Source organism: Natrix helvetica (assembly GCF_964273705.1).
Source record: "Natrix helvetica genome assembly, chromosome: 1".
NCBI classification, from domain to species: domain Eukaryota; kingdom Metazoa; phylum Chordata; class Lepidosauria; order Squamata; family Natricidae; genus Natrix; species Natrix helvetica.
The window spans coordinates 299504861-299793218 of NC_138548.1; the positions used below are offsets into that span (position 1 = coordinate 299504861).

Sequence of the window (288358 nt, forward strand, 5' to 3'; positions counted from 1 at the left end):
AAAGACTTCCGTTAGGACTGGGCATTCTGCACATTGTCAGAGGCTAGATGAGGTTTCCTCTGTCCAAGCACCAACATGTACTAGCAAGTACCAGTTACCCATAAAAACCTTGTGAACGCGTCTGGACTCTTTAATTCATTCAAGGAGACTCCTTGAGGCTGAGTAGGCTGTTTTATGGTGGCCTCCTCCATGCTGGTCTGTCCCACACTTCCCTGTATACGTTTCTTGTTAAGGGTTGATTGCATCTGGCTTTTCAGGCAATTCAAATTGCCTCCCCCGGGGACTTCCTCAAGCAGCTGCTTCATTGAAAAGATTGGTTCAGCATAACTCTGGCAGCTGTTAGCCCCAAGTGAGGCTTCTGCTCGCTCAGAAAGAGAGATCACTGCAGGCTGCCAGTGCCAAGAAGCGGTGGTTAGGGCTGGTTTTCCTCCCACAGGCTAAGCAACTGCTTATTTATTTCACAATAATGTGTGCAATTCTTGATACGCTGTCCAAATGGTAACGATTACACAAGTAATTACTTTATATGTGTGGAAAGATTCACTTAATGGCATTAGGAAGATGTAATGGATATCTGTAATAAAGATTGAGAGGAAATTGCTTATGACGCAATTACAATAGATCAATTGTGCAATCGGTTCAGATTTACTGTCAGGCTAGCTGATTCAATGGGAGATATGCAGACAGATCGCCCCTGCTTAAGCATTACCAAATGTTCAATTTCCTCCTTAGTTTAATGAGATACCATTATTTAGCCCTTTGTGTCAGAACAAGAATGCTGCTTATAGCTTAGAAGTAACAATCACACAGTGTAACAACAAAATAGAGAAGAAGAAACAGTTCTAGGTACACTACTCTAAGCTCCCTGGATAAATCATTGCATGAATACACACACACACACACACACACACACACACACAGAGTGCATGGTATATATTTATATTTGGTGAAGTTAGGAACATTGGAAAAAAACAACAGCAACACAGTATTCCCACAATTGCTAGCAACTCAAATATTAGCACACTTCCCTTTTCCTGCTCATGTTTCACAGTAATTGGCATTCAAAGGCAGACTCTTTCCTATTTATTATATAATGTTGGAATAGGTGTAAGGAGGTTTGAGTTCAGGTTGGCCCTTGATGACTAGCCTTTAGCCCCACTTATCTCCCTGGCTTATTTTTTTATGTGGTGAAAACCCGGATGAAGAAATGCTATGTATATCCCCCTGAGCTTCTTAACGCCAGTGGAATATAAATCTGATTGCTACTACTGTTATTTTTCCTAACAGATATGAAATAATGTACTTTTACAGTACTAACTAGCAGGATTTTTCTAACTACAGTAATAGTGCTGAAGAAACTATTGGGAGGGTAACTTCAACAGGGCAATACTTTGGATCTGCTGCCCAGTTGACTGAGGGGGCTGCGTCTTGCAATGTTTTTGATACAGCTGCTTTGAGACTTTTCTGGGTTTTTTTTGAACATATGCATGCACGCATGCGTGGAAGACATTTCTGCTAGGATGTTGAAGCTCTGAGTTCATGAAGCATCCCTCTCAATGTTTTGCCTAAGACGCTGAGCTTGTCGATCAGGAAGATCAGTAGTTCGGCGGTTCGAATCCCTAGAGCCGCGTAATGGAGTGAGCTCCCATTAGTTGTCCCAGTTCCTGCCAACCTAGCAGTTCGAAAGCATGTAAAAATGCAAGTAGAAAAATAGGAACCACCTTTGGTTTAGTCACGCCGGCCCCATGACCACAGAGACGCCATCAGGCAGCGCTGGCTCTTCGGCTTTGAAACGGAGATGGACACTTCTCCCTAGAGTCGGGAACAACTAGCACATATGCACAATGGAAACCTTTACCTTTAATAACTGGATGCACTTCATAGCCTGTATCTTTCTTATTTCTCTAATCTAATGTTAAAGCTATCCAAGTTGGTGGGCATCATTATCCTAGGGTACTGAATTCCAAAGTTTATTTACATGTGATTTGAAGCACATTCCTTTTACTGTATTGAATCATCATTCCATTGAGCTCCACTAGTTGATGCCAGAAGGAGAGAGAAAAACAGCTCCTTATTTTAATTTTCCACAACATGGCGGGAATTGGGGCATAACACTTGCTTTTATTTAAGGAGTACCGTTTTTAACTTGGCATGCTGTGGTGTAGGCTGGCCCTCACTTGCACACTTCTAATCTGATTGATTGATGAGGTGCCATCAAGTTGGGGTTGACTTTACATAGATTTCCCCATGACAATCTGTTTCTAACCAGGTCATTCAAGTCTTTCAACAGGGCATCCATCACCACTGTTAACTGACTGCATCTACCTTGCTGCTGGGCATCCCTTCTTCTCTTTTCTTTCCCTTTTGCCAGGATTATAACCTTCTCTAGGGAGCTAGGTCTAAGCATAGTGTATCCAAAGTAAGATAATTTGAGCTTGGTCATTTATGCTTCGAGCTCTAGATTGATTTGTTCGATATTCCATTTGTTTGTTTTAATTGGCTGTCCTCCATATTCTCAGGAATTTTCTCCAATACCAAAGTTCAATTCTTTTAATTTGCTGCAAAGTAAAAGAAAACAACAGCTTTTTCTACAGTAGCTGAGACAGTCCTATGAATTAAGATTTGATTTCAAGGTTTTTATAGATAACGACTCATTCTTTAAAACATCCCCATTTCAAATCCACCTGATGTCAGGAGAGAGAAACACAAAAGCCAATAAACTCATATAAAACAGCTTAAGATATTGCATCTGGGTGAACTGGATTTGCCTTGGACCCATTGAACACAATGCTTCTCAAACTGGAAAAAAATGTCATTTTCTATTGTACAGTTGAAATTCCACACTGCATTTGTTGCCAGAAAAATCAATCAAATGATCTAGGGCCCTACATCAACTCACAAGCAGAATAAAATTTTTTGGATAGATATCAGTGGTTGGGGAGGTATTTTCTGGAGCCTGAAGCTGGCTTCATTTGGGAATCATCCAAAATTCCTTGATAAATGATAAAGAGTAACTGCTTCTTCACTGTTGAATTTTATGAAGCTTATTGGCAAGTAGCAGCACCCGGAATTGGCTCATCTTGAAAAGCCGTTTGGCCTAATAATTGGATAGGAAAACATCAGGAAATTTCATGCCTGTAGGTTAGACTTTAAAAAAAAATCCCTGAAAAAGGAATGGCAAACCAATTCAGTTTGGTTGCTAAGTAACCTACATTAATGTGTTTAATCTTTGGGAATTTAGTTCTGCAAAAATACCAAAGTGAACACTTTTCTGTTTTAAATGCATGACTCTTATATGCATTTGGAATTTGTCTTATGAACCAAAGCATCTTTTTGACAAGTAATCTTGGCACACAAACGTGTTGAACAGCAAAGGCATTAGAACACTTAAGGGCTTGGATGCTTGACATAAATGTTGATGAGAGTGCCATCATGCGGTCTTTGGTGATACTGCTATTGTGATTAACTGATGCCCAGCCTACTGCAATAGCTAGAACAAACTAGCTGTAGTAAATGCTGAAGTCTCTTATAATTTAGAACCTTAAAGGTAACATTTACCAGACTTTAATTGTACAAGTAGTCCTTGACTTATAATCATTTGTTTAGCAACTGCTCAAAAAGTTATGTACAACCAGTCCTCACACATATGACCATAACAAAATCCCTGTTGAACGATCAAAATTCAGGTGCTTGCCAATAGATATGTATTTCCCATGGTTGCAGCATTCCAGGGCTATGTGATCACTTTTTCTGACCTTCCCAAAAGCTTTCCAACAAGCAGTCAGTGACGGAAATTGAATTTGCTTAACAACTAAATGATCTAATTAAGAACCACAATGACTCGTTTAACCATCATGGCAAAAAAAGTTATAAAACTGGATGAAATTCACTATTTCACTTAGTAATGAAAGTTCTGGTCCTAATTGTAGTTGTAAGTCAAAGACTACTTGTACACGAAAGTTCATTGGCAACCAATGCAACTCTTAAAGGAGTGATGTTACATGGAGTGAAAGAGAAAGCACCTATAATTCCTTAAGCCATTGCATTCTCAATCAGTTGTAGACCTGGGCGTCTTCAAAACCTTCCCTATGCAAAACACATTGCAATGCATAATCTACTTAAGAGGTGATCAAGGCATGAGTGATTGTGAATAGGCCTTTCTGATCTAGGAATAGTTATTACTGGTATGCAATATGAAGTTGTGGAAAGGTCCTCTTAGCTACCATTGCTACCTGAACTTATTTTATTTATTTGTTGGTTTGTTTGTTTTGTCAAGTATGTATAAGATAATAGACACAAGTACATACAAGATTATGAATACATGAAATGAATACGAATAAATTGGGTTGTTAGGACAGGGATGGTAGGCACGTTGGTGCGCTTATGCACGCCCCTTACAGACCTCTTAGGAATGGGTTGAGGTCAACAGTAGATAGTCTAAGGCAGCGATGGCGAACCTTTTTTGGCTCTCGTGCCATGGGGAGGGTGAGCTCAGGGGGGTTGTGCACGGGCATGCCACACCCATAATGCAACACACGACCCCCCCAGTGCGCATGCGCACATGAGAGGCGCTCCCACCCATTTTCCCATGCTTTTTTCGCCCTTCCTAGGCTCCAGAAGCTTTATAGGAGCCTGGGGAGGGCGAAAACAGCATCCCCCACCCCACCAGAGGCCCTCTGGAGGCTTCAGGGACCTTCAGGAGGCTTCCCTGAAGGACTAAAAAGGATCCTTCCAGTTTGGTCGTAGGGTGGTTTTTAGTCCTCCGGAGGCTTTAGGGAAGCCTCCTGAAGTTTCATGAAGCCTCCGGAGGGCTTAAACCGACCCTATCAGCAAACCAGAAGTGGCTTCTGGTTTGCTTGTAGGATCCTTTTTAGTCCTCCGGAGGCTTCAGGGAATGTTATTACAGTGGGCTCTGGCACTTAGATCATTAGAGATGAGTACTCCAAGGTCCTTGATAGAGTGGGGGTCATCTACGAGGTCGTATCCAGCCATCTTATATTTTGTGCTCTGATTTTTTTTGCCGATGTGTAAAACAGAGCATTTGTTGGTTGAGATTTAAAGTTTCCAATTGTTTGGCCATTCTGACACATAGCCAAGGTCTTTCTGAGGGATTATTTTAGCCCATGCACTCAAAAGCTCAATTGGGTTTATTATCTGGAGAGGTCTTATTTTCAGGGAAACAGGGTAGTTTGTCGTGTGCCACTGAATCAAAGGCTTTACAGAAGTCTATGTAAATTGCATCTATTGCTTTGCCTTAGTCAAGTTGTGTAGTCCATATGTTTTTGCGGTGTAGGAGTTGCAGATTACAGGACAATTTGTTTCTGAAATCAAATTGTTTCTTAGAGAGAAGGTTGTTTGTTTCTAAGTGGAGGGTAATGGATTAGTTTATGATTGATTCCATGACTTTGCAGGTAACACGACATAACGAGATTGGTTTGTGATTTTCAACTAGGCTGGGGTCTCCCCTTTTGAAGATAGGGATGACCATGGCTAGTGACCATAGGTTGGGCAAGGAGCTGGTCCTGAAAGGTTTTTGAAAGATTATGCTTAGAGGTTCTGCTATGGCAGTGGAAAGCTTCTTTAAGAGGTAGGCACATAGCCCGTCAGGTCCAAGAGATAGAGATGGTTTTAGGCTGCATAGTGCCTTTTCAAAGTTTCCTTCTGTAAAATCGATATGTATTAGATTGTTGTGATTAGCTGTCATACGACTGGGAAATGTGGGGCATGAGCCAATGCTGTTTACAAAGACGGAGCCGAAAAAATGTGTTAAACAGGTTGGCTTGAACAGTTTCATCATTACAGTCTTTACTGTTGGGTTCTTTTAGGAGTGGGCAAAGTTTAAGGGTAAGCTGAGTTGTGAATTCAAGGGAACCATTAGACTGTGAACTGTTCCAAACCAGTGGATTTGATCCTATACAGAACCAACAGTGAAATATACCTGGCAAAAACCAAAAGTTACTCAGTCGTGTTGGAATTGAGCCTGAGTCTGTTCTTCCCCATCCAAACACTAAAAGCCTCTTGGCAATCAGACAGCACTTTGACCATGTATCCTCTTCTGCCCATGGTAAGGTTGTACAGCTGAGTTTCATTAGCTTACTGATTGGTACTTGACATTGTGCCCCTGAATAATTTTGTTCAGGGACTTCATGCAGAAGCTAAACGCTAGGTTGAAAAAAACTCAGCCTTCTCCCACTTTTAGCAACTAGAACCAGTTTGGAAGGAAGAGGAGAATCACTGAAAAATGCTCTTCCTCATTCTCAATCCCTCAGAGAAAATCCAGAAGTTTAGTATGATTCGTAGTATCAAAGACAACCGAGTGATAAAAGAAGACCCAGAGTTAAATTTCACATGAGCATGCACGCACACTACTCGCACAAATGGAGCTCTGCACACGCACTCGGCTGCTGTATGTGCAAATGGAGCTGCTTGCATGCATGCTCACCATTTGGGGACCTGTGAACTAGAAAGAGTGATTAATTTGAACTCAGTGCCATACCCAAGATACTAACTCACCTAAAAAGGCTCCAGATAATCAATTTCCTGGAGTGGGGCTTTGCAAACACAATCTCATTTCTTTACAACTGTGTCCATAAAGGATCCTGACAGAGAAAGCTTTATACACAAAAATGGAAAGATATATTAATTTGCACAATGGAAGAATGTTTGGAGAAACTGATGGAACTAGCAGAGAGGGCCAAATTAAATGCTTTAATCAAAAAAAAAAAGAATATATCTAACTTTATCTCTATCTGGAAATAACTTCTGGATTTTTGCTTGAGGTAGAAAAAAATAAATGGTTGACTTTGGGATTTACTGATTAGACAATGGTTTTGGGATTGTCTGTTTTTTGTTATAGAAATGGCAATTATATACAAGTATAAAAAGTAAAAAAGTTGAGGCTGTAACTTTATTATGTTCATTCTACTGCGTTGAAAAAAGTCGAATGCTTTTTTCTCCCCCACCCTTCATCCTACACTTCTCTCTTTCCCTTTCCCCCCTTTCCAATTTTCCCACTACTTTCCTTTTCATTTGTATTTTATACTTTAAAAAGTTTAATAAAATTGTATTTTATATATAAAAAAGCAATTGTGCCCATAAAAGTTGGAGTCTGCTCAATAGCTCTCCAAATTAACTGAATGGAGCAATGGTTCTTGAGTAGTAAGTGCATTGTTAGTTGAGAAGTCGTGTCTGACCCATCACAACCTCATGGACAAGGTTCCTCCAGGCCTTCCTGTCCTCTACTATCCTCTGGAGTCCATTTAAGTTCACGCTGACTGCTTCAGTGACTCCATCCAGCCACCTTATTCTCTGTTGTCCCATTCTTATTTTGCCCTCAATCTTTCCCAGCATTAGGCTCTTCTCCAGTGAGTCAAGTGTACTGCAGAACTTCGTTTTTCAGTATTGGTAGAACCAACTCCTTCTTAAAAGCACTTTAACTCAAAGCTATTAAGGTTCTTCTCACTGATTTATATTTTGTGTATGTTTTGTACTGTTTTCAACTTCTCAGTTGCCTGAAGAATTTTGCTTAAATTCACATCCACATTCACACCTATATTAACAAAAAGTGGAGCATTTTATAAAATGCTAGCCCTACCTGGATCAATTCTCAAAACTAGATTTAAACATTATAATTATTCTTTTCATTGACCCCTGATGGAAAAAAAAATCAAGGCTGATTACTTCAAATCACACACCTATGTTTTTGTATAAGTAGGGTGCAGAATAGGTGGAAATAATTTATTTACTGTCTCCAGTAAGAAAGGACAAGATACTTGTGGAAGTGATTCTTCCCAGCTTTATCACTCCTTTCCCCAGTACTTAAGACAGCTGTGAATTGTAACTCAGAATTACAAATGATTGGTGGATTATGCATTAAAATTCCAGACTTGAGAAAATAAAAAAATGGGAATAAAACCAGGGGGACCCTGGGGCAGGATATTAGGAGAGACTCATCCTTGAAGTAACATAATGTTGCCTTAAAACTAATGCACATTACTAGGCTGTTGATTGTTAGTATTCTGTTCATTTCTTAAAACCCATGTGATGTAGATGCTATGGTTTCTAAGGTTCCTAAAGAGAAAACTAGTAGGTCCTACATACACAAATATTATATCCAGTTGGCTCATGTAAATATGTATTTATGGATGTTGGACACCAAAAAAGGCAGCCATGAGTGAAAAGACCAACTTGATCCTCCCCACAGCATTTCTGACCTTTATTTTATTGCTTCTCTTGTTTTCAGGCCAGTTTTATGCACCCCCCTCACAACTTTTCCACAATATTGGCATGACGATGAGCAGTGATCATTCCCAAATAGTTTGGTCTACTACTGGATGGCAGCATCAAAGACAAGTTTCTTTCTCTCCGACTTGATGGTTAGAATGGAAAATAATAGCAGCCTCATTGATAGCTATGCTTCCTGCTGGCAAAGATAGAGTTAATGCTTGCGGACATAGTTCTTAGTGTATTTTACAACTAAATGTCTCCACTTTTGATACTATTTAAAAAAAACATGCTTCGATGATGATCATAAAGTAAATGTCTTACTTATTCTGTGGCCAGAAAGCCACCATGTTTGACTCGGCTCCATCATCTAGGTGTTAAAGGAACACTGCTGGGTCGCCCATAATATTTAAACAAGTGAGGCTTCCATAGATGCTCTTCAGAACTGGAAGCATAAGGGTGTAGGGTCTGTAAAGAACAGAGCATGGCATTATGTAACTGCATAACTGAGAGGGGCTGAGATATGGCTACAGATATTCTCTATTTTTGTCCTGAATATTGATGTTAGAGTGCCATGCCAGCCGTCTTAATTATGCTTGGGTTCATATTCAGTTTTTCCTCAACCTTCATGGCTTTGGATCCTTATCAAACCTGTTTATATCTTCCTCTTGTGCATTGTGAATGGGTTCAAAGATAGGTTTCTCTTACTGCATCAGAGCCATGTCTGGATACCACTTTGCTGTGCAGCCACTATCCAGCTAAAACTCCTATTACTAACTACATTAGAAAAATGTTATCCTGCCCTGCTCAAAAGCACAAGAAATAGTGCACCAAAATCCCCAGATCCAGACAGCTGGTGTGAGAATCATTATGTTTTTGTTTTCCATTCTTCCTTCATCTGTTGAAAAAGTTCTTCCAAAGAACATCTGCCAGCCCCATATGCTCCCACAGGCAGAGTGTGATTGCTACCTTCTTCTACTTCCTCTTTAAAAATAGTTCAGCAGCAAGATGGGAATGTTGGTCATAAATTAGAGCACAAATATTGTATGGGTTTTGTCCAGAAGTTGATAAAGAGCAGGGAAAGTGTGTGTTTGTGCACAAATCCTATGAAATGGCTATAGTTCTAACGCTGTTTCATATACTAGCTGGAGAGCCATTCCACCCAGCCCTTTGTCTTAATATCACCCACTGTAGATGACCAATCAATACTCAACTCTCCAGCCAGTCAAGTCACTCAAGACTCAGTGGTGTCATCAGGCCTGGAGATCTCAGAAAACTGCGGGAATATTGATATTGTTCTTATGTAGTTGAACACCTGCTCCTCACATAATCTTTTTAATTCTTAGTTTTGAGCTTTTTGCATTTTTGATGATTCAATTTAGAACAGTTTGTTTTAGTGACTGTTCAAAGTTATAGCGGCACTGAAAAAGTTACTTGTGACTAGTTTTCCCACGACCATGGGGTAAAACTCATTTCACAACTGTCTTGCTTAGCAGTGTAAATTTTGGGCTCAAAATGGGACATAAATTGAGGACTACCTGTAGCTGGGCACCATTAAATCCCACCCTTTGGGAAAACATATTTGCTCTCAAAATGAATATTAATTTGTATTCTGAAATATATCAAATATCTGGAAAACGTTTTCAGAAATATTTTTTAATTTTTTTAATGGGCTTTTTAATGGGCTTCTTCAATTCCGAGATATCTTTACAGAAAATGCAATTACCAATTAATGAGGAAGGATTTGATTTTCAGAATCTGAAGCTCTTGTCCCATATCAGCCATTAAAGCTGGGCCACCTTACAGGATTGCTGTTATGGGGAAAATATAAGGAGGAAGAGGTGTTGGATGTTTGTCACCTTGAGTTATTTGTAAAAATAAAAAAAATGCAGGTAATAAATGAATAAATAAATAAAATGAAGCATTATCTATAATCAAGTATTAACTTCTGGATTGAAGACTTGAGTACATTTGCTACCGATAGTGGTTTGCCTATTGTAGAACTTGTATACGTGTATGTATATGTATCTATATATATGGAAATATGGGACCAATTTACACAAGTACAGAAAGTGTAAAAAAGCATGATAGACAAATAAATGTATTATACACACACAGGCGTACACATGCACACACACAAGGATGTAGAAAGAGAGATGCACAAATATTTGTATTTAGATAACTATATATAAACTTGGGTTTTGTTCTAACCAGTCTGTGTCACTTGAAACAGCATTTGTTTACCTGAATCCAAAGTCTGTGCTAGCCCAACTTGGCTTGTGGCATGAAATCAAAAGTCTCTGCCAGTTGCATTACCATGAAAGAAACAAAAACGTCAAACTCTCATCTAAAAAGTTGTTGGCAACACGGAGTCCCCAGTGTCAGTTAATTAATTAATTAATTACAGTTTGCGCTACGAAATTAAATATCACTGGAGTAAGTCAGTATTTGCAGTATGAAACCATAGGTCTCTCTGCGAACCAAACCAGGTACGTGATTACGAGCGAGTCTCCTTTTAACGACAGAAACCCGCTTCGACGCTTTCATACCGCGAAATCTGCGTGGTGTTTGAAAACTATTTTAAGAACCGTTTGCCGTGTAAAAATACAATTCAGGCTGTAACGAACAAAACGTCACCCCAACAGAAACCTATTAAATACAAGCGGTTGCCCCAGACAGTCGCGCGCCCACTCCAGCATTTACAATGTGCTGATCCCGCCCCTCTTTCCTTTTCCGCACCAATCCGGAGGCAGCGCTTAGCGAAAGTTTTCTCCGAGAGACGACTGCGGGGAGGAAGCACCGCCCTTTGGGCCTCGCGTTGCTGCGCGCGCAGCTCAATGCCTCCGCCCTCCTGCCATTGCTCCTCCTCCTCCTCCTCCTCCTCTCCCCCCCCCGGTCTCCCTGAGCCCCCACCCCCCGTCCCGCCGTCCTGGCTATTTCGGGTCACTCCGCCTTCCCGGCTGACCAGGAAGGCCGGACTGTAAGCGCGGACCGGATGTTCCCGGGGAAACCCGGAGGTATGGTTCCCCTTCGGGCGCCCGGGACTCGTCATGGCGTTGAGGCCTGACTAGGGGGAAGATGAATAAGGGCTGGCTGGAGCTGGAGAGCGACCCCGGTGAGTGAAGGCTCCCCTGCGAGCTCGGGAGGAGGAGGGCGGGTTGGTCTCCGGAGTGGGGCGGGGGAGGGGCTTCCCGGTGGAGGGGCGGGGGGGGCACCGACCGACAGGGTGTGGCTGTGCGTGCAAACAGCACCGTTACCGCCTTCCGGGCCCCAGCGATCCCACTTGGGGAAGGAGCCGCTGGACCAACGGGGGGGAGGGGGACCTCCGACCTGTTCCCCAGTGGGTGGCGGGCTCCCTGCGAAGTTACGGGGAGGTTTGCCTACGATTTGGGGAGAGAGGGAGGTCCTGTTGTTAATGATTGGAAATTGTGGTTCCTCCTCTTGGTGTTGTGCAATGGACTAAGGTGGGCAGGCTTGCTTCTCCCCAGACGATGACAACATGTATAGGATATACACATATAGGATATTACATATATACATACACATAGTATATAACAATATACTCTCCACTGCACGAGTCAAAAAGAGGGCCGTGACGCTGTAGAGCACTGCACACCAAGACAACTAGACACAAGAACAGTTTTTCCCCCAAACACCATCACTCTGCTAAACAAATAATTCCCTCTTCACTGTCAAACCATTCACTAAGGCTGCATTACTATTACTATTAGTCTTCTCATCCTTCCTATCACCCATCGACTCCCACTTATGACTGCAGGACTGTAACTTTGTTGCTTGTATCCTTACAATTTATATTGATTGTTTCCTAGTATGATTGGATTGCTTATTTGTACCCTATGACTATCATTAAGTGTTGTACTTTATGATTCATGATAAATATTTGTTTTCTTTTATGTACACTGAAAGTATAGGCACCAAAGACCTTGGGTGTCCAATCACATTTGGCCAATAAAAAATTCTATTCTATTCTATTCTATTCTATTCTATTCTATTCTATTCTATTCTATATGCCTGTAATTCAGACAGACGATTGAATCCAGCCATTCGTTTGATGTTTGTCTCCCTTCCAAAGGAATTGTGGATCACAATTAAGTGGGCTGCATGGTGTGTTTGAAAGGTGTACCTATTTGGCCCAAGTATATTATCTCCTGTGAGCACCTTGGTTTAGGCCCACCTGTCTATTTTATCCTAATAGAGATGAGATAAGATAACCAGAGGCATACTATTCAATAGTGAAAATAATTTCTTAAATGCATTTAAAGGTAAATAATATTTCAAATTAATTTTTAGAAAGTGCACATATGTTTTTATTTGAAAATGGTGATCGGGATCGTTAGTCAAGACTCTGTTGGAAATAAATATTTTACATAGAAACAGCTCTATGTTATTGTTAAAGACAATAATAATACCATAACATGAGTATACATTGCATTGGTAACATTTAAATGTTTATTATATTTCTCCATTGTCTTACACAAGCATCTTACTTTCTTTTCAACGTAAGAGTTGTATAAGGCCCATCATCTGAGCTAGGCAGATTTGGATACTAATTTAGATATGGTACAGTTGAGTGACTTTATTCTTGACCTATGCTGGATTGGCTCAGAAAGTAAGCTGAGGATCCATCCCCCCTCCCCCCCCCCCCCCGCTGATCCAATATTTTCAATATAGGAATAGACAGCTCCAATGCCTCTGGTCATTCTCCTTTTCTACATCAGATTTGACCATGATGTTGTGTATCTGAATCATTCTTCAAGTTGCGAATCATTACTTCACAAAATACATGACATTAAATATTTTTAAAAATTAAAATGAAATTATCTGGCTTTGGTAATACTTTAGTGCCAGTTAGGCCCTCCTAAAACAATAACTCCTAGGTCACAACTATATTTCACTTTCTAGAATTAAGGGATTTGGTAGTACTTATTGAAAAAGTGACTTGTGACTAGTTTTCCCACAACCATTGCAGCATCTCTATGGTCATGTGATCAGAATTTGAACACTTGGCAACTGGCATGTATTTATGATGGTTGTAGTGTCCGTGGTCATGTGATCACATTTTGAAACCTTTGGATAAGCAAAGTCAATGCAGAACTCAGATTCATTTAACAACCATATTACTAAATTAGCATCTGTATTGATTCACTTAACAACTGGGGCAAGAAAGGTCATACAATGGGCTAAAACCCACTTAATTGTCTCAGCAACATACATTTTGGGCATAATTGTCATAAGTCAAGGACTACTTGTATACATGAGAATTAAGTTATAAAGAAGCCAGGAACTAGTGAAATTGCCAAAGCAGTGGTTCAGATAATCATAATGGCACACTATAAAATTTAAAAAGCACTAATCAATATAATTTTCTTAGAAATAACTGATTTCCACTCACTTTAAAAATGTCCCTGTACACTTCTCTGCAAAGTACTATAAATAGTATAATAATAATAAAGCTTCGGGTTTGGAAAACATGTATATATATTTGATCTGATAAGATTCCTTATACATATTCTAATCAAGCTCCCATGCCATCAAACATGCTGGCAGTGGGGGAGAGCATCAGTTATAGGGAAACTGCTACTATTTTCTTGACTCTAGAGTATACATCATACTTTGTCCTTTCCCCTGCATGTTTAGGCTGTTTTTGAGATCAGGACTCACCACATCACCTGACATAACCAGAAGGCAGCCCAGGTTGTGTTAACTTTATTAATGTAGTCTGACTTAGGTGATACAGGAGTTGCATCTGTCATGATACAAGATAGGTGCTGCTCCACTACATAGCAGCTCACAAAAGAAATTCAGTATTTGTTTAACAGTAATTATAGCCCCGCCCAATCCTTATGGACTTTGAGGGAATAACAAAAAGATAAAAGAAAGGAGCAATAACAGAATAAATACAAATAATTAATATACCAGTAAAATATTGTGTCAGAACACCTCATACATTGCCTTATGATAAGATGGGTGGCCAATAAATTTTATAAATAAATTAAGCTCTTTTACAGGCCAAATGCCCACTGAAATAACACTTCTTTGGCTAGTTTTGGAAATTCTAGTAGGATAGATACTTTGGAGAATATGCTATGTGTTGAAGTCTCTCATTTAAAAGGCTGGTTTTTAACCCTCATCCCAGGTACCTCACAAGAAAGGGGGGCTTGCATTATCTGCTTTTTAGGACCAGGTGATAAAATTGGGGTGGGTGGATGGGGTGGGTGGGGGAAGCTAGCATTTTGTCAGTAATTGAAATATTTCTTGAGTTGTTTTTATCCCAGATAGTTATTTATCGAGCTGGTTTTGATTATGCAGTGGGAAATGAGTCAGGGCTTACTTAAATGTTTTTATGAAGATGTTCTGTAGAATTTATAATCTTGATTTGCATTGGTGCTTTCAGTAGATTGATTAGAGTGAATTATATGCCCAAAACTATTTTATAACTGGTATTTTCCAAATAATAACCTAATAATCTCCTCTCCTCTGGTCTCCCCCCCCCCCTTTACAGGGCTCTTCACACTCTTAGTAGAAGATTTTGGTGAGTATAATCATATGGTAGTATATTAATCAGTTCTTGCTTTTTTTTTGGTATACTGACTCAAGGTTTATGTTTTATAGGTGTTAAGGGAGTGCAAGTTGAAGAAATTTATGATCTACAGAGCAAATGCCAAGGGTAAGATTTTGGCTGTTATACTGGCTAGAAAAAAGCAAAGTATCCTTCTGAAGTAATGACACAGTCCAAAATGTATGAATAATAATGAAGATGTTGTTGGAATGTTTTGGAAATTGTTCCATTTCTATCAGATAAATGTCATTTTTGCATTTTGCATTGATTGCATTTTCATCAGAATTCTTCCAAGATGCTAGTTATGAAACAAAACCATAAAGCCCTACATATCATAGGGCCTATTCCCTGTGATGTCATTCCAGATGTAGGAACCAACAGGGTTTGTGTGTTTGGAATCCCTTTGATTAAACAATGTCATTGATCAGACCTAGGAAACTTGCCTTCTCTTTCTCAGCACCTGCCCTTTGGAATGTGGTTGCCCCTGAGATCTATGGGCTCCTCCACAAGGGCATTTTGGAAAGCCTTAAAGACCTAGCTGTTCTCCTAGGTGTTGGGCTAAGGTAGTTGGAGGCCCTGTTGGATATGTCAGTTTGTGTGAGTGTTGGCCAAATTCATCAACAATCTTTTTCTCTTTTTTCCTGTTTCATTTCATATTTTGTCTTTGTTTTATATTCAGTCACCTAGAGTCAGTCTGGAATTAGGTAGTGCCTAAATTGAATAAAAGAAAAACAAACTAAGACCTTTTATATTATAATTCTAAAAATCCTCACCTAGCTCTTTGTGCTCAGAAAAGTTGCAGTTCAGTTATCTAAATGTATTAGTTTGCCCAGAAATTTCTCAGGCTAATGTCTGACTAGAGAATTATTGAATGTTGAATATGTTTGTGAATAGAGAATTATCCTTCAAAAGTGATGGATTACATATTGCAAAATTGTTCTTTTCAGACCTGTATATGGATTTATCTTCCTTTTCAAATGGATTGAAGAACGTCGGTCCCGACGGAAAGTTTCTACTTTGGTAGATGAGACATCAGTGATTGATGATGACATTGTCAACAACATGTTCTTTGCTCACCAGGTAAACTGATCTGAAGAAAGAAAGAATGGCTTGTTTTATGCTCTTAAATCTCCTAATCTCTGAAATGGGAAGACTTTATAATTGGGGGATTGAATTTAAAGATGTTATACATATAATGCGTAATATGCATTCTGTTTTATATATAATATTTTTAACGCTTTGTTGGTTTTACTTTTATTGCCACATCCACTCAGAGAAAATTTGATAGAATACTACTCGGTTCCCCTGAAAATAAGACCTCCTTGGATAATAAGTCCAATTAGGCTTTTGAGTGCATGAGCTAACATAAGCCTTCCCCCGAAAATAAACCCACCCTGAAAATATTGCAGCACAGCGGCAGCTATGAGGTGACCACGCTCGCCGCCTCCTGCACTTCAAAAATAATAAGACCTTCCCAAAAATAAGGCCAAGTGCTTATTTCAAGGGTCAAGAAAAAATAAGACCCTGTCTTATTTTTGGGGAAACATGGTATATAAATGAATAAATAGTTCATTTTGGAGACTTTGAGGTATTGCTTTGTGGCTTAACAGAATACAGCATTAACTCTTGTTTTTATTTTTGATACTCATTCTGCTGCTTCTTGGTGGGAGATCCTTGTGAGGTCCAGCAATCAGAATATGTAGACTAAGCCATGACAAAATCACATTGCCCGGAATGCACCATCAGAAAACCAGTCTATACACAAGAGGGCAAGAATGTATATATAGTTTTTGTATAGATAGGCTATTTTGCCGGATTACAATAATTCCATATTTCATCTAAATGTTCTTTTGCTTTGTAGCTGATTCCCAATTCTTGTGCCACACATGCACTGTTAAGTGTACTCCTGAATTGTAACAGTGTGGATTTGGGGCCAACGCTGAGCCGAATGAAAGAATTTACCAAAGGTTTTAGTCCAGAGGTATGAAGGGAGAACAAGTTTTGTGTGTGTGTGTCTGTGTGTTGCTTATTGTAATTCTGGATCTTATAGCACATTGAAAGGGCACCAAATTAGGGAAAGCTGGCTTTAAGTAATCCTTTTTGTAGACCTTACATTGTCAGTATTACTCTTGAAAAAGAAGAGTTTGGTGCATTAAAGTTCAAAATTCTGAAATGAGGCTGCTAACTTGCTTGGAGAAATAAAAATAATATTGGAATAAGTGATATTGCAGAGAATTGGTTCAATTTCTCAAAATAGAAGTGCACACAAAATTGTTTTAAAATTACCCTTACTTAACCTTGAGACAGCAGTCCTCATGGCCACATGATATGACTCAAATGAATTTGAAGGCTTTTGTTCCTTGTCTGTAAAATAGAGTAAGACAATTGGGATAGAGCATCTATTTAAGTCTACTAAAAGGAAGGCTATATGTGATCTTACAGAGTTTCCCATCATTTTTTTTTATTTTTCTTCCAACCTCCCAGAGCAAAGGCTATGCCATTGGGAATGCCCCAGAACTGGCCAAGGCCCATAACAGCCATGCTAGGTAAGTTGGATGAGGGCAGAATGTGTGTTTGCTGCAATATAGACCTAGACTACATCTACATGGATTTCTTGTCTTTTTGAATTAGACCAGAACCGCGACATTTACCAGAAAAACAGAATGGAATTAGTGCTGTACGGACCATGGAGGCTTTTCATTTTGTCAGCTATGTTCCCATTAAAGGGCGGCTCTTTGAACTGGATGGCCTAAAGGTTTACCCTATTGATCATGGTAAGGAAACTTGTTGCCTTGGTTTAGCTTACAAGGAACAGTACGTCTCAGTAGTTTGCTACAAGGAGTATAATAAAGTTGTGCCAAGATTTTAACCATTTGAATTTCAAAATTAGAGTGCGAGGCAATTGGTTTGATCTGAAATAGGCTATTTTGATCCTTAGCTAGAAGTAGTTTGTAGTTAATACTAGGGCTGCTTCGAGCTTGCAATACTTTTGAAGTTGCTAAAATTGTCCAAGGTGGTTTGTTTTGAAACATTTTGCCCACCAGTGAAATATAGGAATATCCCAGTTGTTGAATATACTGATTTGGGGAAATAAATAGTTTAGATGTAAAATAAATAGGAATAGTTTAGATAGTGGGGAAGAGTGAATTGTAATTATTCTATTCTTAGGCAATGTTCTGTAACATATATTAGGTTTATTTGCATTAGAGTGGAAAGTCGACAATTCTTTTGACCTTGTCTGTAGCATTAGAGAACATAGGACTGGAATGCAGATTAATATTTTATTTTATAATTTGAATGTATTTATTTCAGTTTTCTGCTCTGAGAAGCATAAGGTGGATAGTAATGTTTAAAAGAAAAGCAATATCTGAACAGTTTAATTACATTAACATCAATAGAATTATGACTAAAATAATGTCATAACAGAGATATTTGTATTTTTATATATTTTAGACAAATATATTTTGTATAAATATAGTTTCCCTTTTGGTAAAAGGGAATAATTTTAAATAATTTTAAAATAATAAGGTTGAAATAATTTCAAGGTTTGATTTTCTTTTATTAATTGTCTTTAAAGCAGTGCATATCTCAGATCAATAGCCAGATAACAAGGAAGAACCTACTGTGCACTATGCAAGTCAGTTTAACAAATTGATCTATTAGTAGAAACATTTGCCCTGTATATTTCTTTATTTGCTTTTTCTTTTATTTCCTTTTTCCAGGGCCCTGGGCAGAAGATGAGGAATGGACAGACAAAGCCAGGAGAGTTATCATGGAGAGGATTGGACTTGCTACAGCAGGGTGAATAAACAGATCAATGCATTTTAGATTTATGTGAACATTTTGAGAGGCGTACTTGAGAAGTGATGAAGTGTTTGGAGTATTTACTGAACAAAAATCCTCTTTCGGTTTCTGAAAAGTTCTCGTTGCTTTTCTGCGTTGAAAATCAAGCATATTGCAGGATTTATATATAGTACAGACTGTGATAGATAGGTTGACTTGAGAGTGACAGAAGAAGAGATTTTTGCCACAATTACTTAGGGTTGAGATCCTTAATACTCACTGTTATTTCTCACAGGGAACCATATCATGACATCCGCTTTAACTTGATGGCTGTGGTACCCGACAGGAGAATGAAGTATGAATCTAAACTACACATCTTAAAGGTGAACCGGCAAACTGTACTGGAAGCTTTGCAGCAGGTAAGAAGGAAATAAAGAGAAGAGAAGATTAAAAGCCACATATCTTTTCTGATTACATCTAGCTTTTGAAAGAGACACAATTGGTTCAAGGTTGAGGATCACCAAGGAGAGTAGAGTTCTGAGTGCAGAATGGCTTTTCCAGAAAGAAATTGGAAGAAGCTCACAGGCTGTGTCTGCTAATTGAGTTGATACTTTTTTTTAAAAAAATCTTTTTTCATTGTACTTTTTTCACCATGGTAACCTACTCTAGCTGCCTCTTCCTCTTCCCCCTCCTCTTTTTCTTCCTCCTCCTGCTCCTCTTCTTTTTTTGCTTTTCAATGATTCTTAGATTGTGCCTAAGTAGCATTGCTTGCTTTTTGCCATAAATGGCCTATAATAATAATAATAATAAAATTTTATTTGTTAGCCGCACCCTCTCCCGAAGGACTCGGGGCGGCGTACAATAAAAAACACATAAAATCCAAATATGGACAAACATACACAAGAATAGAGACGTATACGTGTACGTGGAGGAGGTAGACAGATGAATGGAAACAATTAAAATCACAATTTAAAATCCCCTAAATAAAATTACAGAATTAAAAACCCGTCAGGAGCGATATGAAATTATGGTTGAGCCAGGCCAGCTACTTGGAATAGGTGGGTCTTGAGCTTTACACGGAATCTAGAATCTAGAAACTATGATCTAGAAACATATTTTAACAACAAGAAGCCCAAATATTAGGAGCAGGCATGAAAATGGAAGAGGCTTATGCTAGGTGGGTGGGTTATTTTGTACTTGCCTTTGAAATCAGAACTGTTTGGAAATAATATATTGAGACAAAATATTTAGTGTACTAAAGCCGCTTTTTGTCCAGAAACATTGATGGTTTATGAAAGGATCTTTGGACGTGGCTATTTGTCATTAGTTAATTTTTATAATAGCTATTTATTGGTGAAGTGTTCTCTTTGTATTATTTTATATTGTGGGATAGTGGAGAAATAGCGTTTTACAGTGAATGTTTTATTTTTCATTTTTGTAAATTGTTCTTAGTTTCTGAGGATTTGGCAACATGCACATTTAATCATAATCTCAGCTTCTTTTCCCATGTATAATGACTGTATCATTGGAAGCTGGGTTGATATATAAGGAAGCATGACTGTTTTCATTTTTCTGTTCTGTTGTGAACTTTACTACCAATTTTTTCTATGTAAGCTCATCCGAGTGACTCAACCAGAACTGGTACACACCCAGAAATCTCAAGAGCTCCAGACTCCTGAGGAGCCCAGATCAGCCAACAGCAAGAGCTCTACCCCACTGGAAGCAGGAAGAACGCAAGTAATTCCAGAGAGCTCCCAGGCAGGTATGGAACACTGAATATTTAAAAAATAAGATGGCTACTAGGAACATAGGTTTTATTTGAGCAATATGCATCCTGGGTCTGATTTAAAAGTATCCTTGAGAAACTCACAATCTATAGCAGTAATGGCGAACCTATGGCACGTGTGCCACAGGTGGCACGCGGAGCCATTTGTCAGGGCACACGAGGCGCTGCCCTGTCAGCATGCGCGCGCTGGCCAGCTGACTTCACCCTTTTTAAAAGCCATTTTTCACCCTCCCCAGACTCCTATAGAGTGACTTCCGGTTTGTTCGGAGGGTTGTTTTGAGTGCTCCGAAGGCTTCAGGGACCGTCCGGAGGCTTCCCTGATGCCTCTGGAGGGCGTCTGGGGGGGGGAGGCTGTTTTTGCCCTCCCCAGGCTCCTATAAACCTCTGGAGCCTGGGGAGGGCGAAAAAAGCATGTAAAAATGGGGGGGGTGTCACGCATGTAATGCGCGCATGCGCACTGGGGGTCGCGCATTGCATTATGGGTGCGGCATGCCCGTACACGACCCCCCTGCGTTCCCCCCACTTATGGCACACGAGCCAAAAAAGGTTCACTATTGCTGATCTATAGCTTGGGTTTGGGGAAATAAGGGAAATCGAGATTCTGTTGATGGCCAGGTATGATCCCTGAATAAGGTTTTTGCATCCCAAAGTCAATTATAAAGGAACAATGTGGTCAGTGTAATCTACTCTAAGGTTGACTTCCCAAAGAAAGTATTGTGGGCCTGAGCTTAATGCAATCGGCATTCTAATAGTTAGGCAGCTGTAGACAAGTGAGAGATTTATTCCTTTCAATGAAGGTATGGAAATTTAGAAAATGGTTAAGGTTCTCTGTGAAGATGGAAGTATTCCAGATATACTGCCTGAAAATGTGCAGCTTGAAAGTTAATGCAGGTGCATTTTGCAGAGGGTACTGAGGATTCCAGAGCCCAGGAGTTGCCTGTCTCAACCCAGAGCCCTCCAAGCAAGGCAAAGCTGAGCAGCAAACCACATGTGAGCAGCATAAATGGGGCCCTATCAGCCCCCAACCCCATCGTGCAAAGGCTGCCGGCTTTCTTGGATAACCACAACTATGCCAAGTCACCTATGCAGGTGGGACTTTGGACAGAATGTTATCTTTTCTGCCTTATATGCCACATACTATATAAATTAAGCTTGCCTGGCTCTTTCCAGAGCAGATTGTTGCACTTGTTGGGCAAGAATTCTTATTCTGCAAGCCTCCCCAAGGCTATTCATGCCTTTAAAAAAAAACAACCAGGCCCGTTTTTGCAAGGTTTGCAGAGTGCAAAAATTTTTTTTCCCTTTCGGAAAGCTGTTTAGTTACAGTGGTTGATGAGTGGTATTTCTCTCCCTCTCTATTTTTCTCTCTATATACCTCTACCTACCAACCTACCTACTCCCTCTCTCTCTCTCCCTACCTATCTACTCTATTTCCCCCTCTCTCTCTCCCTCTACCTACCTACCTATCTATACACTCTCTCTCCCTCCCTCCCTACCTACTGTATTTCTCTCTCTTTCTCACCCTCTATCTACGTACCTACTTTTTTTAAAAAAACTTGGGTGCGTCTTATACTCTGAAAAATATGGTAGTTATTTCTTCAAGTACTTTTGTTTTTAAAGATCGACTTTGGAGGACCAGAGATCTTCTTAGATACTAACATTACCTGAAGACATCTGGATGACTGTATTTCAGGAGGAAGAGGACCTTGCAGCAGGAGTGGGCCGAAGCCGAGTCCCAGTCCCGCAGCACCAGCAATACTCTGATGATGAGGATGACTATGATGATGATGAGGATGAGGAAGTGTGTAATACCAATCCTGCCATCAGGTAATGGCCTGATGGTCTTCAGTCTGCTGTTGCACTTTTGTCAAATTTGAGAGTTCCTCACTTCTAGTTCTTGAAAAGTATTCTAGCTATATTATAGTTGTACTATATAGGGCTGCATTAGAAAGAAAGCAATTCTCTTAGAAGATGGGATTAATGGGCTATTGCTACTCTAAGAGAAACTTATATTATGATTGTTGGGAGGTGAGGGGGTACAATACCTGAATGAATAATTTACCTTAAGACGGGGGGAGGGGAGGGGGTACAGTATTTGGCACAATATTTGAATGAGAAAAAAATTTTTAAATTGGGGGGAGGGGAGGGGGTATAGTATTTGTATGTGATTTATATTATATGGTGGGGGGGTAAAAAGGGGGGGAAATGTGTTTGTATAAAACTTTTTCAATAAAAAAAAAAAGAAAGCAGTTCTCCAGTGTGTTATGCGGGAGGGCCCACCAATGGGATATCATCACATCCTGATTGGTCCAGAGACTGAATGCAATTCTTTGCCACACCTCTTCCTTCCCTTGGCTCCAGTTTTCCTCTCAGTCGTTGGTCCAAGCAGACTAAAATTTCTTGGCTCCTGCTATTGAGGAAAATAAATGTTTAAATTTGACTAATTGGTTTTTCTCAAATTTCTAAATTAATTGTGAGCTGCTGGCTGCGATACGCAGCAAGGTTTATGTGGGTTGGTATATTTGTATACCATCAGTTTTGAGAGCTATATATGTGTTAGAAACAAGGAACTGTCCATTGTTTAATCTGGAAAATGTTAAAAGTACAATTGCATGATTTTTAAAAAAAAAAATTCCATGAGAATTTGATATATGGCTAGAAAGAGAAATAGCAGTAGATGTACAAATTGGGGATATTGAATGATATTTGGGGACTGTTTTCATAATGGGATGTTTGATCTTCAGATATTAGAAAAAAAGCAGAGACAAATTATTTTAGCAAAGTGGTAATTACAAAAATATATAAATATATAAATGAAATGACAGAGATGTAATGTGTATAAATACTGCAATACTACAATAACATATCTCAATGGCATATATTTATTTTGCCTTTTTAAAATTGAGATTGATATATCATGGATGTAATGTAAACCTTTCCACTCGTTTTGATTGCTACTGCTGAATATAACCTTCTTGGCTTAATTCCCCGCTTTCCCCTCTCTCTGGCTTTGGACAGTTACAAGAGGAAGGGCCTTGTGAAACAGGAGCACCTGATGGGGAGCGGAGACGCCCAGCTGTCTATGCTGCAGCCCAACACCATCAATGTCCTTGCGGAAAAGCTGAAGGAAACTCAGAAGGACCTCTCCATTCCCTTGTCTATTAAGACTAGCAGTGGAGGCACAGCAGTAGCTGTTGTTGCCCACTCTCAACCATCTCCCACACCCAGCAATGAAAGCACGGACACTGCCTCAGAGATCGGGAGTGCCTTCAATTCCCCTCTTCGCTCCCCCATCCGATCAGCCAATCCCACTCGCCCTTCCAGTCCTGTCACTTCTCATATCTCCAAGGTGCTGTTTGGGGAAGAAGAGAGCCTGCTCCGTGTAGACTGTATACGCTACAATCGGGCTGTGAGAGATTTGGGTCCCATCATCAGTACGGGTTTGTTGCACCTCACAGAGGAGGGAGTTTTCTGCCCTCTTACTGTCACAGGTATGGTTCAAGATAAAACAATAGTTAACTCTTTTCTTCCTCTTCTGTGGGTCCTCTTCTTTACTTGCTGGGCAGTTGAGCAGTGTATTTGGAGGACTCTTGTGATTTGCAGGAGGAACAGTAACAATGTGGATGGGCTTTTAAATTTGGATCCCAAGGTTTTTTTGGTACCCCCTAATTTACAACTTTAAACAGATTAGAACTTAAGGCAACAAAAGGCCTGTGCTGTTTGTACTCAAAAGGGTGTGTAACAAAAAAACAGGACAGTAGGTAAGATGAGCATCATATTATATTTGTTGCATTGTCTTTGGGCCTAGTAAAGGACTCAACTAGGATAATGTCATTCTGGAGGACTTGCTCAATTTCCGGCAAGCGATTGCTCAATTATATTTCAACCATTATTTATGTATAGGCAAGTTTCTTGGACAGACATTTTGTGAATGTATTTATAGCCTGTTTGCAATATTAGGGACATGGTGGCTCAGTGGCTAAGCTGAGCTTGTCGATTAGAAAGGTCAGCAGTTTGGTGGTTTGAATCCCTAGCATCATCTAATGGAGTGAGTGCCCGTTACTTGTCCCAGCTTCTACCAACCTAGCAGTGCGAAAGCATATAAAAATGCAAGTAGAAAAATAGGGACCATCTTTGGTGAGAAGGTAATAGCGTTCTGTGTGTATTCGGTGCTTAGTTATGCTGGTCACATGACCATGGAGACGTCTTCGGACAGTGCTAGCTCTTCGGCTTTGAAACAGAGATGAACACCATCCCCTAGAGTCAGTAACGACTAGCACATATGTGCGAGGGGAACCTTGCAATATTCCAAACATGCCCAAGGTTCAAAAAATGTTTGCATTTCTGGTCTATATCATGCATCGCCTGTGGGTAAGATAACAAGATAGGACCATTTTTCATTGTGCTTCCAAGATTTATAGAATCATGCATATAGAATTCAATGGATGAACTCATTGGAGAAAATTTCCCTTGCCTCTGAGCTTTTGTGAATAATGTAGAAGGCACATAATCATGAACAATCCTGACAGAAAAATTCAGTTTGTGCCCTGAATGGGAGCTCCTTCTCTGCTGAGTTACCTACTTTTCTAACATTGGTTTATAAATGAAATGTTGTTTTTGTTACGGGCTTCTGGGCTAAGAACATGCATTTGTTTGGCTTAGAAAGAAAATGCCATTATTTATTCCTCCACAGTATTCAACATGTAAAAGAAGATAACGTTGTGTTTAATAATTCCTCTTTTTGTCTTCCCAGAGGGTGCAAAATCCTCTCCTCCATCTAACAAATCGAATGAAGAGGTTCAGATTATCGTAAAAGCAGAAGCAGTGGACTCTAATGAGCCACGTGACAGCAAGGAGAAGACTGGAATTGGCAGGTCTACTGATCCCCCTGCTGGGGAAAAATATGTTCCTAAAGTAAGTTACTTTTGACCTAAAGCAATTCTGTGATAGCCGAATTTGGTTGCATTGGCTGGACCTTGCTCATTAATATGTGACACTAAACTTGACAGGAATCTGCTTTTTCTTGAGTCTTATCTGAACCTCATAGAAAATGCATGGAAAGGGGACTGTTTTGGCAGAGGGATAAAGTCATCACTTATCAGTCCGGTCATTGTAAAATATAATTGTAGCTACTATGGATGTTTTTAAACAACAGCGGCCTCTCCTCTGGGTTCGGTGCTTGAGTCATGCAGAGAGAAAGAAGGGAAGTTGAGATGTCTTTATACTTTTGCCAGTGCTATAGAGATGAGGCTTGCGCAACCCCGGCTAATCCCATGTTCTTCTAATGCTACCCCTATGCAGGAAAGATTCTGAATGCAGTTGACTAGGCATCTTTTACAAAACAATACAATAAGAATGACAAAGCACAGTAGCAAGGAACCGGAATTAAAGTGATAGCTCTTTAAACACAAAAATTAAGAACGGAGAAAATGCTGTTCTTGACATAGTTTTTCCCCCCTTTTCTTCAAGACATACCATTCTAGTGATATGCATACTGAGAAAAGTGCCAATAGAAAATTTGAAATGGCATCAAGATGTGTTTATTTTTGCTGCAAGAATTTTTAGGCACTATTTAATTTATGCTTACGTCAAGGTAGTTTAAAATGATATTTTTTTCTCCTTTAATTTCCCAAGTTGTGTTACTTTATTTATTAACTCTGTGGTTGTTCCCTGTTGGGTGCTTTGAGATTGTAGAAGCTTTTTTATGTAAAAAAATAGATTAGAGAATGATCTACTCTTAGAATAAAGTTATACTGAAATATTGCTAGTGCTTTAAGCTGATTATGAGGTACTGCTGTGCCATTAGCATTAGTGAACCATTCTGCTTATACTGCTACTGTTTTGTTTTGACAGGAGCTCCTGGCATTGCTTAAGTGTGTGGAGGCTGAAATTGCAAACTATGAGGCCTGTTTAAAGGAGGAAGTAGAGAAAAGAAAGAAATTCAAGGTAGCTAATAGAGAATATTGTGTTGTTATTTTTGTTATTTTTTTTATAGTCATCTGTTATAGACCTTTGGTGGCTTACAAATATAAATACCAAACAATAAAAACTGTTAACATTTGATAATTATTCTCTCAGATTGAATTCACTCAGATTGAATTTGAGTTCTGGATGGGTACATAGACAAATCCATGTAGTTTTCATAGAAGTAGTTCACTTTTCCAGGATATGTTTTTGACTCCCAGCCTAGTTCTCTGGTTTCCTATTCAGGTTGCAGGCAGATCTGAACCTGCTCAGGCCTGTTCAATTCTAGTCAAATTGTAGATTCAGTTGAAGATTATGTCTCAGTAGATTGGCCTAATATTCTGATATGAAAACAGATTAGATGTAAGTCTTAGTCCAGCAAAGTCTGAATTACTGTATTTTCTTTTTAGCCTTACTAAGTATGGATTACAACATTTAAGCTTCTTACCTGAAGCTGGAAATCCCATTGTCTTCCAATTATTACACGTGGGTCAACATTTTGAGAACACGAAGAGGGGTTTTTGGCCTTTTTGGTTTAGTTTACTATTGAATGCTATAGAATATTTTTAATGGTCTTGAGTCTTGTTCACTAGCCAAAAGATAAGTGTTGGCATTTCCCTCCCTCTTAAATAAGAACAGATACTTTCTTTTCCTTTTTCTAACTTTCTTAGATTGATGATCAGAGAAGAACTCACAATTATGATGAATTTATATGTACTTTTATCTCCATGTTGGCACAAGAAGGTGAGAGGAATTTGATTGAAAGAGTTTTTCTTTGCATTGTGTTAGAAAAGGTTACATTCAGAGGTTGATAAACAGCATAAAACAGCAACCTTTTGCTCCGAATCAGAGGTAGATTTATTTTTCTAGCACAAATAGCAACATGAAGAGTATTTATAATGTGTCTTTCCCACTTACAGGTATTCTTAAATCCTGATGTTTTACTAAATTCCAAATAAAAATGATAGCTGTTAACATAGTGTTGAAAGTTTGAAACTATCATACTAAAACACAGTAGTAATTAGATAGGCCCAGGCTAAAGGAGTTTATGATCTGGATTCTTAATTGTTATCTTTTGCTCTAGTTTCTATAGTCATTTATAAAAATGAGTGAACATTTTTATATTTTCTATTGAGTCCAAAATAGAATATTTTCTATTGAGTCCAAAATACATAAAATATGTTTTTAAGAATTTGAAAGGATTAATTTCATCATTTAAAAAACCATTCGCTAGTTATTTACAAGGATATATCTGTATTTGTTATTCAAAATATGTTCATCTATTTCCTATTCAGGCTTTAACTAATAGGAAATTTTGGAGGTAGTAATATAGTATCAATACTAGAGAATCAGACAAGTGCTTAAGTTAAATACACTGTAAAAGGCATTCAGAGATCAATCAGTTCAGTTTTAGTGATAATAATGATAAAATAATAATTTGCCCTATAAAATGTTTCGTTAACTATTCTTAAATGAGGACTATCAGTAGAGCAAGTTTTCCATGAATAATCCATATGAAACTATCTTACAAGTCACTTTTTTTAAAAAAAAGCTTGTAAGTGAGATTTTGATCAGTCTTGTGAGTAATATATATTTTGATTGGTCAATACAATACTTTCCCCACCTACTTCTATTAAAATTTAAATCCAAATATGTATGTTTAGGATTCTGGCTATTTTACATTTGATTTCCAATTGATCTGGAACCTTTTATATCTATAAATGTGATGAATCTTAAACTAGCTAGCCTTCTTCACTGGTATAACTTTTCCCAGATATTTATTGCTAACTAAAAGGGAAAGTCCATATAAGTAAGGAAGAACAAACGGACCTTTTGGCATTTCAAAATTAATATTTATTAAGACATAACCATTAAGAGAATTTGAGCTGAGAAAGGTTTATTCCATAAAAGTTTTATGCCACAATAAATCTGGTTAAGGAGCCATATGATCCCTTTTTGTGTTTCCATAACAGGAATGCAATCTTCTGGACTTCTATATTTTAAAATGTTGAAAGGGAAACAAGATTTGCTTCTATTTGGCTAATCTTACACACTATCATCTTGCAGGAATGTTGCCTAGCCTTGTTGAACAAAACATATCTGTTCGTAGACGGCAAGGGGTCAGCATTGGGCGTCTCCACAAGCAGCGAAAGCCCGACCGACGGAAACGTTCCAGGCCATATAAAGCTAAACGTCAATAGTCTCAACCTTTGGACAGGACTCAATATCCTCTGCTTGCCTCTCTGGCAATATGGTGCATATTTCATGTACTTCTTCACCAACCAGAGTGTGCTCCGGAAAGAGCTTTGCACTGAAATTGTCTTCACGTGATCAGTATTAGTGTGACTACATCTACCTGTATTCAACTGGATTTTAGACATTGCTCCGGTGGTTTACCATTTGGGCATCCAAAGATAAAGTTTCCCTCCAGACGTGGATGTGAGAAGCATAAAGAGTAGGATCATTTGAGTGTTTGGCTGACACTGTACTTGAATATGTTACTTAGCAACCTAAACCAGGGCATCTTGCAGTAGTAAATGGCAGTCTTCAGAGGTTTTACATGAATCTTGCTTAAAAAGAAAGAAGTAAAATCTTTGCAGTTTTGTAGAAGTGCATTTCGGTTAAGTTGATGCATTGTTCAGTTCAGAGAGAGTCAGAATGTGCTATGTCCTCGGGATTAGCTATTTCCAGAGGAACACATATCTGCATTACACCTTTAAGTGTGTGTGTTTTCTGAATCCAGTTCATCCCTATCCTTTTCAGGTAGCGATGACCCTCATTCTGTTGAACTATACATAAGGCTTCCTTCAAATCCCAACTGGTCTCCAAATCCTGCTAATTGTTCTCTTGATTTCCCCCACCCCCAAACTGGTGCTGTCGCAGAGAGGAGAACTTCCTTTATGGGTTTTATATGTCCAGAGTAAGTGCATCCTTTGGTGTGAGTGTATTTTTGTTCATCTGTAACAGCATGTAGGCCTTGCAGTCTGGAAGATGCTTTCTTTTCTTTTGTATGTATGGAAGCTACGCACAGACCATGATTCTAACCGTGGAATTAATTTATTTTTTTTAACATTTTCTTTGGGAGTGGCTTCTTTTTACTCAAATCCCTAAAACCATTTTTAGGAAATCAAACTATGTGTGGAGAGACAAGGTGGCTGGGTGATACAAAATTGCCAAATGAAAATACTGAAAAATACACATACACACACACACCATCCTTTTTTTATAGTGAACTATTAGGACCAACATTTGGAGAGAGATCAGGATAAACCCCTTCAATGGGGATACGAATCATTGTTTGGGGCTTTTTTAAAATGCTTACACTTCAGGGGAAAATGGAAAGATTCTATAGCAAAATAATCCCTCTACATAATGTAATCTTACAGTGAAGAAGTGGAATAGTGAACTTCGCAGGTATCTTATGGTGTAAGGATAAGGGAAATGTAGCTCATTTAAAAGCTTGCAAGGGTGGAGAACCTCTGCAAATTGTAGGTCCTCTGACAAGATAGGACACAAAGTAATAATTTTGCATTACTGAGTAAATGGTATCCCTTTCCTATTGATTATGGCTCAGGTTGGAGCATCTGGCTTATTATTCTGCAAGAGTATAGATGATATTTGGCCAGCAGGATCTGGTTATCATCTGCCTTTGTCTTCCAGAGCTGCCTCAGCACCTCTCATTCCAGTCCATTTACAGTCTCTTAATTGCAATGTAATCAGTTACCTATCTAGCCACTCCTAAGACAAGTGTTGTTACCAGCTTCTCCTTATTTACGTGGCTTTATCTTTGTCCTGTAAGAACAGTCCTTCGTCAATACAGCAGATTTATAAATGTTTTTAAGCTTTGGCAGAATGATAGCAAATTTGCATTAAATTATGCTAACTGATGTCCAGAGGAATATTGCAAATTGTTTTTGGAAGAACAGTTTAACGCTTCCTCTGCAACTTTTATTCCATGAATATGTACAGTTTAGTCTCTTAGTATAGATATTAAAATCATCATGAGACTCAAAAGAAGATCAATGTGAAAAGGGAATAGTTCCTGAGAAGATGGTGAACTATATTTGCTTTCTTTGCAAATATGTACAGTGCCTGACTGTAAAATTACTATTTTTTATTTGTTGACAGAATCACCTGTCTCTTGCATTGTCAAGTGCTGTAAATATATCAGTTCTGTTAAAAATAAAATGTATCTCTAGCCTTCTGGAGATGGCTGTATAATGGAATCTGTACATCAGAAAAGATGCACAAATAGCTCTGTTGCCCCAAACGAATTTGGGGTAACATTTCTGAATGAGAAATTACCTTCAGTGTTAAAATCTAACAGCACAAAACTATGCGAGGAGTGATGTTTGAACTACTGCTGAACATGGGATTGGCTAGTCTATACACCTGAGAAAACATCACACCATGCTGTATGTCAACCTTGTGTTCTTTAATTGCAGTACCTAATTTTGTAATATTTGGGATCCTGCTATGGAGACTGAAAATAATTTGGCCAAGAACATACTAGATCTCTGTGATCTATGGTGGCCAAGGGTGGGCTTGCTTCAAAAATTTTAGCAAGGGGTTCTCTGCCTGGTTGCTGGGTGGGCGTAGCATGGCCAAGTCAGCCTCCTGCACCACGGTGGGCAGGGCGTTTTTGCCCTTCCTGGGCTCTGGAGGCTTTCCTTGAGCCTCCAGGAGGGTGAAAACAGCCTCCCCAAGTTTGGAGGCTGGAAATAGACCCGTTTCTAGCCTTCCCAAACTTCTGGTAGGCCAGGTTTTCGCCCTCCCTGAGCCTCCGTGCGTGCCCTGCACTTACCTACGTCCAAAATGGACTCCTGGGAGGGACAGGGTGGGCAGGGCCAGCCAGGAGTTGGATTTGGGGGTTCTTCAAACTGCACAGAATCTTAGCTAGAGGTACTCCCGAATCCCTGTAAACCCCCACCAGCCCACCCCTGTTGGTGGCTTAAATATAACACAAAACATATTTTTTTATTATTATACACCTTAATTGTGCATAATGTATACTTATTTTTTTCCTTATAGTTAATTGCAATTTATAGGCTACATTAAAAAAAGAACTGAATGGGATATATTAAGAAAACAGCAGCATACAGTCATTTATGAAATTTTAAAAAAATGATTTTAATGTAAATTTAAATTAAATGAAAAGATACACATTATGTACTGTATATTTAAGTCAGTTCTGTGCTTCCTTCAAATCAAGCTTCAAGATATGAATCCAGTCTTAAATAACATGTAAAGAACTTCCAAATTATTCTGCTTTATTGGACTGCTCTTTTATTCTTAACGCCTAGAAGTCCAAGGCACAGATCAAGGCAACTCCCCGTTTAATCCAGTGCCTCTGAGATTTACTGGTAGGTATTTCTACAGCAATCACATAATTAGTTGAATGACCTGTTGTTGATAGTGTCCCTGGCAAAGAGAAAATTAAAATTAATGCTGTATTGTGACATGGGGAGGGCTTCTTTTGCCTTTGATGTTAAAATGAGGTTAGTTAAGAACAATCCCATATCCTACATTTGAAAAGTTTTCTTGTTGGTGTTTGGAGGCCTGTACTTGAAGACAGAGAATCTTTCACTCATAGTTAGCAGGCCTCATAGGCTCTTCCCAGTTGTTTCTGCTTTGAACCTGATTGAGACTCATCCCCTTTCATTACTCTTTACTTACCTTGACAAAAAGAAAACCACCTTTGATTTTTCTTCTGGTGCTCCCTGCAAAAGGATGAATTATGGACCCATTCCAAAATGAACATTTGTAACTACATCAGACTATCAAAGCCAGCACAAAAATGCCAGCTGATAACATTCTGGCCTCAGTGCCAATGTAGTGTGGCCTGGTAAGGAAAAACCAACATGCGTATCCATTGGACCTGGTTAAATGCATCCAGAAGAGGATTTTTCTTCCCAGGATTCTTAGATAGTAAAATGCAGTCAGGTTCACTGGTCCAAATGAGCTTATCAAATGGATGTCGTCCCCTATCCTGTCCAAAGCACATCATTCTTGCTATCCCAAGCAGGGAAGACAATTCTGAATGGGAAAACCTAACTATATTTAGGTACCATTTTCACATATGCCTACTGGCCACCAGGGGGCCTTTCATTGGCAGAACACTCGGGCCGCCACAGGCGTCCCTGACATGAGTGACATCAAGCAGGCCACGCCCTCTGGCCACACACCGCCCCCCCCTAAGGTCAAACACAACCCTGATGTAGCCCTCAATGAAATATAGTTTGACACCCTTGCTCTAGAATAAACTTGATGGATGCTAGCCTTTGGTCAGTGCCTTGGTTACTCAGTTCAAAGAATGAAGTCCAATTGTCAAATCTCTTCAAAGTACATTGACTGGAAATCACACCACCTAACGTCTATGGAGATTCTTAGTCATCCATGTCATGGTTGTCCGAAAGGTGCTTTTTCAAGAGGCAACTGGACTTTTTTCTTTTTCTTTGAAGACGTTTTGCTTCTCATTGGAGAAGCTTCTTCAGTGCTGACACTTCAGCTCTGACTGAAGAAGCTTCTCGGATGAGAAATGAAGAGTCTTCAAAGAAAAAAAAATAAGGAAGTCCAGCTGCCTCTTGAAAGAGCACCTTTGGGACATTCCACCTAATCTTCAAATGTGCATAAATGCATAAAAGAAGCCTTTCAGTGAAAAATCAATTTACCACCTGAAGGAAAAGATCCCAATCTCTCCACTAGAGGACACTATCACTTCTCCTGATACAAACGATTATCACTTCTGATACAAAAGACAGCCTTGTCTTTTTACAGTTTAGTACCTCAAGAGAACTCTGAATATGCATTTTGCAACTTCCTCAAGAAATGCATTTGAGGTGGGAAACAGACTGTAGCATGCATAATTGTGAAATTATGAGTGTTTTTATGTGCCTTGGAGTCAGTGTTGCATCCTAGCAACTCCCTGGAGTAGTCCCTGCAGTTTTCTTGACAAAATTTCAGAAGTGGCTTGCCATTGCTTTCATTCCAGCACTAAGAGAGATTGGCTGGCTCAAGGTCTTCCAGATGGCTTTATGCCTAAGGTACGACTAGAACTCAAAGTTTCCTGATTTCTAGTCTGTTGCCTTAATCACCACAACAAACTGGCTCTGACTGAATTGCTTTGGGGCCCCAAAATGTGCCGTATTTGCATCTGCCAAAAAATTGTACATCTTGATTTACTCATTTGCAGAGTCTGAAAGCAGAGGGTCAAAATATGGTTTCATTTTCTAGATCCAAAGGACTCCTTTATAGATTTCTTCCTTTTTCTATTAATACTAAAGTTTGAGGAAGGCCAGAGCAAAATTAATTACTGTAGTTCTTCACACTGGCCTTGCCATCTACAGTTCTTCAAAATCCCTTAATTCTCCTATTTCCTTTGCAATTATTAGATTAGGATCAATCCACTGCCTAATCTGGAATGGCTACAGTACTATATGTATTGCCATATCTATAATGGGCACAGCAAAAAAAAAAAAAAAAAAAAAAAATCTTCCAGCCACAATTTATAAGACTACATGGAAAGTGTCAGATACTGGTGCTCCAGGAAACACTTTCCTGTGTCAGTTGATTTTAAACAGCCATTTTTTAAAAAAAGTAACAAATATCTTATCCTTTAGACCTATCTTTGATTCTTCCCAAACCAGGCAAATATTCCATCAGATTATATTCTACCCTGAATCTTCTTCTAAATGGACAATAGTAGCAAAGAAATTCTAAATCTGAAATTAGTACTGACCTGTTTGTATGGCTTCTGTTTCTGTATGTTTTTTGAATTGAGGATTTTGAAACCATTTAATGTTCGCTTCCTAGAGCTTCTAGAAGCAGGTGGCATGTAAGTATAGTTCATAAATAAATAAATGTTTGTAAATGTTCCTTATGGCCACCCGGTTTGAACTTTAGCAGTCATAGAAACATGGATTTTAAAACTCAGGAGGCTCTATTTCAAATACCCAGGATGAGCAAATCTGAATTGACAGCAAATAGTTTTGTATTTTTCAAAATAACTCAGGTATGCTAACAATATAGCTCCTCTTCCAAAAAGTAGCAGAGGTTTTTTTACAGATTTCAGGATTGCATTATATACTTAATCTACCCTAAGCCTTCATACACGATTGTGGCATAAATCAGTTATATTCTGACCACTAAACACTACCCAATATATATTACAGACCATCAGAATAGATTCACGCAACGCATTACATCCTACTCAAACATCTTTTGTGAAACAAGTCTAGAAATCCTGGTCTCCTTTAGCACGACCTTTTTAAGTACCACCTTAGCCAAAGGGCTGAAAGCCTGCACACCATAAGAAAGCCAAAAGTGGCCAAGCCCTCTTGAATCATTGCATTCTCCTCTGGAACAATAACCAGGTCCACAGCAATGTTTATATGTACATCACTAATAAACTGGAAAGTCTTAAGCTTTCACACTTACATGTTTCTATAAAAGAGGCCAATGTAAGGCAAGCTGCTTCATTAGGGTCAATTAGCCATTTCCATTCTATGGGAAACTTAGCTTACGTATCTCCAATATTTGGATGCCTCCAAACACCAAGTAATGAACAAAACACAGATAATTTACCATTCCTTCCACAATGGTGCAAAGAAAGCATTGAAGGCAGGGGTGGGTTCCTGCCAGTTCTAACCTCTTCTATAGAAGAGGTTCCACAAATCTACAGTGCCGTTTAGAACCGGTTCCAGCTCCCTCCCCCTGCCCGTCCGCACATCATCAAGATGAAGAGCGAGAGGAGGAATTCTGGGAGTTGAAGTCCACAAGTCTTAAAGCTGTCAAGTTTGAACACCCCGGGTTTTTTTTCTAAAGGGTTAGGGGTGCAAGGGTCTTGTAACTTGACAGCTTTAAGACTTGCACACTTCAATGCCAGAGTTCCTGAGCCAACATGACTGGAGGAGGAATTCTGGGAGTTGAAGTCCACAAGTCTTAAAGCTGTCAAGTTTGAACACCCTTGGGTTTTTTTTTCTAAAGGGTTAGGGGTGCAAGGGTCTTGTAACTTGATAGCTTTAAGATTTGCGTGCTTCAACTGCCAGAGTTTCTGAGCCAACATTTTGGTTGCTAAGCAAGAGTGTTGTTAAGTGAGTTTCTCTACATTTTACAAGTTGGCCACGCCCACCCAGTCACATGGCCAGCAAGCCACTCCCACAAAGCAGGCCACACCTACAGAAGAGGTTCTAATTTTTTTTTGAAATCCACCACTGATTGAAGGCTATGCTCTCTGAGACTAACATTAATTCAAACCCACCATTTGGGAATGAGTAAAGTATCTCTTCACACTTCTTTGTTCTATGGCTTCCTTAAAAGTCTCTTCAAAGCTTGGCTATGAATAAAAACTGAAAGGAGTATGAGGAGAGCTAACATAGTACTGATCTTTAATTTAGCCACATGATTCCCTACATTCTTGGGCAGCATAATTTAATTTGAACTTAAATTGTCTCCTTCACTTCAAACCCTAAGGAATCTTCTTGGTAAGTGACTAATATCTGGCATGTTTTTCTTAGCAATACTCAGTATTTCACAAAAACAAATCAACTCAGAATAAATATAGATCACCAAGCAACTGCAAAATTGTGTGTGTGCAGGAGAGGGAGAGAGAGCAAGAAGAGGGTAAATGTTGAGATATGTTAATTGCCTAGTTAGAGGCGACTATTTTTAATACCACAACTGTGCTAAGTGCTTCATTTGCAACAGAAATGTTTGCTTGATATATCAGTTCAAATGCTGAGCCAGACAGTTATTGATAGCCCTGTGCTATCAGACCTGTTCCTTGCTTGTTTTGGAGTTTTCTTCCTGCTAGAGAGGAAGAGAATAATTACAATTGCATGTTGGCCTATTCTGTATCCTAATCCAGTTTTTCATATGAGTAAGTCTCTTCCTCTCATATCATAAACTAATTAGAAATCTGTCTAAAAATACACCTGATGAAGCTTTGCAATGCGTGAGGCTTACCATTCCCATTTTGCTCCTTTAACACAAAGGCAAAAAAGAGCTTAGGCACACTAGCAGACTGCATGCCTTGCGCCTCTGAAGCAAAAAAAATTCTTACCTGCCCGAGTGAGAGTCTTGTAAATGGGACACAGATACATCCCTGTGGTCGGAGTCTTGCGGTTGGGGATAGGGACTAGCCAAAGGACAGCCATCTCTGTGTAGAGTTCCTTAGGCTTGGATTCCATTAACTCAAATAATATAGGGTCCCATCGAGCCCCTTCTAGAAATAAGCCATGGATGTAACATCCCACCTCAGGACGCTCAGTGAGTTCACTCACAGATTCCCTCAGTACCTTAATTGGGAAAGTAGAAATTGTATTGTAATTTATATTTTTAACACCTGCATTTTGAGTGATATGTGAGTAGGTTCTTTGAGGTAGTTATTGATAGCGTCACTGACCTTGAAGTCAAAAGAGATGGTGTCTATAGATATCACGGACTTTCTAGCGAAGTTCTGTAATGTTCCTGTTAGAAAAGCTTGTGGGAAGAAGAAGCCACTGATCCAGAAAACTGGTGGTATTCCTTTAGCAATCCATTTATGCAAGAAGTCAATGCGAAGAAGCAGGTCATTCACCCAGGAGGCCAAGGGCTTCAGAGACGGATATGCCTATGGCAAGACAAAAGGCAAAGCACTTTTTCAATAAACTGACCTTTAAGCAAGTGTGTTTCTTTCTCAATATTTGAACATTTGCGGTTATGAGACAAGCAATAAAAATAACTCTCGAAGTGACTTTTATCAAGTTTGTTCTGCCTTGGTTTGTGCATGATATATAGTCTGATTTTGTGCACCTTTAAAATATCCGATCAACCACCACAGCTGGAAACTGGAATGAGAGCATTTTTATAGGATGACTTCATGAATACAGAAATTGCTGTACCTATGAAAACACTGCTTAGTATTTACCTTACTCTTCCACATCTCTGGGACAGCGTTGTTGTACAGGCTGTTGGACATCAACTCCAGCTGGGAAGACATTACTACTAAGCCTTTAAGAGCTTTGAGCAGATCTTTTAGACTCTGTGCAATTACTTGTAGCAAACGGTTGTATCTGTTCAAAAGCAAGATAATTTCAAAGCAAATTAATCTATTAATGTTAACTCCCAATGTACTTCATTGAAATTCTATGCATTTTCACATTCTTTTAAGATTCTCCGAACTTTTGTATAACTGTCACAGAATCAGAGCTACATGTGGGTCTTTATATATCAGCAGGACACACAATAAGCTCTGACAGCATTCAGTTGCAAATATATGCAGCTGTCCAGAGAAGCCAAATGGATAGAAAACAAGTTTCAATCTGTAGATTCAGTTTCAGTTAACTACAGTACTGTGGTGCTTCATAAGAGTTATACATTATGGGGAATATTGGGTCTCAGATCAGACTGTGTTGATATATGGCTACAGAAAATAATCCCTCCATACTATGGATCAATTCATAAAAAGAGTCTGATTTTGGAAACCGTTCCAACTTATACTGCAATTTTCACCATCATCACCATTTTTCTACTATCTCAGATAATTGCTCAGTGAATATTTTGTGTAGGCAACATGAAGGGATTTTTTTCTTTCTTGAGCATCGAGTTCCATGGCATGGGAACCAGAGGGAGCATCAGGCATAGCAACAGCAGCTCTACTACTTTTCCATATGCCTGGAGACTCAAAAGATGGAACCATGTTTTTTTTTTCATTCTGAGCAAAGCAGAGAAAGTCTGCAGAGGGCAGACCCCAGTCAGAAATGGGGTAAAGAGTCATGTGTGCTCCATCACTGGAGGTTTTCAAGAAAAGATTAGACAACCACCTATGCAGGGTGGTATAAGGCCGTGATGGAGAACCTATGGTGCGCGTGTCACAGGTGGCACACAGAGCCCTGTCTGGGCACATTTCTGGCCTCTGTAGGGCCTCCGGAGCCCAGAGCCCGGGGGAGGCCATTTTCGCCCTCAAGGAAAGCCTCCCGAGCCTGGGGAGGGCGAAAACACCCCCTCCTCGTCGTGGTGCAGGAGGTCAAGTAGGCCACACCCAACAGGGCCACGCCCACCCAGCAACCAGGCAGAGAACTGGTTGCTAAATTGCATTATGGGTGGACAGACAAGTGCTCAATTTCGGCACATGAGGAACAAAAGATTAGCCATTACTGGTATAAGGACTCCTGCTGTGGACTAGAAGATCTTGGAAGACGTTTCCAGCCTGATGATTCTATGATTCCTTTGGTAGTTTTAATTGACAATTTTATCCAAATACAGAAAGCACAATGAATGCGTGGACTGTACCTGATCACCTCCTGTGTCAGAACAGTATTCATAGATTCCTCATACAGCACAGGATATTTCAGCAACACTTCGTGCAAGTCAATGGGCTGAGGTACTTTCTGCAATATATCATTTGAGGTCTCCTCTACAATCTAGACAACAGACAAAATTGTGGCAGAAAATGTCAGAGGAATCTCAGGGTTGGATGACAGGAAGAGTTTTCCTCAAAAGGAAATGAGATTATCTAGATTACATTCAGAATTGCAACTGGGCTTTAGGGTCATATAACCTATCCCTCTGTTTCCTCCTTCAGTAGCAATGAGTTGATTTCTAGAATTTCAACCTAGAATTTGTATAGGTTCTTAAAACATGGGATCCTACGACCAGGGGCTGCATTTCAAAGAAACAGTAAATATTGAACACTGAAAAATTATGCAAGTCATGTTGAATAATTTCATTGCATAATTCTTCAGTCATGTCCAAGAGCTGTGTCTGTCATACACCTCAGCTATCTGTCACTGGAAGCAACATTTTACTTAAACTCTGGCTTCTGACACTACTACACATGTATGGCCTCTTACTTGTCAGTCCTCTCTTCCCAGCCGTACAAAACAAGTTTACAAACCTCCTCCCTGCTTTGTCCTCCTGCAGCTGAAGTCTTTGGCTGAAGCTGGATAATTGCAGCAAGCAGTGCGTAGGTCTCATTCTGAGCAAAGGTGATGTTGGCATTGTCATGCAATCCAAAGATTTCTGGCATATCATTAAGGGGAAGGGTCTTGATGTACTGGATGTACCCCTTGGGGAGGGGGATGGAAACAAGTCAAGATGGAAGGAGAAGAATGAATATTTTTAATAGACAAGGCAGAAATGAAATAAGCTGCTCAGTAAGTGTGATAGTGTGTGTTTCCGGCACAGCTAATCAACCAAGATACGCACCTGAATGTGACATGAGGACAAATGGTTAGGCTGGTCACCCTAGTTTTAATTAAAATTTATACATTGGAAGAAGCTTTCAAATGGGAGCTTAACCGTTTGAAAGCTTGGACAGACAAAAATCTTTTTGAACCTATAATTCAAACTATGTAGACTTAAAGGAACAAACTTAATTTTCTGCATAGCATTATAAAAAAGCTTTGCTCCAGTTAGGCTGGACTCCTAGGATTTTTACAAACATCCATACAGATTCCCTTGGCAACCACATGGAAGGGGATTCTCTGTTATTTATTTATTTATTGAACAAATAAGTTGCCCATCTCGCCTAAATTTCCAAGTGGTTTGTCTGTGGTTGTTGTTGTTTTTTTTACTTCCAATCACCCCTTCAGTTCTAGGATTTCTCAGTAATTTTCTGTTCTATTATTGGGATCTGACTCTCTTTAGTCATTTGGGCTTAGACAAGGTCAGTTTGTCTATTTTTTTTTCTTTAACTTACATTGAGGTCATAAGAGGTATTTATCTGCTTGTAGATTCCAGAATCAGAATAAGAAAACTCTGCATTTAGAACACTTGGATTATAGAAATCTTCCAAAACGTTCATAATGCAGCGTCTGTCCCAATCATCAGTCACTCGGCCTCCGTAATTAATTTCACCAGCAGTGTACTTCAAAACCTGCAAAGCACCAGAGCACAGAAAGCATTGATCGTAGTTATAGCCAATATTTTCAAACAAAAACCTCACCAGTTAACAATAAAATTCAATATACAGCAAATCAGCAGATCCTTTTTCTAGGCAGGTCTCACCAGACAGATTTTCTATATTTTGAAAAAAAACAACACTATTTACAAAGTTAAAGCATCATCATACACATACGTGCAGGTCAACTTTGCTGCACATTTCATCTACCTAGGACCTCTTCCAAAAAGGAAAATATGCCAGCCAGATTCCCACAACATTGAATTCCAGTTGAAAACTCAGAAGTCTCTTGCAGCGCCCGGTCGATTTGCTCAAATCACAATCAAATATCTCAAACGCTACTCTACCTCCGTGTTATTAAGCAAATATTATTTTGTTCTTGTCAGAAATGGCTTTAGAAGTTATAAGGCAGCCTGACTTCATATAATGTTGATTAATAATCACTGTTTATTGCTATATTGCCTACCTGAAAACTTGCACATTTGGTTATAGCATTCATAATTATAATTATAGCTATTTCAAAGCAATCAACATTAAATTAAAGAGTTCCTGCATTTTCCAAGATCTAGTTCTCTAATCTCAGCTAAGGCTACCTGTGGTGCTTCCCTAGTACAATGGTTGCAACATTTGCAGAAGTTTTTTTTTAAAAATACTACTTTTCTTAATTTCCCCAAGCTACCCATTTTATTGCACTATTTCATTTATTTGTTTATTTTTTTACAAATTCACGGAGGCACTATTTAATCATTTTTGCTATCTCTTGAGGTAGAAAGAAAAGCATTATTCCATTAGGTAGGGAATAGCACCTGCATTCCGTATACACTTTTATTGCACCATTTCTTGATTTTATTAGCCTGAAGTGCTACAAACCAAACATCTTAAGTAAGATAAAGAAAAAAATAGTACATAGCTAAACAAGTTATGTTTCTGCAAAAGATCCAGCTGGATTCAGAAATAGGACAAACTTTTCGCTTCGTAAATTCTCATGCTTCTGCTTCATTTCACCCTTTGCAAGCCTAGGGAGCCTACCTTGTAAGGGATTTCTTCATATTCATCCAGAAACATTTTCAGCTGGCTGATGCAAATGCGCAGATCTCCATCGGTGAACTCATACGGAATATTGAAACCCAGTGGCCCAAACTTTCTCCTTTCTAGTGCATTGCCATGGAACAGGCAAAGAGAAAGGAGCAAGGATTTGAATTCGCTAACCTGCAAAACACAAACAACATCTCTTGTGATTCTAAAAAGCCACAACTAAAATGTTATGGTGCATGCATATGAATGTTTAGGTTGGGGTTTTTTTTTAGTGCCTATTTCAGACTTTGTAGAATGAAAGGGTAAATGCCTTTTTCTGAACTCCATTCCAAACAAAGGAATATACTTCCATGAGGATAAACTGTTGACAAAGGAGAAATAGGGAAATAATAATGAAAGGTTCGAATGAGAACAGGACCAAGAATTCCTCTGTATTCTATGTATTACTTCCACAACAGCAGATGCAAGAAACACTGAACCTGTTCTGGGTAAACCAAAGTTGTGAAAGGAAGAGAGCACTAAGGGGTTTTTTTGGGAGGGGAGGAGGAGTCTAGGAGTAGGGAAGGATAGGATTCCTTACTTTGATACAGGAGTTCAAGAAATCATTGCTCAGGCTACTGTAAGACTTCAGCAGGTTAGCTTTAACTCCTCGAGGGGGCTCAATGGTCATCTTGGATCCATTCTGGAGGATGGACACTGGAAACTTGTTACTTGGCAAACTGGTCAACCAAAGTCGGAAATCTCGGTGTACCTGAACCAGAAAAATGGATGCAGGACATCAGTAACCTGAAACCAAACTTTTAGAAAGTAATTTTTCTACTGGAATCCACTTTCTCTCTCATCAGAAAAGTCCTTGTTGAACAGACATATATAAATGTTTCTCTTTAGTGGGAAATAAAATAAGTTATTCATCCTAAATAATTTCTCCTATTTTAGAAAGCATGGAAAGGTCTAAAAAATAGATTGGAATAGTTTTCCTAGCCTTCTAGGGCAGGGGTGTCAAACTTAAGGACTAGGGGGCAGATACTGCCATGGGGTATTTAGATCTGGTCTGCGGGACCACCATGGAAACAGCGAAGGACCGGCCTATGGTGCTTCTGCCTGTGAAAATGCAGTTGGGAGCCCCTTTTCACTGGCAGAGCGATTGGGCCACCACAAGCACCCATAACATGACTGACATTGAGCTGGCCACGCCCACCCTGGGCTCCGAGTTCCAACACAATCCTGTTGCGGCTCTCAATAAAATTGAGTTTGATACCCCTGTTCTAGGGATAGGTTTGGATATATTTTATTTTCTTACTGAAAATATACATTGGGTTAGCAACCAATGATTGAAGAAGAATATTTATTAACACTGTCCAACCTTTGGAAGAAAACCGTTTTCATTCTGGGAACAAGAAATATAAAATCAGAGTTTCTGTGCCTAGGTCAGCAATAAGCAATCTTTCTACACTAGGCAAACACACAGAGATAATAGAGTAGAAATTTCTGTTTCTTTCTCCGTAATAATGTCAGTTTAAATTGTCAAAATCTTTGCAACTTCTCTTATCCCTGCAAAAAAGCTGTTACAAATTTTGACATCAAATTAAAGTATGGGGGGGGGGACAGCAGTGAGCACAGCAGTGGTGGGTTCCTGCTGGTTCGCACTGGTTCGGGCGAGCCTGTTGGTCAATGAACCCGGAAGTAAGTTCCTGACCCGGCCGTGTCACTCACTTGCTCTCCCCCGCCCGTCCAGAAGCCGCTCCATTGCTCACTCCCCCCCCCCCCACTGAGTGGGGTGGGGAATCCTCCCGTTCCTCCTGTCAGCGATCTTTTGCGAAGGGAAACAGTTCTGAGAGGGGGGGAAAGCCTCACATCGAAAACAGCGCTGAGTGGGGTGGGGAATCCTCCCGCTCCTCCTCTCAGTGATCTTTTGCGAAGGGAGGCTTCTCAAAATGGGACGCCCCCATCTTTGCGCCCTTCAATCCGTCTCTCTCTCTCCCTCTGCCCTCCCCCAATGGCTCAGAAACGGGGGGAGGAAGAGAGAGAGAGAAAGAGTGACACACAAAGGGGGGAAATTGGGAGACGCTCTCTCTAAATACTGACGCCCTCTGCTTTTGGGGGGAAAGGCAGCGATCTCAGGAGGGGAAAGGAGAGGAGGGTCCTTGGTGAACCTCTACCCGCTATTCTCCCTATCCCAGTTAAGCCAGCTCGGTTTGGGACCCAGCCTTTCTAACTTCACTTGGGATCTTCTAACATCCCACTCCCACCCGGTCACATGGCCAGCAAGCCACTCCCACCCGGTCACATGGCTGGCAAGCCACTCCCACCCGGTCACATGGCCGGCAAGCCACTCCCACCTGGTCACATGGCTGGCAAGCCACTCCCACAAAGCAGGCCACACCCACAGAGTAGGTTCCAAAAAATTTTGAAACCCACCACTGGAGCACAGGTATTTGCAGCGCTCCCCCTTCAGCCTTGAAGTGCGGGGCACAATCTTCCCAAATGAGGGGAAACTTATTTTCAATGCTAAACTATTAAAGAGAGGCAGTTTAAGTCCATATGCATCTCACCTTATCAGGGTTAATGCCTTCAATGAGTCTCTCCAAAGAAGGCATCCAGCTTGGAGCCAAGTGGCAATTTTGAAAGAAGATCCACTTCCCTCGCTCCATAGCACTGCGCATCATGGCTTCTGCTCGTGGTCCCTAAATAACAGAGACTGACATCTGAGCAAAGCGCACGGCTTCCCACCATACACACCGTGACTTGTTCTTCACCATTGGAAGGATAAGCACATCCCTCCCTCCCCCCAATTCTTTACAATTTTAAGTACAGTTTATTTTTTCCCTTTGCCTTTTTACTGACTTAATATAAACATAAAAAGAATAAAAACAAAACCAATGACACAGAATATTATATCATCAGGTACAATTCGGGTGGGGGCATGCTAATTCTCCAAATCTATGACTAGGAGAAGAAAATTCAACAAGAGGGGCTTCTTAGCTTTCAAAGATTTTGTGCAGTTACATTTATTAGAAAGCGGAGGAAAGCATAAAGTGTTGGCTAAAGGAAACCAAAATAGTTTCAGTCCAGGCACTAAATAGAACTGAAACCTACCAGTACACAGTGTGGTGTTTTCTAATAGATAGGAAAGATTTTTGGTACCCAATCGCTTCAGAATAATAATAACAAACTATCCTCTGTATTCTAAATTAAGCTGTGATATCAGAGAATGATTAGCTATACATCAAGTTGTTTTTGGAGAATGTATCAAATTAGCCTGAACTACAGCAAAAGTACAGGCGTTCTTATACTTACAATTCATTTAGTAAGTGTTCGAGTGTTTAGTTAAGTGTTACAGCGCCACTGAAAAAAGTGCCTTGTGACCGTTTTTCACACTTATGACCATTGCAGCATCCCCATGGTGACGTGATGAAAATTCAGATGCTTGGCAACTGACGCATGTTTGTGACGGTTGCATTGTCCTGGGGTCATATGATCCTCTTTTAAGACCTTCTGACAAGCAAGGTCAATTGAACAATTGTGTGGCCAACTTAACACCTGCAACAGTTCACTTGACAACTTTGTCTGAAGTGGTGTAGGGTTTCCTGCCTAAGCAAGGAGTTGGACTAGAGGACCTCCAAGGTCCCTTCCAACTCTGTTATTTTATTCTATTCTAGAATATTCTAACTGTGTCAGGAAAGGTCATGAAATAGGACAACATTCGCTTAACAACAGAAATGTTGGGCTCAACTGCGGTCATAAGTTGAGGACTACCTGTAAAAAGTCAGTACATAATGCTGGGGAAAGAAATGGATTCAAACATCACTTGGCCCAGAGTCTCTTTGACACCTGAAGAATCACAGGTGCCTCTGAGCCTGCCTGGAGCTTATAGAAACCCGATTGTGGCAGGAGTATATTTTATACAGCCTTTCAGAGGATGAACATAACCCGGTCTGGACCTGTAAGTTTGCTTGAAAGGGTAAGCGCTTCCGTGTGAGCTCTTACTTGTCCCTGTCCAAGAGAAATTGCTGAGAGTTTCTTGGAAAACTTCATTTCTTCAGCAAATTTATAAAGATCGGCAGCTGGGTCTGTGCCTGGAGAGAGGACGAATATCAACGGGGTGGTAGAAGTAGACTCCTTAAAGACCACCGAGAGGTTTGCAGTCTGAAATATATAAAAAAGAGTTACTTGTTTACTGTTATTGCCTAGAATAGTGATGGCTATCCTTTTGGCCATCGTGTGCCAAAAGCGGGAGGAGTGCAGGGGGTTGTGAGTGGGCGTGGCCACAGCCATAATTCTATGCATGCGACACCCCCCCGCTCTTGCGCATGCGACCCCTGCTGTCCCCCCACTTTTGGCACGCGATGGACCCATTTTTCGCCCTCCCAAGGCTCCAGAGGCTTTCTACCAGCCTGGAGAGGGCGAAAATGCCCTCCCCGCCCCCTTGGAGGCCCTCTGGAGGGCAAAAAACCAGCCAAAAACGAAGGCCGAAGTCAGCTGGCCAGTGCATGCTGGAGCTGACAAGGCAACGCCTCACATGCCCTAACAAATGGCTCCGCATGCCACCTGTGGCACACGTGCCATAGGCTCCCCATCATGGGCTCAGAACTTCTTCCAGTGCTTTCATCTATTGGGAGGAGGAAGGCTGGGCAAGGAAAGAGAGACACGGGACCAGAACAGGAGGCCAAAGTCTTGTCAACCAAAATTTCTGTCACCTCTGCTGTTCAGCCTCTGTGTATGTGATTAAGCACTATTGGCTACCTGTGGTTCAATAAAGCTCTGCCCCAAGTTAGCAGCCACAAAATCCTGCATCGCATTGGTGACTTTGTCCCCTCGCAGACAGCGCAGGACTAACAGTTTTTGAAAAGAATCCAGCTCGGTGTCCCATATGCCTGGCAGAGGCTCCCTGCAAAAAATAGAAGGGCTTACGTTAGGTCTAGACTAAAGACAAGGGTTGACCACCGGATGACATTTCTCAAGTGCTTTTCTGAACATAATTACTATCGTAAATGGATTTTAATTAAGAATAACCACCGCATACACGAGCTATGTGCTGGCCTAGTATGGCTGATCTCAGAAAGTTTAGCAGGATCAGACCTGATTATGGGACTGTCAGGGAATCTTGCTTGGTAGATTAGATTGGAAAATTGCAATTCTACTCTGGGAGACATGGCAGTAAAACACATTTATATTACTGTCAGAAAAACCCGTAACTATGTTCTTGAAGTTAACAGAAATCACACTTAACGCAAGGGGTACCTTAATTTGAACTAGTGTTAAACGATAGTGTTACTGGCAAATGTAGCAAATCTGAAGATTGAAAGTAAAATTACCTGTGAGGTTCAGCACTGTCAAAAATTGTGCGAAACCCAGACAGGTTTGCCACAAAGTCATCTGCAAATGAGGAGAAATTATGCAAGTTGGTTAAGGCCAGGATATCATTCCATGCTCTTTCATATAGCCAGGCCGGAGCTGGATTATCTCGCATGATCTTTATAGTGCCACCAGAAATAAGGTAACGCCATTCCTCCTGTGCGTTGAAATTAGAAAAAGATATAGAGGGTTGCCTGTGTGTGAAGGTTTGTTGTGAGTGACAATTGTTTATTATACTCATTTTTGGTCTTTGCATTCACCTCTGTAGCATAAATATATGGAAATGTTCTCTTTTTGATCCTATAAATCTAAACATTTATAAAACTTTTTATAGAGCACATTCAGTGGTGGGATTCAGCCAGTTCGCACCTGTTCGAGAGCAATTTGGAGAACCGGTTGTTGGAAGAAATCTTATTTTGTTGGGTTTTTTTGCACTTTACAGGGCTAATCCTGTAAGGGAAGGAAACATTCTGGTGTTGTTTCTAGCCTAATCTTTATTGCCCTGCTTACAGAAACTGCCTCTCCGGTTAACCTTTATTACATTGTAACAGCGAAGGCGAAACGCCCATCGATGTGAGTGACATTGAGTTGGCCACGCCCACCCAGACACATGACCACCAAGGCCACCTACCCAGCTGGTCATTAGGGCAGAGAACCGATGGTTACATTATTTGAATCTCACCCAGGGGTGGGTTCCTGCCAGTTCTAACCTCTTCTACAGAAGAGGTTCCTCAAATCTACAGTGCCGTTTAGAACCGGTTCCAGCTCCCTCCCCCCGCCCATCCGCTCAACATCAAGATGAAGAGCGAGAGGAGGAATTCTGGGAGTTGAAGTCCACTAGTCTTAAAGCTGTCAAGTTTGAACACCCCTGGGGTTTTTTTTCTAAAGGGTTAGGGGTGCAAGGGTCTTGTAACTTGACAGCTTTAAGACTTGCACATTTCAATGCCTGAGTTTCTGAGCCAACATGACTGGAGGAGGAATTCTGGGAGTTGAAGTCCACAAGTCTTAAAGCTGTCAAGGTTGAACACCCCTAGGGTTTTTTTTTCTAAAGGGTTAGGGGTGCAAGGGTCTTGTAATTTGACAGCTTTAAGACTTGCGTGCTTCAAATGTTTCTGAGCCAACATTTTGGTTGCTAAGCAAGAGCGTTGTTAAGTGAGTTTCACCACATTCTGCAGGTTGGCCACACCCACCCAGTCACATGGCTGGCAAGCCACTCCCACAAAGCAGGCCACACCTACAGAAGAGACTCTAAAAATTTTTGAAACCCACCATTGATCCCACCACTGAGCACATTATACTCTGTGTGATTAGTAGAAACTATTACTTCTTGACCAGTTATTAATGCATATACATATTCCTTCTATTGTAGCCAGAAATTAGATTAAAGACTTAGTTCATGGTAGCTGGGCTCAAGCTCAGAATGCCATTTGTGAAGGAGATCTCTCTTATTTTCTCACTAATATTCTTCCAGAAGGTTCCAGTTTATAATCTGATTTACTATTTATATTAACGGATGTTTTCCATGTGTTAACCATCTTAGACTGCCTATTCTTGTGTTCAGATGCATTTTACAGCCATCTATAAGCCCTTAACAGAAGATGCCCTTATTCTTACCATGTCTATTTTGCCTTCATTCATCATGATCCGGATGCACACCAGGAATGCAAACATGAGCTTATGTTTCTCAAAGAGGCTGCGACAAACATTGCTGTAGAGGCTAAAGGTGAGGTACTTATTGATATTTGCAATCCGCTTCTTCAGAGTATCTGAAAGCAGTAATTCACAAAAGAATGCAGAAAATGATGCAGACTTAAAGCAAAGTCTTAGGAGAGATTATTATCCAAAAAGGTCCATGCAAGCAAGAGTGTTCTTTGAAGTTTGGCCTCATCCTTATGGTCATGCACAAACCCTTTAGGAGAGAACTCATACTGCTGAAGATGCCAAACTTTTTAAAATAATCTATTCGTCTGGAATTTTAATCATAAGGGTAGCTTTTAGAATAGTGAGGGGAAAAAATAGCATGTGAACAGACACCGTAAAACACCCATGTCGACATAGTACACATATTGCAGACTGAATGCAGCCACCATCATTGCTTCTGATACCTTAATATTTGTAATATTTCAATGGAGGCAGAAGAGCGAACAGACATTAAGCGCATTCAGAAAGTCTTCAGAACCCATTCACTTTTGTCACTTTTGTTATGCTGCAGCCTATTCCACAGTTGATGAAATTAATTTTTTCTCATTAGTCTACACTCAGTACCTTGCAGTGACAAAGTGAAAACAGAATTTTAGAAATGTCTGTAAACGTATTCAAAAGAAAAAAAACCTGAAACATCACATTGGCGTAAGCAAGGTCTGTTTTCCTCCAGACATAACATTTAGAATTGAGGCCAAACAGTTTAATCTTAGTTTCATCAGACCAGAGAATCTTGTTCCTCACAGTTTGAGAGTCCTTCAAGGGGCTTTTTTGCAAACTTCAAGTGGGCTTTCATGTGCTTTGCACAGAGGAGAGGATTTCATCTAGCCACTCTGCCATAAATCCCAGATCAATGGAGGGCTGCAGTGATGGTTGCCGTTCTGGAATTCTGTCTCATCTCCAAACAGGATCTCTGGAGCTCAGTCAGAGTGACCATTGGGTTCTTGGTCATCTCTCTTTCTAAGGCCCTTCTCCTCTGATTACTCAGTTTGACTGGGCAACCAGCTCTTGGAAGAGTTATGCCAAACTTCTTCCATTTGAGAATTATGGAGGCCACTATGCTCTTGGGAACCTTTAGCACAGCAGAAATTTTATAGTAACCTTCTCCAGATCTGTGCATTCTAATAATCCCATCTCTGAACTCTGCAGGCAGTTCCTTTGACCTCACTGCTTTTGCTCTGCTACAGTATCCATTGTCAGCTGTGAGGCCTTCTATAGCGAAGCGTTGCCGTTCCAAATCATATCCAATCAATTTAATTTACCACAGGTGGACGCTAAACAAGGTGTAGAAACATGCCAACAATGATCAAAAGGGAAGCATCAGAGCTACAATTCAAGGGTTTGTTGCAAAGAGTTTGAATACTTATGCTAATGGGATATTTCCGTTTTTTCTTTTTAATAAATTTACAGACATTTCTAAAATTCTGTCTTTGCTTTGCCATAGTGGGGTACTGAGTATAGATTATTGAGAAGAAGAAGAAAGAATTTCAACAACTGTAGAATCAGGCTGCAGCATAAGAAAATTGACAAAATGCAGGGGGAGGGGTGAATACTTTCTGAATGCACTGTATATGAATATTCAGTCCCTTATGTAATGCATCAATTGTTATTCAGACCATGCAGAGACCTACACCGTTCTGGATGGGAAAGGATAGGTATTATATACAAGTAGTTATTTAAAATACCTGCTCTCTCCGAGTTTGAAATTCCTGTTAGAAATATATTGAGGAACCACTCCAAGGAATATTGGTACATGGGATCAACATTGGACAGGTCTGAGACACAGAAGAAGAGGATCTGGGTGCGGACAGCCACAGGGACATACTCCAGCCGAGTGATATCAATATCTTTCTCGGTCTGCTCAGCTGCCTTTACTTTGGCCTGTGGGAGATTGAAAGACAAACGGAATTGCAAATGTATCTTAAGTCAAAAGAAACAAGTGATTTGAGAGGGGAGCCTAAATAAGAACCTGGATTTCTCCTGCTTTTAATTTGGATGCTTCCAAAACTTTGATGAGCTCCAGGTCATCCACAGGGTTGCCCTCAGAAGAGCTCAGACGGTACAGAATTTGGTCTTCAATTTCCTTCAGTTCCTGTTGCATCTTGGCATTGCTGACAATCAGCTGGTTCTTGGCTTCTTCTAAGTCGGGACGTTCTTCCGCTACCACCTGACCTAGCAACTGGTCCTCTAAGCCACTGTAATTAAGTAAGCAAGCAACTAAGCAGAGTGGTCAAAGAATAACATGAAAATAAAACAAAAAGAAACATTTTAGTTATCCATTAATGACCGCAACAGTTTGATTCGATATCTAATATAGGAGAGAGTAATTTGTCATTACCTGGGAGATAGGGTGAAGTTAATCAGGGTAAGCTTTGTTGATAACTCTGGGGTGTAATGGGGATTAGGAAGGTTGGTAGTGATGTACAAGTTGAAATCATCGTGATATGGGATCACTGTGTCGCCCAGCTTCAATACTATGCTGCCCTGCTGTTTATAAGTCTATACAAACAGGGGAAGATGAAAAAGAGAGAAGGTGATGCAGGAGCAATAAGACTTAATTTTAATATCATGATTTTCTGATATTAAATCCCTTAATGGGGAAGGGATGACAATACATGTGTTTGCAACTGCTGCAAATAAGTCTAATCTGCATTTATTCTTTTATATTTTTCTTAAATTTTATTTTCTATGTTTTCCATGCTTACTTTTATCTTTATTTTTTTTAATGGTAAAAATTAGGATATTAAAAATCTGAATTTTAACAGTGAGATCTGTCCATCTCATTTAGAGGAAAATATCATTTGGGATGAATCAATCTATGTGGTTGGGGTGGAGATTCATGGTCAAAAGTGAATGCCTGGTTCCCAGCTATTCGGATAAGAGGCAGATTACTGATAATTTGTGCGCCTCAGCATGAACCTTGTATTTTACTCCATTATCTCATTGTAAACTACTTGGTACAATAACAATATTAGCAGATTGTTATGAAGAAAAATATCAGATAGTGAAAAAAATAAGGAATTCCCTTCTGCACAAAATTCAGCTGCAATATGTAACATTCTAGTCTTGATTCATTCTCTCTCTCTCTCTCTCTCTCTCTCTCTCTCTCCCCCTCTCTCCCTCCCTCCCTCTCTCTCACACACACACACAAACACACACACACACACACCTACCTCCCAGCAAACTGGCCTTAAAGATGTGAGGGGAGACTGGAATATAGTTTTATACTAATTTCAGCATTACTTTAGACCTGCTTATCCAATGGTGGCTGCTGAGAAACAGCCAATTCCTGATAACCTTATAAACACACAAACACACACGGGGGGGGGGGGGTGTCACCTGTTTCAATATCACAGGTTCAAGAGCTGGATCTAGTTCTTCCCCTACGTTCTCCAAGAGAAATGGCTTCCCAAAACGAATGGCATTCTCTAAGCTACGTAGGAAATCCCGGTCACTGAGCTTGCATGTATCTAGCCCACTATCTTTTTCCTGAAAAACAGCAGAGTACAAAGAAACTCAGTAGAGGTAGAATCAGATGACTGATTTATGCAAGTGGAAAGGAACAAAGACAAGACATGGATCAAAATGGGTTTGTAGGTGGAGAGAAAGGATCAATGTATTGATGTAAATTTTGATATTGCATGGAACATAACACAAACGTATAGTGAATGAAATAAGGGACCATGCTATTGCAAAGTTCCGAAGACTGGTTTCAGAAGGTGTAAACTAATTGAAAAATTATAGCAAATAAAGTAATTACAGTCACTCTGCATATTACTGCTTCTCATCACCATGATCTTTGAACATAGCTGAAATTGATTTTCTACCTTAGCAATTCTAGAACATGTTTTTGCACCTAGGGAAGTCAAAAAGAAAACGATGAAAATGAAGATAAAAGTTAAATAAAAATATGTTATAAATAATCAGCAGTTCAATTATAGCAGAATATAATTTTCTAGTGTAAGATTTGTCATTTGTAAGTTAAACTTTTTAAGAGGAAGAAATAACAAGTGTTTATAGGAAGAAGCCTTTAATGCAAGCTAGAAAAACTCCTTTGGTACAAATGAATGTGTTTAATAATATCAACAGGGAAGGTTTACCAAGTTTTTTATCCATTTGTTGGCTTGTCCCTGTGGATCTATAAACAGAGTCCAGCGTTGAGAAAACTGTGTAATCATACCATTTTCCACAGATAAAGTATCATTAGGTAAACCTGCAATCTGCATACGAAGAACATAAAACACATGTTTGCTATGCATCAAGATAAGCTAAATCTTGTAAAGTACACACATTATGTAAATTACATGCTAATGGAAGAGAAATCAAAAAGATGAGTAGAATTTTACACCACACTGTAATGTTATCCTTTGATTCACTGTAAAGTTTTTATTGACAACAGAATAACTAAAGATGTCCCTGCACAGCTTTTATTTCTTGAGTGGGACAGGTTGTTTCAAACCGAACAACTGAATATGCTCAGTTAAGGTTCAGTTAAGATACTCTCTGGCTGGTCCACATGAATGACAGGAGCCAGTAGAGCTTCTAGTATACAATATATCCAAGGAAAAGGCATCCATATTTTCCAGAAATACTGCAATGGTCCATATTACAGAGAGACTGATCTCTTAACTAATCTTCAAATCTTTTGAATAAAATGAATAATTTAGGTTTATGATGGTCCAAATATAATTTATTTCCTTGTTTTGATTTATTCTTGATCAAGTCCAAGCAAACCATATTGGAGATTTTTTGTACCGAAGGATTCATCTGATGTTATTCCAATGAATCAATGCCCAGCTGGCATATTGAAATAACAGTATAGAGCCTCTCAAGGAGGCATCAATTCTAGAAGGTATGGAAATCACAATACCAAATAACTGAGGGCATCAACATCAATACTGCTTCTCAGTGTAATTTCTTCAATATTTTCAATTAAGTAGAATGTATAAAATTTCTGAAACTTTTTAAAATCTCCCTGAATTGTTCTTTTGTATGATCACTCTCTAGGATTCACACCAGAGGTGGTATTCATCAGGTTCTGACCAGTTCTGGACAACCAGTAGTGAAATTTTGAGTAGTTTGGAGAACTGGTAAATACCACCTCTGACTGGCCCCACCACCATCTATTTTCTGCCTCCCGAGTCCCAGCTGATCAGGAGGGAATGGGGATTTTGCCATAACTTTCCCCTGGATTGGGGAGAGAATGGAGATTTTGCAGTATCCTTCCCCTGCCAAGCCCACCAAGCCACGCCAAGCCCACCAATCCACGTCCACAGAACCGGTAGTAAAAATTTTTTTTGAATCCCACCACTGATTCACATGCCTTAAAAAATGCATAGCAATTCAAAGCTTTGATATATGGCAAGACTAGCTAGTACTCATATTAAGATTACCTGCCATGATCGGATTTTCACTGGGTCTCCAAGTGTAGATATGAAATTTGGTTCGTTTGTGTGTGGAACGTTATGTAACTCCAGCCGGCTTATCCATTCCTCACAAAGGGATATGCGATATTGACCCTACAAAGGAAAATATTGAACCATCAACATGAAATTATCAGTATGATTAATTAAATTATTTTTTCCCCAGCTACTTGTAACCAACTCTTGATGTTGAAGTTGAGCTTTGATGTCAATATGCATATCTGTTTTAGAACATACCGTAATTTCAGTAGGGAATAACTATTTTAGGAAGTTTCATAAGAAGATTCCGTTCGAATGCTATAGATTATGCTTTCACATACTCCCTTTTGCGTTCAGATTTTCTTATAACCATAAGCTCAACTCTGCACTTAGAGCTCATCAATTTCCAAAGCATGATTAGAAAACACAGTTTGAACTGTGTGTGCACTCCCTCTTAGTACTACTAACTGTAGTTAATTCTAATTTAGAACGGTTGCAGGAACTAGGTATGTCTAGCTTAAGAGAAAGAAGGACTAGGGGAGACATGATAGCAGTGTTCCAATATCTCAGGGGTTGCCACAAAGAAGAGGGAGTCAAGCTATTCTCCAAGGCACCTGTGGACAGAACAAGAAGCAATGGGTGGAAACTAATCAAGAAGAGAAGCAACTTAGAACTGAGGAGAAACTTCCTGACAGTTAGAACAATTAATCAGTGGAACAGCTTGCCTCCAGAAGTTGTGAATGCCCCAACACTGGAAGTCTTTAAGAAGATGTTGGATAGCCATTTGTCTGGAACGGTATAGGGTTTCCTGCCTAGGCAGGGGGTTGGACTAGAAGACCTCCAAGGTCCCTTCCAACTCTACTATTGTATTGTATTGTATAGATAAATTTAACAGCAAGCCTGGATCTAACAACAATATAGGCCTGGCATGGATAAGAGCAAACCATGGATCCCCCTTTTTCAATGAAAGGAGTTATCAATCTATGAAAGTTACTTGGGTAGCAAGAACAATTTTGCATATGTGTGTCATTCTGAAAATGGTGCAATTGAAGGAGAAAAGTAAGGAGGAAATACTTTGCTTTTAGTAGAGGTGATTGTTTGTTTGTTTGTTAAATTTATTTGCTGTCTATCTCACCATGGGACTACAGACCAGGGAAGGATTGCTGCAAGCAGCTTAAATTCCTGCATTCTGAAAGAGACTTTCTTCATTGCTCCAGGGTAAATCCAAACCCAACTTCACTGTTTGGGTCACCCCCTTTGTTTTTATTAGATCCCCATCACCTCAGATGACCTCCCAGAGCATGAATTGGGAGCCGAAAGCAGTGAGACTATGAAGAAGGGTAGTAGCCAGTAGAATAGGAGGAAGCCATTTTGGGTGGAAAGGCTTGCTTCCTGGGAGACTGTGTAAGAAAAGACTCATCTGTGCCCAAGTGTCTACAGTATAATTCTCTTGAAAAGTTTGGACAGCAAATATATTGTCCTGGTATACAGCTGTAGGAGCAGCCTCTATCAAGCTCAAATATTGTGGAAAAGAAGATATTTTTCTTACTCACCGTAAATGGTCCTAAATATGCAATGAAGCCAGAGGAAACTAAAACATCGCCTGCGATATTGTTGATCATATAATCTAGTTTCTGGACTGTTTCCTGCCAGCGTATTCTTTCATCAGCCAGACCATTAATTAGCTAAACACAACAGATATACAATATGTTAGTTTGCTTCTTCCTCAGATCTTCTCCTAGCAGAAAACTCTTAATAGGAAATGCAAGAAGGCAACATATGAACTTTAAAAAAAAATACATTTAACATGAAACATTAGGCTTGAATCTCACACATATTAAAGTAATAAAATAAATGTAAATTGGAAGTAGAAAACCTTTCCTGGCCAACATATATTTTGGTGGAAAGAGACAATTTTATTATTTTCCCCAATGTAACAGTTTCAAGGAAAGATAATTTGTAGGAAGACAATCATGCTATTTAAAACAGTAAAAAAGGGATAGAAAATCCTAGCATCCTTCACTATTGTGCCCTTCTGCATGGCACCATTAAGCTGCCCTGCCTTATTTAGATGCTGGCTGGATTCTAAGCCATATCAACTAAATCACAATTCAGGGTTGTGCGAATCAGCTTGCCAGTATGCCAACTATCATACTCCCCAGTGGTTCAGAACGTTTCCCATTTATTTATTTAAATTTATTTACATACATACATACATACATACATACATACATACATACATACATACATACATACATACAGTCTACTGGTGTCTGCTCCTTTATTTTTGTAGTTGCTTGTGATAAGAAGGATTACCCCAGTGCCCAAATAGGCCAAATGAGTAAATTTATAATTGCATTTATCTGGAGATCTTTTTTTTTTAAAAAAAAAAAACAAAAGCTCCACCATTTCAATCCTGCATAGATGGCCTGTTTAAAAATCTGCTCAGCTTGGGAGATCAATTATAGTTGAACTTAGCTATAAAAATCAAGTTTGGGTTTCCACAGCGTAACTGAAGCAATCTTTTAGTCATTTTTGCACATAAACTGGAAGCTAACATTTTATTTGACTTAATTTGTTGAGTTTATTTTACTGCTTGACTTATGCTTACTTTGTCAGCTCGGTGCAATCTCTGTTCACACTGATCACACTTCATCTCCAGTTCCTCTTTTGTGGATAAAGTGCCTTTGTACTTTGCCTGAAGATGGGCAATGCCATCCTCCACTTCTCGGAGATGTTCCTTGGCTTCATCCAGGATTTTCTGTGTGGCTTGCAAATCTTCTTCAGCTTCCTTCAGGGCTTGCTATGGAAATGGAAATGATTGTGAACACCAAGTGCTTCTCAAACACTTTTTAAGAAGATCCTAAAGCATAGAAAGAGGGCAGAGGTATCTAGTACATGATTTTGAAAAAAGCACAGCAATAATTCTTACGCGCTTTGGCTCCACAGCTTTTGCCACGAAGTGGTACTTATGCATAGCCCTGACCCACTGGCAGATTGATGTGCAGGCTTTGGAGACTTTAGCTACAACTGCCGGCTGAAATTCTTCACTGTCAATATATGGTTGGATGGACTTGATCACAGTATCCGCAATATTATCCTGAAATGATTTTTTTTTAAAAAAAATGCTTATGAATGCTGGTAGAAGGAAGATATGAATGCTCGGGAGAAACAGTGCAAGGTTTTATGCTAAAAAATATGTTAGCTGTATCAGAGGAATCTTACAGTTTGTTGTATTATTCCTTTCCACTTGAAGCCAAGCTAAGGTAATAGTTCCTAACACCTAATCACAAAGTTACAATCATGGATTATGTAATAAAATCACAGTAATGGGGAAGAGATCTTGGAGGTCTTCTAGCCCAACTCTCTAACCAGAACAGGAATCCTAAGACTGTCCCAAACAAATGATTGTCCAACAGTCTGAAAAAACTGGAGCACCCATGATTCCAGGCTGCAGGCTGTTCCAATTGTGTAGTTTTAAACACACTGAATCATAAGCCATACTTACAAAACTACATTTGTAAACAAGAAAATATAATTTAATTTCTAGAGTTGGACGAACTACTATATGTCATTTCAAGATAGCATATGATAATGAGAAAATAATGCAGTGAGATTTCTGCATCTCTGCAAAAGTATCAGGTAGAGGTTTGTGTCCTGGAAGAGAGGCGTTTCAACCTGAATTCCAATCTAAATTGGGGAAAAAAGTAAAGGCTTGCAACCCTTACCTTCCCCCATTTTATTTTTAGTTTAGCAGTGTAAGCTGTACAAGCAGGGCAAGCAGTGTAAATTCAGTTTTGGTCACCATGATGTAAAAAAGATGTGGAGACTCTAGGAAGAGTGCAGAGAAGAGCAACAAAGATGATTAGGGGACTGGAGACTAAAACATACGAAGAACGCTTGCTGAGTATGTCTAGTTTAATAGAAAGGACGACTAGAGGAGACATGATAGCATTCTTCCAATATCTCAGGGGTTGCCACAAAGAAGAGGGAGTCAAACTATTCTCCAAAGCACCTGAGGGTAGAACAAGAAGCAATGGGTGGAAACTAATCAAGGAGAGAAGCAACTTAGAACTGATGAGAAATTTCCTAACAGTTAGAACAATTAATCAGTGGAACAGCTTGCCTCCAGAAGTTGTGAATGCCCCAACACTGGAAGTCTTTAAGAAGATGTTGGATAGCCATTTGTCTGAAACGGTATAGGGTTTCCTGCTTAGGCAGGGGGTTGGACTAGAAGACCTTCAAGGTCCCTTCCAACTCTGCTATTGTATTGTATTGTATTAAGTTCTTGATTCCTACAGATGTTGCTGGCATTTTTATTTGGGGTAAATAACAATAGTCATCCGTATGTAAAAGACACAGTTAAAAAAAAATAAGTAACACGCATACATACAAATTGACCATTTTAAATTCCACGGTTACCCAGATGCTTAAAGTTACCAAACTATTTGTGTGTGTGTGTTTTTTTAACACAACTCTGCTCTTCTGCTTATAACAACAGCTCCACCTACAGCTATCAGGAGGTAGCATGGATTATTATCGATTGCCATAAAAGGCTTCACCTGCTGTTTCTTGCAGATCAAGGCTGCTGTTCAAAGCCCAGGAGCAGGTTTAGCAACCGGGACAGAAAAAATACTGTTGGTCCCTGAAAAGAGAAGACCCTGGAAACAAATGTGCATGTGTCTGTGGGTGAGTAAGAATAAACACCTTTCAAGCACTTACCTTATCGTATTTAAATAAACTTTCAAGAAACTTCCCCGGGTCCTGAAGAAGACCTTTGCCAGGTTCCCAGTAGTCATCTATCTTACTACCTGGCTTCTCGCCTGCTATTTTTTTGGGCTTGACTCCCTTCATAATACAAACAGCTTCTATCACCAATTTCACTCCAAGTGGAGGGCGCTGCATTGCTCGCACCTAATTGGAAATATTTTACAATGAAATATTTTAAAAAATAGTTCAGATTAATGTCCTTCTATCTCTAGAGGATTGATAATTATCCCCAACTCAATAAAACAATGGTAGAGTTATCTTTGCATAAGATTTAGTGATTGGTCTCTAATATCAGTCTAAATCAGTGGTCCCCAAACTTGGCAACTTTAAGACTTGTGGACTTCAATGAGAATACTGGGAATTGAAGTCCACAAATCTTAAAGTTGCTAAGTTTGGGGATCTCTGGTCTAAATGAACACCTATATGAATAGTGCTAATTATACTGTCTGCAAACAGTGATGAAAAGGTAGATCCATGCCTCAAAAGATTTATAACTTAGAAATACAATGAAGAGGAAAGTAGACCAAATTGCCTAGCTATATAATTTTTTTGTTTTTAACATCTATTTTAAATAAAGTACAAAAATGTGTTGCCACCAACAAAAAAGAGTGTCTATACGGTGAATATAATGATTAAAATAAAGTTTAATGAAGAGAACAATTAACAGAAAAAAGATCAATTAACCCAATTGTTGTCATTAAACTAAGATCATATAGACAATATTGTGTAATTTTCTCAGTTTTAGAACATAGTCTTTCAAAAACAGATAATAAACTCATATTCACATTAAAATCAAGAGAGTAATTTTTTTCCCAGTTATGTAGAATTATCCACTTTACCACATCCCATTACCACATTATAATTTATTATCACATTGAGATCTTTATGTAAGCTGTAATAAAACAGACTGAGTTATACGAGTTAAATAATATTTCCTACAGTACCAACATAACAAATCTAATGCTCACTCGTTTTTAAACATTATTTGAAGGGTCCAATAAATAGGAAATAATATTGTCTGATGAAATAAATTTATTTTTACATCGTAAGTATTTTTCACATTTTTAACAACTAGTTCTATTGATTCTATAATATTCTAATTCTTAATTCAAGTGACCAAATATATAAGTAATGGTGACTTTCAATTTATTTTTTAATACCGTATAAAATTGAATTGTTAGTTTCTATTCAAATGCTGCATCTTTTAAGGAAGTCAAAATTTCACGTATCTCGAAGACTGCTAAAGTTTCTAGGATAAACTGTTTGATTCTAACTTGTATATCAAACTCAGTCTCTCAAAATCTTTAAAAGAAGTGGTTTAGATCAACTGATTTAAAAATATTCATGCCCCCTCCACTATATGACCTGGGATGAAACCATAAGACTTTATGGAAGTAAAGATCCCAGTTTAGTATCTATGTCTTGCCAGGATTTCAAAGATGTTACATACTTTTCTTCAAATGAACCAGAAGAGAAAATTAATGATTACATTAAAAAGAAAAAAGAAGAAGAAGAAAAAAGGGAAAGACGTTAGAATAAAAACCAAATGATGCAGCTGAAAATTAAATTTAAAATACCAAACATTATTGTCTTAATTTAGCCAAATATATTCTATGGACTTTAGCTTGACATTAAAAAAAATATCATTAACGTATATGCGTAAAAGTATCCACCAAGAAACTTTCTCAATGGTGAATTTGGGAGAGAGATGATGATAAATTCTTGAATCACAATAAAGCATCTGAATGTAAATATCAGAAAGGCATTTGCAAATGTGAGATTAGATGAGTGAAGCAAATTTTAGCTAGATAGGCCTAATTCAATGTCTTTGCTCTAAAAGAACAATGGACAACAAATCCTTTATTGAGTATTGATGGACTACACATTTCCACACCCTTAGCTATATTGGCTAGAACTGGTACAAGTCATAGTTGAACGTTTGAACAGCTTTGTTGATACTGTCCTTTCTCATTGTTGGAAGAAATGTCCTTCTGGGTTCGGCTCCAAGTGGGGAAAAAGACACTGGAGACATGGAGGCTGCTTGGAAAGATGGTTTTAATGTTGGACAGGACCACATGGCCTGAGTCCTGAACAGAAAAGGTGATCACATGCTTCAATGTTGGTGGAGAAGAGAAGAGAAGGGAAGAGAAGGAGAAGAGCAGACCAGAAGAAGGGCTTGCAGGGATTTTTATAATTGTTCTGCCCCACCTATCTGTTTCCTGTTCCTGTGTAAGAAATGTATTCTGATTGGTTGCCAGACTCACATGGGCCCATGCAGGGGCAACCCTCTAGGCTGTTTTGAATTCAGGTTTGATTGAGTTCAGATGCCATGTGGTCAGTTGAGTAAAGGATTATTATCCTGCCTTCATTGTCTCTTACACTGAACTCTACACCCATCCCCCTGGAGCTGAACTCTTTATTATGTAAAGTGGACTAGCTTGGCCTTCTTAATGGCCCATTGACAAAGGGCAGGAAGCTGCAGGAATTTACTCTGTTTAAAATGTGTTTCTCCCTTTTTCACATCCAGGAAAATATAATATTCTGCCTTATCAATATTTCCTAGGATATTTCATTTTTCTGGGAGAGGGTTAGGTGATAACTTCCTACATCTACAATGGGTAAAGAGAGAAAATAGTCAAGAATAGAACTTTAGAGGGATTTGAACACAGAAGAAAATATAAAGAAAAGGGTTTCTTTAGGCAGCTTTCCCTAGCCTAATGTCTTCAGCCAGTATGGATATTGATTTTTCTGGATGAAACTTGGCAGATATAGTCCTGATACATTTGGAAAGAACTATAAACAAGAGAAGTTAAAGAGAGTTAGGAAGATCGAAATATGAAAATGGATTAAAGCAGATAACAATGATTATTAAGGACAGGCACAAAAATGGAGAAAAATGAAGACTGTATAATCATCGATTTTGGCAGGGGAGAAAAAGTTAATTATTTGAGAGAGGCAATTTTAGTGGAAAATAAAAGGCAGAAGCCAAAAGGGAAAAATTTCAAGAACTGTTGGATAGAATTTGTGAATAAGAAAAACGAACAATAATTGGCCAAGCAATCTAGATTAGAACATTAGAAACAATTGCATGCCTGAATGGAATAAAGGAAAACAAACATTTTCTGCAATTCTGAAGAATTCTGAGATCATGACTAATGAAAACATCTTTTGTTTTCATTTTTCTGTTTTTTTGGAGAAAGCTTAATTTCTCCAAAAACAAACAAACAAACATTGATGCTTACTAGGGAAAAAAAGGGTATCTTAAGCCTTTGCAAAGCTTTTCGGCTTCTTGTGTATTTTGCTTCTTTACATTATGCTCGCCTCCCCCAACTTGGCCTCAAATAAAGAGTAAAAAGTAAATAATTTGGGCCCCAACCATACAGGACTACTGGACTACAAACGATGAATAGGGAAGTGCCTGAAGCTTCTGGGTCCTGAGTCACCTTGTCTTGCAAAAGAGAAAGCTGCAGAAGTAAAGTACAGGTGGATGGTGACAGGGAGACAAACTCAAGCCTAATAATGCAGAAACTGTATATACAATGTTATATAGTTTTTGTTTTTAAAAAGCCCCAGAAATGAAGATCAAATAAGCCCATCAGAAGATATAGAATACTGCAATATATGAAATTTTACCCTTGGGTAAGCAATTACGCAAATGACAATTTTATTAGAATTGATGGCGTTTATTTTCTTTAGGATTTGTGTGCATAAAATACACGTGAAATCTGCCAGTCTGCATTTCTCCAAAAAACTTATTTGTTCTCTATTTAAAAGATATAATTTGATTTCTCAATATTTGTCCCTCACAGATAAATATGGGGAATTTTAATAGAAAATTCAACACAGGGAAATGATCAGTCTAATCACTGCATAGAAATAACAAACTGTTTATGGAATGCAGAAGATGAGACTTTCTTTACTGTAAGGAGAAGAATTGGGGGACTTCAAATGTTGAACCATACTTGGCTGTTGATGCTGACACTCCTGAGGGACTTTGGGAGCTGAAGTTCAAAACCATTTGGAAGGCCACATCCCTATGAAGAAGGCTGATCCTTTCTAAGACTTATTAACCAAAAGGATTTAGATTAGTTCACTACCTCTGATTTGGAGGGGTCAGACAAATGAGTATAATAAAAATAATCTTTCTGCCCATAATACACCTGTGGTATATTTTATAATCAGACTGAGATGCTGCTTGCTTACGTTTGAGGGTCAGACAGCCCCCCCCCCCAATAATTCAAGAAAATGAAATTAAAATATCAGGACTACAATTGTCTTACAATAAGACATTTGTTCTAAAAGCCAAATCAGTAAATGGTAACTATCTAACAATTGAAGGGACAAAATGTTTTTCTTTGATATGCTGGTTTTGTATTTGCAGATAACCAACATTAGGCTTATACTGCATGAGAGAAGAAGATTTGTGATTGAAATTGTTAATTTAAGTTACCAGTAGGAGTGCACATATGTAAGAGTCACACAAGGTCAATTTGTGTCTTTTTATTAAAGCCTTGCTACAGTATGTTCAGCAAGATTAATGTTCGAATAAAGGTGCAAGTATAAGCACAGGCTCACCTAGATAAAACTAGCTAAATGATAATAGAAAGATGTGTCCAGCATTTGTCAGTGGTTACTAAGTGTTGTGTGTACAGGGAATATAATTCTGAGAATATTTTGAATGCAATGGTACAATCTACCTAGTGACTTAAGCATTGCAGCATTAAACCCTAAACACATCAAAACTGAATTGTGTTCCAACAGGAGAGAGAGGGAAACAGTTTATTAATGTAGAATATTAGGGTTTTTGTAACTGGAAAAAGGAACGCAGTGGCTCAGTGTCTAAGACGCTGAACTTGTCAATCAGAAAGGTCGGCAGTTCAGCGGTTTGAATCCCTAATGCCGCCTAATGGAGTTAGCTCCTGTTACTTGTCCCAGGTCCTGCCAGCCTAGCAGTTCGAAAGCATGTAAAAATGCAAGTAGAAAAATAGGAACTACCTTTGGTGGGAAGGTAACAGCATTCCATGCACCTTTGGCATTTAGTCATGCCGGTCACATGACCATGGAAACATCTTCGGACAACGCTGGCTCTTCTGCTTTGAAACGGAGATGAGCACCGCCCCCTAGAGTCGGGAACGACTAGCACATATGTGCAAGGGGAACCTTTACCTTTTAAACGAATCAGTGTGACTGAGCTCAAAAGTATATAGAATTTTTTAATTTTTAGAAGGCATGTGGAAGAGGAAATTTTCAGCATGATAGGGTTCATCTGTACACAGTCCTCCTTATGCACAAGAGTAGAAGCCTTGTACTTTTGGTATCTGTTTACTCTAAGTGAAGTAAAATATAAGAAAAAGATTAAATAGCCTTGATAGAGGCTTGGTTGCCATTTTTCCAGATGACCTTTATAGCTAACTTAAGCAAGGACAATTTGGCAGAGTAAAAAAATAAAAAAGAACAAACCAGGCACAACATCACTATATGTCAGGTAAAAGCTTTATCTTAATCAGTAAGAGTTATATTACCAGAAGCAAGCCTACAGACCAGAAATATGTGAACCTGTTTTTCTGATTGATTAACCAGTACTGATGGTGCTCTGTAATCTTATACACCGTGCCGAAGAACTGCAATCTGTGTTTTAAAAACAAAGTAATAACCTAAATTCTGTGGTTGTAGAGGTGAGATTTAAAAAGGGATAGCAATGTGCTATCTGTATTTTTGTTATTATCGTGTCTACTCGGTGTAGGAAGAAGAGTGTAATTGGAAAGTATTATGGATGACTGTTTTATATCACAATATCTGAGTTGTTATTAGAATTAACATGCAAAGAAGCCTCATTTTCTATTCTTCTTGTAAGAGCTCTGTTTTCTAAACATTCCTCCTCCAATCTTTAAGCTAAGGTCAGGATAGAAAAAAACAGTTGCTTAAGTCTTGCGAGTTTCCCTGGCCATGGAAACCTTACATAGCCCATCTGGTTTCTAAGAGGAATGAGAACATTGTCCATATTTTCAAAGACAATGCATTGTTTATATAATGCAACAAAATTCCTAGTTATTTGGGTATTTTCTGGACAGATTTCTACAGTACTTAGAGGTGATAAGTGCTATAATTTCTCAGCTATATTGTACATGTAACACATACTCTTCATCAAATGAAACAAACTTTGAATGTTTCCCTTAGGGTTAGAGAAACAATCCAAACATGTTCACACGGAGACGCTCCAGAGCTTTCTTGATGGAGGACATTGACAGAGGAACAGAGTTTGTAGAGGTGTTGAAAACTATCTATCCCAAGGCAACTACTCTTGATGCCAAGGACTTTGACTGGCTCTTTGACTGTCCCGATACAGAACACTTTCTGGAGTGGTTCTGCAACACAGTGGGAGAAGAGAATGTGCTGACTACTACAGAACTAGAGGACTATGAGAAACTGGTAATTTCTGGGAAGCCCATCTTAGAAGGCGAAGCATTGGAGGAGGTCTTGAGAACCTGCAGCCAGTCTTTTCAGCTGAACAGTGAGCTACAAGAAAATGAAGCCCTACCCATTGAGTTACTTGAACAAGAGATGCAGATGCTGAAGAAGCAGTGTGCATGTAAAAAAATGCGATGCAACAAGCTTCAGATTTGTGTGGCCAGTTTAAAGCAAAAGCGCTGCCATTTAGCAGACGAAAAAGAAAGATTAAACAATGAACTAAAGAAGATGCACCTAAAGCTTGAGATAGAGAATTTTCAAAGCAACGACATCCTCAGTGAGGTGCGTCAGATAACAGGAAAGCTAGTACACTGGCACGAGGAACCCGGGTATGAACAACTCATTTTGTCAAGAGATCTAGAGCATTATCTGGAAACAGAAGAAACTTTCACAAAAGCTTTTTTGAGATTGTTTCCAAATGTTGTGACAAGTATTATCAATGATATGGAGAATGATCAAACAATGTTGGGGGAAAAGAGGCAAAGAGATGTTACAGAACAGCTAACTTCAGAATCTACAGCTCAACAACTGCAACCAGAAGACATGAGCTTAGTTTGTGTTGAGAATCCTGATAATCACAAAACAACCCTGGGAGTTTTGAAGGACCAAATTCTCTATCAAGAACAACTGCCCAGCAAGAATAAGCCAGAATTTAAACAGAAAGACTTGCTACGAAAATCAGATCAACTGAAAGCAGATTATTTGAAGACTGAAGGCCTACCTGTTCAGGATTTCTCTCAAAAAGAGCTCAAGACACAGACAGAAATTGGTCAAACAAAACACCCTAAAAACATGGAAAGTTATACGGAAGAACTGGGACACATGGAGTTAACATACATGTGGAACAAAACAAATACAGTCATGACCACTGCAAGAATTAAAGGAATTTCATCTGCCTTGCAATGGGCAGAAAAAGTTTTAAAAGTCACTAAGGAGAACAAGGTAGGTTAAGCCTTCGGGTATCAGTAAACAGCCCGTTCTTTTCCTTTTTTTGGTATTGATCCTATTTGGTCATTTACTCTACTTAACATAAGGAGCAGATCCAAAGTCAATCTGTTCTAACTTTTCATTTCTATAATGGCCATTCAGATGCCTATGAAAAGCCCACAGCAAGACAAAAGTCCAATAGTGTTTTGCCCTGCCGCTCTAGCAGCTGGTATTAATAATCAAGCTTTATTTGATATGCTTTACCATTATTGTTAGTGGCCATCAACTACCTTATTGTGCATGAATTTATGTCATTATTTTAAAGTTGTACAAACTGGTGGCTATTGCTGCATATTTTGACACAAATGCCAGTTTATTAAAAAGGCTTTATTAGTCCTGAATCTTATATTACCTATGTTGAAAAAAGCAAGTCCTACTTTCAATCTACTTTCTTAAAATCACAGCTAATTTTATATACCTTCTCTCACCTGCCTATTTTTCTAAGCCAAAACCTTCTCTGCAATCACCTTAGTATCCCGTGATGTTCCTTCGATCAATTTCTACCTAGCAACCTTTCTGGCTTAATATTTTTTTAAAAAAATATATCGTTGGCTCTAATATTATTCACAATATACTCCACAAAATAATTCTGAATCTGTTATTGTCTACTTATTTTTTAGTGATTTTTTAACACATTCTTCAGGGCATTATTCCTTCCTTTCTCTACTAACTTTCTTAACATTTTTTGCTAGTTTTGTTAGGTGGTCTCTTAAATTTTGCCGTAGTTCTCTTGACATATGCTGTGCACGCTAACTGAATTTTCATTATTCTTTGTGGCAAACTCCAACTGTTATAAAAAAGATCTAAACCTCCTGGTGTTTCATTTCAATTTCCTTCTGCATTTTTAAATGTTTCTTTTTCTTAAGTCAATTGAGACTATGTTGAAAGTCTTTGGCAATTTTCCATTTACAAATAAATTGTTTTAAGGTCAGAAATTTGAGATGTACAGGGAACATCTTGCTGTAATTCCCATGAGTCTTTTTTTATTAGATTCCCAAGCTGTCTTTGCAAACCATAAATGTTACTGTTTGTGTAATATTTTTTGAGGGTATCAGAATATAATTTTGTACATTGCAGTAAAACTGATAGAAAAATGTGAAGCCGTAACCTTGCCTGTAAAATTTTTTAATACTTTGTTGTTTTCCAGATGAAGGAAGCGAAAAGTGAGTTAGGTTTTCGTGTGACTAGATGCCAGGCACAGTTATGCAGTCTCCAAAGTGAGGTTGATAGAAACATCCAATTTCTCATGCCCTTGCTTCAAGGCATTGCCCGCCTTTTTCGTTTGCCAATAATAAATGGAGAACTAGACTTGGAAGACATGAAACTAGAGTATCTTGAACATGTACAAGAGGAATCTATTGAACAGCTATTGGGACAGCTCAGCCACTTTGAGGTGATGAGTCTCTTGCTGATGTTGAAGACAAATAATTTGCAATGGACTGGAACTAAGCTGGAGGCACTGATGACTGTCTTGAAAGAGTTTCAGTCTAAGTCAGAAGAATGGCAATCCTGCTTCGAGGAGTCAAGATTTTCCATTAAGCAAAGTCCACAGATTTTGATAGATCCAAGTGATCTCACTACCTTACGGTAATGAATGGTGGCGGAATGGCAGTGGAACTTTATTGAATTACAAGTGTCTAATAGTTACTAGAAATAAAGAAAGGTTTTCTTGGTTTGGATTGTTTGGGAAAATTAAATAATATTTGATTAAATCTGAAACAAACACCATCCTAGAGAACAATTTCATTCCTTTTACGGAAGAGAATTTAATGGGAAGAGAGGGAATATTGAGGCAGAATGGGAGAAAAGGAAGAGTTTCAATAAAATAAAATATCTAGGATAGTCACATCAATAAACCAATTCTTTGTATTTCAGAAAAGTACTGGAATTGTCTTAGATTTTAATTAGAAGACTGTTGAGAGAATCTGAATTCTTTCACAATATTAAAACAGGAATAAATGGACTTAAGGCTTGGTGCCAGCTCTATTTAGCACATATGGTTATAATAATATATAATCATCTCTCTACTCTTTATAATAGATATTCTTTGAATTAAAATCCCAAATCCTTTAATTTTGAGCCCCCTTTTCTCTCTCAGGTTGTGGGAGATGCTGGACAAACACTATCAAGAAAAACAACTTTTTCGTTCGTATGAGACTTTGGCAAGCAGGGGTTCAAGATTGCGTCAGGAACTCAAAATGCTTCAAGTACAGCTAGCCACTCCATTTCCTCAGTTTCTTAAACTGGAGTCCCAGAACAAGGCACTGAACTGTTTGATGTATGGTGACTTCAATCAGTTAATGCTTCATGCTCAGGTATGTAATGGTCTTTGTCTCAGATTGCCTTGATGCTGGCCCCAACTGGCCACACTGCCTCCTGCTGGAGGGGCCAGTGGCTGACAGGCCACAGCAATTGGTCTATATTTACAGACATCCTAGAACCGTGATGGCGAACCTATGGCACGCGTGCCACAAGTGGCACGCGGAGCCATTTGTCAGGGCACGCGAGGCGCTGCCGTGTCAGCTGAGTTCACCTTTTTAAAAGCTATTTTTCGCCTTCCCCAGGCTCCAGAGGCTTTATAGGAGCCCTGGGAGAGCGAAAACAGCCTCCCCCGCCCCCCGGAGGCTTCAGGGACCGTCCCTGAAGCCTTCGGAACGCTTAAAACCACCCTCCGAGCAACCCGGAAGTCACTTCCGGTTTGCTCGGAGGGTGGTTTTAAGCACTCCAAAGGCTTCAGGGACCATCCGAGGCTTCCCTGATGCCTTCGGAGCGCTTAAAACGACCCTCCGAGCAACCCGGAAGTCACTTCCGGTTTGCTCGGAGGGTGGTTTTAAGCACTCCGAAGGCTTCAGGGAAGCCTCTGGACAGTCCCTGAAGCCTCCAGAGGGCCTCTGGGGGGTCGGGGGAGGCTCTTTTCGCCCTCCCCAGGCTCCTATAAAGCCCCTGGAGCCTGGGGAGGGCAAAAAAACATGTAAAAATGGGGGGGTCGCGCGTTTTGCGCGCATGCGCACTGGGGGGGGTCGCGCGTTGCATTATGGGTGCGGCACGCCCACACTCGACCCCCCTGCGCTCCCTCCACTTGTGGCACGCGAGCCAAAAAAGGTTCGCCATCACTGTCCTAGAATATCCAAGAAAACAATCAATCTATCCTACCATAATTAAGTTTTCTCCCTTTGAGATGCTAAATGAAATTTGGATAGCAAGCCCACTTTCATGTGAATTAGACAAATCAAATGCTGCTTTTCGCACACTTGTTTTGACCACTCTTCTTTGCAGGAATTGGCAGAACCTCTGGAGCAACTTAATATCACACAAGCTAAAATCTATCAAATTCTAATGGACACCCAGACCGACATAAAGGCCAAACGCAAAGCTCTGCAGAGCCACTTCCAGAAGACGGAGCGCAACCTCTACATTTACTTCTTCAGTAACCCAGACCTTCTGAAGAAGATGGTAGAAAAAGTTGAAAAGCAGACACAGGTATCTTCGTGAGCATAATGGAGCCATCAGCAGACAAGAAAATAAGAAAATCTTGCTCAAAGGGGCTCTCATAAAAATTCTGCCTCAACTGAAAAGAAAGCTTCCGAGAGAAGTATTCTAGCATTGTTAGCAGGTCTTCTTACCATCTCTTCTGTGAAGAATATATTAATGTCTATTAAGTTGGAGGCCTTTTTCTGGGAGTTGATTTGACAAAATGTATCCATTACCATAAATCACCTGGGAAGTATTGTACAGTGTAAGGATTCCATATATAATGTTCTTTTTTGGATTCTTAAAATGCCGCAGTATAGAATAGTAGAATATATACATGTGGGAGTGGTGGTTTCTTCTGAATTTGTTGTGCAGAAATTGAGATAGGGTATATATAAACTATGAATATTTTAAAGAACTGAAATAAAGATACTTGTAAGAATTGGTATTATCTATCTTTCCTTTGATATATTTTGCATTTCAATTTTTTACTTCAAAAAGCTGCCAATTAATTCAAAGACTAATGTGTTTTTTAGCTCTCAAGAAGGCCAAATTCAATTCTTTCCCCTCCTTTATGTTGTCTTTTTAAATTCAGTCCTCTTAAATAAATCTCTGCATATATTACTTGTGTTGGAAAGAACCTACTGAAATTATTTTTAAAAAAATCCTATGCCTTAATTATTTATTAATTTTCATAGCTTAAACAAAGTACTATGCTGACAAAGCTGTAACCATGCTGAGATTGCATAATCTGGTTGTGATTTGGTCATATAAATATTTCTTCAGACATTTTATTTTCAGTGTGGAAGAGCTATCCTGTAATCTTAAAAGAGACTTGATGGTGAAATAATTGTATAAGCTATTTTGCAAATATTCTCTGAACATTAGGATGTTACAGTCATTTTAAGTCAGCCTTTCTCAATTCTGTGCCCTCTGCAAGGATAACACTACAGCACCTACAATTCCCACTGAGCATGGTTAATACTGGGGAAATAGAAAATCTGATAGTGATAATTTTCAAAGTATGATCTGTGAAAGTTCATACATGGTCCACCATAGACTCCCAGATTTAGCTAATTTGCTGCTTCAGTTCTGCCTCCCATCATGCACCAACCATCACCTTAATGCCTGCCTATGTGTCCTTACAATGTGCTGCTTCATGAAAATGGAGCAGAGGCTGGCTGCTTTGATGAATCTTACAAATGATACTACAAATAGCAATATGAATAGAGAAAATCATCAGCCAGTCTTGAATGTAATTATCAACTGTGACTCCATGTGGGCAATACTAAACAAAACTATAATCCCATACAAGCCCAATAGTAGATTGTGACTAAAAAAAATAATATAATGAACCAAAATTTGGCCAAAGATCCAATTGCCCCATAGAAACTTTTACTGAAGAGCATTTGTAATCTAATTCCTACTTGTTATGGCATGGGATACATGATCCAAGCAGTAAATAAATATTTAATCTTAGATTAAAATAGTATTTAGCAGGTATATTTGGTATGGATTTATGTTTTTCCCAACAACAATCCTGTGAAGTAGATTGGGCTGAGAGAGGCTGACCGACTCAAAAATCACCCTTTGAACTTCCACGGCAGGAGCTGGGTCTCCCCACTCCTAATCTAATGACTATACCAGACTGACTCAAAATTGGTACAAAATCTTGCTCAAGTAGGGAACGACTGACTTATCTTGGCTGCTATCTCCAGTTCCTGGGTCACTACATGCAAAAGCCTGGGAAGGAAACAGCTTGTGGATCAGCACCACATCCAGAGGCGATGGAAATCATATCTTGATCAGGTAACTCCTTCAAAACTTGAAACTGCTGTGGTTTGACAGTGAAAAGTCATAAGGGGGACTGGATGGCATATGGCCTAATTTATATGCTTCAGGAAGTGCAAATAGTGGAAGAGTTTCAAGGACCTTCTTTATACCTATATGTACCAAATGAAATAGCCCATTGTATCATGCAGGGAGTGAGATACCCCAAAGAGATTGTATCAAATTTGTGCTAAAATCTATCCTCTTTATTACCTCAGTAACATCATTTTTGTTGAGATTCCTCAAACTTGCGAGGGCAGCATCCAGAGCAGGGAGGGCTTCTGCTAGGTCTTTCTGGGCATCATCAGCAATAGCCTGAGCAGTTTGAGCTTTCACTTTAGCTTTCATTTCTTCTGCTTGTACCGCATTTCTTGTCTCTTCTGCTACAGCCGTGTCTACCTGCAATAACACAAAAGTATTTAGGACTGTGTACAATCTCTCTCTCTTTCACCTCACTCAAATTTTCATTGGAGAATATAGCTTAATTGGTTATCTATAATGTTATAGTTGTTGTAGATACTTTTTCATTGGGTATTTTGTAAAAATGTTTGGAATCTGTATCATACTATGGTTGATGGACTCCAAACTGTACCATCTCTGGATGGCTAGACATGATGAGAATGTAAGAACTAGAAAAGCTAAAGATTTTCAAATCCTGATATGCTGTAGCAATATTTTATTTTTATTTTTTAAATTTTTTAATTATTTTTAATTTTCAAAACAAACACAACACATCCTTCTTTACATACTGTAGAAAGTGTATCAGTTGGTTACAAAAAGGCTTTCATGCATCTCTTCCACAGTCAACAAACATACTTCATATTAACTCAAATATCAGTAATTTTAATTTCTTTATATTCATTTTCCTCTTCGATTTTTAGGATTTTAACCACCACTTTTTCCATTTGATAAGCATCTCCAACTTCAACTTCTTCATCATATTTTACTGTTAGATACTCTAAGTCTTCTAACTTCTTCTCTATCGTCTCATATGTGTTTGATAATTTCTGTATTTCTGACGATATCTTTTGCAGATTTAAAATTTCTTTCTGCTGTTGAAATTGTGCCATTATTTCCAGCTAACAAACACTGCTGCTCTAGCTTGGAAGGTTTTAACAAGATTAAACATAGATTCACAATAACGTTTTATTTTCATCTTTCTCTGGTTAAAGATATACTTCAAAGGGACATCTGTATGGTTTTCTTCTTATCACGCTCTATAAACAAGCAGTGAGACCTTGGAGTGCCAAGCCAGGATAATCAGTGAGAAAAGTAAGAGTGTTTCATTTCCAATACACAAACCTCCAGCCTCCGAGTAGCAGTGTTATTGTTGCAATTTTCTTTGTTTCTTTTTGTATCTTTTTTGTATTTCAAGTTTTAAAAAAGTCTGATTCTTGAATGAGTTAGAAGAACACCCACAGTGATGAAAGAGGAGAATTTTAGTCCATAGGTTACAAAGAATAATAAAAGAAAAAAAAATAGAAGAAGAAAACTTAATCCATTCGTTTTAAAAGGCTTGCATAAATTCCACCCATGAAGATAGCATTTAAAAAGATAACCCACTGTCCAAAACCATTCCAAATTTAATTCCGCTGCTTATTTCTTCTGTTCTCCAATTTAAATTAGTTTTAAGTTTTTTATAGGCAGTCTCTTTTAAAATGGTAAAAATTCCTCACCGGCTGGAAACACTTTCTCTTTCCGCATCCTTCCATTTTGGAGCCGCCCCGACTTCATCAGCCTTGTTAGGGATGTAACCCTAGGCTTGGCTTGGCAATGTATATAAGCTATGATTATTTTACTGTTACTTTAAATGTTAGAGAGATGTAATTGGCTTGTTACCTCAAGCAGCTATAAGAGGGAGCCAGAATGGCTGTTATCTCTCTCTCTCTGTTTTATTAGATGCTGATCGTGGATACTGTTTGATACTGTATCATGAGTTACTGAGTCTTGCTACTGTTAGCTACTTTGTGGGTTAAACTGAGAATATTGATAACTGACTGACTGAACCGTGTATGACTTGGACTGTAAACTGAACTCTGAATACTTCTATATTTCTACATAGTAAACTACTATATATTTATACTATTCAGTGTCTCTATATACTGGTTTATGCATGTTATTCCATATCACTCTCATTACGCTTCTCTGCATACTCACTCTTCTAATGGGGAGCTTAATTACGTAACACTGGTTATGGGCCCAGTGTACCAGACATAGCTGTAGAGAGAGTTGGTGTTGATACGCAATACCGTATACAGATAGCTGTTTAGTTTATAAGTGTTTACTATTATGGAGAAGATGGCACACGCACCATCAGCAAATTTATCACTGATAACCCGGTTGGATGGAACAAACTATGTTTCTTGGTCAATGAAGTGCAGCTTACTTCTGCGCACTGAAGGATTGTGGGATGCTGTACAGAATCCACCGGACGTGACTTCTTGGGATCCAGATGATGAGGATGATGCCAAGAAGATAGCAGAGTTTCAAAGATGCAACAAACGAGCATTGTGTATAATTGGTCTAACGTTGACTGACCAACAGTTAGTTCATATTCGTGGGGAGAATTCTGCAGCAAGATGTTGGAAGAATTTGAAGAAGATATATGTACGTGACACTGTAGGTGCACATATACATCTTACCCGAAAACTGTTTAGGGCACGTCCTCTGAAGGGTGGAGATATGTTAGCTCATTTAAACTTTATAAAAGGAGTTTTCCAAGAGCTACATGAAAAAGAACTTAATTTCTCAGAGTTACATCGTCTACATCATTCTGTCATCACTGGATGAGAGTTATGATGATTTTGTATTGTCCCTTGAGGTCCTAACCCAAAATGAACTAACATTGACTGATATAACTGCATGCCTGTTGGAAGAGTCCAGAAGAAGGTTGGAAAGAGAGCAACTGAGAGTGAAACCACCACAACATGAAGAATCACCTTCAACTGCCTATACTGTTAGAAAATGTTTTTCTTGTGGGGCTAAGGGGCATATAGCTAGATTCTGTAAAAATGCTAAACAACAGAATACTAAAAAAGCTAAGAAACATGCTAATGTCAATTTAGGTATGTCTACTTTGACTATCTCTAGAAATGCAATAAGCCATGATTCATGGGTTGTTGATAGTGGAGCATCACAGTGCATTACTAGAAATAAGAATTGTTTTATAAAAATGTCTGCCAACAAGCAACATATATCTTTGGCAAATGGATGGGGGGGGGGGGGAAGCATCTGGTGAAGGTATGGCAAAGGTGTTCATTTGTAAATGAGCATTTAGCCATGTTGTATATACCTAAACTGAAATTTAATTTGTTATCAGTAAGAGCTCTAGTTAAGATTGGCTATGTAGTAACCTTTAGGGGAGATAAATGCCTCATAGAGAAAGCAGGTAAAATGGTTACTGCTAATTTAAAGAATGGTTTGTATGTAATGTCTGATGAAAGTGTAGTTAATTCTGTGTATACAAATGCTATACAACATGATGAATGCATACATCTGTTACATAGGCATATGGGGCACATTAATTTCAAAACGCTGCAACAAACTGTAAAATTGTCAGAGGGAGTGAAATTAAAACCTTGCAGTAAGTATTTAAATTGTAATGTATGTAGTAAGGAAAAGAGCAGGGTTACACTAGCAAACAGATATAATGGGTTTAAAATGAAGGAACTTAAAAACAGCTGGTATTGAGCATAAACGTTCTGCTCCTTATAGACCTCAACATTTGTGCATTTGTGGAAAGGAGAGGGCAAATGTTACAAGCTATGACTAGAACCATGTTAGCCGATTCAGGATTGCCTGAAACATTATGGGGTGAAGCCATGATGTGTGCTAATCATTTACTGAACAACGTAAATGCTTCTACTGGAGAGGTACCATTTACTCATTGGCATGGTAGGAAACCTGATTTGAGCTACTTGCACACATTTGGAGTTCCTGCATGGGTTCATATTCCAGCACAGATTAGGTTAAAGGAACAAACTTGTGCAAGGCAGTTAATATTTGTAGGTTATGACTCAAATCATAGATCTTATAGGTTCTGGGAACGTGGGACAATTAAGATCTATCACAGTACAAATGCAAAGTTCTTAGAGCATGTTGGTTGGGATAAACTGGAAATAAACAACGATGTAGTAATTGAAACCCAAGTAGACCAAAATAAGGTATCAGGAATACCAGAACCGTGTGATGAAGGGAAGGAGTCTACTCAGGAGAAGGACGTGATAAAGCAGGAGGATGTTCAGGATAGTCCACCTATAAGCCCTGAGTTACCCAGAAGGTCAACCCGTGTAATGCGGCCACCTGATAGGCATCAGGCATCTGTTGTATGTCAAGTAGATAAAGTTCCTGCAACGTATAATGAACTATCAATGTACCCTAAAGAGGAGCAAATAGTTTGGAAAGCAGCAATGAACAGGGAACTGAAATCTTTACAGGATCTGGAGGTATATGAGAATGTGAAATGACCACCAGGAGAAAGGGCAATAGGGTGTAAATGGATTTATAAGGTTAAATCAAGTGTAGATGGGAAAGTTACCCATAAAGCTAGATTGGTAGCACAAGGTTTCAACCAGTCAGCAACTGATTATGATGAAGTGTTTGCACCAAGTTTAAAAGCCATAACATTGCATGCATCATTAGTTTGGGCAGCTAAGCATGGATATGTAATAAATCATTTAGATGTTGAAACAGCATATCTTCATTCACCGTTGCAACACACTATTTATTTAAAGAAACCTGAAGGGTTAAATACTGATAGCAACACTGATTGTTGGAAATTAAAAAAGAGCCTGCATGGTTTAAGACAGTCAGGCTACGAGTGGAATCAATGCATAGTGAAGGAATTAGCAAGGATAGGGTTTAAAGCTGGATTAGCTGATCCTTGTTTTTTTAAGCTAGAAAGTGATGGTATGACTTCATTATTGTTATTGTTTACAGACGATATAGCATTGATTACTAAAACAGAGCAGAAGGCCATTGAAATTATTTCACTGTTAAAACAGAAGTTTAAAATAAAACATCTTGATGAAATAAAGAAATATTTTGGATTGAAGATAGATAAGACTAGGGGAGGTTATAAAATGTCACAGGCTGATAAGATCAATCAGTTACTTAGGAATTACAATATGGAACTGTGTAAAACTGCTAAAACTCCTATGAGTCAGGAATTTAGCAATGATGATAACAAAAGCCCAGTGTTTGATAAGCATATTTATCAATCCCTAATTGGTAGTTTATCTTATCTAAGCAATTGGTCTAGACCAGATATTTCATATAGCGTTAATCAATTGGCAAGGTTTAATGCCGAACCCACTGAACGGCATTGGCAAGCAGCAAAACGTGTATTAAGGTATCTGAAACAGACAATACACTATACATTATACTTAGAGCCTAAGGATGAGCTGATATTAACTGCATATGCTGATGCAAGTTTCACAACTGAAGTTTCTACACGTAAATCTACATCAGGTATCGCGATATTCTTGGGAAAAGCATTGGTTGGATGGTGGTCTATTTGTCAGAAGCATATAAGTTTGTCAACAATGGAGGCCGAATTTTCATGTTTATCTTTGTTATGTACCAATTTAATTTGTTACAAGCAACTACTGATAGATATGGGAATTAATGTTCGTGAGCCTATTGTTGTATACGAGGACAACCAAGCAGCGATCCAGATGGCAACAAATATTGCTGTAAAGACAAGGTCAAAGCACACTGACTTAAGATATATGAATGTATGGCAAAGTGTTAGTTGTAAAATGATTACACTGGAATATTGTATGTCTGAAGAGAATGTTGCTGATCATTTTACCAAAGCACAAGGTACGGTCAAACATAAACAATGTTGTAATGTTTATGGATTGAGAAGTGTTGTGTAAATACATTGACAACCCAAGAGGGGAGAGTGTTAGGGATGTAACCCTAGGCTTGGCTTGGCAATGTATATAAGCTATGATTACTTTACTGTTACTTTAAATGTTAGAGAGATGTAATTGGCTTGTTACCTCAAGCAGCTATAAGAGGGAGCCAGAATGGCTGTTATCTCTCTCTGTGTTTTGTTAGATGCTGATCGTGGATACTGTTTGATTCTGTATCGTGAGTTACTGAGTCTTGCTACTGTTAGCTACTTTGTGGGTTAAACTGAGAATATTGATAACTGACTGACTGAACCGTGTATGACTTGGACTGTAAACTGAACTCTGAATACTTCTATATTTCTACATAGTAAACTACTATATTTTTATACTATTCAGTGTCTCTGTATGCTGGTTTGTGCGTGTTATTCCATATCACTTTCATTACGCTTCTCTGCATACTCGCTCTTCTAACAGGGAGCTTAATTACTTAACACGGCTAATGGCTGGATTATTTGTTGTCAGCTTGAAGAACTTCTCTTGGATCGATCAGGGACTTTGCGATGTCCCTGAGATCAGCAAGACATATTCTTCCTGTTCACCGTCTCTGCGGGACGGTTTAGGTCCGTTTGGACCACCCAGAGGCAAAAGTATCGACAGCGATCTCAGAGCATTGAGATCGCACATCGTCTCATCGCAACATTGGCTCCTCCTCTCCGTAGCAATATTTTATTGATGTACATTAATAATTATCCCTACGACAAATGTAGAAGAACTTAAATTCCTTGTAAATTTGCCTTTAAGGTTCAGTTGATCTTTAAGATCTATTGGCAATTATTTTATTTTATTTAGATACACAGAGAGCATGTAACAGAAACACAGGCAATATTAAAAGCATGATTCTATGCATTTTTTTTGAGAATACGACATTTCTATCAATTAAGGTTGTAAATCTAATGCAACGATCTAACCGCTTTAGCCTTATTGTCCTTATTTTCTGGAAGATTTGAAATAGTTTACATACATTTACCACTATAATGAAGGTGCATCTGTTTAATAAAAAGTTGTTTTCCCTGATAGTGAACGGAACTGATGAAGATGTAATTGTGACCAAAATTTTAAGCTTAATGGGTTTACAAATTGTGCAACATACAATTATTATTAAGGGAATGAAGCTTACTTATTTAGCAACTGGTGATGGTACATTAACCAGGAGACTACAGTGTTAATACAGAGTACTTATTTAACAGCTTAACAGAGTTGGAAGGGATCTTGTAGGTCATCTAATCTAACCCCCTGCCCAAGTAGGAAACCCTACACCAATTTTGACAAATGGCAGTCCAGTCTCTTCTTGAAAGCTTCCAGTGATGAAGCTCCCACAACTTCTGAATTTGGCTGCCTAATACTGCTAGTCCCTTTGGTTCACACTTGTGTATCATCCAGAAATGCACTATAGCACTGATGGCGAACCTATGGCACGCGTGCCACAGATGGCATGCGGAGCCATTTGTCAGGGCACGCGAGGTGCTGCCCTGTCAGCTGGCCAGCGCGCATGTGCGCACCAGCCAGCTGAGTTCACCCTTTTTTAAAGCCATTTTTCGCCCTCCCCGGCTCCAGAGCCTTTATAGGAGCCTAGGGAGGGTGAAAAGAGCCTCCCCTGCCCCCCCCCGGAGGCTTCATGAGCTTCCCTGAAGCCTCCAGAGTGCAAAAAACCCAGCCCTACAGGCAAACCGGAAGTTCGGGAATGGATTTCCAGTTTGCTCGGACGGTCGTTTTGACTGCTCCGGAGGCTTCAGGGAAGCGTCCTGAAGGTCCCTCAAGCCTCCAGATGGCTTCCAGGGGGTAGGGGAGGCTGTTTTCGCCCTCCCCGGGCTCCTATAAAGCCTCTGGAGCCTGGGGAGGGCAAAAAAAGCATGCAAAAAATGGGGGGAGCACCTGTAGTGCATGCATGCGCACTGGGGGGGAGGTGTCACACATTGCATTATGGGTGCGGCAAGCCCGCACACTACCCTCCTTGTGCTCTCCCCACTTATGGCACGTGAGCCAAAAAAGGTTCGCCATTGCTGAACTCTAGGAGGCGGAATAGCACTAGACTCATTAATTATCCAGTGCTTTTTCTCTCCATCGATTTGCCTTGTGTTTGGGCACAACATTCGTGCAGGTCCAGCACCAATTGGGTTCATACGTCCACACAAAGCAGTATTATTTTTCTCACCAAAGTGGTATCAATTTATTTAGTTGCCTGTAGCAGTTGGAGTGGCTCAAAGGCTACACAGAGTGTGGGACAATCTTCCCTAACCTCTGCCCCTCAGAGCTGAAAAAAAACCCCTTCAACCCTTGCAATTGTCAGGTAAGGCCTTGACGGTATTAGAGGAACTGAATTCCAAGTTACTTGGAGGGCATCAAATTGGATAAAAGGTATTGTTGGAAGATGGAAGGACAATTGAAAACGCAAAGGGAATGGCCACAGAGACTGATATGTCCTTTCTTGAAGGGCATGAAAGGCTTCTTAATGAGGCTATTTGTGCTATGGAGTAAAATGAATTACAGCATTTCTAAAGAAATAAATGTAAATTCCAAATTCTTGACTGCATGAAATATTTTAGGAACGTGGCTTAAAGAATACATTTTTACTTGAGAAGCAACTTACATATTGAACTAACTGTTTGGGTACTAAAGCAAAAGGAACTCAAGATATTTTGTCACCTCCATAAGGAAATATAAATGGCACTCCTCCCTTGTATAATAAAAGCAACAATAAACAAGATTTTGTGGCTCTTTAATGGCATGCAACCTATACTTTCCTATTTTAAGTGCAGGCCAGGGCCTAGCAAAAAGCAACATGGATATGCAATATAAATGCTGCTTTCTTCAACAGAGGAACAATGAGATTTAGCATTTGCACATAATATTATGTTTATCTTGCATTCATTGCTTCTGAAGGTAGATTGCAGAGCATACAATACCTGTATTTGTTCCATGGTTACGAGCGTGTCTTTGGCAGCCTCTGCCAGCAGGGGGCGAGCTAATTCTAGCTCTTCCTGCATTTTTGCTACATCGTCTGCTGTCCGCAAAAGCTGGAGGGAAAGAAAACTATATATAAAATCCATCAAGGTGAATCTCAAAGGAAGAGAAGAATGTAGTGATCATACTGGAAAGAATTTAAGTGGGATGGAAATTATTTTCTCTTGTATCCTGAGTGTGTCAGTACACTACATGAACCAAACGGCATATGGGTAACTTGTAGAATCTCTAATCAAGGCAGTCTCCTGATTAGAGATTCTCATTTGCACAGAATAATGTGAGTATGCTTGTCATCAAGGTCTTTCAGATATAAAATTCTTGATCACAATCCAGTCAGAAGAAGTATTAGTGAAATTTTGAGCATACACGTAACTATGCCATGAACTAAATGGTAAATACAGATGTTTAACTTTGGTTGACTCTTGTCAGTTGTAGTTATTTTTTAGTTTAAAGTTGGCTGTTTCCACTGTCAATGTTTGGCTTTTCCATGGTTTTATTATGCGGTGTCATGTTTCTTATCATCTCTAATCTATTCATGAAACGTCTAATTATTCCTTAAAAATAAAACTGAATTCACCAGCATCAATAGTAGCATTTTGACAATTAAATGTAAGGACTCAGTGATATCACTTGGATAGTTTAGTCTGGTCCACTGGAACTGTCAGTGATTTTACTGGGAACTAGGTTCAGTAATTTAGTAATTTAGGCTAGGCCCAACAGAAAAATGCTAGGCCAGCTTTCTCTTCATGTGCACACACATGAAGAGAAAACGAAGGTCTGCTTATATTCAACATAAATATGTTAGCAGTTATGGTGAATATGGTGAGGAGATGATAATTCTGGTGTGGTAAAACATCGGGTGCAATTTTAAATCAATATCAAAAGTTGCTTCAAGACCTTTCAATACAGGAGTCATGGCAACAATCCATTATGTGAAGTTCCTCTAAAAAGAGGAAGAAAATCAATGCAAATATCTCTAATGAATCCCACCTTATCCAGTCCACTCTTCATCCTGTTCTTGGCACCGTTCAGCTCCTGTTTCTTTGTTCCTATCAAACTGATGAAGATACCAAGCAGCTCCAAATAGCTCTTGGGAGTGACATAGTTATGCCTTGCCAATTCTGCCAGGTATGCCTTGCACTTAATTGCAACACTCTGATGAATCTCTACACACATTTGAATCTACAACGTAAAAAACAATTTTAAGAAACTTCAGGACTTTTTAACAAAGTAGGTATTCGAACCAAATGAGATGATTTATGAAATACATATTTTAGGCAAATATCAAACAGAATATGAAAAATGGTGCACATTCCAACTATTTTTAAAAAACACTCTAAATTCTAATGACTATATTTGATTACCAATCAGCTGCTAAACTTTACAACACCTTTCACAGAATGCCAAATTTGTTTCAAGAGAGGTATTTACCATGCCTTCTAAAACTTCAGGAGTAACCTCTGAGATGTCTTTGAAAAAGGCAGCAGCAACAGATTCCAAGGCTTCTGAAGGCCATTCGTTGAACCAGTCAATAGTACAGCAGTTTACCAGAGATGGGAACTGCCTGAGGCGTGCTCGGAATACCTCCCCAATAGGACTAAATTGTCCGGAAACAGAAAAGAGTAAGAAAAGTTCTTGTTAGAACAGTTTGCATCAGTTTTGTTCTATCGGAATACATTATAGGCAGGAAAGGCTGTCCTGGAGACAGAACGAAGGATAGCGTGTTCCATTATAACTGAAGGTGGAAGTGCTATGCCTCATAAGCTTTAATCCTTCTAGTATCTATAGACTTGAAAGACTTGGTCTTCAAGAGCTTGGTCCAAGGACAAAAAAACAAACAAACACTCCATGTTCTCAACACTTCATTTCACCAAGATTAGTAAATTAGGAAGTTTAAATTTACAGTAATCCAAAGCAAAACTACGGAAAGATGCAAAATAATGTCTAAAGCCTGAAGTGGGTGTGTGGATGTGAGAGGGAGAAGTGGCTCACTTGCTCAAGGAAATACTTAAGGCAAAACCAAGCCAAGTCCTGCGGTAGCAGTAAAAATAATAATGGAATTGTTGTTTCGAAACCCCATCTTGGTACAAAACAAGAAGGGCTTAGATAGATACACTCTTCTCCCCCCAAACTCTAACAAGCTCTAAGTGCCATGATATTCTCTCTGTAGTGGGAACATATCTCACAAATTCTTCCAAAACAGGAAAAATGGCAACCATGGCATATACAGAACTTTTCAAAATGCAGGTTTCAATTCAGATCTTCACTTTGCAACAGTGGTAGGGGAAGCTTATAGACTAGAGATTTAGGACCACATGTGTAATTAAATGGGCAGGAGTAGGATGGAAGTACCACTGGCTGAAGTATTTTTTGTATAGCATGCTGGGGCAAATGTGAATGAATAAATAGAACTCTCTGTCTTCCTTTTTAGATACTTTTAGAGTAAAATCCCCTAATCTAGGGCTATGTAGACCTTTTGGATGACATCTCCCATTATCCCTGCAGGGATGAAGTGCTACTAGTCACAAATTGCTTTTGGTATCAGCTTGGAAGTTTGCTGTGGAGTAATTATATAGATTTCTATGATATGAGTCACCGTTAAAGGAGAGGAAAGTTGCTGAAAGTGAAGAGTTTCTTTTTTCCTGTAAGCCATATGTACCAGGTTAGCTCATACCTCATACATAGTACTGTATGGATATTACTGCGCACTCTTCCTGTATATGCAGCCATCAGGTTGGCCTTGGTGGGTTGAAGTCCCTGGTCCTGAACAATTGGTTTCATAGCAGTCATAATCTGGTCTTGCTCATCTAGGGCATACAAGTTGGGTATGTCTCCTGAATTCAACAAGTTGTTGATATCCTCTAAGAAGGATTCACTTTTGATCTAAAAAAACCCATATATAATAATATTATGTTCATTGTTTCAATGTTCTCCATGACCTCTCCAATACATCTATTTCATTTTTATATTAGCAGATTTTATTTAACCAACCAACCAACCAACCAACCAACCAACCAACCAATACACTTTCTGTATATCGAAAGATTCAATATCCCTCTTTTTCCTTCTCTTCTTCTTTTCCAGTACATGTTAGGAATATGCCCTCCCCAAATAGTCTTGTCACATTATTTTATAAACTTTGTTTTTTCCTTTCTTTTCTGGCTTCCAAGAGCCATTGCAATAGAGTTCACTGTAAAGTTGTAACTGAAAGTAGAATATCTCAAGAATCTTAGATAGATAGGAATAGAGATAGATTGGTGGTCCTACTTACAAATTCAGACAACATATAAAGAGGATTTAGAAAAATATGGCTTCTATAAAGAACAGCAAGAAAGAGCTTGATAAAATAATACAGGAATAGAGGAAAAATGATAACAAAAGCATATAATTATTTATGCAAGGATTGGAGGCTCATATTACACTTCTTCTCCATGAACTACAGTATATGGGCTACCAGTCTGCTTCTGAGTGAAGTTCAAGTTTTGGTTATGATTTTTAAAACCCTTAATGGTGCAAGACCAGGCTGCCTGGTGAACTATCTCATCCCGCTAAGACTATCCTACTCTATTTGGGCTGGCAGAGAAGGCCTACTGGGAACTCATTGGTAAAGAACTCCAACTGTGGTGATCCAGAACAGCCTTCTCTGCTGCAGCACCTGCCCTTTGGAAGATCCTGTCCTCTAATGTAAGATCTGCCTCAATTTCCTATCCTTCTCTGGCTCTGGAGATTGGCTTGGAGGTTTGATAGGGGAGTTCTACTCTGGAGGTGGCTGCACATTGACAGCAGACTCCCCCTCCTCCCCCCTCCCCTCTCTGCTCCCCACTTGCCCATCATTTTTAGTAGTTGTATTGATGTATTTTCTTTGTTTTCTTTGTCCTTATTTTATTTTGTTGTTTCTATTAAATTACTTTTGCTTTGCTTAAATTTCCTTTTTATTTATTTTTTAAATTATTGTTGTGAGTTGCCTAGAGTAGCCCCTTGTTGAGATAGGTGGCAAATAAGTATCATCCTCATCATCACCATCCTCCTCCTCCTCCTCCTCCTCCTCCTCCTCCTCCTCCTCCTCCTCCTCCTTTTCATCGTTATCTAGTTCCTATGGCTAATTCAAGAACTTTTTGGAAATGCTAGTAGGATTAGTCAGATGCAAATATAATATTAAAATACTACGTAAGGAATGGCTGACCGGCTAAGAGTGGGAGCCTTTTAATAGAAGTATTACAGAGATTCTAAAATGAGGCTGATGATTTCAATTTTATGCATGCTTATTGGGGATTAATTGTCATTGAATTTAAGGAGAATAATGCATAATTAGATATAAATAGTACAGGATTGCATTATATGGGAGATAGATGATCTGGATAAACCCATTGTTGGGACTCTTCTGAGCACACTAATGACCATCACTCATGTAAGAAGCATGCTAACTAATACAGTACATGAGGACATTCCCATCCTTGAACTCTGCCAATAGATTTGCTTACCTGGGTATCTGTAAACAGAAATGTAATAGAGAGGCTTTGCAAGCCAGCCTTCAGCATGATCTTTTTGATGTCTTCTCTCCACTCAGCTGTCCCATAGTTCTTTGAAAGCTCTATCTGGAAGCATTCATAATCAGCTCTAAAAAGGAAGGAATCTGAATCAGGACATGAGCTACTCCTGTAAAGATATTACTGAAGAACATCATCAGGAATATTTCAAACACTGCCACAAAACAAATGTCAACAGTGTTTTGACATTTTCATTACAAAAGTTGTAATTATAAATGAAACAAGCCACTTTGAAAATAAAATAGCTTATTTCTTTAGCAACAAATATATTGAAGTGAACAGGTCAAAATCTGCTAGATAAAAGTGTGGACTTATTTCTATCGTAAATATGGTTATGACTTATAGTTTGACTTATGGAATTATTTTGCAATGACCCTCATTGATCAGATGAAGTTGTTATTGCCGCCTTGTGAAAGTGATCCTCACCCCAATATTTTAGTAACATATCCAGATAGTTTTGTTGTACTTCCTACCACTGGAAACAATGATCTATGTCTTTGGTGATGGAATATACATTTTATTTAGTTCCTAATTCCTGGTTTCTTATCTGTGGCATGCTAACTTGCAAACCCTGGCTTCGAATAATTTGCATTCTAAGTAACTTGTCACAGCTTACTAGTGCAGAAATGAGTAACATGCATTTATATCTTACATATGAGATGCCAGCTTAGTCAATGATTGTCTTCCACTACCACCAACACCCAAGAGAAGAGCATTGCCCAATGCCTGGCGTAGAATACGCGTGATTCGGCATATGTGCGCCAAAGCATCCATGAATAGCACTAGCTTCATCTTAGTAGTATTGATCTGATTGTATTCATCCATATACTCTTCTATCACATGTATAAGCTGGGAACAAAGCAAAAAAAAAAAAGATCAATAAGACCAGCTGATGGGAATTGAACTGCCAAACTTCCAAATTGCCAAACTGCAGCCAACAGTCAGCAAAAGTAGCCTGTAATATGGCATTCTAACTACTGCGCCACTCAGGGCTCAAAGGCTTGAATTTCATAAGGAAACGGTGAATAGCCAGTAATCTCAGACGTTCATCATGCAACAAGGCTTCTATTGTTGCTGACTTGACAAGTACATACATGAGTATTTGAAAAAGTAGGCTGAAAAACCACTCTGATGTGGTAACAAGTTAGGATTTTATATTATGTTCCTCAGTTGGAGATGGATGCACGATAGATAGATGAGAGATTAGAGAGAGAGTGAAAAGAGAGAGAGAGAGAGAGACATTTTTGGAGGCCATCTTAGGAGAAGTGCATCCCTTCTGTCTATTATCATCAGATGCCATTGATGATAATAAATGAAATACTGTTATTTGAAAGAATAAAATTAGAATCTGAGTTCCAAAACTGATATCTTTTAGGCAACAAAGGGAAACACTGACTTTGATATCTGAGACTAAGCATGGTACACATAAAATTAGAACTAGCACACTTACTTTTGCTGCAATGATCAGAGGTCGTATCAATAAATTGGGTAAGATTGCAGAGTAAAATTCATTGTTTTAACCACGATTGACTTGATTAAGTCATCTAACGCCTCATAGCCTCAACTATCTGAGCAACAGATGTGACAAACATTTGCTTACCAAAGAAGCCAGAATAATTAATGACTATAATTCATTTGGTGATCAAGAAAAAAAGCATACTGTTATCATTATTATTTCGGGCTACATGGCAGTGAATGCAAAGGACATCATTCCTTATTAAAATCTTTACATTTTTACCCTCTGCTTAATTAACATTTTCTCAGTAAGCACACTCTCCTTCCACTTGGGAGTTCTGTGGGAAGGGTAATTACTTGCAAAGGTCAGCTGTAAAGATTTTAATGGCATTCACTGCAGTACTAGGAACATAAAACTTGTTCTCTTTCCTAGTTTATTGCATTTTTCAAGCGTAAGTACTATGCTCAAGTCATCTGCATAGCAGATTCCCAACTGTTCTTTATTACTTGCCTAAACACCAAAAGAAGCAGGGGGCTTGGGGGAAAAGTGCATAATCTAGGTCTGTTCCATCCAGTTTCATCTATCATTCTCAGCATGCTTCTGGAGTTCAGTCTATCCTTGCACAACCTTATTCTTCTTACACAGAAAATAATGCATACTTTTAATATATGCTTCCCGTGTTATCCCACATGTGCAACATATCTGGAATATTTTTCCACACTTTATGTTATCCTTAACCATATGTAAATTATACATGGTGGGCAGGGTGAATTAAAGACATAGCAAACAGATGTATCATTTGCAACCTACTTTCTCTTTGCTATCGATCAGTTCATAAAGCTTCACATCAGACCCAGGTGTCATGAAATCTGCATAAAGAAGGGGCTCAAAAGGAACAACTTCATAAAAGCTGGTTTTCCATTCCAACATCATGTCCTTCATCAAGTCATCAAACCAATTTCGATCGTCATCGTTAACTAAACGATCACGGAACACACGACAGCTTTCGTGATACCACAACCTCAGTAGGGCCAATTTATCCTGGCAAAGAATTATAAAGAATGTCTTTAGAATGTCTTCCATGTTTGATTTCCACAGGACCCTAATCGCTTATGTGGGGTAGGCGGCTGTATAAATTTAGTAAAATAATACATAAATAAATAATGTAAATAAATAAATAAATCTTTTCTTTACATATTGGTCTAAACCCAAAAGTTGTTTTTCCAAAAGGCGACTGGATTTTCTTGGTTTTTTTTCCTTTGAAAATATTTCATTTCGCATCCAAGAAACTTCTTCAGTTCTGAAGTTCTATAGAAACTTCTTGGATGAGAAGCGAAACCTTTTCACAGGAAAAAAACAAGAAAGTCCAGTTGCCTTTTAGAAAAAAGCATCTTTGGGACAACCATGACCTAGATAATTGAGAATCTCCACAGGCATTGGTCTAAACAAACCAGCATCTCAGACTGCAGATAGTAATTAACAGAATTTTCCTTAAAGAAGGTTGAAATAAACATTCTCTCATTATACAGAATCTGACATTTTTTAATGTACTCCATTTCCCAATTTGTTATACTTATTATTAAATTATTAACACTGAGCTGAAGTAATAAACAAAAACCTGGTATATATCTTGGTGCTATATACAAATTATTCCTTCACACTCAGATGGAGTTTGCCATTTTATATTAATTATAGATAGTCTAGATAAAAATGTGATTGGCTAAATCATACAGATGTGATTCATTTGCCAAACCTAAAAAAATTATTTCATTTTTAAAATCTCAAATACATTTTAAGTAAAGCCAATGTAAATTTCTAAAAATTTTAAAAAAAAATTAATGTGATTTATGAGGTACATAGAAAAGGATAATGATCAGGACATTGATTAATTTGAAAATTAATTATAAGTCCTTTTTGGTAGGCAATCCAGCCAATGTTATGAAAACAGCATTTACCACAATTTTAGCTGGATCTGCCACCAGCATTCCTTGGAAAACCTTGGAGAGATCCCTTAAATTAAATGTGTAATGAGATTTTGCTGGAGTGGGCAACAGTTGGGATGTGATGGTTGAATACACATATATCGTAGCATCAACGAGAGGTTCATTTAGATTTGCTATTTGAGGGCATCCATCTAAAAGAAAAAAAATTGATCAGTCTTGCAGGGAGGACTTCTCAAAACAGATAAAATGAATATTGGTTGCATGATAAACCTGGCATGGGACAAAGCAAAATAATTATTTCACAAACAGATTAAGAAAATATCCTATTACCTTTATTCCTGAATCTATATTATGCCAAAACTTTATTTGTTGTTCAATGCTCTTTTCAGTCTGTCTTAAAGCTGCTAACATTGTACTTGGTCATGCCAAATTGGAATTCTGCTCTTTTCTCCCCAGTCCTCTCTAGTTAACTTATTTCTTTCTTGGTTCATTTGATATTCATGTTTATCAACATGATTAATAACTAGTATTTTGGAAAATGTGGTTCCATTTCTGTGGTCCACTTCTGGTCCCCCCCCTTGTTTAATAGATGGGGTGCGTAGTCAAGGGAAAAAGCAGTCAGTGCAACATCCCTAAGAGTAGAATGTGTGATGTCTGCTTGTTTGTTTAAAGTATTTATGGATAGGCATATAAGTAATTCTTGTGCTGATGGCAGAGATTTGATGACATGACTTATGCATATGTCTTAATTTATAAAGGACTAAAGTATTTATGTTTGACAGGGAAAATGGAGTGAATAATTGCTTCTTATGCATAAATGGTGAAAAAAACCAGAGTCAACAGTGGAATGTGTGCATCTTAGTAGAATGTTTCTTAAATGGGATATGAATGAAGAAATTTTAAGACAGGAAAATGCTAACAAAAAGAGAGTGCATATAATATGGTTCATTGCGAGGGATGAATGTTTGTTGAAGGAAGAGAAAATTTACATTTAAGAGCATGCTTCTGTCCTCTTTGTGTAGGAAAAAGAGAGCTGGTTATTAGGAGAAAGAAAAAAGTACATTGAAATGCAGTGGGAATGGGTTGAGTGTGTGTGCTAAAACAAAAAAGAATAAAGAAAGGATGAACTCTGAAGGAGAGTGCACTGAATATAAACATGAGGAACAGACGAAAGAAGTACCTTAAGATGGTTTACTCATATGGAGAATGAGGGAGGGTGCAAATCAAATATACGAAGGAAGATAGAAAGGAAGGTCAAGACAAAGTGGAAGTTACAAAAAGTCACAGTTGGATTGTGTTAATATAAACCTGAAAAAGGGAATTCTGAAAAATCTAAAGAATAAAAATCCATAAAGTATAAAATATGGAAAAATACATATTTTATAGAAATTATAGAAAGATGATTTCTCACTGGTTCAAGGTTGACTCAGCCTTCCAGCCTTCCGAGGTCGGTAAAATGAGGACCCAAATGTTTGGGGGCAATATGTTGACACTGTAAACTGCTTGAAGAGGACTCTAAAGGACTGTGAAGCGGTGTATAAATTTAAGTGCTACTGCTATTGCTATTTATAGGAAGATATGGAGAGGTTTGATATATTATGTTATTATAAACTAAGTTCAGGTACATATGTCTTTCTTATTGTATCACTACAGTGGAATGGGAGAACTTGGTGTGGCCAATTCTCCGCAGCCAACTCGTCATGGCCTATTGGCCCAATTGTGGCAGGACAATTCTCTGTGGCCAACTCACCATGGAACAACACGTTGCAGGACAATTTAACAATTCAATTTAAATATTTAAAGTAATTAAAAATTATTAAAAATTTTGTCATTCACATTTCATTTTGTTCCTCCTTTTGCATCCTGTCTTTAATGATACTATTTCACAATTTATTTGATATTAGTGTAACTCTTGTCCTGTGGCAAATTGTTCCATGGCAAGTTGGCCGCAGTGAGGTGGCTGTGGTGAGTTGGACATGTCGAGGTGTCCTAGACCCCACTACAGCATGAGTTTCACCTATTTTTGGTAAATGCTTCCTTTTCTTCCTTCTTGAAATCTTGCAATATTTCAAGTGAGAACACATGAGATCTGGTGACTTTTCATTATTATTATGGTTTAGTACACAGACAGGCATTTCTTTAGAATGGATTTGGCATTTTATCTACCTACTGAGTCCTTCCCAAGGACCTGGAGTAGGCAGATGTTGTTTAATGGTATTAAAGGTATAACCACAGGATGTAAGCTGTTCCAAGTGAGGAACAGCTTGCCTTTTGCAATTGCCTTTTGCAATTGACTGATGGTGATTTTGTCAATATCAATGATGTTCAAATTGTGCTCCAGATGTTTTGAGATTGCACATAAAATATGTAATACTATTGGTAGTGTCTTGGCTTTCTTTTGCCACAGTCATTCTACTTCTATTTACAGGTCTTTTTGTTTTGTAATTCTCTCATTTACTTTCTCTTTTCTCTTATTTCCAGGTATTGCAACATCCAGATTTAGTTGTCTTTCTTTTCAACAATTGTTAAGTCTGGGATATTATATGACAATTGCTTGTCTGTTTGAATACTTAATTCTCAGAGCACTTTAGCTTCGTCATATTTTATGATTTTGTCTGTTTTGTGGTCCCACCACGTCTTATTTGCAGGCAAGTGCTATTTCTTGCAGATATTTGAATGCAACATTGATGCTGCTTTGTCATTCTGTTATTTGGAATCAGTCTGGTTATTATATTTATATTATAATGATATTGCTATTATCTATTGTACACAAACTCTTTGCTTTCCTCTAATGAAACCCAAATCTGAAGGATACCACCCAAAATTTAAAAATAACTGAAACAGTATCACTAATATAATTCATATCTTAAATTACTTACGGACTGGTTCTCTGTAGCATATTTCTCCTAGTTTTCCAGCTAAAAACCAATAAAAAAAATAAAATGTTTATTTTTTTTATAAAAAAATAGAAATTTTTTCTTCTATTCTTCAAAATAGAAATGGGGGGAAGTTATTTTGCTTCAAGCGCAGTGCCTTGCTAGGAAACCTGTTGACCCTATCTGGAAAGTAGATTTTTTCTCTCAGTTCTGCTCTTGTTTTGCAACGCATCCCAATATTTTTCAGCTTTTGGGTGCAAACAAGCTTTTGCTTCAATTTCAGCTACAACCTAAATCTGTTAGAGAAGTAAAGAAGACTATGAACCCAATTGTTATTATTTCGAGCAAGCTTTGCAAACCCTGTTGAAAGAAGTTGTTCAGACTGATAGTCTTTCTTTTTATAGCTCCAATTTCTGATTTAATAAAACAGAAGCAGTGGCGTTCAGTTGTAGAAAGCTTCCTGGGTAAGAATGTGCACGCTATACATAATGAAAATGTAGAGGAAAACATTCGCTGAATGGGAGCAAAATAATTTTTATTACTCCAGGAGCTATGATGCTCAAAGGATACTATAATTTTTAAGTGCTATTTTTTAAAAAAAAAGTAAAAAAAATATTTATGGCTATCTGGAGAGAGTTTTGAAAAAATTATGGTAGGGGTTTTTAGTTTATTATTTGTATCCTACCTTTACAAATAAATTAAGTTGGCGAACATTTACACCTTCTTGCTCCTACTTTCTCCACAAAAACAACCTTTCAGTGCTCTGAAGACAATGGAAGCAAAGGTGATTACAGATTGCCTTCAAACACATTTGTGTGAGATTGGGGAGTGGAAATAGAGTACAAACTGTGCCAGGTTGAAGTGTCCTCTCCCTCATAAAGACAAGAACACATCGTTTATCTTGTACTTACACACACATGTCAGCATCTTGAATGAGCAAGAGAAAATGGTAGAGAAGGGAAGTTTAAAGTTGCAATCCCCTCTTCATTACCTAGCAGTCAGCAAACAGCGTCACCTGATGATTCAGGAAGAAACTATTTTTCTTCTGGATTCCCAGCTTCCTTACTATGTGCTCAAAAGGCAGAGCCTTTTTCTCAGTACAGGTAGTCTTCGTTTACTGACTGCAATTGGGATACGGGCTTAGGTCCTGAGGTGATGCAGTCGCTAAGTGAAAAATGACCACCACCATGCTTACAAATGCATACAGGACAACACATAGTAACTCACTGTAATGGCAAACATAGAACTGAGAAAGAGAGAAGGTATGGCTGCAGTCTTAGGGGGCTAGAGAAGGCATCACAAAGATCTGAGTTCCCTCACCAATGGCCTGAAGAGGAGGCTTTTACACCAGCTTGCAAAAGGATGTTGTCATCAGAGGTGGGTTCCTACTGGTTCGGACCGGTTCGGCCGAGTAGGTAGTAACTCGGCCTGCCATGCTCTTGAACTGGTTCTTTCGGCAGCGCCGTAGGCACCGCCATCTTGTTTTTTGCTTCTGCGCATGTATAGAAGCATTTTAGTACTGCATATATGTGCATCAAGCGCGCGCGCAGCACATCCCTGAGCAAACTGGCAGTAGCAGCAGCTGGAACCCATCCCAGCTTGTCATGCTATTCAGGCCTTGCAAATGGCAGAATGTGAGAGAGCTTTTAATGACCACCTAAATGTTGCATATATTGTGGACCTAATATGAGTTTAGGAATCCAGGGAACTTAAACATCTTTTTTTTTACAGTACATATCTCTACACATCCCTCTTGGGGAGGATTTTCCTCAAGAACATAAAAACTTGAGATTATGTAAAATGTCTAATTTTTCAATGGCCTGATTTTGCCTCTCAGTCAGTTAATATTCCATACAATAAGAATACTGAAGAGACAATCTCACAGTTACCTGGCAGTATCTGACAATATTCTGTAAAAAGGATAATAAATAGAATATGACCACTTTGTAGATTCTGTTATGATTTCACTATCTGCCCTAGACAGGACTAGCAGTCCAAATATCAATCTCTTGGAACATCAGGATACACCTCTATAAAGTTACAGATCACCTAATAAGAGAGATAAGAAAGAGAAAGAGCAAGAACTTGCTTCACATAACCCACCCATCCAACTGCCAAGAATATTGGAGAATATTTTCTTCTTGCTGCTGTCCTCCATCTCAGTGAATGAGAGATAGTTGAAGTGCCGCGTGAGGCGTGGTGTAACTGCATTTCGTCCACCTCCTGGTGGTCCCATGGCACCAATAAAGTTAATATCCACTAATTTCTTAAAGACACCTGAAAACGAGTAAAAGCATGCCAAGATTAATGAAACATTAAGATTAAAACACGGATATATAAGTATACCAGTGCAGATTTAAAAGTGATATGCCTGTTGTGAAAAACACAGAGTGTTTTGTACAGAAATTAGATACAGAACTTGTATCTTACCAATTTGTTTCCTATCGTACCAGCCTTTATGATCCATCCACTGCCGAAGAAGCTCAATGGGTGGCTGGGCACCATAGGTTTCTAAGGCTGGCATGTTCAGATCATCAATGAAAAAAATAAAATACCGGCCAAGCGGGGGCCCAAAAACTCCCTTACGCCTGCATTTAACAAGACAAAAATAAAAATTACTGGGTAGAATACATGACAATCCTAAACTGCAGGACATGAAATTAATTTTGAAGGAACCAGGTTAATCTCCAAAATAGAACACTTCAACAAGAGAATAAGTACGGAAGCTATCGAAATAGAGAAACACCCCCACAACATGAATAAAGGTGACGATACCTCCCGCCTACCAGACATCTGGAAACCAGCCCTAGTCAACAAACAAGCCCCACCCACCAACCAGGCCATTACAACACGAAACAACAATAGACACACAGCTAGCACCAATCAGCACCAATCTACCAATCATGATACAACCACACAACCAATCATGCCACTTACTGAAAGAAAGCCAGCACTCCACACACCCCACCAAGATTTCTAGAAAGACAGCAGCTCCGATCACACTTTAAGCTCAAAACCCAGCCTGAAGATGGTGAGTGAGACCTCTTACACGGGAAAAGACCCGAATATAACAAGACCAGCATACCTACACCCGTGAAATCGGGTCTTTTCCTGTGTAAGATTGAGATTGTCTTGGCAACGTTTTGGTGAGATCTCACTCGCCATCTTCAGGCTGGATTTTGGGCTTAAAGCGTGGTCGGAGCTGCTGTCTTTCTATAAATCTTGGTGGGATGTGTGTGGAGTGCTGGCTTTGTTTCAATAAGTAGAATGATTGGTTGTGTGGTTGTATCATGATTGGTAGATTGGTGCTGATTGGTGCTGGCTGTGTGTCCATTGTTGTTTCGTGTTGTAATGGCCTTGGTGGTGGGTGAGGCTCATTTGTTGACTACGGCAATCTCAATTTTACACGGGAAAAGACCTGAATATAACAAGACCAGCATCTTACACCCGTGAAATCGGGTCTTTTCCCGTGTAAGATTGAGTTTGTCTTGGCAACGTTGTTGTTTCATGTTGTAACGGCCTGGGTGGTGGGGGGCTCGTTTGTTGACTAGGGCTGGTTTCCAGATGTCTGATAGGCAGGAGGTATCGTCACATCCCGCCTACCAGACATCAGACAAACGAGGCCCACCCACCACCCAGGCCGTTACAACACAAAACAACAACGGACACACAGTCAGCATATTTAATATAAGTAGTTTTAAATATTATTTAATAAACTTCCAATAATATGTTTAATATATATTTAATATATTCTTGGCAGTGTACGGAAGGTATAATAAGGCAAAAAAATTTAAAACATTCATTGTATAGTTAAAATTAAACAACAAACAATCTTAAAACCTTCCTAATAAATGAACAAAACAACAAAAACGAAACTAAAAGGGTAAACGATGGAGAAGGCTCTCCAAGAGAATTCCATTTCCTGAAGTCCAACAAAGTGGGGACTAGCCTGATCTCTAATGGGAGGCTATGCTCTGTGCTGCCACGGCTCTGCAGAATTACTGGTTTATGCTCCCAGTGCGACCAGTAAGAATCTATTGTAAGTGAAAAGTGATTTATTGCTCAGATACTTCACACAACTTAGAAGTATTCTTAGTTCAGAATTTCTGCAGTTCTCCCACATTTCTTAATAACACAATGCCCCTCACTAGGGTAGATGTAAGTTATATTCACAATTTTACAGAAATGCATGTTGTAAAAATGTACTCATAAACAATTAATGTCACATATAATGTTGTTTGAGTGCACATCCATAATCATGTGTTTTTACCACTATGTGATTTGATTAAAAACAATTCTGAACAGTGAGAAATAATGTTATAAACTCATGGATAATTATTGATACAACGGGTAGGCATTCCAGGGGCTGTATTTATCCCATATTCTTTTGCCCATATTATTAGCTTCAAGGTTTCTTTTTGCCACAGATCACAGGAGAAAGTCATTCCTTAACATTTTGTTTCTTACTTCAAGCTTTTAAATTATAGTAGATCTCCGCTTGCAACTATTTGTTTAGTGAAGTTATAACAGCACTAAAATCGGGTAATTTATGACCATTTTTCACACGCACGACCATTGCAGCATTCCTATTGGTCATGTGATCAACATTTGAACGCTTGGCAACTGTTACTTGGAACCCTGACACAAAGGCAATGTGGAAGCCAGATTCACTTAACAACCATGTTACTAACTGAACAATAGCAGCATTTCACTTAACAGCTAGAGGCAATGAAATAAGATAAAAGTCACTTAAGAATTGTCTTGCTCAGCAATGGAAGTGTTGGACTACTTAATTGTGGTTATAAGTTGCAGACTATCTGTAAGCATTTTAGCAGATTTGGAAAGCAAAGTCAACTAATATATGTAAAAACAGATGAATTAAACAGGAAGAAAATTAGACAATTGTTTTGGGACAGAGTACCTTTTATCCAGTTTGCTGTCAATGAGATCTTGCGTTTGGTTGGCTGAGGTTCGAGCAGAGAACATCAGAAAATGGCTGATATATTCTAATGGCAGGTTCTTCAGAAGCTTGTCTGCTATAGTGAGTGTTTTTCCAGTTCCTGTGGGACCAATACAAAGAACCTATATAAGGGGGGGGAAAAGTTGTAATTATGTATTTGTGGGTATACTTGCCAAATATACATGTTTTTCCCAAATGATGCTTAATTGAAACATTTTGCCCAGTAAAAGTCAGATAAAAGATTAAATAACATTTAGATTACAATGCCAATCAGAAATGCAAGAATAATGCACTAACAGTAGTCATTTTTTCTGGCTACTTGATAAAAATGCTCCCAATACTGTGCAACAGAATGCTTGCATTGGTATAATGCTAGAGTGTACCTATTTGAAAATCACGACACATACATACCGGTTTGTGATTCGTCAGCAACATTTCTAAGAGGTACGCCATTTGGACAGTGTTCATTGTAGGTACAATAATATCACAATAGCTGCTATCAGGCGCCATTTTAAACTCTGTAGAAGAACTCATCCAATTTTGCCAGGATACCTAAGAAAGATGGAGGCATTGATGAAAAAGAGAGATTATATGGTTTAAATTATCCTGTATCGGATGTAGAAATGGACTTGCAAGCTACAGTGATACGAATACTTAAAATACTATTGTGCCATTGGAAGAATGATTGGCCCTCATCAAATTAATATTAGTCACAATAAGCCCAATTGGAAGTGGGCTGTCCTGACTCTGCCGTAAATACTGCTTCATCCAAACTGAGGATTTCTTGTCAAGGAAGATTTGGATTTGGGGAGCAGAGAAATAAAATTTAGATAGGACATGGAAATGGGGATGTGTGTATGAGCGACTTTACAATAAAAAACGATCCTCCTTTCAGTATGCTTTGAAAATGAAATTATGACAAGATATATTTTGGAGGGAAATGCCATCTGGAGCACTATTTTTTTTAATTGAAAAAGTTTTATACAAACAAATTTTCCCCCTTTTAACCCCCCCCCCACCATACAGTATAAATCACATACAGATACTATGCCCCCTCTCCTCCCCCCAACCCCTATTTTTGATGCCATTAGCTCCCATTAGCACCATCTCCTCAGCTTAATCAAAGAGACAGGACGAGATGTTCCTAACATAATAAGTTTCTGAGGCTCCACCTCTACTTCCACTTCCCCTGAAACAAACAATCAACAACAAAATCATTATATCTGTTAGATTGGGTAAAGGAACGGCACACTCAGGCTAAAGGCAATAATAGCTCTTTATTGTAACAGAACAACTATGTACAATCCAGCGAAGGTTGAGTCTGACAGCAGCTCTTTTATAGGGAGCTGTCAGACCCTACGACCAATGAGATTAAACCTCTGTTCCCGCCGGAACAGAGGACCTTGGTGGAAACCATTATAACTGTAGCTTGTATCTAACAATATCCTTCTCATGAACTATCAGAATTACTCCTTCAGTTTTATACCTACACGTACGGATGCAGGTTTGCTGATATCACTTGGGATCTATCAACACTTCCTCCTACACTGGTGAAATCTTATGAGGTGTGTGATTAAACCAAACAAAAGGGAAAGGGAGCAATTAAGGAGATATGCACATGGACTGAAATATATTCTTAGCAGTAATGAATGGAGGCTAGTTCTTAATACCTATTTTATAATTGGCAAGCCATAGCTTCCCCCACCCTTTCTCTTTCTTTTGTTTTTTCAGCCCCTAGAAAAGATTGTAGTGTTAAAACTATGTAGTCAAGTGCTGAATAATGGAAGTGTGATTTCTGGCTAATTTCTTTCCCTCCCTTTCCCCTTTATTTTTGCAAAACAAAAATAGAAATGAGAAAGAATAACAACACAAGATGAAAACATCACTTAATGCTATATAAGTGTCTTAATGCTCTTAAAATTCTCTTTCACTGTTTTTAAAATATTTTTGTCATTGATGTTATATTGATTTTATATATAAAATTTGCAAAAGAATATGGGTCATGTGAATCCTGGTTGATATTTATGTCCATTTGCCTTTCCAAAATATATCCAGAAGTCATAGGATTCCAATCTTTAATAAAATTTCTACTTCTATAAAATCCTGTATCTTCTCATTCATGTAGCACCAGCTCTCTGGAATGTGATGTCTGAGATCCAGGTGGTTCCCACCCTGATAGCATTCTGGAAGGAAAGCCTTCAAAACCTGCCTGTTCTCCCAGGTTTGGCTAGGGAGATTGGAGAACATTGTTAGGCACATGATTGATTGTGTGGACCGGATCTGTCATCAGTTTATTGCTATGCTTTTATCTGGATTGAATATTTGTTGTTCTGTTTTTATTCTGTAAACAACCAATGAGTCAATTGGAATCTGATGTTGTCTAAGTCAAACAAACAAATACATGCACAAACAAATAAAATCTCTGACAAACAGCCCCTTCTTCCTATCCTTCAGGAAATGAATGAAAACCTGGTTGTTTTACCAAACCATGGGAGCTGGTTGGCTGGAATTATTCTTTCTAAGGATGAACCAATTTTATTTGGCTGAGTATGTCTCATTTTTTAATCGCAAATACATATTGGGAAATTGTACATTAGTCAGATTAGAGCTGCCTACAAGTCTGGAAAGGAAGGAGGGGAATCAAGGGGCTTGACAATACTTTCGGCAGGGAACTACAAACTTAAAAGGTGCAGCCATTTAACACATTATTGAAAAGTTGCTACCATGTTTCTCCCAAAATAAGAAAGGGTCTTATTTTCTTTTGATCCCCGAAATAAGCACTTGGCCTTATTTTCGGGGCGGTCTTATTATTTTTGAGGTGCAGGAGGCGGCGAGCATGGTCACCTCATGGCTGCTGTTGTGTTGCAATATTTTCAGGGAGGGCTTATTTTCGGGAGAGGGCTTATTTTAGCGCATGCACTCAAAAGCCTGATTGGGCTTATTATCTGGGGAGGTCTTATTTTCAGGGAAACAGGGTAGGACATCTTTATATTCTCCTGGTGTTTTATAAATTCTAATATTATTTATGGCCGTTTACGGTTATTTGTCCAAGTTATTTATAGTATTTAGATTATGCATTGCAACATTAATTGTAAGTTTATAGGATACTTTTGTTGTAATACCTTCTCCCTGTAATTTTACCCTGATAATTTCATCTTTACCTCATTTTATTCTATCAAGAATTTAATGTTATTTCTATTTTAGTGTAAATTATTACTTCTACACTGGTCTTGTCTCTGTCCCTCAAATAGAGGGACAGAAATGTGTATGTTGAAACAACACAATAGCACCAGGATGCTGTACCATATTGAGTCAGGAGTGCTGAGGCGCTCACGGGTTGAAAGGATTAGCTGGTGACATCACCGTTGGCCTGGGGATGCCCAGCTGGGGCTCCTCTCATGTCTCCGGGAGGAGCTGGGGTGAAGAAAAAGAGCTCAACCCCGTGCCATGGCAGCTCTCAGATCCCGAGATCTGGGCTTGCTAACGTATTGTCCAGTGTTCCAAGCTCTCAAGCCACCATGTTCCTGAACCATATTTGCTAAGCAGGAAAGATGGGGTGAAGGAAAAGAGCTCAACCCCGTGCCATGGCAACTCTCAGATCCCGAGATCTGGGCTTGCTAACGTATTGCCCAGTGTTCCAAGCTCTCAAGCCACCGTGTTCCTGAACCATATTTGCTAAGCAGGAAAGAATAAAGAAGCTTCATATTAAGGGAGCAGGCCTGGGGCAAGATTACCAACCTGAACATCTTTCTTGGTTTATCCAAGCAAGTCATCAGCAACTTTGGAAGTGTTTTATTTTCCAGAGGTTTCTTGTTAGCTTGAAAATAAGGCATTTTCTTCTCTATTTTAGAAGCTTAGAATAGAAAATTTGGTGGCAAATGTGAATAGAATGTTGTTACTAGAGCTCTAACTTTCCCTTGTTTAACCTCTGTTGTTGTCTTTCTTTAAAACACCGACAGGGAGACCTTTATTTTACTTTACTAAAATTTAGGATTGGTTATTTGAAATGCTGCACAGTTCTGCCCTACTAATTATTGCTTCTATTGGTGGGTATAACTGACTCATTATTATTTTCAAAAGCATTTCCAGTAACAATTTGAAAATAAATTAAACTTGTACTCTGTCAAATGCTTTAAAAACCTGATAGGGAAAAATAGTGACATTTTAGTATAAATGCTATGTTATTTTAAATTTAATAAAGTCCATTCAATTTTTTTTAAAAAAAATTGGAGTACTTTGGAGCAATGCATATTGTTTATGAATGTAATTAAACCTTTCATCGCTATTGTAGTAAACATATTTTAAAAATTAATTTAACAAGGCAATAGGCCAATATGATTATGTGAAGAGTCTTTGACTTGAGAATAATGAAAAATTGAATTTATTTTTAAAAATCCTGAATTTTTGCACCTGGGAATATGGTGTTATGTAACAAATACAGATAATTTTCCCATTAGCATAGCATCTTTTAAAGTCATTCAGTCAATATTGTACCAAAGTAACAGTAAAAAAGATAGATTTCTAATATTTCATTTATGACAAGATAATGCTGTAAGACTCATTTTAGGTGAGATAGATGGCAAACAAATTAAATAAATGAATAATTAAATGAATAAATAAATAATGAGATAGCCATTTTTTCTTTTACAATGTTTCCTGTAAGTCTATTTGTCCTAAAGTTGGGAACTTCCTAAGAAAGTTACATTATGACCAAAGAGGCACTTCCACATGGGGGTCCCAAAGGTGATTTTTCAAGAGGCAACTGGACTTTGAAAGTCCAGTTGCCTCTTGAAAAAGTACCTTTGGGACAACCACGACTGGGTTGACTGAGAATCTCCACAGACACTTCCACATGGGTTTTTTTTGCATTATGCCAGCATCATATTAAAGCTTTTGTGATCTCATACTGTCATATGTGCTTGATAGATGTGTCTATTTATTTCTAGCTCAGCTGCAACATATGTGAAATCACACATCTGACATGCCGAGACTTATCCATGGGCCTTTTCTTCACCATCAGTGGCCTTTGCTTTACCCCAGTTCTTGATTCCTGGTCTTAACCTAGCTTCTCCCTTCCAATGGAGTCTAGTCACCAGAGCATCATGCTGAGATACTACCATTTCATTGATTAGCAACCAGTCAAAATGCATATAAAATATACCAGACATGTGGATAGGAGACGACATTGTTTGAATGATGCACAGTTGCACTTTTCTGTTGAAGGGGACCTTGATTGGTTCATGGTCTTGCTTGAGTTTGGAGGTTGATGGTAGTGTATTAGTCATTGTTTGCCTTTAAACTTCTCTTAAGGGGCTGGAGAGTGAAAATGGTAGTGATATGTAACTGTCTGAAGTCTCACTGATATTGACTGTGAGGTCTAATAGACTTTAGTTATGCTCAGGATAGTTTTTTAAAATGAAGTTGAATAGCTATTTACTTATTCTGTCATTTATTGCTGGTACTGAAGTTGAATTTTTTAGTTGTGACTTGGCACAAATGGCTTATTGTAAAGGGTGTTTCCTTTATTAATTAAAGCCATTTGCGTTTGTTTTGGTACTTTCACTTCTGGACCCAGAAATCTTTTTTCAGCTCTCTCTCTCTGACTTAAACACTTGCACCAACACACATACATATGATTAAATAACATCCAAGCATTTTTTTTTATCAAGGTAAGATTTCAACTCTGTGAGAAGATGAGGACCAATGATTCTCAGCTCAGAGTAGGCAGTTATATAAGCAATCAGCAACCATTCAGCTTCAAGGACCTGCAGCATCACAGCAAGAATCCATTAGTTCCTGAGAAAAGCAGGGATTTGCACCTTTGTGCATTAAAGAGACACTAAGACATACAGATAGTACAGTAGCAGTGGAAACTTAGCTATTTTGTTTGGCTTGATTCAATCAAGGTTCTTAACTAACCAAATGGAGATGTGGGCCTAGTCTGGGAAATAGGTTAGCTATGTAAAGTTAGAGAGCCCATGATTTATTGTTGAATTTTGGTTGGGGGAGCCAAAGGCTGAAAAATCCTCAAGAGTGAAAACAATTGTTGTGCCTTTCAAAATTTACAACCTTTTAAAACTTTACTAATTATACAGCATTTGCCTGCCAAGCTACAGTTAATATATTTAAAATTGGGGGAGAAAATATAATAATCAAAAATAGGTGACCAATGGTTATTTAGAAAATTCATATCAAAAATGATTCTTAACAGGGCCTTCAACATTGGGAAAAAAGGCATATTACACTGAAATGTTCTTTCTCTACAAATATTCAAGATAGGCATTTGTAGTTCATTATTGTACCACTTTTCATAACCATTTAAAATATCAGTACACATACAAAATATTTTTTCCTGGTTAAGTTTATGGAAATATATGCATTATGCAATTTTATCTACTGGTATTGCAAAGTTAAATGTTCTGATTGTATGGTCATAATGGTAGGGTGAGAAAATTATTTTTGGACTCCAGCAGATAAAGTGCTCTGTGTGAAGCTGTGAACACACAGTTGATTGTGTGTTCAATTGATTTTTTTTTTGAATGATTTGAAACATGGCCACAATTTTAAAAATTCCATACTCTTGATTTGAGAGTGAAGATTGAACCTCTGAAGAATTAACCTCAAAAAGTATAATATTACATGATTATGAATGAAGTTGGAGCAATAATTTACGTATGCCTGAATAGGGCGGATTATTTGCTCTTTAGGCACTAGAGTCTGTAAAAATATATATGTAATATATTGAATCAAGTAATGATCATATCATCAAGTATGATAGCTTGAGTAAAGAACAAATGTTGCTTTGTAAGGTTTTGTTATAAAGGGAGAAAAATATTCCTATTTTACTCACAATATTAACGTGAACAAATGATTTCTCGGGTAGATCATGGATATAAATCAAATATATATTTTAAAAATGTATTATATTAAATGAACTAGTTTCAAAAAGGGGGAAAGAAGGATCCAGGAAACCACAGGCCAATCAGACTGACGTTGATTCTAGAGCAGAAAACACATTGATCAACCTGAGAGAATCTTGAAAACAGTGAAGTTATTGACAGAAGTCAGCATGGATTTGTCCAGAACAGATCTTGCCAAACTAATCTTATGTCATTGTTTGATAAGTTAACTTTCTTAATAGATGTTTAGATTGCTGTAAATGTAATATAATATACTTTGATGAAGAGAGCTGCTGCTAATTCCTTTTCAGTAAAATTTATTAGTGGGAAAAGATGCTACCAGACCTTTTCTGAGTTTTGGCTACCATAGACTAACATGGCTCGCTTACTACATGATTGCAGGAAAGGTTTTACCCTATGCAATGCTGATTACCAACTTGTTACATGGAGTCCTTGATTTATTATGGTACTACAATTGGGATCAGCAACATGAGCATTAAGCAAGACATCACATGACTGTGATGGGCTTACAACTTTACTTCTGCCATGGTCATTAAGTGAATCACACATGGTCATTCAGCAAGACATCAGGTGACTGAAACTTGCAATTTTGGTGCCAGCTTCTCCATTCTACTTGACAAATCTATTAAGGGTTACCAGAGATAGCGACGTATCTATTTTAACATTGATAAAATAAACCAATTTTATTGTCTTTCCTTTTACTTTGAACAATCTTGATCTTTAGTTCCTTCAATCAATGCCCTAAAACTTGATTTCTTTTCATTTTTTAATCCTTTCTCACAAAATTCTTCAAAGCTTTAACATGCCTCTTTTGTAAATCCAATACAGGAAAATTATTCAAGTTACTCTCTTGATTTGTTATTTGTATATATATCCCTTTTAAATATTAATATATGTCAGTTTCTTTTTTATGTCCAGTGTAGCATCTTTTTCCATATTATTCTTGTAGTCTGTCGTTTTAAAATTCACTTTCAGATAAGTCACAATCTTGTCAGGTAAAACTTGTTCCTCTTTCATAAAATCTTTTAAACACAGTCTATATATATATAGGCAGATACTCTTAAAATTAACTTTTGAGTCCATTGTTCAAAAATACCCTTCAATATGTCCAATGTTAAAATGTTTTGCTTCGTTCTATATTAGTAAGTCAAATGTAAGTGTTTCTAATTGTAATCTTTAGTTCTAGTTCCCTCTAGTGTCCAATGTTCAAATTATTAAAACTTACCTTATGATGTATAACCTCTCAATCCAAGGGTTCCTAATAGTCAAAAAGCAGTTCACAAGCAATTTCTGAAATTGACTAAAAAAGGAAGTATGCAAATCCAGTGTCCCTTTGAAGTGTCCATAATGGTTGAGCAAGATACCTATTTCTTGTCTCCCAGAGATCTAAGCGCCACCCCCCTCCCAAGATCTAAACCCATCACCCACTGTTCTACAGTCAACTCATGAGCAGCAACTGTATGGGAAATTTATGGGTGATCTCATGTTCTGTCATTGTCCAGAGAGGCATTACAGAGAACTGATCTACTTGCTACAGACTGAAATAAAGAATATGCACAATCTGATATACAAGTAGCCATCACTTACTGATCATAATCATGACTGACAACTCTGTTGCTAAGCAACATAATAATTAAGTGAAATATCACATGGCTGCATTGGATTTAGGCTTTCAGTTGCACTGTGGTCAATAAATGTATCACTCTAGATTGCTAAGCACAATATTATGTGACCATGACCTGCAACAACAGGCCACTTCTCCATTGATTTTTCTTGTAGGAAGCTGGCCATGAAGGTTGGAAATGGTGATTAAATGCATGAAGGCTGCTGTAAGCATCACAAATGTACACAGTTGCAAAGTGTCCAAATTGCAGTCATATGACCATGGGGATGCTTCAACAGCCAGAAGTTCAAGGACCTTGTAAATCTACTTTTTCAGCATTGTTATAAGTTCAAATGGTAACTGAACAAGGTGGTTGATAGGTGAGAACTACAGCTGTAACCCTTTTACAATTTAATTTGAGAGAAACAATTCATTAGCAGATGCAGTAACCCTGTATAACTTTCAGGGTTGTAAATATAATAAAAATATTAAATAAAATTATAAAACATAATATATCACCTCTACAATATCTTCATCCTCATCGTCTTCAATATTACTAATTCCAGCATCATCCAGTTTATAGTCGTAAACCAATCCTTTTTCTGGGAATAACAGTTTAATCTATGGAGTGAAAACATGATGAGTAGAAATAAGTGTGGAGATAACATCAGAATGATTCCATCCAATTTATCTCCCAAAATGATTCAGAAAGAAATTACCATATCAGTGATATCTGTCAGATAGTTGGCCTGACAATAATGAAATACACAGGTTCTAGAAATGTACAACATCTTTCTTTTTTGGGGGAATTTTTTTTATTGTTTTAATTAAACAAAAATACAAAAAAAATTCTCCATTACATCTTGCAGAAAGCATGTCGATTGGTTACAAATGAATTTCGTGTGTTACTATACATCCTTCATATTTTTAATTTACATTTTAAAATCGAAGATCTTTATGTATTTTACCATCAATGTACCATCATTTTCATTTAGCTATAATTGTTTAAATATGCTTTTATCTAGAATCATTTGCACTTGAAGACACAACCACCTACTGGCATTCATTAGCTATTCCTATAAACCTCCAATAATTACCCCTTTATAGCATATTCCCTTTTTTTTCCAACTCACTATCTAAGGCTTATATCCAATTGCTTTTACCAATGCCAAGACATGTAAAAACCATTAAACATTATCCATTAACATTTTCTTATTGTTATTATAATTATCTAAAGAAAAAAAAACAGGTTTTTTTTGTCATTTATATCACATCTCCTCCCCACCGACCCAAGAAAAATTACATCTTTATAATAAAGTCCAAACACAAGTTTGTTAGTAAAGTTTATAAGTGCCCAAGAAAAATTACATCTTTATAATAAAATCTAAACAAAAATATAGTAGTGAAATTGATAAATCTTTTCCCCAGGTCGCAATTTACAGTTTATATCCAAATTATTTTTACTAATTGAGATTATTACTTCATTATTATCATAATGAGTTATTAATTAACAAATAAACATTTTAAAGTAAACATTCTAAAAGTGTCTAAGAAATCCTACTTATTAATCACCAAAGGTTAACTAAGTTTTGAGTTATCAACCTTCAACATCAACCTGTGTCTTTCCAGGAACAAAACTGTCTTATCTCTTTAGCCAGTTGTTGTGTCAATTCTCTTATAAACTTCTTTATAAAGTTTTTAAAAACTTCTCTCCACACTTTTTTGCTTGAAAGTTCTCTCATATAGTCTTGTTGCCCTTGAACTGGTATTAAAATTGACATGTCTTTAATTATCTGATGTCTTTCTAAAGCTGTTTCTCTTCTTAATTCCATCATCAAATCCATATCTTGACAGGGGGGGTAGAGCTTCAGATCATCAAGTATATAATAATAATCAGATTCACTTTTCCATGTTCCCTCCTTTCCACTTTCACTCATAGGTGCTCCATTATTAGGTTCATCTCTTATCTTGTCTTTATCTTCTATATCTTCACTCTCTTCTTTAATTTTTGAGGCTCCAGTCCCTTCATTTTTTATTGAGCCAGACAATAATCTATCTAACTTCTTATCAAACGTCTCAAATCCTTCCAATATCTTTAGAATTCCATCCAAAAAATCCTGGTAGCTTTATCTGTATATGAATGCATATTTCCCAGAAGAAGAGAAAAAGTTTAAAATCCACTGCCACTCTCGCCTTCAATATTTAAAATCCACTGCAACTCTCGCCTTCAAACAAAAATATTTTTGTTTTAAATTTGCTTAAACATAAGATCCTTTTAATTTTTTCAAAAAAAAATGAGGGCTCTATCTTTTCTTTTCTTTCCCTTCCCTTGTCCAAAATATTCCACAAAGACACCTGCAAGAAAACAGTTCGTGTCCTTGAGCCGGTATCAGTCTCTACAGACAAGCTGCAAACCCTCTAGTTACAATGTCAGCAAACTCAAGAGAAAATAGAGCAAAGGATACTTTGTTTCAAGAAGAGAAAAAAACCAAGTTCTGGCTTCCGAATGGCAGATTCAACTTTCTCTTATTCGTATCAAGCTTAAGGAAAACAAAAATCTCTGTCTTTAATAAAATTTAATAATCAGTAAGAGGAAGGATTATTAAAGTGAAAAAAGTTTTAGATCAGCCAAAAAATAAAGGTAGCACAGATTAGGAGAAAAAAAATCAATTCATTCACTTAAGAGGAGAAACGGGAAGCATTCCAATCACTTCAATCCACAAAACGCTGTTACATAGAAGAGGGAAAAAAACTTTCTAAGGCAGTCCAATAAAGATAAATCTCGCCGCTTTATTCTTTTGCTTAAAGGACTAATTTATCTTTAAAGAAAAATTTCTTTGGGCAATCATTCGCAAAGAAAAAAATCTCACCAGTTGGACTCACTTTCACTGCCTTCTTTCCGGAGCCATCTCCGACTTTGTCAGCCTGGGGGCTGTCTGTTTACCGCTGGCTTGGAGAACTTCTCTTGGGTCAATCAGGGACTTTGCGGTGTCCCTGAGACCAGCAAGGATTTGTCTCCCTGTCACCGTCTCTCCGGGATGGTTTAGGTCCATATGGACCGTGCAGCTGGTAAAAGAATCAACGGCGGTCTCGGACTATCGAGACCACACGTTGTGTCATCGCGACATCTGGCTCGTTCTCTATAACATCTTTCTTCAAGCCATTTCCCTTATATGAAGCAAAGATTCAGAAGAAGAGTAGATGACGTAAAATGTCTCACCAGGAACAAACATGAAGTAAAGAATAAGAAAACCTAAAGACCTGGCAGGACAGAAATAGAAACCAGAAACTAAAAAAGAAAGAAAGAATGAATCAGATTGAACTCGGGGGGGGGGGGAGGGGAGAGTGCATAGCTTTACAACAGTGACAATAGACAGAGAGATTAAGAAAGCAAATACAGAAATGAGCAATAAATAAATATATTGGAAGAATAGAATAGAACAATATGACAATATATTGAAAATGAACTTTAAGGAATATAGTATAGATAAAGAAAATAGATGGTTAAAATAGAAAATAATCTTATTACAATTCATTTCTACTTTCCAATTTCTTTTATTTGTAAAACAAAATTTCCCCACCCCAACCATGGAAGGAAGATACAAAAACCCAATTAATTGTTCAGGTTTCCAACGCTGAATATTTCTGTTGCAGCTCACACTCTCTGAAATCAGAAGCAAGGACAGCACCTTCTGTCCTGGGCTTCCCCAAAACTTTGAAAACCTGGTTTGGTCCCTAGGCTGGAGCTTAATGTTTACTATTTGTTCAATGTTAACTTAACCCTAGGCTGTTTGATTTAATATTTTTATGTATTTTATTTCTTTATTATTTCTGTACTATGAAATTTATTTGTCACCCATCTTGTGTTCAATGACTCTGGGCAGCATAAAACATAAAAGCATTAAAATCATAAATTACAAAATAATACAGCAGATAAAATCTTTAATACAAATGGCAAAGGAGGAGGACACATGGTGGGAGGAAATACTGTATTTCCTGGAGTATAAGATGCACCAGAGTATAAGACGCACCAAAATTTTGAACAGACAATTTAAAAAAAAGTTTTTGTACTCTGTAGACCTCCCAAAAATGGCCCGTTTTTCACGAAAACAGACCTGTTTTTAATTTTAAAAAGGGCATGCATAGCCTTTAGGAGGTTTATAGAATGCTCATGGGGGCGGGGGGGACCAAAAACGAGCAAAAACAGCCTGTTTTTCATGAAAATGGGCCCATTTTTTGTCAAAAAAGGGGCATGCATAGCCTTTAGGAGGGTTATGGAGTGCTCCGGAGGCTCGGGGGGAGAGTAAAACTGAGCAAAAAATGGTCTATTTTTTCTCATTTTTGCCCTCCCCAGCCCCCAGGGGCACTCTGGAAGCCTCCTAAAGGCTATGCACGACCAGTTTTGCAAAGAGGGTGGGGTTTCGGGAGGCCAAAAATGCTGTATTCAGTGTATAAGACGCACCCAGATTTTCACCCTCTTTTTTGAGGGAAAAGGGTACGTCTTATACTCTGAAAAATACAGTAGGTTTTAATTAGTAAATCACCTTCACTGTGAATCTCCCTCATCGGGTCTCCAAGCCATCTGGCAGAGCTAGGTCTTAACGCTGCTATGAAAAGTTAGTAGGGTAGAAACTACCTCAGGGGTAGGAGCCATGGCAGAGAAGTCTCTTCTCCTGGATCCTGTTACCTGAAATTTTTTGGCTGATGGGATCCACAGTACACTCCCTCAGCCAGCACAGGTGGGGTGGACCAGTCCCATCAGGGTGAGCTGTTCCTCAAGAAGTTCCTAAAGCATAGCCTGGGCCCATGCCATGCAGGACTTTAAAGATGATAACTAGCATCTTGAATTGCACTGGGAAGCAAACCGACAACCAGGGCAGTATTTTAGCTGTCTTTATAACTCCTCTAGTTTTATATGCTGCCCAGAGTCCACTGCAGTTGAGTAGCCAATAAATTTAAACAAACAAACAATTATAATATTGAGTCCAGGCCAAACTGGTTATTGATGGTTGAAAAAAGGAATCTGTGCAAGGTGCCATTATAAACTGGTGATATCCCTTTCCCATTAACTTGCCTTCTCATCTGACATCTTCTTTCTTAACCAATTACTGAAAGCAACTCGACTTGGGGCATCTCCAGTTGCACCAACACTCCATATCAAAGCAAATATGAACCATGATTCTATCAGTTCACCAATACGGGCTGTCTTCTCTGGAGGCATTTTTTTCATTCCCTGAAGAATCAATTTAAAAAAAACAACACTTATTTCTAAAACTTCTCAAATATTCAGTATTTATGTTTGATTTATTAAAGTATTCCATTTCTATCACTTACCTTGCTACTCAACTAAATACTTCATTGCCTAATTTTTTAAAGCGATGTAAAATAGACAAACAATTAAAATGAACATTAAATTAATGAATAATTATGATCATAATCTGGAGCCATTTCAATTGGGCGTATGGCTAGAAGGTTACTAAAATTGCTTTGACATCTTGGTCGATGAACCCACGCTAGAAAATAGATAGGAGGAAAATATGATCCTGCTTGTTCTCCTGAACCTCTTCAATTCAATTTAAATTTCAATTTAAATTTATTAGCCGCTCCCTTTCCGAATAGGACTCGGGGCGGCGTACAATGGAGTAAAAAACATATAACATTTACATAAACCCATGACATACATAAATACAAAGACACACATGTACGGAGGAGGTTAACAGATACAATACATAGACAATTAAAAACCATTAAAATACCCTAATTATAAAACCCCATGTACAATCCAAATTCAAAATGTTAAAAACAGACAGTCAGGAGGGGTACAAGAAAATTACGGTTGAGCCAGGCCAGATAGTTGAAAGAGGTGGGTCTTCAGTTGTACACGGAAGGAGCGGAGATCGGAAGTAATCCTGATGTCACGGGGGAGGTCATTCCACAGGGCTGGGCCCATCACAGAGAAGGCTCTGCTCCTGGGTGTCGCCCCCCGGCACTGTTTGGCGGACGGCACCCGGAGAAGTCCCTCTCTGTGAGAGCGGATTGGTCGTAGGGATGTGTGGGGCAGGATGCGATCCTGCATGTAACTAGGCCCTGTGCCATGAAGCGCTTTAAAGATCATAATCAAGACCTTGAAACGCACTCGGTAGACCACAGGAAGCCAGTGCAGCTCGCGCAGGAGAGGTGTTACAGGGGAGAATCTAGTCCTCCCCATGATCACCCGCGCGGCCGCGTTCTGGACCAACTGTAGTCTCCGAGTGCATCTCAAAGGAAGCCCCATGTAGAGAGCATTGCAGTAGTCCAGGCGAGACGTCACCAGCGCATGGGTGACTGTGCGTAGGGCATCCCGGTCCAATAAGGGGCGCAATTGGCGCATCAGGCGAACCTGATGGAACGCCCCCCTTGCCACGGCTGTTACATGGTCATCCATGGACAGCCGGGCATCCAGGAGGACGCCCAAATTGCGCACCTGTTCCATAGGGGCTAATTGCACGCCCCCAATGGCCAGAGATGGAAGCACCTGGTTGAACCGGGGCGCCGGAAGCCACAGCCACTCCGTCTTGGAAGGGTTGAGTTTCAGTCGGTTGCCATCCATCCAGATCCGTACGGCCTCCAAACACCGGGACATCACTTCGATGGCCTCATTGGGGTGGTTCGGGGTGGAGATGTATAGCTGAGTGTCATCAGCATACAGATGATATCCCACCCCAAAGCCACGGATGATCTCGCCCAGCGGTTTCATGTATGTGTTGAACAGGAGAGGCGAGAGTACCGAACCCTGTGGCACTCCACATGTGAGAGGCCTCCGGGTCGATCTCTGCTCCCCTGCCAACACACGTTGCGTCCGGTCAGTGAGGTAGGAGCCAAACCACCGTAAAACGGTGCCCCTGACTCCCAGCCCCTCCAGCCGGTGCAACAGGATACCATGGTCGATGGTATCGAAAGCCGCCGAGAGGTCTAATAGGACCAGGATAGAGGAACAACCCCTATCTCTGGCCCGCCAGAGATCATCCACCAATGCGACCAAGGCCGTCTCCGTGCTGTGCCCGGGTCGGAAGCCGGACTGGCGCGGGTCTAGATAATCATTTTCCTCCAGGTGGCATGGGAACTGCTGTACCACCACACTCTCTACAACCTTCGCTAGAAAAGGAAGGTTGGAGACTGGACGGTAATTGACTAGGTCCGTCGGGTCCAGGGAAGGCTTCTTGAGCAGGGGTCTCACCACCGCCTCTTTCAAGGCGGCTGGTAGAGACCCCTCACCCAACGAAGTGTTCACTAGGACCAGGAGCCAGTCACGTGTAACCTCCCAGGATGCCAGTACAAGCCAGGAGGGACACGGGTCCAATAAACATGTGGTGGGTCGCAGACGTCCACGCAACCTGTCCAAATCCTCGATGGCAACCGAATCAAACTCCTCCCAAAGCGGACCCTCAAGACTCGCCACGGGCGTCTCTACTGAACCACTGAAGGGGGCCCATCCCATCCGGATTTGAGCGACTTTGTCATGTAGATATTTCCCAAACTCCTCTGCTCTACCCTGTAAAGGGGCCTCCCGCGGCCTCTCAAACAAGAGGGAGCGAGTCACCCGAAACAAGGCGGCAGGGCGGTTATCTGCAGACGCAATAAGGGCGGCGCAATGTTGACGTTTGGCCGCTCTTAATGCCACAAGGTACGTCCTCAAGTAGGCTCGTGCCTGTGCTCGGTCAGATTCGGAACGAGAGGATCTCCAACGACTCTCTAGGCGTCTCCTTTGGCGTTTCATCACCCTTAGCTCCTCGGTAAACCAGGGAGCCAGGGTGGTTCGTCGCCGCAGGAGAGGCCGCAAAGGCGCCACCCGGTCCAGGGCCCCGGTAGTCGCACTATTCCATGCGTCTACCAGGTCCTCCACTCGGGGGCGGGTCAAATCCACAGGAGGTGGCCCAAGCTCCGTCTGGAACCTATCTGGTTCCAACAGGCGCTTGGGGCGGAACCATCTAATACCTTCCAGTTCCGCCTCCTCGCGGTGTGGGGTAGCACCAGGGAAGTCCAGCCGGAGAAGATAGTGATCCGACCATGACAGGGGAGTAATGGCTAAGTCCCCTATTCCCTGATCACTCATCCACCGGCCTGAGACAAAAACAAGGTCCAGCGTGTGACCTCCCTCGTGAGTAGGGCCCTGAATTAACTGGGTCAGGTCCATGGCTGTCATGGAAGCCATGAACTCCCGAACCCCCTCAGACGCTTCTCCCATCGACGGCAGATTGAAATCCCCCATCACTATAAGGTTGGGGGTCTCAACCGCCACCGATGAGATCAGCTCAAGGAGTTCAGGCAGGGCCGCTGACGTGTAGCGAGGAGCCAGGTATACTATCAGCAGGCCCAACTGCCTCCCTGGGCCCCATCTCACGACAAGGGACTCACACCCGGATGTCTGTGGCACGGTGAACTCTCTCGGCTCAAGGTCTTCCCGAATAATCACTGCTACCCCGCCGCCCCTCCCCTGGGCCCGAGGCTGATGAAATGCTCGATAACCTGGTGGGCACAATTCCACGAGGGGTAAACCTCCCTCGCAGCCCAACCAGGTCTCGGTTATTCCTGCGAGGTCCGGCTCCCCCTCCAAAATAAGATCATGAATGAGGGGGGCCTTATTGACAACGGACCTCGCGTTGCATAACAGCAGTCTCAGGCCTTGGGCCTGTGGAACCTGACCACCTAGTATGCAGGGGTTGGTACGAACGACCGGGAATGACCAAAAACCCCGGTCTCCCAACCGACTGCGCGTTCTTAATGTATCCTCGCGCCTGCCCCTCCCCACGACCGTTGGTATCAAAGAGCCCTGTAATGGAATGTTATCCTCCCTTTCCTCTCCCGCTCCGTTCCTTCCTCTTTCGACCACACCTAGTTGCCTGGCTCTACTATCACTCCTGATCTGGTCCTTCCCCCCCCCACCCTTAGAACCCTTTACAAATTTTAAAAAACAATTAACTAAAAAACCCCTTAATGCACGCTTCCTCCACCTCTCTGGGTTAACAAACCCGTCCTCAAGGTGGGCCCTTGAAAGGGCTGGAGGCCATGACTGCGAGAGGGGGGACTCTCGCAGTAGCAGCAGGTCTAGTCTCGAATAAAGCATAATAAAGGGCCAGCGCTCATCAAGTGGGTGCTGTCGATGTTAATGTAAGTTAGCCGAAACCACATACATCCAGATGGAACGGATGAAATAGTCCTGGTAGGGATAGGCAGATGGAAGTGGTCCACATCGTAGATGAAGATGATGGGTTAATAATAATAATAACCAGCTGGTGAATATGGAAACTGGGGCTGGAACTGAGAGGAAGGCCGCAGTGGGTGGTAGAAACAGGTAGCCCTAGATGAGTGGGGGGGGGGTTGTAATCGCACGGGGGGGGGTACAGGGCAACCCTCCGCACAGGCCTCTGATGTACCACTAAGTCCATGGCCTGTGCTCCAGCGCCTCTGTCCCCGTGGCCTGCCTTCAGCACCAATTATGGATAGTCCTCAATCTGTCCAGCAACCCTCGGCCGTTTTTGGGCCTGGAAAAGCGTTCCGACCTCCCCGCGGCCTTCCTGTGGCCTACCTTCTGTTTTTTTCCACTCCCTCCGGCGCCTCTTGGTGACTTTTGATACCATTATCTATAGTGGATACTTGCCCTCTGCCCAAATGATTTAAATAGCAAGCTGGAGTGCTGAATTAACAGTTGAGATTGTATATCTACTGCATAAACAACAGTAATATGTTCCTTTGACAATATATAGTCAAAAGGGGGCTACTTAGCAATGGGAAATTCTTTGTGAAGAGGTTTAGGTACTCCCAGCACACCTTGTGTTTTCTAAAATTCCTCAATAGAAAATGCCAAGGTCTTCAGCATGTCTAAAGAATTGAATACCTATTCTAATGAGTTGTCAGAGTAGGAAAAAGTTGGCAATATAATTTCCTCATTCAAATGAAATCCAGAAAGGCCTTTGCTAGAAAGTAAAAAATTAGGTAAATGCCACCCTATTTCAGTGAAGGATCCTAAATGGTGAGTTTCCCCCTTGCAGGTAAAAAAATACAGAAAAGCTTCAAAAAGGAAATACTGGTGAGGGTGATACAGAAATGTTAGTCAGACCTTTTAAAAATTGTTGGATGACAGGAATATTGTATAATTGGAACATGAATAGCTGAAACAGGCAGAAGATAAATCCATAAATAAGAAATTGCTTAAACCTTTACAATAAAAAGATAAGGAACACTTAAACACAACAACCACAGATGCTGCCGATAATGATTCCTCTACATCAGGGGTGTCAAAAATGTGGCCCGTGGGCCAGATGCGTCACATGCTGGCCCTGGGCCCCCCCTGCCCAGTTTAGTGAAGGGGGAAAAGTTCCAATATGTCATGTGATGCCGCCGTGACAATGCGAGTTTGACACCCCTGTTCTACATCGTGAGTAAAATAGGAAGAGTGCCATGCTAACATTCCAATTTCAGCCACGGTGTTCAATGTTAGCATGGGGGGAGGGCTCTGCAATGGGTGTACACAGGATTTGGTTTGGTTTTGTGGGTTAAATGAGCTTCCAAATGTTTACATTTGTTTTTTTAGGCTTCGTGGATTTCTTTTTAATTTGTTTGCTGCCAAAAGCTTCTTGGATAGATAGGATGTTATATGGATTGGATAGATAAATAAATATATGTAATATTTCTGTACTAATGACTTTTGGGCAGCCTGAAACACAAAAGCAATCCCAATTATTACCAATCCAGCTGTGAGATTCAAGATTTAGATGACTTACAGACCTGTGATTTATCACAAAGAGATGTGGAATTCCAGATGGTGTGAATAGGAGGGATCTAGTCCTAGACCCCTATTTATGGCATGTCATAGGACTCTAGCCACTCTCCATTAGCACATGAAACTGCTGGGTGAGATCATCTGCTACCATGGAATGATCATCACTATATACTGTAGATGGTAATCAGCTATACAAGCCTACTCCTTGCTGACCAGCCGAGGCCATCTGGATTCTGTTGTCTAGAGGTTGTGAGTTTTTGTATGGGAAGTACAGTCTTCAGCTCAATCCTACTAAGATTTTGTTGATGTTAGGATCTCTTGGATCCCAGGACCTTCCTTGTGTAGTTCTGGATATGGTCTTATTCTTCCAGGCAGAACTGCTACAAAATTTGGGGGATTCCTTGGACTGCACAAATGTCATTTTCTTGGATTGGGAGACACTCACAATTGCTCAGATCTTAGTCATCTCCTGGCTAGACTTTTGATAACGTAAGGATCATTTTCCTTTGTGGAGAAGTTTCTGACAGCCATCATTAGGTTTTTTTTTAATGGAAAAACTTGTTGGTTGTTGATATAGTTTCTTCAACAATTTAGGCAATGTGGATGGAATGTGATAATCAAAAGATGAAGAGGGAAGTAATAATCTGATCCACAGAAAGCTGATTTCAGCAATATTTCCTGACTCCTTCTGCCACTCTGAAACTCTCGCAAACTGAGACCATCTGAAGATACTTAGGCAGATAAAGAAAGCCAAGACTTTGGCAGAAATATTATGAAAGATCCAGAACACTTGAAGCAGATATATCCAACCTATATAACTGTTTTAATCTAGGCTTCCCAAGAGCAAGAAGCAAACTCCTTGTTCCGACAAAAACTTCTTTTATTAATTTATTGTGAATTCTGCTCATTCACATCCAACAAAGTTTTTCAAGGGAGGATTTACAATCACAAACCTTATCTGACTTGGACAGCTGACAGGCAGATATCTGCAAAACTTGGCAAGGAGTCTCCACAAACCAATCAAGCAATCTAATTGTCTCCTGCAAACTCCACTCCCCTTTCACTCCTCTTTTATTTCCTCTGGGAGGGGCCATTAATTGACCAACCGTGGCCTTGCTCTCAAGTCGACCCCTGTTCTTTAGCTGTTCCCTTCAACTGGCAACTCTGTGCATGCGCACACTGGGAACAGGCTCCAGCTGTTTGTCTGCCTCACTGATGTCTGACTCTGAAGGCAGCTGATAACTGGCATACGGCTCAGCCCCCCTCTTTGCCTCCAACATAGAGCCCTCATCAGAGCTTTCCCCAGACTCCAGGACTGGCCCAGGTTCCTCCCCAATCTCGTCACTGTCTAACTCTGCTGCCAGCTCCACTGGCAGACCACAACAATATCCTTGTCTTTCTGTGCTAAGACAGCTAGCCTGATCCCTCTGTGGAAATTGCTATAAATTGATCACAGTTGAGGAAACCCTTGATTAGATTCTCAGTGCATGATAGAACTGAATACTAGGAAACAGATCAAGGAGAAAGACTGAAGGAACAGCTCTTTTGGAGCTCCAATTAATATATGAAAGAAAAATGTGTGTGTGTTGGGTGGGGGGAATCAAAGCAATAACAAACGTTAATCAATGGCAAAATTTAACAAAGGAGATAGCAACATGTGTACATGTTACCATTCAAACTGTGCAGCATTGTCCCCTCCCAATTTCTCTTTCATTACATGATCAGTTGCTGTGATGAGGCCTTGGGATAAGTATACGAGAGAAAATTGTGTTGTGAAAATGCTTAAGGAAAACTTCTATACAACTGCAAATCGGAAATACCCGAGGGGAGACTGAGCCTTATTAACTGAAAACAAGCTTCTTCAACACTGACCACATTTACATTTTGTCAGTCTCTTGAGATTCTTTAACAGAACAAGAACTAGAATCTTCAGATGAATTAAGAAATATACAAAAGCAACAACACAGATTAATGCTTGAGAGGAATTGTAAAAGATTCAGTACAATCCATACATGTAACTTGCATAAAGTGTCAACAAAATGACCATTGGGAAATTCTTTTATTGCAAAAAGAAATGCCAATTGTTTGAGCTGTGCTATATAGTAAGTCAGGGTAGGGTTTCTTTTGTCTTCTTAATTAACAGAAACTGTTAAGATGTTAGGGCTTTAACAATTTCCAGGGCCTCAACCCTGATGCACCTGGTGGTTAACATCCATATTAGGGAGAGCAAGGGTGAGAGCCTTTAAGCGATGTAATCATATGGTTATCTCATTTAACAATCATGATGACCTGCAACCATAATGGTCAAATTCCATTATGGTCATAAGACAAGGACTACCTGCACTATATTGTGGCACTACAGTTGTGAGTACACCTTAGATGTTTCTTTGGAGAACAGGATATTTGTCTTCTTGACTTTTGCTTTACTAGTGCATCTGCTTAGCTTGCTAGCAAATGCTGTGAGCCTTTCTATAGGCTTGCATTTTTTGAGTAGCCAAATCTTATCCTTAATTTCCACGTCTTCTATAGATCCACTATCTAACTTCTCTCCGAGTTGCTTTGATCTTAGCCTCCAACCTCACTTTCCAATGCAGTATATTCTGCTGTTCTTCTTAATCATGTAGCTAAGAATCTCCAGGATTAAAGCAGCTGTAGAGTAGACCAGTTCATTGGTTTGAGTTATAGTGGTAGTAGAAATTGGCTCTATTGGTATCAACTACCATATTCTCTGATGGTACTTCTCCACTGAGTCTTGGTAATTAGTCTCAAGGCTTGAGTGTAACTACTTTATCCAGATCTTGTACCTCACATCAGCTGCTGTACCCTGTAATGAAGAGGGTGGCAGTGATGTTGCAATCTCAGGTGTTGGCTGCACATCCAGTTGTTTTTCTATGTCTTCTTAAGTCTTGGATATTGTTCTGTCCCGTGATTCCAATGAATATTCAGACATAGGCTTGGCTGTCTGCCATGACTAATTACATAGATAAAGCCACCCCTTGGCTAGGAGCCTAGAAAGCTATCTTCAAGAAACCAAGATTAAATTTACGGAATGCTTTCTCAACGGCTAGTAAAATGGACTGTTGTTTCCTGCAAAGATTCCCCTCCTGTCGCTTCACCTATAAACTCTTTGGGAGGGGCCACAACCTTAGACAGCTGTCCCTACTTCCTTCTATGACGTCTTCTCCACAGCTGTTCCTTTCTCCTCTCAGCTCTATGCATACGCATATCAGGGACTACCTCCCTCTGTTCCTCTTCACTGCTCCCTGACTCAGATGCCACCTGGTGGCCAATAGGTCTCTCTAGTTCCTGCTCTGACTCCAAACACCCTCCAGAGTCTTTCTCATCCTCCAGAGCAGTCCCATAATGGTCTGAGCTGTCAGAGTCCACCAACAATTCAGCCGGCCGCTGCTGGGCCACAAGAGATATAATATGCAATTGGCCTATTTCAAATTGTAGAGCAGGTTCCTCTTCATTATGTTGAAACACTAGGGAACTAGCTGTTTTTCAGTTAGTATGAACATCCATACATAATTCCCTCATATGGTTCATATAGTCCCTCTCATTAAGTCTGCTGTTGTAATAGTATTTCATCATTTCCAGCTTTTCTTGTTTAGTCCACATATGATTTGTTCCAGTAGCCCACTTATCATCAGATTGCCTTGATTCCCCAACATTTGGTGTGGTCCTTGTTAATCTGGGCAACATCTGAGCTGGTATGACTCTCCTAGTTCATGTTGTGCTCATATCAGAGGTAGGCAGGTTAAATCCTAGGGGTTCATTGCCCAAGGACCCCTAATGATAAGTTTATCATTGGGATTCAAAATCCAGCTACATACATACATACATACATACATACATACATACATACATACATACATACACGAAGTGAGGCTGAAAGGTGAAAGGGAAGCAGAATGCTTCCTTCTATATTTGGGCAGACCAGGTGCTTTGACAGAAGAAAAAATACTTAATCACTCCCCTGGCTCAGCTGATAAAGAGAGGAGAACTTGTGGCTTAGAGGTTAATAAAACTGCCTAATATATAAGCAGCCCAAGTTCGAATCCCAGCAAGGGTAAGGTTAGCTGATGAGAACTAAATAGCTTGAAATTGATCTATACTAGTCTCCCTTCATTTCTTTATCAGCAAAAATGTAACACATATACATAAACATACATACAATTGTTATCATAATGCATTATAATTCATTATATTCCAGTGTTTCCATTGGGAATATGAGCATCATATAATCCTACCTCAATGGGAATGAACGGTTGAAAAAAACAGTCCAATAACTTCTCAAGGCTTTTTGTCAAGTTAGAATCTGTGGAGGCAATTATTTCTTTCACTGAATTTCTGACAAAACTGACAGATTCCTGAAATGAAGGAAGACCCAGAGTTAATTGTTTTTAGACTTATCTTGAACCTTTATGTTTTCCTCCTCTTTTATTCTAGCAGCTAACTCTTCTATAATCATTGCTTTTTAAATAGTACTTTTAATACTCTTCAGCTCAACTAGAGAACAGGCACCAGCAGAGACTTGGCAACCTTGCTGGGTGTAAGTAACATTGACATTAACAAGAGTGAAAACATGTACAATTGAATTTTAAATCTTCTACATTAATATCCATTCTCTGTGGCTCTGGGCATTCACAGCCAGGCATCTGTGGATTGTGGTGGACTGAGGATATGGAACACATGAAAAAAAAAGTTAGAACTGTCAAATCTACACTACAGTCAAAATTCAAATCAAGCTCTTGTTGCAGCTAGTTTTACAAAACATGAAATTATATTAGAGGTTCTAAACATTGACCTCCAATGTAACATGTAATTTGTCTATGTTCAGGAATTGAAAAATGGCTAAGAATAGACTTGACATGGCAAATATAGGTTTCAGAGTTATTTGTTTTTGTTTTTCTAAGTTAATGGGGGGAAAAAATCTGAATTTAGCATGACAAGGAGATAAAGACCAGAAACATTTTCTTGTGCGTCTTAGGATGTGGAGCCTTTCTAAACAACACTGTTACTGTTTTAATATTAATATCCCAAGAAACATTGCAGGGAAGCATGAAAATTAGCATTCTCACCAACCTACAATTCACATTACAAAACAAGTGAAAAAAGAGCTCAGGCTCAAAAATGCCAAAGTCTGATATTAACCTGAAGCATACATGCAGCAGTCATTATCTCAGGCCTTTCAAGGTGGGAAAATGCCATTGTGCACAGAAGCTCAGTCTGTAGAACACTTTACTATTATGGTACCAATTAAAATTAATTGGAATTATGAGGAAGGTTACCTCCTGCAAAAGTTCCTGCCAACTGCCTACTAGCTGCTCTCAAGCTTCTGTAATCAGAGGTGAGAAGTTCATGACTAATGCCTCCCTTCCCCCACCCCCGGCTAAATTTTGAACCCATTTACTTGGTTTGTATTGAATCAAAATATTAGGATCGAGTAATAGCTTACCTCTAGAAATCTGTTGAAAAGTGATTCCAGCTGCTCTGAAAATGGCTTCATAATCTCTGGAATATTTTTTAGCCAGCATTCCACAAATGGTTTTAAACCCAAGATGCTGGGCTCCAGGTATACCATGCCACACCGAGACACAGTAGCCGGAGAGGCCACTGCTAAATCCTGGACTTCAAACATCATGGTCATTGCCTGGAAACGAGAGGCAAGATAGCAGAGATTTTCCCAAGCTTTTTTTTATCAAAGGAGCACATTGAAATTACACAGATGGGATTATATTTATAAAATGGAAGGCTCCCTAAATTCAGTTATCTACATTCCTCAAGTACCTGGAATTAGAGGTTAATAAAAATAGCATTGGCCTTTATAAATTAAAAACTAGGAAAGTTTCCTTGGAAAAAGTAAAAACCTCCAATCATGACCTTGCTTTTCAAAGCATATATCTGTTACTTATTTATCTATTTATCTCTCTTCACCGTGAGGGGCCCTTTTTAAAAACAAACATAAATTTATTTATTTATTTATTCTTCGCACTTCTAGACCGCCCCCTCTCCCAAAAGGGACTCGGGGCGGTGTACAGTCCACACAGCAAATACATAAGTGAATAAATATAAATATAAATATAAATATGGAGGAGGTTAAAAGGATTAAAAGAACTGTACAGCGAGAATATAAATATGGCTTTAAAACCCCTAAAATCAATTAAATTTAAAACAATACCCTTAAAATACCAGTCAAAGTATATTTCCAGGAGGTAACAGTTATAACAATTATAATTATGCCAGGCCAGCTAATCGGAACAGGTGAGTCTTCAATTTTTGTCGGAAGGAGCGGAGGTCCGTGGTGGTTCTGATATCGGGGGGGAGGTCATTCCAGAGGGTTGGGCCCATCACAGAGAAGGCCCTGCTCCTTGGCGCCGCCCGCTGGCATTGCCTAGTGGACGGCACCTGGAGAAGCCCCTCCCTGTGAGAGCGAATTGGCCGCAGGGATGTATGTGGGAGGATGCGATCCCGCAAGTAACTAGGTCCTGTGCCATGGAGTGCTTTAAAGATGGTGATCAGAACCTTGAAACGCACCCGAAAAACCACAGGCAGCCAGTGCAGCTCGCGCAGGAGTGGTGTTACGTGGGAGTATCTGGTACTCCCCATGACTACCCGCGCGGCCGCGTTCTGGACAAGCTGCAGTCTCCGGGCGCGTCCCAAGGGAAGCCCCATGTAGAGAGCATTACAGTAGTCTAGGCGAGACGTCACCAGCGCATGAGTGACTGTGCGTAGGGCATCCCGGTCCAGTAGGGGGCGCAATTGGCGCACCAGGCGAACCTGGTGGAACGCCCCCCTTGCCACGGCTGCCACATGGTCATCCATTGACAGCCGGGCATCTAGGAGGACGCCCAAATTGCGCGCCCGTTCCACAGGGGGCAATTGCTCGTCCCCTATGGCCAGCGATGGAGTCAGCTGGCTGAACCGAGGTGCCGGTAGCCACAGCCACTCAGTCTTGGAAGGGTTGAGTTTGAGTCTGTTGTCCCCCATCCAGACCCCGACGGCTTCCAAACACCGGGACATCACTTCGACAGCCTCGTTGGGGTGGTTTGGGGTTGAGATGTACAGCTGAGTATCATCAGCGTACAGATGATATTCAACCCCAAAACCACGGATGATCTCGCCCAGCGGCTTCACATATGTGTTGAACAGAAGGGGCGAGAGGACCGACCCCTGCGGCACCCCACAAGAGAGTGGCCTCAGGGTCAATCTCTGCCCCCGTCAACACATATTGCATCCGGTCGGAGAGGTAAGAGCCGAACCACCGTAAAACGGTGCCTCCGACTCCCATCCCCTCCAGCCGGCGCAATAGGATACCATGGTCGATGGTATCAAAAGCCGCTGAGAGGTCTAATAGGACCAGGATAGAGGAACAACCTCTATCTCTGGCCCTCCAGAGATCATCAACCAACGCGACCAAGGCTGTCTCTGTGCTGTGCCCGGGTCGGAAGCCGGACTGGCGTGGGTCTAGATAGTCGGATTCATCAAGGTGACGTGGAAATTGCTGCGCCACCACATTCTCAACAACCTTCGCCAGGAAGGGAAGGTTGGAGACTGGACGATAATTAGCTAGCTCCATTGGGTCAAGTGAAGGCCTCTTGAGTAAGGCCCTCACCACCGCCTCTTTCAAGGCAGTTGGTAAGGATCCCTCACCCAATGAGGCGTTCACCAGGCCCAGAAGCCAGCCTCGTGTCACCTCCCAGGCTGCCAGTACCAGCCAGGAGGGACACGGGTCCATTGAACATGTGGTGGGTCGCAGCCGTCCACGCAACCTGTCTAAGTCCTCGGGGGCAACAGAGTCAAACTCCTCCCAGAGTGGTCTCACAAGACTCGCTGTTGACGGCCCATCCAGTCCACTGGAGGGGGCCCATCCGCTTCGGATCTTCCAATGAATTGGAATCTGTTTATGAATGGACTCGAAGGAATATTGAGGTTGTGTAATGAAACAAAAAGAGAGAGAGAAAATACCTCTGTTAGTTTAATTATTTCACCAGAACTAAGGCAGAGTTTCTTGTTGTCATCCAGCACAGTGTTCATATTTTCAATCCAAACTGCATCCACAGGGCCATCAAACATGTACCATTTCTTTTTTTTATCAGTGGCTACAGCTCCTACCCGAATGAGAGCAGGGAGGATCCCATCTGTCCTATGAAATTAGAGAGAAAGAAATACCCAAGTTTTTAATAGTTGAACACTCTCTTTGAATCTCATATATTTTATAAAAGCATTATAAAGGTAAAAGTTTCCCTTGCACATATGTGCTAGTCGTTCCCGACTCTAGGGGGCGCTGCTCATCTCCGTTTCAAAGCCGAAGAGGCAGGGCTGTCCAAAGATGTCTCCATGGTCATGTGGCCGGCATGACTGAACACTGAAGGCGCACAAAACACTGTTACCTTCCCATCAAAGGTGGTTCCTATTTTTCTACTTGCATTTTTTATGTGCTTCCAAACTGCTAGGTTGGCAGAAGCTAGGACAAGTAACGGGAGCTCACTCCGTTACGTGGCACTAGGGATTCGAACCCCCGAACCACTGACCCTTCTGATCGACAAGCTCAGCATTTTAGCCACTGAGCCATCACGTCCCTTAAAAACATTATACATATACTGTATCTTATCAAGAGAGTTGAAGATACCGGAAGTCAAAGAGGAGGATGGGAAGTTGTGCTGGAGAAAGAAACTTTCTTTAAGAATAAAGTTTCCCATTTGCTAACTTTGTAGGATCGGGTACATAAAAATATACCTGTGGTATCAGGTATCAGGTTTTTATATACATGTATATAAAAACATGTATCAAACCCCGGAGGCTACTGGATTTAGGCCAACATTTTATCACTGTCAGTATATAAACTGTTACAATTATTATTCGTCTCTATTTAGATATTGAGGATATTCAAGTCTCCTTTTACAAGATTTTCTTTAAAATAAAACTTTCTGAAGCCAGCTGGAGAGAACAGATGGTTTTCTGCCTGTGAAGTAGCTTTTATGGCTGTTGTATTTTTTTTTTTTATCATTCAGACGGATCTATATATCAACCTTTAGGCAAAACCTATACTGTAAATTAGTCCACACATTCAACCACAATTTGCTAAAGAAAAACTTGAGTAAATATGTGCCAATATCTAAGAAGCTTACAAGTAAAGATATACCGTAAAAGGTATAGTTTCAGCACAGTTTCATGCTGAGTTACTTCTATTGCTTTTCATATCTGCACAGAGTTACATGTTTGGTAAAAGAAGTATACAATTGATACAGTAAATAAAAGAGGAGCAGTAAAATTGATGTTCCATCATATAGATATCCTTATTGTCTCATTCCTGAACAGGAAGCTCTCCAGTGTAAAGTATAGGGCAGCGATGGCTAACCTTTTTTGGCTTGCGTGCCATAAGTGGGGGGAGTGTAGGGGGGGTCATGTGCATGTGCGCACTACAGGTGCGACCCCCTCCATTTTTGCATGCTTTTTTCAACCTCCCCAGGCTCCAGAGGCTTTATAGGAGCACGGGGAGGGCGAAAACTGCCTCCCCCGCCCCTCAGGAAGCCCTCCGGAGGCTTCAGGGACCTTCAGGAGGCTTCCCTGAAGCCTCGGAAGCAGTCACAACGACCCCCCGAGCAAATGGGAAGTCACTTCTGGTTTGCTCGGAGGATCGTTTTGAGTGGTCCAAAGACTTCAGGGACCTTCAAGACGCTTCCCTGAAGCCTTCGGAGTGCTCAAAACGACCCTCCGAGCAAACCGGAAGTGCGTTCCCGGACTTCTGGTTTGCCCGTAGGGGTGGCTTTTTGCACTCCGGAGGCTTCAGGGAAGCTCATGAAGCCTCCGGTGGGGCGGGGGGCTCTTTTCGCCCTCCCCAGGCTCCTATAAAGCCTCTGGAGCCTGGGGAGGGCGAAAAATGGCTTTAAAAAAGGGTGAACTCAGCTGACAGGGCAGCACCTCGCGTGCCCTGACAAATGGTTCCACGTGCGTTCGCCATCACTGGTATAGGGCATATACTTGTACAATAAGTACAGTAAGCCACATAATTTGTTTCATTTTATGTACCAGGAAACCTTTAACGCAGAGAGTGAAAAGATGACTGTGAAGGATGGGGTTGGGAGTAGAGGGGATTTCCTAAATGCTCTTGCTTTTGTCTATTTAGATTAAAATTTATAGCTAATGAAAAATGAAGAGATGGATTTTATACCAAAATGGATACATTACATTAGTAACTGATTAATCAATTTTTGCTGTTTCTCAAATAATTATTATCTCACAAAAGTGATTTAATTCATTTTTTTATAAAAGGAAGATGACCTTGTACAGGCTCAGAATGACTCAACCACAGCAGCACTATTATGAAAGAATTATTTCATTAAATATTTACACAAAAATGTTGAAAGCTGAAAAGAAAAGGTGTGATCCAACCAAAGTTAAATATCCAAAGTCATATGAATATTGGCAGAAAATAAATCAGATGCTTAACTTTTCCTGGATCAAGCCTGAATATTTTGCAGTTAGATTTTTTTATAATTTTTCAAAACGTTTAGTTACGTTTCCATTAATACAGAGTTTTAATTCCTGGAAAGAAGAAGTACAAAATCCAATTAACGCAGAAAAAAGAAAGAGAATTTTTGTCTTTTACCATTCATGAGTTAACAAGTCAAATTCTCCATACAGCTGGCCCATAGTTATAGATTTAGGATTCAATATAAAGTAATTGACAGCTTCATAATTTCCACCACTGACTGAAGGCCGACCTTTCAAAGATGTCATCGCAGCTGACAAAACTTTATAACACTGAAGAAAAATGTATAATAGAAGGAACCATCATAAGCATCTCTTTCAAGACTAAGACAATAGCCCAAATTCACCATGGATCTTCAACAATATAAAGTAGTAATGCAGGATTTTATCCAAGGTTTTGGCACAATTAAGATTTATAAAAAGCAGACACGATCAGAAAAGAAATAGAAAAAAGAGAGTGATCCCACATTTCTGAATGTCAATGACATACTGGTCAAGAACATGCTGTCAAAATCTTGCTAATGCTCCGGAGGCTCAAAGTCAGCCATACTCACCTTAATGAGGCTCTTCCAAACAACATATAGATTCAGTTTAGCCCTTTAAGCCTAGCCTGTTTATTTCAAAGCTCTCCTATAGAGGCTGCTACTGTATTTGGCAAGAGAAGATTAAGCAAAAGAAATTGATAGTGGTGGAGGAAATTTCTGGAGTTAGTTCCCTTTTTTGTTCTATCGCAACGTCTTCAGCAATGCTTACCTTTGTTTTTCCAGAGCCTGTGGGCCCCACCAGCATGAGGCCGTGCCGTACCACGGTTGTTTCATACAGCTGAATACACTTGGTGATGAAACCTGGAGCAAAACAAGATTCAGACCAGAAATGCCTCCTGGTGGCTTTTACTAGCTGTAGAGCTGTGAATTCAGGCAGCAATGCCTTGGAAAGCCTGCTGTGAATTTGGGTGACCTACATAGGAAACCTCTGTGCTCACAGGATAGGACATGAGATGTCAGCAGCATACTTGCTTCATTCTTTAGTAGTTTTGGATTAGATACCAAGACATGATAGGGTATGTAAATGTTTCCATCAATGAGCTTTTTAAAAGCTTCTTGCATGTGAAATTCTCTTTCTAAGAAAATATACTTGGCAACTTGCCCACCACCATCTGTTTTTATTATCAAAAATATTATTTGCTCTTCTTTGAATGCACTGATGTGTTAATAATGTATTATTTATATTATTAGTTGAAAGTATCTGGCTCTTGGCTGAAGATTGTTATAGCAAATGCTACATAGATTCACATAAATAAACAACATCACGTTCCAAGTGTGGCCTATTGCTCTTACTCTTCAGTATTTTATCCAACTCTTTTGAAAATAGAAAGAATCTGGATCTCAAATGAAATCTGGAGAGAGGGGAATTGAATTTATTTATGTTTTCTTTTTTCTTTTTTTTAGATAAATGAGGTTTTCCTCACTCTGTATCACATATTCTGCATAAGAGCTCCCCCACCCTCCTAGTTTAATTGTGTCCGATTGTCAGAGACTGCCTGGACTTTGACAAAGTTTTTCGGTTGAGAGAGAATGACTGGCCCAGGGTCACTCAGCTGGCTTTGTGCCAAAGGCAGGACTAGAACTCACACTCTCCCAGTTTCTAGCCTGATGCCTTAACCACTACACTAACCTGGCTCTCAATTGAACTTACTGTACCTTGACCAATTTTCCACCCAAAAAATTTAGGAGCCTCTGAGATGCAAAGTACTAATTGCTCATAGATAGACAATTTTAATTTACAATCTTATTGGAGTAGTAAGATCAGGCAAAATATTTTACATAGATTGCTCATGTGAGCATTAACAATATTATTCTCTCAAATTGATGTATGAGCTGAGGCAGGAAACTTAAATTATAGACTGTGTGGGATGACAAATTACCCAGCCCTCCTGCGACTGCAATGCTTTTCTGTTATGTAGCAAGAATGGCAATATTTTTAAATGTGAGAGTAATACAACGTATGTTGGAAAAAAATAGATAGCATATGTTTTGCATACCATCAACATCTTTCAAATTGTCTTTTAGGCAGCATTTGTGGATTGCTTCCTCCAAAATGCCATAGTCAATAGTTTCTTCTTTGATCATGGGAAATAGGTCAGAAATTATACCATTGAACAGCTTGAGATCATCTTGCAGGAATTTAGGAACATTGACATCTTTGATAGCCCTTAAGCAAATCATTTCCTAGAAACCATTAAAACAAAATATTAGGAAATCATGTTCCTATCAGCATGATCAGCTTTGCCCTCAATGGCTAAATATTAATGATACAAAAAGTATTTTACAAAACTTTTCAGTTTGGATGGTAAGCAGATGCAGTAAGAATGGGTCTGTTCTATCTTATATCTAGTTCCAATATCATATATGGGTGAAAATTACTATATGTATAGGAAGGAAATGAATATTTCGAGATAATTTTAATTTATTATTATCTCATCAATGAAAATTGTAAGATTTACATTTTACAAGAGTCAGATGCAATGAAATAATTTGTGCTATATGCATACTGCTCTAATATGACACCAACTTCAATGGATAATTAGAACTGCAGAAAAAACAATGGGTACCAACCTGACTTCCAGTGAGGACCTGTATGTTGCATGAGTCAAAAAGAGGGCTGTGAAAATATCTACAGACCCCGCACATCCTGGTCATAAATTGTTCAAACGACACTATAGAGCACTACACACCAGAACAACTAGACACAAGGACAGCTTTTTTCCAAATGTCATCACGCTGCTAAACAACTAATTCCCACAATACTGTCAAATTATTTACTAAGACTGTATTACTATTCTTCTTCTCATCCTTCCTACTAGCTATCTCTTCCCACTTTTGACTATAACCATGTTGCTTGTATCTTTACAATTTATATTATTTTATTTGTTTCCTAGTATGATTTGATTGCTTATTAGTAACCTACAATTATCACTAAGTATTGTATCTTATGATTCTTGATGAATGTATTTTATTTTTCTTTATGTACACTGAGAGCATATGCAACAAAGACAAATTCTAGTTCCTGGGGGCTGGCTGAAAATGGTCTGCCCACAAAATCTAAGTGGGACATCCGGCTTGGCTTTGGGGATCAACTTTTTCACCCAGCTTCCTTGAGAGCGATGTGCTACTTAATAGAGTGAGGATGAAATCAACAGAGGCAACCCTTTTATTGTCAAGGAGGTTGGATGAAAAAGGTCCCTCCTGGAATCTAAGTGAGGTTTTGGCACAGGGCATTTGCAGCATGGGGTGTTTGCAACTGGTCCCCAGAAACAAGAGGACTCCCTGTCATTTCTGGGGGCTGGCACCAAATGTTTCATGCCAAAATCCTGTTTGGATATCACGACAGAATTTTCTTCTGTTGACAGAGGGAAGAGGAATTATTAGGCACAAGACATCTTCTATAGGAACTGTGGCACTGGTCTGATCACCACTGCAGTTTTCTTCTGAGTATGGAAGAGAACTACCTGCCTCCTTTTGATAGGCATTTTTTTCATTCCATCTGTTTAATGACCCACATGCAACAAGGTTGCAACAAGGAGAGGTGGGATTGCAGTCCTGAGTGAGATGGTCACATAGACTTAATAAACAATAATCGCAATTACTTACAACTTAAATTCCAGGTTCAACGATGGCCATAAGTCAACAGCTATCTCTAATTAAGTTTATGTTTTTTGCTGCTGTTAGCCTCCTTGAACATTCAACTCAATATAAGATAGGATAAAACTTAATGAAATGAATAAATGTTTTAAAATGCTAAATTGCTATTATGCTTCCGAACTATTATTGACTTATTTAAATGTTAATCTGAATTTAATAGCATTATGATATAATTGCTGTACTTGTTTTGATGCTAGCTACTCTGAGTTTTTCCTCAGGAACAGAAATTAAGATATAATGTTAAAATGAAAAGGAAATCTAAATACTTTAACAACTTTCAGACATAAGGGGGAAGTGGTATTTAACTATGTTTTAATTATTTCAAAGGTCATTCTTCACAGTACAAAAAAACATCCTACTAACTCTGCAATATTGTCAAGAAGAACTTGCCTCATTCATGGTTGGATTTTCTCTTTTGAGATTGCCAGCTGCTGAAATCACAGTCTTCACAGCTCTCATTCCAAAATCATAATGATCCTATGGTACACATATATATACATATATGAAAAATGACAAGCTGTGAAAGCAGGAACTGTATTGGAAAGGTAATTATCTGTTTAGTTAAGTCTAGAAAAGCGATTTGTATAAGAACCTCGTACTTCAGCTGCTGTTGAATCATCTTTCTAAAGAAGAAAAGTAGTACCTACTTGTTCAAAGCAAATCTTATGTTTTAATATTTGTGTATGATCAATGTGAAATGATTAAAGAAACAGGTAGCTCCCATGTCTTCCTCATTCAGTTATGAATTACCAAATTGATGGATGTGCATACTTACCTGAGAACTGAGTTGTTCAGAAGACAGTTTGAAAGTGGTAGTGATCTTCTTTGCCAAAACTTTGGCCTCATTAAACCCAAAAGAATACAGAGAAATCTCAGCAATCATGGAATAATCTGGAACCATCATGGCTACCGGACGAAAAAGAGCCTGGAATATATAATTAATTATAGTGGGAATGATACCATAACCCTCAAGAATATATTTTAAAAAATAGCCCTGCTGGATCACGATAGTTAGCATTTTGTTTCTCGTGGTAGCCAATGAAGTCTCTAGCGTGCTTTGAAGAGGTGGAGATTTTATTTCCCTGCAATTGGTATCTGAAGGCATGCTACCGCTAATCCAAAGGTTCCATGGAGTCTCAAAATTAATAATCCTTGATAGCATTGTCTTCCTCTTTTAAATCAATACTATTCCCATTTAAAGCTGATGAAGTAAGAACCCTGTGCTACATTTTATAATAATGAATTTCACAATTTACTATATGAAGAAGTGTTTTCTTTTGTCTGTTCTAAATCTCCTTCCCTCGTCTTCATTTAATGGCCTCATTCCTATTGTTTCGAGAGATGAGGAAAAAACTTCCCTGTCTACTTTCTTCATTATCTTATTTATGTCTTCCTACATTTTTAGCTGATGAAATACCAAAGATTCTATTTTTTCTTTGTAGGGAAGATGGTCAAACCCCTGATAATTTTCGTTGCCGTCTTCTTTGCTTTTTTAATCTCGATCATATTTTTTTTTCAAACAAGGTAACTGGAATAGTATGTGATTGTCAGGTTTGTTTCCAATCCCTTTTGTAGGGACATTGTGCCAGCTGAACAATATATTCTCTTTTTACCCGTTAGTTCTTTTAAAAAAATTGATGTCACATTCGGCTACTTTCCAATACCATTTGACTAATTTGAAAAATGTGGCACATATTTTTGTTAAGAACTTAGCAATTTCACATTTATCTTCCTCAGTTTTTTATTCAGGTGAGTGACAGCATATCTCTAGATCTAATTTATATTTGTGGTCAGGTATTGTAAACCATAGTGATTCTATGAAAGAATCCAGTGTCAATATTTTGTATATTGCATGTCAGCTTTTATATGCTTCTTGCAAATAAAAAGCAATGCTTTCCCAGCATATCTTTCTATGTCAATTCTATAAAGTTTATAGAAATATGCAGTGCTTCAGGAATGTTGTTGTGGGGAAAATAGGAGGAGGAAGATATATTAGGTCTGATCACCCCCTTGAGTTATTTATTAAAATAAAGGTGGCATAAAATAAAATAAGATTAGTAATCTACCTGTGTCTCTAAAAATGAGGGTGATCTATCAACTATCCTTGTTCCAAGTAGTTTAAAACCTCATTTGTTGTTGTTAGTTGCGAAGTCGTGTCCGACCCATTGCAACCCCATGGACAACATTTCTCCAGGCCTTCCTGTCCTCTACCATCCTCTGGAGTCTATTTAAGCCCATGCTGACTGCTTCAGTGACTCCATCCAGCCACCTCATTCTTTGTCTTCCCTTTCTTCTTTTGCCCTCAATCATTCCCAGCATTAGGCTCTTCTCCAGTGAGTCCTTCCTTCTCATTAGGTGGCCAAAGTATTTGAGTTTCATCTACAGGATCTGGCCTTCTAAAGAGCAGTCAGGGTTGATCTCCTCTAGGACTGACTGGTTTGATTGCCTTGCAGTCCAAGGGACTCACAGGAGTCTTCTCCAGCATCATAGTTCAAAGGCCTCAATTCTTTGGTGCTGAGCCTTTCTTATGGTCCAACTTTCACAGCCATACATTGCAACTTGGAAAACCATAGCCTTGACTATACACACTTTTGTTGGCAGGGTGTTGTCTCTGCTTTTTAGTATGTTGTCTAGATTTGCCCTAACTTTCCTCCCTAGGAGCAAGCATCTTTTAATTTCTTGGCTGCAATCCACATCTGTTCCTCTTGGGTGGCCTTGCACAGCATAGCACATAGCTTCATTGAGCTAGGTAAGCCCCTTTGCCACGACAAGGCAGTAATCCATGAAGAGGTAGGACCTCATGTGGTATGTCAAAAGGAAACCTTTTGCTTGGTATTATTTAGCTGCCAAAGTCATTTTTGTTTTAGCAAAAGGGGTAATATAGTTATACCATTCAGTAACCTGGGCACTACATTCTGTATCATCTGCACCTCCTGGATCAAGTTTAAGGTAGCTTCACATAGTGTGCATTACAGTAATCTAAATGTGAAGCAGAGATTTTATGAATTGTTGCTAGCCCATCTCTATCCAGGAAAAGCAATATAGCATATTTAGGCTCCTACAGCCCCCAATTCCCATATCCAGGAACTACCAATCCAAATATTTTTTGTTTCATCAGGAGTCAACCTTAGTTTACTTGTCCTCATCCACTGAATGCATTTTCCTCTAGTTTTTTTGACACACTTTGTTAGTGATCTCTTGAACGGAGATAGCTCAACCTTGCCTGTTTTAATGACCCATCCATTCTCCAAGTAATTTCTAATGATCACACAAAGAAAATGGAAGAGGTTTAAATTAAAACGAAGGCAATGTATGTAGTATTTTTGTAACATTTAGTACCATTACCTTTAAATTATCAGGTAATTCAGTGCGTCCAGCATAGCCAGGGTTCATTGTGATGAAGACTGCACAAGATGGAACTAGTGGAATCTCAGATCCTTCAAATATGAAGCGATCCACCTGTAGGCAATAAAAATAGTGAACAAATTGATATTCAAAAATGTATCTTCAAATTCCATCATAAAGAAACTGTTTTCTGGTTATAACAACTTCCCCACCATTTTACAGATTTCACATGCTAGTGACTGAACAATTTATATGGTAAGTCAAGCTCAAACAGTTGTCCAGTTTAGAATTTTAAATTTAAAAATTAATTGTAATTATAATGATAAACAGCAGTTAAGAATCTCAGTTGTGATAAATATGTGGGAATAAACAAAATTAGACTTAACCAAAGAGTATTAGTTTAGGGTTAGAGTTAGAGTTAGGGTTAGGATTATGACATTGCCAAATGTTAATAGATGTTTTACTCCATCACTAGAGTACTCTTTGGGGATGGATGGATGGCTAGACAGACAGATATTTGTAATTGCTTTAGCAATGTGCTGGGTATACATTGAGATGCATGCCTAAGTAGCATTTTTTTGCATTCAGACAACTAAATTGTTACTCCTAAAAAGCCCGCAAATACATTATCATGCATTCACGTTGACTCAAGATGAAAACCAGTTGAAAATAATTAAACAAAAATATATTACGAAGACGTCCTGACTTACCCGCTGTTGCTGGGCCTTTTGAATAGTTGTAATCTGCTGGGCAACTACAGACAATACTTCAATGTCAATGCGATTGAATTCATCAAAGCAAGCCCAGGCTCCAGAGCTAAGTGTATAAATAGAAGAGAATACCAGATATTCATAGTAGTGATTACTAATTCAATCAGTCTTAAAAATCAGAAGGTATCAGCAGAGAAAAATGACTAAACCAATGTTCTAATTTTCTTATTAGGATATTTTGCAAGAAGATTCATATGTGAAATCCGCACTAAGCACAATACTTAAAGATTCCTTATTTATTTTTTGTCAATGCTCTATTCATAGATAAAACTGAGAAGTAATTCCTAAAATCTGATGTTGCAGTGCTGGGACACTGTTTTAATATTGAATTGCAACAAATATAAAACAGTTTAATGAAACCTCTGGAATGTAGGATTTTGTTTCAGGTTTGTTGAAAGCAAAATAAAATTTCTGTTTCATGAACACCCTACTTTATTCTAGTTCAAAAGATAATATACAGTTTCACCTGAGGTTGATATCACCCTCAGCTTTAAAACATGGCTCTATCACAAAACCTTGTGTTACAATGAATAATAGATCTTTTGTGGAAAGTTTGGCTATCTGATTTTTCTCTTGGATTATACTGGGTTTCCATTTTTTATGGTTTTATTGTCATAACTATTCAGAACTGTAGAGATTGGAGCAGTTTATACATTTAATAAATAAGTAAATTAATCTTGCACACTGAAATTTAGCCAATTCTCAATACTTTAGGGCCACATATGTTAATACTTCTCCTTGGCAATAACAACAACAACAACAACAACAACAACAACAAAAAAGGAGAGCGGTATTAGATTATCACTTATTCTGAACATGTGCATCCTCTCTTCCACTCGTCATTTGATGTAGCTCTATTCAGGCATATTTATTTACATGGACACAGTACTATGCTTTAGTACCTGGCTAGTCCTTTCAGGAATTTTCCCATTGCCATAAAGTCAAGCTGATCCGAGCAATTAAAGACAACTGTCTGAATAGCTAAAGCTTTCCCCAGATCCTTAGTTGTCTCTGTTTTGCCTGTTCCAGCTGGTCCTGCAGGAGCACCTCCAAATTTCAAATGCAAGGCTCCAGTCAGGGTCAGGTAGCATCTGTAATAGGAATTAAATCATTTTCAGAATTCTGCAAGTATCTTTTTAAATTTTCTAGATTGAAGCATGTATTATTCATAAACCAGCATTCTGAAGAACTACCTTATAGGCTTTTACTGAACAAGTGCAATTTTAAATCGTTCATATGTAAATAGCAACATAGTCTAAGTTGATACATATAGAAAAGAGTTCTCTTTTATTTTACTAAAATGAATACAATTATTTCATGAAAGAAAAAATACTAAAAGGGCTGAAAAGCTTCTCTGATTCTTTCTGACTCTTAATTTGATGATCAATTAGAGCTGAATGAGGTTAGACATGATTCAATTGATCCCTTGAGAACAATTAGCATTTCAGAAATCCATTTGACCCTCCGCCAAAGTACTAATAATCAATGCCGATGCCAATCTTCAAGCATAAGACTGTTTTGAAACAATACCCACAGTCTATGCTATCCCCCCACCCGACGAAGAGTGTTTTAACTGTTCTGAATTAATTAGGCATTTCCATCATTCCATATTATCCACAATAGACCACTTGCTTAAATTGCCTCTACCAACATTACTGACAACTCAATGACCATATCCTATTCAACTTACAAAAGATACAAGCCCCTTTTTTGCACATATATGGATGCTACATTATCATAATTAAAGAAATATATCTTAGCACTGGTTTGCATTTGTGTAATAGCTTTTAGCAGGAAAGGCTAATTTTCTTTTTATGTACTTGTATAAATCTTAATTGTACACAACTTTTAACTATAGCAGGCATGTTGAGATAGTCTAGATTCCATACGACTGTGGGATGAGCGGATTAACCCCAAGTGATTCTTGCATCACAAACTTTTCCCTAGATTGTCAGGAAAAAAAGAAGAAAAAGAAACTCCAATATTCTATTGCTGTGGGATTACTGAAGCAAAGAAAAAGGGCACTCTGGCCCTGTCTATTGAGGAAAGAAACAAGTGTAATCAATTTTGGCTGGATGTCTGCAAGAATACCATGAGGGAAAGATTGGTCTGATCAAAATTGGATAGAAATGTCAGTTTATAGCATATTATATTGTTTTGGCCTTAAACTCCCCAACTCCCAATATTCTTCTTCCCTTATGTGTCTTTTTTTTTAAAGTTTGAAAACCTGATAGTGGAGCCTGTCTCTCTTTTATTAATTGATGTGAGGTGCTTTGAGAGAAAGAATTGTCTGAAGCGTGAGATTAAAATACTGTAAATAATTAACTTCGTTTCCAGCATTATACTGACATAACTGATTCATATAATTTTTGAAGGCTCTCACACCTTAACTAAGGATTAATAAACCTGGGCTGCAAAATCCAAATGAGTACTGCAGAACCATAAAGAAGCTGGATTTTTCATATTTATTTATTTTATTTTATTTATAAAATGTATTGACTGCCCATCTTACTATAGGGCAACTCTGGGCAACCTACAGCTACCTATACAGTTAAAACATAAGTTAAAATCGGACATTAAAACCAAGGACTCATGGGGAGGGATGGGGCAAAGTAGGGGAGAGGTGGGATCTGTTATTACTCATTCAACCCCCTCCATTGTGCTATTCCCCCACTGAGGCCCCAAGCCAACTGGCATAGCCATGTCTTTAGGCCTTTACAGAAAAATGGGAGAGTAGAGACCAACCTCACATTTGGGGGCAAAATGTTCCAAAGGGTAAGAGAAACAGCAGAGAAGCCCTCTTTCTGGGCCCTACCAGTCAGAATAATTGAGATAATGGGACCCATAGCATGCCTCCTCTGCTGGCACGAATGGTACGGGCCAATCCCATTGGGGTGAGATGGTCTCTCAAGTAACCTGAACCCATGTCACGAAGGGTTTTGTGCCCATTTCATAATTGCCTTGATTTTTACCCCACAAATATTGCTGATTTACTTATTGGTCTTTTCCTGGGTTTCTTTCTTTTGCTGTCTCTAAACATCCTGAAACCCTATTAATTGTTTTCTGTGCTGAACTTATCTTCCTCAGTTGTATATTCACATTAGCATCACCTGCTCTTCAGGCTTCCTACTTCTTTGAAATTCTGAACACATCCTGCTATCATCTTCCACAGCACATTTGACTGCAATCAATTTTTTATTACTTTTTAAACAGCATGCCGTTAAGCTTCACATCTAGGCTCATCAGTAAATCACCGGTTTCTGGACACATAATCCTTAGTTCAACTTTTCAGTTTGATTTGGCAGACAACTCATAAGAGATAGCTCATCTAGATTAGGATATTGCAGACAAAACATAGCTTGGCAATGAGATCTGTTCTTCGTTGTTGATGCTACCAGAAACTGATGCCCTCCCACAAGGGTAATGCTGAGCTGAACCCGGATGAACTGGTGTCAAGTTTGGGCAACAAGCCAGTTGGTACATTTCTGCTACAACTAATGTATCAATAGCCACATACAATGTTGAACAATGCTAGGACATCTCCCCGGAGGTGACATGTTGGTCTTGCCTGGCTTCCCTGACAAGAGGGCAAAGGTTACTGGTTCAAGGGCAGAATTGGCTAAAGAAGCCAGGTCAAACATCATAATTAAACACTGCTCCAATCAAGATCAGCACCTTGACTGGATGCAGTCATGAGCAGTAGACATGCTAATATGATATAAGGTGGATATTATGTGCATACAAGAGACACACTAGAAAGGACAAAAGTCTAGTGACATTGGCAAAGGATACAAAATAATCTACTGTTTCAAACAACAAAGGCATGGCTATCATGGTAGGCACTGATCTGCACAGCCACCTTGTTGAGGCCCATTGAGACCCTGACCACCTCGTGTTAACTGTCATTGTACTGCTGCCACATATTTTCTTGGTCTATGTCCCCACAAACTGGATATGGTGGAGAGGAGAAAAAGCAGTTTGGGATGAAAACTGTTCAAGGTTGTGTATCTACCTGCCTACAAGAAAACTTGCTGTTTCTCTGCATCTAAACCGACATGTCACAATTGTCATGGTGACAATCACATTTGTCATGATGGCAATCATTATGGTATGGAAAATGAGTATGGAGAGTGAGTCCTGAATTTCTCCATGGCAAATGACTCACCAACACCAGCACATTTTTCAAAAAGTATAACAACCAATTGAGTTCCTATGCCAGCAGCAACCACAACAGCTGGATTTTACCCGTATGCAATGATTTGACTTCCCCACTATCATGGGTGTAAAGGTTATTCCATCCCAATGCCTCAGCCTGCATAAGACGCTTATGTTGATATGATGATGAGCATGCATTAAAAGAATGACAGCAGCAAATCCAAAGAAAATCAAATGGTGGAATCTACAAGGCTGCGATTGTTGACTGCACCACATTTTCTCCAATCACTTCAGGCTTGATTGACATAAGTCCATGACTGCTGCTGCGATAATAACTCTAGCATTGCAATATTTATTGATGTACAGTATTCCAAAATGCTATTCTGTAGAGGGCTCCTGCATATAGCTGGCTCCTGACAAATTACCTCGTGGGTCAATTGATGACAGACTTCACCAAAAGTCACAAACAAGTGCCTTGATTCAGATTTATTCATTCAGAACTATGAAGATATTTAATTGTTTGACACCAAAGGAGTTACTATACCTGTCAGTAAGAGGAGTGATCACAAGGCGCCCACTATTACCCAAGTATTCATAGCCATAAATAAATTCAGCATTCACTGCCCGAATGTATAAATCATCTCTTGTCCAGTAGTACCTAATAATGCATTAAAAGTTAAATTGAAATACATGGCTGGTACATTTTATAGTACAACATTTCTGTTCACCTGGATAGATTTCATTTATATTAAACAATCTTCTCAGAAATAAGAATGATGCTGATGATGGGATAATTAAGGGGATGCTTGTTGTACTAGAACAATGCTCTGAATAAAAGTATTAGAAGGTAAAAACACAGAATAGAAGGAATATTTTCAGACCATTAAAAGTATGCTCGACCTCTCTCTTTCTCTCTTGTTCAGTGTACCTCCTACTTAAAATGAACAATCCTTCCATACTACTAGCAATTTCTAATAACATCACAGGTAGGAGGAAATCCCTCACCTGAGCTGGGAAATCCATTCAAAATCATTTTCACTCATGACATTCTCCTCAATAAGTTTAGCTGCCACATCCTTGGCATGAACTTCAATCACAATGAGAGCTGATAACACTCCCCGCTGCATCCGAGACAGTTTACCTCGCACAAGTGCTACTAGGTCACGCAGCTGTGCAAATAAAGCAAAACAAATCAGGCAGTGCCTTTACCTACTAAATCGCAAATCTACTTGATATGCTCCAGCCACCTCTATATTGATTTCATAAAAAAACTGTTGTTACTTAGGAAACAGGGGGAAAAAAGAATCTTCTCCTGAACTCACTGCTCATGTTCAAGATAAAAAAGGGCCTGATTTTTCTATTCTATGTATTTTAATGGATGCAGAATTGAATGTTTGTGGGAATGGAGATCAGATATCATCATGATATTCCTTTATTCTGCTCTTTTCAACCATCAATTTCTGGATTATTTTGACAGTAGTTTTTCAGAGAAAATGAGAATAGACATAATTTAATTCTAGACATGCATGCTGATATACTAAACCCTGTCTGGATTTTAAACACAGGAAAAAGCAAGGAAATAGGCTGGAAACTAACTGTTCTAGTAGAATAGAATAGAACAGAACAGAATAGAATAGCAGAGTTGGAAGGGATTTGGAGGTCTTCTAGTCCAACCCCGTGCTTAGGCAGGAAATCCTATACCATTTCAGACAAATGGTTATCTAATCTCTTCTTTAAAACTTCCAGTGTTGGAGCATTTACAACTTCTGGAGGCAAGTTGTTCCACTAATTAATTGTTCTAACTGTTAGGAAATTTCTCCTTAGTTCTAGGTTGCTTCTCTCCTTGATCAGTTTTCACCCATTGCTTCTTGTCCTGCTCTCAGGTGCTTTGGAAAATAGCTTGACTCCCTCTTCTTTCTGGCAGTCCCTGAGATATTGGAACACTGCTATCATGTCACCCCTTCTTTTCATCAAACTAGACATATCAATTCCAGCATCCATTCTTTATATGTTTTAGCCTCCAGTCCTCTAGTAGCTTTATCCCAGAAGTCCAAACTATTCAGATTCTAAGGCCAAAACCAGCACTTTAAATTTGAGCCCAAAAACCAATGAATAACTACTTGAAACATGGTATTGTAATTTGAAAAATATCTGAATAGGGCTAGGAGAAGACTACTCTAGCAAATAACATGAAAACCAACTTTTCATTGCAGAAATAATTTAAATGGAAATATACAATTAACTGACATTTTTACCTGAGCACTTAGCTGTGGAAATAGCCTGGTAGACAAATCTCCAGCTTCTAAAGCTTCTGATACTTCTTTTGTCCAGTATGTTTGACATCCAGCTATGGTCACCTGGCCTGGCCAATCTAAGACCCATGTGGTCCGCGGTGTCTTTCATTAAAAATAGATCACTTTATTGTTAAAAAAAATGGGCAATTTTCTTTCATCTTCACTACTATCCCATAACCCTGATATAATCAATTGTAATTTACTGTAAAACATGTATAACAGTACGTGGCAATGTATAGAGGGTTCCTTTGGGAGAGAGACAAGTACATTTTTCTTAGCATTTAGAGCATATACATAAATATGAAAGCTTTTAAAAAAAGTTAAGATCAGTTCAGTGATATCACAAGGACAGAGATTTAAATCTTTTTCACACCACTTTCTTGTAGACACTAGCCAGCTAATGAGACTAAAATCAAATCTACACAACATTACAAATGTGGCTAGCAGATTTTGAGATGATAAGGATGACAAGGAAGCCTCACCTTCAGTAGATCTCAGCCTAGTATGTTCAAAAAGACATGAAGCTTTAATGTACTCCTTGGATCAATAATGCTTTTAGAAACTTAGCCTGCATCTTTGTCCTGGAGAGCCATTTATCAGCTCCATACAATCAAGAATACTTCAGCCCATGAAATTCAGCTGGCAATCTCATTCCTAAATTTGTAACTTCAATCAGTAAATCCAATCAAGTTGTACTTTGATTGTAGCTTCAGAAGATTCAACAGTTGAGAACATAGGAACAGTTAAGATTAAGAGCCCCTCTCAGATGGAGATGAGCGTTTAAGAAATATGAAATATAAATAAATAAATAAGATTACAGTGCAGCATTTTGCGCTGTCTCTCTGTTATCTTATAGATATTGATTATGACTAATAAGTTTCAGACCAATACCTCTCATTTCTTTCCTCCTTCATTGTGTCACAGTGTCAAATACATTCCTGTGGTTTTACTACTGGTAAGATAAGACAAGGCTGACAATATACAGAGGGGGTTTTCTGAAAATTGCTTTCAGTTTCTTTAACTTACCTTGCAAATCTTGAAAATATATTTTAGAAGCTATGCTAGCCTTTTTAAAAATCATTTTCTACTATAAACAGGGCTTGATATTTGTGGAGTTTTATGTATTTCAACATTTTTAACATCCACTAACAAGACTAAAAAACCAAAAATCTAATACCTGGCCTGGCCAATCTAAGCCCACTTAGTCCAAGGTATTTTATACCATCTTTGCTGACAATCATTTGGCTTACTTCTGCAACCCCCATACAACCTGTTTAAATAACGGACAAAAAAAGAGGAAAGAGGCTTTTCTCAAAGAAGAAATATGCGTTTTTGAAACATAAATTGAAGGCAGACCCCAAGACACATTTATGTGCATATTAAGAACCAAGAATAGGGTGAGAAAACCAGAAGGTTATTAAAATTCACACCGGGAGTTTATCGGCAGAGATGGGAGCCTTACGATAGTACAAATAGTGTTCGTTCATTTTTACATGAATTCTGTACAATTATAATCAAGATACCTACAGTTGGGTAAACTTTAATTGCTCTTTCAATATTGTCCCGCACACTAGCCTTCATAATTTTCTCAACTTGCAGCAGCCAGTCTTCCACATTGCCCGTAGGATAAATAGGAGAGAAAAGCTCCACTTCTTCATCTTCTGCAGAATACATGTGTGTAATCTGCAGATCTTCCTGAAAGAGAAGCTAATGAGGAAAAACACAGCATGAGACTGACAACCATTCTTCCATTCTTGCCTTGTACAAAGAAGAGATAAAGATCTTGTTAACAGGTAGGTATTTTTTCCCCATTTACTTTTACTTTCTAAATATAGAGAAATATCTTCTGATATCACAAGCATGCTCACATAGCAGTACCTATATGTGTCACCAAGTGGTGGGTTTCAATTTTTTTTAGAACCTCTTCTGTAGCTGTGGCCTGCTTTGTGGGAGTGGCTTGCCAGCCATGTGACTGAGTGGGAGTGGCTTGGCAGTCATGTGACTGGGTGGGTGTGACCAACTTTTAAAATGTGGTGAAACTCACTTAACAACGCTCTTGCTTAGCAACCAAAATGTTGGCTCAGAAACTCTGGCATTTGAAGCACGCAAGTCTTAAAGCTGTCAAGTTACAAGACCCTTGCACCCCTAACCCTTTAGAAAAAAAAACCCAAGGGGTGTTCAAACTTGACAGCTTTAAGACTTGTGGACTTCAACTCCCAGAATTCCTCCTCCAGTCATGTTGGCTCAGGAAATCTGGCATTGAAGTGTGCAAGTCTTAAAGCTGTCAGGTTACAAGACCTCTTCACCCCTAACCCTTTAGAAAAAAAAACCCCAGGGATGTTCAAACTTCAGCTTTAAGACTTTAAGGTTTAGATAGGACTCTTAGAGGTGGGCGGGGTGATTAGTGAGCCAGCCAATCAGTGAGTGGTGGGCAGGGCACACGTGGTGAGGACGGGGGGGGGGGGAGCTGGAACCGGTTCTAAATGGCATGGTAGGTTTGTGGAACCTCTTCTATAGAACATGTTAGAACTGGCAGGAACCCACACCTGGTGACATCTCACTAACTCATCTCAATATATAGAATTTCTCTATTTGTTTGCTTTTTTGTTTACTCATGTATTTACAGTTTAAATATCTAAGTAACTATCACTGATTGGGGTAGTGTAAAAACTTTTTAAAAAGACACAATGTATTTAAAAAAAGGAAAGATAGTTCTAACAGGGGAAGGCGTTGAAGGCACTGACTGTTTCCCTAGGCATTTGGATCAAGTGGGAAGATGAGGTCTGTTATTACTGAAGGTAATTTAGACCATCCATCCATCCATCCATCCATCCATCCATCCATCCATCCATCTATCATCTATCTATCTATCTATCTATCTATCTATCTATCTATCTATCTATCTATCTATCTATCTATCTATCTATCATCTTCTACCCTATAAATATGTAAAACTTATCCCATAGTGGATGCACATTTCATTCTAACTCAAAGTCAGGGAAAAAGATAGTCGAAGCAAAAGAGAACTGAGTCTGTTTGAACCACCAGGGTCATGGTGTTCCAAAGGATAGATATTATGTTAGGGAAGGTATAACTCCTGGATCTTGTAGTATAGCATAGTTTGATAGATGGGACGCAGGCCATGTCAAAATTGTCAAATCTTATTGGATTGGTAGAAACAAGAAAGGAAAGAAAAATAACTAAGCCCTATGTCTTATAGGGATTTGTAATATAAACCATCACCTTGAAGTTGTACTCAGAAACCTACTGGGTAACAAGAGCAACTTGTGCAGGAGGAACGTTACATGGAAATAGTGAGGTAAGCCTATAGATACTCATGCCACTGCATTCTGGACTAGTGGTAGCTTCTGAGTGATCTTCAGGTGAATGCATTGCAGTATTACACATATGAGGTGAGTAGGGCATGAATGAAGAAGGGCTCTCAATTTAGGAAAATGAGCAATCAATGCCCAGAACAAACCTGTACAAAGGCCATAGCTGCCATCTGCTCTTTCAACCCCCCAAATTGCAAACCAGTTGTGCCATTCAGAAATAAGAATGGAAAATCCCCAGAACTAGAAGTTTTGTGGATGCAAAGCCACTTGATCCTGTAAGAGTTGATCTTAAGTCAGTTCCTCCTCATCAGACTGCTAGGGATGCCAAGGCCTGGGGCTAAACCTTGAGAGCATTATTTTGCCATGCAATGTTTACCCGTGCAATATTCTCAAAACACTTGCGGAGGTGAGGCTGCACAGCTGTAGGATCTTTGGTTTGAGACAGTATTTCTAAAAGTTCATCATCAGAAAGGAAGTAAAATCTGGAAAGGAAAAAGATTCTTGTTTGTCCCATGATTCTAGAGCACAACATGATATGGTACATTATAATGCAATTTTAAAGCCTTGGATCTAATTCCAGAATCGATTTCTTTCTAATGCAATCCTTCTACTGGGATTCTAAAAGAATAAACATTCCTTTTCTAAAAGGAAAACACTGAAAATGTAAGAATACCAAAGAGATTAATCCAGGATATTATGAGAAAATTAGATCCCATTATTCTTTTATGAATTCCCAGTGAACTTTTTTTAGAAATGATTATTGCCTGATGCTATTCTAAAAACTCTGGGAGATTTAGCATCAGACTTAAAGGAGAGGACATTTTTCTCTGGGTAATAAATCTTTCTCTTTTTCCCTCCCTCCCTCTCTCCCTCCTTAAATGAGTAATACTCTGATGCCTTACAGAAAAGAGACTTCAATTAAGACTTGTCCCAGAATATGAGTAAATCTTTGTCTAGTGAATTGAGCACATGGGAATGAAAGCTGATACGAAACCTCCATACATGAAGCTCAAAATGCATGCTACAAGCTTTTCCAGTCTTCTTCTTCTTTCCTATTGCTCTATATTTAAATCTCAATTACAATAATTTTACTCCTGAGGTTATACTGTAAGTTTCCTTGTTCAACATCCCTTGTCTCCCTGATACAAAAACTGAACAGCATCCAAACATACATTTCCTCAAGTGAGAATTACAGGACATCTTCAAGTAGGAAGCAAGAGAGATCCTTCACTTTCTTTTCTGTTGCTCCTGGGTGTGTGTTTAAGTATTTCAGATCATACAATTACCTTGGGAAAGCTCCCCTCTTAGTCTCCAAGTATTCACTTAGACCTTTCTGCACCAGATCCAGTAATTTATTACATTCCCTTAGCTTTTCCAATAGCCTTGGATCAGGGCATACATTAATTACCTGGAAATTGACAGATTAACACAATTGAGCAAGCAATGAAAATTGTAATATAATTTTACATTGCGGATTTAATTTCAGTCATGCACTAATAATAAGAATGCTGGTGTTATGTTACAACAAAAAGGGCTTATTATTGGGATGAAGCAAAATTACAACATTGTAAAGAACAAAATGAAAAGAAAGAGTAATGCTCTTTAAATCTTAGTTTGCAAACCTATCGCAATCTCTATACCTTTGGTCTCTGTATTTAAAGAGAGCAAATTGATACTCAAAAGTAAATAAATTATTTGGAAAAGAAAAGAGAGAAAAATGGGTAGTAGGAAAAAGAGAAAAGGAGCTAGCTATGTCTATCCATCCTCAAGAAAATGCAATCCATGAGAGAGTTTCCACCTAGAACTATGATTTTAAATCATTGTTTGAAGGTTAATGTTAACCATAGAATACCCTATTTGAATCCTACAGCAAGGCGATGAGAGCTAACACTGAATAAAAGAAAGGAATGTATTTGTGAATAGGAGAAAAAAAAAGAAACTGAAGTAGAACTCCCAAAACATGTCTTAACCATGTGTCTTCTCAGATGTGTAAATAAAGGGAACATTTAAGCTGTATAACTAAATATAATTTATGGAGATTCTCAGTCATCCAGGTCATGGACTGAATTGAAGAAGCTTTTTGGATGAAAAGCGAAACGTCTTCAAGGAAAAGCAAAGAAAATAAATATAAGAGTTCTTTATTTAATTTTGCTTATCCCAAAATCAACAGGACTCCTACCAAAAATTCATTAACAATGGCACACAATAAGGTGCAAATTCAACAAGGAACAACAATTCTTAGAATTTGGGCAAGGATTAATTTGACCCAGTGTCCTAAATCTAAGAAACATATTACAGATGTGTATACATTGATAAGACTGAGTATTTTACACACTACATTTAATACATTTTAATATACTTCTTTAAATGTATGCAAAATCACATTTTTAATAGCATTAAGCTTTGAACACATCCACATTATCATGGTTTTCATCCCCCAATTTCCTATGACCGGTTTGAAGCCAAACTGTTGCTAACCTTCAAAATGTCACAAATTCCAGGAGCTAATCAGTGCTCTTTCCAGCAGACCAGAGTACAGACATGTTCCATCATTTATGTTTTAACCTCATGTTGTGTGGCAATTTCTCAAAAAGAATATTAATGTATTTGTCATCGAGGGGGAGCTATGAATAAGGCTCTATTTCTTTGTAATATCTTAAAGATCTTTGAAGTAATAGTGCCTTAGCAAAATGTTATTGTAGTAAATTTTCTACATGAATGGGAGAAAGACTGAGCTGAATGGTTAACATGAAGAAATAAGGAGATAGGAGTATTTCAGCCAATGAGAGACCAGCACATCCATAGACTCTCTGGAGAACAGCAAAAGGAAAGTAGCTGTATGGGCATTTTCAAATACACCAAAGCACAGCTTAAAATTGGTTATTTCTTAAGCATTACTGATATTGTGGAATCATTAAAGTTCAAAGACAGCTTTAAAGTGGCGTAGAGTCTTTTTGTAGAAGTTCCCCATGCTAAGAGTTATAACCTCACCTCTCTGTTCTCATTGGCATTCTTCATAATCTTTCTCCACATCCTCTCCATTGTCTGGTAACGTTTACTTTCCACAGGTAATTGTCTATTGATGTCTTCCGAACTAAAAATGGGTTCCAGATATAGCCAGGAACGCTGGCAAGTGAGCCATTCTTCCAAGACATCCTAGAAATAATATGTCGTATAAGTGTGTATGTTTGTAGATAGATAGATAGATAGATAGATAGATAGATAGATAGATAGATAGATAGATAGATAGATAGAAAGAAAGAAAGAAAGAAAGAAAGAAAGAATACAATAGAATACAATAGAGGGAGGAAGGAAGGAAAATATCCCCCTAGACGATATTTGCTGTTAATTCAGATTCATACGATTCTGTTTTTCACAAACTGTTTAAGACCTGTTTTTTCTCCCTGGACCTGAGCTAGATGGAGTCAAACCTTTGGGGTTGGTTATTGGCTTTTGGAATTTTGTTTCTGGTTCAACTATCTTCCTTGCTTTTTCTTGGCATTTTTGTATTCTAATTTTTATCTATAAGATGCCCAGAATTCCTGAAGAATCCACAGCCTTGACATTGAAATAATAAATAAATACATATATTAAACCACTTTGACCATAGTTAAGGGCCACCGCAATGCATAAAATTAGAACTTGGATTATACGTACATGGAAGCATAGATAGATATTTATATCAAGGCACTAGGTTTTGAAAAAGGTAAAGTCTCTTTAATCTTTAGAAGACTTAGGAGAAAAATGGCTCATATATACTTTTTAATATGAAAGACAGCAAACAGTGACAATCTTCTTTCAAAGAAATGGTTTCTAATTTTAAGGTACTCTATTCTCACCCTTTTTATAGAGCATATTCAGGACATAAGGAACGAAGAAGTCTACGCATGTCAAGTTGGATTTAAATATACATTAGGACATCCAAAGAGATCTCATCGCTTACTGCATGCAAAATATAAATTTTGGAGAGAAATTTGCAGCTCTCAATGTAAAATATACTCTTATTAGGTCTCAAGAAGACTATGGTATTTGCTCTAGATCTGGCTTATTCATGAGTAAAAAAAAAACTAGAAAAAATGATCACAATGATGGCTGTACAGTATAGCCAGCAGTTTAATTGTTTATAAATTCTATATCTACTGAACCAGAATTACAAAGACTTCACCAATCATCTCATATATTAGTGATTCTCCTTTCCAAAACAGTCTAAAAGACTGTAAAGAGAAGGAACCATTTATTGCTGTATGAAGTATGTCTATTTCATACATAACATGCAAGGAAAAACATTGACTTACAGTATTTAAATAAAGTAACATTGACTTACAGGTGTTAAACTCGTGGCCCATGGGCTGGATGAGTCATGCACTGGCCATGACTAACCCCATTTTAGCAAAGGGGGGAAAAGTTGTGATATGTCATGTGATGACAATGTGTCATCACGAGTTTGACACCCCTGACTTACAGCATTTAAACAACGTAACCGGAAATCCAAACATTCCTGATAGAAAGGAATAGAAAATAAAAAATGCAAAATAAAAAGGTGAAACCATTTTATACGTGTACCAAATTCCAAATTCCTTAACCTATTATTGCAGCACATTAGCTTTCCATAGCCTCAGTACCTTCAACAACTGACAATTTATATCAACACTAGTCATTTTAAAGAAGGGACTTTCTCTACAATCTTATTTGTACTTTCACTGTTTAAATCCTAATGTGAAAAGTAGGATATGTTACATTCTTCAAAAATAAAAATACAAACCTTTTTAAAACAACCATTTTAAACAAGAACAGGCCTAGTGATAAGCCAAAAGACCTTGGGGTGGGGGGAAGGAACAAATTGGTTGCCCATTTTCAGTTTTAAACATTTTATGTAGTGACCGTACACTGCAATGCTCTTCAGGAAAAAAAAGATGGTATTAACCACCTTATGACATAATAAAGCATCAACTAGTGGATATTATATTGGTTGATGTAATAACTAAAGTGTTACTAAAATACCAAAGCATATTGATTTTCCTGCACTCTATTATTCTTGCGGGAAGAGTCATTATTCTTTTTTATATTATGCAGTACCAGAAGGAACAAATTTAAGTGAGACACTAAGTATTAAAATGTGTTTCAAAAATAATAACTTTATTATGAAGCCCTCTTAATTTTGGAGCTACTGCCAAAATTGTTCTAAAGTGAAAAATAAAAATAATTAGAAGGCCTCTTTATACCTCCATTAACCAGAGCAAAGCCATGCCCTGGCAAAACTTGTTTTCTGAAATGCCCTCATGATATTGGTTTCATCTCATCTTCATCTCAGCCCAGGAGTAAGACAGGCTTAAGTGGTCCTTAGCGCTCTGGTGTTAAACTGTTTTTTTCCTCTTAAGCTGAAAATGCATCCAAAGACAATGACAAGGTTTGTAAAATTGCTAGCCATTATGTCAGAGGAACTGTCGGTTGAACTAGTAACTTGTGGGACCAGAGAGGCTTTTTTAAGTTGATGCCGGCTTCCCCTTTTCTCCCTGGTCAATTAATCCACAAATTACTTTGCCTGTTATGCCCTACGCCTACATAATCAAGGCAATACCATATAGCGGGAACCTAGAACACGCATTAATAGTTGCAGCATAGGGTTTGTTAATAGGGACAGAAAAAAAAATACTGCTATATTTTTCTATTAACTCAAGAAATAGAGGATAGTATTTTTATCAGCAGAGAAAGATCCTAAGATATAAGACCTTCCTTGAGAAATCATTAAATCATTGGAATCCTTCTGATGATGGGGAAATGCTGCGGTATCTTTCAACGTTTTCCTCATCCAGTAATAATGACTGTTCCTTGAACACAGGGCAACCAAGGTTTTTATGGAAACGTCAGCCAATTAATTTTAGTTATTATAAACCCACTGAGTTGGTTATGTCACAAAAATAATATCTGGGCTAAAGAGGGAAGAGTTAGGTTCTAACAGAATCTCATCTAGTTCACATTCCGTTAATGTCCATCTGATACAATGGCACTGAATGCTCTAGGACCAGCTGAAGTAATTACTTGCAGAATGACCCTGAGATTATTCACTAACTTTAACCAAAAGGACACCCCTTTTTGAAGTACGTTGGCTTAGTCAGGTTCAAAGCCCCACTTTCTTGATGCCTGATTAAATATGCTCTGAGGTCTTCCAGTCTCACTGATACTGGCAAGCGTACAATATTCCTCTGAGTCAGACTGGGGGTTACAAAATTACAGTTCTCTCTCCTCTTCAGATTTTGTGGGCAGACAGGTGTGTAATTAAGTGTCTTCTTCAAAGCAGACAGCGCTGAGACTACCGTGGATGGTCAAGAAGTCATTCGGGGGTGGGGGTGGGGGTGGGGGTGGTGAAATAACAACAGTGTGCTAAAACTTTCTGAAACTGAAGAAAAGGGCATCATAATCCCAAACATTCATTTTTCTGAAATCCCAGGATAACAAGACTTGCAAGTTAACCTTTTTGCCTCTTAGGCAGCAGATAAGGCAGTAGATCTTCCTGGGAGCATTATTTTCGTAATTGACAAAGATTATATTGTCTGTGTCCAAGCGGTTGCACCTGCATTCTAGCATTCCATTTTGTAGCGCTGTACTAAGATTTTTCCAGCAAAATAGAAAAGTGCTTCTCGGTGGGAAAGTTTTTATCTGTTGGTAAAAATCTTTGCAACCCACATCATATGGAAAATTAATCTATCTGGTAAAAGGATTTTTTTCAATGTGCAAAACCACGCTTGAAGTACACATGATCACATTATAAGTGCACACGTGTCACCTGGTTTGTTCAGACCTTGTGTTTCATTTCTGTGCCATCCTGCAATATTCTGCAGAGTTTGAGTCAAGCATGTAATGATGGCTAATGACCATAAATAGACTAAAAAACATTAAAAATAAAGACTGTATATGGCAATTAGGTGACCCTGGGATATTGCATCCGTCATAAATACAGCCCAGTTGCCAAGTTCTTGACTTTTTAACAGGAAAAATGTGACAGTCATAAGTGTTAAGACCAGTCATAGGTTACTTTTTACAGCACTGTCAATGATTTTTAAACCGTCATTAATAATAATAATAATAATAATAATAATAATAATAATAATAATAATAATAATAATAATTTATTAAATTTCTAGACCGCCCCCTCTCCCCGGAGGGACTCGGGGCAGTGTACAGGAATAAATTTTAAACATACAGACAATCAAACAAATAGGTAAAAATCAAATTAAACAACCCCTGTACAATTTATAAAAATTAAAAAACAGACCTTAAAACCAATCGTAAAAATTTAGAAATAGAACTGAGGTGGGACAGGTGGAATTAGGCCAAGCCGGCTAGCTGGAATAGGTGGGTTTTAAGTTTCTGGCGGAAGGAGCAGAGATCCGAAGTCATTCTAATGTCGGGGGGAAGGTCATTCCAGAGGGTCGGGCCCATCACAGAGAAGGCCCTTCCCCTAGGCGTCGCCCGCTGGCACAGCCTAGTGGATGGCACCCGGAGGAGTCCCTCTCTGTGTGAGCGAATCAGCCAGAGGGATGTGTGGGGCAGGATACGATCCCGCAAATAACTAGGTCCTGTGCCATGGAGCGCCTTAAAAATGATGGTCAACACCTTGAAGCGCACCCGAAAAGCCACAGGTAGCCAGTGCAGCCCGTGCAGGAGAGGTGTTACGTGGGAGTAGCTAGAGACTCCCGAGACTGCCCGCGCGGCCGCATTCTGAACCAGCTGCAGCCTTCGGGTGCATCTCAAGGGGAGCCCCATGTAGAGAGCGTTACAGTAGTCTAGCCGGGACGTCACAAGCGCATGAGTGACTGTGCGAAGGGCGCTCCGGTCCAATAGGGGACGCAATTGACGCACCAGGCAAACCTGGTGGAACGCCCCCCTGGCCACGGCTGTCACATGGTCATCCATGGACAACCGGGTATCCAGAAGGACGCCCAAATTGCATACCCGATCCACGGGGGCCAGACGTTCGTCCCCAATGGCCAGTGATGGAGTAAGCTGGTTGAACCGGGGCGCCGGTAGCCACAGCCACTCAGTCTTGGACGGGTTGAGCTTGAGTCTGTTACTTCCCATCCAGATCTGTACAGCTTCCAGACACCGGAACATCACTTCGATAGCATTGTTGGGGTGGTTTGGGGTAGAAATGTACAGCTGGGTATCATCCGCGTACAGATGGTAGTCTACCCCAAACTCACGAATGATCTCGGCCAGCGGCTTCATATATGTATTGAACAGGAGAGGCGAGAGGACTGACCCTTGTGGCACCCCACAAGAGAGCGGCCTTGAGGTCGACCTCTGCCCCCCTGCCAACACAAATTGCACTCGGCCAGAGAGTTAGGAGGAGAACCACCGCAAAACGGTGCCCCTCACCCCCAACCACTCCAGTCGATGCAATAGTATACCATGGTCGATGGTATCGAAAGCCGCCGAGAGATCTAATAGGACCAGGATGGAGGAGCAACCCCATCTCTGGCCCTCCAGAGATCATCCACCAACGCGACCAATGCCGTCTCCGTGCTGTGGCCGGGCCGGAAACCGGACTGGCGCAGGTCCAGATAATCATTTTCCTCCAAGTGGCGCGGAAACTGTTGTGCCACCACACTCTCTACAACCTTCGCCAGAAAGCAAAGGTTGGAGATGGGACGGTATTTGGCTAACAGAGCTGGGTCCAGGGAAGGCTTCTTGAGGAGGGGCCTCACCACCGCCTCTTTCAGGGCGGCCGGCAGAAACCCTTCACTCAAGGAAGCGTTGACTAACTCCTGGAGCCAGCCTCGTGTAACCTCCCAGGATGCCAGTACAAGCCAGGAGGGACACGGGTCCAATAAACATGTGGTGGCTCGCAGTCGCCTATGCAACCTGTCCATATCTTCGGAGGTAACAGAGTCAAACTCTTCCCAGAATGGGACCTCACAACCCGCCTCCGACGACCCTTCCAGACCACTAGTAGGGACCAACTCGCTTCGAATCTGAGCGATTTTGTCCTGCAGATACTCCCCAAATTCCTCTGCTCTGCCCTGCAGAGGAGCTTCCCACGGCCTCTGTTGGAGGAGGGAGCGGGTCACCCCAAACAGGGCGGCAGGGCGGTTATTTGCGGACACAATAAGAGTGGCACAATACTGACGCTTGGCCACTCTTAAAGCCACAAGGTAAGTCCGTAAATGGGCTCTTACCTGAGTTCGGTCAGATTCAGAGCGTGATGATCTCCATCTGCTCTCTAGGCGTCTCTTGTGGCACTTCATCACCCTCAGCTCCTCGGTAAACCAAGGAGCCAGGGTGGTTTGCTGCCGCAAGAGAGGCCGCAAAGGCGCCACCCGGTCCAAGGCCCCAGCGGCCGCACTATTCCATGCAGCCACTAGGTCCTCCGAACGGGTGTGGGTCAGGGCTACAGGAAATGGCCCGAGTTCTGTCTGGAACCTATCAGGTTCCATCAGGCGCCTGGGGCGGAACCATCTTGGGCACTCTGGTTCCGCCTCCCTGCGGTGGGGAGTAGCGGCTGGAAAGTCGAGCCGGAGCAGTGAGTGATCAGACCATGACAGGGGGGTGATAGCTAAATCCCCTACTCCCAGGTCACTCCTCCATTGGCCAGAGACAAAAATAAGATCCAGTGTGTGTCCTCCCTCATGTGTGGGGGCCTGAATTATTTGGGTCAGGTCCATGGCTGTCATGGAAGCCATGAACTCCCAAGCTACTTCGGATGCCTCCCCTACCGATGGCAGGTGGAAGTCACCCATGACCAATAGTCTAGGCGTTTCAACTGCCATCTCGGCGATCACCCCAAGGAGCTCGGGCAGGGCTGCTGATGCACAGGGAGGAGCCAGGTATACTATTAGCAAGCCCAACTGCTTCCCTGGGCCCCACTTCACATACAGGGACTCACAACCGGTTATCTGTGGCACAGTGGTCTGTCTCGGCTCAAGACCTTCCCTCACAATGACCGCTACCCCACCAACCCTGCCTAGTGCCCGTGACTGATGAAATGCGCGGTAGCCTGGCGGGCACATTTCCACGAGGGGGAGGCCTTCCTCGTGGCCCAGCCAGGTCTCCGTAATTCCTGCCAGGTCCGGCTCCCCCTCCGACACCAGGTCGTTAATGAGGGGGGCTTTGTTGACAACGGACCTGACATTGCATAGCATCAGCCTCAGGCCCTGGCTCTGTAGGTCCTGACCACCTAGATTGCGGGGGTTGGGACATATGACCGGCCGTACCCAATGACTGCGGTCTCCCAACCGGTGATGCGATCTCTGTCTACCCTCGCACCTGCCCCTCCCCACGACCGTTGGAATGAAAAGACCCTCTTTTGGAGTATCGCTACTCCCCCCCTTAATGGCTCCGCTCCTTTCCTTAACTCCACCCGCCGGCTTGGCACTGGTCCCTCCCTCAGCCCGGCTAACCCCTCCCCCCACCCTAGAACCCCCTAAAAAATGAATTAAATTTTTTGCTAAAAAACCCCTGAGGCCACGCCTCGCCCACCTCTCAAATAGTTGTAAGTCCAAGACTACCTATATTATAAATCAGAAATTTACCCATGGATCTTTATTTTAAAAATTATTTTACTGACTCTTGTGAGGTTTTAAAATTAACAGTAGCCAGGAGGAAAAAAGATTTATTTTCTCAATTTAGTAAATATTATGCAAAACTACACAAATGCAAGTATTCGCTTTCACTTTTCTGCTCTTCATGCATTACTTACAATTATTTATTCCATTTTCCCTGTCAAACACAATAAGCTTTACCATTAATTTAAATTTAAAATTAAATTAAATATAAATTAGCTTACATTAATTTCAATTCATTTTCATAATATATTCCTCACTGCATTATACCATTTATATAATATTCCTGGCAATTCATTATGTTTTCAGCTAACAATATGAAGTCGTCTCCAAGTTCATGTACATCTATGTCCCCAACTGACACATTTATCCATAAACACATTAAACCATTAAAATCCCACCACACAACTTTGCTTTATTTTCCATTCAGCGATAACACGTTTGCTAAGTATTCTATTTATTCTCATGCATTCTTTGCTGGCAGAATTATCATAATCAGATTCCAATCTACTTCCTATTTTGCAAAATATTCCATGTTTTTAAGCTGATTTATCACATGCTTCCTCTAAATCAGTAAGTATTAAAAGCAAAAAGAGAAGGAAATGGCAGAGGGTGAGATGGTTAAATAGTGTCGTTGACACAATTAACATGATTTTGGGCGGACTCCAGGAGAAGGACAAGGGGCCTGGCATGGTATAGTTCATGGAGAGCAAAGAATGATGATTGAACAACAAAATCAATAAGTATGTAATGAGCCTTTTCTTTTAACATACATTTATTTTTCAACTGCGTTAAGAAGAAAGAAGTTGTGATCTGCAGAGCCATTCTCTGGCATATTACTGGATTTCATGGCCTCCCTACACTCCCCCAAATTTAGCTCATTACCTTTTGGAACTCTTTTGATCAAAATTCTGAAAAAACCCCCCACCCTTCTTAAACTAATCCCTTTGTATTTGCTATAAGGGAATAATGCATAAGTGAATAACAACTTTGTATAGGGGGGAATAATAACAGTTCACTTAATCTACAGAGTAAGTAGAAGTTGAAATCTATTCTCAAAGATGTCAATGTGGATTGATCTGAGCATGCACTAGGACCTTTTTTGGCTCCCATGCCAAAAGCTGGAGGAACGCAGGGGGGGTCGTGCGCAGGCATGCCACACCCATGCTATAGGTGCGACTCCCTCCCACGCATGCATGTGTGCGCGACCAGCCCCCCCACTTTTGGCATGATTTTTTGCTCTCCCCAGGCTCCAGGGGCTTTCTAGGAGCCTGAGGAGGGCAAAAACAGCCCCCCCAACACTCTCCGGAGGTCTCAGGAGCTTCCCTGAAAGCTCTGGAGGGCAAAAAACAGACCTAGGGGGAACCCGGAAGTTTGGGAATGATAACTTCCGGTTTGTACATAGGGCTGATTTTCGCCCTCCGGAGCCTTCAGGAAAGCTTCCAGAAGGTTCTGGAGGGCGAAAAACGGTCCTATGAGCAAACCGGAAGTCCGTTCCCAAACTTCCGGTTTGCCCATAGAGCCGGTTCTTTGCGCTCTAGAGGCTTCAATGAAGCCTTTGAAGGACAAAAAACGGCCTCAAAAGAAGGCTGAAGTCAGCTGGCCAGCACATGCATGCGCACTGGCCAGCTGACAGGGCAGCACCTTACATGCCCTAGCAAATGGCTCCGTGTGCCATCTGTGGCACACGTGCCATAGGTTTGCCATCATGGCACTAGGACCTATGTATCAAAGATGTTGCTCTATCAAGTTACTATCTTCAGAATTATTTTAGTTAAGAATCTGTGTTAAATATAATCCCTCTTCTGATCACAGAAAGCAACTTGAAAGTGTGTACCTGGGTTAACTTCAGCTTAGTTTCCCATGTATTGATCCTTTCCTCAAATGGCTTTTTGAAAGGCGAGAAGGACATGCTTTGTGTCATAACAATATGATCATCAAGAAGCTGAGAAGCTTCATCAGGACTCTTCAGAATAAATGTTTCGGTTTCTTTGTAGGGAGCTACATTGAAGAGGATAGATTCCCATTCACGCTCCATTTTATCCAAAGCCTAGGAAATGTGAAAACATATTATTAACATCATTGAACATAGCTCTCTTTAAAAATGGCAACTGGACAAAACAGAGTGCAATGGCTGAGCTTTACTAAGCAGAAAAGAAGGAAAGAAAGAAAGTAGGAATTATTGTTTTCTACCTAAACTTTTTATTCTTAGAAAACTTAATGAATGACATGCAAATACATAAGATTTCCAGTGAATTTCACCCTAGTTTAAGCCATCCAGCATTCTTTATACCATATGTTAATTTAAGAAATGATACTTTCTTCTCAGAGAGACTGCCAATGTTTTTCACCAATATATTGTATAAAAAAATTAAAATTCTCTGAACAAGAAGTAAGAAGAAAACAATTCAGCTATTAGATAGCATATTGGAACACAAAGGAAGGCTACAGGGAAAAAGAAATTGAATGGCATCCTCACATTCTCAATTGAGTATTCCTTTCCTGCAATTTCAGCAATTTTGGCTATATTCTCAATGTGATCCTGGAGCTTCATCTCCAGGCAGCGGGCAAATGTCAAGTTGGCTTTGGGCTTCACGTTGATTTTTATCTCCTCTGAAAGCATGTCCCAATGGCGATTGCGCATGCCAGGATTGCGCAGCCCTTGAATCAGTGGTATGTAAGGCCTGAATTCCTCAATTTTGCCACGGATTTCCACAGCCACATCCTGGCATGCTTTTCATAAGACAGAAAAAATAACCATCAAAAGACACCAGGGTAGAGTAAATCACAGCATTGTTTACAGAAAAAAGCAATCAGGAAAAGATCACTGACAAATGCAGCATTACAATAACCGAATTACATTAACAGTTTCTCCTAGCAGGTGTTATTTCTTTGTATATCTGATTAAAGATTATTTTTTCCAATAGATGTTTTCTTTTAAGTTATAATTGTGAGAAAGGCAGCGCTGGGGCAATATTTTAAAATTGTTTTGAATAGTCTGCTGCATAGCCTCTGGCTGCTCTTGCAGTAGAAAAGTAATAAGCTAGCAGTGCTTTCATGAGACAAGATTCTTTCAGTACAGGAAAAACAAAAATGTTACTTCGTTATACAATTGTATTTTTAATCCTGTTTACATATATATTCCTTCATGTTATTTTTCTGCTAAACCGATTCCCTGCATTTCAAATAGAATACACGGCTTAAAACAGAACACAAGTTAAAAGGCAACCTCCCCCCGACAATCCTCCAGTGCAGAATGTATTACAATTGAAACATAACGCTATTGTCAAGATCATTTCAGAAAAATTTATAATTCTGATATATTTGTATAATTTCTGAAAGGGTGCAGAGGCAAGCATTTTCTAAGTATTTTTTATATCCATTATTTTTTCTGAATTTTCTGAAACTCGCTTTCCATTGAGCAGGCCCACAGTGTGGTTGTATTACAACAGGTAAGAATAGACAAACAGTTCCTAAAGAAGTCCAGATTTTAGTTTCATCCCTCATCAAAACAATAGATAATTGGTTCAAGGCAGTGGTGGGTTGCTAACCAGTTTACTACTGGTTTGCTCATGCTCGCACATGAGCTTACGCAAGGGCAGAAGCATTTGGGCGGGTGGCCGGAGCCTCCCGCCGCCACCACTACTGGTTTGGCTGGCAGCAACCCACCTCTGGTTCAAGGCCTAGCACTTACCTGGAATATCCTTGAAATGTTTTACGCATTTGTGCATTGTTTTAAAGGACTCGTTGACATTCTTCTCCAATTGCTCTGCATCAATGGCAGACAGAGGATCATTCATCCAGCTGTCTGCCCAACGAAGCCAGTCTGATGCTGTGGTCCAAAGATCATAGAAGGGTTGAAAGTCTTTAACCATCCTGGACAACTTATCATACTGAGGGAAGCAAAAACAAGAAAGAATGAATTTTATTTGTTGAAAGTATCTTCTAAACCAAGGGTGTCAAATTAGATTTCATTGAGGACCACATCAGGGTTGTGTTTGACCTGGGGGGGGGCAGGGTGTGTGTACCCAGGGGGGCTGTCACGGCTGAAAACTACCTTGGGAGGCCTGTGTGTGGCCCTCCCGAGCTCCGTTTTCACTGGCAGAGACTCCGTTGGCTGGTCCTTCACTGTTTCCAGGGCAGGCCCATGGGCCAGATCTAAGCACCCTGTAGGGCGGATTCGACCCACAGACTTTGAGTTTGACCCCCCTGTTCTAAACAAAGTCAACATGCAGTCATGCTGTGTACTTATTTGCTCCTCCTATGCTAGTATAAATAAACATGGAAGGAGCCCTAAAGCCATTTTGACAGTTCTTTGTTTTTAAATATCTTGAGAGGAACTTTACTCTCAACAAAGCAGATGATCACAAGTCTCCATAGTTTCTCATGGGCTGGCATTAATATTTTACCCTCTTCAGAATAAGTATACGATAGAACACCAAACCAAACCAATTACTTTTGACCATATCCTAAAAGAGAAAACACTGAGAAATCTAATAAGGAAACAATGTTAGGTCTCATTTGCACAGCCTCCAATCTGCCATTTAAAGCCATCTTACTAAGCACAGGTGGTCCTCAACTTACAACCATTCATTTAGCATTGTTCAATGTTACAATGGCACTGAAAAAATGCTGCAACCTATGACCAGTCCTCACATTTACAACCACTGCAGCATCCCCACGGTTATGTGATCAAAATTGATGCAACTGGTATGTATTTCCAATAGTTGCAGCATCCCAGGGTCATATGATTGCTATCTATGACCTCTTCAGGGGACTTCAAACAAGCAAAGTCAATAGGAGACATGAGAATTGCTTAAAGAACACACAATTCACTTAACAAATGTAGTGATTTGCTTAACAGCCATGGCAAAAACAGTAATAAATTAAGTTGTGACTCACTTTACAACTGCCTTGCTTAGCAATAGAATTTCTGGTCCCATTAAGTTGAGAATTACCTGTGTTCTTTAAACCTATGTGCTCATGATGTTGTCTTGCCTCAAAGTTAGAGCTGAAACCACCCAATTTTGTATTTAATTGATTGGTGTTAAAGTGGCTTATTTCATCCTCTCTTGGCACAAGATTAAGGAACTGGGATCTACCAGTATCTCCTGGCCACTTTCAGAAACGGCATAGATAGCAATTGCTTATGGGGTTTAGTTTTCCAAAGAGAATGGGAGCTGAAGATTTCATATTTTCTCATTTACTGAATGATTCTGTCAAGAGTTTGCTATTTCTAGTCTGCACATATAGATTACATAATGGAGTAATGTAAATCCTCCCAGATATGTTCCCTGTGAAGAGTGAAGAATGCTCCCACATCTGACAGCCAATCTGGTCGAAGGAGTGAAAGAGAGGATGAAATACAGGGCAAAGGCTGGGGAGCAGAGGTCAGGAGAAGTGGGGAGTCCACCAGCCAGCACTGGTCAACAACCTCCTGTCCTTTTGTTTTTACGCAGACCTAGAGAGACAGAAAGGCTAAGTGAGGCAGAAAGGACAGAGAAAAAAACATAAAAAGAGAACAAGAATTTCATGTGGGAATCTGAGGATCATCTGCAACATAGGTGACTTTAATGTAAAATAAGAGGCTGATCCTGACAAACAATGAAACTCTATAGATCTTCAGCATCAGATTCTGCCAGAAGATTAAATTAGTGGATATAGTCATCAGTCAAAACATGCCTCTTGTTCCAGCCACATCCCTTGCCAAGCAGTTAGTGATGATTTTTTTTTTTTTACTATAGGAAATTCACCAATTGCTCTTTTTAAATTGTTTCCCATTATAGCTAATGTGGTAAAAATGGTGCCATTCGTTGGCCTCATTATTGGTATAGAACAGTGCTTTGTCTGATGGTTCAGAGCAAATTGTGTTAATTTTTGTGTCAGCTCATAAACTAAAGGAAGCATATTAAAGCAGCTGTCTGGATAGTCCTGTGGGGGATATCAATCAGGAATTTGCTTGCTCACATTTTATATTCTATTAACCATATTTTTCAGCCAAATTATATTAATGTTTAATCTGAACTTTTCTAGATGGGGTTTCAGACCTGGATATAATACTGAGATGGCATTGATTGCACTTGTAGAAATCCTGTGGTGGAACCAGGATTGGCTAGTGCATGATTGCCATGAGGTCTTAAGAGCCATCAACATCATTGATTATGGTTTACTTTAGACTGGCTCAAAGGGTTAGGAATGGGAGACATAGTATTATACTGTTTCTCCCTCTTCTCTCCATGGCTGGTTCCAACTGAAGATGAGAGATCTAGCCTTAGGCCCTTCCTTTGTGGAATATCTCAAGGTTCTCCCTACTCTTATATACCATCTATGTGGATCTCTTGCATGAAGTCATCTGTTGGCATCTAGACCAATTAAGTGATGTTGCCTTAATAGCCATAAGCTGTGGAAGTCTGGATGAAGACAATTTCAGACTGGACCCTAGTTAAGCCTAGTAACCATGAACTTTGGGCATACCAGAACATCTCATCAGCAGTTTTGGATGGGATTTCAATTTCACAGACTGAAATGTTGTGCAATATGGAGGTCTTCCTAGATTCTTGAGTCCTGCATAAAGAATTGGTGGCAAACATGGCCAGGAGGCCTTTTACACACATTGTACACCAACTACACCAATTTCTGGATACCACATTCACTCATGTTTTAGTTAGCTTGCAGTTGGGCTGCAGCAATGCACCCAACATGAGGCTATCTTTGGAGATAATTGAAAAGCTATAGCTAGTCCAGAACTGAGCAAAGCTGTGGAAGTAGTTATTTACACACCATAGTACACCTATTAACATCACTATATGAGATATACTGGTTACCAATCAATTTCTGGGTACAATGCAAGTTGCTAATGGCCACCCATAAAGCCCTTCACAATACAGGGCCTAGATATCTGAAGGACCGTTTTTAATCTCTGCTTGTCCAACCAGACCTGATAGGTTTGGCATGCTCTAGTCCCATCAGCCAAGTGTTGGCTTTCAGGGGGCGTGCCTTTTCTCTTGCAGTATCTACCTATAGAATAATGTTCCCTGAAATTCAGATTGACCTGGTCCTGCTGCCCTATAGAAAAGCTTTGAAGACTTTGTTCCTCCAGGGATTAGACCAGGAAATTACATGAACCTATTCTGAATGTGAATTCTGTCAGGCACTGTTTCAAATAATTTCTGCTGTATTTTTAATTCTCAGTTTTCATTGATTTGTTGATTGACTGATTGATTCATTCATGGATACCAATATGAATGCAAATATCTGTCTTCCCTCCTGCTAGGCACTTATTTCACCTGACTTTTATAATTTCTTAAATTGGTTAAAAATGGGAAATTGGGAAGTGGTTATAAAATATGGGGTCCATATTTGGTTGGGAAAAAATAACGGGCAAATCTGAAAAGGGGATAAATCTGAGAGAGGTTTATAACAATAAATAATTCTTTACACTTATAAATTGGCTTTACAAAGGAAAAATTAAGAGTAAAACAAGAAAACTTTACAAAAATGTATATTCTAATAAAATAAAAGCAAACAGTATATGTATATTTATTTTTAAAGAGACAATTCAATTTTATATTTTTCACATGAATATGCATTAACTGGTACTATTTGTATGGTAAAAGTTAAATGATTAAACAAAAGATAAAAGTAAGTTTTTGAAAAACAAATAACTCTAAAGTACAGCTTTTTCAAATATTTTATAATAAAAATGTATGGTCACAGTAATATAAACTACTTATGTAGGAGTTGAAATGAAATAAATGTAATATCATAATAACTAAAAAGAAATATATTATTTTATATATATATATATATATATATATATATATATATATATATATATATATATATATATATATATATATATATATATATATATATATATATACCTTACGGGAAAAGACCCGAATACAACAAAACCAGCATACCTACACCCGTGAAAATCTACGAAAACATATATATATATATATATATATATATATATATATATATATATATATATGTGTGTGTGTGTGTGTGTGTGTGTGTGTGTGTGTGTGTGTGTGCGCGTGTGTGTGTGTTGTATTTGTACTGATAAATAAATAAAGGGAGACTAGTATAGATCTATTTCGAGCTAATTAGCTCTCATCAGCTAGCCATACCCTTACTGGGATTTGAACCTGGGCTGTATTATATCTTAGGCAGGAGTCTTATCCACTAAGCCACAGGCTCGCCTCCTTATCAGTTGAGCCAGGGAATTAGGTATGTATTTGTGTTACAACCCCTGGTATGCCTAAATATGGGAGGAAGGTCACTACTCCCTCTTTCTGTCCTTCGGCTCATCACAGAAGACCATGCAGGCAGAAAACCATATTTTTTTTTATTTTTAATGTTGCCTTTTTTATATATTTGTGTTGTATTTGTATAACACAAATACATACATACATACATACATACATACATACATACATACATACATATATATATATATATATATATATATATATATATATATATATTGTATTACAATAAACATATTACAGACTATATGTGAGAGAGGGACAGTAGAAAAAAAGTTAGGATCAAAGTTACATAGGAATTAATTATAAAAAATGAGTTTAGACCCTTTGGGCATCAAATGTATAAATATGATACTGCCAACTCCTTTCTACAAATGTTGATATTATTTCACATAGGAACAGAAAGGCACAAAATGCAAACAACATATGCTTGTGATAAAGTTTAATATAAAGTTTTTTATTCCATGTTGCCTGAATGGTAGATAAAACATTCAGCCAGTTAAAAAAAAAGAAGAATGCTAGTTTACTATTTTTAACCAGGTCCCTTTGCATATTAGACTTTAATCATAAAACCTATAGCTGAATTTCTCTGGACTTTGGTTAATAACTAATTTTTATACAATATGTGCAGTAACAGGGGTCCCTGGACGTAGTCCTCCAACATTAATCAGTTTGGAGCAGAGGTTTTTTTAATCCCCCAAACAGGGCTCTTTCCAGTTTAATGCAATTGGATGAGTCTGAATAACAGCTGATCACTGGAAGCTGTGGAGATTAAGTGAAGCTGAAGAGAAAGAGCTGGCTTTCTCTGCCACTCCACTCCCCAGCACAACCACATATGTGTCCGTACACACAGAGAGTAACTCTCAGCTGTTATGTAGGGTGCATATGTTCAAAAGCTGCCCTAACAGCTTCTGCTAGGGCAGGGTGGGGGAAGGAGAGATGGTGGTACAGCAGAGACAACTATTAAAACCCTCCTGTAACTGTCACGTCTGACTCTAACTGTCAGCTATTCAGACTGGTCAGTCTCTGAGCCAGGGACTAGGTCAGAGATCTGGTGGCTAAACAGCCTTCTCTCCCCTTCACTTGCTACCTCTCCCAGCCTCAGCAGCTGGTCCCTAGACTGGGAGAAGTGGCAAGTGAATAATAGGATAAATTCTGACAGATGACTTAAACCTTTAGGTGATGCGATTGGCACATGATTTTCCCACTGGCTAGTGATGCTGACAATATGGGGGAAGAGCAGTGTTCCCAGCACATGAATTGGGGACACATTTTCTAGCTCATAGACAGACCAGAAGCAACTGGAATGGACAGCAGAGACAGTAAAAAATATATGTTTGTTTAGTTTTCTGCTGCTCACAGACAGGAGAAAAACACTTGTTAGATTGCAGGGAAGAATTTTAAATCAACCTGCTCAGAAAATACAGACAGCAATGTGGTGAAGTTGTAATGAGATACTGGTGATGAGATATTGGGAAGCTTTTGTTCACAAAGGAATATAAAGCATGATGAACTGACAAAAATGCTGGACACTCACATTAGTTACATGCATACCGAAAATACGCTCCCGATTATTGTAAAGCAATGCCAACTGCTGGGACTCTTTCAATTGCTTCCTGATTCTTCTGGCTTCATTGGCTATCTCATGGGCCCGGCCAATATCCATGTGTGCAGAAAATCCAGCCACTGCAATCTGGAAAAGAAAGCAAACGTAATATATAGGAAGAGAGAATCCTTCAGTCAGACAAATATGTTGACTGGAAAATAGGTCTATGAATTTCTTCCAACATTTCAATTGTGTAGTTGCCTTTTGGTTACAAGTTCAATGCATTTCTGAGACGAAATTAGCAACCAGTCTTGGAATAGCATATCAGGGTTGCATTTTTAAAAATGGATTGGCGTATTTATTTATTTTTACTTTGAAACGTTTAATCAACAGACACACATATTCTTAAAATGACTCCGATCACATTTCACTTGATTTTTGGGTGGAAAATAAATCAAAAGGTGTATGTACAAACCCACCCACCCCCAATTCCCTTGGTTGCATACTCTTCCATACACAGAAATACACACACATATATAATATTCATATTCGGAGGAACAGCATTGTAGATTTGTTACAGGTAGGTAACAAAATTTGAAAAGGAGATGTTTGGTACATATGGTATTTAGCCACAGGCTGTATGCCTGGGTTTTAGCAAGTTGGTAACAGCATGAATTAAAACCAATATTTGCAAAATATTCAAAGTAACACCATTTTAAATATATGGGAAATAATCTCCAAATAGGATGACATGTAAATACATTCAGGACAAGAGCAAATGTATAGTCTAAGCAAAACCATGGAAGCATATCCTTTTTATATGAAAAGTCTTATATTATATATTAAAAGTCTATGTGCCAAAGAACATTTATTGCAGGATTCAAAACAGCATAGGGCCGTATAAACCCTGATGATGATATTGCATGAATTAAATAAGAACGGTTATTTTGACAAATGTGGTTAATAGACAATTTCATGTATCAATCTTGCTTATATACCCATGCATGTTTATTTAATGAGAATGAGAGAATGAGAATCAGATAAACCTGCATTCAGGGATTTGTACCTGAAGGCCATCTAAACGTTCCAAGAAATTATTTTGATCCATCAGCTGAATTTTATGGAATCTTTCCTCATCTTCAATATGCTGTTGTCTTATTAATTCAATTTGTGTAGAGATCTTCAGAGGCCAGTTACTTGCAGCCCACCTGAAAGCACAAATGAATGTCTCTTGGGGTTTTATAAGAAAGTGCTAATACTTCTTACAGCTAAATACAGGCAGTATCTGGGAATGAAAATTAAAAAAAATAATCCCACAAACTCCTTAATATCATACTATTCCATCATGCATGCAATCACACCTAAGTGCAGGATATATATTAAATAAAATAGCTTTGGTTATGTCACATGGCAAACCATGCTATAATTCAAGAAAAGAAGCTCCAGTGAAACAGAAGACAGAATAGCTACATTAGTTCTCAGCCTATAAAAATAGGAAATATTATAATGACCCACTTCATCATAATATATTTTTGAGCCTGGTCACTGAAATAATAGTAGATAAATTATGTTGCAAATCAAACATGTTATTCAAATTCTTAACAAGTTAAAAATAACATCAAATTATGTTCAGGGTATTTCAGCTCACATCACATGTAATATTTATATGTTTTCTTATTTACTTTAAATGCTATGGAAAAGAAAATACATTGTACAGGCTGGGACCAAATTTTCTACTTTCTGCATCTAGTTTGTAGTATATATTTGCATTGAAATGTTGGCAAGGACAGACGTTGTTGAGCAATTCATAGGTTCTTGTGAATGCTCTACCTCTATATACACAGAAATATACAGTCTAACAATCTCACACTTTACAGTCACTAAATTCATTGGTCTTTCATGAGATGCAACCCAAAAAAAAAAGACCTTTATTTTTTTTTAAAGGTCAGAAACTACAAGATTGCCTAAATTCAAGGCTGCAGGCTCACACCCTCACAGCTTCTGCATTTGAATAAGGTAGTGCAGCAGGTATCTTTTCTGGCTGCCTGAAGAGATTTGATGAAGCCTTCTGATGTGTAAATAAAGCCCTAAGGCACAAAATATAATAACCCAGGCCAAAGGTCTTGCTCTGACTGCAGGGGAAATGACTTATGCTTACTTGTCATTGAAGTCATCTTGAGTCAAATTGTAAAGAAATTCCTCCATGACTTCATATTCTTCCATAACACTGACTATCAATTCCTACAGGATGATACATAGAGACAGAGAGAAAAACAGAGGCAGACATTATTTCCATGATCAACATTCCATTCCATTACGGAACAAACTTTAATATGGTGAGATTCAGATACAAGGATGAAGAAAGAAGAAATAATTCTATTGCTTGATTGTTAGGCTATAGTAACACAAGGAACATAGCAGGATCTAAAAACTTCTGAATTATTAATTTAGGATACTTTAGGAAGTGTAAGACTATAGCAGGGGTGTCAAACTGGCAGCCAGTGGGCCAGATGCATCATGTGCAGGCCACGCCCACCCCACCCCAGTGAATGGGGAAAACATCGCGGAATGTCACGTGATGGCAACATGACATGACAAATTTGACACCCACATTATAGATGATTCTTAAAGCCTGTTAAATCATATTGGCAACTGCAAGACGGTGTCATTGCCAACTCTACCATGCTTTTTAGCATTTTTTAATAATCTGGGAATCAACATAATTAGACTTCACAGTCTGGGTGTCCTTTGATTATATCTGTTGCTACTAAATTTACAGGTGGTGACTATGGCCAGGAGCACATTTGTATAATTATATCAAGGGCATTAACTGTAATTATCCCTGAACCAATTGGATGTGTGCCTTGTCACATGTTGTTTTGATTACTGTAATACGTTCTACATTGGGCTATCCTTCCCTTGAGAAGTGTCAGAAATTGCAACTGGCACAAACCAAAGTAGCTTAACTGATGCAGATAGAGAGAACATATGATGTCTATACTAAAAGGTCTGCTCTGGCTGCTAATCGCTTAGCAGAGCTGGTTCTGATCATTAAACATCTACAGGGCATAAGGCCTGACTTTCTAACACAGTATCTTACCTATTTACAACCTTGCACATTGTTAAGATCTCAATGAAAAGTCCACTGGAAGATATCTCTGCAATCATGAGTTTCTGGCACATGGGGAAGGCCTTCTTTTCTGTTGCTTCACATGTTATGGAACATACTCCTTCAAGGAACCGAGTTTGGCTCCTAATCTCTAGGTGTTTTGGAAAATCTATAAAAATGCTTCTCTTCTGTTCTATGATGTTAGTATCAATTATAATGTTAATTTATGTGTTTAAGTTTTTTTTAATTCTTGGGTTTTTAAAATATATTTTATCGACTTTGAATACTTGCCAGAATAGAAAAGCATGGTTTTAATAAATAAATTATAAACACTAATATTGATAGTGGTCAGTCAATTTATATACTGATGCTCATGATCTAAATAAAGAACTGAACAAATTGTTTTGCAGCAAATGTTCACTGTAGTTTATACACCAACAGATATTTCTACTGCCATAGCACTTCTGTCCCCAGATATCTACATCTTTTATATGAATCCAAGAGTGTACTGCTCTGTTTGTACATAGTGCTGTGCAGAAGCTTGAAATGCTTCTTTTATCAGGTCTGCAGTCATATTCCTTTTAGGATCTTTGGCCTGCCACACACACTCTCTATCTTTACTATGCTGACTATGCTGTTTCATTAGTGGGGAATTGGGAGGGGGGAATAGTAAGGAATAGAATGTTTTCAATATTGTTTTCAAAATTAAAAAATCCTTTCTAGAAATCAAGGTCATTCTTTGTCTCTGCACCTCTGCACCTGACCAGAAATGGATGGGTGGAAATGCCAGCATGGCAGTGGAAGATTGGACCATGTGATGGACTTGTGGGTGTGGAGGCAAGGTCATGAACTTTCAACTTGGTGAAAAACCCAGGAAGCTTTCAGATTCGGGTTTTCCACAGATGTACCAACATGTCTCTCTTATTAAATTGGAACTTTGAGGAAAGCTATGCCCTGGACTCTGATTTAATTCTGGATGGTATTTGAAACGTTGACATCTTTTTTATCTAATGGTATAAATGGTTTTATACCATTATATATAATTTTATATAATGGTTTTCCAGAATATGTTATAGCTGCAGTTTCTTAAAAATCAGCATCGGCTCACTAAGTACAGAATACAAAATCAGGGACTTGGAAATATCCTTATTTATTAGTTAAGTAAGGTGCTCTCATTTGGTCTGAAATAAATGTTTACATACTCAAGCACTACTCCTTCAAGATAATTTATACATATTGAAACTTCCAGGTGAGGAATGAAGAACTAAGACATCTCTGAATGAGGGTAGACAATGACTGCAGCTACGACCAAAGGATAGGGAAGTAGATCAGTCCCATGGAATCTTCCTGCATAAAAAGATAGCATGAAATTGCCTGTATGTGCTCCTGAAGGCTGCTGCTCATGAGCAGATGACAGGATATTGGTTTCCCACAGGTCTGAGTGCTGGGAGAAGAAGAGAACTATCATATTCTCAACTGCAGAGGAACCTTTTAAAGGACATTCACTTGCAATCACTTTGTAAAAGGATCTATTCAACCACCTTAAAGATATTAGAGATCTTAAATACTACAAGTGAAAAGCCACCTGGTGAGTCTACCTTTATTTTTGAATAAATTAAAAATTATCTGTAAGCAGAAAAACTTTTTTAAAAATAGAAATAAATTGGTAGAAAGCTAAATAAAAATCTGGTTCAAGAATATTATAAATGAATTAAGGGTCCAGACACTTGGAACAATGAATTAGGACTTCTGCTATAAATAATAATTATATCAATAATTATATAATAATTATTTATATAAATAATTATATAAATAAACATCACTTCATTGAAACCAATTTGTTTAGTCTATCCTAAGTGAAAAAGAAATTTGAGATTTATGATTTAAGAAATTGAACATCAGAAAGGACTAAAGATTTCTTTAGGGAGAAAGGAAAAAGTCTGGCTCTTGTCTTTAGTCAGAAGCAGAGCTTGCAAAATTATAGAAAATGCTTTTACATTTGAAATTGTTCAGGAGTTTTTTGAGGAATTGGATCAAAAATAGCAGCTTCATTATAGCACTGCTTAAATGAATAGATTGTCCAAATGATATTGAATAAGAAATCAATGATATGAAAGAAAATACATTAGAAGATAAAGAGATGAAACATTTTAACTGATGCAGAAACTCAGAATGTAAATAATTTGCAGAAATATTAGAAAATAAAAAGGACTATAAGACAGAGAAAACAACTGAAGTGGAAACACAACTGACAAGCCAAGAGATTGACTGGATAAGGACTTTTTATTGTAAAATTATTTTACAAAAGAAATTGGTTAAAATCTTGAAAAATTTTTGAGATGAGAAAAAGAAAAATATCAACTCTTGCACCAGCATCTGAATGAACTGATGATTATGATTGTTAGAAGCAAAAAAGTACGATGTTGGTTCATTTGATCAATGTTAAAATAAGATATAGTTGTATAAATTTGGGATCTCTTTTTTGCTGAGATAGGACTAATATGTTAAAGGATAACAAATGATATCTGCATTTAAAGTTATAGTGGGTGATGAAATTAAGTTTGTTTGTACTTATGATGAGATGGGAAGCTACTTTTTAAAATGTTTCTTTTTTCTTTTCTTTTTTCTGTACACTGTTTATTCTCTTTTCTACTTTACTTTCCCCCATTTCTGAATTTAGTTTTATTTTCTTTTGTCATTCTTATTAAGTGAGTCCTACCTTAGGTATAAAATATTGTCTGGTGAACTTTTGGCCAGTCACCCTCTCTCAGTCCAACAGTCCAACATCTCACAGAAACATTATTATGTTGTGGGGAAAATAGGTGGAAAAAGGATCTGTCAGGCCTGTAGTTATGTTCTTTTTAGGATCTTTGGCCTGCCACACTTTTTATTAATTTCCTATGTGTTTCATTAGTGTAGTAGTTGGGAGGGTGGAATAGAAGGAGTAGCATTGTGGAATGTATGTTGTCATTCTTTTATAGAAGCCAAGGTCATATTTTGTCTCCGCACCTCGACACCTGACCGGAAGCAGAGGGGGGTAGATGCCAGCGTGGAAGATGAAGATTGGAACATGTGATGGATTTGTGGGTGTGGGGATAGATCATGAACTTTGAACTAGGTGGAATCCCAGGAAGCAAATCAGATTTGGGATTTCATAGCACAATGCCAACATGTCTGTCTTATTAAATTGGAACTTTAAGGAAAGTTTTGTCTTTGATTCTGATTTAATTCTGCATGATATTTGGAACGCTGACATTATCCCAAATCTCACCTTTAAAATAATTCACTAGCACCCTCCCCCTCGCAAGGGGGGAGGGGCTGGTGATGGAAGGGGTGCTGAATTCCCAATGCTGACCGGGACAGCGTAAAATAATAATGAGAAAGCTTTTGGTGATAAGAAGCTGAGAGCCAACGCTTCTTGATAACTTCAAAGGCAATGGAATGCTGCTTTATTTATTGCATCTGGCAAGAGGACGGAGGGGGCTGGAAAAGACTTTTCTACATCCAGTTAGAAGATGAAAGGAATGGAGATTCAAGCCATCCCCACGCAATCATCTCTGATGGGGCTTCCCAGACCATTTCGGACAACTAACCATGAGTGCATGCTCCCCCTCCTTCCCCCCAGCTTGGAAGCAAGGCTTGAAAAAAAACCTGGAATGGAGGTTTTGATTCTTTCCAGACAGCAATAAATGAAATGACTTATTACCCAGCAACTGAGTGAGAGACAGATTCCCTTTCAAAATGGGAATTTCAACCCAGGCAGCAAGAAGGGATTTGGCCAGCATCTTTCACTTGCCAGCCACCACAAATGGGGCTGCAACCAGTAAATGAAGCAAAACCAGATTGGGTTTTCTTCCCAGAGTATGGATGGATGAGATGCCACTGGCCACCTCCTTTGCCATCAGCATGGGAAATTCCTCCAAGCCAGCAGAGGGCACCTACTTGGCCCATAACTCCTCCAAGCCAGCAGAAGGGTCCTTGGCACATAACCCCCCCTAGCCAGCTATCATTGGTTGAGCTTCAACCTGTGAAGCAGGCAACCCCGGGATGGGTCTTAACCCCAGGTCATGGATGGGAGGAATGCCAGTGGGCACCTGCCCTCCCTCAGCAGATGGCACCATGGCAGAAAACTGGGCAGTGGCAAACCGAGGGATTGACCTCCCCACCGGTTCCAGTCTCCCCTGCAAGGCCCCAAAAGGTTCTTACCCCACCTTCCTACAGAGATCTCCATGGAAGAAGGTATTACCAAAGGGAGGCCTGCAGGATGTATGGCAGGAAAATGTGCACCTGCAATGCCCCAAAACTTTCTTACCCCACCTTCCTACAGAGAAGCAATCTCCACCATGGAAGAAGGGTTTACCAAGGGGGAAGCTGCAAGTTGGAGAGCAACCCAAATTGATGAAACGGTTCCTGAGTTTAGAGATGTAACTAGGTTCCATTCCTCGTGGGGGGCAATAAAATGCCACCATTGCTGTCAACTTGGCCACAGAGCGTCAGAGTGCTTGGCTCCAGCCCAAATGCCACAAACGTGCGCACCAACCACCACGGCGGTAAAGAGAGGGCCCCAGATGCTACCACAGAAGAGTCATCTGGGCCAACAACCTCTGGAAGAGGATCCCCAACTTAAGGTGACAAAGTGTCCTACCAAGGGGGAGGCCTCGGAAGAGGAAAAGGGCAAACAATCTCCGGAGGAGGATCCCCAACTTAAGGTGACAAAGAGTCCAACTAAGGGGGAGGCCTTGGAGGGGGAAATGCCCAAACGACCTCTGGAAGAGGATCCCCAACTTCAGGTGACAAAGAGTCCTACCAAGGGGGAGGCCTCGGAGGAGGAAAAAGACCAGCCGTGGATGATTGAATCCAAGAGCCCAGAACTTACAGCACCTGCAGCAGAGAGCCCTAACTGTCCATGGGAAGAGGTCGCAATGGACTTCATCGTGGAACTCCCTGACAGCAGTGGGAATAAAGTAATTTGGACAGTTATTGATTTGGTTTCTAAGCAGGCACACTTCATTGCTTGCTCAGGATTGCCATCCGCAAACAAATTAGCGAAAATGGTTGTGAAACACATTTATCGCCTGCACGGAGTACCCAAGAGGATCATTTCAGACCGCGGAGTCCAGTTCACAGCCAAGTTCTGGAGAGAGGTCCTGAGATCCATTGGGTCCACACAAGAACTGAGCTCAGAGGTTCATCCCAGCATGAACTGCGCAGCAGAGAGAGGCAATGCAGTGGTGGAACAATACCTCCGGTGTTTTGTGGACTATCAGCAAGACAACTGGTCGGACTTGCTACCCTTCGCCGAAGTGGCGTACAACGATGCGGTCCACAGCAGCACAGGATTAGCGAGTTTCCAGATTACCAGTGGCATGGAAGTTGTTGCCATGCCTGAGTTTCCTAGAGAACGTCCTTCCTCCATGTCTTTGAATAAATGGATGGACATGCTAAAGAAAGGATGGGAGAATACGAAGAAGGCTCTAGCAGTTGCGGCAGAAGCCTACAAGAAGCAAGCTGATCAACATCGCTCGCTCAAAAACCCCTTCCGTGTGGGGGACAAAGTTTTTGTGTCTACCAAATACATAAGATTAGGAATGCCTAGCAAGGAATTGGGTCCAAAATTTTTAGGTCCATTCCCAATAGTGAAGATAGTTAACCCAGTTACAGTTCAACTCAGGCTACCCAGAGGTCTAGGGAAAATTGACCCAGAATTTCAGTGGAGCTTGTTGAAACCAGTAATTGGGTCTAACAGAAGAGCATCCAACCAAGCTCACTCTCCTCCTGTAGTGATAGAAGGGGAAACACAATCTGAGGTGGAAAAAATTGTAGACTCCAGGCTGAATAGGGGTCGCTTACAGTACTTAGTGCATTGGAAGGGTTACCCTTGGTCTGAAGCTACTTGGGTGAAATGTGGGAACCGAAAAGTGGAGAAGTTAGTAAAGCAATTCAATGAGCAGTTTCCCGATAAGTCAAAGGGGTTCCCTGGGTGGAGAAGAGGTGGTTAATTTTGTTATGTTAACTTTTATGTTATTCTCTTTTCAGGAAACGTTTTTCTTCTGAGGAGAGGCCGCCTGTCAGGCCTGTAGTTATGTTCTTTTTAGGATCTTTGGCCTGCCACACTTTTTATTAATTTCCTATGCTGTTTCATTAGTGTAGTAGTTGGGAGGGGGGGAATAGAAAGGAGTAGGATTGTGGAATGTATTGTTATCATTTTTTTATAGAAGCCAAGGTCATCTTTTGTCTCCGCACCTCGACACCTGACCGGAAGCAGAGGGGTGTAGATGCCAGCGTGGAAGTTGAAGATTGGAACAGGAACATGTGATGGATTTGTGGGTGTGGGAATAGATCATGACCTTTCAACTAGGTGGAATCCCAGGAAGCAAATCAGATTTGGGATTTCATAGCACAATGCCAACATGTCTGTCTTATTAAATTGGAACTTTAAGGAAAGTTTTGTCTTTGATTCTGATTTAATTCTGCATGATATTTGGAATGCTGACATTATCATTGCTAGGTTTAAGTTGTATATGTAAAAAAAAAGCAGAGTAAAATAACAATAGCAATAGCACTTAGACTTATATACCACTTCACGGTGCTTTACAGCTCTCTCTGAGTAGTTTAAAGAGTCAGCCTATTGCCCCCAACAATCTGGGTCCTCATTTTACCAACCTCGGAAGGATGGAAGCTGAGTAAATCTTGAGCCGATGAGAATCGAACTGTCAAACTGCTGGCAGTCGGCAGTCAGCAGAATTAACCTGCAGTACTATATTCCAACCACTGCGCCACCAAGAAGCCCCTATATTTAAAACGCTTTCATTTTGTTTTGTTAGAAAAAGAGCGCTTAGACATATTGTTCCAATAGTGCACATTCCTGGATTAAAAACAGCTTAAATATAAGTCTAAATTCCACTTATTACACATGACATTCCCGTTATTTGATCCCATCTCCCTGACTACATTTCACCTCCTGCACTTTCAATTTCTCTGGGATTCCTTTCATCCATTCCCGCAGCTCAGCTAGTTCCTCAATGCTGTTTGGTTTTTCATAAATTTTTCGGCTGATGGCCTTGAAAGCATCACAGATCTGCAAAATGATATAATAACTCTGTCAGCACTAAGTCTGAAACAAAGAGTTCATTCAAGTACATCAAAAAGGTGAGGTCAGGTGTATGAAATTGAGACTACACTTTATATAGACCACCCGCTCCTGCCCAGACCCCTAATCTCTTTTCAAGCCTTTTCTATGTCTCCAAGACAACATTTAGTTAACGTCATTATGCTCTGTTTTTCCTCCCCATTGTCCTCTCTACAAGCAATAAGCAGTGACATGGGCTGTAAACAGATGTTTGATTATGTCATGTGTCTTCATTGAGATATTGTAAAGAAAGTCAAAGGAAATGCAAGTTTGAATCATTCTTCACAATTTCTGATAATAATACTGGGTTTCACATGTCAATAAGCCATCTCTGGTAAAATAATTGTATATTTCCAGAAATAATTATAAAATTACTTGGTTATTCCTCAAGATGCAATGTACGAACTATAAAACTCACATCTTCTACTTGACGATGTAAATTCTTGGCCAATATGTCCAGCATTGAAGTAGCCAAAGCTTTGCATTTCTTGGATAGGCTCTGCTTTACACCTTCAACGCTGACATGAAAAGGGCCAATGACCATGACACTTGGCAAGCTATTATCCAACAACTCTTTTTCTGCCAAATGCTTGTTTACTATTTCTCTTACTTCTGAAGCAGAAGGGCAATTGACCTCATAGTCTCTAGAAATAAGCAGAAATACATTTTCAGCAAACGAACAACCAAACCAAATAATACAGCTATGGCAGGAATGCTGCTTCACAAAACTTTTAAATATTTACTTTTGTATATAATCATTTTCTCCAACCTGGTTAACAACTCCAAAAATCCCCATCAGAATAGAAGGAAACAATCCATATGAAGGAACATAACTTCTCCTCTGAAAACTACGGCGTGTCAGGAAAGTAGTCAGACAGTAATCAAACTCCCCAGAAAACCTGATTCTGGATGTCCCCAGAATCTTCTGCCATCAAATATAAACAGCACACACAAAAAAACAGCAAACAGGATTAAAACTCAACCATTTTGTCCTTTCTTACTGGAAGGAAAGGCTGATTGCTGTATTTGCTCTCTGAATGACAACATAAATGCAATGTTTTCTTGCTTCTTTGCTAAAAGGAAGGAAGGAAAAGCTCATTACTTTTCTTTTCCTCTCAGGAGAAAGGGAGAAAATCAGCCCATTTCTAAGAAAGATAGAGTGGGGGTATATGTGAATGTAAGAATGTAAAGCATATATGGGGGAGGTGGAGTGACTAAAGAGAATCATGCAAGAAAAAGAATCACTTTCAGTTTAAACAACTGCTAAATGTACAGTCCCCAGAGGATTCCTTCCGGACCTGATGTGTCCCACAGGACCAAAGTCTCCACTCCTACCTTAGGAACCAGCTAGTCATGTACACTTTGTCCAGTATGTATCAACATTAGTTTAATACAATGGTTTTAATCTGATCAAACAGAATCATATTTAACTCCATAGTAAATATATGGAATAAATTATGTTTTTCAGTTCCTAATAAACTGGAAAGGCTGCACCTTCAGTTCTAGGCCTTTTTTAACCTTTTAACCTTACTCTTAAAAGTAGGGTTCTACACTGATAATGATTTAGGTCTACATAGGCCTATTCATGATGCTAATTTTAACTTTTGAAGCATATCCAATATAGCTTAGCTCTTGTGTATTTGTTCGATTGAAGGAGGTTGGAGGCATGCATTCTCATTGTGGATTCTCATATTGTGAAATATCCCCCCCCCTCCTGACCCCCGAATTGGTGGGGAAAATGCTTGCTTGCATTTTACAAAGCAGTGAAAGCCATCCTGGTCAAATGGACTTTTGATGTGGAAAGAACCCCCTGGGCTGCATCTATAATTTTTATGTTATGTAAAGATATTTTATATTCTCTGTTATGTAGATCTCCCTGCATTGTTGTAATAAAAATGGCAGAATAAAAATATTGTTATTTAAAAATAAACAATAATAAGCAAGCAAGCTGAAGTTCCAGATACCCAGAAGCAAATTTAAACATGAGGAGATTCAATCTGTTTATATAAAATGGCAATACATGCAGAGCTAATCTGTAGTTCCACTTAGCAAGTGGTGATCAACTGGAAAGTAATGATTAAGAAAATAATTTTCAAAATTCAACTTTGTACGCAGTAGGATAGAGTTATCTTGCAAAAATGGTTATCTAAGACATAAAAGGCACAAAATAAATCAAATAGTAAGTGTTTGAAGCAGAAAGCTGAAAGAAAGATAATAATGAGAAGCAACATGCACTTTGCAAACAGTGTTTTAAAGTTCAATTCCTTGATGATGATGATGATGATGATGATGATAGTAAGCCTTTATAAAAAATGGACACAGGAATGAATGGTAAGAAGAGAAATCATATAGAAACATTAGTTTTTTAGATGAAGGAAAGAAAAAGTAATAAATTTAAATTTTATATAGGAGGATAAAAAGATGAATATATCATTATAAGATTTTAATGAATGGGCTTAAAACAATTTTTATGTAGCAAGATAATTCCATTTTGGCTAATATACCAGGAGAAAAAAACCTTTTCTTCAACATTTTGGCGGATATATATATAAGCTAACCACCAAAAATTAAAAGGTGTTATGAAGGGTTTTTACAGATAATTTTTAGACAATTAAAATTTTAAGTGAATATTGAAAAGGATAACATGTGAATGATATTATAAATAAATAAATAAATGCTTAATGTGTACTGATCTCTCAAAAATAGTCTTTCCTTCATTACATTTATATTTCCTCTAGGAGTCAAGGCTGCCCACACTATTTATTCAAGAGTAGCAATTGTGCCTTCTTATTCAGTGTGTATTTATGGTCACAAATAATTTTTGAATGGGAAGAAACCTTAAAATATCTACTGTTTTAGGAAAGGTAAAAATAAATTGAAAAATGTGACTCACACCCCTCATCTGCATTTAAAAAAAATCAATCAGTAACCATTCTGATGCTAAAGAAAATATAATCAACTTGATATAGTTTCTGATATCAAAAGCAAAATCTATATTCCTTTCAGTCAACTTCACGGTATTCATGAAGCAGAGGTTTCCTAACCCACTCCTCTCAGTGCCAAACACCTGCTCCTGAGAATTGGGAGGACCTGTGGGAATGATGGAGAACATGGTGGGGAGCTGCAGATGGACAGGAAATGGATGAAAAAGTAATTGGAGCAAGAACTTAGGATCCAAGCCAATATGTTTTAGAAAGCTACTTGCGGGTTTTTGGGGTTTTTTATTTGCCCTTTAATTCTACAGAAAGTAAAGTCAGAGTGGTTGTGTATCAATCTACCCTTTCAGTTTTTAGTTCCTGCTCTTGCATGTGAATGCTGCTTACTTTAAGAGGCTGTGGATATCACGATTATTCAGTTCTAAGTACTTTTCATAATTCTTGGCATAAGCTTGAAGGGGGATCAGTGCTTTGCGGATGCAAGTACAGATGGTATTCCGCAATTCTATCACAGCTGGCTCATTCAGACCCACAGACTCTAACAATGGTGTGCCACAGATGAACATGTTTTCAAGCACATACTGAAAAAGAGATAAAAGAAGAGTCATTTAGCATAAACAGGATTATCGTCTGCTTCTGTTGTTTCTAAAAAGGTGGTTGCACAAAATTAAAAGCCACCCATAACCATGCACCATAACAAGATTCCTTTTTTATTTTTGACTTCAGTATCTTATAGAAACTATTCTTTTTCCTCATAACTGCCATAATAAAGGTTATCATACATAAGTACCAGAACTGGTCTGTTATAAACAATTCAAAGATCTAACTTTAATGTATGGAGCTCGGTTTGAATTCCTAGTCATACTAAATGTGATTTGCACCAAACGTTGCCTTAATTCTGTTGTAGCTTATCTCTACAAGCTGTTCACAGTAGCAGGCTTCATACCCCAGCTTTGGGGAGATTAAATATTTTGGCTAACCTATCCTTTTAGCATGGCTTGCCGGCATTCAGTGAAAAACAATGAATGTATTATTTTCTTCTTAATAAAGAAGATAGGAATTCTTGATGGTAAAAAGATCTCCTACCCTAGCCAAATCAGCAGAAGCATATTGCGAGAATTGAATAAAAAAAAACACCTTTCAACTTACTCTAAAAATCACTTTAATAACGATTTGTGCTGAGATTTGATTTTTGAAATAAAAATCCTTTTTTTTTCATCTGCAGCACACCACTTTATAAAGAAGCATCAAGATAAATACATATAATGAAACATCTCAGATATTCCCTTTACTTTGGTGTCAGCATTAATAGCTCCAGGTTTTAAAATTACAGCATTATTGCCAACACTTTCTCATTTAAATCTGACATGTTTTCCTCAATCGGAAAAGTGTTAGTGGAGTCCTCCTCTGGCAATATGTCAGTGCTAAAAAGTGTTAGCTAAATCCTTCTGCAAAATCCTCCCTTATCTTCTGCCCTTTAAAATTTTAGAGTTTTTATATCTCTGGTTAGGGTGGCTGTATGAAACTTACAACACAAATTGAACTGACATTTCTCAACTCCTCTCCCCGACTCCCACCTCCCAAAATATCAGGATGTGATATCAAAATCAATCTTCTTTCCCTGTTTACATATTAACTAAAGAACTGCACTAGCTTCTCAGTTGAAAAAGAGACTCATCCATGACTTGGCTGTTGCTTTCAATTATTACAATTATAACAAATTACAGTATTGTTTCTGAAAAACAGATATTAGCCTGAAAATCTCCAGCAGTCTATCCTTAAATATTTGGAGTATCTGTTGACAAAACTGTGATAACTTCATAAAACTGGCATGTGGCCATTGCAAAACAAAAGGCAAAATATTTTTCCGGATTGAAAAATATTTAGAATCTATAAAGACTCAATCTGGATCACCGGGACCAGAGGTTTTATCTTCCGAGCTTTTGGACTTATGCTGGAGCCCATCCTCAGGGAATTTCTCTTTAGCAGAGTGTGTCATGAGAAATTCCCTGAGGATGGGCTCTAGCACAAATGTGACAGCTCAGAAGACTAAACCTCTGGTCCAGGTGATTGACCAAGATTGAATCCTCCAACATTATTCTGGGACATGCACATTTGCCTCTATAAGGGCTACTCTGTAACTCCTGAGTATAAACCAGTGTTTCTCAAACTTGGCGACTTTAAGTCCTGTGGACTTCAACTCCCAGAATCCCCCAGCCAGCATAGCTGGCTGGGGAATTCTGGGAGTTGAAGTCCACAGGACTTAAAGTCGCCAAGTTTGAGAAACACTGGTATAAACAATGAAGCCTGCAATGGTATAACTATGCATATTTTATAAGCTGAAACATATAACAGGGCGAGAAGACATTTCAGATTCTTGAAAGAAACTCACTTTCTCCAGTTGTGGTATGCTATGTGTAGCCAAGATCCCTTTATTAAAAAGAGAAATAACAGATGTCTCAAAATTCTCCAAAGGTGTGCTAAAATGGACACCACAACTGTCTAAAGCCAAATCAATTATAAACAGGGGATTTTTTCGTGGCCTGCAAGAGAGAGAATATAGAAATTTCACATTGTGTTATGGATAAACAGGTTCAAGCATTAACTCATCTCTTTGCTAATTAAAATGCACTGAGCTGAAAACATATTCCAGTTCTATTTGTTTGTATTCCATAGAACTAGGAGCCCATTTCTCCTATCCTACATTTCTACCAGAAGGCATTTTCACACAATGTTTAATGGAGCTAATATTATCACTGTAGCAAAATAGATGGTTTCACAGGAGTATTGTTACATTGGTTGACATCTGTTCTATGATACTGTATTCTAAAATGGATAAAATATTCTGGCTGAGTGTTATTTTTACTCATTTTGTCGGTTTATTAAAATGTAATATTAATGAATATCATAAGGAATTTATCTATAATATATATTAGCATGCAATTAAAAAACAATGTAATCACTGGGTACAACTAGAGTAACACTTATGTAAATTAGGTACAGGTGGCACTCGATATCTCGTTTATTATGCAGTTTTATGTAACCAGAGTTAGTCAATACAAATGTGACCTTGTTATCCATGGTAAGAATTGTGCATATCTCTAATTTTGGGCAGATGGATTTGATCTAGACCCAGTTTGGTCTAGTGGTAAATGTAAAGGCACTGGGCTAGAAAGAGGAGACCATGAGATAAACTCCCAATCTTGGTCATGAAACCCAGTTGGATGCTCTTGAGTCAGTAACAATCAGCCCAATTCATCTCATCTCATAGATTTGTTGTTGTGAATAAAATAGGAGGAGGAAGTTGAATTGAACCCTTTTGATTATTTGTTTAGGATTTCAGAACCTATTTTCCTAAGTTCCATAAACTCAAGGTGTTCTCAAATTAATTTGTATTATGAAATGAATTCCTGTTCAAATCTCTCAAAAATATTTTTATGGTTAAAATTCTGGTTTAGAAAATGTTTATGAGGTTCTATGATTGCAAGAATATCTTTACAGAAAATACAATTACCAATTAATAAGGAAAGATTTTGTTTATTAAAACTAGAGTTATATCCTCAATATAACTTATTTGACAAATATGTAAATATTGGAAGCTAACTGTTAGTATTATTTTTACAATTTGGGCAACTTTGGAATACATATATATTCCTTTTGTTGTTTTTCATTTTTGGATATTTTTATTTTATAGACATTTGTTATCAATATAGTTGATATGCAGATGTTAAGAAAAGAGTGGAATAAAGAAGTAGGGGCTCCTATATTGACTAGAAAAATGGAGTGTCTGAATTTCTATGGCAAGCATGTCAATGGAATTCAATAATGACTTATACACCAAAATATTTAGAATCTATTGGATTCCACTATATTTGTATAGAAAATGAGTGGCAAAAATAGCATTTTGCACAAGATGTAATTAGGATAATACTTTTTTAAAATGCATGTTTTACAGCACCCTATATTTAACTACATTTTGGAAAAAAGTAGAGGACTATACGAATGTGACAATGTAACAAAAGCTAAACTTTTCAGAGGATAAAATTCTCTTGAATTGCCTACCTACTACATGGTATTTGACATTATAAATGGATTCGCCATGGCCTTACTAGAGCTAAAAAAACTATAATACAGCATTGGAAAGATAAATGTATGGCCCTGTTTACTCAATGATTTGAAGATCTGACGTACACTTGTCATTTATGAAAGGATTACCTACAGATGTAGACTTTGTCTGGATAAGTATAATGAAACATAGGACTCATCTATACAAAAACAGCGGCTTATACACCAGTGTGTTTTACACACACACACACACACACACACACACACATTCAAAAACCTGTTTGGTGTAAATAGGAGAAGATAGAATCTAGTCCCATTTGAGACACAAAATCAGCCGGATGTTCTTGGGGCTAGTCACTTCCTCTAAGCTCTAGGAAAGAGGCAATGGCAAACTACTTCTGAAAAACCTTGCCATGAAAACTGCAGGGACTTGTACAGTCTCTGTGAATCAGACATGTGTGTATGCACATAAACACAGAAATACACACAAACAAACACTCACATCTTTGCATTAGAGAATTATATACAGAATTCTAACTGTTTACTATAATATTTATATTTTTGGTTGCATTCGTTTCATTTATTTTTAAGCACTTCTTATATAACTTGTGGGTTTTTTTATAATGCTTATATCTTGGTGTTTTATTCATTTAATTTTTTCTTATTTTTCTGCTATTATTTTAAAAGTAATAAAATAAAGAAAAACCTAAAGTTTTGTTATTCATAACTGCAGACTGCCATGGAACTCAGGGAGACAATAAGGCCTATTTGCCCTTCACATTTACCGACATTTCCCTTCTAGGCATCATAGCAGGAGCCATGGGAATGCCAGAGAAATGGTTGGATAAAGCAGTCTTAAATTCAAATTAAATTGAAATAAATTAAATTAAATTATTTGCCACCCCCTTTTGTATCCCTACTTTAGGTTCTTATCATTTATAGGGCTGCCTGCAAGAAATACATAGTAGTTTCTTTGCGATGATTGGGAACCTGAAAACCTGTTGCCACTTTTTCCCTTGAAAGCTATAACCCAGAGACTGTGAAGTTAGGTGAAGCAAAATGCTCCGTTGAGCTAAAACAACAACAACAACAACAACAACAAAAACCAAGGTACTTTTGCAGCAATTTCAAGTATATTTTAGCTGAGCCAACAATAAGCTGGATATAACATAACAAAGACACACAACTCAGACTGGGATAATATAAATCCATATGGATATGTGAAATGCTTGGGTACAGTGGCATTACTTCATCAGGAACCTTAGAAAAGACAAAATATGTTTAAAGGTTCAACTCATAAGAAAAGGAATAAATTTCAAAAAATATTGCTCAGTGTTTTTTCCTTCCTCAGATCGGAGACGTTTCCTCATTGTCTTACTTGTAAGGGCTATTAACAAGATCCTCTCCCCAGGTCATATTTTCAGGGCAATCCAGGACACTGTGGCAGGCATCCAGAAAGAGCTGTGTGAAGTTTATAAGTGAATCCTGGACCAGGTAACGTACAGAGTCTTGTAGCATAAACTTGATAAGCTCCATCAACTGATGAAGCTTGGACATCTGATATACTTCCCATTTTGTCTCATATAAGTTATACCAGCCTTTGCCTATGTCCCTCAGGCTGCTTCTCACTGCTATCTTTAGAGTATTGATCCATGTATCCTTGAGGAACATTGAAATCTGCAGGAAGTCAAAACAAAAGAATAAAAGAATCTCCATCTTAGTTTCAAACTTATTAAACGTTAAATGGATACAGCAATAGATACTTGCTGACCAGTGGTGGGTTTCAAAACCTGTTCCAACCGGTACGGTTGGAACGGGGCTGGCAGCGTCCTCATGAAAGCGTGCAGCACGTGCACACACGCGCGCAGCGTGCACGCACGTGTCTTAGTGCCTCCACGACACTCCACGATGCTCCAGCTGCTCCGCGGAGTGTCACACAGGCGCTGTATGCGCCATGCACCTGTGTGGAAGCGCAGAAGCCTTTAAACATGGGTAATGAGCTGAGGTGGGCGGGTGGGCCCTCCGGAGCACTGGACCGGAACAGTATCCGGTGCTCCGGGCTTGCGTGTACCGGGGCGTACCGCCTGCAACCCACCACTGTTGCTGATTCTAAAGAAAGGCAGCAGTGGGGAGTGGGTGGTTAGTCCTTCTCTTCTCTGGCTTTGAGTTTGCATTAGGACACACCTCTATTACTATCCCTTTTGGGGAAGAGAGGAGTGGCTGAAGTTTGCAGTGGAAAAGAATAGAAGGATATCTGTTAGATTCCCTCCCCACCTCCATCCTCCATTTTAAATCATCCCCCGAGACGGCTTTGTCTATGAAAAAAAGGCATTATAGGCTTATTACATGTTTTATGGTCCACAGAATACTATTCTGTAAACAGGAAGAATTTTATTTTACTTTAATAACATTCTTCTAATAGCAGCAACAGTTCCCAAAGCAATCTACACCAAAACAAATCTTTCCCCATAGAATGTTACACTGAAATAATCTATTTTTTAAGAGTGCAGCATTTACTCTCAAGGACAGCAAAAACAAACAAACATATCTTGTTTTCCTAAGATATAACACAGAAGCTTTTCTTTCTAATATCCAACTATTTCCTTTGAAAAGCTCGTAAACAGATGACATATTTTATGGGATCTTGCCTATCCCCCCCCACCACCACCACCACAAAACAGCTTTAATGTTATTTCCTCTAAACATTTAACCTGCATATTTCCTACTGTTTTTCTTTTAAGTGGGTGCTTCTCAAACTTCTGGGCTACTTTTCATTTTGAGGTAGATTATAGATAAAATAAAGTTTAGGAAGTCCTTCTATGTAAACAGTTCATAAAAAGTAGAGAACATGCATGCATAGCTTTTCATTCTTGAATTGCAGTTTGCTGAATAAAACTGGGATCCAGGAATGAAAACAGTAAACAGTGTTTGGTAATCAGCAGTACCTGTTTTTTATTCAAAGGTCATCTGTTTTTTCCCACATTAAATTGGACTGCGTCCAATATATCTGTGGTTAAGCTATACATAATAATAATAATCATAGAACCATGAATTCTAATCTAAAATATATGCTCTCTGAACCATGTTGTAGATTGAGTTGATTTTATTCAAATGGATAGGATGGTGCTTAGATAGGCTATTTTCTCTCAATCTAAACTAAGCAGCAAACATTTCTTGGCTGCTGAGCATAGTTAGTCCTCAGTGGGCTGTTCTGAAAGCTGAATGCTTGCAGATCTTGGAGGACTCCCAAGCTTGCTGATATAAGATTAGTATCATTATGGCCAACTTGGTGAACTATTTTTTCAATCAGTATATATGGTAATGTTGTTATCCCACCCCATGATCAAAGAAACGTGTGTGTGTGTGCATTTCTTCTGGTTTTTAATCATATAATAGCCTAAGTGAAAGAGGGAGTTCCATGTTCTGAAGAGCAGTAAGCACAAGTCTTATCTGGCCTAAAGTAATCTTCTACCACTGCATTACATGGGGTCCTTTCACCCAGCATATAGTGGTTATAGTCCTTTACATTTGTGTATCTCATCCTTGCAAAGAATCTGCTGTAACATGTTACCTGGGAAAAGGTCTGGGTCTGAATCAGTTCAAATGCTTCAAGTCGTCCATACTTAGTCAGGGTGGAATGGAAAAGAGACATTGCAGCGGTTTTATTGCACTCATCTCGCACCTGGCACAAAGCCATGATAACCTCTGGCCGTGTCAAGAGAGAGACAAAACTAAAAGTTTCTCTTTGCTCATTAAATGGATATTCTGGAACTTCAATGAGCCCTGGTAATAAAAAGAAAGATGTTACTGAAGTAATCAGTCTCACAAGTAAGCCTCTTAAATGCAGATAGATACTTACATATCTGCCCCTTTGAATAAACAATGTTATGCAAACCACCCAAAAAAAAAAAAGAGTAAAAAGCAGGCAAGCAGACAAACAATAAAAATGGAATTTTAAAAAATTCTTGCTTTGCTACTACAATAGGCTCTCTCTCTCCAAACTTTTCTATAGTTGCGAATCATCCTGGTTTCCATCTGGCCTGTATATCAGCTCAAATATTGCCTTTTGGTATTTAAACTACTGATTTTAAGGATCTCATCAACACCATGTAACCCAAGTTTTTTCCTGATCTCACATACTTACATTCTTTTCAATTCCACTTTTCCGCATGAGGCTATTATTCTCACAGATATCTCGAAATACTCTTGGCAGCATTGTCACTTCAGTTTCAAATTATTTATTTTTAATTACATTCTTCTGAAGTATCCTTTAAGCTTTTTGTCCTCTTCCAAAATATTTGCTTTGATTTTCATTACATTTTATCATTTTACTCTCCCCACTCCATATGTAAAGTAAATTTAGTTTATTTCTCTATTAACATATTGTACAATAGCTTCTCTTATCTTCATTTTTTGTAGCATTTTTTGTACATGCATTTTTCTCATCTAGAGTCCTTTTCACATGAGCATTCTATCATTCATCCTTTTTCATTCTTGCCATTAGCCTAATTACACACTCTGGCATTTTTAAACATAATTCTTTTTAGGTACCATATCCTATTTTCTAATCTCCATTATAAATGCCATCATTAAGTCTTCTAATACTCTTTGTATAGGATTCATAATTTCTCTTCAGTCATTCTATTTTCACTCTAATGTCTTTGACTATTTTCATTTTGTTTCATGTTTATTTATCGTTAACTATCTTTAGCAATTCTACTAGTCTTTCCATAAGTTTATACAGTTTATACAGTTTGCAAATCCTTTTAGTTTTTAAATATTTCTGCATAATATGAACTAAAAGCACGATCTGATCTCCATGTAACTCCTAAAACTAGATAAAGAGACCCCAATTAAACAAATCAAACAGAAATATTATACCTGTCCATTTAAGGAAAATGATCCAAAGCTACATATTTGTGAGTGGCAAAAATATGTGAACCTCTAGGATTGTCAGCTCATTTGAAGGGAAATTTAGAATTAGGATTTCAGGCGATGGGTCAGGTGGAAGTGTGGAAGTCTGCCTTATTTAAAGAGTTCTGAACATTCACTATCAAAACCTGATCTTCACAGTACAGGTATATGGAAAAGTGTCATGGCTTAAAGAAAGCAGATTTCTAAGGAGCCACAAAAATAGTTGTTGATTTTTAACGGGCTGGAAAAGTTTACAAAACTGTCACACAGATCATATACAAATGGTGGTAATTCAACAACTGTCCTATTTTCCCTAAGAAAATGTCAGTGTGTCTGTCTGTGAACTGAAACTCAAGAGAAACTAGATCATGCATTAAGACAATGATCCCAAACACATAGGTTGCACGACTATGGACTGGTTAAAGTAGAAAAAATGTTTTCAAATAGTCAAATCAGAGTCCTGATCTTAATCCTATATAAATGTTATGGAAGGACCTAAAACAGGCAGCTCATGGGAAAAAGCCCACCAGCATCCCTAAACTGAAGCTGTTCTGTGAGGAGAAATAGGCTAACATTCTTCCAAGCTGATATGCAAGATTGATCAACAGTTATTTTCAACCTTTAGTTGCAGTTATTACTGTCCCAAAGGGACATACCAGTTATTAAAAGTAAAAAAAATCATATACTTTTGCCACACACAAGTGTTTAACTTTGGATCCTTTTCCTGAACAAATAAGTATAACATTTTTTACTCATTTATGTATGTATTTGGGTTCATAAATGTCCCAAAGGTGCTTTTCAAAAGGCAACTGGGCTTTCTTTGTTTTTGTTTTTCCTTTAAGAGTTTTGCTTCTTGGATGAGAAGCAAAACATCATCAAGGAAAAAACATAAAAAGTCCAGTTGCCTTTTGAAAAGCAACTTTGGGACAATCATGACCTAGATGACTGAGAATCTCCAAAACATTGCGTTCATAAACTGTTAAGCATCATTGCATATACAAACTTATGTGTATACCACATGGAATACCACATGGAATACCATTGAACAGCTTCTTCCAAGCATGTATTCATTAATAATAATTCTTAGGTCTCAAAAAAATCACGTTTCCTGATGAATGGACCAGCATTTTGTTTATTCATTCACATTACAAACATAATAATTTTCCTAGTTCATATTTATTCAGATTTTGTATATTTTTCTTCAAATCTATAACTGGTTCTTTCATTGTTACTATTCACTGGAGAGTGACATGCAACATATGCAAGCACAACAATAGAGATTGTATCAATTCTTATATTCTGACATACATTTTAGCCTATTTTCATAATGAAATCTGCATTTTTACTTCCCTGAATGTATTTATTGCTTTCACAGGATTAGACCAACTAACTAACCAACTTTCTTCCTTCTCTCTCTCTCTTTTTTTCTTCTTTTCATGCCTCACTCCCCCACTGTATTCTTTTCACATTCCAAGTTTCAATTTACCACATTTCATGTTCATCACCAAATGGGCCACAGATACTGATCTCTGCTGCCTATCATAGATTTGATCACCTGAAATTTTCATACAATGCATTTTAATAACAAAAAAGATTTAATTATACTTGTATACCCCCTCTTAATCAGGATAGCTCTGGTCTGTTTTGATACATTTTAGTCAGAATACCAGAATCACCAGGTATGCTCCCGCTACTCTGTACAAGTTAGGGTATCTGCCTATATTCCATCAACCTGGAGACTTTGCCATACTTGGGATATGTGGACAAGATCATAATCCAAAATTGGATTTAGAGGGACCACCCACTGTGGCAAAGTGCCTCCTAATATAATCCAGAGATGCAGAAAAATCATAACCACTTCATTCACACATATTCCACTTTTGATTTTTGTTGTTATACTCAATATATTCACACACACATACTCAAACATATATACAATTATACATGCATTTAGATATATTGCCTCCTTCCAAAATGGTTCAATTGCAATCAGATATGCCTCAACATTACCAACTTATTGAAATAGAGAATCTGTCTCTTCAATCAACTGCTATCATAGCTATTAAAATTTGGAGTTCAAGGTGTGTGACTAAAATAAACAGCTTTCACGGTCTATGAGAAACTTTTTAAAGTTACGTTGTTTGACAAATTGAGGTTCCCTATATCTTGCTACTTGTTCAGCAGAGGCGATGCTGCCATTTGTTTTCTACTTCCATACATTGGCTACTTCTTTAAAACAAGAATTCAAAAATTATATCTTAAGTATGAAGTCTCCAGATGTAGTGAATGCAAAAACTGGCACTCAATACATGTTTGTATCATTCAGTAAAGGAATAAAAAAAAATCATCATATTCATGAACAAATTAGAAATATAAAAAATATCTTGCATATAATTGAGCTATACCTGCTCATTTTGAATGGAAACAAAGATGATTGCACTTTTTACACTTATTTATTATGATTATACTTTTTATTGACCAATAAAATTCCAATTATCCATTTTTCTGAAATTTCACCAAGCGTTGCCACAAGCTTTCACATCTAGGATTGTAGTCAAAAGACTGAGAAATCTGAAATTTCAGAATATTGAACGTGTATTTAAATACTTTTTCACTGAACCAAGTAGCTGCTGTTGTAAGATATTCTAACAATTCCATGGTTATGTTAATTGTGAATAGTCAAAGTTGGTCTAAAACATTTGGAGTACATCAAACAATCTAACCTGATCTAGTGAGTATCCATCATTTTAAGAGTATAATTCAACTAACTTTAACTATTTGCTGGGAGAGATTAAAGATGTTTATACAATATTGCATTTTATGTTACATTAAAAATAATAAATTGAGCTATGTTTAGGTAGTTCTTGGCATACAGCATTCATTTAAGGACAGTTCAAAGTTGTAACAATTGGAAAAAGTTACTTACCAGCACTCTTACAATTGTTAGCAGCATCCCCATGGTCACATGATCAAAATTCAGGCACTTGGCCACTGGCATATGTTTACAACTATTGCATCATTCCAGGATCATGTGATCACCATTGGTGGTCTTCCAAGTTGGCTTTCCACAAGCAACATCAATGGGAGGAACTGATTTTGCTTAATAACCACAGGCATTGAACAACTGCAGTGATTTGCTTTACAACCGTGGCAAAAAAGGTTGTAATATCAGACATGGCTCATTTCACAACTACCTTGCTTAGCAATGGAAATTCTAGTCCCAATTGTGGTTGCAAGTCAAGAACCAACTCTATTGGCCAATGTTAATTTTGACAAATTAAGGATTTAGGAAATTGCTATTTTAATACTTTTTTAAAAAAAAAATGTTTTGACAAAATTTTCCTGTCAACAGTATTTAATAGATAGAAATCTGTGATTCTAAAGTCTCTTTTTATAGTATCTCCTATAATACATCAATTACAATCTGAAGTTAACCACAAAAGATATCAATTTATAAGCATTTTTATAATCTCTCTTTTCTCTCTCTCTCTGCATGTTGTCATGCGTTACCTACCTTTCTCTGGTACCTTCTCTTCCTCTTTCTCAGGCAGAGTGACATAAGAAAATATCTGACGCTTCGAAGTGACAATTCTGTCAAAGTTAATCATGTTCATAGTACGCTCATAGTCTAGGGACACTTCCTTTTCCAGGAGGTGCAGCCGTCGTAAAATCCTTAAGCATAATTAAAAAACTAATTAACTGAATGAACAATGACCCCTCAAAATGATATGTCTGTGTCACTCATATACCTCTAGTCCCATATTCATTTGTCCTGTGCTCACTTATGCTTTGCTTCTTCATTAAAAGCATTTGTAGCACATTAATGGAGTTTCATGAGGGGGAGAATGGAATGGCAAACATTTAATAGAAAATGGAGCATAATTATGTTACACTTAAGGCTGTATTAGACAGAAGAGGAAGAATTAGGATCAATATTCTATACATTTCATAATATGTTAAAATTATGAATTGATCACAAATGCTTACATGTTACTGAGACTGGAGAATTAAAAATCCAAGAAACCAACAAATCTAAAGCAAATGCCCTAAATGAAAGGGAGCCATACCACGAGATACTAGAGCAGAGTATCTAGCATTTAGCAAGATAAATGCTAGATGTGCCAGTACTTATCGGGAATAACTCCTGATACTTATCAGAAATAAGTTTCTCCACCTAAAAATGACACTCATCTGGGCCTAATAAAATGGCTGAATGATAAGTCTTATAATGAGCATGGAAATATACACCCCAAGCAATGTCTCAATCTGTGCAACTACTCGTCTGTGACAGCTGGGCCAGAATTGTTATAACTACACATAGGGCAAAGTTAATATAATATTCAAGAAGAAAGGCAAAAGGAAAATAATTCACAGTACTATAATTTAGAAAGGGATAATCCTATACTCAAATACTAAAAAAAAATGTATGAGGGGAAGTGGGATGTTATTGGGGTGGATACCTTCAAACATTTCTGTAGGCATTCCTTTGTATTATTTTCACTCTTATCTAAAATCAGATTTTTCCTAACTTTTTTTTTACTTTACTTTTATTTGTGCTTATAGACCGCCCCCTCTCCCAAAAGGGACTCGGGGCGGTGTACAGTCCATACAAAATACATCACATGAATAGTTAAAAGTTAGATAGTTAAATTATTAAATAGATAGATAAAGATATGGAGGAGGTTAAAAAGAACTGCACAGCTAAGTAAAGTGTCTAAAATATAGTTTTAAAAAAAACCCTAAAAAATATCCCATAAATTAAATTTAAAAACAATTCCCTAAAATACCAGTTAAAGAATATATCTGCCGGGAGGTAGAAGTTATGAATGTGCCAGGCCAGCTAATCGGAACAGGTGAGTCTTCAATTTTTGTCGGAAGGAGCGGAAGTCGGTGGTGGTTCTAATGTCGGGGGGGAGGTCATTCCAGAGGGTTGGGCCCATCACAGAGAAGGCCCTACTCCTTGGTGTCGCCGTTGGCATTGCCTAGTGGACGGCACCAGGAGAAGCCCCTCCCTGTGAGAGCGGATTGGCCGCAGGGATGTGTGTGGCAGGATGCGATCCCGCAAGTAGCTAGGTCCTGTGCCATGGAGCGCTTTGAAGATGGTAATCAAAACCTTGAAATGCACCCGAAAAACCACAGGCAGCCAGTGCAGCTCGCGTAGGAGAGGTGTTACGTGGGAGTACCTAGTACTCCCCATGACAACCCGCGCGGCTGCGTTCTGGACTAGCTGCAGTCTTCGGGCGCGTCCCAAGGGAAGCCCCATGTAGAGAGCATTGCAGTAGTCCAGGCGAGACGTCACCAGTGCGTGAGTGACCGTGCGTAGGGCATCCCGGTCCAGTAGGGGGCGCAATTGGCGCACCAGGCGAACCTAGTGGAACGCCCCCCTAGCCACGGCTGCCACATGATCGTCCATTGACAGCCGGGCATCTAGGAGGACGCCCAAATTGCGCGCCCGTTCCACAGGGGGCAATTGTTCGCCCCCTATGGCCAGCGATGGAGTCAGCTGGCTGAACCGAGGTGCCGGTAGCCACAGCCACTCAGTCTTGGAGGGGTTGAGTTTGAGTCTGTTGTCCCCCATCCAGACCCCGACGGCTTCTAAACACTGGGACATCACTTCGACAGCCTCGTTGGGGTGGTTTGGGGTTGAAATGTACAGCTGGGTATCATCAGCGTACAGATGGTACTCAACCCCAAAACCACGGATGATCTCCCCCAGTGGCTTCACATATGTGTTGAACAGAAGAGGCGAGAGGACCGACCCCTGTGGCACCCCACAAGTGAGTGGCCTCAGGGTCGACCTCTGCCCTCCTGTCAACACACATTGCGTCCGGTCGGAGAGGTAGGAGCCGAACCACCGTAAAACGGTGCCTCCGACTCCCATCCCCTCCAGCCGGCGCAATAAGATACCATGGTCGATGGTATCAAAAGCCGCTGAGAGATCTTACAATTGGGGTATTTTAATGCTGGTTTTTTAACTATCTATATGGTGTAAATTGTTACCTCCTCCGAGTCCGTGTCCGTGTATGCGTATGTATGTTTTGTATGTATGCCTATGTGTTTTTGTATATTCTCTATGTTTTATATGCCCCATTGTACGCCGCCCCGAGTCCTACTTGGAAAGGGAGCGGCTAATAAATTCAAACTTATTATTATTATTATTATCTAATAGGACCAGGATAGAGGAACAACCTCTATCTCTGGCCCTCCAGAGATCATCAACCAACGCGACCAAGGCCGTCTCCGTGCTGTGCCCGGGTCGGAAGCCGGACTGGCGCGGGTCTAAATATTCGGATTCGTCAAGGTGTCACGAAAATTGCTGTGCCACCACATTCTCAACAACCTTCGCTAGAAAGGGAAGGTTGGAGACCGGACGGTAATTAGCTAGCTCCGTCAGGTCAAGTGAAGGCCTCTTGAGTAAGGCCCTCACCACCGCCTCTTTCAAGGCAGTTGGTAAGGATCCCTCGCCCAACGAGGCGTTCACCAGGCCCAGAAGCCAGCCTCGTGTCACCTCCCAGGTTGCCAGTACCAGCCAGGAGGGACACGGGTCCATTGAACATGTGGTGGGTCGCAGCCGTCCACGTAACCTGTCCAAATCCTCGGGGGCAACAGAGTCAAACTCCTCCCAGAATGGTCTCACAAGACTCACTGTTGGCAGCTCGCCTGGTCCACTGAAGGGGACCCATCCGCTTCGGATCTGAGCGACTTTGTCCTGCAGATATTCCCCAAACAATGGATGATTCATAAATACTATTAGTCCTAGGTACTAATTAGATAATTCTTGCCATAATATAGTGAGATGGAATTGACGCATTATACCATGATTCATCTACCTTGTGCATCTTAAATTGTTCAAGTCATAGGATACATAGAATGCAAGTGTCAAGATCGTTTTCACACTTAACCTTACTTTTTATTCATAGATCTCTATTACTTCTATTCAGTTACATAATACACTGATTAGACACATTTGAGCATATAAGCATTTCCCAATAATGTATACTCATCAAGTGTGCCTTAGCATTTCCAAATTTGTGGTTGCTCATGAATCACAAAAAGAAATTATAACAAAAGGAAGAGTCTATGAAAGTCAACTAAATTTCACCTTTTGCCCCCCATGTATTTTAACAATTTTTAATTGTAAAACTGCAAATTTGTACATAAAAATTATTGGTAATACCATGCCATTCCATATTATAGTTGCATCTGCTCACTTTATTCAAATAATTTCTGCTCTTATTTATATTTACTCATTTTCTTTCTTCACATTTTTGTTTGTCACATAGGGCTATATTTCTGGCATGTGCAGAATGAGAAAAGGAGGAGCAAAGAAGGAACAAAAAGGGAGAGAAAAAACCCCACAGGTTCTACTTTTACCCTGCTGGCTGGACCTTTCTTGTCATTGACAAAAGTTAATAATCTGAAGAGCGATAACAAATGTTGACAAAGTATTATGAAACTTACTGGCTTCCTTTCTTTAGATGTGAAGTTTGTATTGCCATTTGTTTCATATTTTGCAAACTTTTCTCTTCAATGCTTTGCAATCCATCTACTGGCATACAGTCCACATAGAGATTATATAACAATAGTGCCTGTGTTTTCTTCCTCAAATTGTGGGCTGAGATCACACGCTGGGAAAAATTACGAGGATCCTCAGCAAGAAAAAGCAAACGGATCCGAGGCACCCAATACTGACAGGGGATCAGTGGGGGTCTCCCTAGGCAGAGATCAGAAAGCAAGACAACAGAAAATGTGAAAGCTTAAATATCCAAAAGTGCCTGTGCATAACCAGACTACTGTCTAGTTAATAGCCTTTTTTTCTGAAAAATAAAATGGATAAGAGAATCAAAATTGAGACTTAGTGGATTACTGAGGAAAAATGTCAACATATCTAATTAAGTGAGACAGCAGAAGCTCTCTGATCAGGTCTCCTACTGCTTTGTTTCTCTTCTTAGTTAAAGTAACAAGACCACACATTTTTAACCCTTTCCTCCTGTTCTACTTTCCTCATTTAAATTGTCCCCAGCAGTCTTATTTGCCCTAGGAATGAAAAGCAGCAGGAGTCCAATAGTACCATACATAAAGGAACTAATGGCCTTCACAGAGGCAAACAGTGACATTTTTGTCTTTTCTCTATATCCCCCGTATGTCTTCTTATTACACAAGCTACCAATGGACTTTATTCCTCTCTTTGAGATGGGGAAAAAGTATACTGATCGGAAAACTGCTATTCCCATGGCAGTCCTCTTCCTGCTCTTCTAAAATGAGGCCAGCAGGAGTTGCTGTAAGAAACTGGGGCCCAGAGGTGCCTGGTTACAGTGGAGCCGTCTTGCCTTCCCATGTCACAGCCATCTCTGGCCATGAGCACTGTGATCCCAACCATCTCCAGGACTACAATCGCCACCTAGACCCTGCCCACCCTCTGTTCCCCTGCCCTTCCTTTCAGAAAGCAAGTTTAGTAGCAAATAGGAAAATAGTTGTGTCTCCAAAGCCTCCTGTTCATGGCAGGGTTCAGATAGACAGGAACCTACCTCTCTAGCAAGCTGTCTTGAAGGTTCTCTGGGACAAGGATGACAAAGAGACTGGGGGAGATGTCACCTACAGCAAAATGCACTTAATGTTTGTGGGGAGAAAGTTGTGTATACAGAGATAAATAAGGAATACAAGAAAAAAGAAAGAAATTTGGCTGCCATGCAAGTTTACATTGTGTCAGCTAATGTCAGCTAATTCTGTCAGGGGCACCAAGACCTTAGCCAGTTGGGAAAGGGGACAATTTGGAGTGGCATAGCTTCCCCAGGTTTCTGCTCTATGCAACAGCACAGGTTATATCTATAGGTGAGGGCTTCTTCTGTTTGTCAATCCCTAGTTTTCTGCCAGATCAAGCTTAGTGGCTGACTAGCACAGAAATGAAGGCTGTGTTGTGAGGACATGCCTAACAAATAATAAACAGTTTTTATTTGATTTATACCCGGCCTTTTATTTTTATTTTTATATTTTTATTTTTAAGCTCAAGGCAGCCTGCATGATGTTCCTCCTAATATCTCTACAACAATCACATTTGGTGGGCCAAGAATGTGATTGGCCCAAATTACACAATGAGTTTCTATGGCTAAGGAAGAACAAGAACCTAGGTTCTCAGGCCAATATCTTAGCCATTATAGCACACTGGCTCATATCAGTACCAGGACAACAAGGACATGTGCATAACCTGTATGTCAGAGCACAAATTTGATTATATGTCTATGGAGATTCTCAGTCATCCAGGTCATGGTTATCCCAAAAATGGCTTTTCAAGAGGCAACTGGACTTTGTGTTTTTCCTTTGAAGACATTTCACTTCTCATCCAAGATGCTTCTGGGCTGAAGAAGCTTCTTGGGTGAGAAGCGAAACGACTTCAAAGAAAAAACACAAAGTCTAGTTGCTTCTTGAAAAATTACCTTTGGGAAATGTGATTATATATTTATTATCTCTTCCTGTGACTGTAGGTGATGTGATCAGGGATTGATGACATCGTCATCTCTTCAACCTCTTTCAAAGGTCTCTGCAATTGTTATAGAAAGCCAACTGATGACCAAATATGCAGGCAGTAGTATGCATAAGAGTGGAAGGAGAAAGCCATTTCAGGATGTTCAGCTGTTCCCTATAAAAGGGATCAGAAATTACACTACAACATAGGGCTTTTATGTATTAGATATAGCTAACAGGTACAGAAATTGTCCTTTCTTCCTGCATTCCAGTGATAACTAAATTGAAACCCACCTTCAGCTGTCATTCCTCCATTGATTATACATTTCCCATTGAGGTCTCGAACAAGGCCCATTTTGTTTGTCTTATGTACCAAGTAGAGTTTTGATTCTTCATCATAATCCAAGACTCCAACATTTATCCACTTATAGATCAGTGTGTGGCTTTTTGGATCTCCTTAGGTATTAATGACAAACACAGTTTTACAATTTCACAATTGCCCTAATTAGACTAGTGGAATTACAAAAAGTACATTTCACACAGCTTCAATTATCACCCCTTCTGTTCTTGATCCCAGACTTTCTCAATACTTTAATAGATTTAGGAAGAAGTTGGCTTTGCACAAGACCCTGAATGTATGTTTTTTCCAGTGGGCATGGGGACTCGGCAGTTTAAAAAAACTGATACTTTAATGGTATGTGGGAATCATTTTGGGAAACAGGGTAAAGAGATATAGCCAAGAGACCAGACAGATAAAAGGCAGCTGAGCTGGCAGTAGAAATGTAGACAGGGAAGGAAGAGAGATGTACTTTCAAATTTGCAAGATTCTGTTAATGTAGCATTAAAGTAGAATTAGTTTATCTGGTCCTCTTTCCTGTCTGATCAACCTTGTAAGGCTGACAAGTTCAGTGGTTATACTGATTGTTTTAATCAATTTGCTGTGAATTTTATGTATTTTGTTATGGCATTTTATAAGCTTTTATATTATTTTTTTCCTGCTTCTAAATTAGTTTTTTTCCCTTTTTAATTGTTGTTTTAATTGTTTATAAATTACCCAGTATGTGTGTATGTGTGTATATAGATAAACAGATATAGATATTTAGATAAAAGAATGTTTCTAAATGAAGAATTTTTCTTTCAAAATTGCTGAAGGCCTGTCTTGACAATTCAATGCTTTGTGAAAAAATAACTCACAAAAAATCTTACGTTGTGCACTTAGGACAAAGACATAAAAATCAGAGACTACTTCTCATAACTTGCACAAAAGGTAATGGAGTACCAAGCTTCATAGGGAGGTACAACAAAACATGTGATGCATTGGCTTAGACCCACTGATATCCAAGCTCAAAATGTTGAGCACCACTGACTCAGTTTCCATGAAAATAAGCTGAAATCAGATATTTATGACAAGTTATATATTTTTTAAAAATTGTAAATATAAGATTTTCTCTTGCCTCAGTCTATATATTCACTGAGACTGCAATCTGATTTTTTGAGGAGAGGATGCTTTTATTTAAAGTACCATGAGCAATGAAAAATTCCCACTAGTGGAATTGTCTCTTTGAAGTGGATCAGTTACTTCCACCAATGTTCTTTATTTTCCAGTCAAAAACCTACTTTTCCACCCTTTTACTAATATTATAGGTAACAGCTTTAATTTATAACAGTTTGCATATTGCTCTGTGAAATTATTTTTTTATTTTTTTATGCTAATTCCAAGCTTTAGTTTATGAAGTTATATTTAATGTTCTTATACTATGGCTTACTACTTTGTTACTTAACTACTCTAGAAATATTAAAGCCATGGAATATAAATCAGGTAAATAAATAGATTTATTTAAACCAAATAAACATATTTTCCTCCCAATTAATTTTTAAAATATAAAACTTGGAGGGGATAAAAGCTATCTCATTATAATTTTGTCTTTTAATCATTGTTATAACTCAATTCTATATCATCTGAACTTTACCATGTCCAAGTATGTCATCAGTAGGTAGGAGTGCTTTTCCTGGGATTGGTTTCCGATCTGAAAATTCAGGCTCTACCCCCAATAATAGCCACTCTTCTGGGGTCCGGCAATCATATTCTTCATCATCAAAAATCTAAATAAATAAGAAACTATACTCATGGAGAAAACCTATGTGGCTGCTAAAAGTTGACACTGACTTGATGGCACATAATCATATTCCAGAAATTGCATATTAATATTTCACTCAAAAACAACCTGGGCTGTGTGAAATGTCCTGTTAACTCTGGAATGCAGTCACTATTCTGAGGTGGTTTTTTTTATACATTACATTTTGTAGGACCAGAGTCCCAATCATCAAACTTTTCCCCCATGAAAGATATACACCTACTATTAAACACTGTGGTTATTTCTATTTCCATTCCCCCCTCAAATCAAAGTCTTAATTTGTAAACAAATCTCTCCAATTCTAGACATAGTGGACAGCAGCACTTCCAAATAATAATTGGGTATTTATAAATACAGCAGAAAAGCTGATGGAAAATCATAAAGTAACAAACACTTTGACAAATATTTATTATAGGCTTGGGAACCCACACAGTGGAACACAAATACCAATAATTCCCTCATGTTACCTGTAATGGTAGATAGATGGGGAAAAGAGGGTCTTTGTTTTGTTCAATTGTTGGTAAATGAGCAAGGTCTTGGTGTCTTGGCATCAGCTCATTAGAATTTATTCCTGCATTTTCTAAAAGTTTTGTGATATCTAAGCTGAGATATAATCGTCTTTTCCTAAATGACAAGAAGAAGAAATGGTTTATATTTAAACAAGTCCTTTATTATCTAATGATATTGCTACTAAAGATGCAATCAACTTATATTTTGGATACCGCTAAAGATTTTCTAACTGATTTTCTAACATGCCTACACTATTATCTTGAAGAATATCCCAAATTAATGTACATTCATCAGCAGATTATTGTTTCTTCAAAGAATCTATGTAAGAATATACAAAGAGCTATGCTAGATTAGACCACCTTGTCCAAATGCTTTTCTCAGTAGCCAGATAGAAACATAAGGAAAGCTCATAAATAAGACATGAAAGAAATATATTTTCATTGTTTTCTGAAAGCAAGTTCCCTGAGACTGGGAAAAGTTCCAATAATGGAACTAGAATATAGCTATTGTGATAAGTGGTCAGGGACAGCCTTAATTCTCCATCACACTTTGGTGTTATGGGAAAGATAATACATTTGATAGTGATAACCCAATTTTATATACCTAAATCCACCCAATCCAATCCTACAAGAACGGTGGGAAAACGTGATCCACCAGGTTTTCCCTATTTAGAATATACCCCAATCGCTTTCTTGAAATCCTGTTTCTGTTAAAAAATGAAGAGTGGGCAAAGGGAGATTGAGCCTCAAGGTTCCTACAGTCTTGTAAGGTTAGTGAAAGCTGCTCCATTAGAGGCCAATGTCTTTTTGCTGATACTCATTTGTTTCCATGGTAATAAAAGGGACTGTGACTTAAATATCCCATGTCTGCAATCGCTTTCCTGCTCTGCTGAACAGCAGCAAAGAAAGAGCCGATTTGACTGGCAAATCAACTACAGAGGTTGGCAAAGTGTAATGCTGTTTCTGCTTTGCCAGACTAGTCAATTTTCTGTGTATGTGTGTGTATGAGAGAGAGGTGTGGGTGAGAGAGGGAGAGAGAGACAGAGATCCCATCCCTTCTTTCCTTTAGCTACACCCACCATTGCATCATTGATGTGCACTCCTTGGAGGGTTGATCACCAGATATTGTGGTTGCACAAATTGAAAAGGCTGAATAATGACACTCTTTCCCTCAATGGTATATTTACTACTACCCATACTCATCCTCTTCTTACCTGAAAACTTTCACTATAGGAATCTAGTACATAGGAGGCGAAACTAACAGCACAGGCAACCTTTTCAGGATCCACAGCCGAAAACTATCACATATAACCTCACTAAACAAGGCCTCCTCCTCTCAGTTGCACCCTCTTGACTGGCATTCAATTCTAAGCATGAATTATTTTATCCTCTACATGCTTTATACAGTCCCTTCAATTTCTCAACAGATGATTTTCCAGCTCCATTCTCCTTTGTGTGTGTGCAAGTGTGTGTGTGTGGGGGGGGGAGACTCACTTTAAATAATTGAGCTAAGAAGTATGCGTGTTTCACTGTTCTTAGCACCACAGTATATGCTTGAACATGAGCTCTTATCCACGTTTGGTTGCATTCATTTAATGCTAGCATTGCTTTAAGTGTCTCTTAAGCTGTTTCATCTCCTGGTGCTCCTCAGAAAACCAAGGAATTCCCTTGAAATTATTATCACTCAGGAGCAGTTATATCAACCTTTGCAAGCGACCCCTTATTTCAGAGATCAGCCAGGCACACAGCAAAATTGCCCACTAAGGCTTCAGGAAACTCTGCAAAAGCTCTTTGGTAATCTATAGGATCTATTAAGCGCCTGAGGCGAATACAATGGGCTTTCTTCCCCCCAAGTTTGTAATAACAGTAATTGTATTTTATGATTGCTTTTATTGTATGCTGTCCAAAGTCATTGTAGAGCTGGGTGATCTTAAACATTTCCAAAATAAATAAAATAAAATAAACTCCAGAGAATGATTGACTGAACTCAGGATGAAAATACCTCTCAATTGCAATCTTTCGAGGGCATTGTCCTGGACGCACTTCAAATGGAATTTGAACCTTGGGTTTATATGCTTGCAGTGGAAAATCTGACTCTTTGATAATTTGTGTAGTTGGTCCAATTTTCTGATTATCCAAGATAAGTCCAATATTTTCTGGTGTATCAAATGTTGAGACTGACAAAAAACAAAATTCACACAAAAAAAACCCCACAGATTAAATGTTTCTTGATTTAATTATGCACTCGTTTATGCTGAGGTGGTGAAAACATATGAATAAAAACTGAGAAACTGCTTTATCCAGTATCAATATTACTTAAATTTTCTTTAGCTCGTAAAAGTGAATGGGGTGCATAGGTTTAGGATGATGTAAGCAAAATTTCCAACGCAACCAAAAGGTTCCCTGGATAACCTCAGCGGGCCAGTCATTCTCATCCTAATTTAGATCCTAACACTCTTTTTGATCCTAAATTTGTTGTGATAAGATCCATAAAATGATGTGCCTAAGCAATCAGAAGGAAAAAAATCCAATAGAATATAGAATAAGAATATAGAAAGAATATAGAAAGCAGTTGACATACCATTAGTGTTCCTCAAATTCCTTATAGCTAAATATATATTTTCCTTAAATAATCTTTAAGGTCCATTTTTATCACAACACATGAAAAGATTTCATCCAGTTCCTATGTGTTTAATCTAATTACAATGGTTCTGGTAGTAGATAATCACACTGGTCAAACCTCATAATTTGGAGAAATTGTCACCCACAGCTAATGTCTAGTATTCATTAATCCCTTACATCAGAAAACACTGCCAAGTTTTGATCTCATTAGCATCTTCTCCATGGGTTAGCCAGACAGCGGTAGGTTTGGCTTGGGCATGGAAACAATTTGTGGAAAAGAAGCATGTTTTGTGGTGACCAGGACAATGCCAATGAGATTGTATAGAAAACCTTGCTTTTTCAGCTGCTCTCAGTCTCCAACTCTTTTCTAGAAGAATTGAGTAACTGGAGCTATAGAGCCACCCATTGTCAAGTTGGTTATGTTTGTGCAATAGTGCTGACTAAGAGTTGTTTAATCCCAAGAAATCCTGGCTAGCTTTTTTATTTATTCTTGGGCCATAGCATCTTAATTCTTGATTAAAAGTAATGTTGAGGTAATTTCTTATTTTCCCTGTCATATTTTAAACAACATATCTATAGTTTGTTCCAATTGCCCAGTTGTTTGTGATCTCTTCACACTGAGTGATCCTCTGCATTGAAACAACATGTATTATTTGTTCACTTTTAAAAAATCAGCTCTGTTCTAAGTTAAGACTGGTTGGAAGTTGAAGACAATGGTTAGGAGGACAAGGAGGTTTGCTAAAATTTAATTTAAATCATCCTTTTTCCATTGCCTGTTCCTGACCTTTTACCTAGTGAGGACAGTTTTCTGATAGAAGCTAAAGTAAGTATTGTAATCAAATCAAATACAGAACAGAATGCCATAGGAACTGTGGGCAATATAATAACCTTTTGGTCATCAATAGCTTTGGATACTACTTGCATCAAAGAATCTGCTGGGGTATAGTCCCTATTGTATCTCTATATCAAGCTAAAAAGAGGAAATAAGAAAATTATAACAGAATATCCACAACAAGACAAAGCCCATTATGAACCAACTTTAAATCATAAAGATCACCTAAACTAAATTTGTGATAAACCTATCTTAGGAAGAGAAGGGGATTTCTTAGCTTGTTCATCTATCTACCATCTCAATCTTAGTTTTTGCATCACTAACTTTAGATTTGACAGTATTCTGAATTTTTGGCATGGAGGTATGGGTTTTCTGACAATATTTGCTGCTTTATTTATTTATTCTGTACGCATGGCAATGATTCTGGTTAGACAGAAGATTGAATTCTGTGTGATTACATTCCTTTCACTAGGACACATCCCAATATAAACATAATTCCTGCCTACATAATGGCAATTTTTGGATCTCTTAGAATAACTGAATCCTGAAATCAGAAGAGATCCTTCATGAAGTCCATCCCCATACTCTGAATAGAAATCCAAGTGAGGTAGCCCATCAGTACTTGAGGAGAAAAGGTTTATTATTGCAATAAAGTTTTATTATTTGGACATACCAATCTAGATTCAGACACCCCAGAAGATGTATTTTAATTACATGGTTAAATAAGTCACAATGCCTTGGATTTTATATAGTAGTGAACTATATACTAAGGTATCAGAGGAGAGCAGTATTAAAGTGACATCTATAAAGACAATGAAGATGGAAACAGCCAAATTCACTAGACTTCAACTTCAAACTGGTATACTGAAAGATACCACTAGATAGATAGATATTGATTCAAAGAAGATGAGCAAGCATGGAAAATGTATGCTGAAATTCTATACAGATACTTTTGAAGAAATTTCCTATTTACAAGAACCTCTAGTGCTAGAAGATGAAGTTAGGGCATTCTTCTGGTCATTACCAAGTCAGAAGGCTACAGGAACTCATGGAATGTCTACAGAAATATGACAAGCAACAGAAGAAATCAGTAAAGTTTCTGTCTAAACTATATCAGAAAGTCTAGAGACCTACGTAGTAGCCAACTGGAAGAAGTCAGTCTAGATACCAATACCAAAAAAGGAGACTTAATAGTGTGTGCAAACTATTATAAATTATCATCTTATGTATTCAACCTAGATGCTGAATATATATTGAGGGAAGTTGGATTAGAAGAAGATGAGTATCATTTAAAACTGAAGGGAAAAACATCAATAATCAGTACATTATGCTGATTATGCTATTTTGATAGCAGAAAATAAAAATGTTCTGGAAGCTGTAGTAATTCATTACTACTTCATTATTAAAGTCAAGGAGCACAGTGTAAAAAGGACTAATATTAAATATAAAGAGGTTCAGAGCAGTAATAACAGATACAGCAACCAGCCTTAGAATAAGATAACGATCAATTACAGAAGTGGTGAATAGCCTTTTAGAATCAATATTAATACTAAAGGAAATAGCGGTTAAGAAATATACCACAGGCTAGCACTTGGTAAAGGAACAATACACCCTTGGAAAAAAAAATCAGATGCCATGCTCTGTCTATACCTATGAATATTAGAATCATGCTGGCATTGGTTTTTTTTTGTGACACTCTATGAAACGGAATGTTGGACTTTGAATGAGAAGAACATTTTTTTTTAATTAAACAAATGCATATGGCCACCCATCTACCAAATACAAAAAGTTTTTTGAACTTTAATGTTGGAGAAGACTCAACAAACAACTAGATTACACAAGAAACCAGGAACATTTTTTTTTCATATTTTGAAGACATTATGCAAACTTAGCTTCTGGACAAGTCTGTAATGCTGGGAACGGTGGAGGGAAAGAGAAGAGGAGGACAACCAGCAGCAAGCTGGATTAATTCAATTACAATGGTAAGGAGTACATGATTAGAAGATCTGAAGGGTCAATTTGAAGAAGAAAATCTATTAATGTGGTCATTAGAGTTGACACCAATTTCTTGGCACATAATTAATCAATAAACCTTTGTTTCTTGGTTAGTTTGTGTTTGGCATTTGTTTATTCAGTTCCTCCACTGACAGAGTGAACTAGAACTATGGCTGTTTTGAAATTACCTTAGTTTTATATATTGCTATCCAAAATGTCATCTTTCCAATGTTTCATATATTTTAAAAGATTGCTCTTATGCGAAACTACAATTTACATATTTTATATGCCATTTCTCATATCTCCAAACCGAAACCAAACATTTGTTCAAGGAACTTAAATAAACCAATTGGAAATTGGTTTTCCTGATGTTCATTCCTTTATTCACAGCTGCTTTACATAAACAATGTGTGCCACAAATACTTGTTTATAAACCTACATTTTTTTGGTTCATTTTTATTCTACTCAGGTGCTCGGCTGATTTTGACACTATATGATCTTCACTGTTTCACTGCTGGATTTCAGGAGCTCAACCTTCTCCCCCCATTGCTCAGTGAGAAAGGTAATGATAGTATCCTTTGCTTTATGTTTACCTTCTGGTGTGTGCTCCTCAAGCTCTGACTGCTGCAATAAATCTTGGTACACATTGGGACCAGTGCACACATCCTGAAATTAAACACAACAAAAAATTCAAGGAGATGCAAGATCAAAATTCTATATGTACAAAATATAGAGAGGAAGATACTGAACTCTCCAATGCAATTTCCTACGATTCTCAACAACTACATGAGCAGACCTCTATATATACAACGAAAACTTTCTAACTATCTTCCCTTTACTTATGGCATCACATTGTTATCAGTGTCCTTATGTACTGTCACTCCTTGGGTCATACAATAAATAGAAAATTCCCAAATGAACATTTTAAAAAGACAAAACAAAAGGTTGTTATTGAAAAAATATTCTCATAACAAGAGAAGTTCCCATCCAAACAGGACAAAGTAGTAGACCTCCATTGGATACCTGCCAGGAGTCTTTTAAGAAAGGCAGCAAGTGGAATTACTCAATTGTGATGGAACACTTATTGAAATGGTAGTATTTTGGAGCCCTCATAAAGGACCAGGTACTATGTGCAATGGGTATCCTTACTCAGTTCTGCTGGAATTCAAATCTAGCAAGGCAAACTAGACTCTAAGTTAAGTAAGTCTGGCAAAGACAATAAGTAAACTATTACCAGTACCAACATAAGCCTGCCAGATCCCTGTCTGAGTTTAAGTCAAATAGATACTCATGGATGCATGAATGTATGGATGAGTGGAAGTTTTAGTTCAGAAAATAATCACTTGTGAACCTGCGTTTGTTTCTATGTGTACTGAGTTTTTGATAAATATAAATATAAAAAGCATCATATTTACACTCCTCTGTATGACACATACAAACATCATATTTTCCCATCTGTATAATGTCTTGCAGAAATTACTGAGAATTCAAACATCTAATGGACACATTTGGATACAATCTACTGATTAAAAAAAATACAGCTTCTGGTGGTTTGTGAATCATACTATATTTAGAATGACTTCCAACAAATATAAAGCAGATTTTTTTCTCTTACCTCTGATATTATAAATCAATCTTTACATGTGTTTCTATTCTGTTTTTTCTTTTCTAGTCTTTCTCAGTTTAATTATTAAAACTTAATTTCAAGCTCTTAAATTTTATTGAAGCAAATCAGTTGAAGCCAGAATTACAACATATGGGGTGTATAACAATTATGGGAAAGCCAAGCTAATTATGAAAGCATCTGAGATACTTTTGAACAGAGACTGCTACTTTCTTTCACAAGTGGCAATTTCTCTCCTTAGAAATTAGAAGAGAACTGAAAACAATCTACTTTCCATTTTCCTATCCAAATTAAGAATAGCTTGAGGGGAAGAAAAATAGAAACTGGGCAAAGAATGAAATTAGAAAATCATCAATTACTCCCTATTGATGAAATAGATCCATAATTTATATATTTGCTCAGGCTGTGCAGTGCTTCAGATTCAAGGCCAAAAAGTTCCTTGAAGAACACAGGGACATTTACATAACACCTAGGTGCAGCACCTTAAAGTAGCTTCATATATTCCAAGATTTCTATGGCTATTGTCTCTAGTTGCCGTGCAATTACAAGAAAACTATCGTTTACTGTAAGAAATTACAAACAAGGACTATTTATTTCTCCACATGCTCCAAAGCACATTTTTCCTCCCTCCCTCCCTCTTTCTCTCTCTTTCGCTCTCTCTGGTATTCCTCAACTTACGACCACAGTTGAGCCCAAAATGTATGTTGCTAAGTGAGAAATTTGTTAAGTGAGCTTTGCTCCATTTAAAGACTTTTATTGCCACATTTGTCAAGTGAATCACTGCATTTGTTAAGTTAGTAACACAGTTGTTAAGTGAATCTGGCTTCTCCATTGACTTTGCTTGTCAGAAGTTGCAAAAAAAGGGGATCACATGATTCTGGGACACTGCAACCGTCATAAATATGAGTCAGTTGTCAAACAACCTAATATAAATCACATGACCATAGGGATGCTGCATGGTCATAAGTGTGAAAAATGGTCATGTCACTATTTCCAGTGCTGTTGTAACTTTGAACAGTCACTAAACAAACTATTGTAAGTCGAGGACTACCTGTATGAGTACCCTTTGTATAAGAAGAGAAGTGAGAGTCTATATACTTACACCCAAGAGATCTGAAGCACCAGGTGTCAGGACATCAGAATAAAATCCACGTTCTTTCACCACTGGATATTTCTTATTGAATGTTCTGTAGGAAGCATCTGTTGGAGTTGAGCTGGTTCCTTGACTAGAGTCTGCTCTTTGGCTGTTGGGATATGGGGGATATGGACTTCTTCCCAAAGAGTTCGTCAGTTCCTTCTTGGCTTTATCCATCTTGCTTTTTGATCTCACAACACTGAGGCATATTTTACATCACACACAACAAAGTAATTGCTATGAGTATCTCTACTGTTAAAAGCAACATTTAATAATTTGACAAGACAAATGGCTAATCTACATTTTATAAATCATGGCGAGTGTTTCATTTGTGCAGACAGCGACTTGTAGAATTAGTCTCTTGGAAGCCAGAACTAAGAATTGACAACTTCCCACAATATTCCAGGTGGATGGGGTCAGTTTCAATTAATCTTCGATAATAAGGGCACACATTTCAGTGGATTCTTTCTGGGAAAAATAGCATCTAAAAGAAAACTACAGAAAAAATACTCCCACAAAATAAAAATAAGCTGCAGTTATATATGTAATTTTGTCACATACATTAACATGAAAGTATAACAATCTCATTATGTATATACATAACTTGAATGAAAAGGAGACTATAGTGCTTACCAATATGCAATATAGTACTGCAGTAGTAGTAGGCAGAAACCAAAATAGAAACTTAGAACCTATGTGTCTACAAGAACATTCCTGATGCACTGAGTGCCGAGAATGCAAATGGTATACATCTATATGACTGCAGGAATACGTTATGTGACTCCTTTGATACATTAATTAATTATTAATTAAATAAAAAATACTATGTATGGCATCTTGGGTCCTGAATGTATTAACTGATGTCTATATTCAACATGATACATCCAGTAACTGAAGATGCCATGAACAGTAATCCTTCTTTAATTTTTCAACCTAACAACTCTCAAATCAAATAAATCTTTACTATTGTCACCCATTTTAGGTAAGCCAGGTCAGGAAACAGACTCCTCAAGAATGACTAGAAGTTTACTGATCTAAAATGTAGTAACAGAATGTCAAAAGTCTGGTTTTGTTTTCCTTTATCTACCTCCTACATCCCAGGGAAACATTTTGAATCTCTTTTTAGTGTTTTATTTTTTTGTAACAGTCATAATATTGTCTTCTCAAACTCATCTCCCTGGGTTTCCGCAATGATGATAATTGACCACCACAGTCCTGTGAGTTAAGTTGGATATAAAGACAGTGATTAGTCCAAAGTCATTTCATGGTGATGGATGGAGTAGAACTTGTGTTTCCTGACTCCTAGTCTAGCATGTTAATCGTTACACTGCAGGAGATCTCCTTCAGATTCCCTGAATCACCACACTTTTATTTATTTGTTTGTTTGTTTATAATGAAATAGAAACCACCATGTTGCAAGCAATCTTTACCATTCTGTTTATAAGAATCTTTTTCTGTGTTTCATACTGCATAGGCTACATAGGAATTTCTTATGAAGTGAAAATTGTGATTAGCTAAAACATACTGCTTTGTTTAAGTGTCCAGTTATCCACAGAAAGACAAAGGTAAACCAAAATTATAGAGAACACCTAAGAGACTAGAAGGTGGAGTTCAGCTTGTTTATATAATCCTTATATTTTATACTCAATTCAATTTAGAAAACTGATGTCTATTCATCTACATCTAGAATCATACCTGACTTACTACGCTAACCTCAAAAAAGGATAGAGTCAAACCTGATCATCCCAAAGGTGGATGGATAGATATGACATCATCTATCTTCAGTCTACAACAGTCTTTTCAGCAGTTCCAAAAAGGCTCCACATTAATTTGCACTACTCAGGTGACGCTGAGGACATAGATAAACCTCCAAGCGGCCTCAACGACTCTCTAAAAGAATGCAAGTGACTGGCTGTCTACAAAGAATATAAATCCTTCCATTCCCCACTAACCCGTCAGAGCTGAAGAAGCTTCTTGGATGAGAAGTGAAATGTCTTCGAAGAAAAACAAGAAACTCCAGTCGCCTCTTGAAAAAAAGCACCTTTGGAACAACCATGACCCGGATGGCTGACAATCTCTATATACATCAAATATGATCAGTACTTAGGCAGGAAAACCTTAAGAAATGCTAGGGATGATGATTGGACTGGAAAGTAACAAGAAAAATGTATATATAAATTTGTTTAATAAATAATAATCTATATAAATAAAAATGTAGTGTTTGTTCAAAATCTCGAATCTCCGAAAGTTCTTCACCGATTGCTTTGAAATTTTGACACAACATTGCATTTGAATACGCGCATGTTTTTATATACATATACTATATAGATGTCACACCTGTGACATGTAAAAATATGCTTTTCTCCCCTCTCCTCCCGCCGGGCCTTTGCTGTCTGAGGCAGGGTGGCACCTGCACCATCCCTCGGCCGCCTCCCCTCGCCCTTAAGCCAGCCTCCCCCCACCCAGCCCAGTGAAGCACCAGAGGAGGCGGAGCATCTCCTCAGCCTGGCTGGCCGCGTGCACTCTCCACCACCCCCTCACAGCAAGCCAGCTACGGCCTCGCCAAGGCGGCTCTGATGGGGGACGATGGTGGCAGTGTCAGCCTGAGGCGCAGTGGGGCTGGGGCGCCCGCTGGGTGCCCCGTGTGGCAGCGGCTGCAGCAGCAGCAGCATCTCTAGATGGGGCTGTGGCTGGCAGGGGCTGCCTCGCGTCCTTCCTCCTCCTCCTCATCCTGCTCCTCAGGGGATGCCAGCTGCCTCCTCTCGCCACCGCCTCTGAGGGAAGCTGGGTCGGGGCGGCGGCCACCTTCTCCTCCTCTCCTCCTCAGCCTGGCTGGGGCGGTGCCTGAGGGAGGTGTCATCATCATCGGTGGCGGCATCAGGCGTTCCGCTGGCCCCAATGCAGCAGCAGCCACAGCACCCTGACTCAGCGGCGGAGGTGTGGGAGAGGAAGAAGATGGCGCAGCCCGCGATGCTGCCTTGGGGGGCCAGCAGCAGCAGCAGCAGCACCGGCTTGGATGACTTCCCGCCCGACCTGCTGGCCCAGCCGACGCCGCCTCCCCCGGCCTCCAATGCCCCCTCCATCTCTGTCTCCTCCTTTCCTCCTGGGGCATCTCTGCCACAGAACCTGGCACTGCTCTCGCAGGGAGGAGGAGGCGTCGGGGGTCCGGCAGGTGGCCAGTTAAAGAAGAAGAGCGGCTTCCAGATCACCACTGTGACCCCAGCGCAAATCTTAGCCAGCCTCAGGCTCCAACAACAGCATCGCCGAAGACACAGAGAGCTACGATAACCTGGACAAGTCGCACACCGAGGACTTCTCCTCCTCCGAGATCCTGGACATCTCACTCTCCCGGGCCACCGACTTGGGGGAGCCCAAGCACAGCTCCTCCGAGGAGACGCTCAACAACTTCCATGAGGCCAACAGCCCCGATGCCGTCTCCCCCAACCAGCCTCGCCCAGCCCAGCAGCCCCGAGGCCTGACCAACAGCAGCACCCACCTGCCGCCCCACTATGCCCACGGGAGACACCCCCAGCCTCCCTCACACGCTGGGGTCCGGCGGGGCCCCATCCAGCCCATCATTCCAGAGGCTGTCCGTCGCAGGAAGCTTTGAGGGCGCCAGGCCGGGGCTTGCGGGAGCGTCCTACATGGCTGCTCTTGCAGGGGCCACCAGGGCTCACTTCCATGCCTCTGCCGGGGGAGCCGTGGCCAGTGCAGCGAGTGGCAGGGCCCACCAGGTGGGCAAGACCCTCGCAAACCTTGCCACTGCTGGTAACGGCATGGCCCTGCCCGGAGGGAACTACCCTGAGAATGTTTCTTTCTTTGCATGTTTTTGGTAAATGTGCCTGGTCCAACGTCTTTCCAGCAATTGAAAATTGTTTCTCACATGGACAATTATATGTTGCATGTTCTAGAGTCAGCAAACCAGACAATCTCTATATCTGCATAGACAATGGAACAACAAAAAATATTGTATACCCACAAGCATTGTGAAATTAAACATATTAGAAACTTGCGCTTTCTCTTTTCTTTCTTTTTCATTTAACCAGACTGGGCCACAGCAACACGTGGCCAGGTACAGCTAGTAAAGAAATAAAAAAGAAAGTCCTCGAAAAAGCAGTGACAAATTACTCTTATAATACTGCCAAGGAAATAGCATGGACATGTCCAAAAATCAAGCGTGAGCTAGGCTTTATCTACAATTCTTCTTATAGTCTACATAACAGCCTTTTTCATCCCATTTCAGTCATTATTCATAACACTGTGTAATCAAAAACTACGTCTTAAGAGGTTTATCCCCAATGAGAGTTTCCAATAAGCATTTTATAATTTGTGGCAGGTATTCTTTTATGAGAAGATATTCTGCATTAGCTATATAATTATATATAGTTATATAGAACTGGCCATGGTTGCTTTCAAAATTCCATTTCTTCTGGCCTATGATACAGTATTCCCTATTCTATTCTACCACTTTCTTTTTTGCCTAGCTTAGTTTTTACTAGCTCTCTGGATATTTTAAAATGCTTCTACCCTTTGTGCTTCTTAAAATAGAGATGGTAGGGATTTGAATCATGGATTTTCTGATTTTAAAAAAATCTTCAGCATTCTAAGTAGAAGGGGAAAAAAGTTAAAAGTCTGCTTTTGGTGTTGGTTAACTAAGACTTACAAAATGACCCAAAATGTTATATCAGAAATATTAATAGAGTCAGAAATTAATAACTACTCTATCAATAGTGTCAGCAATGATATCTGATTTATATGGACAGATTATGTCCAAAAGATGTTAACGAGGGAATAACAGATGTGGAGCAAATTTTGTTTGACAAGACAGAGAAAGTAGTGTACTCAAAGTGCAACTACAAATAATAGATCAAGAGAATGATTTAGAAAAGTACGCTTTATTGGATATACAAAAAAAAAAACCTGGCTGAAGTTTAAAGACTAAAGGGGAAATACAGATGAAATGTTTTCTTATTGGATCTAGAGAAGTGGCTTGTTAAAGCCTTGAAGAAATCTGAGTAATAGGATAAAGAAGAACTGAAGAGAAACCAAATCCTACAATACTTCAATGGACTAAAGATTAAGACTTAGAAGTAAAAGAAAGGAATATAAAGCTGGTTTATTCGGTCACAGTGGTAGTTGAAATAACTTTTTTTTTTTGCAAAGTACTGGCAAGTCTTTACAGACTTTCTGCTGAAAACAAATATTGGAAAGTTGGTGTTTATTGGATTTGCTTATAAGGAGAAGAGATATGGGATGAAGATATATCTGTTTGTAAACTTATAGGGATGAAAGATTACTAAATTTGTTTATATTTGTTGTAATGAAAGTTGGAAATCATCTATGTATTTCTTTTTTTTCCTTCATAATATCTTTTCTGTTCTTTTTTTCTTTTTTACTTGCATTTTTTCCTTACTATTCTTTTTTAAGTTTAATTTTTATTAGTTTTTACTACTGTAATCAAAATCCGTGATAAAATTATATACTAAAATTTAATTTATATCTATCATTTGGTTCAACATTCACTTAATTCAAGAGATCTTTTTAAAGCTCTTGTCACATTTGGAATGCATCACTACAATATTCTGGAGCACATTCTGCCCAGTGGTGAAATTCAATTTTTTTTAACTACCGGTTCTGTGGGCGTGGCTTGGTGGGCGTGGCAGGGGAAGGATGCTGCAAAATCTCCAGTCCAACCCCACTCTGGGGCCAGCCAGAGGTGGTATTTGCCAGTTCTCCGAACTATTCAAAATTTCCACTACCGGTTCTCCAGAACCTCCTGAATTTCACCCATGATTTTGCCCCTTCTGAATATGCATGATGATACTGCACCTACATATATGAGGGATGAAGCCAGCAGAGGGATTCACTTACCTTCCTAACCAGTTCGTAAATGTGACCATGCACGTGTAATGAGCATCTGCGCATGTGCACTGCCTGCTGCGCAGGTCACACATTACGTTGGGGCAGGTTGGCAGAGCCTTCCGCAGCTGCCGCTACCAGGTCACACGAACCGGAGAGAACAAGATGAATACGACCTCTGGATGAAGCCTATATTTAGAACCTTTAGAACCAATGGACACTATGGCCTAATACTGTAGTGATTTTACAAAGAACACTGTGGCCAGATAGTGATTTTATGAACAAATATAGGGGGTTTTTTTGTCATTGTTTTCTAGTATGTTAGATATTTTACTTGATATAAAGAGGGAAACCTTCCCAAACGACCCTACCCTTGTCTTCTTGCATCTAGGAATGACTGTAACCCATTAATTTTATCCATTACAGCAAGTTTCAGTTATACTCACTATATCTATTTTGTTCAAAATCCAATTTCTGGTCTTAGAAGCTGGTAGCACTAACACGGAAACACCAGTATGTCACATATTTTTCACATTTTAGCGTGAGCCATTTTCACAGCATTTTTGTCTCCCTTTCATCTCCAGATCGACACAATCACTCATCAACCTACTTCCAGCACTGATCTCTGGTAGTGTGAAATATCTGTACCTGAACCAAATGTTGTCTAGCAACTGTTTGTATTCCCTTAAGAATTGGTTTAAAAATTACTCCGTCGGGTTTTTTGCACCAGGAATTGTTTCCATCTTAAGTTTGAGTAGATGTCTTTTCTATAAGTTTTGCTTGTGCTAAAAACATTCTCCAGTGATCGTGGACCCCCACATACACCCTGCCACCCATGCATGCATGGCAGAGACCCAATGACTAGCTGGCTGGTGGGAGGCATGTGCACATGTGCAGTGGAGCTGAACTAGAGTGATGGCTCGCATGCCCACAGAGAGGGCACTGCGTGCCACCTGGGGCACACGTGCAATAGGTTCACCATCACGGTTCTATATAGTATCCTAATAAACAAAAAAGCATTAAAAAGGCTTAGCGAGTACAAGCACATCATTTAAAATGCTGAATTGTTCATACCATTTGCTTTAATAGAAACTAACCAGAATTAGATTCTCCTTTCAACATCAATATTTCACAATGCATTAAATGATTGACCATGAACAATAATTATATAACAATATTGTAACTCAAAAGGAAACAAATTTATTGTTCCCATAACACAGATAAGCTTTTCCACATAAACCGTACAACGTTAAAATAAAATTTGTGTTTAAAGTCTTTATGGTATCACACAAGTGAAACATTTCATTTCTGCTTCTTTGGCAATTAAAATAAATGAAGAAACTTACTGCAGAATTCTTTTTGTTTAGTTGTCTAATAGCTGTCCCCCCCACCCCTTGGGTGATTTCATCACAATTTCTATTCAACTGCCAAGTAAAATACAAGTACAAGCAATTATTATCAGCTTGAGATCCAAGCTAGATAAAGATGCTTATGTAAATGATGGTATTAATTAAATGCTGCCTTCAGCGTTCTGGCAAGAGGCTAATGCAGCCTTTTGTTTTGCAACATTTTGCCTCCAGAGCTATTCCTTGTGTGCCCAACCTAACCTCTCGCAGCAAGATCTTTCCCGATTGGCTACTGCTATCACACATGAATGGTTGTGCCATAGTGGGATGGCATCAGCAAATAAAGGTTGGTGACCAGTGACCAAGCAGATGTTGTATTATAATTACGAAGGTGAAAAGGCAATAAAAAGAAATCAAAGCATGAGCAAAATCTACATACCTTAGAGTTGTCAAGCTAATCTGTTCTATGTGTGATCAGCAAGTTCCATATTTAGGCTACAACTTATCTTCATGTAAGAAAAAAAATAAAATTACAATGTTGTGTTGGAAAAGAGATAATATATTGTTTTGCTATTCTTTTATGTTGCAGAAAATAACTCCGAACACTCATCTGTTATAGAAAGAAAAAGAATATGGCCTTTATAGATCTGGGATAAAAATGATAGAGTACTTATGAAATGGCAGGCCATTGTTATGAGGAATCACATCTTCCTTTGTTTCTCTTTTTTCTTACACTTCGCTGAATAAATAATATAAAACAGAGGAATGACCAAATAGGACAATAGCTAAATGAATGTGAAAACATAACATTTAAAAACAAATTACAAGAGGGGGACTATCTCATTTATCTGTAGCAATGCCTCAGGTAAACTATGGCACTTCCCGTTCCATCCTATATCCATTATCGCAAGTGAAATTACCGAATATAATGGATGGAAATAATGCTGTTCCCAACACAAGATTCTGAAACTGGAAAGACTATATATGATCAGGAAGAAAGAAGCATGGATTTCATTTAAAGAAATCAGTTATGCATTCCCTCCACTACATACTCATTACTCAGAAAAAAAACCCCTTTCCATTTCATTTTTTTAAATAAATGTTTCCCAAACTTGTAATAGTGAAGTATGCTTGCTTTCTAAATTAGAACTGGAAATACACTTCAATCTTCTGTCTAAAAATACATATTTTAGGCCATTTAAGAATAAGCACTATCTATAAGACTCAAACCCACGAGGAAGGTACCTGATATTAAATCAGATCACTGATCCATCTAACTCATATTGCCTTGACTGTAGCATTTAGATAAGGGTTTCTGAGCCTAGCTCAATATGCCACAGATTGACCTAAGGACTTTTTACATGCAAATAGGTGCCCGTATTCCTGCTAAATGTTTCTGCTTAAATCACTGTTTTAAGCATGCCACCTGCTTAGAAAATTGGCCTAAAGCAATGATTTATTCAGAGATTGAGTGAATAACCTCTTCCGAGGACTGGCTATCCAGTTCCCATTCAGGGGGCCAGTACACAGTCTGGCAGTTACTGTTATAATCAATTCAGTCTAATGCAGAGTAAATATCAAAATGTGAAGAGGATAAGCAGACAGGTAGAAGCTGTGATATCTGACTGAGAAGTAAAAGACATTTTGAAACTGCAGTCCTGACTCCTGCATGATATGTGAATTACTGTTTTTCATCTCTATTGGAAGTCAACTCTGTAGCCTAATGACAACACTGCCAATATCAAAACAATTTGCTATTTCAATGCTGATCTAATCACATGTGAAGAAAATAGGGCAATTTTATTTAGGAAATTCTCCATTATCCATCAGAACTTTGTGTTGGTGAATGTGAGTGTCTAGAAGTAAATTTTCAAGTCTGTTATTTTTGTACAGGTTTTAAATAAAATGATGTGGCCTGAAAGATATACTGATCCACATACATTGGACTATGCTGATCCTGTATGCAAGACTACAAACAACAGAACAACTCTCAAGTTCAACCAGGTATTCCAGTGGATGCTAATAAAAATTAGAATCTAAAATGCAAATCACATATCATGATGCCTGCTTCAGATTAGGTTTAGAAATACAACAAAGTACACAAAATATGCTGATAAACTCTAAAATGAACAAAAGAAAGAATAGCAGGTTTTTTTAGCATTCACTGTAGAATATAGAAGGTAGAGGGAGGAATTATGACTCAATTTTAGATCATCCACTTACCATGTAGTAAGTTCAGCAGGTGTGAAAAACCCCTCTGCCTAAGACTCTGGTGAACTAATTTCAGGTTAAAGAAAGCATGAGACCAAAAGGACCTGTGCACTAATCCAAATTTGGGATCAGCAGTGAGTATGCTGGCTGGAGAGGAAATGGTGGTATTCAATAAAGTAGCAGTGTCGCTGGGCATCACATCATTCTTGGTACTGATTTTGTGTGGTTTCTCTATATATTGCTTTGTTTGATGGTATGGGTTGTGGTTTTATAGATTGTAAGAGAGGCTGATTGTTCCCTTGAAGTCATTCCTGGACCTCCCCACTCTGGACAATTTTTATCCAGTTTCCCAGCTTCTTTTTGTAATTGAGGAGGAGATGGCTCTGATACTCCAGAGGATCCTGGATGAAGTACATTATCTGGACCCTTTTCACTCAGGATTCAGACACTGATACAGAACAAAAAATGTCTCTTATATGATCTTTAGCCTCTCCGTGGTTTTCAATACCATTGACCATGGTATTCTTTTGGGCCAATAGGGAAATTTTGGTGGGTGGCACAGTTTTGTTCTGGTTCACTTCCTTCTCCAAGGTGACTGACAAAATTTCCACCTGTCGGTTGCAAAAGGCAACACTGCTTGGATCCACACATATTCTATGCTGATACAGTATGCATACTAGCTCTTGAAATGAACTCAAATGTGTATGTGTATAGCACCTCAAAAATTAACTTGAATGTACCAGATGGCCTTTTAGGCTGTTGCCTATATTTAAAGCACAGAGGTGATCCCATTGCCCTTACTCTTGGCAGTAGCAATCCCAACCTGGACACCACTATCCCTTGTGAGTGAGGCAATCATAACAAGCTCAACATCGTCCTTCCTGCAGATGACTTCATAGAAAGCATTTGAATCAGCAAACCTTACTCCACCTAATACCCCTGCAAGCCTTGCAGAGACATTCTCAAATCCTCCCATTTCAGATTTGCTATGGACATTTCACCCCTCTTGAAAGTACAAACGGAAGTGGCTGAGCATGCCTCATTTAGTTGGTTCATTTATTAATAGTTAAGACTTCGATCCAGATACAATTTGGTCCAATTTGCCATTATCTTACATATATTCTCAGATCCTTTCCAAGAATTTTCCTGGGGCTCTTCCTACTGTTGCCACCCTTTTGTGCCTGCCTTTCCTTAGCTCCCTCTGGTACCATTAATAAACAATTCGTATCTCAGTGTAAAAGTGTGTCTGATCCCCATTATTAAAGAATGTTTTGAGTAATTTCTCTTACAAGTGTCATGGGCAAAAAGATTGTCATCACTTTCCAAAGTCACTGGAGGTCAAGCAATGTAAAAAATTAATACATGAATGAATAATAAGGGAATAATAACTTTGTAATATTGTGGGATATTGACAAATCCATTCAGATCAGAATGAAAAAAGGATCTGATGCTGTGGCATTTCTAAGGTGTTATCAACTATATAGTCATTGACTGCTGGAAGTTTCGTGTGAAAATGGAATATAAGTGCAATCAGTAAGTATTTTTTAATAAGAGGAATTGCTTAATGAAACAGAATATCGAGTATATTTATTTATCTAAAGATTTCCCCATCATTATCTTCATTTACTCTTTTGCTTCAGCTTGTTTTCTTCTGCTACTAAAAGTTAAATCCTTGAAGAACAAGTTTCCTACAGAGAATATTGTTTTTATTAGCTGTTTAATGCTGGGCCCATATCTATTTTCGTAGCTGCACAGCATGACAGATTGTTATCAGCTAAGATCCATGGACTCTTGATGAATCATGGTTAGACTCTTTTATGCCTGTTGAACTGCTACCATGGAACATTAATGTAAACTGACCTACTGTGTCTGCTTTGATGTGCCAGCAGTGTTCCCTTGAGGTCATAAGAAAGGCCAAAAAAACTGCACTAACTCTTCACCTTTGAAAACTTAAGCTTTATGCCTGTTCTACTGAGAAGGATGCTCAAGGGACATAAGCACCATCTATATCCTTTTTAGTGAACAACTTGCATGACAATTCAATCTGTAGGGGGAAAAAACATCCATAAAAGAATAACAAAATGCTTTTCAAATTCAATCTTCTTCCTTCCAATCTATTCTATCAGCATTAGCTGCTTTTATAAAATTGTGTCCATTTAGTCTCTGATGCTAAATGAGGTGAATATTTGCTGAGAAATGTAGCCAACTTGGAAACACACAATTTTTGTCTCGTTGGATTACTCTCATTAATAGCGCCTCCATATCTTTTTACTCTGGAAAATTTTATTCCCTGTACTGTCAGTGCTATTAAACATTTTCTGCCTATGACTGAATATTATCCCAGTAGATTGGGCAAATCAGACTTGTGTGTGTTTGCTAAAGACATGCTCTTTGTTTTAACTATATTAATTACTTTGTCAATAAATAGTGGCAACACTGCTTTTCTCTGCATTCCATTGCTTTGTTTTATTTGAACCCGGCTCTGAAATCAATCAAATCAGACGACAAAAGGTTTCAAGTAGTGGAGAACAGAAAAGAGTTGCTCTTGGTCCTATGAATTCTATTAAAGGTCAAAATAAACACTTCCATCACCAACTCAATACTTTAGCAAACAAATATAAATCTGATTCATTGGTGAGGACAATATTGCCTTATTTTATGCTTTAAATGTACATCTGATGCATATGTTTATATTCAGAATAAACTACCCTAAAGTGACAATCTCTGTGAGAAAGGGAACAAGAAATATGGGGTGGTTGACTGATAAGTAACTCTGCCTAGAATGGAAACAACCTAGTCATTCAAGGCCAGCTGTTGTTCCCCCCACTTTCTATAGAATGGATAAACAGCTAATTGTTTGTTCTTTCTTGTTATAAAAGGGTATAAGATGCTGAGCTTTCAGCCAGTAAATGGGCTGTTATTGTATTAAACATTAGTTTTGGATCTCTATAAAATTTATTTGTTATTCTAGGGCAGTGTTTCCTTCTGCAAAGGAATGAAGTTTTGAATTTGCCAACTAACTCTCTTACTTTAAGAAAAGGAAGAGAAAGAAAGTTTCTCTTTTCCTTGTCAACAACTGAGGTGAAAACAGATTTTCTATATTCCCAAAGTATTTGAAACATACTTCATAGATCCAGAAACCAAAATATAGGAATCTATAAAACACTAAATAAGATACAGATGTTTTATACTCAATCCAATCACGCAATGTCTTGTTTGATTCTTTCGTTTCCCCCAGAATTAAACCTACAATAATGTGGGAGAAGAGCAAAGTTTTAAAATAATAAATCGTTGTTTTCATGCAATATTACTGACTTGATTAATTAATAGTCAAGAGATAAATATATTGTTGAAATAAATGAACAAATATCTCAAAGGTGCTTTTTTCAAAAGGCAACTAGATTGGGTTTTTTTTTCCTTGAGAAAGAAGAAAATGTTTTGCTTCTCATCCAAGAAGCTTCATCAGCTCTAATAGTAGTGAAATGAAAGGATAGTACTGACAGTTCAGACTGGATAGCGGGGGGGGGGGGGATGTAAGTATATGTTCTGATAGGATAATGCGGGATGTAAGGATGAACAGAAATAGAATCCTTCTTTCACACACACATACCATTCTATCAGAACCTGTCTAGCTGGATCCAGCTATCAATAAGTCCTGGGATAGCCGGATATTATTGTTTGATGTGATGAAATTATCATTATGGGATGTAAGCTCTTCAAACTTGCAATTGACTGATGGTTATTATATTTTATGTTCATATTATTCCCCTCAGTTGGCAAAACATCTAAACATACCACAAACCTCCCACACAACTAACAAAATAATCTTTAAACTTAAAGAGAAAAAAAAAGGAAGATTAGTTACAAAAGCTCCCCTAACAAACTAAGAAAAAATTATATATTATCAATATATAATTATATAATATCAATAGTCCATGGTTTATTTACATATGATACACTATGTAATGATCAATAACAAATATTATAAAATATCACAAAATCTGATATTCTAATACCCCAGACTAGCTTATCTATCCTATTGCTGAGTGCATTATCATGATATACTACCAGCTACACAACATCTTGAAATATATATGTTCTGGATATGCACAGAATATTCTATATTAGAATTGTTTAATAATACTAAGAGAAAATGAAATGTGGAAATGCTGATACAACATAAGCCTAAATATGTGCTGAGAAGACTAACTATAATTTGAGTTTCTTAGTCAAACCCAGAATTCACACTGGAAACATTAAACTTCGCCATGCTATATTCTTCTTACTCGTTGGCACAAGCTTTTGATCTATTGGTTTTTCTTTGATGTAATATTTCAACTAAGTATAAAACTATAAATTGTTTAATGAGGTTCAAAATGATTCAATCATTATCTCAAAGAAAGAAAAAATACTTTTAAATTCAGTTGTGAATAACTAAAAAGGTTAAAGGACAGCAACAAATTAGTGTTTTTGTTTGCAAATGCATCCTTACTGCATCTTTGCTTATCTCAGGAATAAGCAAAATGTGTCTGATTTTAGAAAAGTGCCCCGAAGTTCAAATCCTGCAAAACACAGCACATTGTTTTTTGTATCCCTTTTTCCAAAATCGTGCCTTAAACAGACAGATGAAAGATTTTACAGACTTTATTTATATATATGTATGATACAATGCTGATTTATACGTGTTTTGGACTCTGCTTTTTACATCAGTTTCAAAATGATTTCAAGTGCTCCTGCTACCACTATCAGTGGTAAAGCATATGGAAAGTATCAAAAAGAGTTTTGGATTTGATCACCTCCTTTTAGTTTTCAAAGATGGAAGATATAGCCAGGATGGGCATGGATTGTAGGACCTGATGTCTAAAAAACTGTATGGTGCAACAAGACCCAAGTTGTTATAAGGCTTACTGTTGCAACCTCTTGGACACTTCTCTGCCTTATCATTGTGTTGTGTAAAAAAATATTGAGCACTCTAACAATATTGAGATTCATGATTATGGCATTTAATTTAAGAAAGGCTAGATTTGTGGAGGGTATAGGGAATACCTTTGAAGGCTTGAGAGGAAGAGCCACTACCAAGGCAACAGCCAGAGAAGTGGTGTGTAAGCCAAGAAACTAATTTGCAAAAACATCTCAAACAAGACCTTCACATGAAGATAAAGTGTGGGGCGTGGTGGGGGAAGGAGACACATTCAGCCTCGTAAGATTCTGTTAGTATAGTCCAGACCTATATGGCATTTGTTTTTTAGTCTGGTCTATCTTGTGGGGCAGACAAGATTGTTCCTGTTTTTTGCTGATCAGTTACAGTTAGAGAAGTGGCTAGTATGGTTATTTGCAAATGATTCGGGAGCATTTATGTTAGAATACACCTATAAACTAAAAATGGGCATAAATATCACATGACTGTTTTAACAGGGCACTTTTGATGCCCTGTTTTAAACTATTTTAACTGTTTAATTTATTGTTATTTATTTTAATCTAGTGGCTTTTTATTTGAATCTTATTTGTTAAACACTGATGTCACCTCCTCCATGCCACATCTGTATATCTGTTTTGATTGTACGTCGCCCCGAGTCCCTTTGCGGAGAGGGGGCGACTGATAAGTCAAATAAAATAAAATAAATAAATAAATAAATAATTTTATGCCTGTTTCCTTTCAGTTCTGTAGACAATGTTACACGTCTCAGAGGACCGTGTGGCAGACAAGAAAAGACTTGGGAAAAGTGTACAAAAATAGACTGAAAGGAAAAGCATATCTAAAACAATTATGTAATCAAGAGTCTGAATAAAGAACCTATTAAGAAAAAATAATAATTGTTAAGTAAGATCCTGTAATATTATATAAGCATATATATTTTCTTGGATTTTGAGGCAACTTGATTCCAAAAAAAAAACCTCTGGAGACTTATACTATTTAAAAGAATACATAATTTAAAAAGAAACATGACTGACTGACAAAGTCACTAAAAACATCCAGATAACATAAACACGCGGAAGGACATTTTTGCATGCTATAAACTTGCTATCAAGCTTGACAAGGAGATGCACTTTGACTGTGCTGCTTGGGAGCTCCATTTCAATTGTGGTTTCTTTTTCAAATTTACCAGGAGAAAAGTATACCTTATCCCATAAGCTAAAGGTACTTTGGATAAATACTTCCTTACATGCATAAGCATTATGTTGGAACAATTAAAAGCTGCACATAGCCTATAGGCTTCTAAAGTTTCTGCAGATGCATATGTCAACGCATTTAGGGAATCAACTAAGGAGCTAAGCAGCAGATATGATTTAATATCAAGAAGTGAGAAAATACATTTACAAAACACAGACTCACATTTGCAATAGATTTGACACATATAATGCAGCAGTTACCTTGAGAAATTATATGAAAGTACTCAAGAAGAAAGTCACCTAATGGCTGCAATGTTAGCATTTCTACAGAGATTTAATTATATGTGTTCATCAGCAAGCCTGTTTGATCTAGTGGTTAAGGCACCAGACTAGAAGCTGGGAGACCATAAGTTCTATTCCTGCCTGAGCCATGAAAGCCAGCTGAGGACTTTGTACCAGTCACTCTCTCTTAGCCCAATTCACCTCACAGTGTTTTTGTTGTTGTTGTTGTTGTTGTTGTTGTTGTGAGGAAAATAAGAGGAGGAAGGAGCATTAAGTATGCTTTGTTTATGGCAGGAAAATAAATAAATAATCAAACGAACACTACCTATTTATATTTGAACAATGGATTGAACTTGTTAGAAGAATTGTTAGAAGATGAGGATGCATCTCATACAGAACATGAACAACCATAGAAAGGAGAAAAGTCTGAAGGGAATAAAAAGACAACAGAAAGTGAAGATAATGAGTTCATGTTCTAGATTCCAAAGAGAAAGAAATTGTGTTCATGGATACTAAGTAGACATTCTGGGACTGGACAGAACTTCACAGCAAAGTATATTAAATTCATCAAAGAAAGAATAAAAAATTATATCTGGAAAAGAACTAGACATAGTAAACCGCTACATATACCCTGGCCAACAGATCTCAGTGGAAGGTGATTCAATAAAAGAAATTGATTGGTGTGTTAAATGTGGTCAGCAGGCATTCGGCAAACTAAGCACAATTTTCAAGAACAACCTCCCCCTATGCCTGAAAAGTTTTCAATCAGTGTGTGCTACCTACTCTCACATATCCTGGCAAAACATGAATACTAAACTCACAATCAATTTAAAAAAGCTATAAGTGGCACAAAGAGCCACAGAAAGATACATGCTTGACATTACAAGGCAAGATAGAAAGACCTGCACATGGATTAGAGCACAAATGAAAATATAGTATATCATCAAAAGAGTAAAAGAATTGAAATGGAAATGGTCACATACCAAGAACTGATGGCAGGTGGACCAAGGCAGTCATAGAATGGATCCCGCTTGATAAAAAGCACCCACAACTAAAATAAGGTGGATCAACGATGACATGAGCAAGTATTGTGGACCCAATTGGCAAAAGAAAGCTCAGGATTGTATTGACTGGGGACAAGTGAAATAGGCCTTCATCTTGCAGTGGATAGACAATGGCTAAAATGATGGTGGTGGTAGTGATGATATTATTGAATTTGCAAGCAGAGTTAAGTTGTTGCCAACATTTATTTTATTTTAAATTTTGCCTATGGTCAGCCTCACCGTCTACAATACATATGCCTGAATTACTCCACAAATTCATTTGGAATTGTGGTTGATTATTTTGTATATCTTATCCAAGGAGATCTAGATCTTCAATAGATACGACTGAAAATTATTTTTACTTATCATATTCTTCAGAAAGGAGAACATGTGAACCCCATTATGAATGCCACTAATTATTCTCAGAATCAGCTGCATCAATTGGTATACAACGTCTTGTTTAAAGGACATGAAAACATTACTGAATATTCAATGCTTAAAAGTGCTTGGATATTCTGTGCCTTTCATACTGATTTTCAGACATACAACTATACGGTATGGTTGAAGCTATGAATGCTGAATTAAGCAAAATGTTGAATAGTGGTATTGCAAAACTAGAACACAAAAATACAAGTTGAATATTGAACATGTTGATTGTACCAACAGATTGAACAGCATACACATCTATTTGCTCTCCTTGGAATCTGTTCTTAAACTGTTTGGCAATGAAGGGATATAGACCAGTCAGATGTTTTAACCAAAAACCATGCAGTTCATTTTTAACAGATGCTGATTAATTCTTTGCCTTTTTTCGCCACCATTTCTGCTGTTATTACAAGTTCTTTCATTTCAGCTTTTTTGTATCTAGTTATAACTGTAGCCGAGTTATACATTAGTTGGTTTTTTCTTGTAGTGAGCTAGTGCTTATATTTCATATTACAGTATTGACATCTTTTAATACTTGTACTAGCCATGGTGGCGTAGTGGTTGAAATGCATTACTGCAGGCTACTTCTGCTGACTGCTGGCAGCAGTTTGGCAGTTCGATTCTCACCAGCTCAAGGTCCTTCCATCCTTCCAAGGTCAGTAAAATGAGGACCCAGATTGTTGGGGAAAATATTATGCTGACTCTGTAAACTGCTTAGAGAGGGCTGTGAAGCACCGTGAAGCTGTATATAAGTCTAAGTGCCATTGCTATTGCTATTAGCTGTTTCTTTGGAACAAGCTTCAGTGAAGGAAACCTCATTCTAGTGTTTTTGTGCTGTTCTGTTTTGGGAATGAAAACAATTCAATAGCTATGTTGCTTCCTCTATTGCAGATCCCCTCCCCCACCCCACCCCGGCTTGCCTCTACTATCTGAACTATTCTGGCAAAAGATTCCGATCTTTGCAGTTCTTCCAATTCTACTTCTGTGAATACTTTAATCTGTATTATAAATTGACTGCAAGCTTCACTTCTGTTATTTCTGATTCTGGATATAGCTCTTTCCAGAACTGGTGCATTCTTTTCCTCTTATCCTTTTCTTGTTGGACTTGTAATTTATAATAATTTGTAATTTGATTTGTAATAACAGATCACGATTTCATTGTTGTCTCTGTATATTTGAAATGGGTAAAACAACTTTTCTTCCAGTAGTTCTGCAGCTGGTGGCCCACTTTGCACAGTCAACAGTCCTGTGTCCTTGTAGCCCATGTCACTAGATGTCCAGGAACACCAAAGCTCTTCTTGATCTGAGCAACGAACAAACTGGCGTGGGTTTTCGTAAATTATATTTCACGGAGGCATTCTTCATTTAGCGCCTCTGACGAACATGCTCAGTGTGGTTGAGCCTGTGCATAACTCTCATTCTCCTAGGAGCTGGCAAGCCCCATTTTGTTGTTGTTGTTGTTATATTATTATATTTATAATTAATTATATTAATTATAAATATAATTATTATAGCTGCCTTATATTAATCTGGGGAGGGGCAGTTACACAAGGCTATACCAAGAGATAACATTTTGTAATTCTGTGCAAGATGCATCAGATTTGCTAACATAGATGCACCAGATGTTTTGGCAAATAGAATTGCTACCAGAATTTCCCCATTTGAAAAAGCACCACAGATATTATAGACTTGTCCAAGTCCTGTTTAAACTCTCAAATGATATAAACTAAATGAAACAAATATCATTTTGGTTTTGAAGAGATTGTTGGCATGAGGAAATTAAACCTGATTCAAAGAAGACAGAAGCTGTTCTGCAAGCTCAACTCTTGAAAATCTGGATTTGCTGGTTCTTTTCTAGCTACTGTAACTATTGTATGACAGTTATTCTTAATTATGCAGACCCATTCTGACTGCTGATTAAAAAGGGAACCACTTGGCACTGATCTGCAGCAGCTGACTCTGCACTTCAACCACTGAAAAATGAGTCCATTAAACAACCTTGTGTGGCTTATTATAATCTCAATATACTAACTTTTGTGGTGACTGATGGCAGTCATTTGGAACTTGCTTCCATTTTGCTCTAGACTCAAGAAGATGGATCAAAGATGCCTTTTGTATATGCCAACTGTGTACTTTCTTCCTTAGAGGAGAGGATTTTATGGATCAAGCACTAAACTTTGGGCTAGAGAAGATTTTAATAATTCTCTGTAGATACATCAATTTGTGCTGTTAATAGAACACAATTTCTTTGTACGTATGCTTTAATCATACTAAACTAAACTATCATTTTGCCACCTTGCAGCCAACATCTTATTTAAATATTGCAGCCGTACAATTTTTGTTGTTCAGTGCATTTCAGGAAAAATGAATATCTCTGATTGCTTATTGTGTCTTAAATTACCTGAATCAGGATCAAATATATTAGTGGAACAGCAGATTCATCAAATGCACAAGAAGCCCCTCTATCTGATTTCCAAATTTGGACTTGGTTTTAGAGCCAATCAGGATTTAGATCCTGATACTCAGTCTCTCTAACACTATGATGGCTAGAAGAAAGATAGTTCAATTGTAGTGTCCTAATTATGGAATTATCTCCTTGGGAAGATACTAATTGTTTCTACCCTGTGTTTGCTTAAATAAAAATTAAAAATGTATTACTTAAGATAAGCATCCACAAGGTAAACAACTTCTCTAGAACCAGACCACCTTGTAGGCTGCTTTTTAAAATGAATTTTAATTGTTGTTATTTGATTGTTTTTACTGGAGATTGTTTCACTGCCTTTTTGTAAACTACTCTTCACCAGAAAAGTAGTAATGAAATGTGTATGCATGTATGGGGAGAAACTCCAACAATCTTTATTTTTTAACATTTTTGTAAGACTTGGAGAATGAAAACAAGCAAGTTATTTGAAAGGAGTGTGTTTTTCTGCAACTTCAAAAAAAGCCTTTGCTCTATCTTTCATTTTCCTTCCAATGTTTCATTTTTAAACTACGTGCCTTTTGCTTTTTTTAAATGCTGGAAGGCAAGAGAGTGAGGGCAGATTATATGACAAAAGTTCCCAATACCATTTTTTTAAAAAATGTTTTTCTGATCTCGTTTTGCACTCCTGAAGTTAATCACATAAGATTTAGTTTGCCTTTGTTTTGTATAATGGCTGAAAATATAGGCTTCAAATAAATTAAGCTGCTATGAAGGTCTGTCCTCGTCAACTTTCTGCCTTATATTTGCAATCTTGAAATTTCTTACTTTATTTTGTTCTCTGGCAATAACTTATAACTTATTGCCAGAGTTCAAACGAGTGTTTTTGTGTTTAGAGGTCACCTTCTATCTTCCTTTTGTCTTTGGATTCATGAATTTATCAAATTTCTAAGGCCACCAGACTCAATAACAACATAACAACAACAAAAAACTGGTATATAATATAAAAATCAGGTCAGAACAAAATAAGAAGTAAGAAGGTACAATAAATGTTCAGAAATATCAATAAAATAACCTAGAGATAAATATTCCCACCAGAGGCCTACCACATACCCAGGAAGGGTTGGTTTTTAAGGCCTGTTTATGAAAGTCAGGGTAGGGGCCATACAAATCTCTGGGGAATGCTCTTTAGGTGCTATGACAGAAAAGGCCTATTTCTTCAATCCCATAAAATGACACTATGTAATTGATGAGAACTATAATCAATTACATATTCCTGATGGGAACTATCACACAGCAGAGGCATAAACTGTATGAACAATCCCTCATAGTATCAAATCCCATATAGATAGTCCTCATTTGATGAACCTAATTGGGACCAGAATTTCCATCGCTAAGTGAAGGGGTCATTAGATGAAACAGCACTTAACTGGGGAGTCTCCAGAAAATGGAATTTTTCTCCTGCCAACAAATAGCAAACTTTGCTGCCAAAGACAGCTCTTTGGCACCATGGTCCCCAGGTTTTGAACAGGACTTGGAATAGCTCATGATGATCTTTGGATGTGTGTGTACTTGCCTGGGAAGAGAATCTGGTGGATCACAATTCTCTGTAAGCAAAGCCAAAGGGTCTGGCTTCCAACTTTTCCAGTAGTTTTCCTGGTTTTGTAGGCACAACTCTGTTTTAAAGTTTATTTTGTCTCAATTGATATTTTAAACTGTCAATTGTTTGGCTGAATGCTGATTTATCCCCTTCTCAGATTACAAAATGAATTTTCATAACACTTTCTCTTTTGCTGCATGGAAGTCAGTGGCATGAGGACTTTCCTTTGATAGTGAAAATTGTTGGATTTGATTTTAAACAAATTTCTACTGTAAGGATTTGGTATTTTACTTGTTCTTAAAAGAATTTTGTTTTAGTCTATGTGTATGTGTTTGTGTGTATGTATATGTGTGTGTGTGTGTGTGTGTGTGTGTGTTTTCATAGATTTTCACGGGTGTAGGTATGCTGGTCTTGTTGTATTCGGGTCTTTTCCCGTGCAAGATTGAGATTGTCTTGACAACGTTTCAGCGAGGTCTCACTCGCCTTCTTCAGGCTGGGTTTTGGGCTTAAGGTTGCCAAGACAATCTCAATCTTACACAGGAAAAGGCCCAAATTTGGGCATACCAGGGGTTGTGACACAATACATACCTATTTCCCTGGCTTAGCTGATAAAGGAGGAGAGCCTGTGGCTTAGTGGCTAATACAACTGCCTGATATGTAATACAGCCCAGGTTCGATCCCCAGCAAGGATATGGCTAGCTGATGAGAGCTAAATAGCTTACAATAGATCTATACTAGTCTCCCTTTATTTATTTATCAGCACAAATGCAACATATATTTATAAACACACACACATATACATACGTGTGTGTGTGTGTGTATCATTTCAATTTTTTCCCGTCTTTACTCTCTACTGTTGTGCATCATATGTTTCTTCTGTGCTTACTTTGTTATGGAACATTTACTTATTTCGCCTTGACAAAAATGTTTATATTTTGCTGTGGAAGTTTAGCCATAAGAGAAACTGGGACTATGCCAAAATTACAGCAATAATAAATTTAAAGCTCTGAACATTATATACCATATATTCTTTACAATGGCACTAAAAATAGATACAAAACAAAGGCAGGAGCCCAATGATTTTAATGTTAAAGCCTTTTTGGAAATTTTTGAAAAATTGCTTTTCAAAACCATTAATACGTATTTATCAGTATTCAACCAGGGGGTTGAATATTTATATTGTATATTTATCTTTATTACTTTGTTTTTAATGGACATTTTTTGAGGTTTTATGTTGTTTTAGTTTTGTCATTTTCCCCCTCTCTTTTTTCCTTTCTTTTCCTTTTTTGAAGTTTGTATTTTAACTTTGAAAATAAAATAAAAAATGTATTACAAGAAAAAAAAATCACATAACTGCACTGATTTTTGATAGTCCTAATTGAGGTTGTTTGATGATTATCATACTGTTGTTAGGCATTGATCTCATGCTTCTCCTGTTCTGAAATGCTCACTTCCATTTCAACTCTTCCCACCTATTTTCCCACCCCATCTCTGGCCTTTAGGCCACCCGGCATTGCACTCCACCATTACTTCCCCCTCACTGCTCCCAGCTGACTTTTACCATTTTCTTCCTCAGTTGATGGCCCTTTGTAAGATCTTCACATAGCTTCATGGAGGCCTTACAAAGGATCACCTGTTGCCACAGCACAGCAAGAAGACTGCAAAGGTCACCTGGGTATGGTGGGAGATGTCAGAGATAGGCAGCGGAATGTAGGGTGGCCAAAAAGGCAGAAATGTTGGGAGACAGGCATGTGGGGACACTCAAAGTGCACCCTGTGGCCATAAATGTAAAGCCGGCTGCCAAGCACCCAATTTTAATTTTAACTGCTGCAATGGTCATAACTCTGAGGATCATCTGTAACTACCATTTATTCAGCACTAACATAACTTTGAACGGTGGTTGAACAAATGGTTGATAAGCAAGGATTATCTATACTATGAAGATATTAACCAGCTCTACTGGTGTGTAAGAATAACTGACAGGAAGAGCCACAGACTAGATAACTGTCACGCATGAGATATATCAGCCCATACAAACAGAGCAGACAGGAAGTATTTCAAACCATCCTTAGTTTTCTGGAGAGTAAAAGTAAGTAGAAGAAAAATACTTGAAGACATGTAAGATGTTAGTGCTTTGAGGTAGTCCAGACAAGAAGCACAAATCATGAGTACTAACTCTACTTTTATTATAAGGTTACATAAATGGAGTCTTGCAAGTCTAAAAGTCTGTGACTCTTCCTCTTATCTTCTGAGGTCATCCCCACATACCACTATATCCAGAAACCAACTAAAAAGCAGTGCAGCTCACAAAATAAAGATGTTCCATGAGTATATTGTCACATGTCCATAATTGCCCAGCAGCAGCTTTGGACCAATTTTCAAGGGAAGCCCCATGTGCAGCATAGGCAACAGACTACGCACAAAATTACCAACAAGTGACTATTTGAAAACCTCTTGGCACACCAAATGAATCTATACAAAGGTTTTCCTGGCCCCCAGGTTTTGAAGTTAGTTCGTTCTTGAAAGACAGTGATATAATGCCCCAAACCACACTGGGCCAATACTTTCTGAACATCCTGAATTTTCTTCTGCCTAGAATTCATAGCAACAGTTGTGATTCTGAGCTCTGCCAACCATATGTTGACTTGGCCCTACTCTGCCTTGGGCCACACCTTTGGGGCACTACTTGCCAGATCCTTCCTTTAACGTGACTTGATTTGTGACTGAATAAATCCTCATACAACAGCTGTTTCAGTAAGGAGCAACTTTTCTGCATGGGCTCTCACTTTAGCTTGTACTGAATAATACTAACTCTACAAAATGTCTCACAATGTATTGGACCGCAATGTATTTGACTTGCTTGTGGGTTAGTGTCTTGAAGGAACCAGGTCCTTGTGCTTTGTGAACTATGCTTTAGCACGTGATGGAGACCCAACCCACGGTGCGTTATTCAGCAAGCCATTGTTTACTTATTTATTTATTGCAGGCACATACAGGTAGTCCTCGACTTACCACCACAACCGAGCCCAAAGTTTCTGTTGCTAAGCGAGACATTTCTTGTGAGTTTTGCCCCATTTTGAGACATTGCCCGGCTGGGCGACCGATTTCGGAAGGCTGCTCTAAGTTGTTGAGTTAGTAACACGCTTATTGGATGAATTTGGCTTCCCCGTTGACTTTGTTTGTCAGAAAGAGGATCCCGGCGACCTCAGGGCACTGCAACTGCTATAAGTAGGAGTCCGTTGCCAAGAACCCCAATTATGGTCACGTGGCCATGGGGATGCTACAAGGGTTGTGTGAAAAACGGCCACATGCCACTTTTTTTTCAATGCTGCTGTAACTTCAAAGGGTCACTAAATGGATTGTCATTATGTCGATGACTATCTAAACAAATAATTCCTTCACGACTGTCAAACCATTCACTAAGGCTGCATTACTATTACTATTAGTCCTTTCATCCTTCCTATCACCCATCGCCTCCCACTTATGACTGTAACTTTGTTGCTTATATCCTTACGATTTATATTGATATTGATTGTTTCCTGATTGCTTATTTGTACCCCATGACTATCATTAAGTGTGGTATCAAATCATCTTATGATTCTTGAGGAATGTCTCTTGTCTTCTATGTACACTGGGCATATATGCACCAAAGACAAATATCTTGTGTGTCCAATTACACTTGGCCAATAAAGAATTATCTTTCTCTTTCTATTATTTCTATTTCTATTCTTCTGTATTGCCCGACTGCTCAACTCTGTTAGGTCTAGGCTCCGTGACCCAGAGAAACCACAGACCCGAGAGAGCCTTGAAGCGCTCTGTCCCGCTTCCCGCTCTGCCCTCCAGTGGGGCTGCCTCCCCCCCCCCACACACCTTCAAGACCCCCCCGCTACAACGTCCACCCAGACTGGCCAACGGCCGGGCTGCCCTCCTGACCCCATAGACCGGCTGGGCGACCGATTTCGGAAGGCTGCTCTAAGGCTTTCGGACGGAGCCTCACAGCAGCTGAGCCCCACCGCCAGAAACGACACCACCCCCCACCCCGCCGCCTCCCCAACGCCACCAGTCCCGCCGATACCCACCGAGCCTGCAGCCTTCCCTTCCTAAGCTGGGCCAACCGCTCGGTCTCCAAGCTCCAGGACGCCCGCGAGGGTTGCTAGGGGATGGGGGCTAAACCATTCCAAATTTCAGGCTTGGAAGGCCGGCGCTTCTCTTTTCCGTAATAAAAGTCATAATCCCCACTCCTTTCCTACTCCGACTCTAATTCTCAGTGACTTTTACTCTGCGACTTTAATGCTCTTTAACCACTTGCGCTCTTCTTTCCGACGACCGCTTCCTCCCCCCCCCCCCCCGCGGCCAAGAAAATGGTTGCTTCTTAATATAAAAGGGACGCGCGCTGGGCGATTGGCAGGCCGGAGTTTCCGAACTTTAAGGGCTTAATCGGACATTGCTCTCTTTGCCCTTCGAATATGGCCGGCAAGAGAACTAGTGGACTTGGTGAAATGAAATCCCTGGTAAAAAAAAAAAAACGCTTGCAAGGTGATGCAACGAACATGGGAGCTTCAGTTCTAAGTGGCTATGCAAAATACGATAAACAATGCTCACATTTACCAAGTGGTTGCACTTATTTCATACCCTTTCATGCTTATTCCAAGATTTTGCAACCTAGGGCTTCAGCAGGACATGGAACACGAACTGGCAGGTGTATAAGGTGGATTCAGAAGATGAGAGGCAACAAGAGATCACGTTGGCATCTGATGGATAACAGAAAAGGCAACGCAGTTTCAAAAAATAATCTGTTGTTGTTGCTTAACTGAGTCTTCAAAAGCGTTTGACTGCAGAGTACAATAAATTGTGGCTATCCTTTAAAAACATAAATGTACCTGATCTGCCAGTTTAAGAATTTGTGTGTAAGAGTAGAAGACAATGTTTATAATAGGACCTAGAGTATTTAAATAGTTCAGAAGTGGAAAGTGTACCATGGCTATATGTCATCTTTTTTATTTACTTTATATGTAAAAAGCATTTGAAATGTGGATTTACAGGCGGCTGTTACATATAAGCTGGGTTGACAAAATCAGAAATGAGGAGGAGATAAACTGCCTGGGAAAGTCAAGGGAAATCATCAAAACCATAACAAAGTAAAAGAATATTTTGGACATGTGATGTGACGCCTGGAAAAATATGGCATACTTCACTTAATCTTCCAAGGAAAGATTGAAGGCAAACAAGGTCCAGGCAGAAGAGAAGAACATCATGGCTTCAAAATCTAAGGGACTGGTTTGGACAAAACTCAGCAGCACTTTTTTGTGCGGCTGTTGATCACCAATGTCCAATGACAGATATGGCACAACAAAAAGAAGAAGATATGTAAAATATATCTTGAGAAATGCTGGACAACAAGAAATATAAATTGGAATTATTTCTTTTAGCAGAAGCATCAGCAATGTCAGATAGGATATTAATTTGATGTTTGGAAATGAGAAAAACTTGTTGAAACTAAAGAGTGTTCAAACCCAGTTGTGTTCAGTATGTATATATGTTCAATATGTATACACACTATATAAAATCTCAACAGGCAACACCAGCATAACTGAAACAGTTAGAGAATACATAGTAAGAAACCAAGGTTCAGAGTGGGGACTGTAATCACACAAATTAGCAATATTTGCTATTTAGGGCAAAAACAATGAGAAATCTCAACATATTAAAGTGCACAGACATTGAGGTGATATATTGCAACACATATAACATATAACAACTTAGTTTTCCAAGGCCATAAAGACCATGAAAACTGGATTAACAGAAAAGCTTTTTTAAAAAAAAAAAACCCTGATACTTTTAATTGTGTTCAGAATACATTGAAATGAAAGAACAAATAATTCAGTATTGGATGAAGCAAACGCAGACTGCTCGTTGAAAATGTGACTAAAAAGCTAAAGCTGCACTTTTTTGGACGTATAATGCAAAAGCACAAGTCACTGCCGAAGACCCTGATGCCTGGAAAAATCAAAGGCAATAAAAAAAAAGACAAAGTGGCTAGTGACTCTGAGTGTTGACAAAAAACATAAGCTTACAGAAGCAGTTATTGACAGTCTGTCTTTGCAAAATGATGTCCAGTGGGTCATGAAGGATTGAATAACAGCAACAAAAACAGCTGAAACTTCTTCCACACCATGTGGAGGTATCTATAAGGGTTTTGGCAAGCAAAAGTTAAAAAAAATAATGGGATTAGATAACACAGATGCTAACTTAGGTGATGTTGGTAAACTAAAAACATTTTCTGCAAAATGAAAGAAGCAATTCCCCCAAAATTATTTAAATTAAACATAGCCCACTTTGTCCACAATGAAGTGCAATCTGCTAATGAAGAACTGTCTTAACACAGAGTCCTTTGTTATCAAAGTATACAAGTACTCCAGTATTTACTGCATTAAAATCACACAGTTAAACAAACACTGGAATACAGTTGATCTGGAATATCAGGAGGGGTTTTTTTCTGTCAAGTAAAACTTGGTTAATTTTTCCGATGCCTGCAGGGAATAGGTGCTTTCAAGCACTCAGATCAGAGGTGATATTCAGCCAGTTCTGGCAAACTGGTACCAGAAATTTTGAGTAGTTTGGAGAACCGGCAAACCACCTCTGGCTGGCCCTACCCCCATCTATTCACTGCCTTCCGAGTCCCAGCTGATCGGCTGGGTCTTTTTCTGTTGCCCTGCACAGGAGAATGGAGCTGGAAAGCAGGTTAGTGGGGTGGGGAGGGAATGGGGATTTTACAGTATCCTTGTCCTGGAGTGGGATAGAAATGGAGATTTTACAGTATGCTTTCCATGGAGTGGGGTGGGAATGGGGATTTTGCAATATCTTTCCCCTGCCATGCCCACCAAGCCACGCCCACAGAACCGGTAGTAAAAAAAAATTGAATCCCACCACTGACTCAGATCTCACTTTTCTTTGTAAGAATTTATCTCAATAGCATTTCTTCTGTTTTTTGATGACTTTTTGGTAAAATCAGATTTGATTTCTACAAATACACAATACAATTATGTATATCCCAAGCAACGAACATCTCATGGAACTGAGAGACCTAAAATATTGGAAGTGGCTTCTTTGCTGTCTTTTTACTGAAATAGACATAACAATGGGATGGCTCTGTTTTCCATTAACTACTGCAAGGCTAAGCTATATTCTCAGTGTAAATTTCTTCAACTAATTTCAAAAAAAAAAGTTACATAAAAGGGATTCTTTCTTGCTACAGATTTTAAGATTGCTACATAGTGTAGACGCAGCAGGAGCTCCAAGAAATTATGCACAAAAGACCTATGTTTTTAACAAATGAAACTGATTTGCCAATTTCTTTGTAGATAATTAAAGAAGTGCAATAATAACAAATATCTTCATCTTCTACCAAACTCCCCAAAAGGAACAAAGCCTGATGACACTTAAGAAAATAATGAGGCCTCAATTCTACATACATTTGCATGGGATTAAATCTCATTTCAATCAATGAGCCTTACTTTATTAAGTCAAAAGCCAAATTGACTTAAAATTAGTTTTATGTTCAGGTAGCTATGTACAAATGGAAAAGTATCTGTGCAGAGTTGGAAGGTTATTTCCACTGTTACTACAGCATGAACTTTCACAAGAAAGAACCAATTACATAGCATGAACACTATCAGATAGCATTAGATGTGTTTCAGACTAAAAAGAAAACCCATGGTCAGACAATAAAATAATAATGATCTGAATTAGCGTCTACAAAACGTTACCCAGTGAAATAATGAAATTTTGAATAAGTAGCATTGAGTACAGAGTTGTAATTTAAAATTGCAATTCTATACCCAGTTGTCCGAATATAAATGCTGATAGTAAAAAAAAATGGTGGCCACTTTTATGCAAGCAAATATATTTATGGACATATTTGTGCTTTCTTTATAATTTAGGGGGTCGTATCAGACCCAGAGCATGACTTTATTTCATATTTAGTCTCTAGTAATACAAATTTAAAATGGTTTAAAATTTCTAAGATTTCCAACCTACACATAGCAGTTGACTATGGGCTATTAGATCTGATGAGATGGAAGGCAGGACCAAGTGCAAACCGAACCATGTGTGAATGGAACCCCATTTATTTCAAACTATTGGAAGTCGCAAGTGCAAACAGAGGAGTGGTAAAATACTGCAAATTAGGAGATGCACCACGATGTTCAATAGATATCCAGCAGGGTCAATAGACTGACACTGTATTTTTGGGAGGTGGGAAAGAGGCTTCCTCCAGAGAATGGGGGTGTTGTACAATAATAAAAAGGAAACACAAATATGAATTACCCTAAAATAAAATGCAAGAGACAATGAGTGAAGCAAATAAACTCCGTATTTTCTTTTGGTATAGAATTAATTGAAACCAACTAATGGAAAATCTTATGTCACAGTATTTGAAGTGATAGGTTTGTTGGATAATTGGGAAATAAAGGGAAAATGAGGTTTCAGAGAAACTGAAGATTTGGCATTTGTCTTCATGGTAGATGTAAAATGACTTTCCACATGGATATTTTCAGGGATTAATTCTGAGAAATAAAAACAAGCAGTGACTTCTTCCTTTTATTAATTTTTAAAATGGTATGTACTTCCAAACCTTCCCATCCACTAAGCAATCCCCTGTTTCCTTTTAGTTTTCTTGAGTTCTCAGCAGATGTGGGAGGAATAAAAAAGAAGCAAAATGGACTGTGATTAATGGCAGGACAACTCCTGGATTGCTAAGTAAATACAGGCAGTCCTCAAGTTATGACCACAATTGAGCCCAAAATTTATGCTGCCAAGTGAGACAATTGTCAAGTGAGCTTGCCCCATTTTTACGACTTTTCTTGCCACAGTTGTTAAGTGATTCACTGCATTTGTTAAGTTAGCAACACGGTTGCTAAGCGAATCTGGTTTCCCTATTGAGTTTGCTTGTCAGAAGGTTGCAAAAGCGGACACTGCAGCCATCATAAATATAAAGCAGTGGCCAAGCATCTCAATTTTGATCATGTGACCATAGGGATGCTACGATGGTCGTAAGTGTGAAAAACAGTCGTAAGTCACTTTTTTCAGGGATGTCATAACTTTGAACAGTTACTAAATGAACTGTTGTAAGTGGAAGATTACCTGCAGGGTGGACTGCTACGGGTTCACCCAGGTTCAGGAGAATCCGTAGCTAAGGTTATGAACCTCCAAATCCCACCCTTGACTGGCCCTGCCCACTCCACCCCTCCCAGAAGTCTCCATGCGGCCCGTTTTGGATGCAAGGTAAGTGCAGGGCCCGTGCAGAGGGTCGGGGAGGGGGAAAAACGGGCCTCCGGGAAGTTCCAGAAGTCTGGAAATGGGTCTGTTTCTCACCTCTGGAGGGCCTCCGGAGCCTGGGGAAGGCAAAAATGCCCCCCCCCTGCCATGGTGCAGGAGATGGACTAGGCCACGCCCACCATGGCCATCGCCACTCAGCAACCGCGCAGAGCACCCGTTGCTGAAATTTTTGAAGCCCACCCTGACTACCTGTATCTGTACCTTAGTTGGGGTTGGAGGAACCAGGCAGAGTTCAAGAAAGAGCCTCTTCCTGGATTGTTTTTAATGCAGAAGAAAGGAGGCCACAGAAAGCAGGGAGGTCTGCTCCCGAGCGCTAGCCCTGATTGGGGGGGGAGAGAGAGAGAGAGGGAGGGAGAGAGGGAGAACAATATTGCCCAGTAGGTTGCTCTTCCCTTGTAAATGGTCTCTATTATTAACAAGGTATTGCCCAAGCATGGTCTTTTTGGGGAAATGAATATATTTTGAAATCTAAAGCAAGTCAGAAATCAAAATATTTTACTTGTCAATTTTCGCTTTCAAGAAAATGTGGCATCCATCACACTTTTGATAATTTTAAAGATGGGGCAGCAACATGGCCACAAGAGGGCAGTAGAGATCACCCGATGAACCACAGGCAGCAGCCACTTTCTGTGGGGCTAAACTGTATTTTCTCTGAAAACAGGTCCACAGCAAGCGTGTTGTCAGAAAGTGATTCCCCCCCCCCCCTTTATGACATTCTCAGGGAAGCATATATCTAGATGTGGTACACAGGCGAAAAGGTTTTCTGAGTCTAGGAGCAGAGCAAAGTGTTCTTGTTGGAATAAGGAGCCCATATTCCAAGAACACGGCATCGCCACTCACTAGCAATAAAATTAGTTTCTAAGTACTTGACCAGTCCTGGTGACTGAACATTTGCAACCTGAGCTGTTCCCTTTAACACTCCCTTCTTTATGTACTCTGTAAGTCTTTATTTGGGAACGCCATATCTCCTCTTTAATTCTTTAAAAAATGTTTCTCCTGTAGTCTGAGATAGATCCCCTGCCCTCTTGAAAGGTAATATAAAATGGCTAGTTGAGCACCAGTTGCGTTTAGTCCCAGTGGAAAATCCAAGTGATTTATCCAAGGCTCTTCAAAGCTTTAGTTCACAGCGAGCCTCTTCTGCCTCTGTGCTTCATCTCATCTAATTTTTACTGTGTGTTTCAAGGCTTGAGACAAAACGCTTCACTGAGTCAAAAGATTAAAGTGTAGAAGTTTAACTAGCAAAGAGTTCAAGCAGCCACTGAACCATAGCAGGCCAGAGAGCTTCTGTGATAGGCAGGTGATTTCATCCCCATGCTCGCCAGTCTTTGCAAAGAGATGGAACTTAATTTCCCCATGGCCGCCAGACACAAAATGATACACCTTTCCCCCCAACATGCTGTGCCCATTTTGTTCTCCCTGAAAGGGACTGTGTTCTCCTCTTCCATTGAAATCTTCATTACTCTCAGTGGAAGTTTTCTTAAGCAATAAGCTCTATAAACAGCCTTCCAGATGGCATGGCACATCTGAATTACAAGCTAGCCAAGTATATTTACCCTAGCCTGTTCTAATATATGCTCTTTCTGGTTAGCAGCAGGTCTGACGTGATATGCAAATGGGAAGAAAAAGTTTGTGTACTTTTGGTTAAGAAAACCATTGATAAAGTAAGTAATTAAAGTAAGTAATAAACATAAACAAAACTGATGTGTTGCAGCTCAACTCTCAGAATTTTCAACCATCACTGGGACCAAGTTGGGAAAAGTGGTTTTAAACTACTTATATACCAAAAGGAAGACAAATATCAATAATCTCTCTTGTGGGCAGACTGTGGCCTAAGGGAAGAGTCTACATCAAATGGGGGCTTTAAACTACTACAATGCATTAGCCTTAAGGCTGCCTATGCAGCCTCTCCGAAATTGCAGTTTGCAACAAACACTTCAGCACATGGGCTAATAAATATTAGTTGGGATTTTATTACTTTTGAGAGATATCCACATGTTCTTTTTACATCTGGGTACCAGTTTTAAAGTTATGTGGCTTTGATCATCTATACTACTGTGGGAATGAGCTTTCTGAAAGGGCACAAATCCCAGCAAAGTGACCTTGGGCCAGTTTTTCTCCTTCAGCTATAAGAAAGAAAGAAAGGAAGGAAGGAAGGAAGGAAGGAAGAAAGAAAGAAAGAAAGAAAGAAAGAAAGAAAGAAAGAAAGAAAGAAAGAAAGAAAGAAAGAGTAGGCCAGTTCCAAAATCTTGGCCATGTGGCCAAGAGAAACACAACATGCTGTTCCCTATGTGGTACTTATTTATCTACTTGCATTTGTGTGTTTTTTGAACTGCTAGGTTGGCAAGAGCTGGGGCAGAAGCGGGAGCTTAGGGACTTGGGTCTACAAACTACCACCCTTCTGGTCCACAAGCCCAGTAACTTAACCACTAGGCTACCATGCCCCCTTAGTAAGGTCATTTCCAGCATCCTTAAAAAAGAAGAAAATGTAGGAAATGACATTATCTGCTGATCCTTCTTTTCTTTCCTAACCATGTCAGAGGGCCCTGGCAGAGCCTCTTCCTCTTTCATAGTTGTGTAGAAGAGAGATTTTTTGACAAACTTACCTGGTCCTTTGTTTATTGTTCAATTGAGCTGGGTTTTTTATATTTTATATTTAAAACTATCTGTTTTATTTTACTGACTGAGTTACATTAGTCTGAAATCTCTTTTTTTGTTCCCTAATATCTTATGCTAGGTATTGCACTTAAAAGTGGGCCATTTTATGGTTTTGAAGGATTTGTTCTTGCAAGTAAAAAAGTAAAATAAATAAATTTGGACAACTGCAGACAATGATTAATCCAGATTTTATGACTACAGCATATACAACGATCTTAAAAGTTAAATTATTTAAGTTAAATGAACTTCCACTTAACTCTCAACTCATTGAAAATACTTGTATGATTTTTTAAATAACCTTAAAGACTCTGAACATACAGATTTTAATGCATTTTTAAGGCTACCCAAGATGAATCAAAAGCTGTCTGTTCTGTCCCATTTCCCATATATCTCAAATAAACAAACGGATGCAACAGATACTATTTTTTACCTTGAGTCACCATTTATACAATGTGGATTAATTATACAAAATGCGAATATTGGCACTTTGTGTTCTCCACATCGTTCTCTCGGCAGAATTGTTTGGGGCGTGGGGTGATTACTTTGACTGTGTTGAGTAACAGCAAGCTTTCCATTTTTGTCATTACACCCACATACTCACCCACAAGAGAAGATGCTAATCTGGAGTAAACATCACATGTTACAGCAGTGGCCTTAAAATACATCTGACAAAGCTTAATCATATTTCAGTGTGCAATTTTATAAAAACAGGCTAGTGTTATGGGGTGTAAGGAAAGTACTATTTATAGAAAATGTCAGTTTTGTTACTTTTAATTAAAATAAGTCACTAATCATATTTCTCTTGTCAAAAACCTGGCATCAGGGCAAAATAACAAGACTTCCAAAGTCTGTCTTCCACTTTGTTTTTGCCTCCATTTATTATAAATCTTGGTTTGCTATGTAGATAACATATCTGTCCTACCTTTTCCCAACAGCAGCTTGCTTGGGTATCTTCTCCCCACAACAAGAAGTCTATGAGGTAGACACTAATGGGCCCCAAGTCAGCTAGCGAATTTCCATGGCTGAAAGTACATTAGAATATGGATCTCCCCTGCTTAACTTTAGAGACTCTGAGCCCATGAAATCTGGTATTGTTAGAATATCAGAAGAGATGCTGTCCTCTTTAAATTAGCTGAGAAAGTAGACAATATCTATCTATCTATCTATCTATCTATCTATCTATCTATCATCTATCATCTATCATCTATCATCTATCATCTATCTATCTATCATCTATCTATCATCTATCTATCATCTATCTATCTATCATCTATCTATCTATCTATCTATCTATCTATCTATCTATCTATCTATCTATCTATCATCCATCATCTATCTATCTATCTATCTATCTATCTATCTATCTATCTATCTATCTATCTATCTATCTATCTATCTACCTACCTACCTACCTACCTACCTACCTACCTACCTACCTACCTACCTATCTATCTATCTATCTATCTATCTATCTATCTATCTATCTACCTATCTACCATCTGATATATAGAGCTATTCATCTCACAGCAGTGACCCTGGGCTGTGCTCAAAAATTTAAAACCATCACAGAACTAACTACAAGCTTATGATGCTCCAATTAAGCACTACCCCCCCACTCCTGTAACAAAATGATGCCATAAATATCAACAGAATTTGCTTAACTGCTTGGCTTAAAACCTGGAGGACAGCTAGGTCCCCAAAGCCTTACAAAAATAGTTATGAATGCCATAGCCTTGTTGTAAACAAACAATATACACATTAAGTAAGGTTCTTAAAGTTCCCCATACATCTCCTTCCCTATCGGCTACAAAAGATTTCCCAAGGACCATAAGATATGGTATTACAGAAGTTTGAGAATCGCTAGAGATCTCCTGTGACAGAATTGCCATCTCAGATCCAACATTCCACCATAGAAAACCTCTTGGAGAAGAAGGCATGTGGGAACTTACTTGGTCTTGAGACACCCTCTCGAACTAGTGGTAGCTCTATCCACAGTAGCTCTGGATCTGGCATAATACAATATGGGACATGAAGTCCATAAAACAAAAGAACGAAGATGGAAAGTGAACCCCCAAAAATCTACGTTGTCCTTTTCATCAGTATAAGCCAAATAGGATCTTAGATACCTCATGGACTATTCCATTAGAGCTGTATTATTTTGGTGGTTTGTATTTTGCTTGACATTACCCAGAAATCTTGGCTCAGCCTTCCATTTTGTTTGCATTCTGTTCTGGATCTAGCTAGACCAGCTGGAGAAAGCTGAAGAACCTGCCAGAAACAAAAGGCTGTTTTTAGCTGTAATTTGTATATCTCAGAACATAAATGAATTAAGTAGTCATCTGCATATGCCTGCTAATTTGATTCAGGGAAATTTCCTCAAGTGATAGTACAATTATACACTGCATATCTAATTAGGAGCCACTGCTCAGCTGGTAAATACTAGGGCTGTGAAAAACATTAAAAAGAGGTGCGTTAGAAAACATTTTAGCACAAAATATCTGTTTTCAAAAATGCCAAAGTAGCCACATCCTTTGCAAAGCCTCCAACGGCTACTTCAAGTTGTTAAAAGCCACTTCATTTTCCTGGCATTCCCCTACGAAGTCTATGGGTAGGACGAGGATACAGGACTATCATATGTACTCTCTCCCCAGCATATGGTTTTTGCTCTCCTGCTCTATAAAATAGTCTATAAACAGTGGCTCTTTCCCACCATTCATGAACATGAATGAAGTCCCCTTTCATTCCACTTTCTGGAATACATCACTATAATCTATGCCACTGTAATCTGTTATTCCGTTGCCTCCTTTCTAAACATACCTGTTCTTTTCTTTGTGTATTCTATTTTCGTTCCTCAGCACTGAGCTTATAATTCTCCATGCAAGGTAAAGGTAAAGATTCCCTTCACACATATGTTTCCGACTCTAGGGGGTGGTGCTCATCTCCGTTTCAAAGCCAAAGAGCCAGCGCTGTCCGAAGATGTCTCCGTGGTCATGTGGCTGGCATGACTAAACGCTGAAGGCGGCCGGAACACTGTTACCTTCCCACCAAAGGTGGTTCCTATTTTTCTACTTGCATTTTTACATGCTTTCGAACTGCTAGGTTGGCAGAAGCTGGGACAAGTAATGGGAGCTCACTCCATTACACGGTGCTAAGGATTTGAACCACCAAACTGCCAACCTTTCTGATCGACAACTCAGCATCTTAGCCACTGAGCCACCACGTCCCTCAATTCTCCATATAGTAATCTCCAATTGTTGATATCTCCCTTCCTTCCAATCTTTGAATACTACTACTTTTCTTCTTATTTGCTCCTTGGGTTCTCTTCATATTTTCTCCTCAGGTTTTCTTGACATACTATCTTTAGATTATGATAGTTCAAACAAATGCACGAGTCCATCTGATGAGCCCATTTTCTCTTATCTAAAAATAAATCATTGCTTTCTCTGTGCCTTCTTGTTTATTCATATTTGTGTAAAATAAATGTGTTAATCTGTTTGCACACTAATGTTTGCCTGGTATAATTTTTCTCTTGCTTTTAAATCTTTGCTGGGCTAATTTTATTTTCAATTGTTTGTGAGTGCAAGTGTGAAATAAATACTTAGTGGGACAGAAATAGCTTTTCCCATGTAATGAATTGCTGTATACGTATCAGCCCCTCATCAGATTGGCTCCTGTGAGTTTCTATGCACTTTGGGAAGAAGGAAGTCATCTAAGAATTGATAGCTCCTTAGATGGTCTGATTAGATCTGAAATAATTCTGTACTTTTAACTTGTTCCTGAGTTGATGAATCTAAGCCAGACATTTTATACATGTTTTGTCAAACAGTGGATATGGTGATTTTGTACCCACATTGCATCTTTGGGTTTTTAAGCATGCACCCTATGTTATCCTGGTTGTGTTTCTTTACTGTTTCAGGCACATGCACACAGATACACACAGGCAACACCAATCAATCAAGAGATGAATGTAGATTTAGCTCATAGTAAATTGTGAAAATTCCATGTACAGCTTGAACCCTAACTATTAGCAAACAGGTGATTCAATAAAGAACTAACATATCCTTCAATGTCACATAGCAGAGTTGCCCGACAAAATAAATTCATTTAACTGGGCTTTGCATTTATTTTGAATACAACTTATTTTTTACTTGTGGCACATTTCAAAAATTGCCCTAGAACAGGGGTGTCAAACTCATGGCCTGTGGGTCAGATGTGTCACATGCTGGCCAAGCCGATCCCTGGTTTAGCGAAAAAGTTGTGATACGACATGTGACAACCACATGTTGTCGCGAGTTTGAAACCCCTGCCCTAGAACATTGGTTTTAGAATAATAATATGTTTTATTGCAATATAAATATTCAGCAGAACAGTGAACACTCTGAAACATTAACTGGCCAAAGACTTTTGATTAATCATAATGCCAGCCACTGCGGAATATGCTTCTGCACATCACTTGCTCTCTCTCCCACTATGAGGAGCTACCCTCCTATGTAACGATAAGGGTGCACATATTTTAATTTGACAAATATAGAACGAGAGGAGTTTATATATACTTTTCGGTCCCCTTTGGGCCCTGACTAAATAAAGCAGAAGACAGTTGCTAAGAGAAGCTCGACTGCGTCTACAGATCATGCTAGGACTAAGGAAGAGATTCTTACCTTGCACTGATCTAAAGAAATAAGCCCTTTCCAGAATAGTCAGGTGTATATACATAATTCTGATATCTACGAGCAGTGGTATATTTGTACAACTTTAGTATGTGCCAAGAGCAAAACAAGCGTGTAGAATTAACAGTGCTAAGTAAAATTGGACCTCTTTGCCTTGCAAAACCAAGAGAAAGCATACCTCTGCCTTGTATTACTGTCAGTCACCACAGCATTGACAGTCAAATCAATTGGCCTGTCTATCATACATCATAAATTGTGTGTGCCATTATGCTAAGCTGAATTGGTGCCTTGACCAAGAGTCTGGGAAGCAGGCTGAGTCAGCAAATTTCGTTCTGATTCCAAGTACCATCATCTCATGGGATTTGTGAGTAAAGGTAGTCCTCAACTTACACCATAATTGAGTCCAACATTTATGTTGCTAAGTGAGACATTTGTTAAGTGAATTTTGCCCCCTTTTACGACTTTTCTTGCCACAGTTGTTAAATAATCATTGCAGTTGTTTAGTAACCTGGTTGTTAAGAGAATCTGGCTTCCCCATTGACTTTGCTTCTCAGAAGGTCACAAAAGGGGATCACTATGACCCTGGGACATGGCAACCGTCATAAATATGAGTCAGCTGCCAAGCATCTGAATTTTGATCATGTGGCCATGGGGATGCTGCAACAGTCGTAAGTGTGAAAAATAGCCATACGTCACTTTTTTCAGTGCTATTGTAACTTTGCTGTCAACTTTGTTGTAAGTCAATAAATAAATGGTTGTAAATCAAGGACTACCTGTATAAAAGGGCTATTAGGACACGAACCATCATTTTTACTGGAAATGTTTATTTAGTGAGTTCTTAAGATATAGATATGTATGAGGCAGTCAATGGTTTTAATAGTTGCAAAGAAGAAGGGATTTCAAAAGAGGCTGTTTATATGACAGAGGTTTCCATCTAAACATACTTTGACCCTTCGACTATCTATTTTGCTCCCTCTTTCATCGATGATAATTCTTTGCCAGCCAGCATTTCTGAGGCAGGAAGTTTAAGTTCAGTCTTCATAGAGACAGGGAAAATTAAGGAGAAGACCAAAAATTAAGGAGAGGACAGAAAAATTAAGAGAGTCTCCATTCTCACATCTTAAAATTTCAAGATGGAATCCCAAAGGCATGGTTTGTACTGAAAATAAAATTTACTGCATCCTCAGTCCTGCTCATTATTTGCAGTTCCACAACTGTGGAGGAAATGTTTTTCTCTTTTTGATGCAGGGGAGGTGGATGCTAAACCATTAAAGGCTGCCTGAAAGGAAGGACATGGCCTGCACAATCTTCCCTCACGCATTTCTTCATTTTCTGCGGCCTTTTCTGCTCTTGTATCTGACAGAGTTTTCAGACCTCTTTCCATAGTCAGGATCAGGGAAAGATACACTGCAGACAAGATGCATCCTGCCAGATGCCATCAAAGGCTGGCAGTCTTGTATTGATGCTTTCTCTGGGCATAATCAGTGTAGCCGAATATAAGCCCTTGCTCATTCTTTTGACATCTAGTTTCTAGGCAACCACCAGGGGAATGGGAGAGGAGAGGTCCTGCTTTCCACTCCTCAAAAACCATGCGAAGAAAAGCTCACATTTGGCATCTCCTGATTGCTGTCCAGAGTCAGCATTCGACTGAGCTATGCTTAGGCATTTCAGCCTTGCAGAAAAGTGTTATTTGCTATTTAGGCACAAAGAGATTCCAGCCAGCCTTATTTATATACAATTATTTAAAGGACCCCACAGAAGTCAGAGTGAGGACGTGGGCAATTGGGACCAGGGGCTTTTCTGAATAACAAGCAGGAGTGAAATTCATTTTTCTGTGGGCATGGCTTGGTGGACTTGGCTTGTTGGTCGTGGCAGGGAAAGGATACTGCAAAATCTCCATTCCCACCCCACTCTGAGGCCAGCTAGAGGTGGCATTTGCCGTTTCTCCGAACTACACAAACTTTCCGCTACCGGTTCTCCAGAACCTGTCAGAACCATCTGGATTTCACCCCTGATAACAAGAGTCATCCAACCTCCTCTGCTGGGGCTTTCTTTATCATGAACAGACTCCCAAAGAAGATCCTCTTAATTCTGTGGTCTTTTTAGATCAGGCTACACCTCATCATCCCCTGTTCGTCTCAGTCTGTTTGGGGGCAAAGGTTTTACTTTTCTTCTTACAGGTAGAGCACCTCTGTGCCCCCCATTGTATCACATATTTAGCATTTGCCGCCTTAATACGTGGAACACATGAAAGGGAGCGTCATCTGACATCTTTCCAACAGTCATGGGCTGATCCAGGGGCAATGCAAATCTCATTTATAATCCTCCACCGCCTTCCGAGACCTCTGCTTCTATGCTGCGTTTGAAAAATAGCAGCTGTATTTGGGGGGGATTTTTTTAAAAAGGTTCCTTTATGCTTTATTGTGTTGTGCCTTGGATCCTGTCCTTTGCTTCTCTCCGAAGAACAGTATCTTCATCTTTTAAAAAAATAACTTGAATTTCCAATGGAAAAATAAAGCTCCTTTGTCCCAAGCCCAAGCTCTGTAAGCAATCACACAGGGCTGGGTTGGGCCTCTCTTGGTTTGCTGAAGCCTCAGTCCCACTTCTCTGCCTGCCATGTCCTCTTATAGAACTGACATTTCCAGTACTGACATTTCCACAGCTCCATCTGGGGATTAATGGCTGGATATTAGCAGTGATGGAGGCTGTTTATCATAATTAGGCTTATGAAGCTCTTGAGCATTAGGCTCTCCCTTTCCCTTCCCCCTGTTTTAATCAATTCTGAGGGAATAAGAGCAGAATCTAACAGCGGAAATAGGTGACAGACCAACCTGACTGACCAACGGACTGATTGGTGGATTGACTGACTGACGGATTGACTGATTGATTGATTTTGGTCTGCCAGGATTCATCTGTAAAGCCAGCCAAATTGTGCATGTCTTCATAGGGATAACCCCAAGCTTGACCCGACTTGGACATGTAATTGGAATTACCGAAGACATTTGGTATTTTGAAAAGACATGTATTATTTTGACATTTTCTGTAATTCAGACCTTTTCCAAGGCAATCTAAATCGACAATCCTGACAGGGATATTTCAAATACTGTAGATATTACAGTGCTACATCATCTGTATGTGCATACAAGAAAAGTTAGATCATATGCAGTTTCTCACATTTCCTGTTCCCGTGACTGCAGAAGGACCTCAGAATTACTAGATCAACAAGCAGTTTTTATTGGATCTAAGGTCAGTGTATTTTATGGACATTTGAAGTATGCAACAAAGGAACATCCATTGTGTCTGTTACTTTTATTGTTAATATCTTTCCTATATGTCTTGAACCTCTCAAGTGACTGAGGAAAAAAGAAAGAAAAAACCTAAAAACACAGAACCAATAAATCATGCATAAAAATGAAAACACACATACACAAGCACACACTCAAAGGTTACATTTGATATACAAGGGGAAAAGAAAAAAGGAAGTGAATTAACTCAGGTTTTCACCAACATTGTTCCTAAAGTTTTCTTCCCCTGTAAAATAAGTTAAAATAAAATAAGTTTGTGTTACTTAGTTCAATCTTGGGGAAGTTTAGAATTTCCTTTCCATTTCATCTGGTAAAAAATTGCACTCTTTATTGGGAGGTGGTAGAAGGAGCTGCTGTTCTCACTTTATTTTTATCTTTCCTATTAATATTTTTCTCTCCCTCTCCAGCCTCCCTGGCTACTCACAGTTCCTGATTTAAAAAAAAAAAAGAAAATTTGTGAAGAGAGTTCCTTTATGATATATTCCCTTGTTAAATCCCACAGTCTGCTAGAGAAATAACCATAAAAAGAGAGACAAGATACTCACACATAGTGTGAAAATTTCAGTCAAGGGAAAAATAATTGAAAAAAGCCAAAAGTCTTCTTTTTTTTTTAAAAAAAAATTGATCCTTCGTAAGGGAATCAGCAACTAAATTACATGGTTCTCTCTCGCTATAAAAATCTGGACTCAAGCCGACTTTCTGAAGGGAGAAAAATATAGAGAAAGTTCTCCTATAGTCACTGAAATTCCTGAGAAAGTATATATGGGACAAGATACACCATCCCTCCATTTGCTCATAATGGTTGGACTATGGAGACTACTTTTTCCACAAGAGATGAGGTTAGTGGGAGGCCTTGAATTGTATTTTTCTATACTGTGTTGTCCTGAATGAGAGCCACTTTGCTGTAGTGTTTAAGGCATCAGACCAGAAACAGGGAGGCTATGTGTTCTAGGCCTGCCTTAGGCCCAAACCCAGCTGGGTGATGTTGGGTCATTCACTCTCTCTCAGCCCTAGGAAGCAGGCAATGGCAGATGGCACTTCTGAAAAACTTGCCAAGAAAACTTTAGGGGCTACAGAAATCAGAAAAACCAGGCTCAAAGGCACAAAAGAATGTTTCTGACTTTGTCAAATAGTCCGCAATGGAGGCATCAGAAACATTGCCAAACTAATTATTCCACAGTGTGTTTGAAAGTTGAAACTGCCCAGTTGTACCAGCAGTTATGCATTGTGATTATTATGTTTTGATATTTTGATGCTCTTTTGGATTATGTTGATGTTTAAGAGTTGCCAAAATGACAACATATCTATTTTAACCTTGATGAAGTAAAGCAACTTTATATTCTTTCCTAACAATTTCAATATTTAGTCCATTCAAATAAAACAGGTGAAACTTGAAAAATTAGAGTATTGTGCAAAAGTTCATTTATTTCAGTAATGCAACTTAAAAGGTGAAACTAATATATGAGATAGACTCATTACATGCAAAGCAAAATAGTTCAAGCTGTGATTTGTCATAATTGTGATGATTATGGCTTACAGCTCATGAAAACCCCAAATCCACAATCTCAGAAAATTAGAATATTACATGGAATCCATAAAACAAGGATCCAACTTCTTTTGCAATTATCTTTTGAGGCTTTCCCTCCTTATGGAGGGTGTCAATGATGGTTTTCTGCACAACTGTCAGGTCAGCAGTCTTTCCCATGATTGTGATTCCTACTGAACCAGACTGAGAAACCATTTAAAGGCTCAGGAACCCTTTGCAGGTGTTATGGCTTAATTAGCTGATTAGAGTGGGACTTTGAGCCTAGAATATTGCACCTTTTCACAATATTGTAATTTTCTGAGATTGTGGATTTAAGGTTTTCATGAGCTGTACGCCATAATCATCACAATTATGACAAATCACGGCTTGAACAATCTTGTTTTGCATGCAATGAGTCTTATCTCATATACTAGTTTCACCTTTTAAGTTGCATTACTGAAATAAATGAACTTTTGCACGATATTCTAATTTTTCAAGTTTCACCTGTATTATCAAACTTGACTTTTTTTCATTTTTCTTCATCCCTTCTCATGAGATTCTACATAACTCTTTATGACTCTCTTTTACAAAGCCAATAAGAGTCGTGTTGGTGCAGTGGTTAGAATGCAGCATTGCAGGCTAACTCAGTGCTGACTGTCAGGAGTTTAATTCTGACTGGTTCAAGGTTGACTCAGCCTTCCACATTTCTAAGATCGGTAAAAGGATGACCCAGATTGTTGGGGCAACATGCTGACTCTGTAAACCCTTTAGAGAAAGCTGTAAAGCACTATGAAGCAGTATATAAATCTAAGTGTTATTGTACTGCTAATATAGCACAATTATCCAGGTGACACTCTTGGTTTATTTTTTGTATATCCCTTTTAACTATTCAAACATCAGCCGTTGTTGTTTTTTTAATGTTTAGTGTAACATCTTTTTCCATGTCATTCTGGTAAATCCACTTTCAACTCAGTCTCTGTCTTGTCAGATAAAACCTGTTCCTCTTCCAATACATTTTTTTGACACAGTCTATTCACAAGAGCAGACATTGCTGTTGACATTGTTAACTTTTGACTCCATTTTTCAAAAGTGTCCTTCCAATACTATTTCCAGAATTAGAATATTTTGCTACATTCTATAATTGTAAATAAAGTTTTATGTTTTTCTTCTTTACTTGTAATCTTTAGTTCCCTTCACTCTCCAGTTTTTAAAATTTAAATTTATCTTTTTTTAAAAAAAATCAAAACAAATCATTTTCCCACAGGAAAAATACTTTATAATTAATTCCAAGATTTTATTTCAAATTTATCTGGACCCTTAATCTATTTGTAACTTTCTAAAATCAAAGTTTTAATCATTATTTTGTTCTATATTCTCCCCAATTAAAATTCATAAACTAGTAGGTTGGGTTTTTTTGCTAAATATCGAGGGAATCCCATGTGGTGCTATGAAACCTGTTGATCCAAGGGTTCCTAATATGGTAGCTGAAAAGCAGTTAACAAGTAATTTCTGAAATCAATTATGCAAACTTAGTATCCCTTCAAAACAGCTGACCGTGGTTTGAGCAAGATGGCCTTGTCTCCTAAAATGTCTTGTGGTCTCCAGAGCAGCTTTCTGGAGCACTTGTGGATCATCTCAAGTCACCTCCTTGTTCAGAAAGGTTTCAAAGAGCTGATCTTACTCACTGGCTCTTGGTCACTGCAGTCTTCACCTCTTCTTTTTTGCGATGCTGTCTTTAGACTGTCATTTCTTCCTTCAAAGTCAGGTTGTTTGATTTTTCTTGCTCGGAAGGTACATTCACTTTGAGTCATTAAAAATATCTCTGGCAACACCTATCCTTATTTTTAAGTGAATGGTGCAGAGAAAATGACTAACCAATTTATGAGGATGTCCTAGGAAACCTCCCCACTTCTGCTTTTTTCCATGAGTTGCATTAGTAAAACTTCAGTTTCCTCATAAATCCTGTTTACTTTGCTCTTAATAGTTATATACATGCTGAAGAACTACGAAGTTAAGCAACAAAGATTCTTTTTCTGTATTAAATCTTTAATAAACTGACTTTTAAAGGGTTGCTTATCTATGGATTTTTCTTCTAGTTAACTTTTTATGATAATCATGCAATTACCCAAATTGCATATTAGAATTAGAGAATCTTCCTTTGATCAGTTCTATTCTGAATAGCGGCTATCATATTACACCACGGCACTATAATATGATATTCTGTATGGAATATATTATATTACACATGCAATGGTGAAGAATGAAAAGCCATGTCTATGTGCACTATTTCTGTACAAAACAAAAATCCCAAAATTACACACTATGATAAAGTGTTTAAATCTTTCTGTTGAAAGCAATGCAAAATGAAAACAAATAACAAATATCCAAATAAATGACTGGTTTTTAATTATTGATGAATATCAATGAAAAGCAAAAGAATGAATAATAAAATGAATGAAACTGGAGTATCAAAACTTATAAAATTGATAAATAGAAAAAGAAATCTGGCATATCTTATAATGTTGCTTAGCTCACTGTAAGATTTGCAAACGAAAAAGCAAACAAAATGGAGAATAATAATAAGTTGTTCTGATATTACCTTGAAATTCCATCAGGATTTTTTTGGTATGTATGTAAGTATGTATTTCATTATTCCTCTGTATCCCATAGTTATTCCAAAAGCCTACTTTCCTTGTGTATTCTGGTGCTGCCCCAAGTAGGCCTCTCCCAGTGTCTTCCTGGTGTAACTCCCAATAATTCCACCAATGAGTTTTCAGCACAAAGAGATTATCCAAAGCTTCCTCTCCAGATGTTTGCTAGGTAAACATAAAAGATTTTGTGTTTACATATTATCCATTAACATTCTTCTGGTGATGCTGATTGAAGGTAGTAATTATAGAACCAGATGGGGGATGTACATATCATCTTTGACATCAAGCCCACACACTGCTGGGTGGCATTTTTTTTAAATGAGAGGCCAAATACCAGCAGGAAGATCAGCAAAACAATTAAAAACTGAATGTCTAAATCTACCTCTTGGCTTATTGCAGGTGAAAACTAAATGCTTTTGGCTGAAGCATTTGGCAAAATAAGTGTATATGGGAGCCATTCCAAGCTAATGTGCTTAAAACTTGAGCTACCCCTTGTTACAACATGACAGCAATAATACAATAATTAGATGCCATCACCTTTATGTTCCTTGCTGAAATCTTTGTACAGTATATGAAAGGGTTCTCTATGCAGTGGATGCTATGTTTGAAATTAATGTAGCACATGGATTTTTTTTTCTGTGTAGACTTTATATTCACTATTACATGATGCTGAAGGCAATCAGATGCTGATATGGAATCTCTGTAGATATTATTAGACTTCTATGCTGCCCATCCCACCAAGGAGACTCTAGGTGGCTTACAGATAAGCATTTAAAATATCATATAAAACACTAATTAATTTGTAGACAATTATCAATCCAGAAGTATTGTCAACAATCTTAATTTGTGAAGAATTATAACAATTGTATTCAATTTTAGTCCCTGAGTGCCACTGGGAAGGCCAGGCAGGAGAAGTTCACAGATATTGTGTAAATAAGATCCAGTTCTATCTTAGTTACCTGTAAGAATGAAAATGACTTATGATTGTTCTAAAGTCAGTTTTTTGTTTCCAAACTCTAGACTTCAGTGGTTGTTGGGACTACAGTTCTTGAAATTCCTAGCTAGAACATCTGACACAGTAATATACGAACCAATGAGGCCATTCAGCATATCTCAGCCATTGAGTTTGCTTGCAAGGTAACTATTGACATTTTTAAAGGCTTCCTAAACTGGATAAACAGTTATGATATTCATAAAGAAAAATGGAAATCCAATTGATAATGAATAAGTATAAGTATAATCTTTATTGTCATTGTACTTAAATACAACGAAATTGGTTTCAACCTCACTGGTGCAAAATTATAACAGAAACGAAAAAAGAAAGAAAAAGAAAAAAAACTAACGTGTGCATGGAGTGAATAATGACACAGGCTCCCACGGGTAACAATAATATAGGCTCTGTATGCTGTTCCACAAGGTTAAGTATTTTACAGAAAAAGAATACTGTTTAAAATATTACTATTATTATAATAACTTGGAATAATTCCAGTTTTTCACTAATACAAAACTCCTGGCTTTATTGCCGTGTGTAAAGTTAGAAATTGGGTTGTTTTTTAGTCCAGATGTTAATTTTACTACTCTCAAGACTCCTTGGGGCTATTTTTTTCTCTTTGAATAGGTTTGAAAAGGTTGAATAGATGTCAGACCTGGTTTGACACTCCAATAGATGAGTAGGATACTTAGTTTGGGAAAATGCCTAAGCGGACTCATTATTTAGAGAGATGTGGATAACCTAGCAGAGACAGCAAATGGGGAGCAAGACATGAGGTGTGAAAAGTGAAATGGAGATGAACCAGGGTTAACTGCACAAAATACAAGATCTACATATGTTTATAGATGAGTTCCACTCCAAATGCCAAAGAGATGCATTAAGTTTTCTATAACCGTTATAAATGCTTAATAGTTCATAACTTAGAGAGGATATGATTGGGAAGATCACATTTTGCCCTGGCAAGCAAATTAAAGTTGAAGTGTCATGGATTATTTACACAAAGATAAATCTCTCTCTTGGACAGACTAGATGCTAAGTCTATTACTTCAGCAAAGATCATAGTGCTAAGAGCACATAGCCCTTATGATATATGTGAGAAACCAAGCCCAACTTTGATTAGCCTTACTCAGTTGGAAGTTTGGAATGGGGTTTCTTGGACTCAGTAAATAGAAAGAATCGGTGTTTGGGAAGGCAGATTCATAGATCAAGGCTGTCAAATCAGAAAGTTTCTTCTTATCTACAAGAGAGTGTTTCATAACCACATTTCGCTGCTTCTTCTGTGGTTTATGTCTCTTAACTACAAAAGTTGGAAGCCAGGATGGTTCTTTTTTTAAAAATCACTTTTATTTTTTTTAATTATTATTATGAAATGTATATTCGTACCCAGGAATTTCCAAGGTGTGAAATGTACTGGTGTTTTTCCTGCATTTTGGCAAAGTATCAACAGATGGTGTGTTATGCCACATCCCTGTTTGCAATTTATGTTAGGAAAGAAGCTGTGGTAGAAGGTAAAAATAAATAAATAAAGGTAATGTCTCCTTCTAGTCAAACTTAACTCCTGATGACTTCAGAGATATATCTATACAAGTTTTCCTTACAGCATTATGGAACTGGGTTGGTGCTGTCTTTCTAGGATGGTTTTTAATTTCCCGTTTAGTTTGTGTCTCCAAGATTCTCTTAGGAGGGCCCACCTTGTTTTAGTTTCCAAGCTCAGAAAAGGTTAAGTAGTTCATGGATAAGCCTGTATGTGTGTTGGTGTATGCTGAACAACAACAAAGATAGATTGGTGGATGGAAGGCTAGAGAGATTGAATTTCTTCACCTTTCTCTAGTTCTGATTAAGCTCTTGGCCCCTAAATGATTTGATAAAGGAAAGGAAGACAAATTCGTGCTATAAGAATCTGAGACAGAGAATATGTTTCCCCCCCTTCACTATACAGTCTGTCTTTATTTCTGATAATATGTTACATTGGAATGCAGATTATCTGGTCTGGCACTGAACACTGAAAACACACTGTTGTGATGTTACAAATCACTTCCAGGCTTTATTTAGAAATGATTGGGTTTGTTCCATGTACAAGGAGATAATTGTATAAAAGTAGGTGCAGATTAAAATCAGAGCAAAGTAAGTCTCAGCGAACAATACTGTATAAGCCTCATTAAAAGTATTACCTAAAGCATTTTGAGTAATTAAAACATTTTGCTTTCTTATTGAGAAGATCATCCTGAGACCATTCACATTTTTATGCAAGGTCAGAAGGTTGGCGCCTTTTATTAATTTGCATTTTACTGGCAGACCTGGTCCAGCTGGACATACTTTGACATGGGCAAAATTGCCTCAGTTCATGAATTCTGTTGCTGAAAAATCCACTCTGGACAGACACATCAAATACCGAAAATTTTGAGCTAAACATTTGCAGTTAAAGAAGAAATAGTCACAATCATAAAGACCCAGTTGCCCATTAACTTAGCAAATTGAATCCATTGATGCATGATTACATATATTTATCACCTGAATATTGATTTATTTGTTTGATCAATTTGTAAAGCCACTCAGCAGATTCTGGATGGCAAATAATATCAAAAAGAAATAAAGGTACCCCTCAAAAAAACGTAGAAAATTTAGAAGAAAACTTAGGGAGTACCATAGCCCTTATGATATGCCATGAGAACTATTTTATCCAATGGAAAAGGAGAAATCTGAGCCAAGAATAGTCTCACTTACCTGTTAAACAGGGACCTGAAAGACAGTTATAAATATTTGAAAAATTAATGTTGAAGAGATAACTTTAGGACTGACCTTGCAAGCAGTGACATCTGAAAGAGGCACCAAGAAGGATGTTGGTCCTAGTATATATATGGTATATATGGGGAAAGGTGCCCATCTGGACTTTACTTCAAGCAGTAAATTATCTTGGCTTAATATAATGGAAGATTTGATTCAGGAAGATATAAGATATTATTTAGGAACAAAGAATAAAGAAAAATGCCTACATGAGTATTGGTAGTCCAACGATGACAAGTAATGAAGCATCCCATGGCGTCTACAGTGAGAATATCGACTTATTTTCAGCATCGCAGAATGGTTCTCTTTATACATTGAAGCCGTATGCTAAGGAACGCTAGGTTCTAATACTGCTAGTAGGGTTGGTAGTTAATCTGCATTGGCTTTTGACTTTCATAAGAGACCATATACATTTTCTCTCAATTTAGAAACATACTTGTAGCCCACCTTCCTTATAAAAACTGTCCATTTTTTTTGTCTCATTGTCAACAACATCTCTTTGTTGATGCTTGGTAATTTATCCAGAAGACTCCTGCAATCATGTGGAGGCAGACAAGTTGATTGTGGAGGAATGCTATCTTATTCTTCAACCCTTCTGTGGTGTAAAATATAGGACATCCCTTTTCCTAGAATAAGCATCTATATGATATACCTGAGTTTTAAAAATCCGATCTTCATTTATAAATGTAAACCTTCTCAAATGTTCTATGTTAAAAGAAGAGATGATTTTGGACCTATCCTTTGATGTTCTAGTCTGAATTAATGGTGCATAAAATATGCCTTATGGTCTCATCTCCATTATGCAAATTAGAAATGGCATTAACAGCTCATTGGCTGCTGCCTGTTATTTCAAGATATACTATCATAATAGGGGCTAGAGTCTTTGGGAACAGCACTTGTACTCTGCATTTCTGACTTCTGCAATAATGCCCATGTATTTCGACTTCATCAATAAGCAGGAACAGCAAATCAACATAACCCGTTTCTTATGGGGAATCAACATGGATGATAAGTTATATACCACTAGGCCTATTCTCTTTTTTTCCTCTGGTGCTATTGGGGACTGCTTTTGCTTCAAGATTTGTTCCAGGCCCTGTAAAAATAACTGATATAGTTATCAAATAATAGCCCCCTCACCCCAAAAATCAGATTTGGACACTATTTTGATACCTATTTTTGGTAGATACCTGGGAACATAAGATGGAAATAAAATTAATGGGCAGAGACTGAGTTTGTGAATGTTTCTTTGTTCCAGGTTAATCTTCATAGTACATAAAAGCCTGAATGTTTAGCTAGTTGTTCATCTATCTATTCAGAATAGTAACGGCTCCCCACTTACCTACTCATTCACTGCAATCAGAAGCAAAATGATCCGCCTAGTTCTTTCAAAATGATGAGGTCAGGGACCAAATCCTGGACTTTCTGCATGTGAAGTCTCAGCTCTGTGAACTATGCTTTCTCTACAACTTTAACCTAAAAGGCCAAATATATTGACTGTTCAAGAATTAACCAGAAAAAAAGCCATCAGTGAGTGCAAGGGATATAATTCCAAGGTGCCTGGGAGAAGAAGAAACAATAAGATGACCAATGATGCCCTGAAGAAGACAGAAAAATTAGGTTATACTTCTCAGTATGGATTACAATTTGTAATGTGCTTCAGAATTTCAAGATGAGACCTGGACTAAAAAAACCTCTAGCTTTCCAATTTATTATATAACAATGGGTCCCAGGAGGACAGCAGAGTATCTGTGATATATTTGGCTTGATGCTGCTGGGTCCTGGAGCTCTGTATTCTAACTCACATGAGGCTGCTATTAACATCTTATTGCCAATTGTAAGATGGTGTCTTCTTCCCTAGACATGATTGGTTGATAAGTCTTAGAGAAGAATCCTTTTTAAAGAGATTCTTGTACCTGTAGGTGGATTATGGATGCCAAAAAAGACTTCAACCATAGTCAAGAGATTGATATAAGGGTGAAGCCTACTACTTTGGGATATTATGTAACTCAAGGTAAGTTTATCACAGATTATAGAAATGAGTTGTCTATATGAACTGCTATATTTCCTCCAGCAGGAAACCAACACATTTTTCTTCCTTGGAAATGATTTCTGCTTTCACTTAGACCACACTTTTGCCTCACTCTCACTTTTTGGTCCTGTCTGGGACTTTTGGAATTTGTAATCCAATTAATGTGGAAGAACCAAGTTGGGAAATGTTGTCTCATACGGATATGAAATATTTTGTGATTTACACTAGGGCTATTTGAAGTGGCTTAAGTGTAGTACTCTGTATTCAAGTATGGTTTCTGGATTTCTTTCTTTCTTTGATAGATCACCTCAGTTTGACATTTTAATGTTGATTTTACTTTTGTGGCTTCTATCATAGCAAAATGAAAGCTGGAACAATAAACAGATACTAAGAAATTAAAGCAGAAGACACCCTATACACCACAAACTAGTTCTGATATACTACTGAAATAAAAACAGCACTGGAAATGAAAGATCCAGGGCATCTCCAAACTCTTGGTGCTGTTCTTACTTGACCAGTGGGCACATCCATCTTCTTTTTTGTTTCTAGACAGACCTAATATTCCAACTTGGTTTTGTTTCCCCATCCTGATAGGATTGATGCAGCTCCATAAGACCCAACAGCTTTGTGATGCCATCCTGGTAGCTGAAGGCAAGCATTTCCCATGTCACAGGTATGTTTTTTCTGGATTTAGAGGTCTCATAGTTTTTAAATATTGTCCTGAAAAGCCAAGTCATGTTATATGTAATCTGCAACCAGGTATTTTATCCAGGATTGTGAGATAGAAAAATTAACTAGGGCAGAGAATATATTAACAGTAAAATATTGCAGTTCTAGGAAGCAACTTGCAGAATCTATGATACTCTTTGTCACAATGGATCTCCCCATATTAGCCACTCAAATCATCCGTACTTTTATGCAGCTCATGTTCCTGCCAAAGCTTTAGTTATTTATTTTTGTCTAGCAAACTTTTTTTGTAAAATTAGCATAGCATAAATCCCTCTCCTGCTCCTAATAGTTGAGATTTATGTAAATGAAATATAATTAAAGTTAATAAAATTACTCATGGTGTGAAGAAACTGGATAGAGATATCAACCCCCCCTTCCTAGTATGAGGGTCCAAGGTCATCTAATAAAAGTGATTGACAGAAGATTCAAAGAAAACAAAGTCCTCCTTCATATATCACATAATTAATGCACAAATTTCATCACCACTCATTATGTTAGACAGCTTTAAAGAAGGATTAGATATTTTCAGGGAAGATCAACCAATCAATATAAATAGAAAAACAGAACCTCTGAATTTGGGGATACCTGATACCAGCTTCTAGAGGAAAGCTGCTCAATTTCATTCCCCCATGGTGGACTTTGAATGACCACATTGACTGGCTGTTATGGAGAAGAGCGTGTTGAACATGATGGCTTGATTAGTTTGAAACAGCATAGTCCTTCTAGTTGTTTGTATGCATGTATGTTTGTATTTGAATTTATCAGCCACCCAACCCCAATGGACTATTTCGATATTTTGCGATATTGATATCAATGCTGATGTTAAATTGTTTGTATTTATCATGATCTGGTAAAATATGGATCACTTTAAAAGGCATCGAACATATAATCAACCTTCCTGAACTGCCCAGTTTCCAGATTAGCAACACTATACTTTCCATTATCCCAAACCAGCAGGGCCAATATGTGTAAAATGATGCAGGATAATAAAATCTATAAACACGTTATGAAAGTTCCCAATTTGGCAAACTTGATCTAAGGTTCCATTCCTTCATACCGTATTCTCAGATTTGGAAAGATTAAAAAATGTACCTATGCTAATGTTAGCTACCATTATTGAAAACAATCAATCATCTAAGGATGCTTTTAGCATGGGTTGAAGAACTCGGGACCTAATGAAGTCTGCAGGAGAACTGTAAGTCTTGATGGGTGGGTGGAGGAGAGGACGGGTGGAAGCCATCAGTGACAAGTTATCAATTCAAGCATGTTAAACAGTCAACTGTTCCACTTCTCAATTCTTCAAAAGAGCTTGAGACCAGCCCTTTATCACCTACACTTCTGCCAGTCATGAAATGTTGAGGAAAAGACTATCTATATGAAGGATGGGGGATAGAAAAAAAAGCTGTGAGGCGGACCCAACGCAAGCCCCTCAGTTGTACAGAACTATTAAACATATCAGATTGCTGGCTATTTGAGCTCACTTGGCTTCTGAACATTGCTGGTATCATGATATAGGACAGGTCAGAGCTTCAGATTCTGAACTCAGGCAATTTTTATGTTCCAAATTTATGTTTGTCCTGTTTTTGTTTCACAATTGTTTGTGATATATATATATATTAAAAAAGAAATCCTCATGGAAGCTTATTCAGTGATTATTTTTCCTAATTACGTAGTCTTCAGAGTATTTCTGTCTGATGGACAGTTTTTGTTAATGAATTGCTTTTAGGTTCAGTGCAATTTTGCACACTGATTTCCCTAACATAAAGCTTTTCTCTTTGCATTATCTATTTATGCATTTTATTGCAGTTCTTTTTTGAAGAGTTGTGTCACAATAGTCAGTAGAGATAGCAACTGATAAAAATGTTGTGATTTAGACATTTTTGGAAAGTGTGAATTAGATTTGCATGCACATGCAAACTCAGTAACATTTTCCCTACCCCCGTTTTTAAAGAATCCTATACTAGGTGTTCCTTGTATCCTTACGATTTATAGTGATAGTTTCCTGCTTACTTATTGGTACCCTATGACTATCATTAAGTGTTGTACCTTATGATTGTTGACAAATGTATCTTGTCTTTTTATGTACACTGAGAGCATATGCACCAAAGACAAATTCCTTGTGTGTCCAATCACGCTGGGCCAATAAAGAATTCTGTTCTGTTCTGTACTGTCAAAAATGTGCACCTAATGTTTAATCCAAGCTCACCTTCTTAGTATTTTGCTGCCTCTCTTTGTAGGGCACTGTTGGCTTCGTTCAGTCCATACTTCCGTGCCATGTTCACCAGGCCCTTTAGAGAATGCTGGGAAAGGCAGGTTGTATTTGAAGACATGGCCTCGTCCATCCTTCAGATAATCTTAGATTATCTCTACACAGGACGGTTACTACTTACACCAGAGATTGCACAAGATCTTTTCACAGCAGCCAACAGGCTTGTCATCCTCCCTCTGCAGGACATTATTGGCAGGTAATTTAGTCTAAACAAAATATTGTTTTGGAGCTGAAATTGGGGCTGTCTGAGAAGGTGGATGAATCCTTTAAAAATCTAAAAGCGAAACATCCTTCTCTCTATAAGTTAAATAATATTTTTATAGAACACAATTTATTTCATTTCATATTTATTTGAGACATTTGAGAAAATAATGTGTGATGGAATATTCAGCATGACTGTCTGAATGGGTAACAATGTCTGACAAGGTAGTTATATTTATTTTGCTCGCATATCTAAAGGGAGTGTTTGTAATTTCATTCTTATTTTTAGTACTGCATCTTAGTCCTTCCTAAAGGTCCAAAGAGTTTAAGATCTTTCCATTTATGGTTGAGACGATACATGTTTGAGATATATTAGCAAAATGAATGAAAAATATCCTAATCTACACGGAGCCATGTAATTTGTTACTATGAGCTTTGCAGAAAATATCACGTGTTACTACATCAATTAAAGTGACATTCATGTAAATACAGTCAGTAAAAATTCCAGCAATCTCATAGCAAGTTATTACAGCTGATTGTCTAACAAAAATAGAATTTCCTATAATTGAAATCAGGAAAAAATAGAAGATGGGTGCATAGCTAGTCTTGTTGCCATCTCTATTTCTGCCTCAAAAATATGCTGCCTAAAAGTGAGCAGTATTCATTCTGGGGTCCTCATCTTGGAATTGCTATGGTATATTTAATTTCATCATTACTTTGGAATTTGTTCTTTATCCACATACATCAAGAGTGTCTGTGCTATATGGTAACAACCCCCCCCCCCCCCGCAAGCTGAGCATCATGATGCTCTGGCCACCATCTTGCTTTTTTGACCATACTTTGCAGACATCCCTGATATGTATACATGGTTAAAGATCTCCATTTTATTCCACTCATCCCAGTCTCCTGCCTTGCCTTTGCTAAGGCTTATTTTGGCTCAGGCCCTGAATTTTGTCTTACCAAGTGCTGACCTGCTGCAGAGCAGCCCTCTTTCTGTATTTCTCTCCAAACATTTCTTCTTTTTACTCCTTCTACAAGGAAATTCAATTCCTAACCCTCACTTGTTGGTTGAGCCTTCTGTGAAGTAAAGTGTGCTCTCAATTAATGGATTCTCTCTCCAATGAGTAATCGTTCATGCTTGATGTTAAATATTTTAATCTTTTATTGACTCTGATTTAGATTTATGTTGTAGAACACTCTGAGATTAGGGTACTCAGCAATGTAAGAATGTGTCAATAAATACAAATCAAAAGCAGAGTCATGAGGGGCTCATACTTAACTTTATATTAAAGAGTCTGGTGGAAGGCATAAATTATTTTGCTGACCACTCCTTTGTGAACATTTTGTCTTTCTATAATTGCTGCAGAAAAGATAACATTGTACCCTTTGTCAAACTTGTCTCAGTAGTTATATTTGATCTTTAGTGAAGGGGAAAATTGGCCAATGTCTGTGGGCATAGTGGATAAGCCATTCCACTAATGAATTATGCTCCTTCCTTCCTTCCTTCCTTCCTTCCTTCCTTCCTTCCTTCCTTCCTTCCTTCCTCCCTTCCCTTCCCTTCCCTTCCCTTCCCTTCCCTTCCCTTCCCTTCCCTTCTCTCCCTCCTCCCTCCTCTTTTCCCTTTTTTCTTCCCCTACCCTTCACTTTTTGCACTTACTAGGTTTCTAGCTGACAGCATTTCTATGGACAGTTGCCTAGAGATTTATGCTCTCGCCTATGCTCATAATCACCATACTTTGCTCCATGTAGCCTCACGCCACATCACCTTGAATTTTGAGCCTCTTTCTGAACACGAGTCCTTTCCAGGCTTAGATCTCAGTACAGTGATCAGCATTGTCTCATCAAACAAACTTCTTGTGTCTTCTGAGCTAACAGTCTACCAGGCTGTGCAGAACTGGGTCAGGTCTCAACCTGCTGAGCACTTCTCACTCATCAAGAAGCTGATGCAACAAGTCCGACTTCCACTTTTAACCTCTGAGGAGATCACAAGAGTCCAGAAGGACATTATTGCAGAATATGGGCATGCCCATTTACAATGGGAGCAACTGGATGGAGTAGGAAGATTGCTGAAGAGTGGAGGTCTCAGGCATGGCATGTATGATGACTGGATTGTGAGCTTGGGTCTCTTTGTAAGCAACATGCAAGGAGGAGTAGTGGAGCGTTTGAAAACTCATTTCCTGGGGTTCAACCTACAGACAGAAAGTTGGGAGGAGATACCACCCTTGATGTATCTGGATTCCTCTGGCTTCTTGTCTGTAGGGCACAAGCTTTATGTATCTGGAGGACAAAGGCTTAATGGCTCTGTTTTATGCAACCTGCATGAGTTTGATGCTCTGACTGGGAGATGGATGCAGCTACCTTCCATGTCCGTACCTCGACGAGAACATGGTTTTCTAGCATGCCAACAAAAACTATATGCTTTGGGAGGCCGGAGTGGCCGAAATGTGCTTGATTCTGCAGAAAGCTTTGACTTAGAAAAGAAGAGCTGGTCTCCCATTGCCAATCTACCCTTTGCAGTGAGTCATTTTGCCTCTGCTTCACTAAACAAAAAGCTCTATTTAATTGGAGGCTTCTCTCACACGAGAGCAAATGGACTTGCCCACCGGGGCATCCTGATTTACAATACAAGCGTAAATGTGTGGAATCAGATGCCATTAGCTTTTCAGTGTTACAAATCAACCGCAGTGGCGATGGACAATGGCATCTTTGTCATTGGTGGACTTGTGGAAGAGAGCAGCCGGCGTGAAACCCCTGGCACTGTAATCAGAGCTCTGATTTCTGGCACCCACAAATGTTTTTTCCTGAGCAAGGATGGCACAGTGAGCCAAGATGTGGCCATCCCAGACCTTCCCATATTGGTCTTGCCACCTTGTGCCGTGCAGTGGAGGAGAAGAATCCATGTGCTGGTGGGCAATACCATTTACCAGTGGAAACCCGGGGAGCCACACTGGACAAGAAGTCGGAAAAGTGCTCCCAACACAAGGGTGACGTTTCTAACTGTGGTTAATGGAGTGACTCTGAAGGTGCCAAAGAAGACTCTGCAGCCCCTTTTACGGGAAGCCTCAGCAGCCCTGACAGCCCTTTGGGTGGCTGACAATTAGGAGCCTTTTGGGCACTTTCAAAATCTTGAGCTGTTCTTCAGTATCTTAGGGTCATCTTCTGCCTTGAATGGAGAAGTCCATCGCATCAAGCTGCCAGCCTTGATATTACAAGGGCGGATTTCTTTAGAAGTAGGATTCAGTTACACTGATGCACTTGAGAAGGGGCTCTCTGGTCCAGAGAAGTGGATTGCTGCTGAATAAACTCCATTCCTACCTTCAACTCACTGTCCTTATATAGTTGTTCTGAATGCAAGAGAAAGATTAGAAGTTTATGAATGGCAGAGTACTTTCCTTGGGAAAAATAAGAGAGTTTTCTCTCTCAGACAACCTGTATCTTGTTTCAGCATTTCGAGCCAGAACCTACTCTGGTGTGTGTGTGTATACAAAAGAGGAAGGGAGGCAATTTTTGTAACACCATGTATTGCAAGGTCCTGTTTGTATTACAGGAAAGGGGTAACTGTTTCTTAATAGAGAGTCAAAGTTTAAGGCTTCTAAACCATTTACCTCTTTCTGAAAAATAAAGCAGTGTGTGTTGGAGGGGAGACATCTGTTGCAAAAGCTGTATTTTCAAGTGATGTGTTAAAGCATCAGTTTAGGTTTAATGTACATAATTGGGTTATAAGTCCATGTTTTTTTTTATAGAAAAACATCTTCCTAGGAAAATTAATAATGAAATCAGCTTTTGTTTATTTTCACACACCATGATAACCCATATCAGATTACTAATCCTTATAATTAAGGTTGCATTTCTAAAAGCAAAGGTTTTTCTCTCACTGTTTTCCAACTCGTTTCTCTACTGGTGCTTTTGCTACATTACTAATTATAACATCTGTGCCTCGTTCTGTCCTACCACAACCATTTTTGTCATCCATTCAATTGCGTCCAGTTCTCGGGGACTATCTGGACAAGTCCCCGGAGTTTTTTTTGACAAGAAGTAATTTACCGTTGCCTTCTTCCTAGGGATAAGAGGAAGTGGCTGTTCCAAGGTCACCCAGTTAGCTATGTAATAAGGCAGAACTAGAACTCATGGTCTCCTAGTTTCTAGCCTGATGTCTTAGCCACTACACCAAACTGGCTTTCACTTCAACTATCACTATTACCATACCCACACTTAAAAAGCCTTCTGTGTAGTAACTACTTCTTTCATAAAATGAAGTGGGCCATGGCCTATATCCAGAAGACAGAAATATAAATCCTCCCCCAAAAAATCAATAGATTAGAGAATTAAAGTAAAGTAACAGACAAAAATCATAATGCGCTTGTAGACTAGGAGTCAATTCCATATCCATAGGATCAGGAATATAATGGCAATAATACTTATAAATAAGATCTTGGATCTTAGTTAGAAAGTGAATCTGAGTCTGCAGTAACATGCGGCTGAAAAGCAGGGTATACTTCAGCAGAAGTATAGTTCCTGAATCATGACAATAATAACTCCACTTTATTCTACATTAGTTACACCTTACGTCAAATTTTGGGAAACACACTTGAGGAGCATTCAAATGAATTCAGAAAAGGCTAATCAGGATGATCAGGGGACTAACAGAATAACAGAGTTGGAAGGGACCTTGGAGTCTTCTAGTGTAACCCCCTGCTCAAGCCCATAACATTTCAGACAGATGATTGTCCAATCTCTTCTTGAAAACCTCCAGTGTTAGAGCACCCACATCTACTGGAGGCAAGTCATTCCACTAATTAATTGTTCTAACTGTCAGGAAATTCCTCAGTTTTAGGTTGGTCCTCTCCTTGACTAGACTAGAAACCAAATTCTGCTAGAATATATGGAAGGAATTGGGAAGATTCTTTAATCTTGAAAACAGAAGACTCAAGTCACTTCCAGATGGTAAGATGAAAGACATATTTAGCAATCCTTGATCTGGCATAATAGTATGCTAGCATATATTTTTGTATTCTCTTTGCTCATCTCTATTCTGCATCAATACCCAAGCTGGAAATGGTGCTGTCATTACTAATGTGTGAAAAGGAAAATAAAGGAATAGGTGGATTGTCTTAGCTTCATTTCCCCTTGAATCTGACAGCTTGAAAATGTGGTGATGCTTAGAATAGTGGATTTAGCCAGTTGTCCTACTAATAGGTCTCAGGCAGAGATGAAGAAATGCCCCCAATGCTCCTGTTTGACACAATCCTTTCTCCACACCTGAGACCTTCAGACTATTTCTTAACATAGGACTACCTTCATCTGAAAGACCTGGATTCAGATATAGCCTGATTGACCAGTCTAAGCACAGAGGAAGAAGATGGGCTAAAGTGGTAAGTAATGAAACTGGGTGAGTTTTGTTCTTAGCTACAGCTATATGGAAATGGTGGTGCTGGCAGGGAGTGACCAAGAAACCCAATTCTGACCCTGCAGCCAACAGTATCTGGAAGTAGATAGTAGAAAGGCAGAGGGAGCACCCAGTTGTGATTGTCTACGCATATAATAACAATAATTGCCACCATTGTACTTTCTGCTGTAAAATTCAGAGTGAGTACACAGAATGGCATCAGTCCCTAAGTAATTAATAACCATAAAAGTAAGTGGTGGTTTTTTTTTTGTGTGTGTGTGTGTATCAAAATTATATAGTTGCCCATTTTACCAGAGTATGTCAAGTCTATATGCATTTGAAACTCCTGGCTGGAAGAAGCAACCGAAAATCAGCAATGCATCGAAGGGTAACAGAATCGGTGACACAGAACTGACAGAACCAGCTCTCTTTTCCTGATTTATCTAAAATTATTCAGCAAGGACTTGCACTAGACATTTTAAACAAAGCCCAGGGGTTCTTCGCAAACTCATGTTTACTAAAAATTTGTGTATGACCTGACAAGCAATTTGAGAAGCACCAATCGGGCTTTACACATGCAGATGCCTTTGTGGAAAGCAGATATCTGGTCATTCCTGCAACCACAGAAAGGGCTGTGTCCAGTGGTGCACTCAGACCTGCTTGCAAGAACCGATTATTAAAGTTTCTTGAGGTTTTTCAAGCCATATTTTAGTATGCCAATCAGGACACCGTAGTCATCTGGAATGCAGCCCCTCCCTCCTGGGAATCCAGACTACGTTCTACCACAAATTTTGCTAGTAGATTTTACATGGTATAGGTATCCTCAACTTATGACTGCTCATGTAATGATTTGGATTATGTGCTGCAAGGATTTCCAGTCATTGTAAAATGTCATGCCTCCCCTCCAATCACATGATTGCAATTTCCAATCTTTGGCAAATGGGTCGCATTTACCATTGCCTGCAGCATCCCGCAGTCACATGACTGCAGTTTGCAATGTTTTTGTCAGTCTAGTAGTGTAGTATTTTTTTTGTCTCAATCCATTCAGAAGAATGGTTTCAGACTAATGACTGTGTGATTCACTTAACAACCATATGACACCTGGCTCGTATTATCATATGTGGTGGACATGTGTAGAAGCAAAAAAATACTGTACAAAAATACATACATGGTTGGAAAAGATGATACTGCAACATATTGACTTGAAACCTGAAATATTCCTGTTGGGGATTTTACCAGAAACTTATAGTAAAGAAAATGTATATTTGATTATCCATGTAATAACTGCAGCTAGAGTTATATTTGCAAAAAACAGGAACAGTGAAGAGATTCCTACAGAGGATTAGGACAATATTAGAATGTGCAGAAATGAACAGATTAACATTGGCAATTAAAGAGAAAGAACAAACTGATTATTATACTATATGGGAATCATTTTATCGATGGTTAGAGAATAAATACAAAAATCAGAAATAAAAGTAGATTAGTAAAATATAGAAAATGCATTAATAGAGTTCATAGACTTAAATAAATCAAGAAGAGGATTATTAGAGTATTAAACATTTAAGGTACTGATATTAAGCTAAGAATAGATTAAATAATGAATATGACTAAATTTTAATTGCTATTGCACAAAACATGCACTCAGACAACACACTGTTTGATGGCAGATGGACTGTTTGTATTAAAAGTTTTTTTAAAAATTACAAAAAACCCCAAACATATGATTTGGACTTATGACTTTGTGATTCAATTAATGATCACCATAAAAACTTGTCGTAAAAGAGTATGCAGCCATTTGGGTGCCTCAAATTACAATCCATCACGAGATGCAAACAAAATTTATTTATTTGTCTACCTCCTCCACGTATACGTCTATTTTTGTGTATGTACTGTCTATATTTGTATTTTTATGTGTTTTTTATTGTACGCCGCCCCGAGTCCTTCGGGAGAGGGTGCGGCTAACAAATAAAATTTTATTATTATTATTATTATTAAAATTCCAGTCTCAATTGAGGTCGTAAGTCGAGGACTATCTGCATCTTTTCCAACTACATTTCAATAACTCCGGTCAGCGTAGGCAAATACAATTAGTGTGCAAACTATCAGGCAACTTTAATTTGGATTAAATGAGCTGATGGCCCATTTGTTTCCCCGAATCATATCTAGGCGGTCATATATCCTTGGTATAAATGTAATACCTAAAGCATACTCTCTGTCTCCGTTCTCTGTCTGAGATCAATGAAATTTCAGAGTAAGAAACTTTTCAAAATTGCATTGTGCTCCCTGGAGAATCTTAGATTCTTCTTCTCCCATCTCTCATTTTAGGTTGCTGCTTGCTGGAGGGAGTTTGCCATTCTATTTCTTTATCCACTGTGTGCACCTTCCTGGTCCCAGTGAGACTGTGCTCCTCCCTCCCTCCCTCTCTCTCTCCCTCCCTCTCTCTCTACACACACACACACACACACACACGCACACACACACACACACACACAGAGAAAGAGAGAGAGAGAAGTCATAAGCATGCTCATTTGAAACTGGAACAAGCATTAATGGTATGCTATAAATTATGCCCAGCAGAGCAGTCAGTCCCCACTGAGGAGTGACTGCAGGTAGGCAGGTGAAAGCTACAAATAGCTCTACCTGGTTTGTCTTTGATTCCAAGGTTGCCTCTCTGCATCATCTTTGATATTTTATGCTGCTCTCACCAGCATCTCCACCAAAGCAAACAGCAGACGGCTACAATATCGCAACCCTTAACAATGTGCAGGGAAATATCGGCTTCCCACCAGAACCCCACTTGTTTGCCCCTGCCTTCTGCAGACAGGGTTCCCCAGGAGAGTTACTATGAAGCATCTCCAAATGTTATCTCTCACAGCTTTATGCAGCCACCTGCATAGCATAGTAATGGCCACCTGCTCACTCCCTCAGCTTTAGGAAAGCACACCCACATCAAGCTGTTCAGCAGGAGGATTCATTCTTTATGGCAATAGAAAAAGGACAAAATAGAAACAGAGAAGCTTCCACTTGGGTGAGAAAATTAAAGCCACCGGAAGAGCCTTTTTGAAAATTCCATGGCACCTCTGATCATTCATCCTGGAAAAAAAAGAAAAGAAAGGAAACCATAAAATTCTGCCATGCTGTTTATTGTAGGGATGGGTTGATGCCGGTTTTACTACCGGTTCGCAACCTGCATGCGCACTATGCACGTGTGCACTGCTCAATATAAATTGTTTTGCACCCATGTGCAAAACAATTTACAGTGAACTGCGCACACGTAGTCACTAAAATCCAAAATGACGGCAGCCCAGCGGTGGTCCAGCAGCAGCAAGGGAACCGGTTCGGGGGCCCAAGCCTGACTTCCAAACCAGGCCAAACCAGCAGCAACCCACCTCTGGTTTATTGCAATATAAAACCAGAAGTATAGCTAGTTTGTTATAGTGGTTAAGGCATCAGGCTAGAGACTGGGGGAATGGGAAGATCTAGTCTTGCCTTAGGACAGCTGGAAATCTTGGACCAGTCACTCTTTCTCAACCCTAGGAAGCAGACAAAGGCAAACACTTCCAAAATCTTGCCATGAAAACTACAGGAACCTGTCCAGCCAACTCCAGAAATCGAGACATATATGAGGGCACAACCACCTCCAATCTCCACCCAGAAGAGAGACAATCAAGTATAAAACAATGTGCAACATTTGAACAGAGGCATAAGTTGTTTCTTGCCATCAAAACTCGGACCTGGGTTTGTTTCCCAGCTGCAGAATTTGGGATGCCTAAGTCTACCTTCAAAGTTTGGCCTAAATTGAATTCAGGTAATCCTCATTTAGTGACTGCCGTGTTTAGCAACAATTCACAGTTATAATGGTGCTTAAAAAATAACAATGCAACCAATCCTCACAACTATGACCTTCACAGGGCTGTAAAGCAAAGGAAAGTGAATGTCAGATCATAAGCACAGTTGCAGTTTCACTTAGCAACCACTTTGCTTAACAACCATGTCACTAAACAAGGACTATCAATATTTCAATCAGCAGAGGTCAATACCAGCAGATAGAGGCATGGAGCAGAAAAACAGGGTCAAAATTCTGTTGAAGGAGCACAAGAGAGCTGAGTTTGAACTGAATTTGAGTTGAATGTGTGAGAGCTGTCACCCAGTGGCTTGCAGAGTTGCAAGGGTTCAGGTGTGTTTTGCGTGTCTACTTATACTTCAAGTGGTACTGATGCTATATACCAAAACTGAGCAGTCACCCCAACCATGGTGACTGTTCGCTCTTGGGCTGTAAATAAATGTTAATCGATTGTACCTGGTGACTGGTTATATACCTTGTCCATTTATGAAGCAGATAGAAAACTTCAGAGAAATCTAACCAAGACGGGATAAATGCAGCATTATAATGCTGAAAGTTCCCATAAAACTTTGACTACTCAGTAGTTTAAAGAGCTCATTGGCAAAAGAGCAAAGGAGACTTCCTTCCCCAGATTATTGCTTACTACAGTTATTTATCCAGTTAAAATTCATTAATAATTATATTACTTTAAAATTAAGTTCCAAGTGGCATTTACAATAATATATAACAATGTTTTTTTTTTCATAAGAAGAACATATAGAATAAGTTGTTTGGCCTCATGGCAGACCCAAGGGCAATAACCTTCTCACATTGTTTCTTCTCAGCCACTCTCATCTAGGGATATCAGGCCTCGGATCCTGGTTTTAAAACAGGAAGGGACACTGATGAGCTTTACAATTCTAATCTCCTTATCGAGCCATCTAAAGCCATCAGCACATAGTACAAAAGTGAATGCAGTGTTTTAATTAGGTATTGTATAAAGAAGTTCCTTCAATTCTTTATCCTGCCTCTTTCAACATTTAGCCTTACTAATCTTATGAGAAAGGGGGAAAAGATAGTCTCCCCATTTTTTAATGATATAATGTTATAACCTTCAATCATGCTATCATTATTTGATCTTTTGTACACTTAGTACCAAAGAGATTCTTTCCACGTAGACGGAAATGCACACTCGTATTTAATCTACTCTCCAAGTTTGAAAATTTATTTCTTTTTATTATCACATCGAAAACGGTTCAGGCAACAAACCACATCAATATAGTGAATTCATCTCAGTCGATCCATATTGATATCTTAGGGGTCAACTTCTTAAAGTTTGCCACATTCAAGTAGTCCTCGACTTACAACAGTTCATCTCGTGATCCTTGGAAGTTACAATGGCACTGAAAAAAAGTGACTTATGACCACTTTCACACTTATAACCATTGCAGCATCCTCAGGGTCATGTGCAGATGCTTGACAACTGGTTCATATTTATAACGGTTGCAATATCCCAGGTTCGTGTGGCCATCTTTTGTGACCATCTAACAAGCGAAGTCAATGGGGAAACCAGATTTACTTAACAGCTGGGTTACTAACATATCAATTGCAATGATTCACTTAACAATTGTGGCAAGAAAGGTTGTAAAATGGGACAAAAACTCACCTCACTTAGCAAATTTCTCACTTAGCAACGTAAGTTCTGGGCTCATTGTGATTATAAATTGAGGACTACCTGTATTCCTATTTTTGCTTCCTAATGAACCCTAAGCAAATCTGTTGGTTTGCTTTTTTAGATGACTGCTACATGCATTCTGATATTCTTCAAAACAACAACAGACACCTATATATTCAGAAGCCTAGCCTCTCTAAAATAAATAACTTCGTATGAAACATTCCATTAATTTAAGAACTGAGCCCTAAATCATTAGATAACTGCATATATCTGTTTTAATCCTCTCTTATTTTAATTGATTTAATATGCAAAAAGAAAAAGTAGTAACCAAAACATCTATCTTATTGGTACTATATCTATTCCACTGATTTTCAAAACAGCTCTAAGCAGAATATATTCAAATATTGCAACAATTAGGGAGTTTTAGGCACTGCTAATACATCTGGACTATATTGTTATATCAAGCTCTGTTTTAATTTAATAGTTTGCAATTTTAAATGTTCCAAACTCCCCTTGCAATAACTCAAATAATTTAAAAATCTCATTGGCAATGTGCTGATCTGGAATACTAATAACTCTCTTTGCCGATGACTTCCAAAATTTTCAAACTGTGATTGCCCCAGAGTGTAAGTTTGTCATGCAAATTAGTATTAAAATTATGTTTTCAGCTCAACATCTTCCAAATTTGCTTTGGAGACTTTAATTTTGGAAGGACAATAGAGTTATTGTTAAAAAGGAGACCAGTTTTTGCCAGATCATAGACGTGACATAATAACTGTAATTCAGATAAAGCAAATCTAAGGGTTTGTCCTTCCCATTAAATATTTCTTACTATTAATTGATTTAAAATAACTTATAGGTATTAGGATATTGATGCTTTTAAATGTATCATCTATCCATCCATCCATCCATCCATCTAACTATCTGGACAATTGACTGGATCCAGAAATATTTCATGAGAAGAGTACTCCAATCTACTGCTCACAACAGAATCCCTTACGCCACCAGGCTCAAAATTTTGGGCTTGGACAACCTGGAACTATGCCGCCTATGGTCTGACCTAAGCATAGTACACAAAATTATCTGCTACAATGTCCTACCTGTCAATGACTAGTTCAGATTCAATCTCAATAACACATGGGCAAACAATAGATGCAAACTCAAGGTAAACCGTTTCAAACTTGATTGCAGAAAATACAACTTCAGCAACAGAGTGATCAACAATGCTCTACCTGACTCCCATTGTTACATCCTCTAACCCCAACAGCTTCAACCTTAAATTGTCTACCGTGGACCTCACCCCATTCCTAAGAGGTCCATAAAAGGGGCGTGCATAAGTGCACCAGGGTGCCTACTGTCCCCATTTATTTGTATTAATTTCCTTGTTCATGTCCATGTTCATACTTACACCTGTTATCTTGTACATGTTCGATGAACTAAATTAAAATAAATAAATAAATAACAAACTAAATAAAAATAAATAAATGAATATCATCTATCTACTAGCTATCTAGCTATCTATTTATCTCGTCTCGTCTCATCTCGTCTCATCTCATCTCATTTCAATTTGGACACTGAAGACTTCCCCTTAGGAAGTCAAGCCTTAGAGCAGTGTCAAAAGGCAGAAGCCAGGTCAAGTGGTAGCTTGTCTCACAGTGGATCAGCAGCTCAGATGTTTATGCTCTTTTACTCTAACTACAGGAGTCTTTTTAAAGGAAGATATGCTACTTATTTTCATTCATATATTTTCTCCGTTCATCCAATTCCATCACTTATTTTTTTTACATCCATTTTGACCTAATCTGAAAGATCAGCACAGTATTTAGCGAAACCAATGGTATTTTAATTATTAGAATCACTCCTTTTCATGAAAGTAGAAAAAATAAATATCCAGAGATTAATTAAAATAATCTACTTTCACTTCTTTCACTTAAAAAGCAGAAGCAGACTATATCATTACGCTACACTATACTATGCTATACTATCTTGGTTCTGATCAACTCAACTTGACAGCACCTGGTTTTGTATAACATGTAAATTATAAATCAGGAAATCTCTGATTTGAATCTTAACTCCACTAAGAAATGTAATTTATAGAATCACTTCTGAAGCCTTAATCTTCTTCTACCACCTAAAAAGGTTTTGTTTAGCAATAATGAAAAGTAAGTCCTTCTCTGTCTCAGCTTCCAGGTTAGGAAGCTTTTTTCTCAAAATGAATTTGATTCAGGCTACACTTCAAAACTTTTAGGCTGGTAGTAGTTAAAAAACGAATATAGGTGTTTTTAACAATACTTTACTTTAATGTTAAAGGCTTTTATAATCTGTACAGTCTTTGGTTTTTGAAATTTCATTCTGTTTTTTCTAAAATATGTGAAGTCACTTTAGCAATGTTATTGCTTTGATTTAATTTAAACCACTTTGGAGGATTTACTAGGACCAAATGGTGGCCTAGAGAAGTGCTTTTTAATGAAAGAATAAATAAATAATGCACACGAAGCACTATGCACAGTTAAAATCACTGACAAATGGTGAAAGATTCTGATCATACACCATTTTTAATATGGACTACAGTAGTTCCAACCAAAATTCCTCTATGTTTTTTTAAAAATTGTTTCCAGGAGTAGATGAAATATATCACAAATGAGTAAACTGCTGTCACTGACTTTTCCTCTATATTCAGCAGGCACAAAGAAGGGAGAAAGAGACCTTTATTGTTCTGGTTTATAGACTGTCCCCAAACTCTTGGGAACAGCAGTGTCAGACTCAGCATTCTGTATTGTGGATGCACAGATGCCATGGCAACCAAAGAGGTCAAGAGTCTGGAAATTAATTCCATTTTCACCCAGTAAATGACAATCAGAGGCCAGAGTGAATTCATTTACACACATAGAAATGCATACTTGCCTAGGTGGCTTTATATGAATACAAAATTTCAAAGACAGAGACACAAAAAGCAGATATATGCATTCTGTCATGACACCCACAGATGTGCAACTTTCCACATACACAGGAGAGTAAATGAGCAGACTACTATTAAATCCATAAATCAAATGTGAGTATTAATTTCCTTCCACAAACCCTCAAATTCAAATTTACATCCCTTGAGTACCTCCTTGAACTCTGACTTGGAATAATTTCTTCATTTACATTTTAATGTAGGCAAAACTTTGACTTTGATTAGTTCAATTACATTGTTCAGAATTGAACTAATGAAAGTCAAAATGTGATTTTGAACCAAGCAAAGGTTATGAAGCCGATGCAGCACTCCCACTGGCTTAAAATGAGGATTTCAAGTGTACAACATCCATCAGAGATTCCAACTCAAGCCCTGATATTAAAAGACTGTCTGATGCATAGCATCAATGTGAGCCATCAATGTAGCTTTCAGTGTGTCATCCTCATGGTAATTGCATCAGAAAACCTTTCAAAATAATGTCTGATAAACTTCTGTATTCAGAACAGGCCAACTGCAGTGTCTCCAGTGTTCACACTTCTTCCATCCCTATGATGAATACTGAATGCCTGTATGTCAGTTTCCAATCAGCCTCTTCAAATTCATTCCCCTCTTTTGTTTAAACAATAGCTAAGCAGATTTGCTATTTTTTATCATTTAATTCCAGAAAAAAAAGGATTCAACAACTGCTAGATAATATCTGACTAGGTATTTGGCTCACTTGTATGAAAGAAGCCACCACCAGTATCCTGGCTTTTAACTAGTTTTAGTGTGAAGAGAACTGAGGAAACACTCGCTGTGTTGTCTTTTTAAACCAGGCGGCCGACTAATCTAAAGCGCTCTTTCTCATTACATTCCTACGCCTGCTCTGAAAACCAAGACTCCACTCAGGCAAGTAATATGAGAAATTAGATTGATTTGTAGAAGTTTCCTCAAAAAAATAAAAAAAAATATTCTAAATCCATGGGGAAGATCTGGAGCTTTTCCTTTTTCATCACCCCGGTTTCCCCTCAGCAGGTTCCCTACATGAACATCTGGTTTACTCATTTTTAAAAAACATATTCTTAGCAATTTCTCATTAATAGAATTTTACCTACCTGTCAACCTGCTAATATGGCATAAATGTTAAGCTACCTAATTTTGATTTAGAGATATTTCCCAAAATTCCAGAAATCTAATGATTAGAGAGATGAAAGTAAGAGTTCTTAGCAGTAAATCTTAACAATTCTATGTAGTATATGATGCATAAGCTAGAATTAGCCCAAGTAATGGCTTATCTGGCTGTGTGTGTGTGTGCGTGCGTGTGTATGAATCTGGTATTCACAAAAGGGTTTCCACTAAAATATTGTTGCAAGTCCATCACATAATGTAACATCTTTCATTAAAATGATAATTCATTTCTGATTAAAGATAAAGGTTCCCCTCACACATACCTGCTAGTCGTTCCTGACTCTAGGGGGCAGTGCTAATCTCCGTTTCAAAGCTGAAGGGCCAGCGCTGTCCGAAGATGTCTCCATGGTCACGTGGCTGGCATAACTCAATGCCGAAGGCGCATGGAATGCTGTTACCTTCCCACCAAGGTGGTCCCTATTTTTCTACTTGCATTTTTACATGCTTTCGAACTGCTAGGTTGGCAGAAGCTGGGACAAGTAACGGGGGCTCACTCTGTTACGTGGTGCTAGGGATTCGAACCGCCAAACTGCCCACCTTTCTGATCAACAAGCTCAGTATCTTAGCCACTGAGCCACCGCGTCCCTTATTTCTAATTACATGAACACAAAGCTGGTCCTCCTTCCTAAAGCCAGAATTTGTAGCAATGCTGAGATCCAGCCTGCACATAGAGAAGAATCTGGAAGAAAAATAATAGATAGCCAATGGATAATTTTTGTGAATGCTAATTTGGCAACAACAAGGGTGTTTACATTTAAGTACAAATGTACCATATCAAAGAGACAGGTCATAATACAGCTTTCTCTACTGATTATATTTCTATTGGGGTAATTTTTTATTTTGCTTTGCTTTTAAATATATATACATGTTTTTCAAGAAAAGTGTGATCCGTCTGCTACAATAATATATAGCCTGCCATTTTAGGATTTGGTCTCTTTATTGACACTTTATTCTGTATTTGTTAAGGTAAGAGTTCCTAGCAGTAGATCTTAACAATTCTATGTAGAATATGATGCATAAGCTAGAATTAGCCAAAATAACGGTGTGTGTGTGCGTGTGTGCGTGCATGTGCGTGCGTGTGCACACGCGTGAGTCTGGTATTCACAAAAGGGTATCCACTAAAATATTCTTTCAAGTCTCTCACTGCCCTCTATCAATACTTGTTTCTTGTTCACTGCTCCTGTGCCCATGCGCATACACAGAGTGATAATGCAAAACCACAATATATTTATTCCATTTGGGAATTAACAACAATGAACTTACTCTTACTGTGGGTATCTTTTAAGTAAATCTTCGGCTGAACAAGCTTCTGGTGCCCCCACAATTTCTCATCTAGAATATTGTCTTCTACTAGATCAGCCTACTGATCCATTTTCCCTGGCCTTAGAAAAATTATCTGATAGATAGAAAGGGTGTTTCACATTGTCCGCTCTCTGACCCACCTGGAGATGCTAGAAGTTGAATTTAAATTCTTCCACATGCCAAGAAAGTACTTTTTAACACAAGATGTCACAAACAGCTAGAAGAAAGGTGGAGAAAGGTGGAGAAAGGTGGAATAATGGTGCTGGAGTAAGGGATTAGTCTCTACAGGAATGTTGCATCATTATGTTACAGTACACACAACAAATAATATAATTCATGAAAAATTATTATGATGTTGATGTTATATAGTATGACATGGGGCTGTGCAGGGATTGACAACCTTGCTAATCATAAAAATGGAGCCCAACATTCAATTGCTTAAGGAAGCATAGTTGACTATATCAAAATTTAGACTGTTTTGAATTCATTTCATTCAGTTTTGCTATTGTATTTAATATTGGGCAAGGGAAAAAGGAGGCTAAATATGCAAAAAAATAGCTCATTAAAATAGTAATTCAACAACAGCCACTATGTCTTAAGGATGTGCAACTATATCAAATAAATAAATCAAGCAAAACCAGGCAAGGTGATCTGGATTTGTCACTGGTGAGCCTATTGCAATTGCTACAGCTAGCAGCTCCTTAAAGAAATTGCATTTTCCTGGGCTCACACAGTACTGAAAGAGGCATTAAAACACATCATAGAGGTCATGAATTGCTACTCTGTTGTTGCATCCTTCATTTTAGCATAGAGCTTTTATCCTAGCTAATTCCAAATGTTCTCCATCCAACTTTCAGCCATCAAAAACTATAATGGCATGAAATGTGCTACCCCATTGCCAGTTCCTATCCTCTACTGCCTCTGTTTGGACTCACTGCCAAATGGTGCTGTAGTGGTTATATGAGACAGCAAGTGATAGGCAAAACAGTTGGTTGATCCTCCTGTTGTGCTGCCTTCTCTTCAACCTATTACCAGATGATGGAAGCTACATCTGCCAATCATAGTACTGCAGGTTTTTTTAAGGCCCTCCACATATTGATTTGAATGGTATTACACCTAGTTTAGGTAATAATTTCTTGGTGGAGGAACAGCAAGAATGAGAAAGTATCAAGTTCATCCTTTGACTACCTTTTCTGCTACCTATTGGAAGGAAGGGGCCTGAAGCATGTACTCCATCAATACTAAGTCATGAGGTTGTGGGATCAATTCTCCTCATTTTCCTTTCTCTGTGTAGTTAGGTTTTCAGTTAATATAGATTCAAGTGACATTTAGATCATTTGAAATTATTCTTCATATCTCTTTTGCAAACACTTTGTATTATGTAGAATTTCCTACAGTGACATTTTAAAGCGCCAGAGTTAAAGAAAAATAAGATTAATAACTTGCAGAGTATTGTAAATGAACTGAAAAGTTTAGGAAATACCTAAACTTTTAAGTTTAGGAAGCATCTACCCTGTTTCCCCCAAAATAAGCCCTCCTCGGAAAATAAGCCCAATCGGGCTTTTGAGCGCATGCACTAAAATAAGCCCTCCCTGAAAATATTGCAACACAGCAGCAGCCATGAGGTGACCTGCACCTCAAAGAGAATAAGACCTCTCCAAAAATAAGGCCAAGTGTTTATTTTGGGGGTCTTATTTTCGGGGAAACACAGCAAATTGTATCTGTTTGTGTGTGCACGTGCATACCAGTCCGTTTGTATAAGACTGTCAACACAGTTTGACCACCTGTAAAAGATCATGTCCCTACTGATCCACCCTCTGGAAAGCAGGTTCAGTTGCCATCCATGCAAAAGAAAGAGTACACAACTATTAAGAACCGGTAACTGTATCAAAGAATTAAAATGCAATCCCTTGTAGCCTCGGTGGAATGAAGAGTCCCACACCAACCCTGCTATCGAAAAGAATTGCTAATTAGTTTGAACTCAACACTCTGTGAGCAGCTCTGCAGAGAAATGTGGAGATAGGGTCTCTGACCCCAGAAAACTATGAGATTCACTCAGAAGGAAGAAAAAAATAACAAAAGCCATATGACCAGCACAAAAGTAAGGATCCATTTTAGGTTCATGAATTCCTATAAAGTTCAGTGTTCAATATTTGTTAATGTTGACATCAAATTTAGCAAGGTTTTGGAGCAGCTTTGTACTCTTCAGATTCATTGGCTTTGTGGAAGGATGGCACCAAATCTCCCTCACTGCCTTCTGAACAGAATTTGGAGTTAGCATTTGTTGACTGTGTAAAGAAAGGAAAAACGGTAGGCAGGGGCGTCTAAATAAAACTTTTAAAACTATTTTTTTTAAAATGTATTATATTTGTGTTAGAGCAAAATGGGGTGGAGGAGAAGAAGCACAAAAAGAAGCTTAGTCATGATAGCATCTTCAGCTACATCCAGCCCATTTCTGCTTCAGTGCTTCCATTGGCAGGTCCTTTTCCCCTCAGATGGAGATGGGTTGAAGAGAAGGCAGCAAATCTGATGGATCGGCCAATTAAACAAAGCTTTTGTTTAAGAATTGGGTTCTTCATCCATTCTCTTCAATATATTGAGTTTCCTATACAGCATAGATATTTGTGGTAAAGGAACTGAAGGAGAGGGAAGTGATAAAAAGAATGTCCTAACCAATAGGGGACCTAAAGCTTCACCCACAACACCAAGGAAACATATACTTATTTATCCCACAGTGTGATATATGCCATAATCTAGCCTTTTCCACCCTGGAGAGCTTCCAGATTTATGGACATAAACACCAGAATCTTTAGCACTGGATATCTTTAACTGTGGAACCTGGAACTCAAATCCACAGGCTGCCATTATCTATCAGCAATATCCTATGCATTTTACATTAGATAAACTCCCTAATCTCAGTGCAAAAGAATACATGAATGTCAATCTGACTTCAGAAACAACTGAATTCAAAAACCAGTAGGAGAATGTTTTAACTCCCCAGAGCATATTGTTGCTGACCTCGAGATGACTATCTTTGAAAAAGAAAAAAAAAATTACAGCAACCAATTTCATTGTGAAACAGCTGAATTAAACGAGATTTAACATCATTTCTTACACATTAACCAGAGAATGAGGTGTCTTATCACACTGCTTCTATTAGCCAGCAAATCAATGCAAGAATGTCTGTGTAACACCTAATTGCTGTTCTGCTAAGAGTTCTTATCTATAGGTAATTCTGTCTCTCAGCTTTCGCCATCTCCCCCTCACCCCCACCCGCTTCCTCCAGCAAAACTGTATATGTATGTCTCTGTGTATATGTATTTAGGACTATGGATAAAAATACTATTATAAAAAAGTATGCCTATATAATTTAAAAGTTTATGCTGTCTTTTATCTTCAAAAACATTATCTATCATGGATGAACTCAGAAAGTCCACGTCAAGCAGTAGATTATTTACTTTTTTTAATTTAGTAAATTAAATGTTCTGGGAGAGGGAGAGGGTGCAGCAAGGTGCAATAGATTACGACATCTTATGTCAACTTCTGTTAATTGATCTGAAGAAGTCGCAGGAATGTCAAGAAGTGTGTCTCCACACCACAACACCAGAGGATTATGGAGGCTGGATGCAAAGGTAGACAATCTGAACCTAAGCAGAATAGACTTTTCCTCTTCAAACAGACATGAAATGTAAATCGGTTATCTTTCTTGGTCCAGTTTCAGATGTAGTTCTCAGAGAACGTACTGCCTTCTTTTAAGAAATGCCAGAAAAAACATGATTTAGAATAGGGAACCTGATTCAAATGCAACAGCTTTCCCCAATGTAGAGGCCACGAGATGGGTTAGACAGTGACCCACATCATTTCCAAATGCCATGTTTGCTGCTGACACATATATGGCCAAGCAAATACATGCTTTATTTTCTTAGATATTTTCTTTCATTTTGTAATGAGAACCCAAGATTAGATGAGTCACCTTTCGTGATGTAAATGTCACCAGACAGTGAACCAAAGCTCACCCTTCCTCTCTGCTTTTCTTCAGTTCTACTGACTTGCAGTGCAAATAAATTGCTTCAGATTCCTGTAACTCAGGCAGAAAACCAGGCCCCTTGCTGATAAAACCAGCTGGCCTGGATAGTGTTGCTATGGCAACTTGCACTTTCTTTCCTCATCCCTTTGTTTGGTTGCAGACCTGGACTTCATGCACAGTCATAATGGAGCCAGTCTCTTGGGATATTTTGGAGAGGGGGGGAATGGTTTCACCCTGGGCTGTCATTGGCCCATTTTTTTTCTCAAAGAAGAACATGGAATATTATTAGCTAAGAAGTCTCCTTGCAGCAATAAAGAAAGGTCTTTGGAGAATTTGGAAGTCATACATATGTTACAGCTGGGCAGTGCCTCCAAAATCATTCAGAAAAGGTGCTTTAAAACTGCCATATTGTTTCCCAAGATCACATGGCAGCTGGAGAGGATAGCCACAAAATCCCAGGAAAAGACATGGCTGCTTTAAAGAGTTGCAGACAGAATTTGCGGCAAATATATTTTCTGAAAGCCAAAATATTATAGAACCCTGTTCATAACACACACACGCACACACAGACACACACACACACACACACACACAGAGTATCCTATAAATATCTCATTCACTTAATCACATAAATGTGATTAAGGCATCTTTGTGAGTGTCCTATCTTTTGTTATATAGTTGCCTCTTCAGACGTTTCGGTAGAGTCCCTCCCTGGCTTCTCATGCTTCAGCCAGCAAAGCTATCCCAAGAGATACCTATGGTTAGATTTCACTTTTGGAACACAAGATGTGGGCATCCAGGGAAGTGACAGAAGATGAAGATGTGTTACAGAATACATACACTATTCAGTCAGTCAGTCAGTCATTTTCATTCTAAAGTACCAGCATACTCTCTCACTTCAGAACAACAAAGGAAGCATGTGTGTGTGTGTTGTGTATGTGTGTGTGTATACATGATATACATACACACATATACATACACACATACATACATACGTAAGTACATACATACATACATACATACATACATACATACATAGAAATATCCAATAATGTGGCAAAATAGAAACACTTTTCACAGTGGAAGAAAAGTTATTGGAAATTGGGAACTGAAGTCAGCAAATAATTAAAACTAGAGAGACAGATAATTATGGCACCATACAAGAAACGTGGAGACTGAATTTGAGTCTATCTGTCTGCCCGTCTCTCCCTCCCTCTCTTTCTCTTTCCTTCCCTCCTCCCTCCCTCTCTTCCCCCTCTCTCCATGCCAGCTGGCTGGCCCCACCCACCCTGCCCCTCCCATCCCAGGAGTCTCCACGTGGCCCGTTAATCATGTCAGGTAAGTATAGGGCCACGTGGAGGCTCTGGGAGGGTGAAAAATGAGCCTACCAGAAGTTCCGGAAGTCCTGAAACAGGCCCGTTTCTGGCTTCCGGAGGGACTCTGAAGCCTGGGGGAGGCCGTTTTTGCCCTCCCAGTGGCTCAGGGAAAACCTCCGGAATCTGGGGAGGGTGAAAAATGGGCCTACTAGAAGTTTCAGAAGTCTGGAAACAGACCGTTTCTGGCTTCCGGAGGGCCTACGGAGCCTGGGGAGGACATTTCCGCCCTCCTGGAGGCTCGAGAAAAACCTATGGAGCCTGGGGAGGGTGAAAATGCACCCCCCCTACAGTGAGGAGGCCGAGTAGACCACATCTCCCATAGCCACGCCCACCCAGAAACCAAACAGGGAACCAGTTGCTAATTTTTTTTCAATCCCACCCTTGACTATACTATATACTATACTATATACACACACTCACCTACATACATACATGTAATCTATCTTACTATATAAACTTAAAAGAAGAAACACATTTCCTACAAAAATCTTCAGGTGTTTTGTTTAGTCTTAGGAGATATACAACTTCTCTATCTCTGTATTACCTGTAAACATTGTTAAAGAGAGTAAGTGGAATAAAATCTTCAGAGTGTGCAGAAAAGCTGGATCTGCTCAGTCTCATTTTTCTTGTCTCCACTGTTGAGAACGGGCACTTACCTTTCTTCCTTGCACACAAATAAACTCATATTTTTTTCTGATTTGGGGAAATGGAATTGGAGAAATACACAACTGGCTTGGTAGGAAGTGTGACTGGGAGAGAGCTAATTTTCGCTCTATGTAATATCTCTCACAGAACAGAGATATTTATGAAAATCCACATTATATTATTTTCTTTGATTTTGCTTCCCTTGAACACACGAGAAGAATTATATTGTGAAGAAAATGAGGAATAGACCAAAGGGATGAGGGAAGGAAGCAAAGATGGATATTTTAAGAATCACAAACTCATATCCAAATGTAAAGTTTCTGAGATGGACTGCTTCTGTATACTGCATATATAAAATCCCAAGATATAAACAAGAAAAGAGACCTGGCACATTTTCTCCCACTGTTTCTCACTGTGAATTTTCTAGTGATGTCTCTGAGTAAGATAACATAAGCCTATATATTTTATCATAATTGCCATTTATAGTCAAAATCAGAATAGAGCTAGAAGGGACCTTGGAAGTCTTCTAGTCCAACCCTCTGATCAAGCAGGAGACTCTATACGATTTCAGACAAGCAACTGTCCAATTTATTCTTTAAAACTTCTAGTGATGAAGCACCCACAACTTCAGAAGGCAAGCTGTTTCACTGGTTAATTATTCTCACTGTTAGCAAGTTTCTCCTTAATTCAAGGTTGCTTTGCTCCTTGATTAGTTTCCATCCATTGTTTCTTGTCCTGCTGTCTGGTGCTTTGGAAAATAATTTGACTTCTCTTCTTTTTGGCAGCCCCTCAAACACTGGAATACTGCTATCATGTCCCCTCTAGTCCTTCTTTTCTCTAGACTAGCCATATCCAAATCCTGCAACCGTTCTTCATATGTTTTAGTCTCCAGGAGTTTAATCATCTTGGTTGCTCTTCCTCTACACTTTTTCCAAAGTCTCAGCATCTTTTTTGTAATGTGGTGACCAAAACTGGGTGCAGTGTTCCAGGTGTGGTCTTACTAAGGTTTTATAAAATGGTACTAATACTTCATGTGAGTATGATTTTATTCCTCTGTTTATATACAATCAATGATTGTATTTCCTTTTTTGGCTGCTGCCACACACTGCTGGCGATCGTCCACTAGGACTCCAAGATCCTTCCCACAGTTATTGTTTTTGAGCCAGGTTTCACTTAATCTGTACATGTACCTTTGGTTTTTCCTGCCTAAGTGTAAAACCTAGCTTTTCTCCACATTACATTTCCTTTTGTTGGATAGGGCCCATTATTCAAGTCTGTCAAGATCCTTTTGGATACTAAGCTTATCTTATGGGGTGTTGGCTATTCCTGTCAGTTTAGTGCCATCTGAAATTTTTATGAGCCCCATTTAAATCATTTATAAAGATATTGAAGAGTACTGGACCTAAGATGGAACCTTGTTCCATTGCTTATTTCCCACCATGTAGATGTAGTACAATTAAGGACTACTCATTAAGTACAGTTTGTCAGTGAGTTACAAATCCATCTGGTGGTGATGTGTCTATCCCACATTTTTCTAGCTTACCAAGAAGTAGGTTGTGGTCTACGTACTTTTTTAAATGTCTTGCTGAAATCTAAATATACTATGTCCATAGCATTTCTCTGGTCAACTAATTAGTCACTTTGTCAAAGAATGATATCAGATTGGTTTGTTTTTAACAAACTTGTGCTGGCTTCTAGTTATAACTATTTGTTTCTAGATGTTTGCAGATCTGTTTTTTGATTATCTTTTCTGGTATCTTCCAAGGTATTGATGTCAGGCTGATTGGCCTATAGTTTTCTGGATCTCTTTTTTTCTTCTTTTTTTGAAGATGGGAACCACATCAGCTCTTTTCCAATTCTCAGGCAGTTCCTTGGTGCTCCAATATTTTTGAAAGATATGGTACAATGATTCTGAGATAACATCTTCCAGGAGCTCCTTCAGAATTCTGGGATGTAATCTGTCAAGTCCCAGAGATTTATATTCATCAATATCAGACAGGTGTTTTATTACCATTTTCTTGCTTATTTTAATTTTTATTTCTAGTCTGTCTTTTATTATTATGTTTTGGATAGGTTGGGCTATAGTTTATTTTTGCATGAAGACTGATGCAAAAAAATGAGTTAAGCAGCTCTGCTTTCTCTCTACTGCCTATTACTTCCTTGCCATCTTCTCTCTTTAGTGGTCTGACTATTTCCTTGACTTTTTTCTTGTTATTTATATATTGAAATAAACTTTTTTTTAAAAAAAAATACCAATCACTTTTGATGCAAAACTTTGTTCATTCTGAGCTTTTGCTTTCCTGACTTCATCTTTTCCAAATTCTGGGTATCTGCTGATAGTTATGTGATAGTTAGGTATCTGCTGATAGTTACCATATTTTGGACTATAAGACATACTGTAGTATAAGACACACTAAGATTTTGAAGAGGTAAATTTTTTTAAAAAAGTTTTTGCACTCTGCAGGCCTCCCAAACCCTCTGCATGCCCCATTTTTTCTGAAAAACAGGGCATGCAGAGAGTTTGGGAGGCCTGCAAAGTGCTCCTGGGGGCTGGGGAGAGCAAAAACAAGCAAAAAAATGGCCCGTTTTTTGCAAAAACCCCAAACAAACAGGGTGTGCAGAGGCTTTGAGGGGCTTGTAGAGTGCTCCTGGGGGGCTGGGGAGGGAAATATGAACAAACAAATGGCCAGTTTTTCGCTAGTTTTTTCCCTCTCCATTCCCCAGGAGCACTTTGCAGGCCTCCCAAACCTTTTGCGCATCCATTTTTGCAAAAAGTGGGATCTGCAGGGGTGGGGTTTTGGGAGGCCAAAAATGCAGTATTCAGTGTACAAGATGCACCCAGATTTTCACCCTCTTATTTTTTTTGGGGGGGGGGAAGGTGTGTCTTCTACTCTGAAAAATACGGTATGTATCCTCTTCCTTTTTCTTTTCTTTTTTTGTGTATGTCCTTTTTGTCTTTCAGTTTATCAGAAACATCTTTGTGCAAACATGCTGGTTTCTTCTTGGATTTCTTGTTTTTTCTTTTTTAGTGGTATTGTGCTGGACTGAGCTTTTATGATAATATTTTTCAGAGTTTCCCACACTGCTTGAGTTGTTCCCCCTTTAGGATTTTCATCCATGGAATCTTTCTCTCTGAGTTTGTTAAAATCAGCTCTTTTAATGTTTAGACACTAGTTAGATTGTGTTCTATTGCTTGTGTTTGCATTATTGTTGTATTCTCGGAGCGTCCACCAGCAGGTGGCGCTAGAGGAGGCCTGTCCACGCGCGCCCAGGATTGGTCGTTTTAAACAGGTTCCAGGGCGGCACGAGCATCAAGCCCCTATTGGCTACCGGCTTGACAGCTGGAGAATATAAATAGCTGTCAACCGGCTTTCAGTTCAGTTCAGTTACTAAGTTGAATAAATCAGTTACTGTTACTGGTTGTCTGTCAGTTATTACTGATACATAATACTGGCGACGAGGACGGGCGGATCCAACCCAGCAAAACAAGTTACAATGACAACTTCATCGATGTTCGCCCCATTTCGTGTGGAGGCAGAAACCTGGGAGGCGTTTGTGGAAAGGTTTGAATGTTTCCTCCTGGCACACGACTTAACAAGCCTTTCCCTGGAGAGGAAAAGAGGCATATTTTTAAACTACTGTGGACCAGAAATGTTCGCAACTGCCAGAGCTCTCTCAGCTCCCACCCCTGTACACACGGTGCCTTGGGAAACATTAATGGCAAAATTAAAAACACATTATGAACCGGCACCTTCACGTTTTGCAAGGCGACAAGATTTTCGCCACTGCATTCAAGGAGAGGGGCAATCCATAAGCCACTACGTGGCTGCGCTCCGTGCGGCTGCTATTCCTTGTGAATTTGCTGATTTGGACGAAGCCCTGTTGGAACAATTTATTTATGGTCTGAAAGACGTTAAATTACATCGCCGAATTCTATCCCGGTCAGACCTCACTTTGAAAATTGCCGTTGATGAGGCTCGCGCAGCGGAGATGGCCGAACAGTCAACCCCTGACCGTAGACGGTTGCCACAGCCGTTGCCAACGGGACAACAGTTTCCATCGCCTCAAGTAAATCATCAACAACTAGCCTCCTCTATACAATCAGAAATTGACTTAGCAATAGATCGTCTGCAATCATTAAATTTTAGAGACAGTCGCGCCTGCATGAGCTGCGGCGGCAAGCACGCACGCTCAACCTGCCGATTTAGGGCAGCTATTTGCCGGAAATGCGGGAAAAAAGGACACTTAGCAGCAATATGCCGCTCATCCGCTCCTGACAACCGGCCACAAAATCAAAATGCTGCCTACCGTTTTTCTGCACCTGCCCCACCAAATCGCCGCCTAAATTCTCTATCTCTGGGAGACATACAAGAATACAACCCCGAATGGGTTGTCGACTCAGCATCCGCATCTGCAGGAGGTCGCGGTAAGATGCACCTGACTATCTTCCTCGAAGGCCGGCCTTGCTCTATGGAGCTAGATACAGGCTCAGCTCGCTCAATTATTTCTTGGCAAACATTATCATCTATTCTACCCCACTACAAAGTAAAGCAACTCAGCCCTGCAAACTGCCGCCTGAAAGACTACCAGGGAAACTCCATCAAGCTCCTAGGCTGCGCTAAGCTACTAGTTACTTATGGCTCCTTCACAGGCCACCTACCATTATTAGTGGTACAGGATCCCCTGGCCTCTTTATTGGGGCTCGATTGGTTCAGTGCTCTGGGTTTGTCAATAACTGGCATCCATGCAACGCAATACTCTTCCTTACCTACTAACAATTTCACCTCACTAATTGCGGAATTCAAAGATGTTTTTTCACCATCATTAGGCTGCTACAAGGGCTCCCCAATATCTTTAAACCTCGACCCTTCAATAGCTCCCATCAGGCTTAAGGCCAGACGTCTACCATTCGCCTTAAAGGCGAAAGTAGACGCGGAAATTGACAAACTCCTGGAACAAGGAGTTCTACAACCAGTTGATTTTTCCCCTTGGGAAACTCCAATTGTTGTTCCCCTAAAATCTGACGGTTCTGTAAGAATATGCGCAGATTTTAAAACAACAATTAATAAAGCCCTCCAAGCACATCCCCACCCAGTACCGGTAGTCCAGCACGTACTACACACATTAGGACGAGGTAAGATATTCGCAAAATTGGATCTAGCCCAGGCCTATCAACAGCTACCTGTTGATGAAGCCACAGCACTGGCACAGACAATAGTCACCCACCGCGGGGCTTTTAAATGTCGTAGGCTGCAATTCGGCGTCAGTGTGGCCCCAGGAATATTCCAGGGATTGATGGAGCGGTTGCTCCATGGCATTCCTGGGGTCACACCCTATTTCGATGATGTGCTCATCGCAGCCAAAGACGCCCCCACGTTAATAAAATCCCTACGTGCGGTCCTCCAAAAATTCCGGGCTGCAGGCCTCCATCTTAAGGCATCAA

The 288358-nt window shown here is 38.8% G+C and overlaps 4 protein-coding genes across 5 annotated transcripts; 3 read left to right on the top strand and 1 right to left on the bottom strand.

Annotated features, from left to right (window-relative positions):
- The first annotated feature begins 11111 nt into the window (after positions 1–11111).
- On the top strand, positions 11112–30539 carry BAP1 (BRCA1 associated deubiquitinase 1). 2 transcript variants are annotated; one of them, XM_081935347.1, is made up of 17 exons: positions 11112–11338; positions 14747–14776; positions 14857–14911; positions 15751–15883; positions 16665–16784; positions 17288–17349; positions 17435–17577; positions 18526–18604; positions 18882–19005; positions 20201–20348; positions 21277–21461; positions 22063–22196; positions 23388–23860; positions 25123–25283; positions 26223–26315; positions 27005–27077; positions 28307–28443. In XM_081935347.1, the coding sequence occupies exons 1-17, from the start codon at positions 11302–11304 to the stop codon at positions 28375–28377; spliced, it is 2121 nt and encodes a 706-aa protein (XP_081791473.1). In that variant the 5' UTR covers positions 11112–11301; the 3' UTR covers positions 28378–28443. The 2 variants fall into 2 exon arrangements, with proteins under 2 accessions (XP_081791473.1, XP_081791472.1); XM_081935346.1 differs by having other exon boundaries at positions 11113–11338; positions 28401–30539.
- Positions 29761–231611, bottom strand: DNAH1 (dynein axonemal heavy chain 1). The gene is made up of 79 exons (XM_081935349.1): positions 231493–231611; positions 206084–206315; positions 203951–204023; positions 199911–200085; positions 197867–198023; positions 197235–197367; positions 195559–195720; positions 193264–193516; positions 189317–189474; positions 184460–184671; positions 182267–182565; positions 179216–179366; positions 177211–177404; positions 174306–174531; positions 173717–173836; positions 165808–165890; positions 164716–164857; positions 163641–163796; positions 157525–157723; positions 156310–156563; positions 155668–155880; positions 146263–146427; positions 144558–144679; positions 143648–143753; positions 141464–141643; positions 139898–140038; positions 138648–138811; positions 138187–138300; positions 134390–134578; positions 133428–133533; positions 132718–132831; positions 130148–130297; positions 129763–129849; positions 127713–127899; positions 126425–126516; positions 125790–125944; positions 123146–123323; positions 120636–120830; positions 119428–119547; positions 109490–109648; positions 104935–105036; positions 96304–96444; positions 95854–96014; positions 93363–93520; positions 93036–93209; positions 90936–90974; positions 88069–88247; positions 86924–87154; positions 85310–85506; positions 84592–84727; positions 82785–82993; positions 81542–81707; positions 81101–81292; positions 80053–80163; positions 71445–71630; positions 58428–58619; positions 56638–56805; positions 56317–56508; positions 55259–55390; positions 53697–53822; positions 52404–52523; positions 51643–51792; positions 50642–50802; positions 50273–50498; positions 49989–50184; positions 48217–48368; positions 46563–46759; positions 45991–46135; positions 45235–45393; positions 43800–43931; positions 41828–41998; positions 41242–41421; positions 40012–40188; positions 39208–39378; positions 38604–38734; positions 37240–37384; positions 36736–36942; positions 36394–36628; positions 29761–31754 (listed from the first exon to the last, which is right to left on the bottom strand). Exons 2-79 carry the CDS (start codon positions 206291–206293, stop codon positions 31633–31635), a joined length of 12663 nt encoding a protein of 4220 aa, XP_081791475.1. The 5' UTR covers positions 206294–206315; positions 231493–231611; the 3' UTR covers positions 29761–31632.
- LOC309383150 (HAUS augmin-like complex subunit 3) lies at positions 58240–69936 on the top strand. The gene is made up of 5 exons (XM_081935348.1): positions 58240–58394; positions 64653–65885; positions 67078–67517; positions 68029–68245; positions 69207–69936. The coding sequence occupies exons 2-5, from the start codon at positions 64674–64676 to the stop codon at positions 69420–69422; spliced, it is 2085 nt and encodes a 694-aa protein (XP_081791474.1). The 5' UTR covers positions 58240–58394; positions 64653–64673; the 3' UTR covers positions 69423–69936.
- Positions 231612–255557: 23946 nt separating the features above from the next.
- LOC309399065 (ectoderm-neural cortex protein 1-like) lies at positions 255558–263656 on the top strand (the record flags this gene model as incomplete). The annotated part of the gene is made up of 5 exons (XM_081966530.1): positions 255558–255649; positions 257247–257338; positions 257951–258029; positions 260323–260550; positions 262216–263656. 5 exons carry the CDS (start codon positions 255558–255560, stop codon positions 263654–263656), a joined length of 1932 nt encoding a protein of 643 aa, XP_081822656.1.
- Between the last annotated feature and the right edge of the window lie 24702 nt (positions 263657–288358).

Bases quoted from the DNA above. Each gene is read 5' to 3' on its own strand.
- DNAH1 (XM_081935349.1), bottom strand. From the start codon at position 206,293: ATGGATAAAGCCAAGAAGGAACTGACGAACTCTTTGGGAAGAAGTCCA. The intron at 184,672-189,316 runs GTAGGTAACGCA...TTTTATTACCAG, and splicing joins AGAGAAGGTACCAGAGAAAG to GGCTCATTGAAGTTCCAGAA. The intron at 52,524-53,696 runs GTAATCTTAATA...CTTCGTATGCAG, and splicing joins TGAAAATCCGATCATGGCAG to ATTGCAGGTTTACCTAATGA.
- BAP1 (XM_081935346.1), top strand. From the start codon at position 11,302: ATGAATAAGGGCTGGCTGGAGCTGGAGAGCGACCCCG. The intron at 17,350-17,434 runs GTAAGTTGGATG...TTTTTGAATTAG, and splicing joins GCCCATAACAGCCATGCTAG to ACCAGAACCGCGACATTTAC. The intron at 27,078-28,400 runs GTGAGAGGAATT...ATCATCTTGCAG, and splicing joins CTCCATGTTGGCACAAGAAG to GAATGTTGCCTAGCCTTGTT.
- LOC309383150 (XM_081935348.1), top strand. From the start codon at position 64,674: ATGTTCACACGGAGACGCTCCAGAGCTTTCTTGATGGAGGACATTGAC. The intron at 65,886-67,077 runs GTAGGTTAAGCC...GTTGTTTTCCAG, and splicing joins AAGTCACTAAGGAGAACAAG to ATGAAGGAAGCGAAAAGTGA. The intron at 67,518-68,028 runs GTAATGAATGGT...TTTCTCTCTCAG, and splicing joins AGTGATCTCACTACCTTACG to GTTGTGGGAGATGCTGGACA.